Source organism: Stenella coeruleoalba (genome assembly GCF_951394435.1).
Source record: "Stenella coeruleoalba genome assembly, chromosome: 5".
NCBI lineage: Eukaryota > Metazoa > Chordata > Mammalia > Artiodactyla > Delphinidae > Stenella > Stenella coeruleoalba.
In genome coordinates, this window is record NC_137150.1 from 11,297,647 (window position 1) to 11,532,519 (window position 234,873).

The window sequence follows — 234,873 nt, forward strand, 5'->3', positions numbered from 1 at the left end:
GAGCTATTGTAAATGAGCAGGGGCGTGATTCGTTCAGCCTAAGAAACTGTCTGCTCTAAGAGTCTGCAAAGATGGAGCATTTTCTGTGTGTTTGTAGTTCAGGGAAATGAGCAAGGGTAAATTTCAGGTGCAAAGAGTGTGGCTGTGCACACGTGCCTATGTGTGTAAGTGTGTAAGTGTGTAGGTGCTGGGACGGGGCAGCTCCTACTTGGGCAGCTCCCTCCGATGACACTTGTGAGGAATCGGGAAGTGGAGAGGATGTGGGCTAATTTGCTAAGGCAAAACATTTTGGCTCATTATCTATGCCTACTCCTTATTTTGGGTGGTAAAAGGCCATTACTTACCTGTATTGCAGTTCTCAAACCTTCCAGCTGTCCTTGTGCAATGTTGGCAAGAGAAGAGATGGGGGCAAACCGCACAGAGATTCAATTTCCAGGGAATTTCTTAACAAGCTATGCAAACTGACACGTGTTCTACTTACACACTGCAAGAATAATTTCCATTTCTAAGGAAATATTCAGTACAAACATTAATCTCATAGTCTTTCTCCTTCAAAGAATTGTGTAGAATCATCTTTACATGTTACTTCTGATAGGAAGCAAATTGTAATGAACTGTTCTCTTACATTGTGCTGTTTAGAAATGTAGAGAGAACAGAGATTTTCACATGAAAGCATGTAGCTTGAAAGACTGAACTATGGTTCTGTGAGCTGGGGAACCATAGTTCACGCAGGCAGAACTGGATCATGAATTTTAGGTCCTCCACTTAATTAGCTGTGGGGTCTTGGGCAAGTTCTATTTCTCCACAGCTGCAGAGAAACAGAAATAATGAACCTTAGAGAGTTGTACAAAGGATTAGATATAATGGATGTAAAGCAGGTAGCATGCTGGCCACATTGGAGGCCAAGAAAAAATAGTTAGGATTAAACTCAATAATCCTAACTACTAAATCATTTTGTGGTTTCCTTAAATTTAGCAAATGCACCCACCTTTTCTTTAGTGGAAATGCTGGCCCTGCATCTTTAAAACTCCTGAAATATTAAAGATGACGTGTAGTGATTTGAGTTGACCATACCATAAGGTAAAGTCCCAGAAGTGGAATTGCTCCATCTAAGAATATATGCATTTATAATTTTGATAAATATTTCCAGATTGGTTTCTGTGAGGCTTATATCATGGAATATATATTTACCTTCCCACCAGCAAAATATATGAGTTAGGCAGACAGTTCTTGAACACTGTCAGATGACAAATTCTCTGTGGACAGTATGTCTACATATTCTTTGACACATCTCCCATTGGGAAGTGGGGTCTGTGTCCCCTCCCTCTGAATATGGATGGGCTGTGAAAGCATTGACAAATAGTTGTGTTAGAAGTGATACTATGATTTCTGAGGCTCTGTCATAAAAGGCCATGGAACTTCTGCCTGTTCTATTGGGATGCTCTCTCTTTGGAAACCAGACACCATGGAAAAAATCTGATCACTCTGAGACCAAGTTGGAGAGGCCATGAATAGGCACTCTGATCAATAGCCCAGCAGAATGCCCAGCTACAGAAAGGACAAATTGCTGGCCAAGTGCATGAGGGCGGCACCTTGGACATCCAGAACAGTGGAGCCATTAGATGACCACAGCCCCAGCTGACGTCCAAGACTCCGACTACATCAGAGGCCCCAGCTTCATCAGAGACCCCTGAGAGACAACCATCAACCAAGGCTGTCCTGAATTCCTGACCCACGAAATTGTGAGCAACCATGTAATCCTGCAATCCCTCTCCTGGGCATATATCTGGAGAAAGCCATAATTTGAAAAGATACATGCACCCCAGTGTTCATTGCAGCACTATTTACAATAGCCAAGACATGGAAGCAATGTAAATGTCCCTCAACAGATGAATGGATAAAGAAGATGTGGTACACACCTCACGCCAGTCAGAATGGCCATCATTAAAAAGTCTACGAATAACAAATGCTGGAGAGAGTGTGGAGGGAAGGGAACCCACTTACACTGTCAGTGGGAATGTAAGTTGGTGCCACCACTGTGGAAAACAGTATGGAGGTTCCTCAGAAAACTAAAAATAGAATTACCATGTAATCCAGCAATCCCACTCCTGGCATATACCCAGACAAAACTATAATTCAGAAAAATACATGCACCCTATGTTCATAGCAGCACTATGCACAATAGCCAAGACATGGAAACAACCTAAATATCCATCAACAGATGAATGGATAAAGAAGATGTGATGTATATATACAGTGGAATACTATGCAGCCATAAAAGAGAATGAAATGATGCCATTTGCAATAACATGGATGACTTAGAGATTATCTTACTAAGTGAAGTAATTCAGAAAGAGAAAGACAAATACCCTATGATATCACTTATATGTGGACTCTAAAATATGACACAAATGAACGTATTTATAAAGCAGAAACAGACTTATAGACATAGAAAACAGACTTGTGGTTGCCAAGGGGGAAGGGGGTAGGGGAGGGATGGATTGGGAGTTTGGGGTTTAGCAGGTGCAAACTATTATATAGAGAATGGATAAACAACAAGGTCCTACTGTATAGCACATGGAACTATATTCAATATCCTGTGATAAACCATATTGGAGAGGAATATGAAAAAGAATGTGTATATATATATATATATATGCATAACTGAGTCACTTTGCTGTACAGCAATAATTAACACAACATTGTAAAACAACGATAATTCAATAAAAAATAAATTAAAAAAAAGATGTGGTACATACATACAATGGAATACTACTCAGCCATAAAAAAGAATGAAATAATGTCATTTGCAGCAACATGGATGGACCTAGAGATTATCGTACTAAGTGAAGTACGCCAGACAAAGACAAATATCATATGATATCACTTACATGTAGAAGTTAAAAGAAATAATACAAATAAACACCATCTCTATGCTAAAAAAGAAATTGTGAGCAAGCATAAAAGGATTGTTCTAAGCATTTAAGTATTGGGTAGTTTGCTATGTAGCAATATTAACTTGGACTCTCTCTACGGTGGTTCTTAAACTTTATTTTCAGCCTCCCCAGAAAACCTTTTATATTCCTGTCCCAGAGGTTGACCGGGGGTAGATGTAGTTTCTAGATCACTGGCTCAACTCCAGTTCTCTCCAGCCAAAGAAAACACAGGAGAAAGTGACTAAGAATGGTATCATTATAGATGCAAACGGAATGAACACTAAGTTAAATTTTTTTTTTTTTCTTTTTTTTGCAGTACGCGGGCCTCTCACTGTTGTGGCCTCTCCCGTTGCGGAGCACAGGCTCCAGACGCTCAGATTCAGCGGCCATGGCTCATGGGCCCAGCCGCTCCGCGGCATGTGGGATCTTCCCGGACCGGGGCACGAATCCGAGTCCCCTGCATTGGCAGGCGGACTCTCAACCACTGTGCCACCAGGGAAGCCCCTAAGTTAAGTTTTAACAAGTTAGTTAGGTAGTTGCAATCCTCAGCTGTTATCGAGGAGGTAGTACAAGGATGCGTGAGAGATCTCGGTGTGAGAATTCAGGAAAGATGCTACTTCATCTCTCTGAGTCTCGATCTCTTTATCTGTATTGATAATACTTAGCTCATGGAGTTCTTGAAACAATAATAGTAATTTCCTACATTAAATAACATGAAGTGGGAAGAATGCATAGTACTGGTTGTCTCAACACACAGTAGTTAGTTGAGACAGGATGCAGAAGAGTTTTTTGTAAGTGCTGCGCGTCTGGGCTGTGTGTCCCTCCAGGCAGGGCAGCACCAGGTTTATTATGGGAGCCTCTCCCTGCAATAATACTTCTATAAAACCGATATTTATAGCCTCTTCAACGGTTACCCTGCTCCCATCTTTGCTCTGGGATAGTCTATTCCCCATCTCACAGAGTGATCTAAGTTACTTCTCTGCCCCTAATGGCGCCCATTTCATCCAGGGTAATGAGAATTGCTGGTGTAGGAAATGGGTGAGAAGAGACTTTGTCTGTTCATTTGCTGCAGCATCTTCAGAATTTAGAACAGTACCTAAAATAAAGTAGTTGCTCAATAATACTGTTGAGTGAGTGCTGAATGAATTTATTGAGTGCTGCCTTTGAAGTGCTTTACAAGTATTAATTCATTTAATCCTCAATGAGTGCTGTGAATTGGGTACAATAATTATCCCATTTTACAGCTGAGGAACCTGAGACACAGAGAGTCAGGGTAACCAGCTGAAGGTCAAACAGCTGGGATGAGCCAGGAACCCAGAGCTCATGTGTTTAACCCAGGTTACATACACTGCCTCTTGACAGGACCAGAGGCCCCAGCAGAAGAGTCAGTGTGCTCCAGGCTGCCAGGTGGGGGAACTTTTTAGCAGAAAAGAACAGAGAGGAAGATCCCAGTTTTTTCCTACTGCGAGTGGGCTTGGGGACTGAAGGAAGAGTGGGTCAGGCAGCAGGAGACACAGGTTCATTGCTTTTCTCCCACTTCCAGGGGGTGCAAAATTGCAGCCGTTCAAACTCTCTAAGTCTCGATTGTTCTGTCTGTGAAATGGGCCAGAAGCCAGGCGTCTAGAAGTATGGAACCAGGTGGGGTGCAGCCAGCTCATTCTGTGCTGAGCAGGCACTGCTGGCCCCCAGGTCACGCACCCTTGGGCCACCTCTGACTTCAGTGGCAGCTGTGGTGGAGATTTCCGGAGAGCCTGGACCCACCACCCTAGCGACCTGCCCCTCAAGTGTGTATACCGTGTCTTCCCACGTTCTAACGCAGGGCTTTCTCTAATGCTAAAGGGAATCCTTCGGACCTTCTAGTAAGCTTGGCCTGAAGTTGATGCCTTGGGAGTCGCCCTCAACCAACAGGGAACAGGTAATTGTCCTGGCCTCTCATCTTTTAGGGGGACGATTCCAGGAGGCACACTTCTCCTGCTTCTTGGGAGGTTTCAGGGGGTCCAGCCCCCCTAGCTCACAGCAGCAGCGATGGATCTAATGACACAGACTCATACCCGGCTCTCCCCACTCCTTCCCTCCTGCTTCCTGGACTCATATTCCAAATTATCACCTACCTTCAAGTGCTGGTGTCTAAGGCTTTAACTAAGAGATCTGCCTTTCTCCAAAGTAGAAATATGGAAACCGTTCAGGGAGAACACAGTCCCGGGGGCCAGGAGTGTGGCTGGATCAGTGTCCTTGGGCTGTAAATATGCCCGGCAGCCTGAATGCTGGTCCAAGCTCTGCTTGGATAGATGGGGAAGCAGAGATCTTCCTCTTTCATCCAGCAATCAGCTCATTCATTCCAGCTTTTGAATGAGCTTTGCAGAGGGGCTGACATCTCTAGGTTTTGTGGTTAGAATCTGGGACCAGAGGCTAAACTTTGCTCAAAGTACAGCTTTTAGCTTTTGGATTCAGAAAAGACCTGCCCAGAAAACCCTGCCTGTGACCTGCTCAATGTAGATCAGAGAGATGAGCTCAGCAAGTGGTGGGTCACGTGGCCACGACATTTCTTCATCTCTGCCCACTGGGCCCAGCTCTTCTTCTTTCTTGGCTGCACCCAGCTCATCTTCCACCATAGCCAAACACAGTAGAAGGAAAACAGCCTTCAAAGAGCAAACCAAGGTGCACCTTCCTTTTTAAAAGGGACCCCCGAAGTTATTTCCGGGTGGTGGATTGTAGTTATGGGTGATATTTCTTTTTTCTTTAGGCTTACATTTTTTTTTTTTAGATTTTCTGTTAATACCTTAGAGCATGTTTGTGTGCATTTGTGTGTGTGTGTTGTGTGTGCAACATAGAAGGTTAAAAAATAAATTCAGTGCACAGATAATTTGTGAAATAAAGAAATGAATCATCAAAACAGCTGAATATAGAGGGTATATATATCTATATCTATCTATCTATATATAAAATCATATTCTTATTTAATTCCTCAGTTCTTTTTTTTTTTGCGGTACACAGGCCTCTCACTGTTGTGGCCTCTCCCGTTGCAGAGCACAGGCTCCGGATGCGCAGGCTCAGCGGCCATGGCTCACGGGACTAGCCGCTCCGCGGCATGTGGGATCTTCCGGACCAGGGCACGAACCTGCGTCCCCTGCATCAGCAGGCGGACTCTCAACCACTGCGCCACCAGGGAAGACCCCTCAGTTCTTTTTTTAATAGTTCAAATTGTGATAGCTTTATTTCTTCCCAAGTCTTATAAGATTTATTTCTTTTTCTTGTTAAATTGCCTCAAATATGACATCTATAATGGTGTTGAATACAAGCAGTAATAGCAGACAATCTTGTTTCATTCCTATTCTTAGGAGAAAACTTTCAAATTTTCTATAAATATGATATCATTCTTCAATTAAGTCAAATTCCTGCAAACTTTGTCCAAATCTCTCTCCCAACCTCAACCCTCACCCCCTCCCAGAGCAGCTTTATAAAATAAGATTTAATCTCAGAAACCCAACTTTCTGCTGAAGAACAAAGTTAGAAACAGTCAAAAGTGAAACACCTGTGCAAAGGGGTAAAAATTGTTCCCGAGAACGAAGTTCATCAGGGCGCCCTGTAAATGTGGCTGGTGTGACTTTTACTCCACAGTATTTGAGTTTTAGGATAATATGATAGAAACCTACGTAGCACTTATTATATGCCAGGCATCATTCTAATGCTTTGCCTGTGTTAACTCATTCAAACTTTTCCGTCATCCTAGAAGATCAGGGCTCTTACTATCCTCATCTTAGTGATAAGAAAACTGAGACACAGATAGATTAAGAAATTGGCCCAATATATCCAGACAAAACTATAATTCAAAAAGATACATGCACCTCAATGTTCATAGCAGCACTATTCACAAAAACTAAGACTTGGAAGCAATGTAAATGTCCATCAAGAGATGAATGGATAAAGAAGATGTGGTATATACATACAATGGAATACTACTCAGCCGTAAAAAAGAATGAAATAATGCCATTGCAGCAACGTGGATGGACCTAGAGATTATCATACTAAGTGAAGTCGGAGAAAGACAAATATCATGTGATATCACTTACATGTGGAATCTAAAGTACGATACAAATGAACTTATCTATGAAACAGAAAGACTCACAGACATAGAGAACAGACATGCTTGCCAAGGTGGAGGGAGTGTAGGGGAGGGATGGATTGGGAGTTTGGGATTAGCAGATGCAAACTACTATATTACATTTTACAGAAAAATCTGAATGAAATTTTTGGCCAACCCAATATATAAAATAGATAAACAACAAGGACCTACTGTAGAGCACAGGGAACTATATTCAATATCCTGTAATAAACCATAATGGAAAAGAATATGAAAAAGAATATATATGTATAACTGAATCATTTTGCTGTATGGCAGAAATTAACACAACATTGTAAATCAACTATACTTCAGTAGAATTAAAAAAAATAAAGAAATTGGCCCAGAGACATACAATTAGTAAGAGGCAGGGCCAGGATTTAAACCAGAACTTTAGGCCCCAGAATCCCTGCTCTTGATGACTACACTAAATTTCTTCTCTGTGCCTTTTTCTCTCAGTGTGATGGGGTTTTCCAAGGATTTACCTTTACCTGCCTCTACCTGGCTGGTAGGAAATTCAACCTCAGACATTATTGGGATTCTCTTCTCATCTCCACAGGGTCAAATATGAATCCTCAGCCTGGAGCAGGAGGGGGTCCTGAGTCCAAGGTACCTCCACTTGGGCCACGGCTCCCTGGTTCCATAGTGGTGGCCACCACACGGCTGGTTCTCCTACCTGCACCCAGCAAGCCAGAGAAGCAGCCCTCTGGGCTGCCCTGGGCTGCAGATTTGCCCTGGTCAGGCCTCCACCACAGGCCGCCATCTCCTGGGGCTCAGGGGGCACACAGGGATAGGCTCAGGACATTTCTGCCCCCATTCTCAACCCAGGTAATGGCCTCTGCTGCCTCTTCCCCAGACACCTAGCTGAATCCTCCTCAGTTGTGTTGAAACAGAGGATTTTCATTTAGTTCATGAGGTTGACTGGGGGAGGGACAAAGAATCTTAGTGCTGATTCCTCCCACCAGCGTGGGAATTGGGGAAGGACAGACTGATAGCAAATCTATGTTTATAAATCTTTTTCATCTTGCAAATTCCCAGGAACAAACATGTGAAGTAAGTAAATCAGGAGATGGGGCAGATTATGGACCAGAAGGTAGAAAAGCAAGAATCCCTTGAGGATGACGGTTAAAGATATCTGAACCCCACTCCAAGTTCACGGAATCAGATTTCCCTAGAAGATTCTATGTATACCAAAGTTTGCGATCCTTGCTGTGTCTGGATAATTTTTGCTTCACCCATGAACTGGCATCCTACTGTTGACCAAAGAAAGTTAAGTAATATATAAGGGCAGCCAGGATGGCCAGTGCAAACCTCCTGAATATGCCCCAGTTGCAAGGGGTGGCAATGGTGTGTATGTGTGTGTCAGGGGGAGTTGTTTCTGTTCACAGCTGAGCAGTCAGAGAGAAAGCAGGTTACCTGTAGATTAAAGTTTAAAAAAAACTTTTCAGGAAAATTATCTAAAAGTTGGGAATAAAGTAAAAAGAGGATTACCTGACATTTTAATGCCACGCTAGGGCATTTTCTAATAAGGGTGCCTCAGGGTCATCTGAATCCCAGGGAATAGAACTTTGACTTGGTATTTGAAATTTAATTAGATCCCATTTGTTTTACAGCTCTGAAAAGTCAGAGATTAAGTTGTATTAAACTGAGAAAGGACTTTTTTTTTCTTGTCCAGTGGAGAAGATAATCCCAAAGATTAAGGTTTTATTGTCTCGTAGGATGTTAATCAGCCTTGTATCTGACTTAGCACTCCTATTTCAGCTTGCCTTTATTCCACGGACTGTACAAACCAAATTTCTCAAAGCCTCTTGGGACTGGCTTTGTCTTCCTGCTCGTTTCTGCATTAATGAATTGAATAAAACTTTGAATGTGCTTACTAGCTATTCACAGGAGAATTATGATAACCTTCAAATTTGCTTTCGGCAAAGCATATCGGGCATTTTTAGGTCTGAGGGGGAAGCTGAGGCAGTAAACGGGAAACTAGTCAAAGGCATAAGAGAAACGTTGAGGTGAGCAGTTCAGGATAAAGGCCATAACACAACAAGGCTGCCAAGTGTAATTCTGTTTGGGTACATCCCCACTGGGGTGGACCAGGATTGTTTTAAGACACCATTCTAGACCAGCCACACAGTGCTTCCCTGTTTGGAAGCTCAGAGCCAAGTTCTATGCTTAACTGCTATTCCTTTACTCAGCCAGTGGTTTTTGATGTATTTTCCTCCTTTCTTGCTTTTTTGTCACTTGGTCTGTCTCTTTTTGTTCTGTGTTTATTATTTAAGGTACCTTCTTATTATAAGCTGTTTAAATTCCTATTATAACTAAGCACAGAAAAATCAATCCACAGAAAAAAGGTCGATGCCTCAGTACCACAACCTGACCTATGCTGATGTGGTTGTTCACAATTATTAGGCTCTTTGTTTTTATTTTATTTTAGTTTTTGGTTAATATCTGTAATGTCCAATCATTAAAAGCTAGAGCTACATATCTTGCCTCCTGCTTGGCAAGAGGAAGAAAGGGCTAGTTATTTGTCTCATAGAAACAAGACATTCTTTGCATGAAAGAATGACTCTCCAGAGGCCAATGTGACAGTGTTCTAGGGTCAGGCTTTGGCTCACTACTTAGGTGAGTGAGGGTATCAAGAATCCTTCCAAATCAGGGCTTGAACACAGAATCTTTGAGAAGCAAGACTCAGTGGAATATTCCCAAAGTACACTAGGCTTGTTAAATTCTTATACCCTGTTTGTACAGTAATGGGAGTGTTTCTAAAAGTGTTTCTGGCAAATCCACCCATCTAGAACATCATGGATTTCACCAGAGAAATTCCATTTCCAGTGGTACTTATGCTAATTAACAAAATACCTGCTGTTGGTTGAAGATAGAGACAGCTGAAGCACTGGCTGTAGCCATCTCTAGTGTGTAACCTTTTGATTAAATTCTACTTGACCATCACATTAGGGCAATCCACTGCTCCTAGGGTGCAGTTGAAAATTACAATCCACATGCTATACTGTGGGAAAGTGTTTTAAAGAATTTACCAACCACATCACATCCAGGATATGGGAAATCTCACCGTGCTCTATCTGACTGGTGTAGGAATTAATCAGCCTTGATTAAAATTAAGTTTAATAATTTCCATAGCAGTAAATTTGAAAGAATAGTAAGTCGTCAATGCAAGTGCTTTTGAGAAGGCAAAACACTGCTCTACATAGATTAGGAAGATTAGAAAATACTTATATGCCATTTGCAAAAAAATTGGGGTTAAACTTATTTATTATTTTATATTTTTATTTTTGGAGCAGGGGCAATTTCATCACATTTATTCCAGCTGGCTGTCTCTTTCTTTTACATACATACACACAGCTTGGTTATGTATACCCCAAACTGTCAAAGAATGTCAGGGGTTAAACTTATTTTTAATGTGTATCTTGTCAGAAAGTTGATTTTCGGGCTAAGTCAGTTTTCTACAAAGGCAGAGTTTCCTGTAATAGTCAAAAGTTTACTTAATATAAACCTTAGAAAGACTAGTAACTTTGAGACCATTAGTTTGTGTTATAAGGAACTACATTTGTTAGAATATTTATTACAGAGAGCAGTGTTTATCACTTAAAACTGTAAACTATGTTTGTCACAAGAGGATGAATTTATGGCCAACCTTGGGATCATTGATGCCCTGACTATGACCTCTTGATCTTATAATCAACTAGTCATTACATGAAAATTGAGCAATTTTTTTGGAGCAAGGAATGCTATTTTTCCTTCTACAAATTCTATCCAATTAAATGTTAAACATGTGATTTTCCAGGTGAAGACACAAAGCCAATTCTCTCTTCCACAATGGGTTTGGACCTGTTTCCCCGAAACTTGATAAAGTTGTGTAACAGAATTACTGAACATTCTAAGTATAGATGTGAAAATGATATCATACAAATGACCAAAAAGCCCCAGCTTTGGCTGTACAAAAGTGAGTTATTTTTTATTGTTGTTGTTGGTTTATGTTTGGTTTCTCAATCCCTTCTTGTCTGCTCTTTATCATGGGTGCATCAATCTTGTCTTTCCAAGGAACATAGATTTTGGGATTAGTCTTGGATTCCAAGAGGCCAGGGGAATGCTGTTCCTACTGTGGATACTCAGCCAGCATTTGGTGGTGATGACTGGGGCTCTTCATCTCTGCAGGGATCCAGTTTGCGGGTGAGGATGGAGGGAGATAGTTTTCAAACCCTGATGCCTTCCTGTCTGGCCCCAAATGAGAGGCCTTTATGTCTCTGTTTACAGGGGCTGGGAAGTAAAGAGCAAGACTGTGGTCCTAAGTATCTCCTCCAGCTTCCAGATCAAGAGGTGTTTGAGAGGGAGATGAGTCTGATGTTACCAATGGAAGCTAGTTTGTCCACTAATAAGCACATGCTCTTCTGATGGAGTCTCATATTGGCTCATGGAGTTGACAGTGACCCCTCTTCTTCATTGCTGCTAGCATCTTATCTCCCAAAGATCCCACAAAGATATTCTGAATCACAGATTACATTTATTGCATAATTTTCCTTCTCATCATTTCTCACCCACGAAGGGTGTGTGAAGGGTGGCTTACATCTGAGATTCTTCTACAGCCTGATTTTTACACAGTTCTGATTGAATACACCAAGCTACACATTTGTGACTAGCATTGCTTCCTTCATTCTATTAAGCATGAGTAAATGTTTTTAAGTTTTTAGAGCACCGAAATGTTTTAGGAACTCCTGAGCATAGGACAAGTCAAAATCTTCTCTTGCCAATGTACAAGTCCTTCTCCCTGGCTCCTTCATAATCCCTTCCCTTCCTGAAATCATTGTGAACTCTGTCTCTTAAGTAAACTTCCAGGCTTTTGTAGTGTCTGAATAGTATTAACTCCTTGGTTAAATCCCATTATCTCTGCCCCTTTCCCTCCCTATTTTCCTGGGATCATCCCTCATTTTCTGCCATCTGCCCTCCCATCAGTGAAGATGAAAATGGAGACACTCTTACTGATGCAGTTTTCAAATAAAAGGTCAGGGAGAATATAGTGAGAGTAGGGTGGGAGATGTGATCAGTTACCCAAGAAAATGGCTATTAATTGCTTATGTCCCTTGGGCAAATTACATCACCTTTTTGGACCTCAAGTTTTCTTTGCAAAATAATAAGGTTTGACTAGATGATGCACAAGATCCTTTCCAGGGCTAAATTCTGTGAATGTACAAACATTTTCTGCAGCTGGATGTTGTATTTGGTTTTGGATTCCTGGTAGCAGAAGAAAATAGGAATAGATGTTGAATGATATGGTGTTCGTTGTCTGACAAAAAAGGTGCAGGCTTGCATCTGCAGAGATGGAATAAAGCTCAAGTAAGAAAGTATAACATAGGATCCTGGAAAAAGTTTTACATGGGGTCTAGGTGAAAGTCATAGGGATTATTCTGAGTTAAAAATGATCAAAATTCATAATTGAGCTAGCTTAAGAGAGGTAGGTAATGTACTGACTTGAAAGAAAGAAAGAAAGAAAGAAAGAAAGAAAGAAAGAAAGAAAGAAAGAAAGAAAGAAAGAAAGAAAAGAAAGAAAGAAAAGAAAGAAAGAAAGAAAGAAGAAGGAAGGAAGGAGAGAAGAGAAAGTGGAAAGGGCAGGTCCTTGAACGTCCTCAGGATTTCATTTTTGCTTTCCTCTGTGTTTTGGGAGCTGACTGTCTCTCAAAACAGAAGCCATGGCAACAGGCAACTTCAGCATTATATCTTTAAAGCTTCATAACCAGAGATGTTAGGAAAAATACCCAAGGGAGGATTTTGATTGGCTAGGCTTGGGTCACATGCTGATTCCCTGGCCAATCATTGCATGAGGACTGTGTTCGGTGGTACAGCTCTCACTGGAGCTGAGGGTAGATGGAAGTTTCCTGTAAAGAGAGTGGTCACCATTCCAGGTAGGCAGCTGTTTCATGTTGTCATGGTTGCTCTGTTTCCCCTTCTCCTCTAGGTTAGGTCCACTACAAACTTACCCTTCTTAAAAGACCACTATACCCTTGAAGCCTGTAGGCCTTTTAAAAAATTGTGACTGAGGGATCCCCTGGTGATACAGTGGTTAAGAATCCACCACCAATGCAGGGGACACGGGTTCGAGCCCTAGTCCAAGAAGATCCCACATGCCACGGAGCAACTAAGCCCGTGCGCCACAACTACTGAGCCTGCCCTCTAGAGCCCCCGAGCCACAACTACTAAGTCCACATGCCTAGAGCCTGTGCTGCACAACAAGAGAAGCCACCACCATGAGAAACCGTGCACGTCAACGAAGAGTAGCCCCTGCTTGCCACAACTCGAGAAAGCCCGCACACAGCAACGAACACACAACACAGCCAAAAATAAACAAACAAACAAATTAATTAATTAATTTAAAAAAATTGTGACTGAGCTCCTGACTGAAATTTACCTGCCCAGTCTTCTCTGTGTTGAACCCTAGGTACTTTTCATGGTACAGAACAGCAACCTTGATAAGTTAATCTGTGCTACAAGTGGTGTTGTGAAAGCTGGACAGCCACATGTAAATCAATGAAGTTAGAACACTCCCTCACACCATACACAAAAATAAACTCAAAATGGTTTAAAGACCTAAATATAAGACATGACACCATAAAACTCCTAGAAGAGAACACAGGCAAAACATTCTCTGACACAGATTGTAGCAATATTTTCTTAGAACAGTCTCCCAAAGCAAAAGAAATAAAATCAAAAATAAACAAATGGGACCTAATCAAACTTAAAAGCTTTTGTACAGCAAAGGAAACCATAAACAAAATGAAAAGACAACCTACAAGCTGGGAGAAAATATTTTCAAATGATCTTACCAACAAGGGCTTAATTTCCCAAATATACCAACATCTCATACAACTCAATACCAGCAAACAAACAAACAAACAAACAACCCAATAAAAAAATGGGCAGAAGACCTAAATAGACATTTCTCCAAAGAAGACATACAGATGGCCAACAGGCACATGAAAAGATGCTCAACATCACTAATCATTGGAGAAATGCAAATCAAAACTACAATGAGGTATCACCTCATCCCAGTCAGAATGGCCATCATGAAAAAGTCTACAAACAACAAATGTGGGAGAGAGTGTGGAGGCAAAGGGACTCTCTTACACTGTTAGTGGGAATGTAAATTGGTGCAGCCACTGTGGAGAACAGTATGAAAGTTCCTCAAAAAACTAAAAATAAAACTAACATATGATCTAGCAACCCGACTCCTGGGTATGTATAAGGGAAATATAAAAACTCGAATTCAAAAAGTTACATGCACCCCAACATTCATAGCAGCACTTTTTACAATAGCCAAGACATGGAAGCAACCTAAGTGTCCATTGACAGGTGAATAGATGAAGAAGATGTGATATATATACAATGAAATATTACTCAGTCATATAAAAGAATGAAATAATGCCATTTGCAGCAACACGGATGGACTTAGAGATTATCATACTGACTGAAATAAGTCAGACAGAGAAAGATAAATATTATATCACTTATATGTTGACTCTAAAAAGTGATACAAATGAATTTATTTACAAAACAGAAACAGGCTCACATATATAGAAAACAATCTTATGGTTATCAAATGGGAGAGCAGGGGGAGGGATAAATTAGGAGTTTGGGATTAACAGATACACATCACTATACACAAAATAGATAGCCAACAAGGACCTACTATATAGCACAGGGAACTATATTCAATATCTTGTAATGACCTCTAATGGAAAAGAATCTGAAAAAAATATGTGTGTAACTGAATCACTTTTCTATGCGTCTGAAACTAACACAATATTGTAAATCAACTAGTTTTCAATTTAAAAAATCTATGCTACAAACAAATTGGCACAGGTGATAAAGTCCACTTGATAAAGACCACCAAGGACACAGGATACAAAGTTAGGTTAACTTGCTGAGCAAGTGGGGGGTTGAGGAATGCTGGAGTGCCTCACCGGACAAAGGAAGACACAGGCTGGTTATAGTATTAGGGGGAGGGGTGGGATTCAGGTAAAATTTCAACAAGGCAGTGCTGTACTGGCTCAAAGCAAGGCAGGGCCATGTATAAAGAGGCTGACACCAGGCCTGGCCTGAGATGACAATCCAGGGTCCTGTTTCCTTGGGAATGACCAAGTTAAGATAAATGTGGAATGTTGTGTGCAAAACCATTATCTGAAGCTCTGCACCTGGGTTGAAAACTGAGGCTATTTTTTTGTATTAAAAGAACTTAGATCCTTCAGGCAAGAATGAGGTACACGATGAGCTCAGTAGTGGATTTTGGCATAAATGCTTGCAAGAGCAAAAGGGAAGTGTTGTGAACTTTGATTTGAGGAATTTGGTTCCACTTATGGTGAGAACAGTCAGTGGGAGGGGGAGTCTGAGGTTTTAAGTGAGGAGATTTTTCTTTGAAGAATCTGGGAAGACGCCGTTGATGCCGTGCCCCAGTCCCCTCCGTGCACCTATGAGCTCACCTGTGGCAGGTGGACAGTTCCTGAGCATGCCCACAGCCTCCCATTCCGCCAGAGGGCTTTCTCCCTCACTAGGGGGGGCTTCCTCATCCTGCCACCAGGGGCAGTCCTCACCCACTGAAGGGCGACATTTGGTGACTAAGGCCTCTCCCTGGAGCTGTTCTGAGGGTCATTCTCAGTTTCTCAGAGGGTCTCCAGAAGGACTTAACCCCAGTTGCCTGCAGAGGTAGCCTTCATGAAGGCACACTTTTGGCTTTATTCCTCAGGTCTTACCTTCCATATCCCCACACTGTTTCCTTGGATCACTTTCCAAATAAATTGCCTACACCCAAGTCCTCGTCTCAGGGAACTAAGATGGAAAGCTTTCTCCCTGCGGGAGAAGTGGGAAGATGGCTTAAAGGTCAAGGAGAGGATCCAGAGCCAAGCAGAGTGGGAAGTACCCTGAAGTAGCAGAAGAAATAAGGATCTTACTACCTAACCAGGGTCAGTGCTGGAGGGAGTTCAAGACATTGAGCCTCAAGTCATCTTGGGGTCTAAGCTGCTGCCCTTTGGAGTGGAGGGGAGCTTACAGAAAGGGAATGCTGTTGGGAAGGTGAGTCAGAGGGGAGAATGTGTGGATGGCTTCTGAACAGAAGAGGGAATGGGAGACTGAAAGCACGGGTTGGCATTCAATATCCAAGTGTCATCGTTTTTGCTGAAGAATTTTACATATGAGAGCGTGATTATCTTCCTGAGGGAATCAGAACATTTAGTCAGCACCTGCTGCCTCTTAGCTACTTGCGAGGTGACCCTACTTCCAAGTCGAAGGTGACTTTGCCCCTGTTGTCCGCACATCATGAATGATTAAGGGACAGTTGGTGAAGCGTGAACTAGCCTATTACTTTGGAGGTTATCCTCTGTGTAGAAGGCTCTCTAGGTTTTATGTCACATTTAACAATCCTGGAAAAATACAGAAGCTTGAATTCAACTCTGTTAATGATAGACTGTCCTCTGACAATTTTTTTTTTCCTTCAGAAAACCTCATTTGACTCCATTTCCTCAAATACTTATGCCAAAAACTAAACAACATTCGATTCCAAGTTGCGTCTTCAGATTTAGATAACAGTGATGAACATGTTTACAAATGTGATGTGAATGTTAGCTGACACTCCTCCCCCATCCATCCTTCTCCTCCTTCCACTGTAATGGAGTTGAGCTGGGCACACGGCTGCCTAGTTGAAAATCAAATCTCAAGCCCTCCCTGCTACAGGGTGTGGCTGTGAGACTCAGCTCTGCCCAGCAGAATGTGGGTGGAAGGCATGTGAACAACTTCTGCTTCACTTCGTTTAGGAGAAAGTCTCTGGGTTTAGCTTGTTCATGCTTCCTGCTTGCTACCCTGGTGCTACTTACAGAAGCCTCAGATGCCACATGTTGAATACAGCGTGTCTGCATTAGCCTGGGTCCCTGAATGACTGTGTGGAGGAAAGCTGCTTACTGACCTGGAATGCCCACCTTGGACTGAACTATCTCAGAGGGAAATGACCATCTTTGTTCTTAAACTCATATTATTGTTAGGTCTCATGCTATGGCAGCTTGATTCTTATGCTCTATCATGCATACACTTCTATAAATACTTCTATATTTCCTCTGACTCCATCCTGGTCTCTAATCTGGTTGGTGTGGGCTAGTTTAGAGCTTCCAAGATGATTACAGACACTTGAGTTTTACCCTGACTGAGTAAAGATTATCATTGTAGGGAGTGTTTGTCATTGTTCAGTTCATTAATTCATTCATCCATCCATCCAATCATTTCACATGCTGCTTTGAGACCTAATATGTATGACTCTTTGCTAGGGGATATGAATGACACAAAGATGAATGGTAAGCACACCCTGCTCTCAATGAGCTTATAGTTTAGAGACTTTAGGTGGAGAGTAAATCAATGAAATAGGAATAATTATGATAAATTTTTCTTCTAGAAAATTCCAATTAAAATTAAAAAGGCTAGTTTCATTTATATTACTTTATTATTATTATTACTATTTTTTGAGAATGCTCTCCCTGGCTAGTTTTTGTATTCATTTTTGAGACCAGTGTTGACAGAATGAAGGACCATTTTTATCTAATGGCAAGAAAACATAAGGGGTGTGTCAGTCCCCATAAACACAGTGTTTGCTCCTCCCCTCAGCTCCCTTCATTTCCCCAAGAAGAGTATTAAACACTGGAAAGGCTGAAGTGTCATTGTGCCCTTGGGCCTTCCTGCACTCTAGGGAATTCATGAGGCTTAAGCAGCTTCTTAAGGAATGAAGGGAAGAAGGAGAAATTGAAAAGACCAGACCGAAAGTTTTGGCCAGGTAAGATGAAATTCCCGTTCCCACGGATAGTTTTATATAAGTGGGAACGCTAGCTGGTTTCCATCTATTTTTGCAAATGCACTGCTTTTCTTTCATTTCCAGGCAGAGAGAGACAGAGATACATAGACAGACAGAGGAGAAACAGATAGAGACTGGGAGACCTCAGATAGCGAAGAGATGGAGAGAAATAGACATGGGGATAAAGACAGAGAAAAAAACCCAAATAATATCTATTAGATATACAGAGAAAGAGTAACCTCTAAAATGAAAACTATGTTATAAAGGGGTCTGTAACTCTCTGAACTTTTATTGGGTAGGAAGATGTGAAATATTTTGAGATTGCACCTGGAATTTACCATCTCTGTGGACAGGGAAAGTGATTTATCGGGACTCACGTGAGTTCCATGAATTATTTCACCGGTGCAAATCTTTGAGAGACTTTTAAAATGGAGCTTAGCGTTAGAATGGTAAGGCCAAAAAGAGAAGAAAACACTTAAAGAGTTAATGAACAAACAAGTTTAGGAGAGATAGAAAACTCAGGTAAAAAATGACTCCCACCCAGAGCATTCCCAGGGGCAATAGGGGAATTTTGAATTAGAAACAGGAGTTGTTTTCTTCTGTCTAGCTTGCCAGGATTCATGTAATTTGACTACCATTTTCCCTTTACATTTGACTACTATACACAATTTTGATAAATAAATGATTATTTAGATTTTTTTAAAAATTGAAGTATAGTTGATTTACAATGTCATGTTAGTTTCAGGTATACAGCACAGCCTGAAGACAAAATGACTCCTTTAAAAAAGATCACAGGGTGGATAAAGAAATAAATAAATATTCTTTTTCAGATTCTGTTCCCTTGTAGGTTATTACAAAATATTGTGCTAACAGTAGGTCCTGTTGTTTATCTATTTTACATAGAGTAGTGTGTATATGTTAATCCCAACGTCCTAATTTATCCCTCCCTCCCCCTTTCCCTTCAGTAACCATAAGTTTGTTTTCTTTGTCTGTGAGTCTCTTTTTGTTTTTATTTTTTTTTGGAGCTTGTTTATTTTAAAATTACCTTCCCAAAAAACCATGAAACACTTGGATGTTATTTTATGGCTTTTCATTGAAAACATACTACACTGTAAATGGAGTTTCAAAGTTAGAGAAAGAGTTGATCAAAATCTAAGGACAATATTATGTCAGGACAATGTTAAAAATGGATAAGAAAAAGTTTCATTTGGTGAGGTTAATCTAAAGGATGCATAACCATGTCATGTTGGACAGATAAAAAAAAGTAGTGACCTTGTACTTTTACTCAACTAAGGTACTTACCAACACCTTAGGTTTTATACAGGTGTCAAACTCCCATCTGGAAAGGGATAGTTTTCTATACTACACCTAATTTTACCTTAAATAACTGAAGCCCGAGGCAACAGTTGTTTAAAAGAACTAACAGGCAAATAATGACTACATAATTTAGTACATTAAAATAAAACTAGGACAGTAATAGTTGTATATTTTGTATATTCAAAAATATACAACTGGGGAAAATAACCACTGTACACAGTTTGGAGGTTGTTAAAGTGACCACTTAGAAGGTTGAACAGCGCAAGACATGCTTCTCCAGTTACAAGCTCAAAACAGGAGTGCAAACGAAATTAAAGCTTTTGTTTAAAGTTCCAGGATAAGGAAAGCTTGAAATTAATAATAAAATGCTTCCCTCGGGTCATCCCCCGGAAATGAAGTGATCAAAATGCTTTTTCATAGTATAATTTTCTTCAGTGAACTTTCTTTCTATGGCAAAACTGCATCCCACAGGTTGGGTTTCCTACTCACACCACTTGTCATGACCACATTTGATCAATGAGCATACACAGTGGTGAGTAAGGAAGAATACTAGTTGCCAGAAGTCTAACATCAATGTAAAGAATTTGGAGTTCTGCCTTAGCCAGTGTACCTGAACCCTGCAGAGAATAGATAAAGCAATGGGTTTTAATACTCTCTTATTCTTGTAAAACTGGAGGACAAATGGACATACAAATACCACCCTGCCCCCAGAGGCAAGCTGTTGTGGTGGAAGATGTTAAGCACTTAAATGAACTAAGATGCTGCTCTAAAAAGTGGAGAGGTGTAGAGGTTCAAGATCAATACCAGTGCAAGAGCTTTTTAAGTGAGTTGACTAGGCAGTGCATGCATCCATCCATGCAAATGTAGGACATGGCCCCAAAAGAGAACTGAAAACATGTGTATAACAACTGGGTAAGTCCCTTGCCAGTAGTTTATAAAAATATATAGTAAATACTGTAGAGGTTCCTTCTACAGCCAATACTATGGAAGTCCGTTTTAGTTACCCATTACTTCAATACCAAAAAGCATTTACTACTTTTCAGACATTCCAGACAAAGGTCACTTATAACAAAAAGTCAACTTTTTTTTAAAAAACAAGATATTGTCCATTTAAAAAGTAGGTCTTTTCTTTCAAGTGAACAGGACATTTTATGTATTAAACTTAACTTCTAGTCTGTCAAGACTGGTTTAAGATCCTTATGTAATGTGCATATATGCAGAAACAAATAAACTTGCTTTAAACATTATCTGCACGGAAATAAAATTAACTTCTCAAAACCTGATAGGATAGGTCTGGTTAGTACAAATCTATTGCAAAATAAAAGGATTCTGTGCATCAGTTCAACCAGGAGAAGCAGGAAAAGACTGTCCCAACCATGAGAGTTCAAGTTTACGTTGTGTTCTGAAAGCCTAGAGCTAAGGGACACCATGTTGCTCACAGTGTCCTGATATGCAGAACTGCTCAAGCTACGAAGTCAGGGCTTCCTCTGGAGCTAGAAGCACATCCTGGTTTCTATTTCGGAGATGTTTAGATTTCCTAAGAAGAGTCTATGGCTTCTGTGGCCTTTTTTCATTTCCAAGGAGACTCTTCATTCTGCCCAGACCCTGAGGAGTCTCCTACTGCACTTTCCATTACTTCTCACAGTTTGCTTTCCAGCTCTGCCAACCGTGTGTTCTGTTCACCTATGATCTGGGTCTGCTCTACTGTTCACCTACAATCTGGGTCTGCTCTAGCAGTTTCTGGTCCTGGTCTTGAAGCTGTTTCTGCTGTTCTTGCTCTTTGGTGCGAAGCTCAGAAATTTCACGCCTGAGAACAGTCACCTCAGCACCATTTGTCTTAACCTGCTGCTGGAGTTTGGTAACCTCTTGTCTTGAAGGGTTTTGCTTGGAGAAGAGTTGCATTGTTGTCAGGGCTACAGAAGGTCCTGGAACTGGAGGAGAGCCCATGAGCCTTCCAGATACATCTGATCCTGGTAATTTCCTCTTTAGAACTGGAACAATCTTTTCATCAAAGTATTCTGTTGCCATGGAGGAAATATCCCTTAACTCTTGAAGTACTTCATGAGCTCGCTGAGGGGCTCTGGTAGAATGGACATATCTCAACACATGATAAATCTCATCAATCACCTTTCCTGGGATGAAGCAACAGAGATTGGAGTCCACAAGCTTCATGAAAGTCACATTTAAGAGAGACAGCTTTGTTTCAACCGCAGCGAGGATGTCTGCATGAGGAGCTAATGAACGGTTTCTCCTTTCTGACTCTCTCCTTGGGAGTTGTGCTTTAACTTGTTTCTGACATGGATTATGGTACCTCTCCACTTTTAGAAATCCCTGATTCAACATTCTCTGGCAGACCAAGTCCATTCTTTTACAAACCAGGTGGAGCTGGCTAATTTCATCCTGGGACATAAAGCTGGGGATGTTTTCGATGGCTACGATGGACAGCGCCATGAGCATGTTGTTTTGAGGCAGCTGGTCCGGAGCCAGCGCCGAGGCTGGGGGCGCCTGGGACCCCGGCTGCAGGGACTGGGGCGGGCGGGGTCGGTGAGGGCAGTCGCTGGGTAGAGCCGATGGCGGAAGGGGAGCCGCAGTCGCCGGGGCCACCGCCTCCTTCCTCAGCCAACCGCTCCTCCGATGCCGCCGCCATCTTGGGGGTTTGATTCCTTCCTCTCTGTTTTTAAATAAGTTCATTTGTATCTTTTTTTTTTTTTAAGATTCCACATATAAGTGATATCATATGCTATTTGTCTTTCTGTGTCTGACTTACTTCACTTAGTATGATCATCTCTAGGTCCATCCATGTTGCCGCAAATGGTGTTGTTTCATTCTTTTTTATGGTGATTATTTAGAGTTTTTATGAAAAATTTCAAACATATAGCAAAATTTAAAAATTCAAACGCAAACACCATTTTTTCCTATTACACAGCAATATTGTTAGTTACAAATTAGCTGGGCTATTAGGACTGTCAGTTACCACGAAATTAAAAATGATTCTACATGTCAAACTCAAATAGAAAATGTCATGCAATATGTAAATTACTAACAGGCCTCTGGTGCAGAGAATACATATATACTTATCACCGAGATTCACCATTAACATTTTAATATAGTTATTTAACCACATATCCATCCCTCTACCCACCCATTAATCTATCTTTTTATTTATTTATTATTTTTATTATTATTTTTGCGGTATGCGGGCCTCTCACTGTTGTGGCCTCTCCCGTTGCGGAGCACAGGCTCTGGACGTGCAGGCTCAGGGGCCATGGCTCAAGGGCCCAGCCGCTCCGCGGCATGTGGGATCTTCCCGGACCGGGGCACGAAGCCGTGTCCACTGCATCGGCAGGCGGACTCTCAACCACTGCGCCACCAGGGAAGCTCTAACCCATCTTTTTAAAATTCATTTTAAAGTAAATTATAGACATCAGTACACTATTCCCTAAATACTTCAGTATGCATATAATTTAATAGAGTTCAAGAAAATGTTTATTTTTATAAAGCACTTCAAGAACAGTTCTTATTAAATTGATCGGGATTAGATTTTGTGTGCAATTTTTAGATAACTGGGGCTATGTCTACATTTAAATTCGCTGAATAAACATAGGGATGGTGAAGACTACTAGGTGTGGGGTGAAAAAATTAAATATTGGCTGAGAATTATTCCACAAGATCTACAGGGGAAAAATCGATCACATTTTTATTCTCTTCTATATGGATCTTCAGAGGCTAAGAAACAAGCCCGGGGCATACAAAATAGAGAAGGATTCTTTTTTTGTTTTGGCCCCTGAGTGTGTAGCCCCCAGGCCATCAGAGAACTCTGTCTGGTAGTTTCTGACTCATAAGAATGGACACTGAGGGGACTTACCTGGTGGTCCAGGGACTAAGACTCTCCGTGCTCCCAATGCAGGGGGCACGGGTTCGATCCCTGGTGAGAGAACTAGATCCCACGTGCTGCAACTAAGAGCTTGCTTTGCCGCAACGAAGATCCCACATGCCGCAACTGAGAACTGGTGCAACCAAATAAATAAGTAAATAAATAAATATATATTAAAAAAAGAAATAATGGATACTGAAAGGTCTATGGATGTGTTTATTCTGCCACTGGCCAAGAGTGATGAGGCCCTGTGTACATGTTTTGCAGAAACAGCAGGTATGGCATATTACAGAGTCATTAGGAAGTGAAATGATGAATATGGTCTACCTGATACGTTGGCCTAAAATATCCTGAGCCTGAAGACACAATGACTCCTTAAAAAAGATCATGTTTTGTCCAAATACTCCAACCTAAACTTGTTCCTTATGTTTGAGCAATTCACGATCTAAATGAGTCTTTGTGGCTGTGCATTTTGAAAGATTCACCGTTCCCACCACCTCTGTCCCCACCTTGGTCATGGGTTGCATTCCCAGATCAGTTCAGTCACGAGTTCTCAGAGGTCTTACACCAAGACCCCTTCAAATACTGTGCCCATGATCTGGTTTTACTCATTCTACAAAATTTGCCAAATGTTTACTTTTATGCTGCTTGTTCTGATTATATTTTTAATACAAATGAGTAAAAAATATAATTGTCACTAAAATGTAAAAGTGAACCCAGGTGGCTTGGTCCTCCATGTATCAAAAAATAATGGCCTTGGGCTTCCCTGGTGGTGCAGTGGTTGAGAGTCTGCCTGGCGATGCAGGGGACACGGGTTCGTGCCCCGGTCCGGGAAGATCCCACATGCCGCGGAGTGGCTGGGCCTGTGAGCCATGGCCGCTGAGCCTGCGCGTCCGGAGCCTGTGCTCCGCAACAGGAGAGGCCACAGCAGTGAGAGGCCCGTGTACCACACACACACACACACACACACACACAAAAAGCCTAGGGGGCACCAATCTACCCAAGAGTGCCTCTGAATCTGTGTATAGAACATTCTCTCTGAGTGAACCAGGGAGCCATTGGAAGGATTTGAGCAGAGGTGACTTAGGTTTTCAAAGGATTTCCCTGGATATATGTTGAGATTTGACTTCAGGGAGAGAGGTTAAAAGGGACACCCGTGACGGTTGCAGTAATCAAGAAAGAAAGATGACAGAGGCTCAACCCAGGCTGTTTGCAGTAGGGCTGGAGAGAGGATCAGTTTCTGAATATGCAGCTTTAGAGGCAGAGCTGAGAGGATTTCCTGACAGTTTGGATTTGGGGTGGGCATATGGGGGAGGAGTTAATGAGGACTCCATGGTTTGGGGCTATGTTCCCAGGCTACAGGTGCATGAACTGGGAGAAATGAAGGAAGGGAGGAAGAGGAAAGGAAGGGAGAAAAAAAGGAAAGAGGCAAGATGGGAACTGTTCTAGGTGCTGAGTGTATATAAGTGATGAAGACACAGTCTTAACAAATCCGTTACTTATTGAAATACATGGACAAAGTTCAGAGAGGGAGCACAGAAAAGGGAGCGATTTGTCAGCAGGCTGGAGTCAGGGAGGTGACATTTGAGCTGGGTTTTGAAAGATGAATAAGAGACTGCCAGGTGTGTGTGTTTGCGTGCATGTGTGTGCACGTGTGCACGTGTATTGGAGCTGAGGAATGGTGTGCAGATTTCTAGGAAGAGGGAAGGAGTAAGTGTATATTCTGAATCTGCAGATTGTAATTAAGTAATCTTTAGAAAGTTCTGTAGCCTAGCCAATGCATCCCACAATCCGTAAAGAAATAGCTTTATTTTTCTGAGGGCTGGATAGGTTAGTGTTGCTGCATTTAGTGGGTTTTTTTCAATTTGTCTTAAAAAAATTTATTATAAACTATTTAAGATATTTAGAAAAGATACAAAGAACAGTTTAATGGCACTTAGTGATTTTAAGCTGAAGTCCTGGGGGCAAAAGGAAAACATTTAGCTCAAAGAGCATAGATAGCTAGTTTAAAAGAGCTTTTCTCATCTAGAAAAGCTAGATGCCACACTGCCACAAGCTTGCTGTCACACCTGGTGCCCCACTCCTTTGATTTAGGGAGTCTTCTCTCATTGCTGTAAAAGTCTGCTATAATCCAAAATCTCACTTTCGTCATAGCATAGTTATTTCCTAGGCTTAATGAAACAAATATGCAGTCACAGCCCCTTGATTCAAGCAAAGCACCTCTCCTGGAATAAAAAAAATGCTGAGGTTTGGTTCTGTCAATGAGAAAGGACTAAATTTAGGGGATTTTGTTCCATACATTATTGCTTGACAATGGTGATGGTAACCTCTTAAATATTATGGCTTTTTACAAAGTTCTTCCTTTCCCATTAGCTTACGCCGACCTCACCGTAGCTCTGCCAAGTGGTGATGGCAAGTGGTCTCTATTTTATGTTGAGAAGAACTGAGCCTTAGAGAGTTCAAAAGACTACAGGAAGCCATGAGACAAGAATGTAGCAGGGGGGCTTCCCTGGTGGCGCAGTAGTTGGGAGTCCGCCTGCCGATGCAGGGGACACGGGTTCGTGCCCCGGTCTGGGGAGATCCCACATGAATTGAATCATTTAGAAGTTTGTTCAATCTTTTATATAATGATCAAAAAAGGAAAAGATCTATTAGTTGGCTTCAATGTACCCAACACTACAAACATTTCCCAGACAGAAGCTCCACCTTCTGTGTGTTCAGAGCCCGGTGAGGGAAATAAACAATCAAGCGGATGACAAGCAACATGGTTAATGGCATAGTTGAGGTATGAACCAGGCTTTATGGGAAACTACTTGAAAACTTCCCAACAACTGAGATTTTGTTCAGTTCCAAAATTTTAAACACCTTCCAAATTAATTGTGTGCTAGTCTTCTAATTAGGCCGTGATGGGAGTATCACGGCCAACAGCCCCATTTATTGCATTGTACAGAGCTCTGCTGAACTCCGGTATTGTAATCCTTAACCCTCCCTGGAGGAATGCTGCGTGATTCTGCATCTTATTATTTTTTTTCCAACCCTGATGACACATTAATTGCCATTGAAGTGTTTGGCACATCCTCCCTCAAATAGTCAACAACGAAGTTTTATATGTATATCCAAGCTGTCATAAGACTTGTGAATGGATATGGGAAGCAAATGTTAATGTTTATACAACAGGTTAAAGGCTAACCTTTAGTTTTATTTCAACTGTCAAACAGGCTGTGTGGATTCTACTGTGATGTGTACAGAAGAATCTGTTCATGTCCCCCAGTTGTTTGTCTTCTGGAGCTTCCTGTTGCCCAGATGTGATACACTGCAGGACTGTCTTGTGAGAAAGCCAAAAAAAACAGTGCTTGAAATAACCGTGCTTAAGTGACTGGAAAAAAAATTAAAAGGGAACATATCTCTGGACTTCAGAGGATAAAGTATATTAGAAATCAAACTGAAAAAAAATGCGTTAACTTAACCTTGCACATTAGCATTGGGTCTTTCATCCAAATATTTTGAAGCTTTTGCTTACCTCTCAGTCATGTATATACAAACAAAACATTCTTTAATTGGTCTTCTCTTCCCTTTCCCTACGTAGTTGATAGTAGACACTTGATTTTCTCCACCTGGAGCTAGAAATGCTGTTGAAGGTAAATGGAGCAGATGTCTACCTGAGTGGGAACCATTGCATGCTGAATGTATAGAGGATGGGTTTTATTTTTATTTTTTTAACATCTTTATTGCAGTATAATAGCTTTACAATGGTGTGTTAGTTTCTGCTTTATAACAAAGTGTATCAGCTATACATATACATATACCACCATATTTCTTCCCTCTTGCGTCTCCCTCCCACCCCTCCCTATCCCACCCCTCTAGGTGGTCACAAAACACTGAGCTGATCTCCCTGTGCTATGCGGCTGCTTCCCACTAGCTATCTATTTTACATTTCGTAGTGTATATATGTCCATGCCACTCTCTCACTTTGTCCCAGCATACCCTTTCCCCTCCCCATGTCCTTAAGTCCATTCTCTACGTCTGCGTCTCTATTCCTCTCCTGACCCTAGGTTCTTCAGAACCTGTTTTATTTTTAGATTCCATATATATGTGTTAGCGTATGGTATTTATTTTTCCCTTTCTGACTTCACTCTGTATGACAGACTCTAGGTCCATCAACCTCGCTACAAATAACTCAATTTCGTTTCTTTTTATGGCTGAGTAATATTCCATTGTATATGTGTGCCACATCTTCTTTATCCATTCATCTGTCAATGGACACTTAGGTTGCTTCCACATCCTGGCTATTGTAAATAGAGCTGCAATGAACATTGTGGTACATGACTCTTTTTGAGTTATGGTTTTCTCAGGGTATATGCCCAGTAGTGGGATTGCTGGGTCATATGGTAGTTCTATGTTTAGTTTTTTAAGGAACCTCCATACTGTTCTCCATAGTGGCTGTAACAATTTACATTTCCACCAACAGTGCTAGAGGGCTCCCTTTTCTCCACACTCTCTCCAGCATTTATTGTTTGTAGATTTTTTGATGATGACCATTTTGACTGGTGTGAGGTGATACCTCATTGCAGTTTTGATTTGCATTTCTGTAATGATTAGTGATGTTGAGCATTCTTTAATGTGTTTGTTGGCAATGTGTTTGTTGTGTATCTTCTCTGGAGAAATGTCTATTTCAGTCTTCTGTCCATGTTTGGATTGGGTGGTTTGTCGTTGTTGTTGGTTGTTTTTGGCGGTATGCAGGCCTCTCACTGTTGTGGCCTCTCCCGTTGCAGAGCACAGGCTCCGGTCACGTAGGCTCAGCGGCCATGGCTCACCGGCCTAGCCGCTGTGGGGCATGAGGGATCTTCCCGGACCGGGGCACGAACCCGTGTCCCTTGCATCGGCAGGCAGACTCTCAACGACTGCGCCACCAGGGAAGCCTGGGTTGTTTGTTTTTTTTGATATTGAACTGCACGAGCTGCTTGTAAATTTTGGAAATTAATCCTTTGTCAGTTGCTTCATTTGAAATGTTTTCTCCCATTCTGAGGGTTGTCTTTTCGTCTTGTTTATGGTTTCCTTTGCTGTGCAAAAGCTTTTAAGTTTCATTAGGTCCCATTTGTTTATTTTTGTTTTTGTTTCCATTTCTCTAAGAGGTGGGTCAAAAAGGATCTTGCTGTGATTTATGTCATGGAGTGTTCTGCCTATGTTTTCCTCAAAGAGTTTTATAGTGCCTGGCCTTACATTTAGGTCTTTAATCCATTTTGAGTTTATTTTTGTGTATGATGTTAGGGAGTGTTCTAATTTCATTCTTTTACATATAGCTGTCCAGTTTTACCAGCACCACTTACTGAAGAGGCTGTCTTTTCTCCATTGTATATTCTTGCCTCCTTTATCAAAAATAAAGTGACCATATGTGCATGGGTTTATCTCTGGACTTTCTATCAGGTTCCATTGATCTATATTTCTGTTTTTGTGCCAGTACCATACTGTCTTGATTACTGTAGATTTGTAGTATAGTCTGAAGTCCAGGAGCCTGATTGCTCCCACTCCAGTTTTCTTTCTCAAGATTGCTTTTGTGTTTCCATACAAATTGTGAAATTTTTTGTTGTAGTCTGTGAAAAATGCCATTGGTAGTTTGATAGGGATTGCATTGAATCTGTAGATTGCTTTGGGTAGTATAGTCATTTTCAAAATGTTGATTCTTCCAATCCAAGAACATGGTTTATCTCTCCCTCTGTTTGTATCATTCTTAATTTCTTTTATCAGTGTCATAGTTTTCTTCATACAGGTCTTTTGTCTCCTTAGGTAGGTTTATTGCTAGTTATTTTATCCTTTTTGTTACAATGGTAAATGGGAGTGTTTCCTTAATTTCTCTTTCAGATTTTTCATCATTAGTGTATAGGAATAAATGAGATTTCTGTGCATTAATTTGTATCTTGCTACTTTACCAAATTCATTGATTAGATCTAGTAGTGTTCTGGTAGCATCTTTAGGATTCTCTATGTATAGTACCATGTCATCTGCAAACAGTAGTGGTTTTACTTCTTTTCCAATTTGGATTTCTTTTATTTCTTTTCCTTTTCTGATTGCTGTGGCTAAAACTTCGAAGACTATGTTTAATAATAACGAAGAGAGTGCACAAGCTTGTCTTGTTCCTGATCTTAGAGGAAATGGTTTCAGTTTTTCACCATTGAGAATGATGTTGGCTGTGGGTGTGCCATATATGGTCTTTATTATGTTGAGGTAAGTTCCCTCTATGCCTACTTTCTGAAGGGTTTTTATTTTTACCATAAATGGGTGTTGAATTTTGTCAATAGCTTTTTCTGCATCTATTGAGATTATCATATTGTTTTTCTCCTTCAATTTGGTAAAAAGGTGTATCACATTGATTCATTTGCATATATTGAAGAATCTTGGCATTCCTGGGATAAACCCCATGTGATCATGGTGTATGATGTTTTAATGTGCTGTTGTATTCTGTTTGCTAGTATTTTGTTGAGGATTTTTGCATGTATGTTTCTCAGTGATATTGGCCTGTAGTATACTTTCTTTGTGATATCTTTGTCTGCTTTTGTTATCAGGGTGATCGTGACCTCATAGAATGAGTTTGGGAGTGTTCCTCCCTCTGTTATATTTTGGAAGAGTTTGAGAAGGATAGGTGTTAGCTCTTTTGTAAATGTTTGGTAGAATTCGCCTATGAAGCAATCTGGCACTGGGCTTTTGTTTATTGGAAGATTTTTAATCACCGTCTCAATTTCAGTGCCTGTGATTGGTCTGTTTATATTTTCTGTTTCTTCCTGCTTCAGTCTCGGAAGGTTGTGCTTTTCTAAGAATTTGTCGATTTCTTCCAGATTGTCCGTTTTATTGGCATATAGTTGTCTGTAGTAATCTCTTATGATCCTTTTTATTTCTGCATTGTCAGCTGTTACTTCTCCTTTTTCTTTCTAATTCTATTGATTTGAGTCTTCTCCCTTTTTTTCTTGATGAGTCTGGCTAATGGTGTATCAATTTTGTTTACCTTCTCAAAGAAGCAACTTTTGGTTTTTTTTATCTTTGCTATTGTTTCTTTCATTTCTTTTTCATTTATTTCTGATCTGATCTTTACGATTTCTTTCCTTCTGATAACTTTGGGTTTTTTTGTTCTTCTTTCTCTAATTGCTTTAGGTGTAAGGTTAGGTTGTTTATTTGAGATGTTTCTTGTTTCTTGAGGTTGGATTGTACTGCTATGAACTTCCCTCTTAGAACTGCTTTTGCTGCATCCCATAGGTTTTGAGTTGTCCTGTTTTCATTGTCATTTATTTCTATGTATTTTTTGATTTCCTCTTTGATTTCTTCAGTGATCTCTTGGTTATTTAGTATTGTATTGTTTAGCTTCCATGTGTTTGTATTTTTACAGACTTTTCCTTTAACTGATATCTAGTCTCATAGCATTGTGGTCAGAAAAGATACTTGATACAATTTCAATTTTCTTACATTTACCAAGGCTTGATTTGTGACCCAAGATATGATCTATCTTGGCCAATGTTCCGTGAGCACATGAGAAGTGTATTCTGTTGTTTTCAGCTGGAATGTCTTATAAATATCAATTGAGTCCATCTCGTTTAATGTATCATTTAAAGCTTGTGTTTCCTTATTTATTTTCATTTTGGATTATCTGTCCATTGGTGCAAGGGGGTGTTAAAGTCCTCTACTATAATTGTGTTACTGTCAATTTCCCCTTTTATGGCTGCTAGCATTTGCCTTATGTATTGATGTGCTCCTATGTTGGGTGCATAAATATTCACAATTGTTATATCTTCTTCTTGGATTGATCCCTTGATCATTATGTAGTGTCCTTCTTTGTCTCTTGTAATAGTCTTTATTTTAAAGTGTATTTTGTCTGATATGAGAATTGCTACTCTAGCTTTCTTTTGATTTCCATTTGCATGGAATATCTTTTTCCATCCCCTCAATTTCTGTCTGTATGTGTCCCTAAGTCTGAAGTGGGTCTCTTGTAGACAGCATATATAGCGGTCTTGTTTTTGTATTCGTTCAGCCAGTCTACGTCTTTTGATTGGATCATCTAACCCATTTACATTTAAGGTAGTTATCAATATGTATATTCCTATTACCATTTTCTTAATTGTTTTGAGTTTGTTATTGTAGGTCTTTTCCTTCTTTTGTGTTTCCTGCCTAGAGCAGTTCCTTTAGCAGTTGTTGTAAAGCTGGTTTGGTGGTGTCGAATTCTCCTAGCTTTTGCTTGTCTGTAAATGTTTTAATTTCTCTGTCAAATCTGAATGAGAGCCTTGCTGTGTAGACTAACTTAACTGTAGTTTTTTCCCTTTCATCACTTTAAATATGTCCTGCTACTCCCTTCTGGTTTGCAGAGTTTCTGCTGAAAGGTCAGCTGTTAACCTTATGGGGATTCCCTTTTATGCTATTGGTTGTTTTTCACTTGCTGCTTTTAATATTTTTTCTTTGTATTTAATTTTTGATAGTTTGATTAATATGTGTCTTGGCATGTTTCTCCATGGATTTATCCTGTATGGAACTCTCTGCACTTCGTGGACTTGATTGACTATTTCCTTTCCCATATTAGGGAAGTTTTCAATTATAGTCTCTTCAAATATTTTCTCAGTCCCTTTCTTTTTCTCTTCTTCTTCTTGGACCCCTATAATTCGAATGTTGGTATATTACTGTTGTTTCAGAGGTCTCTGAAGCTGTCCTCAATCTTTTACATTCCTTATTCTTTTTTTCTGCTCTGCAGTAGTTATTTCCACTATTTTATCTTCCAGGTCACTTATGTGTTCTTCTGCCTCAGTTATTCTGCTATTGATTCCTTCTAGAGAATTTTTAATTTCATTATTGTGTTGTTCATCGTTGTTTGTTTGCTCTTTAGTTCTTCTAGGTCCTTGTTCAATGTTGCTTTTATTTTCTGCATTCTATTTCCAAGGTTTTGGATCTTGTTCATTATCAGTACTCTGAATTCTTTTCCAGGTAGACTGCCTATTTCCTCTTTATTTGTTTGTTCTGTTGGGTTTTTACCTTGCTCCTTCATCTGCTGTGTGTTTCTCTGTCTTCTCATTTTGCTTTACTTACTCTGTTTGGGGTCTCCTTTTCACAGGCTGCAGGTTCGTAGTTCCCATTGTTTTTGGTGATTGCCTCCAGTGGGTAAAGTTCATTCAGTTGGTTGTGTAGGCTTCCTGGTGGAGGGGACTGGTGCCTGTGTTCTGGCTGATGAGGCTGGATCTTCTCTTTCCAGTAGACAGGACCATGTCTGGTGGTGTGTTTTGGGGTGTCTGTGACCTTATTTTGATTTTAGGCAGTCTCTGTACTAATGGGTTGGGTTTTATTCCTATCTTGCTAGTTGTTTGGCATACGGTGTCTAGCACTGTAGCTTGCTGCTCGTTGAGTGGAGCTGGGTCTTAGCATTGAGATGGAGATATCTGGGAGATTTTCGCCGTTTGATATTATGTGGAGCTGGGAGGTCTCTGGTGGACCAATGTGCTGAACTCGGCTCTCCCACCTCAGAGGCACAGACCTGACACCTGGCTGGAGCACCAAGACCCTGTCTGCCACGTGGCTCGGAAGAAAGGGGAGAAAAAAGAAAGAAAAATCAATAAATTAATTAAATAAAGTTATTAAAATAAAAAAATTAAAAAGCAATAAAAAAGGGGAAAAAAAAGAAAGAAAGAAGAGAGCAATGAAACCAAAAAACAGATCCACCAATGCTAAGAAGCATTAAAAACTATTGTAAAAAACAAAACAAAAGAAAACAAAAAAGGAACAGACAGAACCCTAGGACAAATAGTAAAAGCAAAGCTATATAGACAAAATCACACAAAGAAGAATACACATGCACACTCACCAAAAGAGAAAAAGGAAAAAAAATCTATATAAAAAAAACGAGAGAGAGCAACCAAATCAATAAACAAACCTACCAATGGCAATAAACTCTAAATAGTAAAGTAAGATAAACATAAAGCCAGAAAAAAATTGGTTGCAGAAAGCAAACCCCAAGTCTATAGTTGCTCCCAAAGTTCACTGCTTCAAGTTTGGGATGATTCGTTGTCTATTCAGGTATTCCAGAGATGCCGGGTACATCTCGTTGATTGTGGAGATTGAATCCTCTGCTTCTGTGGCTGCTGGGAGAAATTTCCCTTTCTCTTCTTTGTTTGCACAGCTCCTGGGGTTCAGCTTTGGATTTGGCCCTGCCTCTGAGTGTAGGTCTCCTGAGGGTGTCTGTTCTTCACCCAGACAGGACGGAGTTAAAGTAGCAGCTGATTAGGGGGCTTTGGCTCACTCAGGCCAGGGGAAGGGAAGGGTATGGAGTGTAGGGCGAGGCTGTGGCAGCAGAGGCCAGTATGACGTTGCACCAGCTTGAGGCGGGCGTTGTGTTCTCTCGAGGAAGTTGTCCCTGAATCACGGGACCCTGGCTGTGGCAGGCTGCACAGGCTCCCGGGAGGGGAGGTGACGGGCTGCACAGGCTCCTGAGAGGGGACAGTGACCTGTGCTTGCACACAGGCTTCTTGGTGGCTTCAGCAGCAGCCTTAGTGTCTCATGCCCATCTCTGGTGTATGCAGTGATAGCCGCGGCTCATGCCTGTCTCTGGAGCTCGTTTAGGTGGTGCTCTGAATCCCCTCTCCTCGCGCACTCCGAAACACTGGTCTCTTGCCTCTTTGGCAGGTCCAGACTTTTCCCCAGACTCCCTCTCGGTTAGCTGTGGTGCACTAGCCCCCTTCAGGCTGTGTTCACGCAGCCAACTCCAGTCCTCTCCCTGGGATCCGACCTTCGAAGCCCAAGCCTCAGCTCCCAGCCCCTGTCCGCCCTGGCGGGTGAGCAGACAAGCCTCTCGGGCTGGTGAGTGCTGGTCGGCACCGATCCTCTGTGCGGGAATCTCTCCGCTTTGCCCTCCGCACCCCTGTTGCTGCGCTCTGCTCCGTGGCTCAGAAGCTTCCCCACCGCCACCCTCCATCTCTGACAGTGAAGGGGCTTCCTAGTGTGTGGAAACCTTTCCTCCTTCACAGCTCCCTCCCAGAGGTGCAGGTCCCGTCCCTATCCTTTTGTCTCTGTTTATTCTTTTGCCCTACCTAGGTACGTGGGGAGTTTCTTGCCTTTTGGGAGGTCTGAGGTCTTCTGCCAGCATTCAGTAGGTGTTCTGCAGGAGTTGTTCTACATGTAGATGTATTTCTGATGTATTTGTGGGGAGGAATGTGATCTTCACGTCTTACTCCTCCGTCATCTTGAAGGTCTCTCCAAAGAATGTTTTTTTTTTAAATTTTTTAAATTAATTAATTAATTTATGGCTGTGTTGGGTCTTCGTTTCTGTGCGAGGGCTTTCTCTAGTTGTGGCAAGCGGGGTCCACTCCTCATCGCCATGTGTGGGCCTCTCACTATCGCTGCCTCTTTTGTTCTCTGTGGAGCACAGGCTCCAGACGCACAGGCTCAGTAATTGTGGTTCACAGGCCCAGTTGCTCCGCGGCATGTGGGATCTTCCCAGACCAGGGCTCGAACTCGTGTCCCCTGCATTGGCAGGCAGATTCTCAACCACTGCGCCACCAGGGAAGCCCCAAAGAATGTTTTTTAAAATGTGGTTCCTTGGATCAGCTCAGCAGGTAAATTCTCAGGTCCCACCCCAGACATACTGAATCATAACCTCTGGAGGTGGGCTTCAGAAGCTGGGTTTTGACAGGTCTTCTGGGTGATTCTGATGCAATGCTCAAGTCTGAGAGCCCCGGCATAGAACATTAGTGATGGCATCTTTCCATTTTCTTGTTGAATGGTCCACAGAGGAAGAACAGAAACCTTGGACACTGGTATACAAAGCAATGTTGGTCAAATTAAATGGAGTTAAAGAGGTTTATGGTTGAAGATGGAGAAACTCTGCCCAGGTCCCCTTTTCTATCCCTCCCTCTTAGTTCAGGCATTTCAGAAAAGCAAGGTCGCCATTAGACTCATCATACCTTAAGAGCTCATACAGCTTGCCTTGTGAGCACCAAAGCAGGCTTAACCAAGTCCTCTGCATGCCAAATATAGGCTCTTGAGGCCTTGGATGGATTCTATTTGGGGTGCCTAATACCTCTCCTGTGCGCTTGCACATGCTGTCATTCTGCCTGGAACCCCCTTTCTCCTCTTGCTCACTTACAAATTTCTCCTCATCCTTTGAGTCCCAACTCCAACGTCATCTGCTCTGTGAAGCCTTCAACCAAGTGCAGAGAGGTGCTCCCCATTGTGCTCCTCAGGACCTTGTGTAGATTTCAATATTATTTTGCTCACCCCATGATTATGCAGCATATCTATGTCTTTCTCTCCACGAGAGCTCCAAGTCCTCTGAGGAAAAGAAATATTTCATTAATCTGTTATTTCTAGTGCCTGACATATTGTCTGGCAAGCAGTAGACATCCAATAAAAAGTTGCAAGAGTATTGCAATGTTTTATTCCTCCCTTCTCTCTCTCTCTGAATTATTATAATTCTGCTGAATATTTGCAAGTTGCTGACCTCAAGACCCTCTGGCCCATAATGTATTGTGTGTACTTATTAATAACAATGACATTCTCTTACGTGACTATAATACAATGATTGAAATCAGGAAATTTAACATTGATACAGAATAATTATATAATATTCAGCCCATATTAAAATTTTACCTATTGTCTTAATGTCTTTTATAACATTTTTTTCCAAGCCAAGATCATGCACTGCCTTGAGCTGTCATGTCTTGTTAGAGTGTTTGTCTCAGTTCTTCAGTTTTTCTTTGTTTTTCATGAAATTCATATTTTTGAGGAGCACAGGCCTGTTGTTTTTTAGACTGTCCCCAAGTTTTGGTTTATATGATTGTTTCCTCATTATTAGATTTAGGTCATGGATTTTGGGGAGGACTACCATATAAGTGATGTTGAGTTTTCTCATGCATAACATCAGGAGGTATACGGTGTTAGTTTATCCTATTATTGTTGATATTAATTTTGATCACTTGATTAAGCTGTGTCCATCATTTCTCCATTGTACTTTTCTTGCCTTTTGTAATTTATAAGTAATTTTTGAGGATATACTTTTAAACTGTGTTAAAACCATGTTTCCCAACACACTTTTACCCAATGGTGTTAAAATCTCTTGGTGATTCTTCCCTGAATCAATTGTTACTATGGTGGCTGCAAAGTAATTTAACTGAACGAATTAATCTTAAAAAAAAAAAGATCTTTCAGATAACTATTTGAGCAACATAGTTTGAGAGAAGCCTCTCTCTACCCCAAACCCACTAGAATTATTTCTAATAGTAGATAGTAAAGAATCGGTATCCTGGGACTTCCCTGGTGGTCCAGTGGTTAAGACTCTGGGCTTCCACTGCAGGGGCCATGGTTTCAATCCCTGGTCAGGGAACTAAGATCCTGAATGCTGTGTAGTGTGGCCAAAACAATTTTTTTAATTAAAAAAAATCAGTATCCAATGTAATCCCTACCTATTTTACAATTCATTTAATAACTTCATTTTTTTCCCTCCACAATGAGCCCTATACATGTTTAAAGTCAACCCCCCTTCTACAGCTTAAATTAGATTTAAACATCCTTATGAAATAGTATATGTAATGTAGATACTAAGTCAATCTATAGACCTTTTTCTCTTCATTGATATAGCACACATATGCACAGCTGTAAAATGTTTATAAACTTTTGACTTTCCCACTAGATTTCCATAAGCAGCTCTAGTGCTTTATTTACAACTAATTAAAAATACTTCTCATTTCTTTCTGTTTTAACATCTTTATTGGAGTATAATTGCTTTACAATGGTGTGTTAGTTTCTGATTTATAACAAAGTGAATCAGCTATACATATACATATGTTCCCATATCTCTTCCCTCTTGCATCTCCCTCCCTCCCACCCTCCCTATCCCACCCCTCTAGGTGGTCACAAAGCACTGAGCTGATCTCCCTGTGCTATGCGGCTACTTCCCACTAGCTATCTATTTTACATTTGGTAGTATATATAAGTCTATGCCACTCTCTCACTTCGTCCCAGCATACCCTTCCCCCTCCCCATGTCCTCAAGTCTATTCTGTAGTAGGTCTGCGACTTCTCATTTCTTATGACTAATTGCATTAATACTAATAATTAGGACATAATGGAATATGAAAATGTAGATATACTACTTGAAGGTTTTATATTTCATCTAACTTTATTACCTAAGAGTTTAAAAAATTGAAGTATGGTATCATTGTAATAATAGCAATTGTAATCATTATGCATGAATTTATTTTGATCATTATTTCTGGCTCTTTCAAACTCTCTTTTTTTTCAGATATAATTTTTCTTGCAACAAGATGTGAATATTTTAATTTAAAATTAATAAATCACAATTCTGTATTGCTTTTAAGATTAAGATTATTCAAAAATGACACATTTCAGGATTAACCAAAGTACATTTCTATTATAATTTAGTTTATCCAAGTAGGTAAAGAATAAACCACACTGTAGCTCCTTAACCTAGGAGTCAGGTTTTAATGACAAAGTCCGTTGCCAGCAATGGACATGCAGGTAACCGTCAAAGAAGTTGTAAATACAAATCCCAAACTGCTTCTATAAACTGAAAAGACCTTTGTTGAGTCACAGGCATAAAAATGGGGCATTGGCACTGCATTCAGTGAATATGGCCTTTATGACTTATGTATGGAAGTACCTTCTAGAGTGGTCATGAGGATCACAGTCTTATATCATGTAGTTGGTTTTCTATTTCATTGGTAGCATCTTCTTTATCATAATCCATTCAGACAACTATTTACAAAGAATGTTCAAATATGGAACTCAAGAGACACTGTAGCTTTCCACCAGGAACAAACCAGCTTATTTCTGTAAAGTAATTTAGTACTAGCTGTAGAAGGCCAATATAATCCAGAGAAAAATGAAATCAAGAATCAAATTGAAAACAGAGACCATTAAGTGCTCTAGATACAAGTTTCACTAATTATCTTATTTTTGTGAAAACCTTCCTGCCTTACCAATTTTAAAAAACCAAAAAACCCACCAGCCATTTCTGTTCTTATACCTGTATCTTAACACAGATATGATGGGAATGATAGGAAATAAAACTCTATTGAGTTCTCCTAATGTACTCCAAAACATCCAAATTATTTTTATCCATGATTTGTACTATTGCAGGATGGCAAGTCAATTAGGAGCCAATGGTGGGAATAAAAAGCCAGAACCAAAGCACAGAGTTTTCTCTTTCATGTGGCTCTTGGCATGTCAGAAGGGGCAGTACTGCCTCCAAAATCCAAACAATTAAAATGATGAGAGAAGAGGAGAGGAGGGGAAGGGAGAAAAGAGGGCACCCTAATAATTAATCCTACAGGTCACAGACCTTTTTAAAATCTTTAAAATGTAAAATGTATTGCTATCAACAAGCACGTTGCATTATTCTTTCTTTCTCCAGTTTTTTACATATTATTTACTTATTTGAAAAAAATCTAAAGTAACATCTCAAATGACCCATGAATTTACCAAGAAGTACTTTGTCACTTAAGTTCTCACAGACAGTAAAAATGTTGGTAACGGAGGAGAAAGGGTCCTTCCTTTCCGTTTGGCGGCAGCCATCAGGTGAGCGAAGATGGGCGCTTACAAGTACATCCAGGAGCTGTGGAGGAAGAAGCTGTCGGACGTGATGCGCTTTCTGCTCAGGGTGCGCTGCTGGCAGTACCGCCAGCTCTCGGCGCTGCACCGGGCTCCGCGCCCCACCCGGCCCGACAAGGCGCGCAGGCTGGGCTACAAGGCCAAGCAAGGTTATGTGATATATCGGGTTCGCGTGCGCCGCGGTGGCCGCAAACGCCCGGTCCCGAAGGGCGCCACCTACTGCGAGCCTGTCCACCATGGCGTCAACCAGCTCAAACTTGCCCGGAGCCTTCAGTCTGTTGCCGAGGAACGAGCGGGACGCCACTGTGGGGCCCTGAGGGTCCTGAATTCTTACTGGGTGGGTGAAGATTGTACGTACAAATTTTTTGAGGTTATCCTCATTGATCCCTTCCATAAGGCTATCAGAAGAAACCCTGACACCCAGTGGATCACCAAACGAGTCCACAAGCACAGGGAGATGCGAGGGCTGACGTCTGCAGGCAGGGAGAACCGCGGCCTCGGCAAGGGCCACAAGTTCCACCACACGATCGGTGGTTCTCGCCGCGCAGCCTGGAGAAGGCGCAATACTCTCCAGCTCCACCGCTACCGCTAATATAAGTAATGTTTGTAAAATTCTTACCTAATAAACAGTTTAGGACATCCACGTCTGCTTAAAAGTGTTTTTTAATCTGTCTGTTAAAACTAGTTGTCTGCAGGTTGCTTCACTGAATGCATTGTCAAATTCTGAACGTTAAAGTGCAATAATGTTTGAAGATTTTAAGTGATGGTGTGTCTTGTTTCTAATAAGGGAAATGCCTTTGTTTTTGCTTTATTAGGCAGTTGATATGTCCGTGTGTAAAGTGCTGTCTGGTAACAACAGGTGTAAAATTCTGTAAAAGAGGAGCGCAGAAACTAGCCGTGTAGATTTGTTGGTGCATGTGAGGAAACCTACAGCTTTATTGGGGTGAGGCAATGCTCTGCTGGTTTACTCTAAAGTGGCTGTTTTATGGAGTTTGGCAAGGACAAACTTTAAATTGGGTTGTCCTTGGAAATGTGAAGGATGTCATGATCGTTTATCATGATCATTATGCCGAAAAATAAAGTTGACTAGGGCCCACGTTTTTAGACTTAATCTGCTATTCCATATACGTAACTGCTGCTTCCAAAAGGCGGAAAGTAAAGGAATGCCACGATTTTTTAAGATAATTGAATAAACCTGTTGCAAGCTGTTTCTCTTACAAATTGAAACAAATCCTGGTTAGCCTAAATTAAATTGCCTTGGCCTCCATGGTACCACTGAAGTTCACATAAAAGGTTCAATCCCGTGGCTCTGATCTGTAGAATACTTAACTTCATGCAAAATAGTCATGGTATTTACACTAGTGTATATTGAAACTGATGGAAATTGAACATTAGGTAAATGAGAAGGGAGTTTTTAACCCTAAGGCTTGTAAGCTAGTGATGCTAGGATTGGGAAATTGGTGTTCATCAGGTCCCTTTCAAGTGTGGGAGGATACAAGGGGCTTGGATCAAAAATTTAAATGTTTTATTTGTAGTATTAGTTTGTGACCCATTATGAAATCTAAGCCACCTTGGGGAAAATAGGGTTGGTTTTATTTAAAAGTAACATTGCTAAGTCTAATCAGTGTTATCTTGGCTCATCACTTTATCCATTCCCATAAGGCTACTAAGAAGAGTCGTGTAGTTGGTGTCAATACAAGTTCAATTGGTTTCCGATTTTATGTGTGGTCTACAGTTATTTTTCTCATCCCTGCTCAAACTACCCCCAAGAGCCTCAGCATTCCACAAACGTGCCAGGCCACCCACTGGTTGTGGTCGGGCATACCACCACATTCTGCTGGCATCATGACTTCCCCTAGACTAAGCTTCTGTTTCCCAGGGTGGAGTTGAGTGCATAGGAAATATGGAAGAGGAGTTGCCCCAGTTCTTGGTTTGCTATCTTAATAGGTAGTTTAATTTTGAAATCTAATTGCTGGATTTCTGGCAAACCCATTTTCCTTGTATTTTCTTCAAGGGTCTTTTAAAAGGCCCACTTAAATGATTTCTGGAAAACATGTAGCAGGCTCAAAAAACCTTTTGGGACCCAAATTCCTTCCCACTCAGAAAATCTTAAACCATATTACTTTGTGTGTAGAGGTGGTTCAACTATATATAATGATAGACTAAATGTCTATTAAACTAAAAAAAAATGTTGCTAATGGGTTGGGAACAATGTTTATAACAAATCTTTACAGTTTACTGGTCAGAAGCTGCATCTCTAAGGAACTGACATTTCTCTTTCATGAATGTAATCTTATCTAATTATTTTAGAGCTCACCAAGATTCAAGCCTCTCACTTTGTCTCTGCTAGTTTCAAATATTTTTTACCTTTAAATGGAAAAAAAAAGTTAACTTTTAAATTCTGAAAATTCAATGGTTATTATATTATTTACCATGGGAAGGGGGTGAGGAGTAGGGTGAGAAAGGGTTAATTACAAAACAAACACACTAGCTAAAATTACAACATATACAGAAACTTACTTCCAAAATGAAGGGGAAAAAGGAGGGAAGGGGAAAGTAGCGGCACAAAGTCCTGAAGCCAAATCTGAAGAGGACATAGAAACTGTTAGAAAATATAGTCAATGGGACTCTTTTACTGTTTCAATGATTTAGTTATAAATATAGGTTATTAGTCTTCTCTCTATACATGTAACAAATGCCAAAAAACTCACTATTATGAAATTATAAAAATTGACTTTTTCACATTTGTTAGAAAGGGTAAAAATCACATACTTTTCTTCCCTTCCTTCAGTTCAAATTCTGAACTGAAATGTTACATGTAACAATAGCTGGTTCTAACTTCTATACAAAGTTAAACCATATTGAACTCCTTTGCCAATATAAGGAGCTATGTCATTTCTACCACACTTGCCTCCAATTTAGGCATAAGAAACATTTCTCAAAGCAACTCAAAAGGAGCAAGTCAGGGGAAAGAAAGTTATGAAGAAGAGAGAAGAGAAGACTAGCAGATAAAACACCTACTCTGAAAAACTCAGATCTGCCATTCAAGTACTGAAAATACCCCAAAAGGGACAATGAATGGGATCTGTTATAATAAAGTCAGCAAAATAAAATGCAAATCTCAAGCATGATAAATGGCCCTGATGGGCTTTCTGCTGAAGGGCATGAGGCTATGATTCAGTCCACAATTCCTTTTGGACCCTAAAGAAGGGATTCAATAGAAAGTTGTCACTCTGTTTTGCAATTTTTTCTTGCTTGTCTTCAGGAAACAGTAGCTTGTTTCTTCCCTCCATGTTATGCAGACCATTTCTTTAAACCCCAAAAGAATAATAATTGTCATATAGTAAAAGACTTCTTTTAGAAAATGGAAAAAGGAATATGAGGCCACAGCAATGATGTTAATGGTTACTCTTCAATGCTTCTTTAGCTGCCATGATCAGTGGTGTCAAGCTGGGTAATGGTTTGGCCAGTTTCAGGAAGGGATGTTGTAACAATTCTCTGGCTGAACTCCTTTTCTCCACATCCATCTCCAAACATTGATTTAAGAACTCCCGAAATATTGGGGAAAGTTTCTCTGGGTTTTGAAGTTCTGGGGTTCCATTTGTTACTATCAGGTACAAGGCCCTCAAAGGATTTTCACTGAGGTATGGAGGCTCTCCTTCTACCATCTCAATGACCATAATACCCAGAGACCAGATGTCTACTTTAGGGCCATAAGCTTTCCGTGTAACCACCTCTGGTGCCATACAGTATGGCGTTCCAACCATAGTACTTCGCTTGCTCTACTCAGGAGTGATCTGGGCACAGAAGCCAAAGTCAGTAAGTTTAACAGATCCTTCCATGTCCAAAGGCACATTGTCACTTTTGATGTCTCTATGGATCACTTGATTAGCATGTAAAAACTCCAATGCCTGTGAACACTCTCTGCATACAGCAACAATCTGTGCTGCATCCATGCAGGTCTCTGTTACAACATCAGTAAGTGATCCCCCAGCGAGGTACTCCGTTACCACGAACAATTCATCGCCCACCAGGTAACTGTCGAAGAAGTTAACTATGTTGAGATTGTTTAATTCTTTCATCACCAGAATCTCATTAATGATCAATTCCTTCTTTGGCTGTTTCTGTAAATTAATCTGCTTAATAGCAACCACCTGTCCCAATGCCACATCAGTAGCAGTGAAAATTGTGCCAGAAACCCCTTGCCCAATTTTTTCATATCTTGTATACTTTTTCTTAGGGTCACCTATGCTTACAATAGTTCTTAATTGCTCCATAATCTCTTCATCTGTCATTTTGGCCTTCTTTGTCTGTTCGTCTGAAGTCTTGGCACCACTGTCAACATTAGAATCACCAACTCGCGCAGGAATAGGATCAGTTACAGAGCGTGTATAAATTGACTTTGTATGATCTGGTCATGGGGCAATAACAGGAGGAGGAGTCTCTTCATCATCATCATCATCTTCTATTACTACTGCTGTTTCTGAACGCTTCAGTGCTGATGTTCCAGACGGGAAGCCATCTTTCTCAAGAGGAGTAAAGCTCAGATATTTCTGCTTCACTGTGTTGGAGTCATAGAACTTTAAGACATCCAGCACAGCCTGAGGATTCTTCTTTTGCTCTAGTTTTGTGATATTGGAGGTCTATCGAGACCACTGTTCTGGCATGCCAGTGAATTCTCCAGTAACAGCATCAAAACCAACATGGATGGTGTGCTCAAAATCATATGGAGGAGGAATTTCTGGCCTTTCCTTCTCTTTCTTCTTACTTCATTTCTTTGTGCTTGAGAATATAGAGACGATTTTATTCCTGGGGTTTTTTTCCCTCTGGAACAGAGGTCAAAGGTTTCAAACTGTGATTGGCTGACACAGGGTCTTTGCCTCCAGTGCTAAAAATGGTACTGCTCATTTGCACGGGGTGGGGGGTCCTGGAGACTTGTCTTCCAGTTCTCTGTTATCAGACATGATTCAGAATTATGATATGGCCCCAGGCGAGGAAAGGTCCCTGTGCCCCAGCGAGGAGCCTCCGGCCGAGCTCCCTGCGGGCTCAGGAGCCTCCCCCAAACTCTCACTCTCTTTACCCTCACACTGTCCTTAATCCATTAGAACCATGTATTCTTTAAGATTCACACTTTCATTTATTTGCCATTAGATGAAAGTTTGTTGGGGAATGGAAAACTTATTCTTAAAGTATCTTCTTTCAAATTACTTGCAAGCCACCTTAAGGAGACATTAATGGGAGGTTGATGTAGAAACTGAGGAACAGACAATCCAATTATATCGCATCATTTATTGGAAAGTCGCTGGATTAATGCCCTGGGGAAAGTTTGTAATACAGTGGGCAATATCGTAGGTGTCCCAAATCAGTGCCAAGCTCCCTATCATCACATCAACCTTGAGAGTTGAACTGGCTTGCTCAAGTACATGGAGCCAAAAGTCAAGGTGAAACCAGAATCAAGGCTTCCTTTGGAGTCAAGACTTCTCCCAGTATTTCCTGTTGCTGTAAAATAATATAACAGATGTGGTTATCTCACACCCTGAGTCACTGCCAAGGAGAAAATGAAGCATGCACAGTAGAAACATGTCTTAGGGAAGCAAGGTGGCTACACTTACACCTTCTGCAGAGAGGACTCAGCTGTTGGGTGGCTGCTATTTCTGGGCATTGTGATATCATTTCTACACAATATTCTGCTTAAAGTGCCTGAGACCGCGAAGTGATTTAGACACTGTGAGATTCTTGCTTAAGCTCTTTGATGAGTTTAAAGAGGGCTTGAACTCACATTTTTACCCCAAGGCAAATTGCTCACAGGTCTTCATTTTACACGAAGCAGACTCTGGGGAGCTGAGTGACAGTCTGGCCTTGGAGATTTTCATTGAAAGGTTTGAAGCACATGTTTGAGGTACAGCCATGTGATGGACCTGGAATCAGGTTACCTGGGACAGAACTTGACTGCATGACTGTGTAGACCTGGGACGCTGCTTAAACCATTCTGGGACCCGACCTTTTCATTTCCATCAACAAAATGAACAGAGTAAGGCCTGCTTAGCTGGCTTTTCCTAGATTTGAGGTGAGGAACATGGAGATTAGCACAGTTACTTACAAAGCAGCAATCAACTGAAAACTGAACCAATCAAATAAAAAATATAAAGTACAATATACACAACAAAATAACTGCTTTATTAATATACAGTGCAAAGTATTAGTGTTCCTCTATCTCCACAGATTCTGAGTTTCAAATTAGGGGGAATATGTTTTCACTTTTACATAGTGAATTTCTAAGAAGACTTATTTAACAAGCACTTAAAGAGTGCTTTTAAGTGCCAGGCATGGGTAAACTCTTTTACAATAATGGACTCATTTGATCCTTATCACAAGACTATGAGGTAGATGCTATTATTGCTCCCATTTTACAAATGGGGAAACTGAGAAGAGAAGCAACTTGCCCAAGTACCTGATCTGAGATTCAAACCTAGGCTGTCTGTCTCCAAGAATCCTTGCTTTTAACCCCACCGCACTCTGCTGAGGATGGCTGTGAGGTTAGTTAGAAGATAAAGATGAGGTGTTCCCTGTTCCAGTTGGAACACCTCATTCAATGTGATTGTCATGTTGTTCTTATTTTTAAATATATGGGGTTTCTTAGAGTCAAAAATTAGAAATAGAATTGGGAGTGGATGATTTCCACGGAGGCCTTTGGAACGAAATCCAAGTCTAGGAGAGGGAAGTCTGGTGTTCTGCTTCTTCTGGGAACTTGTAAAATATTCTCAGGCTGGCCTGATTTTATCAGGCAGATGTACTTCTGAGACACTTGAATATTTCCTCATCCCACAATGTTTATCAGGTCAACCAATGCTTGTATAAAAATACAAGCAAAATCATCCAGAAATGTTTATGTTCCACCAAATGAATTCAGTGTGTGAAACGGTGGTTCTACCCTATGCCCTATAAGATTTTTCCTTTTATAGCCATATCTGGACAACTTTAAACAGATGAAGTCTGAGGTATATACTTAGGGCATTTACAAAATTTTTCCTGAGTTGGGTCAGCAAGACCATAGTCCTTGCACAATTGAAAAAATATAGCAACATGTCCTTCTTTAGTTTTATAATTGGTCTGGGGAAGGACATAATTCTGTGTGTGTGTGTTTTTTTAAATCAACTGTATTCAGGTATAATGAATATACAATATGATGCACTCATTTTAACTGTATGAAGACATAATTTTAATTATGAGGTATCTTTCTCTCTCTAGGTACGTATCTAAAATGGAGACATAGAAGACATTTTGGGGGATCATCTTCCTTGCAGCTGGTTTTGGCTTCATCAAGTCACAGAGAATTGGTAACGTGTTGGGTTCTTTAAGCCAAAAATGATGACCTTGCCAGGAATAAAGTGGTAGTGACAATATTAAAAGAAAATATTACAGGAGTTTCATACTTAACAAATGGGAAATGATTCTTTGAAGGAGAATTTAGAATCTGAAAGCTTTTAGTTAATAGTGGGCCCTTGATATTTTTCAAAGCTTAACCTCAAATGATGAAAAATAGATATTAAAAGATGCTATCCTTCTGAATGTGTTACCAAGCTCTCAAATGCTTTTGTAAATGTGGGCCTATTCTATTGACTCTGCATTTTGCTTTGTCTTCTTTGGCTGTGCTCTTCCACAGGGCAATTGTCATCGCAAGGTGAGTAGTTTCCCCGAGTGCTAAGGACACTTCTGCAATTTTTTTTGCAGTCATTTTAACTTTGGGGGCTTTTCAAGATGAAATCATCAAAAGAAGATTGTATGAGTAGCCTGAAGCTCCCATTGAGACAATATTGAGTTTTAAATGTTCAGAAATGTTTACACAGGCTGTTATTTGTTGGGAAAAAACATGAAGTCTCTAAATTTCCCTTCGGCTCTGACTCCTCTCATGTGAACAGAAGCTGTGACAGTGAATCTTCTCCTGCTTCAAACACCTTCTAAAATGACAAAAATCTAGTCGTTCAGAAAGTAACAATGTATGAAAATGTAATATATCTCTCAAGTTGCATGTGATGAAACCATATCTTTGCCTGAAATACATTCTATAGCTGTGAGGTTTCTCCTGATTGGAAAGAACAGGGAAACACTTCCTGGTCTGTGTTTGATCTCTTCTGAAAGAGCTTTCAAGGGGACAAAGCAGGTGGCCATCCCTGGAGCACTCACTGGACCCTCTCCTCTCAAGAGGATTGCATTTGGAGGGCCAAAGGGAAGGGAAGCTTAAAGGGCCTCAAGCTCATTGATTATCATCCTTTTCAATAATCCTGACTTCACTTGGCTTTATGATTGAGATTAGGCACACTTCCCAGAAGTGTGATTTAGGAATCTAGAAGTGACTGTCCCTTCAGGATTTACTGTCCCTGAAGTACAACAACCTTCTCCAGCCCTTTTCCACCTAAACTCTCATGTGGTTTTTGCCTTTCTGTAACATGGGCTTTCAATTTAATCTTCTTTATGGCAGTCCAGGGTATGGGCTAGATGTCAAGGGACCTGGTTTCTAATGCTGGCTCTTCGAACAGATTTACACATGTTACTTTGCCTTTCTAGGTCTTATTTTCCTTATCTGTGAGATAGGTGAATCGAACTCATTGTATACTTGCACTGTTCAATACAGTGGGCACTAGACATGTGTGACTATTTAAATTAAAATACATTAAAATTCAGCAAAACTTAAAATTTAAGCAAAACTTAAAATTTCATTTCTCTCAGTCACACTAGCTACAGTTCAAGTGTAAACAGCCTAGTGGCTGCAGTATTGCACTGCGTAGTCTTTTTGTTTTTGTTTTTGTTTTTGTTTTTGTTTTTGTGGTACTTGGGCCTCTCACTGTTGTGGCCTCTCCCGTTGCAGAGCACAGGCTCTGGACACGCAGGCTCAGTGGCCATGGCTCACGGGCCCAGCCGCTCTGCAGCATGTGGGATCTTCCCGGACTGGGGCACGAACCCATGTCCCCTGCATTGGCAGGCGGACTCTCAACCACTGAGCCACCAGGGAAGCCCTGAGCATCTGTTTTAATACAGGCGTGACTGGAACAGAACAGGCATGAGTTTTGTGTCTCAGAACTGGCCTCTATGGGGAGAGACAGACATGAATGAAGTAATCATGGAAATAGATATAAGATTACTGCTGAGATAAGTTCATGAAGGTGTGGTAAATCGTAGCGCATTCTGATCCAGACTGTGCAGTCAAGAAGGCTTCATTGAGGGAGTAAAGATGGGATGAAATAAAGCATGAGTAACAACCAGATTGTGAGGGAGGTCGAAGCAGGAAGAGACCAGCCTTCTCTACTGAGGTCCTGTGGGCATTTTAGAATGTGCCGAGGGTGGACAGGACTTGGGCATTCCAGGGCACACAGGAAATCAAGACATTCTCTACGCAGACCTCTGTGAGAGGCACACACAAGGTATTCCAGGTTAAGAAAAAGGAAAGGCTTAGAGTTAGAAGAACTCAGAGCTGGTTTGGACAAACAAGGATTCCAATTTAACAGGAGTGGAGGGAGAGATAAAAAGTATAAAGAATGGGAGTAAACTCTGGATGGGCAAGTTGGAGCCAACTTAATGCCAAGTTTAAGGGTCTTGTTTTTTCCTACTGAGTAATCAGTTTGCCTAGAAACTACTGAAAGTTTCTAGGCAAGGAAGAACATGTTAAAGCTACAGGTTTGGAAGATTACTGTGGAAGCCAGTGTCTGGATCAGAAAAAGGAGGGACTAGATGTTGAACAAAACATAATAAGAACCATATGCCAGGCTTTGTACTCAGCATTTTAATTTATTATTCCATTGACTCCCTATGACAGCCCTATAAGATAAATATATCAGTTTCACAAATGAGAAAATTGTCTTAAAGAAGTCAAATAAATTTGCCTTGCTGGTAAATTAAGCAGCAGGATGGGAATTTGGAATTAATGAACTTCCTCTTACCACTATATCAGGCCAGGGAAGAGGTGAGGAGGGGTCTTCAGTAACATTTGGAAGTGGCTTCTTGTGGAGTCCAGAGATTTTCCCATTCCCTGTGTGTCTGAGACCCAGATCTCAGAGGTGGTCCCTACTTCACTGTTTTCAGAGTATGCTGTGTAACCACCAGAACCATGTACATAACATCCTCTGAGGAAGGTTCCTCTGGTGGGGGGCTCTCTCCAACTCTGTGGCTCTGTAGGATCTAGGACACAAAGATGGTACAATTAACAGCAGATTGTGAGAGAAGCAACCATTTGCTTATCATGTCATAGTCTCATGGCAAGTTGTTCCACCTCTCTGGTTCCCTGTCTACAGCAGTCAGGAGCCCTGCAAGTATTTTTCTCTTTTTTCTTCTCTTTTTTCATGAGATCTTGCTCTGCTAATGCTGTGCACATCTGTGATGAAGAAAGCCTTCTTCATTTTCTTACATGTGTTTTTGTGTGGGAGCATCAGGAAGTTGTGGAAAGATCCAGGGGTTTGGAGGTAGGGAGACGAGGTCCAACTTCCTCATACACAAATGGGTTAATTCTTGAGTTGTGAGTGTTAAATGAGGTAAGGCACATCTAGAGCCAAGCATATCACAGATTTCCAATAAAAGTATGTATTTTTCCGTGTCTCATTCTCACCTCTTTGACAGCGAATGCTTTAAAGTTCAAGTACTAAATTGCTCTTTTAATTTGAGTCTCACTTCCCCTCTCCCTTTAGGCAATAGGTGATTTTAAAAAGTGACACTTTTTTTTTTTTAATGTGATTTAAGGGCCTGACGGGACCATCCAGAAAACCTGGAGAGCATGGAGAGCCGGGGCTGAGGGGAGATTCTGTGAGTGGCGGTTGAGGGATTTCTGCTGCTTTAATACAAGGATTGTGAACTGTTTGCATGGGCACAATGGCAGAGAACAACGAATTATTCATTAATGAGTCATCTGTTCAGCCTATCTAAGTATTGCTACAAATAAGAGATTTGAGAGGAAACCCATCTTATAGAACAATTGGGCTCTCAAAGAGTTTGGAATTTTAATTGCATTGGTTATCTGGGATTACTGAGCAGATCCAGAAAATGAAAAGTCACGACTTTGATACCTTTCTTTTTTAAAAAAATCTGACTTCCTATATTTTCTTTTCCTGTCTTTCCTGTCCATTTGAGCTAAGAAAACTTTTACTTTCTCAGGGGGATCCTGGAATTGATACTTTCATCCAAGGCCCTAAGGGAGAAAAAGGAAGGCATGGACACCAGGTAAGATGGTCTCTGTTTGCTTGGGGATACTGGTACCCACGGGAGCAGATGCTAGCTGGTGGAGGAGACTTGGGTATTCCAGTTGGATCAACATAGAAAAACAGAAAGCAAACCTGTGGGACTCCGATATCTATGGAAACAGGAACTCTGAATGCTAATCCCCACTTGTATCCTTGCCTAGCATCCATGTCTCTTAGTATTTCTTTTTGTTTTTTTTTTTGTACAAATCTTATTTCCCACAACATTAGTAATATAAGTTACTTTACCTTGTTTGTCCTTGGTTTCTTCATCTCCAGAATGAAATTTTCAGACTCAATGATGCCTAAGATCTTTCCAGTATTAAAAGTCTCCAATTTTATTTTATTTTATTTTATTTTATTTATTTTTAACAACTTTATTGAAGTATAATTGCTTTACAATTGTGTGTTAGTTTCTGCTTTATAACAAAGTGAATCAGCTATACATATACATATATCCCCATATCTCTTCCCTCTTGCATCTCTCTCCCTCCCACCTTCCCTATCCCACCCCTCTAGGTGGTCACAAAGCACAGAGCTGACCTTCCTGTGCTATGTGGCTACTTCTCACTAGCTATCTATTTTACATTTGGTAGTGTATATATGTCCATGCCACTCTCTCACTTCTTCCCAGCTTACCCTTCCCCTTCCCATGTCCTCAGGTTCATTCTCTACGTCTGCATCTTTATTCCTGTCCTGCCCCTAGGTTCTTCAGAACCTTCTTATTTTTTAGATTCCATATATATGTGTTAGCATACGGTATTTGTTTTTCTCTTTCTGACTTACTTCACTCTGTATAACAGACTCTAGGTCCATCTGGGTCCACTCACTACAAGTAACTCAATTTTGTTTCTTTTTCTCTAATGATTAGTGATGTTGAGCATCCTTTCATGTGTTTGTTGGCAACCTGTATATCTTCTTTGGAGAAATGTCTCTTTAGTTCTTCTGTCCATTTTGGAATTCGGTTGTTTGTGTTTTTGGTACTGAGCTGCATGAGCTGCTTGTGTATTTTGGAGATTAATCATTTGTCAGTTGCTTCGTTTGCAAATATTTTCTCCCATTCTGAGGGTTGTCTTTGCGACTTGTTTATGTTTTCCTTTGCTGTGCAAAAGCTTTGAAGTTTCATTAGGTCCCATTTGTTTTTTTTTTTTGTTGTTTGTCTGTTTTTATTTCCATTTCTCTAGGCAGTGGGTCAAAACGATCTTGCTGTAATTTATGTCATAGTGTTTTCTGCCTATGTTTTCCTCTAAGAGTTTTATAGGCCATACATTTAGGTCTTTAATCCATTTTGAGTTTATTTTTGTGTATGGTGTTAGGGAATGTTCTAATTTCATTCTTTTACATGTAGCTGTCGAGTTTTTCCAGCACCACTTATTGAAGAGGCTGTCTTTTCTCCATTGTATGTTCTGCCTGCTTTATCAAAAATAAGGTGACCATGTGTGCATGGGTTTATATGCCCAGTAGTGGGATTGCTTTATACTATCCTAGTTTCCTATCCTGTTCCATTGATCTATATTTCTGTTTTTGTGCCAGTACCATACTGTCTTGATTACTGTAGCTTTGTAATATAGTTGGAAGACAGGGAGCCTGATTTCTCCAGCTCCGTTTTTCTTTCTCAAGATTGCTTTGGCTGTTCGGGGTCATTTGTGATTCCATACAAATTGTGAAAATTTTTGTTTTAGTTCTGTGAAAAATGCCATTGGTAGTTTGATAGGGATTGCATTGAATTTGTAGAGTGTCTTTGGTAGTATAGTCATTTTCACAATGTTGATTCTTCCAATCCAAGAACATGGTAAATCTCTCCATCTGTCTGTATCATCTTCAATTTCTTTCATCAGTGTCTTATAGTTTTCTGCATACAGGTCTTTTGTCTCCTAGGTAGGTTTATTTCTAGGTATTTTATTCTTTTTGTTGCAGTGGTAAATGCAAGTGTTTCCTTAATTTCTCTTTTAGATTTTTCAGCATTAGTGTATACGAATGCAAGAGATTTCTGTGCATTAACTTTGTATCCTGCTACTTTACCAAATTCATTGATTAGTTCTAGTAGTTTTCTGGTGACATCTTTAGGATTCTCTATATAGTATCATGTCATCTGCAAAGAGTAATAGTTTTACTCCTTCTTTTCCAATTTGGATATCTTTATCTTCTGTGATTGCTGTGGCTAAGACTTCCAAAAGTATGTTGAATAATAGTCATGAGAGTGGACAACCTTGTCTTGTTCCTGATCTTAAGGGAAGTGGTTTCAGGTTTTCACCATTGAGAATGATGTTGGCTGTGGGTTTGTCATATATGGCCTTTATTATGTTGAGGCAACTTCCCTCCATGCCTACTTTCTGGAGGGTTTTTATCATACATGGGTGTTGAATTTTGTCAAAAACTTTTTCTGCATCTACAGAGATGATCATATGGTTTTTCTCCTTCTGTTTGTTAATATGGTGTATCACATTGATTGATTCGCATATATTGAAGAATCCTTGCATTCCTGGGTCAAAACCCACTTGATCGTGGTGTATGATCCTTTTAATGTGCTGTTGGACTCTGTTTGCTAGTATATTGTTGAGGATTTTTGCATCTCTGTTCATCAGTGATATTGACCTGTAGTTTTCTTTTTTGTGACATCTTTGTCTGGTTCTGGTATCAGAGTGATGGTGGCATCATAGAATGAGTTTGGGAGTGTTCTTCCCTCTTGTATATTTTGGAAGAGTTTGAGCAGGATAAGTGTTGTCTCTTCTCTAAATGTTTGATAGAATTGCCTGTGAAGCCATCTGGTCCTGGGATTTTTTTTGCTGGAAGATTTTTAATCACCATCTCAATTTCAGTGCTTGTGATTGGTCTGTTTATATTTTCTATTTCTTCCTGGTTCAGTGTGGGAAGGTTGAGCTTTTCTACGAATTTGTCCATTTCTTCCAGGTTGTCCATTTTAGTGGCATACAGTTGCTTGTAGGATTCTCTCATGATCCTTTGGATTTCTGCAGTGTCAGTTGTTACTTTTCCCTTTTCATTTCTAATTCTATTGATTTTCATCTTCTCCCTTTTTTTCTTGATGAGTCTGACTAATGGTTTATCAATTTTGTTTATCTTCTCAAAGAACCAGCTTTTAGTTTTATTGATCTTTGCTATTGTTTCCTTCATTTCTTTTTCATTTATTCCTTATCTGATCTTTATGATTTCTTTCCTTCTTTTAACTTTGGGGTTTTTTGGTCCTCTTCGTCTAATTGCTTTAGATGTAATGTTAGGTTGCTTATTTGAGATGTTTCTTGTTTCTTGAGGTAGGATTGTATTGCTATAAACTTCACTCTTAGAACTGCTTTTGCTGCATCCCATAGGTTTGGATTCCTCGTGTTCTCATTGTCATTTGTTTCTAGGTGTTTTTTGATTTCCTCTTTAATTTCTTCAGTGATCTCTTTGTTATTTAGTAGCGTATTGTTTAGCCTCCATGTGTTTGTATTTTTTACAGATATTTTCCTGTAATTGATATCTAGTCTCCTAGCATTGTGGTCGGAAAAGATACTTGATATGATTTCAATTTTCTTAAATTTACCAGGGCTTGATTTGTGACTGAACATATGATCTATCCTGGAGAAAGTTCCATGAGCACTTGAGAAGAAAGTGTATTCTGTTGTTTGGGGATGGAATGTCCTATAAATATCAATTAAATCCATCTCATTTAATGTGTCATTTAAAGCTTGTGTTTCCTTATTTATTTTCATATTTGATGATCTGTCCGTTGGTGAAAGTGGGGTGTTAAAGTCCCCTACTATGATTGTGTTACTGTTGATTTCCCCTTTTATGGCTATTAGCATTTGCCTTATGTATTGAGTTGCTCCTGTGTTGGGTGCATAAATATTTACAATTGTTATATCTTTCTTGGTTGATCCCTTGATCATTATGTAGTGTCCTTCCTTGTCTCTTGTAACATTCTTTATTTTAAAGTCTATTTTGTCTGATATGAGAATTGCTACTCCAGCTTTCTTTTGATTTCCATTTGCATGGAATATCTTTTTCCATCCCCTCACTTTCAGTCTGTATGTTTCCCTAGATCTGAGAAGGGTCTCTGGTAGACAGCATATATACGGGTCTTGTTTTTGTATCCATGTAGCGAGCATGTGTCTTTTGGTTGGATCATTTAATCCATTTATATTTAAGACAGTTATTGATATGTATGTTCCTTTTACCATTTTCTTAATTGTTTTCTTTTTTTTTTGGTAGGTCTTTTACTTCTTTTGTGTTTCCTGCCTAGAGAAGTTCCTTTAGCATTTGTTGCAGAGCTGGTTTGGTGGTTCTGTACTCTCGTAGCTTTTGCTTGTCTGTAAAGTTTTTAATTTCTCCATCGAATGTGAATGAGATCTTTGCTGGGTAGAGTAATCTTGGTTGTAGGTTTTCCCCTTTCATCCCTTTAAATATGTCATGCCACTCCCTTCTGGCTTGTAGAGTTTCTGCTAAGAAATCAGCTGTTAACCTTATGGAAGTTCCCTTGAATGTTATGTGTCGTTTTTCCCTTGTTGCTTTCAATAATTTTTGTTTGTCTTTAATTTTTGCCCGTTTGATTACTCTGTGTCTCAGTGTGTTTCTCCTTGGGTTTATCCTGTTTGGGACTCTCTGTGCTTCCTGGACTTAGGTGGCTATTTCCTTTCCCATTTTAGGGAAGTTTTGAACTATAATCTCTTCAAATATTTTCTTGGGTCCTTTCCCTCTCTCTTCTCCTTCTGGGATTCCTATAATGCGAATGTTGTTGCGTTTAATGTTGTCCCAGAGGTCTCTTAGTCTGTCTTCATTTCTTTTCATTCTTTTTTGTTTATTCTGTTCCACACCAGTGAATTCCACCATTCTGTCTTCCAGGTCACTTATTTGTTCTTCTGCCTCAGTTATTCTGCTATTGATTCCTCCTACAATAATTCCTTATTGTATTGTTCATCTCTGTTTGTTCTTTAATTCTTCTAGGTCTTTGTTAAACATGTCTTGCTTCTTCTCAATCTTTGCCTCCATTCTTTTTCTGAGGTCCTGGATCATCTTTACTATCATTATTCTCAATTCTTTTTCTGGAAGGTTGCCTATCTCCACTTCATTTATTTGTTTTTTGGGGTTTTATCTTGTTCCTTCATCTGGTACATAGCCTTCTGCCTTTTCATCTTGTCTACCTTTTTGTGAATGTGTTTTTTTTGTTCCACAGGCTGCAGGATTTTAGTTCTTCTTGCTTCTGCTGTCTGCCCTCTGGTGGATGAGTCTATCTAAGATGCTTGTGCAAGTTTCCTGATGGGAGGGACTGGTGGTGGGTAGAGCTGGTTGTTTCTCTGGTGGGGAGAGCTCAGTAAAACTTTAACCCGCTTGTCTGCTGCTGGGTGGGGCTGGGTTCCCTCCGTTTTGGCTGTTTGGCCTGAGGTGACCCAACACTGGAGCCTACCTGGGCTCTTTAGTGGGGCTAATGGCTGATTCTGGGAGGGCTCATGCCAAGGAGTACTTCCCAGGACTTTTGCTGTCAGTGTCCTTGTCCTCAGGGTGAGACACAGCCACCCCCTGTCTCTGCAGGAGACCCTCCAACACTAGCAGGTCAGTATGGTTCAGTCCCCAAGGGGGTCACTGCTCCTTCTCCTGGGTCCTGATGTGCACACTCCTTTGTGTGTGCCCTCCAAGAGTGGAGTCTGTGTTTCCCACAGTCCTGTTGAAGTCCTGCAATCAAATCCTGCTAGCCTTCAAAGTGTGATTCTCTAGAAATTCCTCCTCCCGTTGCCGGACCCCCTGGTTGGGAAGCCTGATGTGAGGCTCAGAACCTTCACTGCAGTGGGTGGACATCTGTGGTATAAGTGTTCTTCAGTTTGTGATTCATCCACCCAGCAGTTATGGGATTTGATTTTACTGTGATTGTGCCCCTCTTACCATCTCATTGTGACCTCTCCTTTGTCTTTGGATGTGGGGTCTGTTTTTTGGTGAGTTCCAGTGTGTTCCTGTCAATGATTGTTCAGCAGTTAATTGTGATTCTGGTGATCTCACAAGAGGGAGTGAGAACACATCCTTCTACTCCGCCATCTTGAACCAATCTCTGCTTCTAACTTGTTGATGTCAAAGTTCTTCTCCCTGAGAAAGTCAGATGAGGATCTCATGAGCTTATTAAAAAATGTCCAATATAGAAAACAATACAAAAAACAATATAGAAATGTGAGGAATCATCATTTTGTTTTTCTCCTTGTTTGGGATAACTTACTTTTTCACAAAATCTAGCATACTTGAAAAGAAAGACATGATAACACAATTTTTTTCTACCATATAAAGTTTTGGTAAAAATAATTTCAATAAGTGTTTCTACCATAATTAAATAACACTTCCCTAGTATTGTGGAATATTCAAATTGCTTCAGAATTTTATCTATTATAAATAACAGTTGGAAGAACAGCTTTGTCCAAAATTTTTTTGTTTCTGTATTTCATATTCTTTCCCAATTTATGTATTCTTATTGAGTTAACATGTGACTCCACTGAATAGTTATCTAAAATATTCCTACTTGTCATCCAAGGGGGTTTTCCATTTCTCCTGAAACTTGGACTCATTTTTTCTCTGGACACCACTCGTTTTCTGACCCTAAGTAAGTGAGAGCTCTAGAGAGTTCCCTCATCTGACTGTGTATAGCATCCCCTGTGTACCCATTACTCCATGTGTGCAGAGACACACTCTTTTGCCTCCTGTTTCCATTTTCCAGCTGTACCCTACATGATGCAGATAGAGAGGGAAGTGCCAGCATTGTTCAAGCATTAAGCATGGCTTGTTGGAGAACACCTATGACTACTGTCCCAGCATGGGGAACCCTGAGGTGTTGTCAAACAATCTTTGGGTAAAGAATGCTTATGACATGGATATTTTAAAACACCAGAATTAAATCCATTTGCTTCTAGAGGAGTGCTGACCAATAGAAGTTTCTGAGATCATGGAAATTTTCTATATCCGTGCTGCCCAATATGGTAGCCACAAGCCACATGTGGTTATTGAACACTTGAAATGTACCTACTGTAACTGAGGAAACTAAAATTTTAAATTTAATTTACTTTAGATTAATTTAAACATAGTAGTCACATGGGGTTAGTTAGTGGCTTTTGTATGGGGCAGCCCATGACTAGAGAGTCAACTCAGAAGTGTGTAGACATCTAAACTGGTCTTTCCCTTACCTCTTTCTTTCCAGGGAATTTCTAGTATCGATGGACCTCAGGGAGAAACGGGAAATGTTGGCCCTCAGGTAGGTATAGCCATTTGTGGGATGTATTTCATTTGCTTTTGTGGAGGATAGAGGTATGATGGGGTGAAAACTGGCTTGTTTCCTTCTGTAAGGTCTCTGCTTCCCTTCTCTCCTTAGGGTTCAAGAGGAAGATGAGGTCTGCCAGGGCTAAAGGTCAGTGCTTTCTGAGAAGAGTGGCTTCTTGTTCCACATATATGGCTACTTTATATAAGTTCTCTCATATAAAGGGGAGTGTTGATTGGGTTGTTGGAGGCTGCATGATCCCTGGGAAATTTCTATGGAGACCTTTTCCATGAAGAAGGAGAAGTCTGTATGGTTCTTCTCTGCTCCCTCTCCAACCTGCTATAATATTTCATTTAGATGGAAAATAAGCTAACATCTTAAAGAATTGCTTTTACCTCTGAAATAATGATTTTTCCATTTAAAGAAGTGGGACTTCCTGTGGATGCATAAGGGGATCTCATAGTCACTAAATAAAGGTAAAAAATTGAACTTTTACTATTTCCAAAGAAGGAATGGTGTGATTTCAGGGTAGAATGGGATATCTCTGTGGGGGAATCATATTTTACTGAGCATTTACCTAGCACCAGTCACTGCACTAGACCTTTATTTATATGACCTCATGTAAACCTTTCTGCAACCCCAGGAGTTATGAGCATCATTAGTTAATTTTTAGGGCTAAGAGAGGAAATAGAGGTTTAGCAAAGTGAAGTTAGTTGTTAGAGGCTACATAGCTTTGGATTCAAATCCAAAGATTAGGAAACTCTTCAAAATTTTTGTACAAAATGAGAGTTAAATTTGTTATGTAGATTCCTTTCTAACATATTCTGGTCGTGCTCTGCTGGTATTTTTTTCTAGCATTCTCATGATTTAGAGATGGAGGAAAAGTCAGAGACTGATTTATGTCATTTCTGAGCCTGGGAATGAGTGCGTGTGTATGTGGCTTCAAACCAAACATGTTGGAAAGCATAGCTATTGAGAAATCCCAAGTCTCACAAATCCAAACAAATTCTGTTGACACCAAGTAAAATCTTAATCTGTCTCATAAAATGTTAAGATTGAAATAAATTCTTAAATAGACCATTTCTTGTGCTTTGAATTAAGTTTTATAGCACTTGTGACATAAATAATGTCTTGAACTATCATTTTAGCCTATTGTTTTTAGCCCCCCAAAAGGCAGAAAGAAATAGTCTACGAGTTGACTAGGCTAAGTTTTAGGGAAATTCAGTGACTCTACGCAGTGGAAGGAATTTCCTACTTTTAAATTATTTAATACTTTTGCAATGCTATGTGCAGTTTATCTAAATAGCCATTGACAGTGGGTCCTCTGCTCACCTGGGTCTTGGTTACTTTTGGTTCCCTAAACTGAACTCCATCTCCTGTGTTTTTCCTTTTTATTTAATTGAAACCAGAGCTGAACCTGTGGTAAATTTAAAGTCAAATTGCACTTGCAAGCGTATAATGAAAAACGTTTCCCTGCCCATTTTTTCCCAGGTCTTCAGGCGCACTTATTTTCATCTCTTGGGGCTGTTCCTTCTGGTATTATTGCCATTTTTCTAAAGAACATACTTACTTGGCTATTTCTTGGTTTTCAGTTTTAGATGTTTTTCTATTGATTTCTTCCAGTGGGGGATAAAGATTTTTCTTAACCTGTCCATCTCCTCCATATGCTTCCCCCCAACTCATTCTTAAAATACACTTATTTTCTCCACTTTTGTTCAAATCAATTCATTATTCAGATGTTGACTGATAAATAGCAGTTACAGCTATCTAACTGTGATATTCCTTGAGTCACCCTCTCTCCCCATTTGTTTTGTGTTCTGTGTGCCTATTACTAGTTAATCATAAAGCTCTTTGACACAACTGATAACCTCCCAATATACTCAAACATGTGAGGTTTATTTTTCTTAGATTCCTCCTTCCTGGGCCATCTGTCCTCCTCCTCTCATCCAGGCTGATGTCTTTTTGGGCCTCTGCACTGTTGTCTTCTGGGGACAGCTTTGGGAACAGCAACCTCTCATTTTGGGAGCAAAGTGTGTGCACACTGCCATCTTTAATAGAAAGCCTCTCCCATTAATACCTTGTCATCTTGATGAATCCCTATAGTTTTGGCTCTTTTTCAACAATCCCTATAGTTCTTTACTCTTTTATCTATTCAAGCTTTGATTTTTTAGTAAGAGATAAAATTCATAACTATTTGCAGACTCCAGGGTGAACTGGGTTTATATAACAAGCCAATGGTTTGCTAGTTAACCCAGTGTTGGAGCAGTGATCATATAGACTGATTTATGTTTTGAGGCTATAACTTGCTAAAGAGCAGCCAATACTGTTGGAAGAATATAGCTTACAGAGGTGCTGAACTCCAAATTACAACATTCCTTTGACCTTGGGAAAATATGGCTTGTTATTGTCTATAAAATTAGATATGTTGGCTTTTGCAAGATGCATAATAAAATGAAATTCTAACTAATATTTTATTTATGGAAAAGATTGTACTATGGCAAATAAATCAATGCATAGATTGTTTTGTCAATAAGGGAAAATTTTAATTTGTTAATTATGATAAAGTTAAGAATATCATTACCTTTTAAAATGTCCACTAACTCACCACTGTCCTGCAATTATTTTTATGTTTGTGTGTTTCCTTTACTTGCATAGATAATAAGGGGTTATTATAATGAATACACTATTTTATATCTGATTTTCTGTGTTTCCAAATCTTCCTATTATCACTTTAAAACATTATATCTTACTCTGTTGAAGAAAAATGACTTACTAAACTACTTTTATGTTGAACATTTAGGTATTTCTATTTTTTTAGATGTCATGGTCAGTGATGTAAAGAAAAGCTGTATTACAAGGTTTTTGTTTTGTTCTTGCTTTTGCTTCGCTGACAATTTCCTTAATATAAAAGTACAGGCATGGATAAATTAGGAGTTTGGGATTAACATATACACACTACTATATACAAAATAGATAACCAACAAGGACCTACTGTATAGCACAGAGAACTATATTTGATATCTTGTAATAATCTATAAAGGAAAAGAACATGAAAAAGAATATAAATGTGTGTGTGTGTATATATATATATAAATATAAATGTATATACACCTGAAACTAACACAAGATTGTAAATTAACTATACTTCAATTTTTAAAAAGTTAAAAAAAATATAGGCATGGAGTTACAATAAAAGAGTCTGACCTTTGCTGTATAGAGCCATATTGTTTTCCGAAGTGTTGCACCATGAATGTCACTAATGTGATGTGCACATTAAACAACATTTCACAACCTGTTTCAAAATTTCTAGCTACATGCATTTTAAGACTTGATTCACATTTATAAATCTAGATATCAACTCTTGAAGAACAGAATGATTTAACCATAATGATTAATAGAAGTGCTTCTTATTTATCTGAATGGTCTAAAAAACTTAAGAAGCACTAGTATTTGATCCACAAATTGACTAATACTTAGTTTAGGATTTCTTCTCCTTGCAAATCTATGAATAATCAGTAACCTAGTCAACATGTGAGCAACATGAGAAAGAAGGCAGCATCATTCACAGAGTGGGTATTACCCTCAATTTTAGAAAACACATCTCCTCTGTAGAAATGAAGATATTTGAGGGAGAAATTAAATCAGTTACCGGATGAATCAGTTTAACAGCTCACCCCTTGCCTAGAAAACTAGCTTAATGCTGTAAGAATCTGTAGGGTTTTAAAGCCAGCTTTCTGCTATTTCTTTGTGTGCTTTTTGTGCTTTTGTTCCAAAATGTCACAGTTGTCGCTGTGCTCAACATTCTGAGTTTCCTCACATGGAATAAGCATCCTTAACACCAGCAAGCATTTAGCCCACGTCCCTTAAAAGGAGTGGATGCGCTTTTAGGAACCAGTTATTATGTAAAATGGGAGTTTGGGTTGTTTAAACAAAGTATTTTTGCTTCCACCACTAGCTTAGATATTGGAAGGAGACTGGGAAAGACAGTAAAAATGTGGTTTTGCATTTTCCTAACCAAATAAGTGGGAACCACACCCCAACCCCCGCAATTTCCTTTCCAACTCTGATCCTAAGGGGACTGAACGCAGACACGCAGATCTTTTTTGCCTTTCTCTTATGGCTTTCAAGTGACATCTTGCAGGGAAAGTTGCCTTCAATAGGGACACTGAAGGTGCCTAGCGAACTCACTAAGTTTTATTCGTTTTGACAGGGTGTGCATGGAGAATCTGGTGAACGGGGTTACAAAGGAGAACTTGGGTATCCAGGCTCACAGATTGTATCAGGGAACTTATTTTTAGTGCTGAAGACTACTTGTTTGAATTTTTAACTTAAATTATTTGATAGGGATTTAACATGTATCAGAATGGTCTAGGATGCCTCCCTCCCAGGGCATCCCAAAGAAAATTGTATAGCCTCTCTTCTGGGCAGGTTAAACCCTGGTAGCTAATATTTTTTGAGCAATTACTATGTCCTATGTATGACCCTTAGCACTTGTATTAGCTCATTCAGTCCTTCAATGGGGAGGTTTTATCATCCCCATTTTACAGGGGAGAAATGGAGTGGGGATGGAGAAGTTAGGTAAATTGGCCAAGCTCACATAGCTTTGTAGGTGATAGACATGGGATTCAAACTCAGGCAGTCTAGTTATAAAATCTATGCTCTTAACTACTGCCTCTGAAGCTGTGTATGCAAATTACTCAAATAGTGTTTAATTCATTAAAATTGTATTCAATTTGGCAGGAAAAATCAGCAAAGTGTTTATTGAGTGTCAGGTATACAGAGGGCACTTTGCAAATATGTCTGGGTCATTCATACCATTAAGGCAAGGGTCTTGCCCTGAAGGAGTTCAGTCCAGTGGGGCATTGCAAGCTATTGATAATAACCAGAAATTAAACCTCCAACCAGTTCTTCTGTAATCTTCTAAGCATAACCCAAATATGTCATTCTGTAAACCCTTCTGGAACAATTTCTGCATCTTTATTTTGAAAGCCAAATTGTTTCCAAGGATCCTCAAAGGAGAACTTTAAAACAAAAGATTTTACTAACACATTGAATCATTCTCCACAATTTTGAAATTCCTATGAGTGTCAGATTGTCATTGAGAAGGTTTCTGCTGTTTTTTCTACTTGACAAAAGTACTAAAGAACGAAGTGGGTTATCAAGTGTTATTAGAAATTGTACTTATTTTATGATAGAAGATAGTATCTGAATCTAGGGGGAAACAGCTGAGAGATATTTTTGGCTTTCCTTTTGATCACTGGCTTAATTCAAATGTGGGCACCCCCCCTGCCCCCCACCGTTGTTGTGTCCTGGACATCTTTAAGTTCACTTTATTATACAGCTCAATGTAAGGGGAGCAACCATGAGTAAGATAATCCATAAAAACTCCTCTTGATTCTCACCTTCCCACTGGGGTGTGGGTATGATGGTCTGTTTAAACAGATAATTACAATACCTCACCCAGGAGTATAGAAGCCAGGATCAATGCTTCTAATAGAAAGAATTTCTCAGAAAAGCTGGAGAAAAATTAAAGTGTCAAAAATCGATAAAGTCAAATAGATTGGGGAGAAAATGAACAGCTCCTCAGCAATGTACCCAGTGAGATTAGGCCACTTAGATGTGTTTGGGTTCTTGGTAATATCAGAATGCAAACGCTTGTCCTTAGTCCTTGTGTGGATAAGGGAAAGGTTGATTTTTCAAAGGAGATCAGTATCCCAGCAGCTCCTCTCATTTCCCTTTTAGGATGTAAAATTAGTTGGGTGAATTAAAATATAAAAGCAAGTTTCAAACTTTAGTGTTCATCAGCTTCAACTGGAGAGGTGCTTAAAAATATAGATACATCCTGCTTCAGATGGAGGGAGTTTGGAGCGAGTGAGTTGGGGTGCTTCGGAGGGCAGAGGCTGCTTGATTCAAGTGTGATACATGGGATAGTGATGGGCCAGAGTACCTTAATTTGTACTTCCATTAGCATCCAAGATAATTTTGTGGTTCTGTGGAAAATAAATAGCTCTATAAAAATTGGTTGAATTTTAATTTCATCTGTGGACCAGAGACCAAGAGGAAGGCGAGGACCACCAGGAATTTCTTGAGAAAAAGGCTTACTGGGTGCTCAGGTAGGTTTGACAAAGTAACAACTCAATACAGCTGCTCATTACCAATGGTCAGTTCATAGTCCTGCATGTCCCTGGACAAATAACGTAAAGCTACACTGTTTGTTCTAGAATCTGTGGGTATCAGGAATTTCTAGAAATAGCTAATTCGAGGCAGTAGACATTGATCACCAGCTATGTACCCCTTCTTCTCTAAGTATATTGTTGGAATATAGTGATGAATGAGATTGGTTTGAGCCACAGGGGTGTGTAACACATGCTCATACTTACTTATAGTGAAAGAAAAAAATAGTAGTATCAAAGGGCCATAAATGACTGATTTATTCCTTACAAACATATAAGGAAGCATTGCTTAAAATTATCCCAGTTTTGTAGAGGAGAAAACTGAGGCTCAAAGGGATCAAATAACTTTTCATCTGGATAGTAGGTGGCTGAACTGGCTTGGGTCTTTCTAGTGCCTGTTTAGTGCCTCCCTCACTCGCTATCCCGTGGTTCATAGAAGGGTCAGATCAGGCTGAGGCAATCAGGTCAGATCAGGCAATCAGGAGTGGCTTCCTACAGAAGGAGCATTTGAGATAGCTTTAAAAACCCAAGCAGCATAATTTAAGCCAGGGATTAGTGTATCTGGAGATTCAGAATGGCCTAAGCCATCTCTCTCTTGGTTGGGAAAAGTCAAGCCCCATAACTGACCGTATCATTTTCATTCTCATTCGATCATATTTTCTATTTGGAGTGGATAAAAGTCCAGGCTTTTGTCTTCCCAGTCTCTTAATCAGATGGTATTTTTCCCTCTAGTAGACAGGTAATTCCTTCAATTCTTGTATGTGGAGGACGTGGCCTCTTGCACAGAACACCTTACTGCCCTACCTCAAACCCCAACTCAGAGGTTAAATGTGTCTATTATGCACTTTGGAGGATAAAATTAATTGTATCAAACATTAGAGATGATTTGGGTCATGGTCTTATTACAGGAGAATCCTGGGCCTCCAGGGCCAAATGGTTCAAAAGGAAAAGATGGACCAAGAGGAATGAAGGTAAATGTCAGAAAAAAACACACTTCCTAGACTGCAACTTGGAATCTTTTATATGAATATCTCCTTATATGATCATTTCCAACATGAGTGTCTGATGTGCTTGGTAATGATATATATATATATAAAAAATATATAAATATGTATATAAATATATATATATTTATAAGTACTCTGAGATAATAGAGACTTGACATAGCTTTGGATTTTTTTTTTATAAGTACTCTGTGATAATAGAGACTTGACATGGCTTTGGATTTTTTTTTGGGGGGGGGGCTGCATTGGGTCTTTGTTGCTGCCCACGGGCTTTCTCTAGCCTGTGCGGGCTTCTCGTTGCAGTGGCTTCTCTTGTTGTGGAGCACGGGCTGTAGGCGCACGGGTTTCAGTAGTTGCAGCATGCGGGCTCAGTATTTGCGGTGCGTGGGCTCAGTATTCGTGGCTGGGAGCTCTAGAGTGCAGGCTCGGTAGTTGTGGCACATGAGCTTAGTTGTTCCATGGCATGTGGGGCCTTCTAGGACCAGGGATCCCACCCGTGTCCCCCACACTGGCAGGTGGATTCTTAACCACTGTGCCACCAGGGAAGTCCCTTGGTGGTGATATTGACTGTCCATTATCTTGTAGCTGGATAGATGTATACAGAGAAGGAAAGATATTTAGACAGATATATAGAAAGATGGATGGTTAGATGGACACATATATTAGTAGACAAAGATACATCAATAGATAGATAAACATATAGACTCAGCACAAATATAGTTTCATACACTTACACCTAGAAAAAGCCATAGTAATATAAAATTCTTTAACTCGTGCTGCATACCTGGTTTGTTAATTTTCAGTACCAAAATCTTCACTATATTTGTTAGTTACCTGTATTTAACAAAGTCTAGAGGAAGATATTGACCTTAGACTGTATGATGATGCCAAGAGGACTTGAAAGGAGTATAAAACCTCTAAGGAAAATGACATAAAATTGCATGAACTCATAGCAGAAAATTAATTTAATTTTTACTTTTTATTTTAAAAGGGAGAGCTTGGTGATGCAGGAGAAAGAGGACCGCCGGGTCTACAAGGACCAAGGGGGAAACTTGTAAGTCTAGTTTCTCTGTTTTGGACTCCTGATCAAATTTCTTGTTATTTGTTGTTGTTCCACACAAAATTCTAACATTCTTGATGAATATTTGGGGTCACAAATATGACATGATCATCAGTAGAGCTGTTGTGAATCTACATAGTTCAAAGACTCCCAAACTCCTTATATCAATAAAGAATCCAAAGGTGTCTCAGGATTTATTTTGCCTTCTGACATGTTGTTGAAGAGGGAAGTTCCAAAGAGACTCTTCTGTTTGACAAAGATATTTTACAAGCATTTGAGTCTTTAGGAATACAGAGATGTTCAATGACACTTTTTTTTCCCCAAAAAAACAAGTAAGACAGCCAATCAGAGTTGCAAACATTTAAGGGTCTGTGTTTGATTATTCAGAGCACAACAGTAATCTTTGGAGACCAGGGATGATCTGCAGGGCTGTGCATTTTTACCTTAGTCATCACTCTGAACATGAGAGCAAGTTAGTTATTTCATGACTATTTTCAATTCATTACCTCACTGGAATTAGCTTTATAATACAGAGTAATGCTGTCTTTCCAACTCATGTTTCTGAGATTTCTTTCATCAACAGCAGGAAGGACCTGCAGCTGTTTTGCACTCCGCACTGAACTTGCAGTTATTAGCAAGGAGAGGAAACAAAAACAGGACTAAGAAGCTTAAATGTGGAAAGGAAAAAAAATAGGATTACTATCAAATGCATCTACACTCAAATCAGATGATGAAGTTAACACTGTTTAGCTTTAAAATATCTTGACTTAAAATAACGCAAAGCTTGTGCCTGCTGACCTCTCTCTGGGACAGAAAAAGCTGGGGAGCAATGCCTTTCTTGAAGGTATCACATCAGAGGGGGAATCTCCAAAATATACAGTTTGGGCCTCTGGAGTTGAAGATGCTGGAGGCCCTGCATGTCCTTAAGCAGAGAGAAGCTGGTGTAACAGCAATTGAACCTCATTTGCATCCTTTTTCCCCCTTAGTAATTTATTTCTGGCAATTTTTTTTTACCTTCCTTTTTATTTTCTAATATTTCAAACTTTCCTCCTTAGGTCATAGCCATGATTCTTGTGGCTTAAAATTAAAAAAAAAAAAAAAACTTTTCCTCAGCTGATCTACTTGATTTAGGCACAGTCTTTGTCCATTCAGCAAAGAACAACTAAAAGGTTCTGAATTCACTCTTTATTACAGGATGCTCACTGTCTACATGTACAGATGCTAAGATCCCAGTAGCATCGTCCACATTTTCATAGCGACCATCATCATCAACACCATGTCAAATTCCACCACCACCACCTCCAACAACATCACCATCACCATGACCACTACTACCATGAATCACCACCCCTCTACCACTACCGTCACCACCACCATTACACTCCTCTGCCAACATCACCAATACTCCAGCCACCACCAGCAGCAGAATAATGGCCACTTATCAAGTATTTTCTCTGTGCCTGGCATCATGCTAAGTGCTTTCCATGCACAATTCCACTTAATCTTTCCAAAAACCATGCTTTGTAGATGATATTATTATCCCCATTTAAAAGATGAGGAGGCTGAATCTTATAGAGGCTGAGTAACTTGGCCAAGGTCACTCATAGAACCAGTGGAAGTGGCATAAAAATTCAAGTCTGTCTGGGTTTATATCATATGCATGACATTGTCTCTATCCCAGTCTTTCCCCCCACCCCCCAGATTTCTCTTTATCCTTAGAGATTTAGCAATTCTGGAACTTCTTCCATTGTTATTTTATCCTACAAAGAAAGCAAGGTTAGCCCAGGGGGAACTTTGTACAGTGACTTGGCTTCCTACAACCAAGGTAGCATCTTGCTGAGGTCAGAATCTTGCTGAAAAGAGGGTTAAAAATTAACACACACACACACACACACACACACACACACACACACACACACAAACTTATCTCATAGTCTTATAAAGTTTTATCTCATAGTCTTTTAAAATTTTAAACCCTTATCCGCTCCTTAGCCTATGAAGGTAGTCTAGTGTTTATCCTGTAAAGGTAGGGTAAACCTCCACCAAACCCCTGCAACCCTCCACCAAGCTCCTTCTGCTTTCTCTACCTCCTTGCACCTGCTGATTTGTCCAAGAGTTCGGATAATATTTTTTTTTTTTTTTTTTTTTGCGGTATGCGGGCGTCTCACTGTTGTGGCCTCTTCCGTTGTGGAGCACAGGCTCCGGACGCACAGGCTCAGCGGCCATGGCTCACGGGCCCAGCCGCTCCGCGGCATGTGGGATCTTCCCGGACCGGGGCATGAACCCGCATCCCCTGAATCGGCAGGCGGACTCTCAACCACTGCGCCACCAGGCAAGCCCTAGTTTGGATAATATTATTGACCGAGTGTTGATGTGGATGACTCTACAATTCATTGTGTATCATTTTCTTAGGGTCTTTCTAGTCCAGATGGATATGGACGTCCAGGAAGAAAAGGAACAAAGGTGAGGGTTACCTTACAGATTTTTCTCAACTAAAGACTGTAGTTTTTATTTTATTTCACTAGAATAAGTGTTATTACCCAAGTGGTATGCCAGGAATGATTTCTACATGTTGTTTATGACATATTGTAGCTACCAGAGTTCCAGCTTTAAAAAATAAAAGCTGGGTTTGTTACTCCCTTATTGAAAAACCAAATTCCTTACCTCATCATCCACCTGTGCCAGATGGCCCCACCCCAGCTCTAGGCATGCCAGACCCTGTCCCAACTCCTTGCCTTTGCGAACGCTCTTGCCTCTATTTGGGATGTTCTTCCCCATCTCCCTCTTTTGGACGATTTTTACTCCTTTTCTTAAACCAAGTCAAATATCAGCTTCTCCTTGTGGATGCCCTATTGGGCTTCCCCAGACAGAAATTGTTGTGCTATGCTCTGTGTTCCTAAAGCCCATTGTTCATATTTCTACAGTAGCCTTTCCCATCTAGGTTGTATTATAATTTATCCCTGTGTCTACTTCCAGTTTGTGAACTTGACAGCAGGCTTGCATATTATTCATTTAAATATTTCTTAAGTATTTAATTAATTAATTTATTTAAATTAATTTATTTTTAAAAATTGCCATTGTGTTAGTTTCAGGTATATAGCAAAATGAGATATATATATAAATCTTTTTCAGATTCTTTTCCATTATAGGTTATTACAAGTTTTGGAGTACAGTACACTGTGCTATACAGTAGGTCTTTTTTAGTTATCTATTTTATATAAAGTAGTGTGCATAGGTTACTCCCAAACTCCTAATTTATCCCTCCCAAACTTTCCCTTTTGGTAAGTTTGTTTTCTATGTCTGTGAGTCTATTTCTGTAAATAAGTTCATTTGTATCATTTTTCTAGACATTTTATTCATTTTTGTATTGCTGGAATAAAACCTGGCAGAGAGTAGGTGTTCAATAAGTATATTTGAATATTTCCATTCCTATAAGAAGCTGGTATTTTAACATGTAGTTCATGGGTCACTGACAGAGGTTCTGAAGCATGGAAGCCACGTGAAGCTCGCTGAATGAATCAAATGTCATTAGCTACAGTTATTCTTCAGTCTACAAGTTACATTTATTGCCTCACAAACTAGGAGATCACTGGAATGTGTAGTGATGCTCAGCTACTGAACAGGACTCTGGGCTGACTTGTCTCAATTCTCTTGTTTCCCTTATGGCTGCAGGATGGCACCACTGTCATTTTATCAAGCAGGAAAGGACCCCAAACACAGTAAGCTCTTGGTAAATATCTGTGGAATGATGGGACAATGGGGTGATCATCTAGATCAGTGATCATCTAGCTTAGCCTTGTCTATTTACAGATAAGAACATGGAGACTCAGAGAAGTGAAGTAACCTGCCTATGGTCACACAGCTAGAGACAGAGCTGAGTGTAGAATCTAGCCACTGGAGCCCCATCCTGGCAAATTAAGTCTTTCTTCTTTAGGAGAGAGTTTGCATGGCAGGGAATTCTGGGTAGAATTCAAACGGGCACATTTTGAGCCACATACCAGCTGTGAGCTAAGCACAAGGGCAGTCTGTGCTCACTGTGATAGAGTTAACACTGTGGAACACAGAGAGTCAGTCTACATTTGCATGATTTTTTTCCTGGCAACACATCATGGTCTCCCTCATGGCCCTACTGCTGCTTAGCCGACAACGTTTTCCTAGTCAGTTCACTCTTCTTCCCTCCAAGTTGACTATTTTATACCCTCTCCTCTCCCCTCAAACCTCCAAGACTTGCTTTCTCTTCTACATTTTCAGCAGACGACTGTGCTTCCTATTTCATTAATTAAATAGAATCATTGAGAAGAAAACTGCTACATACATCCACCACAATGGAGGCCACCTGCTTGCCTCTGTGATTACATGTCCTGCCTTCCTTCCACTGCACTGGATGAGAGTCAGTGCCCTTATGTGTCTGTATGCCTCATCTCTCCTCTTGTGGACTGGATTCCATTCTCTTTTTGCTTCCTTAAAGCTCTAGCTCTTGCAAGGGTCGCCTTTTTCTTCTGTATCATCAAATTTTCTTCCCTCACCATAGACCATTCCCAGCAGTATACAAAGAGGTGGGAATATCTTCCATCTGAAAACAAAACAAAACACCCCTCATTTAATTACATACTCCCATCACCCCATTTCTCTCTGATAAAACTCTTTGAAGGAGTAGACTGTACCAGTGGTTCTCAATAAGGGATGATTTTACCCTCCAGGGGACATTTGGCAGTATCTAGAGATGTGCTGTTTGTCACAACTGGGGCAAGAGGAGAGAGACCTTCAAGATGGCAGAAGAGTAAGACATGGAGATCACCTTCCTCCCCACAAATACAACAGAAATACATATACATGTGGAACAACTCCTACAGAACACCTACTGAATGCTGGCAGAAGACCTGAGACTTCCCAAAAGGCAATAAACTCCCCACGTACCTGGGTAGGGCAAAAGAAAAAAGAAAAAATAGAGACAAAAGGATAGGGATGGGACCTACACCTCCGGGAGGGAGCTGTGAAGGAGGAAATGTTTCCACACACTAAGATGCCCTTTCACTGGCAGAGACGGGGGGTGGCGAGGGGAAGCTTTGGAGCCACAGAAGAGAGCACAGCAACAGGGGTGCAGAGGGCAAAGCAGAGAGATTCCCGCACAGAGGATCGGTTCTGACCAGCACTCACCAACCTGAGAGGCTTGTCTGCTCACCCGTCGGGGCGGGCGGGGGCTGGGAGCTGAGGCTCGGGCTTGAGAGATCAGAACCGAGGGAGAGGACTGGGGTTGGCTGCGCGGACACACCCTGAAGGGGGCTAGTGCGCCACAGCAAGCTGGGAGGGAGTCCGGAAAAAAGTCTGGAACTGCTGAAGAGGCAAGAGACCATTGTTTCAGGGTGAATGAGGAGAGGGGATTCAGAGAACCACCTAAACAAGCTTCACAGACAGGGGTGAGCCGCAGCTATCAGCATGGACCACAGAGACGGGCATGAAACGCTAAGGTCAAGAAGCCTGTGTGCAAGCACAGGTCACTATCCACACCTCCTCTCCCAGGAACCTGTGCAGCCCGCCACTGCCAGGGTCCCGAGATCCAGGGACAACTTCCCCAAGAGAACACATGGTGTGCCTCAGGCTGTTGCAACGTCACGCCAGCCTCTGCCACTGCAGGCTCCCCCCGCATTCCGTACCCCTCCCTCCCCCTGACCTGAGAGAGCCAGAGCCCCCTAATCAGCTGCTCCTTTAACCCCTTACTGTCTGAGCGAAGAACAGACGCCCTCAGGCAACCTAAACAAAGAGGCAGAGACAAATCCAAAGCTGAACCCCAGGATCTGTGGGAACAAAGAAGAGAAAGAGAAATCTCTCCCAGCAGCCTCAGGAGCAGTGGATTAAATCTCCACAATCAACTTGATGTACCCTGCATCTGTAGAATACATGAATAGACAACGAATCATCCCAAACTTGAGGCGGTGGACTTTGGGAGCAACAATATATTTTTTCCTTTTCTCTTTTTGTGAGTGTGTATGTGTATGCTTCTTTGTGTGGTTTTGTCTGTACAGCTTTTTTTACCATTTGTCCTAGGGTTCTGCCTGTCCATTTTTTTTTTTAGTATATTTTTTAGCACTTATCATTGGTGGATTTATATTTTGGTTTGGTTGCTCTCTTCTTTCTTTCTTTTTTATTACTTTTTAAGTTTTTTATTTTTAAAAATTATTTTTTATTTGAATACCCTTTTTATTTTATTTTATTTTATTTTATTTTATTTTTCTGTGACTTTCTTTTTTCCTCCCTTTTCTTCTGAACTGTGTGGCTCACAGGGTCTTGGGGCTCCAGCTGGCTGTCAGGCCTGTGCCTCTGAGGTGGAAGAGCTGAGTAAAGGGTATTGGTCCACCAGAGACCTCCAGGCTCCACATAATATCAAATAGTGAAAGTTCTCCCAAAGATCTCCATCTCAATGCTAAGACCCAGCTCCACTCAAAAACCAGCAAGCTACAGTGCTGGACACCCTATGCCAAACAACGAGGAAGACAGGAACACAACCACAACGATTAGCAGAGAGGATGCCTAAAATCATACTAAGGTCACAGACACCCCAAAACACACCACAGGATGTGGTCCTGCCCACCAGAAAGACAAGATCCAGCCTCATCCACCAGAACACAGGCACCAGTCCCCTCCACCAGGAAGACAACACAACCCACTGCAACAACCTTACCCACTGGAGGCAATCACCAAAAGCAATGGGAACTATGAACCTGCAGCCTGAGAAAAGGAGACCACAAACACAGTAAGTTAAGCAAAATGAGAAGACCGGGAAACACACAGCGAATGAAGGAGCAAGGTAAAAACACACTAGGTCAAGCAAATGAAGAGGAAATAGGCAGTCTACCTGAAAAACAATTCAGAGTAATGATAGTAAAGGTGATCCAAATTCTTAGAATGGAGAAAATACAAGATATGTTTAACAAGAAACTAGAAGAAATAAAGAGCAAACAAACAATGATGAACAACAAAATAAATGAAATTTAAAATTCTCTAGAAGGAATCAATAGCAGAATAACTGAGTCAGAAGAACGGATAAGTGATCTGGAAGATAAAATATGGAAATAACGATAACAGAGCTGAATAAGGAAAAAAGAATGAAAAGAATTTAGGACAGTCTTAGAGACCTCTGGGACAACATTAAACACACCAACATTGGAATTACAGGAGTCCCAAAAGAAGAAGAGAAAAATAAAGGGACTGAGAAAATATTTTAAGAGATTATAGTGGGAAACTTCCCTAATATGGGAAAGGAAATAGTTAATCAAGTCCAGGAAGCACAGAGAGCCCCATACAGGATAAATCCAAGGAGACACACACCAAGACACATATTCATCAAACTATCAAAAATTAAATACAAATAAAAAATATTAAAACCATCAAGGGAAAAACAACAAATAACATACAAGGGAATCCCCATAAGGTTAACAGCTGATCTTTCAGCAGAAACTCTGCAAGCCAGAAGGGACTGGCAGGACATATTTAAAGTGATGAAAGGGAAAAACCTACAATGAAGATTACACAGCAAGGCGCTCATTCAGATTCGGTGGAGAAATTAAAACCTTAACAGAAAAGCAAAAGCTAAGAGAATTCAGAACTATCAAACCAGCTTTACAACAAATGCTAAAGGAACTTCTCTAGGCAGGAAACACAAGAGAAGGAAAACACCTACAATAACAAACCCAAAACAATTAAGAAAATGGTAATAGGAACATACATATTGATAATTACCTTAAATATAAATGGATTAATGCTCCAACCAAAAGACATACACTGGCTGAATGGACACCATAACAAGACCCATATATATGCTGTCTACAAGAGATCCACTTCAGACCTACAGACATGTACACACTGCAAGTGAGCGGATGGAAAAAGATATTCCATACAAATGTAAATCAGAAGAAAGCTGGAGTAGCTATTCTCATATCAAACAAAATAGACTTTAAAATAAAGACTATTACCAGAGACAAAGAAGGACACTACATAATGATCAAGGGATCAATGCAAGAAGAAGATCTAAAAATTGTAAATATTTATGCACCCAACATAGGAGCACCTCAATACATAAGGCAAATGCTAACAGCCATAAAAGGGGAAATCGACAGTAACATAATCATAGTAGGGGACTTTAACAACCCACTTTCACCAACGGACAGATCGTCCAAATTGAAAATAAATAAGAAACACAAGCTTTAAATGATATGTTAAATAAGATGGACTTAATTGATATTTATAGGACATTCCATCCCCAAACAACAGAATACACTTTCTTTTCAAGTGCTCATGGAACATTCTCCGATCATATCTTGTGTCACAAATCAAACCCTGATAAATTTAAGAAAATTGAAATCATATCTAGGAGATTAGGAGACTAGATATCAATGCTAGGAGACTAGATATCAATTACAGGAAAAAATCTGTAAAAAATACAAACACATGGAGACTAAACAATATGCTCCTAAATAACGAAGAGATCACTGAAGAAATCAAAGAGGAAATAAAAAAATACCTAGAAACAAATGACACTGAAAACACGATCACCCAAAACCTATGGGATGCAGCAAAAACAGTTCTAAGAGGGAAGTATATAGCAATACAATCCTACCTCAAGAAACAAGAAACATCTAAAATAAACAACCTAACCTTACCTAAAGCAATTAGAGAAAGAAGGACAAAAAAACCCCAAAGTTAGCAGAAGGAAAGAAATCATAAAGATCAAAGCAGAAATAAATGAAAAAGAAATGAAGGAAACAATAGCAAAGATCAATAAAACTAAAAGCTGATTCTTTGAGAGATAAATAAAATTGACAAACCGTTAGCCAGACTCAACAAGAAACAAAGAGACAAGACTCAAATCAATAGAATTAGAAATGAAAAAAGAAGTAACAACGGACCTGCAGAAATCCAAAGGATCATGAGAGATTACTACAAGCAACTCTATGCCAATAAAGTGGATGCCCTGGAAGAAATGGACAAATGCTTAGAAAAGCACAACCTTCCCAGACTGAACCAGGAAGAAATAGAAAATATAAACAGACAAATCACAAGCACTGAAATTTAAACCGTGATTAAAAATCTTTCAACAAACAACAGCCCAGGACCAGATGGCTTCACAGGCAAATTCTATCAATATTTAGAGGGAGCTAAGACCTATCCTTCTCGAATTCTTCCAAAATAGAGCAGAGGGAGGAACACTCCCAAACTCATTCTATGAGGCCACCATCACCCTAATAACAAAACCACACAAAGATGTCACAAAGAAAAAAAACTACAGGCCAATATCACTGATGAACATAGATGCAAAAATCCTTCAACAAAATACTAGCAAATAGAATCCAACAGCACATTAAAAGGATCATACACCATGATCAAGTGGGATTTATCCCAGGAATGCAAGGATTCTTCAATATATGTAAATCAATCAATGTGATACACCGTATTAACAATTTGAAGTATAAAAACCATGTGATCATCTCAATAGATGCAGAAAAAGATTTTCTCAAAATTTAAACACATTTATGATAAAAACCCTCTAGAAATTATGCATAGAGGGAACTTGCCTCAACATAATAAAGGTCTTATATGGCAAACCCACAGCCAACATGGTTCTCAATGGTGAAAAAGTGAAAACATTTCTTCTAAGATCAGGAACAAGACAAGGTTGCCCTCTCACCACTATTATTCAATGTAGTTATGGAAGTTTTAGCCACAGCAATCAGAGAAGAAAGGGAAATAAAAGGAATCCAAATCGGAAAAGAAGAAGTAAAGCTGTTACTCTTTGCAGATGACATACTATACATAGAAAATCCTCAAGACTCTACCAGAAAAGTACTAGAGCCAATCAATGAATTTGGTAATGTAGCAGGACACAAAATTAATGCACAGAAATCTCTTGCATTCGTATACATTAATGCTGAAAAATCTGAAAGAGAAATTAAGGAAACACTCCCATTTACCATTGCAACAAAAAGAATAAAATACCTAGGAATAAACCTACCTAGGAGACAAAAGACCTGTATGCAGAAAACTATAAGACACTGATGAGAGAAATTAAAGATGATACAAATAGATGGAGAGATATACCATGTTCTTGGATTGGAAGAATCAACATTGTGAAAATGACTATACTACCAAAAGCAATCTACAGATTCAGTGCAATCCCTATCAAAGTACCAATGGCATTTTTCACAGAATTAGAACAAAAAATTTCACAATTTGTACGGAAACACAAAAGACCCCAAATAGCCAAAGCAACCTTGAGAAAGAAAAATGGAGCTGAAGGAATCAAGCTCCCTATCTTCAGACTCTACTGCAAAGCTACATAAACAAGACAGTATGGTACTGGCACAAAAGCAGAAATATAGATCAGTGGAGCAGGATAGAAAGCCCAGAGATAAACCCATGCACATATGGTCACATTATTGATAAAGGAGGTAAGAATATACAATGGAGAAAAGATAGCCTCTTAAATAAGTGGTGCTGGGAAAACTGGACAGCTACATGTAAAAGAATAAAATTGGAACACTCCCAAACACCATACACAAACTCAAAATGGATTAAAGACCTAAATGTAAAGCTGGACACTGTAAAACTCTTAGAGGAAATGATAGGCAGAACACTCTATGACATAAATCACAGAAAGCTCCTTTTTGACCTACCTCCTAGAGAAATGGAAATAATAACAAAAATAAACAAATGGGACCTAATGAAACTTAAAAGCTTTTGCACAGCAAAGGAAACCATAAACAAGATGAAAAGACAGCCCTCAGAATGGTAGAAAATATTTGCAAATGAAGCAACTGACAAAGAATTAATTTCCAAAATTTACAAGCAGCTCATGCAGCTCAATATCAAAAAAACAGACCACCCAGTGCAAAAATGGGCAGAAGACATAAATAGACATTTCTACTAAGAAGATATACAGATTGCCAACAAACATGAAAGAATGCTCAACATCGCTAATCATTAGAGAAATGCAAATCAAAAGTGCATTGAGGTCAATGCACCAGTGACCTCACTGGTGAGGTCAACTCACACCAGTCAGAATGGCCATGATAAAACATCTAAAAACCATAAATGCTGAAGAGGGTGTGGGGAAAATGGAACGCTCTTGCACTGTTGGTGGGAATGTAAATTGATAGAGCCACTATGGAGAACATTATGGAGGTTCCTTAAAAAATTAAAAATAGAACTACCATATGACCCAGCAATCTGACTCCTGGGCATATATCCTGAGAAAACCATAATTCAAAGAAAGTCATGTACCACAATGTTCATTGCAGCTCTATTTACAATAGCCAGGACATGGAAGCAACCTAAGTGTCCATCGACAGATTATGGATAAAGAACATGTGGCACTTATATAGAATGGAATATTACTCAGCCATAGAAAGAAGTGAAATTGAGTTATTTGTAGTGTGGTGGATGGACTTAGAGTCTGTCATACAGAGTGAAGTAAGTCAGAAAGAGGAAAACAAATACCATATGCTAACATATATATATGGAATCTAAAAAAAAAAAAGTTATGAAGAACCTAGGGGCAGGACAGGAATAGAGATGCAGATGTCGAGCATGGACTTGAGGACAGGGGGAGGGGGAAGGTAAACTGAGATGAAGTGAGAGAGTGACATGGACTTATATATACTGCCAAATGTAAAATAGATAGCTAGTGGGAAGCAGCCCCATAGCACAGGGAGATCAGCTCGGTGCTTGTGACCACCTAGAGGGGTGGGATGAGGAGGATGGCAGGGAGATGCAACAGGGAGGAGATATGGGGATATATGTATATGTGTAGCTGATTCACTTTGTTATAAAGGAGAAATTAACACACCATTGTAAAGCAATTATACTCCAATAAAGTTGTAAAAAAAAAAAAAGAACTGTGGCAAGAGATGCTACTGGCATCTAGTATGTATATGGTAGCTCTATTTTTAGTTTTTTAAGGAACCTCCATACTGTCCTCCGTAGTGGCTGTAGCAATTTACATTCCCACCAACAGTGTAGGTGGGTTCCCTTTTCTCCGTAGCCTCTCCAGCATTTATTGTTTGTAGATTTTTGATGATGGCCATTCTGACTGGTGTGAGGTGATATCTCATTGTAGTTTTGATTTGTATTTTTCTAAAAATTAGTGGTGTTGAGCATCTTTTCATGTGCCTCTTGGCCATCTGTATGTCATGGATGGACCTGGAGATTATCATACTAAGTGAAGTAAGTAAGACAGAGAAAGACAAATATCATTTATTGCTTATATGAAGAATCAAAAAAATGATACAGGGCTTCCCTGGTGGCGCAATGGTTGAGAGTCCGCCTGCCGATGCAGGGGACATGGGTTCGTGCCCCGGTCTGGGAAGATCCCACATGCCGTGGAGCGGCTGGGCCCGTGAGCCATGGCCGCTGAGCCTGCGCGTCCGGAGCCTGTGCTCCGCAACGGGAGAGGCCACAACAGTGAGAGGCCCGCGTACCGAAAAAAAAAAAAAAGATACAAATGAACTTATTTACAAAACAGAAACATACTCAGACTTAGAGAAGAAACTTACGTTTCCTGGTGTGGAGGGCGGGAAAGGGGGGGGAGGGATTGATTGGGAAGTTGGGATTGACATGTACACCCTACAATATTTAAAATAGGTAACCAACAAGGACCTACTGTATAGCACAGGGAACTCTGCTCAATATTCTGTAATAACCTAAATGGACAAATAATTTGAAAAAGAATACATACATGTATATATATAAATGAATCACTTTGCTGTACACCTGAAACGAACACAACACTGCTAATCAACTATGCTCCAATATAAAATAAAAATTAGAAGAAAAAAACCCAGGGGCTTCCCTGGTGGCACAGTGGTTAAGAATCTGTGTGCCAAGGCAGGGTACAGGGGTTCGAGCTTTGGTCTGGGAAGACCCCACATGCCACATAGCAACTAAGCCCGTGCACCACAACTACTAAGCCTGCGCTCTAGAGCCCATGAGCCACAACTACTGAGCCCTCGTGCCACAGCTACTGAAGCCCGTGCACCTAGATAGAGCCCATGCTCCACAACAAGAGAAGCCAACGCAATGGGAAGCCCGTGCACCACAACGAAGAGTAGCCCCCGCTCACTGCAACTAGAGAAAGCCCGTGTGCAGCAATGAAGACACAACACAGCTGAAAATAAATAAATAAAAACATACAATAAATTAGATCAAAATATTTTTTTAAAAAAACAAAAAACAGAAAAACCCATTGTGCTAAGTCCAGTGGTCAGTTCTCTGCCCTCATTGTGTTCCGTGTCTCAGCAGCATTTGACAGAGATGATAATGGGCTTGTTGTTTAAACCTTTGCTCACTCAACTTCCAGCACATACCACTTCCCTGGTTTTCCCTGGCTGCTCTTGGCTGGATCTTCTGAATGTTCTTGAGCTCTAAATGTTGAGGACTCAAGACTCTATCCTCATATTTCTCTCCCTCATTACTCACTCCTCAGGTGACCTTATCCAGTCTCATGGCATCAAGTGCCATCTGTCCTCTGATCTCAGTTTACTTCTCTAGCTTGTACCAATCTCTTAAGCTCCAAATATGTTTCTACTTGCTTATCTCATAGGCACCTGAAAGTTGGCATGTCCCCAAGCAACTTTTTTCTTCTTCTTTTGTTTTCTAATCTTTTATTATGGAAAAATTCAAACATATATACAAGTGGAGAGACTAATATGATACCTCCTCCTGTGTACATATCCTAGCTCAAACAATGAAAAACGCTTGGCCAATTTAGTTTTGTTTTATTTATAGTCCCACTCACGTTTTCCCACTCCCTCCACAAATTATTTTGAAGCAAATGCCAGATATCATATATTTCACGCATAAATATTTCAGCTTGCATCTCTAAAAGATTCTTTTTTTTTGGCGGTACGCGGGCCTCTCACTGTTGCGGCCTCTCCTGCTGCGGAGCACAGGCTCCGGACGCGCAGGCTCAGCGGCCATGGCTCACGGGCCCAGCCGCTCCGCGGCATATAGGATCTTCCCAGACCGGGGCACGAACCCGTGTCCCATGCATCGGCAGGCGGGCTCTCAACCACTGCGCCACCGGGGAAGCCCTTAAAATAAAGATTTTTTTTTCTTTTTTGCGGTATGCGGGCCTCTCACTGTTGTGGTCTCTTCCGTTGTGGAGCGCAGGCTCCGGACGCACAGGCTCAGCGGCCATGGCTCACGGGCCCAGCCGCTCCGCAGCATGTGGGATCTTCCCGGACAGGGGCACGAACCCGTGTCCCCTGCACTGGCAGATGGACTCTCAACCACTGCGCCACCGGGGAAGCCCCTCTAAAAGATTCTTTAAAAATATAACCACAATACCATCATCACACCTAAGAATGAGCAATGATCCTTTAATATCATCAAACATCCAGTCAGCCCAAACTGATTCACCTGCCCTTCCTCCTGCCTTCCCCATTTTGGGAATCGGAGACTCCATCCCACCAGTTACTTAAAACAGATGCTTGTTTCATCTTTAATAAGTCTTTTTCTCTCACCCCTTACATTTAATCCATCAACACTTAAGGGTGAGTCTATCTTCAGAATATATCCAGCATGTCATTCTGTCTCACCACCACCACTGCTGCACTCTGGACAAGCCAACATGATTTAGCACCTGGATTAGTGTCAGAGCCACCTAACTGTTCCCCCTGCTTCTGTCCTTCTAGTTAGCTTTCTTTGAAGGAACCAGAGCCATCTTGTAAATACAGAGGCAGGTCATGTCACTTCTTTACTCAAAACCCAGCCATGGCTCCCGATGGCATTCAGAGTTAACCCCACTGTTATGTGGCCCACAAGATTTTACATAATCTGCCCCTCTCCATCCCATTATTCTACTTCATTGTTGGTCAAACACAGCACACATTCATACCCTTGTTTATGGTTTTCACATACTCTTTCCTCTGCCTGGGATGCTCTACTTCCACACATCTGCTTGCCTTGCTTCCTGAATTCATGCTGGTCTTTACCCAAATGCTACCTTTACAAAACGGTTTTGCCTGACCCCCTTATATAAAATAGCTAACCCCTCACCCTTACATTCTTTATTTCTTAATCCTTTTTCTGGCATAACATTGATCTCACCCTGGCAGGTTTTACGTCTCTTTCTCACTAGCAGGTAAGTTCCTTGATGGCAGGGTCTTTGTTCTGTTCACCATGGAATTCCCAACACCTAGAGACATGCCTGGCACACAGTACGTGCTAAATAAATACTTCTTGAATGAATACTTGCTTGGTAGTATGTCTTTGGTCTGGCAATGATCATCTGCTTCCCAGCAGTCAATTTGGTGGCCCTTCCCTTGGCTTCAATTGGATCATATCTCTGGTTATTTAAACTGATAGGTAAATAAAAATGTACAAGAAGAAAGTTTTATTACACAATATATCAAGAAAGGAGGAAGAATTTGTAAAAATCACTTGCATGTTGCTTTGCATTGAATTATAGAAATAAAATACGGCCACTTGGGAGTAGCTTAAGATAACAGCCTTTGCGATAGTTATTTTTTCTGGCACCTGTTTTGAGTTTGTTTTCTCAAAATTATAGTATCTTCTTTTTCCCCCAAGGAATGCCAAAGAAAGACTTAATCACATGACACTAAACAAGACCTTATCTCATTTCTGACACTAGAGGGAACCCGGATTTCCTGGCTACCCTGGTACACAAGTAATCTTTTGGGGCCTGACATCTGGTATGCAGCATGTGTCATTTATTTGTACTTATTTTTCTTTATACTCATGGTTCTACTTTTGATTCTATTAAGGGAGAAGATGGTGACCTGGGCCACCAAGGAGAGAAGGGGGCAAAGGGAATCAGAGGGAAGAGGGTAAGAACCAAAGGAATTTCCCCAGATCTATAGAGGCCCATATCATGACAGTCTACTCAAAGGACTATACTTCCACTGGGTTAATGGACTTCTTAGCAGGAAGCCCATGTCCTCGTCAGAATATTCTACACCTTCCTGGTCACTCCCCACTTAGTCCCATTATCATTTATCTTCTGAATGCAAATGCAGCTCACCAAACCATAACAACAGAAAATTCAAGTTGGGAGTTTCAGTTATGTAGTATCAACCTTTCAAAGAACAAGTTTGGAGACACCTCTGTCTTTGGTAAATCTAGACATCATTTGAAAAAATATTGGTTTAGCTGCAGGGCAAATATTACTGTTTCTTTAAGATTCTTCCAAGCCTTTACTTTCTCTTAGCTATTCTGAGACTAAACTCTCAAGAATGTGGCTGCCATCCTGGTGGACTTGGAGTCATGTTTTTCTCTGTGCTTTATAGAGTCTACCAATAAAACCCATTCCTTCAGGTTCGGAAGATTCAGTATTGAAAAGCCACAATCACTACCATCTCTTTTTGGAAAGAGTAACCCTGTGGATACCTAACAACTTGGTAGTGTTTAGCTAATATACATTAGAGAGCAAGGCCTTCTGGGAAAAGAACATGGACTAGTGTTCAACGTAGGAGAGAGGAACAGAAAGAGAATGTATATTGTCTGGGCACCCAATAACTGGTATTTTCATAAACTGGCAAGGACATAAAGGAAAATTTGAACTATGCCTAACTTGGCTTGCTACTGGCTAATATTACCCTGCTCAGCTAAACTTCTCTCTCTTGTTTTAAAATTAAAAAAGATAAAGCATCAATTATACGCAGATAATGCTGTGTCAGTTCAAATCCCTGTCAGATAAGCAGTGAGTCCATGGTCAGCATAGACCTTTTCTGAGACACTGAAGACCAGAAGATAATAGGAACTTTTCCTTTCTCCTGATGCCTGGCCTTCAATACACATTTCCTGCATTCATTTAATTATATGACCTGGAGCCTCAGCTGAATATCGAGACATACTTTAAGGCTCTGTTTGGAAGTGTTTGTGTGAATTTACACGTGTTGGCTGGGGTTAGGTATGTATGGGGGGGACTTAGATGGTTCCCACAAAGACCTCCCCATCCCCCCCACCACCCAGTCTCCATGTCTCACTCTACTGAAGACGGTTCATGAACTAACTGGTCCATAGCAGACTCATTAGACTCAGATATAATGACAACTTGGAATCTCAAGGTGGGTCTATTGGTTTTAATCAAGTCGTGTTCAAGGGGGAAGCTTATCCCTTTGGTTTGGTCATTTTTAGGGTAATGCTGGACTTCTTGGATTCGTTGGAACTCCAGGTGACCCAGGCCCTCCAGGACCAGTGATAACATGGATTTCTCCTTTCTTTTATTTTCAACCTTTGTGTAAAATTGAATAAGGATTTGATGAGACATCTCTAAGAAGAAATAAACATTTAAAATGCACAGGATGAGCTAAATAGGGAATGTGCCAAATTTACTTTAGAGGGCATTAGCTTCAAGTTCTTACACAGTATAGTATTTATTAAATATAGATATTTTGACTTGAACATGGGAAAGATGTGGAGTGGCTGGAGATTCATGGATCTGTCTAAGTACATAAAACAATACACAAAGCTCACTGGAGAGTGCGTTTATCAGTGTAAACAAGATGAGCGGCAACATTTATGCAAAAACCAGAAAGAAATCCTAACAAAATATGACATTTATATAATCTTATCCTCACTGACAATGTTGCAAGCCCACAGATATTTGTAAAATTCCCTGGAAGGTCATTTGGTATGAAAGGAAAGACTAGAGGTGGTTGTCGTTTTGCCCTATGCCTGTCCTAAGAGACAAGGCCATCATCCGTGAAGGAAGGTACAGTGAGTTGGCTGCGGGTTGAACCAGGTAGTTTCACTGCAGTTTAGGGTTTGCTGGAGAGGTGCACAAGAATCTTAAAAGAAGAAGGACCACCATGCCCATTTTACAGATAAAGAAACAAAGGCTGAGGAGATTATAGTGAGCTGCAGGAAGTCACAAATGACTACCTCGTAGAGTACAAATAAGCACAAAGATCTCCAGACTCCCAGAGTGGCTGGAGTCAGGCGGATCTGTTGTGAAGGGCTCCAGGGAAGACTTGTGTAATGCTAGGGAATAGATAGGGTGGTGGTGGGTGGCCTGAGGAGAAGAGGTAGGGGAGGACAGGGGTCCACTTTAGAACTGCCTATAAGTGGTCCTGGGATCTTGAATGGCCTTTTCCTGAATTTGATCCTAAACTGTGGATTGGGGCTTCCCTGGTGGCGCAGTGGTTGAGAATCCGCCTGCCAATTCAGGGTACATGGATTCGAGCCCTGGTCCAGGAAGATCTCACATGCTGTGGAGCAACTAAGCCCGTGTGCCACAACTACTGAGCCTGCACTCTAGAGCTTACGAGCCACAACTACTGAAGCCTGTGCACCTAGAGTCTGTGCTCCACAACAAGAGAAGCCACCACAATGAGAAACCCCGGCACCACAGCAAAGAGTAGCCCCCTCTCGTTGCAACTAGAGAAAGCCTGTGTGCAGCAATGAAGACCCAATGCAGCCAAAAATAAAAAATAAATAAGATAAATAAATTTTTTAAAAAAGTTCACACACAACTATAAAAAAAATAAAAAGAATTCGCCTGCCAATGCAGGGGACACTGGTTTGAGTCCTGGTCCAGGAAGATCCCACATGCCGCAGAGCAACTAAGCCCATGTGCCACAACTACTGAGCTTGCGCTCTAGAGCCTGCAAGCCACAACTATTGAAGTCCATGCACCTAGAGTCTGTGCTCCGCAACAAGAGAAGCCACCGCAATGAGAAACCTGCGCAGTGCAATGAAGATTATCTCCCGCTCGCTGCAACTAGAGAAAGCCTGTGTGCAGCAACGAAGACCCAATACAGCCAAAAATAAAATAAAAAAATAAATTAATTAAAAAAACCCAAAAAAACCCAAAAAACAAAAAACCAAAAAAATCTGTGGCTTAGTCTCAAAATAACCTGGTCTCCTAAGAGTCTTTCTGTAGCATCTCCCTGGGCACCCTGGACTCTGGGGTCTGGGATACATCTCCTAGACACTCTGACCTCCTTCCTTAAGGAGTCAGACAGAACTTCAGGCCCAGGAGCAAGGCAGAAGGAGGTCTCTGTAGCATGGTGAGCTTTCTCAAACTCTCTTGCCAACTCTTCAGAATAATGTGTTGGACTTCCAGAATCTTGCATTTGAAACCCATTTCTATTCTTTCCAGGGCATCAAGGGCCCCAAAGGTGTGATAGATATGATGGTAGGTGAAGATTTTTTTTTAATATTTTCAAGGATATCTTTTATTTCTTCAGACATACAAAATGTAGTTATTTTATATTTTCTATCTGATTATTCCAATATCTGAAATAGTTACAGAATTTGTTGTTTCTGCTGGTGTGAAGATTTTAATTGTAAATTTTAAAACACAAAACTTTCCACTTTCACAAAATAGAAATCTGTAAAGATTCTTTAGTTTCTCCTCTTGTAAGTTCTCTTAGTACTTTAAGTTTATAGACTTTACTCTGGTAGGTTGTAACCAAATCAAATAAAAGGAGTAGAATAATATTTTAAATATTTAAACAATATTTTAAATATTTTCAAGAGTAGAATAATATTTTAAATCTGGATATTTTTGAGAAGTACCAGTTGGCATGAAAGGAAAGACTTTGAGGTTACTACCCCAGTGGGGGTGGGGGGGAAAGGCTTTTTGTAATGTTCAAAAATTGCTTGTAAAGTATTCATAAGCCAAAACATAGTATAATACAGGCCACTGTGTCTTATGGCACACCTGAAAATGATCTCAGTCTTATGATGATTTTTCGTCACCCAAGTACAAAAATACTATTGAGGGGAGGGGAGGGAAAGACGTGGGGCAACTGAGGAGCAGGAAGTGATGGGGTCAAGGGGAGAACAGAACAGAGAGGAAGGGATCAAAGGAATGAAACAATTCTAGGGGAGGTGTTGAGGGTAGAATATCTTGCCTGTCATTCTAAAGAAATGTTACAGAAATCGCTAAGGTAGAGATCCAAGAATTTTAGGCATTTTTCTTCCTTCTGTGTTGACATTCCTGGAATTAAACTTCTTCAAAATCAGATTTGATTCCATTCCTTTGTGAGGCAGATTTTTTTAAAAAAAGAAGGGCTCCCCTTATCTATCTATCTCTAATAGTATGGGCAGTATATTGTATATAAAATAGTTTAAAAATATCCACTGGATCCAGAAATATAACTTCTGGAAAGTTCCATCTGTTGTAACAACTTTGGGGTTTTCTGTTGTGGATTAAAAAGCTTCAGATAGGCTGGGATAACATCCATACGACATTTCTAAGTCATGACGGTGAGGAGGAATATGCTTCAAATTAAGTACTCTTTCCTTTCTTTCTCCATCTTTCTAACAGCCTTGTGAAATCATCAATTTTGGTCGCGAAAATTGCCGTAAGTTGTTGGGAAAGGCTAGAAAGGAGCCAGGGGTGTGAAGTGGGAATGGATCATGCACTGAGAACATAAGTCACCTGGGGTTGGGAGGTGCCATGGTCCATCATGGGAAGCTCTTATAATTTAACATATACGGCTCAGTCCCCACTTGGATAAGTAATCTTCCCCAACGTGGTCTCAGAAGTGAAGTGGATGATATGGAGAACAGTATGGAGGTTCCTCAAAAAACTAAAAACAGAGCTACCATACAATCCTGCAATCCCTCTCCTGGGCATACATCTGGAGAAAACCATAATTTAAAAAGATACATGCACCACAATGTTCATTGCAGCACTATTTACAATAGCCAAGACCTGGAAGCAAACTAAGTGTCCATCGACAGATGAATGGACAAAGATGTGGTACATATACACAATGGGATACTAGTCAGCCATTAAAAAAAATGAAATAATGCCATTTGAAGCAACATGGATGGACCTAGAGATTATCATACTAAGTAAGTCAGATAGAGAAAGACAAATCTCATATGATATCACTTGTATGTGGAATCTAAAAAAAGTTACAAATGAACTCATTTACAAAATAGAAATAGACCCACAGACATAGAAGACAAACTTATGGTTACCAAAGGGGAAAGGGGGGAGGAACAAATTAGGAGTTTGGGATTAACATATACACACTACTATACATAAAATAGATAACCAACAAGGACCTACTGTATAGCACAGGGAACTATACTCAATATTTTGTAATAACCTATAAGGGAAAAAAATCTGTAAAAGAATATATAATACATATATGTGTATAACTAATCAGTTTGCTGTACACGTGAAACTAATATGATATTATAAATCAACCGTACTTCAGTAAAATAAAATTAAATTAAAAGTAATGAAGTGGATGAAAGGCATGCCATCTCACCAGTGAAGAAAAATTCCTCTACAATTGGCACCTCATGCAATGCAATGATAATTGCACACCTGCACATCTTGGTGCTTCTTATCACAAAACAGGCAAAGAGAAGCTCTGTTCTTTTATTTCATCCATTTAAGCAAGAGGGATCAACAGTGAGCCTTCAGTAAGAAATGGGTCTTTTTAAATTAACATTTGTGTTTTAAAAATGGAACTGTGAATCATCAAATCTTAAGTAATGCTTTGTCACATTCCCAGATTGTAATTCTTTGTCTTCAATGTACTCCAGGATATTTGCATCCTATAATATATACATTTCTCCACTTACTGGCAATAGGCAGTGAACATTGACTTGGCAAATTGCTTAGTTTGGGTTTTCTCCACAATCATCCCACCCCTATTATGCTGACTCTCCCATATTCTGTCCATTCCCATCCAGTTGCTGTTCAGGGAGATTCTGGAATTTTTTTTCCTAAAAATCATAAAGAATAATACCATCACCTTGACCACAAAGGAAAAGTTTCAGAGTTAAAGGTTAAAACTCTTTTACATTCAGGAGCACTGTAAAGTCAAAAACAAACAGAAAAATGGGGAAAATATATGCAATATAAGCAGTGAACCCAGGGAAAGGCCCTAACTTCTTTACTCTATCATGTTGAAATATATAAAATCACTGCTACTCAATCATTTTCATCTACAAACACAGATATTTCATATTTGCTAAACCTAAGTGTAAAAAACTCTTTTAGATTGAAAACGGGCCAAAAACATGAATGGAGGATTCAGAAAAGAAAAAAATACAATAAACCTGTAAAAATGTTTGACCTTACAAGAAGTCAAAGAATACAAATTAAAATAAGATTTTTTTTTGTTTCAAATTGGAAATTTTTTTAAGATGAGGAAAAAAATCCCTATCCAGAGTTGAGAAATGTAGGTATGTCAATTGGCACAATTTTTCTGAAGAGCCATTGGACAATGTATATCAAAAGCCATAATTGTAGACCTATTTGGAGCTGTAATTGGACAGAAATGAACAGATACAAGTTCAAGTATTCTCATCACAAAGGGATGTTGACAGAAGAAATCATGAGACATCATAGGAGACCAGATGATACTGCTCTAAATTTATTGATGGAAGGAATACCATAAAGTGAAAAAGGATTCAGAATAGAGCATAGCCTAAGCTCCAAGTCTTATAAAATGAAATAAAACAAGTGATAGATATACATATATACACATATATATGATAAATTAAGGGTAATTTTAATATATTGTTTTCTAGTATTTTCCATGAAAATATATTGCTTGTGTATACACGCTTATACATAATATATGCAATATACAATTAATATTATTACTAACATTAATAAACAATATATTAATAACCAACAATACAATAATTAATATTAATAATTACTAATATTACTATATTTTATTATATAGAATTTAAGATATGTGTGTATGCATATGTGTGTGTATATATAGTTTCTGAGTAGCTAAGTGTATTAGATTTAAGTTCAGTACAGTGTGACTCAGTGCTCAAACGCAGGAACACCAACATAGTCCTCAAATCAGCCTGGAGGTAGCCAGTCCCGGGATGATGGAGCGCCATGGTGCCTAGGGATGGGTGCCCAGGGATGCAGCCTCTTTATATTTTCCTGCACTGCCACTGGGGTGGGGATGCTGTTTCCGAAATCACCTCATGGTCCAAGATGTCTATCAAGCTTCAGCCAGCAGGTAAAGGAAAGGAGGATACTTTTTCAAGGTTGTACCTCCCATGGTTCTAATTCTGTTATCCAGAGCTTAGTAAGATGCCACCCCACTGGGAAATGTACCCTTTGTTCCAGGCAGCCATATACCCAGCCAGAGACTGGGTTTCTGTTACCATGGAAAAAAGGGAGAGCAGATATTGGGGAGCAAGGTGAGGTCTCTCTGCCACACTCAGGCAGAACTCGGAGAGGCTTGAATTTCTCAGAGGAGATGGTTTTCATACTGAAGCTGGCAAACGTGGCTTCGCCTATGTCAACTAACAACGTCTTTTCTCTCCAAAATCGTTTCCCTTCTAGCCTGTTCAGGTAAGTAACATTTCTTCTTATTCACTCCAACCTTCATCCGTTTACAGACATTACAGGCAATCCTAAATCTGTGTATCCACGTGTCTAGGTGTTTCCGAATGCCCAGTGTTACCGACCGAGGTGGTCTTCGCCTTGGAAGTGTCAAATGACGTCTCCCAGTTGGATTTCGAGAGGATGAGAGGCATTTTACTATCTCTGTTGATGAAGACGGAAATCAGTGGGAGTAACTGCCCCACGGGTGCCCGGGTGGCCATCGTCTCCTACGACAGCAAAACAGATTACGTGGTTCGCTTCTCCGACCATAAGGGGAGGCCCGCGCTCCTGCAGGAGGTCAGGGGACTCACCCTGGCAGGGTCCTTTAGCAGCAGGAACTTGGGGACTCCATGAGGTTTGTGGTGAGACATGTATTCAAGCGCGTGCGCGCGGGCCGCCTCTTGAGGAAGGTGGCCGTGTTCTTCCAGGCGGGCTGGATCCAGGATGCAGGTTCCATCAGCACAGCCACGCCGGAGCTCAGTGCGCTGGACATCACCTCTGCGGTCATCACCTTCACAGAGGACCACAACCTCCCAGACGCCCTACTGGTAAGTGGGGGACTGCGGCTGCGCCGGGTTCTGGGGGTTAGTGCCTGGTTCCTGCTCCTCCACCAAGGAGCACATGAGGAGTGAGAGCTGGTCAGGGGAAGAATTCTCCAGAAACTGAAGTATATGCGTGGGAGGGGGCAGGTGCGGGGTTGGGGGGATGTCTCATTACAGACTCTGCTACCAGTGCTACTGCTGGTACCTACTGGCCATCCTTGAGCCTCTGTGCCATGTGCCTTTTAAACACTGTCTTATTGAATTATCCCCCAAACTGTATAAGGTAAATGTCATTGTGATCTCCATTTCAGAGATAAGAATACTGAGGCTTAGAGAGAGGTTAAGTATATCATCAAAGATCAAATATCTGTTGGGGGCAGACCGATTTTATCTGCCTTCACAGCCTGTGCTTAACCACTCTAGGCTAACCTGTATCATGGGGGTCCACAGACTGTAATTTTCTCTCCTCTTTTTTATTTGGGGTATAAAATCCACATCCATATACAAAGTGGGTAAGAGGAACTGATTTTAAGGATACAGCTAGATGGATTTTTGTATATGTTTAAAGTGCTGTGACCTAGACATGGTTCGAGATATTGAATACTTTTGGCATTCTATAAGTTTTCTAGTACGACCTTTCCAGCTTCTGTCACCTGTTCTGAGCCTTGGTGCAATGTGAATCCTACAGAATGTACTCTTTATATCTGGCTTCTTTCACTCAATGTCTGTTCTTTTGTTCATCCATGTTGTTTATATGAGTAAATTTTTTAACTGCTTTTCTGAAGTATTCTAGTGTGTGTATATACCATAATTTATTTTTATTTTTTAAAATTGAAGTATAGTTGATTTACAATTTTGTGTTAGTTTCAGGTATACAGCACAGTGATTCATATATATATATATATATACTCTTTTTCAGATTCTTTTCCATTATAGGTTATTACAAGATATTGAATATAGTTCCCTGTGTTATACAGTAGATCTTTGTTGGTTACCTATTTTATATATAGCAGTATGTATCTGTTAATCCCAAACTCCTAATTTATCCCTCTCTCCTTTTCCCTTTGGTAACCATAAGTTTGTTTTCTATGTGTACCACAATGTATTTATTGATCTATTCTCTAGACTTTACTTTTCTAACTGAAACCCATGTAACACATTCTCATGGAACATATGGGATGATTTATCAGAATGAAAGGCGATTTCCTTTTTAAGTGATTTCAGGATGCTGATGAATATCAGACTGAGCTACATTCCATTGCCAATATTCAACCGTTTCTGATCTGCGAAAACGGAAGTGTCATATGGTTCAACCTAAGAGCTAAGGAATTCAGCTGTGTTAGACCATTTAATTTTCTCTGAAGGTTGGGTGTGTAGTGCGAGTGTTAGGTGAGAGATTTTGTTGACACAGCTGTGAATATGCTTCTAAGATCAATAGGTAAGATCATGACAGCTTGCGAACTGTTGGGAAGGATGGACAAAATATCTTGAGTTTTCAGAAATAAAGTTAAGATGCAGAGGGTGAGCCCCTTGTTCCCTGTTAATCCCTCTTGCCTCCCAGGGTGTCTGGACAGGGACGGGTTGGGGGATGGTGGCAACTCTCAGTGGATTAGTAAAGGCAGGGTGAAACAAGTCACATTTTATTTTTTTTTATTTTTATTGAAGTATAATTGACTTATAATATTTTATTAGTTTCAGGTGTGTACAACATAGTGCTTTGATATTTTTATACATACAAAATGGTCACCATAATAAGTCTAGTTATGCTATGTCACTGTACAAAGATATTACATAGTTATTGACTATATTCCCCACACTGTACATTTTATAGCTGTGACTCATATTTTGTAACAGGAATTCTGTACCTCTATTTTTATTTTTATAAATTTATTTATTTTATTTATTTATTTTTGGCTGCATTGGGTCTTCTTTGCTGTGCATGGACTTTCTCTAGTAGTGGTGAGCGGGGGCTACTCTTCGTTGTGGTGCACGGGCTTCTCATTGCAGTGGCTTCTCTTGTTGTGGAGCATGGGCTCTAGGCTTGCGGGCTTCAGTAGTTGTGGCTTGCAGGCTCTAGAGCACAGGCTCAGTAGTTGTGGCGCAGGAACTTAGTTGCTCGGCAGCATGTGGGATCTTCCCGGACCACGCCTCGAACTCATGTACCCTGTATTGGCTGGCGGATCCTTAACCACTGCACCACCAGGGAAGTCCGCAATTTTGTACCTCTTAACCTCCCTCACCTATTTCTCTCATCCACCCACCCTCCTCCCTCTGGCAACCACCAGTTTGTTCTCTTTATCTATGAGTCTGTTTCTGTTTTATGTTTGTTCATTTTTTTTTGTTTCTTAGATTCCACACATGAGTGAAATCATATGGTAGTTTTCTTTCTCCATTCTGACTTATTTCACTTAGCATAATACCCTTTAGGTCCACCCATGTTGTCACAAATGGCAAGACTTCATTCTCTTTGTGGCTAAGTAATATTCCATTGTGTGTGTGTGTATACACATCTCTATATATGTATATATTTATATGTGTGTGTATATATATATATATATATATATATATATATATATAATCTTGTTTATCCATTGATCTATTGAAGGACACTTAGGTTGCTTCCATTTTGTAGCTGTTGTAAATAATCCTGCCATGAACATAAGTGTGCATATATCTTTTTGAATCTGTGTTTTGCTTTCTTTGGGTAAATACCCAGAAGTGAAATTGCTGGATTATATGGTAGTTCTATAATTTTTGAGGAACTGCTATACAGTTTTCCACAGTGGCTGCACCAATTTACACTCCCACCAACAGTGCATGAGGGTTCCCTTTTCTCCACATTCTCACAAACACTTGTTATTTGTTCTCTCTCTTTTTTTTTAAATATCAAAAATTCTTTATTTTGAAAAACAATTTGACATAATTTATATATTGAACCTGTGGTACACACACACAATGAAATTAATTTAAAAAATGTTTTGCATTTAAAAAATATTTTCAAGGGTAGTTGATTTACAATGTTGTGGGTTTTTTTTTTTTTTACATCTTTATTGGAGTATAATTGCTTTACAATGGTGTGTTAGTTTCTGCTTTATAACAAAGTGAATCAGTTATACATATACATATGTTCCCATATCTATTTGTTCTCTTTTTGATGATAGACATTCTGAGTATGTCTCAGGATGTCTATCATCAAAGGTTATATGAGGTTATATGAGGTATGAGGTCATATCTCATTGTGGTTTTGATTTCCTTGATGGTTAGTGATGTTGAGCATCTTTTCATGTATACAATGTCATCTGTATGTCTTTGGAAAAATATTCAGCTCCTCTGCCCATTTTGTAATTGGGTTGTTTGTTTGCTTTTTGATGTTGAGTTGTATGAGTTCTTTCTATACTTACTGGATATACGGTTTGCAAATATCTTCTCCCATTCAGTAGGCTGCCTTTTCTTTTGTTGATGGTTTCTTTCCTTCACTGTGCAAACCTTTTTAGTTTAATGTAGTCCCATTTGTTTATTTTTGCTTTTGTTTCAAATACATAACAGTTTAAATTAGAGATGGAACTTTTGTCTTTGGCTCTTTCCTCAATAACAAGGTGCTGTAGAAAAAGTCTCTTTGTCTTTCTGAGTTTCATTTTGCTCAGCTCTAAAATGGAGAGAGTGTCACAACTTGATGTTATTTAAGGCTCCTATCCAGGTGTAATTATCTACTTTTTAAAAGGCATTTCCCTAACATTTGGAGAGTGATACTCAGGATACAATTACGATTAACCCCACCCCATTGTTCATCAATGCTGCTCTCTGAGAGGGGATCCTAGGTAGACAGCATCTGGATGGTCCTTTGTCAAGATGTTCTGGCCCTCTCAGCTGCTTTAGGTGCGAGTGAAAGAATGACATAGTGTGTGAGAAGAAACTGCCAGCTTAAAGGTACTTGCATCTCAGTTCTGTCCTTTCTGTCTGCTCTTCTCTTAATTTCTTATACATATTCTTGCCCCAGGATGCTGGGGGATGAGTCTGTTCCTTCAATTTAACAATTTAGAAAGTTGTTATATGGTACTTGCCAGCTCAGATGTAATGAATGACCTCAGTTCTGGTGACATTGGCAAGGAGAGAAACCATAAAAATGACAACCCCATCCTCAGAGACTTTCAACAAATCCTCATTTCTTCACAACTGGGCGTATTGCATCTCATAACCTTCCCTACTCTGTGCTTTATCCTTAGTGGAATCCAGTTAGGAGAGTGGGAATGTCCTGTAATTTTCTTTCTGAATTATCCGCTTGAGGACTCCCTTTGACAACCTGTGGGGCTTTTGTCTTTCACCTCTATGTTATTTTATTTTTGAGAACAACACCCCCATACTTCTAGAAAAATGATGGTTGTTCAATTTGAAATGATTGTATAAAGAGATGCCTAATTTCTCGTCCATTTAAACATGCTTGGAAGTTATGGGGCATATTGGAAAGATTTCTTAAACCATCCATTGAATCAACCTCAGTCCTAAATAAAGCAATATTATAGCATTTGGACGATTCTTGCCTAATCCCATTAAGAACTGTCTAATTGCCTTATGTCTCAAAACATAAGACTTAATGTGCCCCTCTTTTTTAAAGTCAAAAAGTGGAGGATTACAGGGAAAATGCAATTTGTTTGCCTCATTTTGAATTTCATTTTTCTTTATAAAAAATCTAGCACTTTTTCCTTTGAAACAATAGCTAGGAAAATAGCTCACATTTATTGATCCAGGTGCTATTCTGAGATCTTCCCAATTATTGATTCATTTAATCCTTACAACAACTCAAACAGATAACTATTATTATGGGCCCATTTTTCAGATGATGAAACTGAGACCCAGAGAAGTTAAATAACTTGCTCAAGGTCTGGAATCCCCATTCACAATGAGATTTTAATTCAAAGTCAAAAACAGGAAAAGAAGATAGTTGAGAAGTTCTAAGCTTTTTCCACATATTAATTAATTTTATCTATACAAGAACACTATGAGAGAGATTTATGAACTGGCCCTATTTTTAGTTCCGTGTACTGCTCTTAAAAAAAAAAAAATCCCAAGAATGGAATACTGGCTATCATGCAGAAAAAAACAATTAGCTTTAGCAGATGAAAACATTAAGAGGAAGGCCAAAGGGACTTGGGGAGGAGTAATTTTTAAAAATTTGGCATAATTTTAGAATTCAGAAAAGTTGCAGGAGGACATTCATTTTTTTTTTTTGAAGGAAGTGTTGGGTTGTCCAGACACCCCTTTCAGAGGCCATGGATGACTCGCTGCTGAGGCCTTGTGGGCTGCTGTTTTCGATTAGATTGTTACCACCCTGGAGTGAGGATTAGTAGCTGAGGGAAGGAATTAGGCAATGAGACTTCAAACTCTGGCTTTGTCCATTGTGTAATCTGGACATGTCATTTGGCACTGGTGCCTCAATTTAGTCACCTGTAAAATGGGGATAAACTCACAGGTTTGCTGTGAGAGCTGTAGGAAGTAGTGTCCACAGGGACGTCTGACACTTTCTGTGTATACGCGATGCAGGCCATGGTTATTGCCATCTCCTCAAGGTCATCAGGAATGTGCATTTTCCCAGTAACTGTATATTAAATCAGAAAGCTTCCATTTATTTACAGCGCCTATGAAGTTCCTGCCACCATGCTATGTCCTTTTCATGCCTTGTCATCTTCACCTCTCACTCCTCAAAATGTGGTCCTGGGACCAGCAGCATATCAGCCTCACCCAGGTTTGTGAGAAATGCCAAATCTGAAGCTTTCTCCCTGATCTAATCTATCAGGCTCTGCATTTTTAATAAGATCCCCAGAAGGTTTCCATGAATGTTAAAGTCTGAGGAATTTGGGGCTGATCCTCATACTAATCCTACAAGTTAACAACAATAATACATTTCCCAGAGAAAGTGAGGGAAGCTCTGAGGTGAAGTGACTTGTTATAAATGACACAGTCCTGAATCAGCACTCCCGTGTGTCTGGTTCCCTGGTCCCTTCAATGTCGACCCCCAGTGTTCACTGGGGAGTCCAGGAAGAGTCAGCAGCTTCATGGAGTTCCTGATGGGGCCATGCCACCTGGCAGGAGCCGAAACTGGACACCAGATGGTATCTAACTCTCCCTCTTTAGGGTCCGGTCAGCCCTTCCTCGGTCCAAGGCAAATCCTCCTTCTCAGCACTTGCCTCCTTCCCCTCTCCCCCATTTGCCTGAGCCAAGAGCCTCCTCAGTGCAGTCCTAGGAATGAGCATTGTTCCCTGGCCTCTGGCAGCTCAGCCCAGAAGCAGTGAAGCATTGACTTGAACCCTGTGGGCTTCTTCAGCTCAGGGCCCACAGGGCGTTCTTTAATATTGGGGGCTGTGGTTTGAGTGTTGTCTGTATCCTTTGAGAACATACCTTTCTATTAAACAAAAGAGGATGTTCATGCAAATCCCTGTGCTGTATCCTCTCCCGCCCCTTCCCCATACACTCTTGTCCTTAGTGCCCAACTAGTCTCATCAGAGCACAACTGGATATTCAGAAGCAAAGTTGGTTGAGGGAATCATGAAAAATGCTCATTCAAACTATAATAAAGCTTTGAGCCTCAAGCAGATCACTTGGCTTGTGTTTCAGGTACTCTGTGAGATTTCCTTCTCTGGTGCAGTAGGGATCATAGAGCCAGCTTATTCTTCTCATGCTGGGGTCCCTTACCACATGAACTCTCAACTAAAGCCTTCTCCAGAATCATTTTGGCAACTTTATCAGTGACTAGGACTGTGCTGGCAAGTCCAAAGTCAAAGTAATGAAATGTTAATTAATAACAGCTCGGTACAGATAAGTTTAAACTGAATCACAGTTCCCCATGGACTTCCATTGTGTCTTTGTGTACTGGTTCTCACAGTTTTATTTTTGCAAGAGTAGTAAAAAATTTAAGCATTATCATAAAAGTATTCTTCCTCAGAAGAGTTTAAAAAAAGATGCAAGAGAGGACTTTCAAGATGGCGGTGGAGTAAGACATGGAGATCACCTTCCTCCCCACAATTACATCAAAAATACTTCTACATGTGGAACAACTCCTACAGAACACCTACTGAATGCTGGCAGAAGACCTGAGACTTCCCAAAAGGCAAGAAACTCCCCACGTACCTGGGTAGGACAAAAGAAAAAAGAAAAAACAGAGACAAAACAATAGGGACGGGACCTGCATCAGTGGGAGGGAGCTGTGAAGGAGGAAAAGTTTCCACACACTAGGAAGCCCCTTCGCGGGCAGAGACTGTGGGTGGCAGAGGGGGGAAGCTTCGGAGCCACAGAGGACAGCGCAGCAACAGGGGTGCGGAGGGCAAAGCGGAGAGATTCCCTCACAGAGGATCGGTGCCGACCAGCACTCACCAGCCTGAGAGGCTTGTCTGCTCACCTGCTGGGGCGGGCGGGGGCTGGGAGCTGAGGCTCGGGCTTCAGCGGTCAGATCCTAGGGAGAGGACTGGGGTTGGCTGCGTGAACACAGCCTGAAGGGGGCTAGTGCACCACAGCTAGCCAGAAGGGAGTCCGGGAAAAAGTCTGGAGCTGCCGAAGAGGCAAGAGACCATTGTTTCAGGGAGCGTGAGGAGAGGGGTTTTAAAGCACCATCTAAATGAGCCCCAGAGACGGGTAAGAGCCGCGACTACCAGCACAGACACCAGAGACGGGCATGAAACGCTAAGGCTGCTGCTGCCTCCACCAAGAATCCTGTGTGCGAGCACAAGTCACTATCCACACCTCCCCTGCTGGGAGACTGTGCAGCCCGTCACTGCCAGGGTCCCATGATCCAGGGACAACTTCCCCAGGAGAACACATGGTACACCTCAGGCAGTTGCAACATCATGCTAGCCTCTGCAGCTAGAGGCTAACCCCACCTTCCATACCCCTCCCTCCCCGCGGCCTCAGTGAGCCAGAGCCCCCTAATCAGCTGCTCCTTTAACTCCCTCCTGTCTGGGCAAAGAACAGATGCCACAGGATGACCTACACACAGAGGCGGGGCCAAATCCAAAGCTGAACCCCAGGAGCTGTGCAAACAAAGAAGAGAAAGGGAAATTTCTACTGCAGCCTCAGGAGCAGTGGATTAAATCTCCACAATCAACTTGATGTACCCTGCCTCTGTGGAGTACCTGAAGAGACAATTAATCATCCCAAAATTGAAGCAGTGGACTTTGGGAGCACTATAGACTTGGGGTTTGCTGTATGTGATTGACAAGTTCTGATTTTTATGTTTATCTTACTTTAATTTTTAGCACTTATTATCATCGGTGGATTTGTTTATTGGTTTGGTTGCTCTCTTCCTTTTTTTTCCTCTTCTTTTATTTTTTTACTTTTAATAATTAAAAATTATTTTTATTTTTATAACATTATTTCATTTTATTTTACTTTCTTTATTTCTTTCTTTTTCTCTCCCTTTTCTTCTGAGCTGTGTGGCTCACAGGGTCTTGGTGCTCCAGCCGGCTGTCAGGCCTGAGCCTCTGAGGTGGGAGAGCTGAGTTCAGAACATTGGACCACCAGAGACCTCCAAGCCCCAAGTAGTATAAATTAGTGAGAGCTCTCCCAGATATCTGTGGCTCAACAATAAGACCCAGCTCTACTCAACAACCACCAGGCTCCACTGTTGGACACCCCATGCCAAACAACTAGCAAGACATGAGCACAAACCCACGCATTAGCATAGAGGCTGCCTAAAATAATAATAAGGTCACAGACACCCCAAAACACACCACCAGATATGGTCCTGCCCACCAGAAAGACAAAATCCAGCCTCATACACCAGAACACAGGCACAAGTCCCCTCCACCAGGAAGACTACACAACCCACTGCAACAACCTTACCTACTGGAGGCAATCACCAAAAACAACTGGAATTATGAACCTGCAGCCTGCGAAAAGGAGACCCCAAACACAGTAAGTTAAGCAAAATGAGAAGACAGAGAAATATGCAGAACATGAAGGAACAAGGTAAAAACCCACAAGACCAAACAAATGAAGAGGCAATAGGCAGTCAGCCTGAAAAAGAGGTCAGAGTAATGATAGTAGAGATGATCCAAAATCTTGTAAATAGAATGGAGAAAATACAAGAAACTTTTAACAACGATCTAGAAGAACTAAAGAGCAAACAAACAATGATGAATGACACAATAAATGAAATTAAAATTTCTCTAGAAGGAATCAATAGCAGAATAACTGAGCCAGAAGAACAGATAAGTGACCTGGAAGATAAAAGAGTGGAAAACATTTCCTCAGAACAGAATAAAGAAAAAAGAATGAAAAGAATTGAGGACAGTCTCAGAGACCTCTGGAACAACAATAAATGCACCAACATGGAAACTATAGGAGTCCCAAAAGAAGAAGAGAAAAAGAAAGGGACTGAGAAAATATTTGAAGAGATTATAGTGGAAAACTTCCCTAATATGGGAAAGGAAATAGTCAATAAAATCCAGGAGCACAGAGAGTCCCAAACAGTATAAATCCAAGGAGAAACACGCCAAGACACATATTAAACAAACTATCAAAAATTAAATCCAAAAAAATATATTAAAAGCATCAACGGAAAAACAACAAATAACATAATACAAGGGAATCCCCATAAGGTTAAACCTGATATTTCAGTAGAAACTCTGCAAGGCAGAAGGGAGTGGCAGGACATATTTAAAGTGATGAAAGGGAAAAACCTACAACCAAGATTACTCTACCCAGGAAGGATCTCATTCAGATTCAACACAGATTTTAAAACCTTTACATACAAGCAAAACTAAGAGAATTCAGCACCACCAAACCAGCTTTACAACAAATGCTAAAGGAACTTCCTAGGCAGGAAACACAAGAGAAGGAAAAGACCTACAATAACAAATCCAAAACAATTAAGAAAATGGTAATAGGAGCATACATATCGATAACTACCTTAAAAGTAAATGGATTAAATGATCCAACCAAAAGACATAGACTGGGCTTCCCTGGTGGCACAGTGGTTGAGAGTCCACCTGCCGATGCAGGGGACACGGGTTCGTGCCCTGGTCCAGGAAGATCCCACATGCTGCGGAGCGGCTGGACCCATGAGCCATGGCTGCTGAGCTTGCGCATCCAGAGCCTGTGCTCCGCAATGGGAGATGCCACAACAGTGAGAGGCCTGCGTACCGCAAAAAAAATAAGTCATCATTAAAAAAAAAAGTTTTCTTTTAAAAAAAGACATTGAATGGATACCAAATCAAGACCTGTATATATGCTGTCTACAAGAGACCCAATTTAGACCTAGGGACACATACAGACTGAAAAGTGAGAGGATGGAAAAAGATATTCCATGCAAATGGAAACCAAAAGAAAGCTGGAGTAGCAATTCTCATATCAGACAAAATACACTTTAAAACAAAGACTATTACAAGAGACAAAGAAGAACACTACATAATGATCAAGGGATCAATCCAAGAAGAAGATCTAACAGTTGCAAATATTTATGCACCCAACATAGGAGCACCTCAATACATAAGGCAAATGCTAGTAGCCATAAAAGTGGAAATTGACGGTAACACAATAATAGTAAGGGACTTTAACACCCCACTTACACCAATGGACAGATCATCCAAAATGAAAAAAAGACAGGAAACACAGGCTTTAAATGATACATTAAACAAGATGTATTTAATTGATATTTATAGGACATTCCATCCAAAAACAACAAAATACACTTTCTTCTCAAGTACTCATGGAACATTCTCCAGGATAGATCATATCTTGGGTCACAAATCAAGCCTTGGTAAATTTAAGAAAATTGAATTTGTATCAAGTATCTTTTCTGACTACCGTGTTATGAGACTAGATATCAATTACAGGAAAAAAAACTGTAAAAAATACGAACACATGGAGGTTAAACAATACGCTACTAAATAGCCAAGAGATCACTTAAGAAATCAGAGAGGATATCAAAAAATACCTAGAGACTAAGGACAATGAAAACACAATGACGCAAAACCTAGGGATGCAGCAAAAGCAGTTCTAAGATGGAAGTTTATCTCAATACAATGCTACCTCAAGAAACAAGAAAAATCTGAAATAAACAACCGAACTTTAGCAATTAGAGAAAGAAGGATAAAAAAATCCCAAAGTTAGCAGAAGTAAAGATATCATAAAGATCAGATCAGAAATACATAAGAAAGAAATGAAGCAAGTGATAGCAAAGATCAATAGAACTAAAAACTGGTTCTTTGAGAAGATAAACAAAATTGATAAACTGTTAGCCAGGCTCATCAAGAAAAAAAGGGAGAAGACTCAACTCAACAGAATTAGAAATGAAAAAGGAGAAGTAACAACTGACACTGTAGAAATACAAAGGATCATGAGAGATTACTACAAGCAACTATATGCCAATAAAATGGACAACCTGGAAGAAATGGAAAAATTCTTAGAAAAGCACAACCCTCCAAGACTGAACCAGGAAGAAATAGAAAACATGAACAGACCAATCACAAGCACTGAAATTGAAATTGTGATTAAAAATCTTCCAACCAACAAAAGCCCAGGACCAGATGGCTTCACAGGTGAATTCTACCAAACAATTACAGAAGATCTAACACCTATCCTTCTCAAACTCTCCCAAAATACAGCAGAGGGAAGAACACTCCCAATCTCATTCTATGAGGCCACCATCACCCTGATACCAAAACCAGACAAAGACGTCACAAAAAAAAAAAACTACAGGTCAATATCACTGATGAACATAGATGCAAAAATCCTCAACAAAATACTAGCAAACAGAATCCAACAGCACAGTAAAAGGATCATGCACCACGATCAAGTGGGGTTTATGGCAGGGATGCAAGTATTCTTCAATATAGGCAAAACAATCAATGTGATACACCATATTAACAAATTGAAGGTTAAAAACCATATGATAATCTCAATAAATGCAGAAAAAGCTTTTGACAAAATTCAACACCCTTTATGATAAAAACTCTCCAGAAAATAGGCATAGAGGTAATTACCTCAACATAATAAAGGCCATATATGACAATCTCAAAGCCAATGTGATTCTCAGTGGTGAAAAACTGAAAAACATTTCCACTAAGATGAGGAAGAAGACAAGTTTGCCCACTCTCACGACTATTATTCAACATAGTTTTGGAAGTTTTAACCACATCAATCAGAGAAGAAAAAGGAATCCAAATCAGAAAAGAAGAAGTAAAACTGTTTCTCTTGGCAGATGACATGATACTATGTATAGAGATTCCTAAAGATGCTACCAGAAAACTACTAGAGGTAATCAATGTATTTGGTAAAGTAGCAGGACACAAAATTAATGCACAGAAATCTCTTGAATTCCCATACACTGATGATGAACAATCCGAAAGAGAAATTAAGGAAACACTCCCATTTACCATTGCAACAAAAAGAATAAAATACCTAGGAATAAACCTACCTAAGTAGACAAAAGACCTGTGGGCAGAAAACTATAAGACCATAATGAAAGAAATTAAAGATGATACAAACAGAGGGAGAGATATACCATGTTCTTGGACTGGAAAAATCAACATTGTGAAAATGACTATACTACCCAAAGCACTCTACAAATTCAGTGCAATCCCTATCCAACTACCAATGGCATTTTTCACAGAACTAGAACAAAATATTGCACAATTTGTATGGAATCACAAAAGACCCCAAATAACCAAAGCAATCTTGAGAATGAAAAATGGAGGTGGAAGAATCAGGCTCTCAGACTTCAGACTATACTACAAAGCTACAGTAATCAAGACAGTATGGTACTGGTATAAAAACAGAAATATATATCGGTGGAACAGGATAGAAAGCTCAGAGACAAACCCACACACATATGGTCACCTTATCTTTGATAAAGGTGGCAAGAACATACAGTGGAGAAAAGACAGCCTCTTCATAAGTGATGCTGGGAAAACTGGACAGCTGCATGTAAAAGAATGAAAGTAGAACACTCCTTAACACCATACACAAAAATAAACTCAAAGTGAATTAAAGACCTAAATATAAGGCCAAACACTATCAAACTCTAAGAGGAAAACATAGGCAGAACACTCTATGACATAAATCACAGCAAGGTCGTTTTGTACCCACCTTCTAGAGGAATGTAAATAAAAACAAAAATATACAAATGGGACCTAATGAAACTTAAAAGCTTTTGCATAACAAAGGAAACCATAAACCAGACAAAAAAAGACAACCCTCAGAATGGGAGAAAATATTTGCAAATGAAGCAACTGACAAAGGATTAATCTCCAATTTATACATGGAGCTCATGCAGCTCAATATCAAATAAACAAACAACACAATCCAAAAATGGGCAGAAGACCTAAATAGACATTTCTCCAAAGAAGATATGCAGATTGTCAACAAACATATGAAAGGATGCTCAACATGACTAATTATTAGAGAAATGCAAGTCAAAACTACAATGAGGTATCACCTCACACCAGTCAGAATAGCCATCATCAAAAAATCTACAAACAGTAAATGCTGGAGAGAGTGAGGGGAAAAGGGAACCCTCTTGCACTGTTGGTGGGAATGTAAATTGATACAGCCACTATGTAGAACAGTATGGAAGTTCCTTAAAAAACTGGAAATAGAACTACCATATGACCCAGCAATCCCACTACTGGGCATATACCCTGAGAAAACCATAATTCAAAAAGAGTCATGTACCACAATGTTCACTGCAGCTCTATTTACAATAGCCAGGACATGGAAGCAACCTAAGTGTCCAACAACAGATGAATGGATAAAGAAGATGTGGCACATATATACAATGGAATATTACTCAGGCATAAAAAGAAACAAAATTGAGTTATTTGTAGTGAGGTGGATGGACCTAGAGACTGTCATACAGAGTGAAGTAAGTCAGAAAAACAAATACCGTATGCTAATATATATATATATATATATATATATATAATCAAAAAAATAGAAATAGTGGTTCTGAAGAGCCTAGGCACAGGATAGGAATAAAGACACAAACATAGAGAATGGACTTGAGGACATGCGGAGGGGGAAGGGTAAGCTGGGGCAAAGTGAGAGTTGCATGGACATGTATACATTACCAAATGTAAAATAATAGCCAGTGGGAAGCAGCTGCATAACACAGGGAGATCAGCTTGGTGCTCTGTGACCACATAGAGGGGTGGGATATGGAGAGTGGAGGGAGACACAAGAGGGAGGAGATATGGGGATATATGTATCCGTATATCTGATTCACTTTGTTATATAGCAGAAACTAACACAATAATGTAAAGCAATTATACTCCAATAAAGATGTTAAAAAGTAGATGCCAGTTTTGTAGCTATTTCAATTCAGTTGAATTAGGTTGTTTTCCAACCAGCCGAACAGCAGATTGAAGAGCTGAGCTGAGTAGAAAAGTCAACATAGTGTCCTGAACACGAGGCAAATACAGAGGACAGTAATGGGGGACCAGGCTGTGTTGAAATAGGAAGAAAGCTCAGCAGCATTGACTCCTACCCTAAACTCTGTTGTTGAGGAAATAGGCCAGAGGCTTGTCCAAGGCCACACAGCCAATTCTGGCAGGCCAAGGACTAGGACCCGAGTTCCCGACACCTAGTCTATTAGTGCTGCATAGAATTTTTCGTGTGAACCAATTCTTTGTACAAACTTGAGGGTATGTTTGAATTTATTTGAAGTCTTTCATATTACCTTTAAAATTCTCATCAATTCTTCTTTAGATAACACACCTCAGCCATGCTTCCTGTGGTTTAAAAATAATGTACACCAGCTTAGCGTCTCCCCACAACTCTTGGAGTTAAGTCGATGTTCCTGTGTTACTCCAGTCTTCTCCAGTCTCCTGGAGCACTGCTGTGGATCCTGGTTTCAGAAGCCTTCCAGATTGCCTCATGTGATTTCCAGTAAAGCTCTTAATGTGTCATATCCATGCTAACATTGTTCTCTCTAATCCTCGGCGATTTGTTAGGTCCATTTTGTTTGGTCTATGACCATGTGAAGTGGATCTGAATGTTGGATGTTGGCAACTCTCCACTCACTGTTCTTGTCAGCCTCCTCCCTCTGTCAGGGAGTTCCAGGGTTTCAGATGCGTTTTCTCAAGTGTCTGGCGGGTAGGGGTGTTGAGAAGAATTCATAAATAACCACTGCCTACCTCTGGGCATTTATCTTGCTGTTCCTCCACACCGTAATGTTTTCCCCTGCTTCTTTGCCAGGTAAGGATCCTACTCATTCTCTCAAAAGTGCCAGATGCCATTATCTTCATCAGGTTGCTTTTATTCATTCCTTTTGAAATGAATCTCCTCTTCCTGTGTTCCCAAAATATATTACTGGTCTCTTTCTTTCTTGAACATTATTTGTCTATCCTTCCACTTAGGTTTTTAAGCTCTTTGAAGGTGTGGCTGTGTCATTTTTGCGTCTCCAAATGGCTTAAGAATTTTACCTAGTAGTCATTTCATCAGTCTTTTTTGATTTGAATTTCTAAGTCAGAAAAAAACCTAAATTTAGATGGCTTTTAGCATGGAAGGATTAGGAACGTTCCCATGTTTGTTTCGTGTTACATTAGCATAAGTGAAAGTTCCACTCTTTATATATCTTTCCCCACACGTGTTTTTCCATCAAGGAGGCTCAGGTGAGGGACCATGTTTGGGATGTGCCGCAATCCTAAACAGGAAGCATGAGTGATCTGTAAGGAGTGTATGTTACAGAATGTTCTTTTCCAGAGTAGACCCTGCCCGTTCTCTATTTCCAAGGGTGGGCACGACATCTGCATATCTTGAGCACCTTGCTACCAGAGGAGGGTCCAGGTCGGCTTGGCCCTGGCCACAGCAATGCAGGAGGTGGGGCTGACCCTCAGGGAGGCGCTGTCCTACATGCTTTGATAGAGTGGACAACGAGATGGCCATGACTAAGCTTAGATATCCAGCTCTTTGCAAACCACACCTCAACTCCTGAGAGAAATCATCTGAAAACTTTCCTAATTTCATTATGAAGTGGAAACCTTGCAAGTAGTCTGCATTAGCCAGGGCAGGTTGACTGTGAAACCATTCATGCCCAAGTCTCAGGGGCTTAACACCAGAAAGTGTTATTTCTGCATCTGTCACCAGCGATGTGGGTCCTTGGGTGTGTGGGTGAAGGAAAGGGGTGCTTTGCTGCATTTAGGACCTGAGCTCCTTCTGTCAATGGCCCCAACATGACTGAGGGCCTCAAGACCTTTTCTGGATCCTCTACATCTGGCTGGCAGAGAAGGCAGTGGAGCTTAGTGCATGCCCTGGAAATGGCATTCATCACTTCCACCTACACGCTGTTGGCTAGATCCTGGTCATATGGTCCAACTAACTGCAAGGGATGGTGGGAACTGTAGTCTAGTTGTGACCCTCAGAAGAAGAGAGAATGGGTTTGTTGATTATCTAGCCAGTTATCACATGGATCTTGTTGGATTTATTACTGTTAATATTATTTGTCTTTTAAACCTGATATCAGTTATTAAATTAATCATAATTGGAAAGGTTTGGTGAAGGAGATAAACAGATTTGCCATCCCTACAAAGCCTTCCCTGATTCCCCCTCACTCTTCCCAGCTCTGACCACCAGGAATACTCTAGAGAGGCCTCCCTGGTGGTCTCTGCCTCTCTCCATCCTCATGATTTAGGGCCTAGATCTATGACTGTGTTCTTGAAGGGTCTACATGTTCATGGTTAATAACTCCCATGACATGGCATCACGTACCATGGACAATCACTAAAGATTTACAGAATTTATAAATGACTGAAGCTTCAACTCCTTTACCCTCATTCCAACACAACCTGATGTTTGTTGAGTTTTACACACATTGGGAGTCTGAAGACCCACAGCTCCTGTGCCCACACCAGTGGTAGTCCAGCCACCAGGTTAGGACTAGAGAACTAAGTGACTATAATAACTGGAATAGAAGTCCCAAATTATTTAGACATAGAGAATTATATGTGTTCTTTAAAAATAGCATATTAATATTTTTCTCATCTGAATTGGGAGATGCATGAAAAACATGGCCTGAGATTTAGTTCAGCTAACAATAACTTTGTGTATGTGTTGGCACTAGATGGATGGAACCAACAAATTTCATCTGTATATCTGGGAGACAGAGAACCAGCAGGACGTGGAGAACATGGCCCACTGCACTCTCTGCTATGGTAAGCCTGGATGGCATTGCTGATCAGACTGATGTCTTCAGAACAGGATGAATTAACTGGTGACCACAGGCCATTTCTGCTGCTCACATGTGTATTTGCTTGGTATGTGAAGAACTTTAGAACTGGGGAATTTCCTATTAAGTCTGAATTTCTAGTTTTTCTTAGGAAGTCAGAATAATCTGGAGAATCCCAGACACTGCATTCCCTTGTGGCCACAGTCAGCCAGAGATGAGTGATGCCAGCCCTCTTTGGAGGGGCGGGTGTCTGCTAGTGCCCCACCCTCCCCTCCCTGCCCCTTCCCTATCTTCTCAGCCCTGGCCTGCTCTGCTTACTTACCTGTACTGTCAGGTTCCTGTGGATGGCTGGGCTTGTGTTCCTTCCTCAGTGGCACCTTAGTGTAAAGGGAAGACCACTGAGCTAAGGTCAAGAGTCCTGGTTTTTGGCCTGGAACTGCCTTTGGCCATCATCAGGGTATTGGCAAGTTGTTCCCTGTCTCAGAGTCCCCGCTTCCATCACTGTATCCCACACTGGCCTGGGCCAGAAAGAACATGATGCTGAAACCCACACATGCCCACGTGTGAAGAGCTGTCATCCACACCCACGTCACCCGGGGCCAGAGTGAGTCCTGTAGGTGAAAGCAAAAGGGGACTTAATAGTTCCCTTTACTGGATCCACACTAAGTCCTAACACTGCCAGGAGAGATTTGGCTCTGAAAACTTGGTTGGGTCAAATACAGGAACTGCCATTTGTAGAGTATATTACAGCCGATGAACTGCTTTCCCATCCATCGTCTTATTTGACATGTGGTTTCTCTGGGCCTCCAACCCCCTCCTGCAGAAGCAAAAATCTAGCTGGTGTTTATTGAGCCTGAGCTTTTACTACACACCAGGAGTTGTTCTGAGCCCTTACATATATTAACTCATTTTAAAGTTACACATCACAAACAACCTCATAAGGGAGGTACTATTATTATTATTATCATTATCGCCATCTGACATGAGGAAACTGAGGTTGTGGGAAAGCTGAGTAATCTGCCCCAGGTCACACACCCCCATAAGAGGTCGGGCCTGATTGAACCAGGCAGGGGTCTGTGAATCTAGTGATTAGGAAGCCGTATGGCCTAGTGGTTAGAAACATTAACCGAGGAATCAGATACTCTCAACTTTTCCTTCTGGGAAACAGGCACATTTATTGACAGTGCCCATCTACTAGCAGAGTCAACCCCATGCAGGCAGCCCTCAGCAGCAGCTTTCCCTACTGAGCACCTGGAATTGTGTGTCCATGGGAAGGGAAGGGACTCGTGGTAACCCCGCCTCTCCCCGCCTCTCCTCTGCAGATCAGTGCATCCCGGCCCCGAAGTGTGGGCTGGGCGTGCCCAGGCCGCTGGCGGTGGACGCGGACGTGGCCTTCGTGGTGGACAGCTCCGTCGGTATGGGCACCGACCTCTACCGTACAGCCTTGACTCTGGTGGACACCATGCTCGACAACCTCGAGGTGGCTGCGCAGCCGAGCATGTCCCCACGTGGGGCCCCCACAGCCCTGGTGACACACACGACCCCCCACTTCTGGCCGGGCACGGGGCGGCCACCTGTGCGCGAGGGCTTCCACCTGACCTCGTATGGCCGCCGGATGCAGATGCAGAGGCATGTCCGCGAGGCCATGGACCACCCCCTGCGGGGAGCCCCGGCCCTGGGCCACGCCTTGGAGTGGACGCTGGAGAAGCTGCTCCTGGTGGCCCTGCTGCCCAGGAAAGTGCAGGTCCTCTTTAACATCGTGGCCAGTGAGACCAGCAGCTGGGACCGGGAGAAGTTAAGGACTCTGTCCCTGGAGGCCAAGTGCAAGGGCATCACGCTGTTTGTGCTGGCCTTGGGCCTGGGCGTGGGGACCCGCGTGGCCAGCGGCCCCTCCAAACAGCATCTGCTGCACCTTGAGGGGCTCTCGGACACGGAGGTGGCCTATGCCTGGGGCTTCACGCAGGCCTTCCTGAACCTCCTAAAAGGTGAGCAGTTGGGGAGCCCTGGGGATGCTGGGTGGGGAGAGGAACATACAGAGCCTGGCATATGGGTGAATGGGTGCCCATTGCACCTTCAATCTTGCTGAGGTGTAGGCAGCCCCGAATTCTCTGAGGGATCCCCCAGGGAGCACACCACTTCCTGAAAACCCTGAGCTATGTTGCCCTGACACTGTGCCAAGCCTAGCGTTGGTTTCTTGTCTGGTGGCTGGGAGGCCTCAGGTTTCCACCGAACCTTTTGATTTTCTCATTTACCAGAATGAGGATTACAGTCTCTTCTCTATTTGTGAAGCCTACGTTCAAATACCTGCATGAAAGCACCACTGCTGTATACACATAAGACATTGTTACTGTTATTGCTGTATCCAGTGATTCAGAAACTAGTGCTATAGAACAGTGTTTCTCAGATTTTAACATGCACATGCATTTCCTGGGGATCTAGTTAAAATTTGGATTCTGACTCAATGGGTTTGAGCTGGGGCCTGAGAGTCTGCATTTAAAAAAATTTTATTGAAGTGCAGTTGATTTACAATGTTGTGTTTAATTTCTGCTGCAGCAAAGTGGTGAGTCTGCATTTTTAACAGGCTCCTGGTTGATGCTGATTACCACACTTGGGTAGGAAGGGTCTTCAGGGACTTGCCAGGAAGTGAGGGAGACAGGACAGAAGTCCGGGGTCTCCCACCTCAGGTTGGCTAGATGAAGCCACCAGTGAAGGGCACGGTGACAGTGAAGCTTGGCCAAAATTCTTCCCTGCATCCTGTTCTAGTAGCCTCACTTCCAGTTGAACCAAGTTCATGGGCAACTGGTGCCAAATCTGTATCCCTAGCATGATGATGGAGATGGTTAGGATTGGGGGTGGGTATTATCCTGGTCATATTTACAGGAGTTTGTCTTGGGCTTTGTCCAGCTGTGCATAGTCCACAGCAACTCATGTGCGGGGTGCCTCCTTGTGACATGGGAGGCCTTCTTGCCCTCCTTGCTGGGAGACATTAGTTTCTCAGTTTGTAAGCAGGTGTGACAACCCTGTTGGGATCCTTGAGGAACATCTGTCCATTTGTCAGTGAAGGAATAAAGGGAGTCTGATGGACATCTTAGAAGTAGAGACATAGCATTTGTGCTTCTGTAATTTGAGAGGTATGGACGTTAATGAATTGGTTCTAGTCCGAGCTTTGCCACGAATGAGCTGTGTGAATCTAGAAAGGTCAGTGGACCACCCTGAACTTTAGATTCCTTACCTTTGCAAAAGATGGAGGGGAGAATTGTAATAGATGGCTGACGGCCTAGTGCTTCTTTGAGGGAGATGGTGGCTAAAGGATTAGTTTTTTAGTCTGTTTTAATTTCACTTTATTTTTTATGTTTTATTACATTAAGTTGTATTTCACATTGTTCTAGTCTTTTATGTTATTTTATTTTATATTGCTTATACAATAGGATGCATTTTATTCTCTTATTTTGCTTGTATTTTATTTGCTTTTGTTTTTATTTTATGCTGTTTGATTTTACATCTTTTTGATTTTATGTCAATGGATTCTTTTTGATTTTGTATTTTATCTTGTTACTCTTTATTTTGTTTTATTGTGTATTTTACTTTATTTTATGCTTTACTTGATTTTATTTTGTGTCTTAAGTTTTACGTCTTAATGGTCTTTATGCTTTATTTTACTTCATTTTTTCACTTCATTTTACTGTTGAGTTTCATATTATTTTACACTTTTTTTTGATTTGATTTGATATTTTATTTTATTTTTAGGTGGATCAAACCAGTATCCACCCCCAGAGCTCATTGAAGAGTGTGGAGGCCCGAGCCGAGGGGACACCTTGCTGCAACCCATCCTGTCTGTCAAGAGGTAGGCTGAGGGCAGGGCTGGGCTCTGTCCCCTGCAGGGAACTGTCTCCCTTAGGTCACAGGCAAGCCAATCCTTGACTTGACTCCAACCATTGGGACCCAGATGCTCCTGTGTTCGACAACTCTGATATGGTTTTGTTTTTCTTTTCTTATTTTTCAATATTAAGAGTAATACAGGGCCAATAAAAAAATTCAAAGATCACGTAAGTGTATAAGAGCAAACAGGAACTATTTTCGATTCCACTGCATTACCTATCCTCTAAACCCATATCCCAGCAGTAAAGTTGATAATGCTAAACATATTATTCTGATACCTGTCCCAACACCTCTGCAAACCTAGGACAACAGCTAGGTGATGTGGTAACGAAGTCATCAGGAAATACCCAAGCCTGAAGCTCCCGTGCCCAGTGACACCAGGTAGGACTCGCCCCCTCATTCTCATGTTTTTTTGTTTCCATGCAGGTTGCCCAAGCGCCAGTTTGGCAAATGTGTCCTTGCTGATGATTTGGAAACACTCGAAGCAACAGGCTCTTTTCTAGAGGAGAATAGAAAAGCCACGATGACATCTTTCACTCAGCAAGAAGCACTCAAAAACTATGAAAAGAGTGGCTATGATGCTGAAGAAAATGAACAAGAAAAGCAGACAAAACCAAAAGAAACAGGAAAAGAAAGAAATTTAGGCACTGCCTTTGGTAAAAACCCAACTACTCCTTGCTTCTTGGGTTGTATTTACTTTTTAAAATCTTTAGCATAAAAAAAAATTCCTGTGCACTGTGTTAGCATGCAGACTTTGGCTTTTTACAAGCTTTCCTTGCAAATGCAGATTCATGTATGCTGCTAAAGAAACTAGTTTAAGGAAACATACAAAGACTGACTTTTATCTGAGTGTAAAACTGGAGCTAATGGAAGCTGTCTCAGGGAGTGTTACAGAGTCTCACCCCATGCAGTGTCTGTACTTCCTTGTGGAGAAGCAATGCCCTATTGTAGAAGTGGTGAACGTACTTCTGACCTTGAGGGAAAATGCTCTAGCTTGTAGAAGGCTCCTTCATCTGTGAGTGGCCACGCGTGTTCTGACCAAGTTTAAGGAACATTTTGGATCCATCTAAAACAACTGTAGCATAGATTTTGGATTACAGCCAATGCCATTGCCACCTCTTATGTGTGATCAGCAAATTAAGCCAAACAGTAAACACATTAGAAAGAGATATGGCGGCATTTGATGCTGAAGTTTCTAAAAGGTAGGGAAAAGATAGCTGAGAAACTTTCTAGTGAGTGGCGTGGTCAGTCCTGCTTAGATTAAATGGGAGGTCACCACCCAGAGGTTTTTGGATGTGCTTATATGGTTCTCTCTCTCGTGCTCTTATCTAGGTGGCTATGGAACAGCAATTTTAATCTCTCTGTGGCTCAGTTTTCTGATCTGTAAAGTGGGGATTATGTGACTGCCTACCTCATGGGGTTGTTTTGAGAATAAAACTTGATAATTCTTATGCTTGCCACACAGTAAACATACAGTTAGCTGTTAAGTTAGCTGTTAAGATGCTGATATGTCCTATCTCTTAGATTCCAAAGCAACCACATATCTGAAGGAAAGAAAAAAAACCAGACAGACACAGGAATAGGCACTCCCAGCAGGGACAGTAACATTTCACTTCCTTAGGCTAAACATTAAACACAGAAAAACTTGTCTTGTTGACTGTTATGTTTTTGGTATATAATGTATGCCAAGTATACTAAGGATTACTTTGGCTGTAAATTAGAATCATCTGGGAATCTTTAAACATTCTCAATGCCCAGATCTCATCCCAGACCAATTCAATCAGAATCTCCGAGTGTGGGACTGACTGACCCAGTGATTCCACTGAGCAACGGAGAGTGAGAAGCACGGCCTGAAGGAATCTTTTCCCTCCAAATCAAGGCCAGTGGGATGGAAGAGAGCTTCCAGGTGGTCGAATCCAATCATACTCAAGGGGGCTTGAAGGTTTCCAGCATTTCCCATGTGCTCTGCTCCTTGGTTCTGGGCGGCTCCCTCTCTGGTTGCATCCCGAAGCCATCCTCAGCCTTCACCACCTCCTCACGTCTCCTCCTCTAGCACTTTGTTTTTCACAAATAAAGGTAGCCAAGGGCAAGCTCCTGCAACTCCCTGTGTTGCCCACAGCCTTCCTCCCTGCCCTCCAGTCAGAGGAAGGAGCTGTCTCTTGTCTTCAAGGGTGTACTGAATGCCAAGAAGGACCACAGAGCTCTGTCAGACCTCGCTGACTGGAGTGCCTCGGGCCTGGGCCACTGTTGCCCACGGCCTTCCTCTTCAAGCTCCCTTCTATCTCGGCTTCAGAGACAACATCCTTTTTAAAATTTATTTTTTATTTATTTTATTGAAGTATATTTGATTTACAATGTTCTGTTAATTTCTGCTGTACAGCAATGTGACTCAGTTATATGTATATATATATAGGGTTGGCTAAAAAGTTCATTTGGGTTTTCCAAAACAGCTTATGGAAAACCTGAACGAACTTTCTGGCCAACCCAATACACACACACACACACACACACACACACACACACACACACACACACACACACATATACATACACAAAGAATGTGTATATATACACACCATGATGGAAAAGAATATGAAAAACAATGTGTATATATATATACAATGTGTATATATATATATTCTTTTTCATATTCTTTTCCATTATGATTTATCACAGGATATTGAATATAGTTCCCTGTGCTATACAGTAGGATCTTGTTGTTTATCCATTCTATATATAATAGTTTGCATCTACTAACCCCAAGCTCACAATCCATCCTTCTCCCACACCCCACACCCAGCCTTGGCAACCACAAGTCTGTTCTGTACGTCTGTGAGTCTGTTTCTCTTTTGTAGATAAGTTCATTTGTGTCATATTTTAGATTCCACATATAAGTGATATCATGTGGTATTTGTCTTTGTCTGACTGACTTCACTTAGCATGATAATCTCTAGGTCCATCCACATTGCTGCAAATGGCATTATTTCATTCTTTTTTTTGGCTGGGTAGCATTCCATTGTATATATGTACCACATCTTCTTTATCCATTCATCTGTTGATGGACATTTAGGTTGCTTCCATGTCTTGGCTATTCTGAATAGTGCTGCTATGAACATTGGGGTGCATGTATCTCTTTGAATTATATTTTTGCCCAGATATATGCCCAGGAGTGGGATTGCAGAATCAAATGGCAACTCTATTTTTAGTTTTTTGGGGAACCTCCATACTGTTCTCCATAGTGGCTGCATCAATTTCCATTCCCATTAACAGTGTAGGAGGGTTCCCTTGTCTCCACACCCTCTCCAGGATTTGTTATTTGTAGACTTTTTAATGATGGCCATTCTGACCAGTGTGAGGTGGTACCTCACTGTAGTTTCAACTTGCATTTCAGAGACAACATCATTATCTTTTCTTCCACTTCTGACCAGCCCATCTTTGTGAGCTCCTCTCCCCAGGTCCATCCTCAAAGGGGGATCCAGCTTTTATGGAGCCTGAAGTTTATACAACTTAGGGGGCCCTCTGTAAGAGAAAGAATACAAAATCATTGAAATTAAGGATGAAAGTAAATATTTATTTAGAAGAGGTATATGCACATAAGGGGCCCTGAAGCTTAGGCTTCATTAATTTCGTGGTAAATCCGTAATGCCTTCCCTAGGTCCTGTCTCAAAGCCGTCTACACACACTACCAGGCAACTTTTCCTACTGTGACTTCAACTATCCCCTCTGTATAAACAACTCGAAATCCATGTCTTCCACCTTTAACTCTCTCCAGAGCTGCAGACCAGAATGTTCAACTATCCTCCAGACTACATCATTGGACATGCCCACTGTCATCTCAAACCCAATTAAGCAGACTGGCCTTGACTTTCCCATGGAAACTTCTCTCCTTTTATTCCTTTACTGGAAGGAACCACACTGGCCCAGAAATGGAAAGCCAAGCCCACACATCACTAGTTGTTCTCTGCTCCCCACCTGCACCCCCAACTGCGAACAAGATCTTGGCGTGGCGCCCTCCTCAGCATCCCTCGGACCCATCCCCTTCTCCACATCTTCCCTCTTCATACCCTCCCATCCACCTCAAATGTAATTGCAGTGCCTTCTAACTGGTCTTGTTTCTTCCAGTTTGTCCTTTTCCCAATTGCATTCTGAAGACCATATTATTTTTTCTAAAATTCAGATCTGGCCATGTGATTTCTCTTCTTCTGTGGTTCCCCCATTGTCATGAGATCATGGTTGGGTGCCTGGGTAGAGCACGAGGGCTTCTGCGTGGTCCTGAGGGTCTCACTGGCCGCCACTGACCTGCATACACTTTTCATGCTATTGCAGTAGCCTTTCTACCCTGGTATTTACCCCATGTCCCCATGCCATCGTTCCCCTCATCAGCCTGTCTCTGCATCCTCTCCACAGTGCCCATCTGGACCATATCTGCTCATCTTTTACTGCTCAGGCCAGTGTTACCCAGACTGGGAGCCCTCTCTGGCCCCAAGTAGTGTTGAGCTCCCACAGCCACCCCGTGCCCTTGCATCTCAGGCCAAGTTCTGCTGGAGCTCTGGCACATTTTGCTGCATCTGTTAATGAAGAATTAAATGAATGTCCTCTCTCTTTCCAGCAGCCAGGCTGATCTTGATATATTTTCAATTTCAGTGTAATTTCCAGAGTGCACAGATCTATTTTGTGGTTTTCTCCTCCCGATAGGGTTATGTTATAAGACGTACATCAGGAAAGAGAAGTGGCCTCGGTAAAACAGCAGTTTCCCTGTCGCTGCTCTCCATACCTTTCCAGCTCTCTTCTCTCTCTCCCCCCTTTTCTTTCCTTCCTTCCTGGATTCCATGGACTTGTTTCAGTAAAACTGACCCTGCTTCAGCGTTCTTCTGAAAAGGCAAAAGTTACTACTCATGGTAAAAATAACACCAAATGTAAAATTGGAAGCTATCAATAACTGTGTGGGTGAAATGTCCCCTGATACCATATCATACTGATAAAAAAATTGAGTCTGAGGCTTCCTGAGTGTTAGGTTACAAAGAACACCTTAGAGATAATTAGTTCAAAGCAGTAAGGATTTACTCACCTATAGCTGCACCACACTGGCTATTTCCATTTCAATTTCAATAATTTGAAATGGTATCAAATGAAAAATTTAGTTCCTTGGCTGCAGTAGCCACATTTCAAATGCCCAGCAGCCACATGAGCAGTGGCTACTGTATTGGACAGGGCAGATATAGAACATTTCCCTCATGGCAGTAAGTTCTACTGGACAGTGCGGCCCTAAGAAGTATAATCTAGAAGAAGCAACCCCTGTTTGATTATCTCCCAGACTAAAGGCAAGGGTGGGGCTTCTAAAGACCAAAGCCATAAAGTGTCACTAGGAAAAGTGAGTGCTTTGTTTAAACTAGTCCTTGGCTTGTCCATTTGGAATCAGTTTGTAATGGTAGAGGTTGGTGCCAGCTGATTGCTGAGCCCTAAATCCATTTGTTGAACATACAGAGTAGAGTCAAAAGGTCACCACTGAAGTGTTTTTCTGTTGACACCCCCCTACTCCCACCAAGGTTTTGGAGAAGCGTTTGCTCTGGCTTCTTCTCCTGGGCTCTCACTGCTTGCTGTCTTACACCCTCCATGGAGTCATGAAACAGGCCAGTTCTGATGTGCTTGTTCAAGGCAGAAGACAATTCCCATGAATGTATCTCATTCTCTGAGGTCTAGCACATCTGGTCAACCCTTCAAGAAAACTGGTCTGTGCTGATTATACTAATGGGATATGGGTAGGCAACTTCCTGCGAATGGACCATGAATTGCTTTCTGAAGACAATATCCTCTTTATTTGGGAGTGCTTAGAAGGCCCAGGGGAAACTATTTGGAAGATATCATCATTCTGTGCTGTAGGGCCGACCCAAGACAAGAATATTTTTCTCCGATATAGAGTGTGCCCAAGGAAATCTGTTCTCCACAGAAGGCAGAGGTTATAGACCTGGGTAAATTCATGTCTGATTTACAATTTAAAATAGGCATTCCAGATCTTGCTCTTGTTGTAACTTGTTTATTCTCAATGCTATTTTCCAGGAACATCATGCTTTTCTTTTAATAGATAGCTTAACTTCTTGGGCTAGTGTCAGGGTACAGTAATAAATTAGCTGGATTTGCTTAGACCATTAGAAGGCTGGAACATTTGGGGATCAGGCAAGGGATTGAGACAGTTTGAAAAAAAGAGGAAATTAGCATAATAAGCAAGTGAGTAGTTCTCTGGAATTTTGTCAAATGCCTTTTCTTCATCTATTGAGATGATCATATGATTTTTATCCTTCATTCTGTTAATGTGGTGATCATGTTTATTGATTTGTGTATGTTGAACCGTCCTTGTATCCCAGGGAGAAATCCCACTTGATCATGGTATATGGTGATTTTAATGTGCTGTTTTGGTTTTTGCTAGCATTTTATTGAGGAAAGCTTTATTGTTTCATTCATTCATTCATTACACATTGTCTGGTGTATGTGCCATATACTAGACACTGTGCAAAATAATAGCTCTAACTGTATTGCCCCTTTCATGTATGTTTTGTGACACCTTACAACAAACTTGTGATGTAGCTTTTTTTTTTTTAATATTGCTTTTATGATGGAGGAAATTGAGGCTCAGAGAGGGTAAGTTACTTGCTGAAGGTCACAGAGCCAGTTTTTGGTGAGGTTAGGATTCATTTTTAGGTCTGGAACGCCAAACCATTGCTTCTTTTCTGTCATGCTCATGCAGGAAATTCAGCTCTCTCTGCATTCATTTTCTTGCAGGTCCTTGTTCCCTGGATCCAATGGAAAGTGAGTGCCAGGATTATGTCCTGAAATGGTCCTATAATGAAAAGGGACAGGCTTGCCGACAGTTCTGGTATAGCGGCTGCAGGGGCAATGCCAACCGATTCGAGAGCAAGTGAGAATGTGAGGCTCGGTGTGTTCCAACTCCCCTATACAGGCAGGCAGAGTGTCAGTGCTTCTGCCTCTGTTTTAATAATTCATGAAATGGAGATTAACTTTCCTGAGACAGTGCCACTCAACTCATAAGCAATGAAGCCCATGCCACAACCTCAGAAGTAGGATTCCTCACCCTGTGAAGTTTTTCCTGCCAGAGAGAGCTTGGCCAGATGACTTGTAAAATACTGCATTCTAGTAGTTTCGAAAATGAACCAAAACTTTCCTGGAAGTTATTTCAATGATTTAAAACTGAATGAAAAAGAAACTTGAACTTGACCTTACCTAAAAATTTTCTTGGCATTATAGCAAAAAGGAAATTTTCTTGACATTGTAAGTAAAACCTAATTTGGAAATGAGTTGAAACTTGATTTCCTTTTTTATATTAAGAGAACATGGAAGGGCTTCCCTGATGGCACAGTGGTTGAGAGTCCGCTTGCTGATGCAGGGGACACGGGTTCGTGCCCCAGTCCGGGAAGATCCCACATGCCATGGAGCGGCTGGGCCCATGAGCCATGGCCACTGAGCCTGCGCGTCCGGAGCCTGTGCTCCACAACGGGAGAGGCCACAACAGTAAGAGGCCCACATACTGCAAAAAAAAAAAAAGAAAAAAAGAAAGAGAACATGGAAGCATTAGTCAAGTAGGGGTCTAAAAAAGGGGACATCTAATGTGAAGTTCATCCTTACTACCTAGTGTAAAAATAAAGGCATTCTAGATTAAATCACTTGGTGTGAGACCATGTATGATACCACTCACTGTGATTTGTGTTATACTTTGTGAAGTAACAGTTGATGGAGAGGAAACAGCAGTGAGTTTGCTATGGGATGGATCCTTTGACATCAACTACAATGACTCTTATCCTCCAAGACTTGGTGATTCAACAATTCAGGCTGATCTTGTCAATACATATATGGAACTAAGGGTCTAGGTTCACCCTGGATAAAATATTTTGCAATATCGCCTCGGCCAAAAAATTCGTTTGGGTTTTTCCATAACATCGTCTGGAAAAGCCTGAACGAACTTCTTGGCCAACCCAATAGATAGTGAGGATGATTGTAATTTTGCAAGAGCTTCTGGCTCACAGTTCAGTTCTCCAGGCCTCTGAACTTGGATTCAGCTTCAGGGCAGAACTGAACTACATTGAATTCTAGAGCTACCAGGTATTGAGGGTGCCTTGTGCGGGGCCTCTGGAGCATTCATATATTAGCTCAGGCTGCCATGACAAAATACATAGACTGGGTGGCTTAAAGGACAGAAATTTATTACTCACAGTTCTGGAGACTACAGGTTCTAGATCAAGCTGTTGGCCATTTTGTTCCTGGTGAGAGCTCTCTTCCTTGGCTGCAGACAACTGCCTTCTCACTATGTCCTCAAATAGCCTTTCCTGTGTGGAGAGAGAAACAGAGACACAGATAGAAGTCATTGTCTGTTGACTCTTCTTATAAGGAGACTAATCCTATAGGATTAGGGCCCTACCATTATGGCCTCATTTAACCTTAATTACCTCCTAAAGACCATATCTCCAAGTACAAATACAGTCACATTGGAGGTTAGGGCTTCAACATACAAATTTTGGGGGGACACAAACATCTGGTCCATGACAGATCACCAGCAGCTTGTGGTTGCCCCTAGGTATCCAGAGTGGAGCTTGCTTTCTGGCAAGTTCCTGGTTTAGTAACGAAAGCTGTGATTTCTAGAATTTCTTTGTTCCTCCTTTAAGCCCATTGACACTACAAATGGAGTGGGAACAAGCTTGATCATAGAAACATGAGAATTTTAATCTATTGTTATGACAATTATTTTATCTGATCACAAAAGGGTAACTGTGTGTTTATGGTAATAACTTCATAAAACACAGAAATGTACATAGAAGAAATAACTATCACCTATCATCTTTTCTCCCAAAGGTAACCATTTTGGTATAACCCAGGTTTTTTCTAATGCCTAGGATACTGTTTTTTTTTCTTCCTTAACATACTACATGGTAACCCAATTTTGGCTAAAACATCTATGTGATGGGAAAGAAACAGCAGGTGTTCCCTTTAGCCCAGCAGAGCTGCTCTTCTGCCGAGGTGTGTATGCATTTCTGTTTTAAGCATGGCCTCAGCTGCCTGGGCATAAAGGGACCAAGCTTATCCATCCTGAGGATGGGATGTAATTTGAGCTGGGATCTATTTTCCACTTCTCACTTCTACCCTGCCCTTCCTGTGTCCTGGGGTTGGGGATGCAAAGGCAAAACTTCAATAGTAAGAGGACACGTTCAAGGATATTGGTTGTTCCCATCCTTGGCGTGCTTACAGGGGCCACTGCAGTTCTCCCATCGTTGACAAGGCGGTGGTATACCCTTCCATGGAGCTCCTCTGACCCCCGCAGAAAGTTTACCTGAAAAACCCTGAGGCACAGACACAATCTGACCAAGGGAAAGAAACAATTATCAGATGTTTTAGATAGTTTTCATTGAAATGATGAATATACAGTTTATGAAGCACTTTCCCATATTATCTCATGAATTTACTCACTTCCATCACTAAATCTCGGATGTTTGTCTTATTCTTCCCAATTTTTCCTCTTGTTCTTCCCATTCTCAGAGGGGTGAAGTGGCTTGACCCAGACCTATAATAGGATCCGGTCTTGAACTCCTTTTGACCCCAACACTAGGGCTCCTTTTGCTTTACTCCATTCGTTCCCAAACATTAGCTTCCACAAGATAATCCTGAAAGGTCAGAGCCACAGGGAAGGAGTGTGGGCTGAGACAGAAGGATGGAATTTCCTTCCTTGCCTCAGATGCTCCCCCACTCCCACCCCTAGGGATTCTTGTCTGGCCCTAAGGCTGGGAGAGAAACAGGGAAATTGGGCTGTGATGCAGGACAATCCTCATGACAGCCTGGCCAACTCCACAGAGAGCAGTTGCCCCAAGGTGGAATGGTTGGGCCTGTATCCCCTGCCCCCATGACCATTGGATATGGGCTGCCCCAGGAAGGGCATGCTCATGGGTGAGGCAGCTCTGCAGCTGTGGCAGACACTGCAGGGGCCCAGCTGAAGGCTGTCTGCCAACAGCACTCCCAGTGTTGCAGGAAAGAGAGTGGGGCGCCAGAAGATAGTCATGTCCTGGGCCTCAGGTGAGTCCCTGGGACAGCTGTGAAGTGTGGGTTCTTGGCTTTCTGCAGGAAAGAATCCAAGAGTGAGCCATAGTAAAGTGAAAGATTTATTCAGGGAGATACACAACCCACAGACAGAGTGTGGGCCATCTCAGGAGGTGAGAGGCGTCAGGTTATGGGGTTTTCAGTTTTTATAGGGGTGGGTAATTTCATAGGCTAATGAGTGGGAGGAGTATTCCAGCTATTTTGGGGAAAGGGTGGGGATTTCCAGGAATTGGGCCACCATCCACTTTTTGACCTTTTATGGTCAGCCTTGGAACTGTCATGGTGCCTTTGGGTGTGTCATGTAGTGTGTTGATGTGTTACCATGAGCGTATACTGAGGCTCAAAGTCTGGCAGAAGTCACTCATCTGCCATCTTGGACCTAGTTGGTTCTAACCAGTTTATGTTGTATCCTCAACGGCTATCATTCTTTTAAAGGTTGTGCCCTGCCCCCTTCCTCTGTCACCAGCAGCTGGTACAATGAGCCCTTCATTGAAGAGGGATCTGGGTGGTGCATCTCCATGCCCATCACAGTGCCTCCACCTGAAATGTCCTTTTGCATTCAGTTTCCAGATTTCCACAGCTGACCAAATCCAACAGGACACACTCAAAAAACTTGAGTATGTCATGAAAGCCCTCAGAGATCTGGGCTTTGCATCCATCTCCAGCCTCACCAATGATAGAAGTTGTTCTTTCCCTCCAGATTTTCACTTGAGCAATAATACTAAATAAATCACTTGTAGTTTCCTGGAAATTCCATATTCCATCCATCCATGCTCTTGCCCTTGGTGGTATTCCTGTGGGTAATGGCTTTAATTCATTTATTTGAAAAATATTTAATAGGCATCTACTATGTACCAGGTCCATTATCTGTGTCAAAGTCTAGCTCAGCACTCATTGCCTCTGTGAAAACTTCTCTGATTATCCCTCCAAGAAATAATTAGTCATTGTATCCTATAGGCTTCCTGTACACACTTTTTGCCCCTTTCCCATCATTTTTATAATATCTGCTCATTCATCTCCTTAGACCATAAGGCTTTTCACCCTGGAATTCCCTGCCATGTACAGGGCTGACACATTTCCTTTTGGTTTTTGTATGATCAGGCCACTCAAGATGGCTGTTCTCTTGCTCTCTGTACATCCCCTGCTCGACCAGTGCCTGCTTCACCTACACCTACTCACATGACTGACCTTCTTACATACTTGCCCCTGCCCCAGCTAGTGATGGATCTAATCTTTAGACCAGAACATCTCCACTATGATAGCTTATCAAAGGAGTGGTGAGAGGCATGCCCCTCTGCTAGTTTCCCTGGTAACTGATGAGCCAACCTGATGTCAACTCCCCCTATAACTGGCAACCTCCCCCTCCCCCAGGGAGTGAAGACTGCAGCCATGTCCTGCTCACCTTCAGCGCACAAGGTGGGGATGTTGCTCCAGGACCTTGGAGCATCAGACATGTAAGCTCCCCCATCCATGAAACCATTGATGTCTCTGTTGTTGACTCTGGGCTCTTTCTTAAGTCTCAAGGCTGGGCAAGTACAGGACTTGTAGGCCTGTGAGGTAGAGCCCAACAGTTCTGATTTTTTAACTCTCTGCCTGTCTTCAAAGAGTGTTAGAAATGCTCCCCCAACAATACTTGACATTTTCTTCCCTTCCGTATCTCTTGCTCTAGAAAAACTCTCTGCTTTTTAGATGTTTATTTCAGACACCAGGGCAACAGTAACCCATCAGCCAAGTGGAAGAAGTTTCACGTGTTTTAAATTTCTCTCTTAGATCTGTCAGTTCATTAATTATCATCACGCATTGCTTCGGGGTTATTCATTTTTCTGATGAAGGTATTGAGACAGAAAGGTCAAGTGACATCAAATCTCATGCAATGAATCACTTGGTGGCCTAAAACTAGAATTAAAATGTGTTTGGAAGTGATTTGGCATCTGCTTGGCTCACTCTGCTGTTTAAGGGTTTAATCATTGTGTGAATTGACTGCTTTGTAGTTGTTTTTAAAATTGGGGTATAGTTGTTTTACAATGTTGTGTTAGTTTCTACTGTACAGTGAAGTGGAGTTCCCTGTGCTTTACAGCAGGTTTTATTAGTTATCTATTTTATACATATCAGTGTATACATGTCAATCCCAACCTTCCAGTTCATCCCAACCCCCCACCACCCACGCCCCACTTTCCCCCCTTGGTGTCCATACATTTGTTCTCTACATCTGTGTCTCTACTTCTGCCTTGCAAACTGGTTCATCCATATCATTTTTCTAGATTCCACATATATACGTTAATATACGATATTAGTTTTTCTCTCTCTGACTTACTTCACTCTGTATGACAGTCTCTAGGTCCATCCACATCTCTAACAATGACCCAGTTTCATTCCTTTATATGGCAGAGTAATATTCCATTGTATATATGTACCACATCTTCTTTATCCATACATCTGTTGATGGACATTCAGGTTGCTTCCATGTCTTGGCTATTGTAAACAGTGCTGCAATGAACATTGAGGTGCATGTGTCTTTTGGAATTATGGCTTTCTCTGGGTATATGCCTAGTAGTGGGATTGCTGGGTCATATGGTAATTCTATTTTAGTTTTTTAAGGAACCTCCATACTGTTCTCCATAGTGGCTGTATCAATTTACATTCCCACCAACAGTGCAAGAGGGTTCCCTTTTCTCCACATCCTCTCCAGCATTTATTGTTTGCAGATTTTCTGATGATGCCCATTCTAACTGGTGTGAAGTGATGTCTCATTGTAATTTTGATTTGCATTTCTCTAATAGTGATGTTGAGTAACTTTTCATGTGCCTGTTGGCCATTTCTATGTCTTCTTTGGAGAAATGTCTATTTAGGTCTGTCCATTTTTGGATTGGGTTGTTTGTTTTTTTTGATATTGAGTGGCATGAGCTGTTTATATATTTTGGAGATAAATCCTTTGTCCATTGATTAGTTTGCAAATATTTTCTCCCATTCTGAGGGCTGTCTTTTCATCTTATTTATGGTTTCCTTTCCTGTGCAAAAGCTTTTAAGTTTCATTAGGTCCCATTTGTTTATTTTTGTTTTCATTTCCGTTTCTCTAGGAGGTGGGTCAAAAAGCATCTTGCTGTGATTTATGTCATAGAGTGCTCTGCCTGTGTTTTCCTCAAGAGTTTTATAGTGTCTGGCCTTAAATTTAGGTCTTTAATCCATTTTGAGTTTATTTTTATGTATGGTGTTAGGGAGTGTTCCAATTTCATTCTTTTACATGTAGCTGTCCAGTTATCCCAGCACCACTTATTGAAGACACTGTCTTTTCTCCATTGTATATTCTTGCCTCCTTTATCAAAGATAAGGTGGCCATATGTGTGTGGGTTTATCTCTCGGCTTTCTATCCTGTTCCATTGATGTATATTTCGGTTTTTGTGCCAGCAACATACTGTCTTTTTTTTTTTAATTTGGTAGCATTTATTGTGCCACAAAGCCCTCATGATGGAAGCTGTGCCACTTATATAGTCTTGATTACTGTAGTTTTGTAGTATAGTCTGAAGTCAGGGAGCCTGATTCCTCCAGCTCTGTTTTTTCTTAAGATTGCTTTGGCTATTTGGGGTCTTTTGTGTCTCCATACAAATTTTTTTTTTTTTTTGTGGTACGTGGGCCTCTCACTGTTGTGGCCTCTCCCGTTGTGGAGCACAGGCTCTGGACACGCAGGCTCAGCGGCCATGGCTCACGGGCCCAGCCGTTCCGCGGCATGCGGGATCTTCCCGGACCGGGGCACGAACCCATGTCCCTTGTATCGGCAGGCAGACTCTCAACCACTGCACCACCAGGGGAGCCCTCCATACAAATTTTAAGATTTTTTTATTCTAGTTCTGTAAAAATTGCCATTGGTAATTTGATAGGGATTGCATTGAATTTGTAGATTGCTTTGGGTAGTATAGTCATTTTCACAATATTGATTCTTCCAATCAAAGAACATGGTATATCTCTCCATCTGTTTGTGTCATCTTTGATTTCTTTCATCAGTGTCTTATAGTTTTCTGAGTACAGGTCTTTTACCTCCTTAGGTAGGTTTATTCCTAGGTACTTTATTCCTTTTGTTGCAATGGTGAATGAGTTTGTTTCCTTAATTTCCCTTTCTGATCTTTAGTTGTTAGTGTATAGGAATGCAAGAAATTTCTGTGCAACAATTTTGTATCCTGCAAGTTTACCAAATTCATTGATTAGCTCTAATAGTTTTCTGGTGGCATTTTTAGGATTCTCTATGTATAGTACCATGTCATCTGCAAGCAGTGACAGTTTTACTTCTTCTTTTCCAATTTGTATTCCTTTTATTTCCTTTTCTTCTCTGATTGCCATGGCTGGGACTTCCAAATCTATGTTGAATAATAGTGGTGAGAGTGGACATCCTTGTCTTGTTCCTGATCTAAGAGAAAATGCTGTCAGTTTTTCACTATTGAGAATGATGTTTACTGTGGGTTTGTCATAGATGACCTTTATTATGTTGAGGTACTTTCCCTCTATGCCCACTTTCTGGAGAGTTTTTTTTTTTATCATAAATGAGTGTTGAATTTTGTCAAAAGCATTTTCTGCATCTATTGAGATGATCATATGGTTTTTATTCTTCAATTTGTTAATATGGTGTATCACATTGACTGATTTGCATACATTGACGAATCCTTGCATTCCTGGGATAAACCCCACTTGATCATGGTGTATGATCCTTTTAATGTGTTGTTGGATTCTGTTTGCTAGTATTTTGTTGAGGATTTTTGCATTTATGTTCATCAATGATATTGTCCTGTAGTTTTCTTTCTTTGTGACATCTTTGTCTGGTTTTGGTGTCAGGGTGATTTTGGCTGTGTAGAATGAGTTTGGGAGTCTTCCTTCCTCTGCAAATTTTTGGAGGAGTTTGAGAAGGATGGGTGTTAGCTCTTCTAAATGTTTGGTAGAATTTACCTGTGAAGCCATCTGGACCAGGGCTTTTGTTTTGTTGGAAGATTTTAAATCACAGTTTCAATTTCATTACTTGTGATTGGTCTGTTCATATTTTCTATTTCTTCCTGTTTCAGTCTTGGAAGCTTGTACCTTTCTAAGAATTTGTCCATTTCTTCCAGGTTGTCCATTTTTTGGTCATAGAGTTGCTTGTAGTAGTCTCTTATGATGCTTTGTATTTCTGCGGTGTCTGTTGTAACTACTTCTTTTTCATTTCTAATTTTATTGATTTGATTCCTCTCCCTCTCTTTCCTGATGAGCCTGGCTAAAGGTTGTTGATCTTCTCAAAGAACCAGCTTTTAGTTTTATTGATCTTTGCTACTGTTTTCTTTGTTTGTATTTCATTTATTTCTGCTCTGAGCTTCATGATTTCTTTCCTTCTACTGACTTTGTGTTTTCTTTGTTCTTTTTCTCTAGTTGCTTTAGGTATAGGGTTAGATTGTTTATTTGAAATTTTTCTTGTTCCTTGAGCTAGGATTTTATTGCTATAAACTTCCCTCTTAGAACTGCTTTTGCTACATCCCATAGGTTTTGGATCATCGTGTTTTCATCGTCATTTGTTTCTAGGTATTTTTTTTATTTCTTCAGTGATCTCTGGTTATTTAGTAGCGTATCGTTTAGCCTCCATATATTTGTGTTTTTTACAGTTTTCTCCCTGTAATTCATATCTAGTCTCATAGAACTGTGGTTCGAAAAGATGCTTAATACAATTTCAGTTTTCTTAAATTTACCGAGGCTTGATTTGTGACACAACATGTGATCTATCCTGGAGAATGTTCCATGTGCACTTGAGAAGAAAGTGTAATCTGCTGTTTTTGGATGGAATGTCCTATAAATATCAATTAAATCTCTCTGGTCTATTGTGTCATTTAAAGCTTGTGTTTCCTTATTAATTTTCTGTCTAGATGATCTGTCCATTGGTGTAGTGAGGTGTTAAATTCCCCCATCATTATTGTGTTACTGTCAATTTCCCCTTAATACTTGTACTTTTAATCATATAAGGGATTTTGCTGATCCTAGAAAATTGGTGGGTTTAGGATTGTAGGCTCAGAGCTCAGTTCCCAGCCATCTATCAAAGTGTATAGTGGAGTCCAAGGATTTTTACCAAGCACTCTGGAGTGGAGGTCATGCTGACTGAGCACTTTCCCAATGTTTCTCCTGTGTTTGGTTTTTGCCATCTTGTGATCTCATGATGAATTATTCCTTTAATTTTGAACAATCCCAAAGGTATATTTTTAATACATCTTGGGGTTCCCTTCTGGCATTATGGTGTTATGGGAATTCCAAGCCTGAAGCACTTGAATTCAGCACGAGGCTCTCTCCCCAGCCTCCCTGGTGACCTTACACAAGTGATTCCATTTTTATGAGCCTCAGTCTTTTCTGGCTGAGGAAATTGAGATGAGAGAAACACCTTTTGCTCCTCTAAATTCTCTCTAAATTTTGCATGCAAATTGAACCTTTTTTTTAAAAAAAAATCCCATCTCTTATCTTTAGCAGCTAAAAGAAACAAGGTCAGCTGAGGACAAAAGAACCCACCCAAATGAGCCCAACACACATCAATGAGTTATATAAATGGTTGTTGTTTTAACAGATCCCTTAAGTTCGAGGTGATTATTATTTGAAAAAATTTGTTGCCAAGTTTGCTCATTTGTCCACCAGCAGCTGCCAGTGTGGGGCAGGTGGCTGACCTTGGGTTGCTTCTTAAAGATGAAAAAGTTCTATATTTGTATGCATCTAATAATATTGCCTCAAGATATATAAAAGACCAATGCAGTTAGATTAGAGAAAGCATCTAGAAGCAGAATAATTGGAAAGGAAGAAATAATATAATCTCTATTTGTAGATGACATCAATATATATCTAGAAAAGTAAAAAGTTATATGACATAGCAATGTTACAGTTAGACCTTGCACCATCAGCCAGATTTCTGCCATGATCATGCAACAGCTTTCTGTGATGGACATGAAACATGCTTGAGAAAAATACCTTTGTTGTTTTATGCCACTGAGATTTGGGTGTTACTGCAGCATTACCAAGCCCATTCTCCATGATACAGAGAAATGGCAATGGGGACTCTCAGATGTGGCTGCTGGCAGTGAAAACAAGAAAGCATTTTGGCATTTTCTAGTAACATTGAAACAAAAATATGCTGAACCATTAATCTTACTCCTAAGTATATTCCCTGGAAGTTCAAGTGTGTGATCACTGGGATACATACACATTCAGGATCAATGTTCAGAGCAGCATAATTTAAAACCCCAAAGTCATGAACAATCCACATGTCTGTTAATAGTAGAATGGGTGAATATGCTGTGGTACATTAAAACAAGGTGTACAACAAAGCAAATGAACGAATTAAGCTGAATTAAGATTCAGTAACATGGCTGAGTCTTAAAACAATATTTTTGAGAGAAAGAGAAAGACACAAAAACATGCATGCAGTACGGTTCTATTTATCTAAGCTTCAAAAATTCAAAAAGATAAACACACCCCTTTGTTCATAGCAGCACTACTTACAATAGCCACTTATTTACAAGATGTGGAAACAACCTAAATGTTCATCAACAGATGAATGGGTAAAGAGGATGTGTTATACATACATGTAATGGAATATTACTCAGCCACAAAAAAGAATGAAATAATGCCATTTGCAGCAACATGGATGTACATAGAGATTATCATACTAAGTGAAGTCAACACAGAAAAACAAATATCATGTGATATCACTTGTATGTGGAATATAAAATATGACACAAATGAACTCAGTTACAAAACAGAAACAGACTCACAGATTTAGAGAACAAACTTATGGTTACGATGGGGGAAGGGTGAGAAGGAGGGATAGATTGGGAGTTTGGGATTGACATGTACACACTGCTATATTTAAAATAGATAACCAACAAGGGCCTACTGTATTAAAAAATACAAAAAATAAAAAATTTTATAAAGAAATTTGGAAGCTTATTTTCTTTCTCTGGGGCTGAAGCAATTTAAATAGTATCAACTCTTTGTACTTTACTTCTATTGAAAAATTGACTAAGATATCTGAACCTTTTGTTGTTTTGTGTTTTTTTCTTGTTTGTTTGTTTGGGAGAGTGTAAAGAGAGAATTTCTCTGGAAACTTTGTCAACATCCTTCACGGATTTAATTCATTTTTTCCTATCTCTTCTTGAGACAGTTTAAATAACTTAATTTCCAGGAAACAATTCTTTCAATCCAGATGGGAGTGACGATCTCAATTAGTATTATTGAGAATAACTCCTTCACAGAGTTTTAAATTTCACTGACATTTAGATATAGATGTACTATACATGTATTTTTCAAAGTTGCTTTATCATTTGTGATGCTATCTTGTTTCTATCTCATGTTGTCAGTCTTTCTTTTTTCTAATTTTTAAAAATTTAAAATTTTTTATTGAAGTATAATTAATTTACAATGTGTTAGTTTCTGGTGTATAGCAAAGTGATTGTTTTACATATATTTATATTCTTTTTCTGTCATTCTTTTAACTAATTAATAATTTCAAGTATACTTAGTATTTTGCTTATAATTCCATTAACTGAAGTTTTGAGACTCTAATTTTAGCATATGTTGCTTCTGAAGGGTCTTGTTCACAGTAGATTGATATTTGTTTCCTGTCTTGTCGCTTTATACTTTATTTTCTACTTTTGTTTTGGGCTATGTTAAGGCAGAAATTTATCCATCAGAATCCTGTGAGCCCTGGGTTAAGGATACAGCTCTCCAAAGAGGATTTGTGTTGGCTTTTGCCAGGAATCCCAGCGTTGTTTTTAATCCAACACTTTTTATGATAATTTCTTAACTTGGGGATCCAAGTTCATGCATAGTACATTTGAACCCCTGTCCTGTGTGAAAGTGGACTTTTACCTATAAATTATCAGGTGACACAGTTCTTCCACTCAGGGCCCAGAGCAAGGAGGATAAGTTCCTTGTCATCTCCCTCTTTTCTGATACCCTCTTTCAACAAGAGAGTATCTCTTTGAGAGTCTTGGTTTTATGTAGGGGTCTCATTCCAACCCCTTATATAGATGCAATGCTTTGTCCTGTCCCTGAGGGGTCATTAAATTTTAAGTCCCTTGGTTTCTGTAATTGGCAAATTATGCCATGATGCTTTCAGTTTCTTTTTGGTTTTATTGGGGGGAGGAATTTCCTCTCACTTTCTTTAAACTCAGGTATAGAATTAAAATGTTAGTGTATTTCACCAATATTTCTAGTTGTTTTTAAGTGAGAGGTTCCCCCCACATCTGTATATAGCACATAATATTAATGGAATTGGAAATCTGCCACACAGTATTTATTTATTCCTTTGCTTAAAATTTAACTTTAATTTTTAATAAGATTTTATTTGTACATAGATTAAGAAATCAATGTGTTCTACTAAGGTAACTACAGAGGATAGAATTTTCTTTCCCCTTACTTCCTCAATTCAAGCTCTCCAAAGACAATCATATTCAATACTTTGTTCTTTTGTTTAATATTCTTACACAAGTCTTCCTTGATTTTTGAGTTTTAGATATTCTTTATTGAATTTTACTACAGGTTTTCTTAATCACATCTGTTTCCCTTCTCCACATCTTCCAAATAATTATATTTATTTAAATGAGATCAATGTTCAGTGTTTCTATTGATATGATTATATAAATATTATTCCCAGCACAGCCATGTCTTGTACATTTCATGCAACTTTGGGAGTAATAGTCACTCTTTTTATTGTTTGTTTTGTCTGAAAATCATTTCTATGTGCATCACTATTTCATTGCCAAATGCTGTGAGAAGTGTAACTCCCTCCCAATCTCCTCAAAAACAGTTATTTTATCTATTTTTATGTCTTTACATCTCTCCTGGAGCCCCGGGCCCTTTTGCTCTAGTTAGGACTAGCTGCTCTTTGCTGCAAAGCTGTCACCCTGGGAATTGTAGGGGAGAAACTGGAGGGTGGTGATTGCCAAGAGTGGGAATAGTGATGGGTGTTTGGATTACAGAGGTGTATGCACTTATCAAAACTCAGCAAAGGCACACTACATTTGTGTATTTAATTGTATGCAAATTTTATGTCAAAAGAAGAGAAGCATAAGCAAATATTAAACTTTACTTAATGGTACATTGGTTGAAGTATTTAGGGGAAGTGTACTGATGTCTGCAACTTTGAAATGCATTAAAAAAAAGATGAATGGCTAAAATGATGGCTAATTCTGTATTAAAACAAGTAGAGTAAAATGTTAATGGTAGAATCCAGGTAGAGGGTATACTGTAAAATTCTTCCAACTTTATTGTATATTTGAACATTTTTAAAATAAAATATTGGAGGAGAAAGAATAGAGATAGTAAAATGAGTTGGTCTGTCTGTGTAAGGATCTAAACAGGAGCTCAAGATAAATGTATCAACCGAAGGAGCGTTGGTGAGGAAATGAGAAAGAGTAGATGAAAAATAGTGTTAAAAGGTGAACTCAACTCCCTGCCTTTAGAGTGTAATTTTTCAGTATTCTGTCTTAAATATGATCCAAATCAAAGGAACTGATAAGCTTCTCTGTCTCTCTTTCCAGGGAGAGTCAATAGAGCTATATGGGAAGAAGAAAATAGAAATCCTATGGAACCTAAAAAAAATGATACAAGTGAACTTATTTCCAAAATAGAAATAGACTCACTGAGGTAGAAAAAACCTTATGGTTAGCAAAAGGGTATAGTGTGTGGGGAGACATAAATTAGGAGTTTGGGATTAACAGATACACACTACTATATATAAAATAGGTAGGCAACAAGGGCCTACTATATAGCACAGGGAACTATTTTCAATATCTTGTAATAACATATAGTGGAAAAGACTCTGAAAAAGAATAGATAGATAAATAGATGTATAACTGAATCACTTTGCTGTACACCTGAAACTAACACAACATTGTAAATTGACTCTACTTCAACAGGAAAAAAAAAAAAGTAGGTATCCTAGGGACAGGAACTCCTCATAGCCACCAAAGGGCCCACATAAAACATTTCTGTTCTAAGTATCAGCTCTCACAGAGAATCAGAGCTTTTATCCAACCTCAGGGTGGAAGATTCTTTGACTTAGAAAAGTTGTCACACTGACAGCTTTATTTCTTACCAATGACTTCGATAGTCATCAACATAAGCATACCAAATAAACAGTGTATTCAGAAGATAATTACAGAGGACCCTGGGTACTATGGTGACAGACCAGCCAGCCAGACCTGATATTTCTCCTTCCAACTTCTTATTAAAATAGGCTTAAAAAAAACAGAAAAAGAAAGAAACCGGCAAGCACACTGGAAAATGAAGATAAGAGATGTTAGACTTGGAGTGGAATTTCTCCTGAACACATAGTTTTAGGATGATCAAGGAGCACAGTCTGAGCTCATTTACCTCCTTGTCCACCTTTTCTAATAGAGAGTTCAGAGCTCCTCAAAGAACTAAGGAAGGCTTTGAGTGATGCATTCCTAAATAGGGGATACAGGGGTCCACTGACTGAAAAACTGAATCTCACTCCAAACCCCAGCCTCCTGCCCTCTCCTTGCCCCATTAACACCTGTTTTTCTATATTAACTCAGAAATTAATACTCCTAACAAAAAACATGTCAGGAATAGAAGAAGAGCAGAGGTTCATTGTGTCCTAGGGTTCTTTGTCGTTGAAGAAACCCACCAAACAGTTGCAGAGATAGGAAGAGTTCTAGGAGCAGTGCTTACTGAGCATTTAATCTCCATGTAACGTCGTTCACTGGAACAAAAGTGGTGAACATCTGACTTAGAGATCTCCCACTCTCAGATCAAGAGAGCACCCACTCTCAGGCTCCCTAAATGAACACAGTTAGACTTCACTAATTAAATTAGTGGCTGTCCAGGCTTACCTGACATTCACATCTAGGTCTGAGATGAGGAGACTGCCAGCATCTGAGAGAACAGTAAAAGGAGCTAAGGACATTCCACACTGTCTAATTCCAGGCAGAATTCTCTCATTTCAAAGTATGTAAATGGAAAACCTCCATGGGTACTCTAGAAAGATAATGCAACATAGGGGAAAGGAAATGCTTTCTTTAAGACTCTGAAAAGTGGAAATATTTGAAAATAATATATATATATATATTTTTTACAAAAAACAGAACTTTTATTTATTTATTTTTTTTGTGTGTGTTACGCGGGCCTCTCACTGCTGCGGCCTCTCCCGTTGTGGAGCACAGGCTCTGGACGCGCAGGCTCAGCGGCCACGGCTCATGGGCCCAGCCGCTCCGTGGCATGTGGGATCCTCCTGGACCAGGGCACGAACCCGTGTCCCCTGCATCGGCAGGCGGACTCCCAACAACTGTGCCACCAGGGAAGCCCAGAACAACTTCTTAAAAGATAGTTGTTGGTTTTCTTCCTAAAAGATGAAAAAATATAAAACCTCTACAACACAAAAGTGAATATATGAGGAAACAAGTTAAAGTGAAGGCAGAGATGCAAAGTGTGCTGGCTCATATAAGGAAATAAAATAAGGAAACCCAAAACATGATAGAATACTTTTACAGCAGTGATAGTCAAAGACAGAAAACTCTGTCATGATACAGAGAACAAATGTGGAACAATTCCAGAATACACAGGGGGAAAATGAAGAGAAGAAGACGATCAGGAAGTTGATGGATATAGGAAAGAGACAGTAGAGATTTTGTTTCAATGCATTAAATAAGAAAAATAAGGACATGGCATTGACTGACAGTGAGGAAAAACCACCCAGAGCTAAATAAACTTTGATTTTAAAATTTGAAAATGCTCTGTTTTGTCTTTGGCAAAATTAACAAAATAGACAACACTTGGGACTGTCCTGGCAAAAAAAAAGTTTTTTTTTAAGGCAATGTCTGACTTCTGGACAGTCTCAGTCTTTTTTTCTTTCTTTCCTTTCTTTCTTTCTTTCTTTCTTTCTTTCTTTCTTTCTTTCTTTCTTTCTTTCTTTCTTTCTTCCTTCCTTCCTTCCTTCCTTCCTTCCTTCCTTCCTTCCTTCCTTTCTTTCTTTCTTTCTTTCTTTCTTTCTTTCTTTCTTTCTTTCTTTCTTTCTTTCTTTCTCTCTTTCTCTCTTTATGGCTGCTTTGGATCTTCATTGCTGCGTGCAGGCTTTCTCTAGTTGCGGTGAGCAGGGGCTACTCTTCATTGCCATGTGCAGGCTTCTCATTGTAGTGGCTTCTCTTGTTGCAGAGCATGGGCTCTAGGTGCATGGGCTTCAGTAGTTGTGGCGCACGGGCTTCATTGCTTCGCGGTATCTTCCTGGACCAGGGCTCGAACCCGTGTCCCCTGCATTGGCAGGTGGATTGTTAACCGTTGAACCACCAGCGAAGCCCCTGGCAAAATTTTTAATATTAAAAGAGAAAGAAAAAAATTCACGTTGGCAAGGAAAGTTACATGTAAAAATGAAACTATTAGGCGGGCCTCAGATTATCTCCCCACCCTCAAAATATTTAATACCAGAAAACAGTGGAGTAAGATCAACAATATTTTAAGAGAGAAAAAATTACCCCCAAATTCTATACTTTATTAAATGTTATGAGTGTCCAAAAGTCAGAGGCATCTGAGATATGCAAGAACTCAGAAAAGTAATAATTACTCTTTCCTTCTTAAGAAAATTTCTCAATTACGTATTCCAGTTAATTGAATGAATCAAAAACTAAAGAAAGCATTCTGATTCTGCTCTGGAAACTTCCTATAACCCATTCCTCTCATTAATTACAAGGAAACAATATGGACAAAATTCAAAATAATAGCTCTTTGAGATCTGAAAGTTAAACCAAAGGATGCAGGTTTTGGAGGGACTTAAAACTTGAAGACATGACCACATAGTGTCATACTTGTTGTTGTTTTTGTATTTACTTTTTTTTTCTTTTTATGGGTTTCTTTATGAAGGCTTTGTTTAAGGGAAGGTCCCCCTTCATGGAAAGGCAAAATAGTTACAATAGCACTGGTGGCTGTATATTTGATAGAAACCTTGTCTTTCTGGCCAGGAACCAGAAAAAGTAGACCCTGTGATCCAGATAATATGGGGAGAATTTCAGAGACAGGTTAGGTCTGTATTTAGTAATTTCTTGACAAACTACTTAGAAAAAGAAATACAGCCAAAATCCAATAGATAAATTAAAATGAAGTACTAAATTCATATAATTAAAGAGAAAGCAAGAAAGTGGGAGGGAAACAGTGTAAAAAAATAGGACCAAGAAAAACTAATAATATAATGGTAGACTAAATCCAAACATATTAATAATTATATTAAATGTTAATGGTATAATCACTACAATTAAAAGGCAGATATTAACATAGTGGATGAAAAACCAAGACATTACTTCAATCTTTCTAGGAGACACAATTTGAATATAAAGACACAGAAAGATTAAAAGTTAATGAAAACAAAAAAGATACCATGCAAACTGTAAGCATAAGAAGAATGAAATTATTATTTTAAGTATTATATAGAATAGACTTCAAGACAAGAATATTACCAGAAACAAACAGGGATATGTCATAAGGATAAATGGCACAGTTCATCAGAAAGACATAAGCATTATAAATATGTATGCCTTTAATAACAGAACCTCAAACTACATGTAGAAAAAATTGATAGAATAAAAGGAAGAAATAGATAATTCCACAATTATAGTATTGTACACATAATACTCCTCTTCCAGCAATTCATAGAACAACTAGACAAAAAAATTCAGCAAAGCCACAGAATATCTGAATAACACTTTGATGTAATTGACATTTATAGAACAATATACACAACAAGTGTAGAGTAGACATTCTTTACTAGTACACACAGTATATTCACCAAGATAGATCACATGCTGGGCCATAAAACAAGCCTCAGTAAATTTAATAGGATTTAAATCATACAGAGTATATTCTCTGACCACAATAGAATTAAATTAGGAATCAATAAGATATATAGGAAAACCACGAATACCTGGAAATGAAAAAGCTCATTTCGCTTTTTTTTTTGCCATGCCGCATGGCTTGCAGGATTTTAGTTCCCCAAACAGGGATTGAACTTGGGCCATCGCAGTGAAAGCACTGAGTCCTAACCACTGGACCACAAGGGAGTTCCCTGAAATAGCACATTTCTAAATGATTCATGGACCAAACACAAAATCACAATGGAAATTAAAAAGTATTTTGAACTGAGACACAATAAGTACAATGTATAAAAGCTTATTGGGTGCAGAGAAAGCAGTCAGAGGGAATCTATAGATTTATATGTTTATATTAGAAAAAGAGAAAGGTTTAAAATCAAGGACTAAGATCCTCCATTAAGAATCTGGGAAAAGATAAAAGAAAACACAAAGTAAGTAGAAAGGACATTATAGAGTAAAGAAAATAAGTCATTGAAAGAGATAAGACAAGAGGGAAAATTTAACAAAGCTAAGAGTTGGTTCTTTGAAGAGATCAACAAAATTGACAAAATTTAGCTAGACTGATGAATTAAAAACAGAAGAGACTGCAAATCACCAGTATCAGGAATGAAGGTGGGGTTATCAACTACAGATCTTTAAAAAATAAAAGGATAATAAGAAAACAGCACATTCAAAAAACTTAGACAAAACTGACAAATTTTTTGGAAAATACAACTTACTAACATAGACTTACAAAAAAACCCAGAAAATATGAATCATCCTATTATATTTATTAAAGAAATTAAATTTATTATAGGAAACTATCCCACTGAAAAAACTCTGGTCCCAGTGATTTCAATGGTGAAGTCTATAAAAGTTTAATGAAGAAGACAATACAAACTTTTCAGTAAATAGAAGGGATCATTGCCCAACTAATTGGGCAAGATGGCAAGCATTACCTTGATTTCAAACATTCAAAGACATTACAAGAATAGAAAAATATAGATCAATATCCCTCATAATTATAGATACAAAAATCATTAACAAAATAATAGCAAATGGGCAAAGTGCGTGAAGGGGGTCAAAAGGTATTAACTTCCAGTTATAAAATAAATAAGTCATGCGGCTGTAATGTATGGTGACTATAGTTAATAATACTGTACTGCATATTTGAAAGTTGCTAAGCTATAAATCTAAAAACTCCTCATCAAAAGAAAAACATTTTTTTTTTGTTGTATGGTGATGGATGTTAACTAGACTTATTGTGGTGATTATGTTGTAACATATACAAATATCAAATCATTATATTGTACACCTGAAACTAATACAGTGTTGTATGCCAATTATACCTCAATAAAAATCATTAGCAAAAGGAATCCAACAATATGTAAAAAGGAAGATACATCATGGCCAATGGAGTTTATCCTAGGAATGCAAATTTGGTTTAACATTTGAAATGAATCAATGTAAATCACCATATTAACAGAATACACTAGAAAAAACATGATCTTTTTAATAGATGATGAAGAAGCATTTGACAGAATTCAACATTCCTTGATGATATAAACTTTCAGTAAACTAGAAATAATAGGGAACTTCCTCAGATTGATAAAAGGTATCTACAAAAAACCTACAGCTGACATCATGCTTAAAGAAGGACTAATTTGTTTCCTCCTGAGGTTGGGAACAAGGCAAGAATGTGTGCTTTCACCACTTGCTATAATACAAAGAATGTGGTGGTCAGAACTCAACAGAACTGCATTCATAGACTTACTTTGCTGCTTCAAGCCAAATAAGCTTGAGCAGTTTATTTAAACTTCCTGAGTCTCAATTTGTGCATCTATGAAATGAGTATAACAATGCTTACTTTGGTAGTTGGGTAAGTGCCTGACACAATGTCTGATGTAGAAAAGAGGCTTAATTAATGATATAAGTATTAGATTTGTACCTATACAATAGACTTATAAACTCTCTGAATACAGAAACCATTTCTCTTTTATTTACATCCATATGTTCAGTGCTTAGCTTAGTACCTGGCACATGGCAGGCTTTGTGTAAAAGTTTGTTGACTGAATTATTCAGATTAGAACATTGATAAAAAGGATCTTAGAGATTGTTTAGCTTTTGTTTTGATCAGATTTTTTAAAAAATTGAATTATAGTTGATTTATAACATTACATTAGTTTCAGGTGTACAACATAGTCATTTGATATTTTTATAGATTATACTCCATTTAAAAGTATTGTAAAATGTTGTCTATGTTCCCTGTGTTGTACATTACATACTCGTATCTTATACCTAGTAATTTGTACCTCTTAATCCCCCTCACCTCTTTTGCCCCACCCTCAACCCTTCTCCCAACTGGTAAACACAAATTTGTTCTCTGTATCTGTGAGCATGTTTCTGTCTTGTTGTATTCTTATTCATTTTTTTTATATTTTAGATTCCACAGGTAAGTGAAAACATGAAGTATTTCTTTCTCTCTCTGACTTACTTCACTAAGCATAATACACTCCACATCCATCCATGTTGTTACAAATGGTAAAATTTCATTCTTTTGTATGGCTGAGTAATATTCCAGTGGTGTGTGTGTGTGTGTGTGTGTGTGTGTGTGTGTGTGTGTATGTGTGTGTGTGTGTGTGTTTGTATCACATCTTTCTTACCCATTTTTATTTAAAAAATTTTTTTATTTTTGACCACACTGTGCATCTTGTAGTATCTTAGTTCCACAACCAGGGACAGAACCCCAGCCCCTGTATTGAAAGTGCCAAGTCCTAACTATTGGACAACCAGAGAATTCCCTTTTTTTCCCCATTTAAAAATTTTAATTTAATTTAATTTATTATTTTTTTCATCTTTAGATGGACACTTAAGTTGCTTCCATATCTTGGCTATTATAAATAAAGCTACTATGAAAATTGGGGTGCACTTATCTTTTAGAAGTGTTTTCATTTTCTTTAGATATATATCCAGTAGTAGAATTGCTGGATCATATGGTAGTACTATTGGGTTGGCCAAAAAGTTCATTTGGTTAATGAACATGTTGTTCAATAAAGTCTTGGTGAAAATGACAGATTTGTCTTTTATTTTTTCTTAAAACTGAACATACTTTATGTCCAACCCAATATTTTAGTTGTTTAAGGAAGATCCATACTATTTTCCCTAGTGGATGTACCAACTTACAGTCCCACCAATAGTGTAGTAGGATTCTCTTTTCTCCACATCATCACCAACATTTATTATGTATTGTCATTTTGACACTAGCCATTCTGACATGTAAGGTGATATCTCATCATGGTTTTGACTTGCATTTCCCTGTTGATTAGTGATGTTGAGCATCTTTTCCTGTGCCTTTTGGCTATCTGTATGTCTTCCTCAGAAAAATGTCTATTCAGGTCTTCTGCCCACTTTTTAATCAGGTTGTTTGTTGTTTTGAGTTGTATGAGCTCTTTATATATTTTGAATATTAACCCCTTATCAGACATATCACTTGCAAATATCTTCTCCCATTCAGTAGGTTGCCTTTTCATTTTGTTGATGGTTTCCTTCACTATGAAAAAGATTTTAAGTTTAATTAAGTCTCATTTGTTTATCTTTGCTTTTGTTTCCCTTTCCTGAGGAGACAGATCCAAAAAAATATTGCTAATATTTATGTCAAAGACTGTTATTACTATGATTTTCTCTAGGAGTTTTACAATATTCCATCTTACATTTAGGTCTTTAATCCATTTGAGTTTATTTTTTTATATAGTGTGAAAAAATGTTCTTCTTTCAGTTGTTTATAGGTAGCTGTCCTGTTTTCATATCACAACTTTTTGAAGAGACTGACCTTTCCCCCATTGCATAATTTTGCCTCATTTATTGTAGATTTATTGACCATATGTGTGTGTTTATTTGTGGCTCTCTATTCTGTTCCATTGATCTACATGTCTATTTTGTGCCAGTACTGTGCTGTTTTGATTACTGTAGCTCTGTAGTATAGTCTGAAGTCAGGGAGCATGATGCCTCCAGCATTGTTCTTTTCCTCACTATTTCCTTGGCTATTCAGAATGGGTTTTTTGTGGTACCATACAAATTTTAGAATTCTTTGTTCTAGTTCTGTGAAAAATGTCATGGATTTTTCATAGAGATTGCGTTAAGTCTGTAGATTACTTTAGGTTGTATATACATTTTAACAATATTAACTCTACCAATCCATGAACATGGGATCTCTTTCATTTATTCATATTGTCTTCAATTTCCTTTTTCAATGTCTTGTAGTTTTGAGAGTAGAGGTTTTTTACCTCCTTGGCTAAGTTTATTCCTAGGTATCAATATTTTATTCTTTTGTATACAATTGTAAATGGGATTGTTTTCTTGTTTTCTCTTTCTGATAGTTTATTATTAGTGTATAAAAAATCAACAGATTTCTGTATGTCATTATGCATCCTGCAACTTTACTGAATCCATTTATTATTTCTAATGTTTTTCAGTGGAGACTTTAGGGTTTTCTATATAAATTATCATGTCATCTGCAAATGGTGACACCTTTACTTCTTTCCTTCCAATTTGGATGTCTTTTCTTTTTTTTCTTGTCTTGTTACTGTGGCTAGGGCTTCCAATACTATGTTAAATATAAATGATGAGAGTGGGCTTCCTTGTCTTATTCCTGATTTTAGAGGAAAAGTTTTTAGTTTTTCACCATTGAGTGTGATGTTAGTTGTGGGCTTGTCAAAAATGACCTTCATTACACTGAATATGTTACCTGTATACCACCTTTGCTAGGAGTTTTATTTTTTTATCATGAATAGGTGTTGAATTTTGTCAAATGCTTTTTCTGCATCTATTGAGATGATCATGTGAGTTTTATCATTCATTTTGTTAACGTGGTGAATCACATTGATTTATTTGTGGATATTGAGTCATCCTTGCATACCTGGAATAAATCCCACTTTATCATGGTGTATGATCCTTTTTATATATTGATGAATTAGGTTTGCTAATATTTTGTTGAGGATTTTAGCATTTATATTCATCAGAAATGTTGCCCTGTAATTTTCTTTCTTTTAGTGTCTTTATCTAGTCTTGGTATCAGGGTAATGGTGACCTCATAGAATGAATTTGGGAGTGTTCCATCCTCTTTATTCTTTTTGGAATAGTTTGAGAAAGATAGGTATTAACACTTCTTTATATGCTTGATAGAATTTCCCTGTGAAGTCATCCAGTTCTGGACTTTTGTTTGTTGGGAGTTCTTTAAAATATTGATTCAATTTCAATACTACTAATTGGTCTGTCCATATGATCTATTTCTTTCTGAGCCTTGGAGAACTGTATGTTTCTAGGAATTTATCCATTTCTTCTAGTTTGCCCAATATGTTGGCATATAACTGTTCATAGTATTCTCTTATGATTGTTTGTATTTCTGTCCTATCAGTTGTAATTTCACCTTCTTCATTTTTCCATTTCATTTCTCTCCTTTTTTCTTAATGAGCCTAGCCAAAGCCTTATGAATTTTGTTTATCTTTTCAAAACCAGCTGTTGGTTTCATTGATCTTTTCATTTTTTATCTCTATTTTGTTTATTTTTGCTCTGATATTTATTATTCCCATTCTTGTGTTGATTTTGGCTTTATTCTTCTTTTACTAATAACTTTAGATGGTAAGTTATGTTGTTTATTTGAGAATTTTCTTGTTTCTAGAGGGAGGACGGTACTGCTATGAACTTCCCTCTTAGAATAGCTTTGCAATGGCTCATCGATTATGGAAAGTGGTGTTTTCAATTTCTTTTGTCTTAAGGTATTTTCTGATTTTCTCTTTGTTTTATTCAGTGAGCCATTGGTTCTTTTTTATTAATCTCCTTTACTCTTTGTTTTCTTTAAGCTCCCTTTACTCTTTCTTTTTAACATCTTTATTGGAATATAGGGGATTTACAATATTGTGTTTGTTTCTGCTGTATAACAAATTGAATCATCCATATGTAAACCTATATCCCCATATCCCCTCCCTCTTGCATCTCCCTCTCACCCTTCCTACACACCGCTCTAAGTGGTCACAGAGCACTGGGATGATCGCCCTGTGCTATGCGGCTGCTTCCCTCTAACTATCTATTTTATATTTGGTAGTGTATATATGTCAATGCTACACTCTCACTTCCTCCCAGCTTACCCTTCCTCCTCCCCATGTCCTCAAGTCTATTCCCTATGTCTGTGTCTTTATTCCTGTCCTTCCCCTATTAAAAAAAACAGAACTTATATATTTTTTTAGATTCCATATATTTGTGTTACCCTATGGTATTTGTTTTACTCTTTCTGACTTACTTCACACTGTATGACAGACTCTAGGTCCATCTACCTCACAACAAATAATTCAATTTCGTTTCTTTCTATGGCTGAGCAATATTCCATTGTATATATGTGTCATATCTTCTTTAGCCACTCATCTGTTGATGGACACTTAGGTTGTTTCCATATCCTGGCTATTGTAAATAGAGCTGCAATGAACGTTGTGGTACATGACTCTTTTTGAATTATGGTTTTCTCAGGGTATAGGCCAGTAGTGGGATTGCTGGGTCATATGGTAGTCCTATCTGTACTTTTGAAGGAACCTCCATACTGTTCTCCATAGTGGCTGTATCAATTTACACTCCCACCTTCTCCAAACCCTCTCCAGCATTTATTGTTTGTAAATTTTTTGATTATGGTCATTCTGACTGGTGTGAGGTGATACCTCATTGTAGTTTTGACTTGCATTTCTCTAATGATTAGTGATGTTGAGCATCCTTTCATGTTTTTCTTGGAAATCTGTATATCTTCTTTGGAGAAATGTCTATTTAGGTCTTCGGCCCATTTTTGGATTGGGTTGTTCGTTTTTTTTGATATTGAGCTGCATGAGCTGTTTGTACATTTTGGAGATTAATCCTTTGTCAGTTGCTTAAATTGCAAATATTTTCTCCCAATTTTGAGGGTTGTCTTGTTTATGGTTTCCTTTGCTGTGCAAAAGCTATTGTTTCATTAGATCCCATTTGTTTATTTTTGTTTTAATTTTCATTTCTCTAAGAAGTGGGTGAAAAAGGATCTTGCTGTGATTTATGTCATAGAGTGTTCTGTCTATGTTTTCCTCTAAGAGTTTGATAGTTTCTGGCCTAATATTTAGGTCTTTAATCCATTTTGAATTTATTTTGTGTATGGTGTTAGGAAGTGTTCTAATTTCATGCTTTTCCATGTAGCTGTCCAGTTTTCCCAACACCACCTATTGAAGAGGCTGTCTTTTCTCCATTGTATATTCTTGCCTCCTTTATCAAAGGTGACCATATGTGCGTGGGTTTATCTCTGGGGTTTCTATCCTGCTCCATTGATCTATATTTCTGTTTTTGTGCCAGTATCATGCTGTCTTGATTACTGTAGCTTTGTATTATAGTCTGAAGTCTGGGAGCCTGTTTCCTCCAGCTCCGTTTTTCTTTCTCAAGGTTTCTTTGGCCATTTGGGGTCTATTGTGTTTCCATAAAAAATGTGAAATTTTTTGTTCTACTTCTGTGAAAAATGCCATTGGTAGTTTGATAGGGATTGCATTGAATCTGTAGATTGCTTTGGGTAGTAGAGTCATTTTCACAATGTTGATTGTCCAATCCAAGATCATGGTATATCTCTTCCTCAGTTTGTATTGTCTTTATTGTCTTTTGTCAGTGTCCTATAGTTTTCTGCCTACAGGTGTTTTGTCTCCTTAGGTAGGTTTATTCCTAGGTATTTTATCCTTTTTGTTTTAGTGGTAAATGGGAATGTTTCCTTAATTTCTCTTTCATCTTTACTGTATAGGGATGCAAGAGATTTCTGTGCATTAATTTTGTATCCTGCTACTTTACCAAATTCATTGATTAGCTCTAGTAGTTTTCTGGTAGCATCTTTAGGATTCTCTATGTATACTATCATGTCATCTGCAAACAGTGACAATTTTACTTCTTCTTTTCCGATTTGGATTCCTTTTATTTCTTTTTCTTCTCTGATTTTTGTGGCTAAAACTTCCAATATTATGTTGAATAATAGTGATGAGAGTGTGCAACCTTGTCTTGTTCCTGATCTTATTAGAAATGGTTCCAGTTTTTCACCATTGAGAGCGATGTTGGCTCTGAGTTTATCATATATAGCTTTTATTATGTTGAGGTAGGTTCCCTCTATGCCCACTTTATCGAGAGCTTTTATCATAAAGCAGTGTTGAATTTTGTCAAAAGCTTTTTCTGCATCTATTGAGATGATCATATGGTTTTTATCCTTCAATTTTTTAATATGGTGTATCACATTGATTGATTTGCATATATTGAAGAATCCTTGCATTCCTGGGTCAAACCCCACTTGATCATGGTGTATGATCCTTTTAATGTGCTGTTGGATTCTGTTGGCTAGTATTTTGTTGAGGATTTTTGCATCTATGTTCATGAGTGATATTAAGCTGTAGTTTGCTTTTTTGTGACATCTTTGTCTGGGTTTGGTATTACAGTGATGTTGGCCTTTGGAATGAGTTTGGGAGTGTTCCTTCCTCTGCTGTTTTTTGGAAGAATTTGAGAAGAACAAGTGTTAGCTGTTCTGTCAATATTAGATAGAATTCCTCTTTGAAACCATCTGGTCCTGGACTTTTGTTTGTTGGAAGATTTTTAATCACAGTTTCAATTTCATTACTTGTGATTGAACTGTTCATATTTTGTATTACTTCCTGGTTAAGTCTTGGAAGGTTATACCTTTCTAAGAATTTGTCCATTTATCCCAGGTTGTCCATTTTTTGGGCATAGAGTTGCTTGTAGTAATCTCTCATGATCCTTTGTATTCTGGCAGTGTCAGTTGTTACTTCTATTTTATTTTAATTATGTTGAGTTATGTCTTCTCCCTTTTTTTCTTGATTAGTCTGGCTAATGGTTTATCAATTTTGTTTATCTTCTCAAAGATCCAGCTTTTAGTTATATTGATCTTTGCTATTGTTTCCTTCATTTCTTTTTCATTTATTTCTATTCTGATCTTTATGATTTCTTCCCTTCTGCTAACTTTGAGGTTGTTTGGTTCTTCTTTCTCTAATTCCTTTAGGTGTAGGTTAGGTTGTTTATTTGAGATGTTTCTTGAAGTAGGATTATATTGCTATAAACTTCCCTCTTAGAACTGCTTTTGGTGCATCCCTTAGGTTTGAGTCATCGTGTGTTCATTGTCATTTTTTTCTAGGTATTTTTTGATTTCCACTTTGATTTCTTCAGTGATCTCTTGGTTATTTAGTAGTGTATTGTTTAGCCCCTATGTATTTGTATTTTTTTCAGTTTTTTTTTCCTGTAATTGATATCTAGTCTAATAGCATTGTGATCAGAAAAGATACTTGATACTATTTCAATTTTCTTATATTTGTGATCCAAGATATGATCTGTTCTGGAGAATGTGCCATGAGCATTTGAGAAGAAAGTGTATTCTGTTGTTTTTGGATATAATGTCCTATAAATATAAATTTAATCAATCTTTTTTAATATGTAATTTAAAGTTTGTGTTTACTTGTTTATTTTCATTTTGGATGATCTGTCCATTGGTGAATGTGGGGTGATAAAAGTCCTCTACAATTATTGTGTTACTGTTGATTTCCCTTTTTATGGCTGTTAGCATCTGCCTTATGTATCGAGGATCTCCTATGTTGGGTGCATAAATATTTACAATTGTTACATCTTCTTCTTGGATTGATCCATTGATCATCATGTAGTGTCCTTGTTTGTCTCTTGCAATAGTCTTTATTTTAAAATCTACTTTGTCTATATGAGAATTGTTACTCCAGCTTTCTTTTGATTTCCATTTGCATGGAATATCTTTTTCCATCCCCTCACTTTCAGTCTGTATGAGTCCCTAGGTCTGAAGTGGGTCTCTTGTAGACAGCATATGTACGGGTCTTGTTTTGGTATCCATTCAGCCAGTGTATGTCTTTTGTTTGGAGCATTTAATCCATTTACATTTAAGGTAATTATCAATATGTATGTTCCTATTTCCATTGTCTTCATTGTTTGGGGTTTGTTTTTATAGGTCCTTTTCTTCTCTTGTGTTTTCTGCCTGGTGAAGTTCCTTTAGCATTTGTTTGGTGGTGCTGAATTCTCCTAACTTTTGCTTTTCTGTTTTAATTTCTCCATTGAATCTGAATGAGAGCCTTGCTCAGTAAAGTAATCTTGGTTGTAGGTTTTCCCCTTTCATCACTTTTAATATGTCTTGCCACTCCCTTCTGGCTTGCAGAGCTTCTGTTGAAAAAACAGCTGTTAACCTCATGGGAATTCTCTTGTATGTTATTTGTTGTTTTTTCCTTGATGCTTTTAATATTTTCTCTTTGCATTTAGTTTTTGATGTGTCTTGGTGTGTTTCTTCTCGGATTTATCTTGTATGGGACTCTCTGTGCTTCCTGGACATGACTGACTATTTACTTTCCCATGTTAGGGAACTTTTCAACTATAATCTCTTCAAATATTTTCTCAATCCCTTTCTTTTTCTCTTCTTTTTCTGGAACCCCTAGAATTTGAATGTTGGTGCATTTAATATTGTCCCAGAGGTCTCTGAGACTGTCCTCAATTCTTTTCACTCTGTGGTAGTTATTTCCACTATTTTATCTTCCAGGTCACTTATTCTTTTATCTGTTATTGATTCCTTCTAGAGAATTTTTGATTTCATTTATTGTGTTGTTCATCATTGTTTGCTGTTTAGTTCTTCTAGATCTTTGTTAAACATTTCTTGTATTTTCTCCATTCTATTTCCAGGATTTTGGATCACGTTTACTATCATTACTCTGAATTCCTTTTCAGGTAGACTGCCTATTTCCTCTTCATTTTTTTCGTCTGGTTCCTTCATCTGCCCCATATTTCTCTGTCTTCTCATTTTGTTTACCTTACTGTGTTTGGGGTCTCCTTTTCACAGCCTCCAAGTTCATAAATCCCATTTTGTCTGCTCCCAGTGGTTGAGATTGGTTCAGTGGGTTTTGTAGGTTTCCTGGTGGAGGGGAGCGGTGCCTGTGTCCTGGTGTGTGGGGCTGGATCTTGTCTCTCTGTTGAGAAGCACCACGTCTTTTGGTGTGTTTTGGTGTGTCTGTGAACTTAATATGATTTTAGGCAGCCTCTCTGCTAATGGGTGGGTTTTTGTTTCTGTCTTACTAGTTGTTTGACATCATGAGATTTTGCTAGTCATTTGGTGGAGCTGTGTCTTAGCATTGAGATGGAGATCTCTCAGAGAGCTCTTGCTGATTGATATTATGTGGGGCCGGGAAGTCTCTGGTGGTCCAATGTCCTGAACTTGGCTCTCCCACCTCAGAGGCTCAGGTCTGACACCAGCCTGGAGCCCCTAGACCCTGTCAGCCACACTGCCAAGTCCATGGGGAATTTCTTGCCTTTTGGGAATTCTGAGGTCTTCTGCTTGTGTTCAGTTTGTGTTCTGTTGGGGTTGTTCCACTTGTAGAATTATTTTTGATGTATTTGTGGGAGGAAGGTGATTTCCACGTCTTAGTCCTCTGCTGTCTTGTAGGTTCTTCTGCCACTGGTTCTCTAGTAGCATATTGTTTAGTCTCCACTTGTGTGTGTTTTTGCCATTTTTCTTCCTATAATTGATTTCTAGTTTCATAATGTTGTGGTCAGACAGATGCTTGATATAATTCCTATACTCTTAAGTTTGTTAAGATTTGTTTTGTGGCCTAGTGTGTGACCTATACTGGAGATTGTTCCATGTGCACTTGAAAAGAATATGTATTCCTGGGTTTGGATGGAATGTCCTGTAGATGTCTGTTAAGTCCAACTGCTCTAAGGTGTCCCCTAAGAGCACTGTTTCCTTATAGATTTTCTGTCTGCATGATCTGTCCATTGATGTAAGTGGAGTGTTAAAGATTCCTACTTAATAATATTATTGCTACTATACTAATACTATACTATACCAAGTATATTATATGAATATTACATGTATCTATATACTATTAGTAAACTAACTAATATTGTATGATGACATTGTAATGTTATGTCTGTTAATATCTTCTTTATATATTTAGTGTTTATGAACATTATATCCTTTCCTAGTATTGATCCCTTTATCATTATATAATGCCCTTCTTGGTCATTTGGAATACCTTTTTCCATCTCTTCACTTTCAGTTTGTGCATTTCTTTAGCTCTGAACTGTGTCTCTAAATGGTCTTGGGTTTTTTTTTTTAAATCCATTCAGCTACTCTATGTCTTTTTTTTTTTTTTTTTTACAGTATGCGGGCTTCTCACTGTTGTGGTCTCTCTTGTTGAGGAGCACAGGCTCTGGATGCACAGGCTCAGTAGCCATGTCTCATGGGCCCAGCTGCTCTGCGGCATGTGGGATCTTCCCGGACCAGAGCACGAACCTGTGTCCCCTGCATTGGCAGGCGGACTCTCAACCACTGCGCCAGCAGGGAAGCCCTACTCTATGTCTTGATTGGAATATTTAGTCTATTTACATTTAAAATAAGTATGGATAAGTATGTACTTATTGCCATTTTGTTACTTGTTTTCTGGCTGTTTTTGTAGTTCTTCTGTATTCTTTTCTTCTTTTAGTCTTTTCCCTTATAGTTTGATGATTTTCTTTAGTGTTATGTTTGTGTTTCTTTCTGTCTAGTTTTGTGTATAAAACTGTAGGTTTTTGATTTGTGGTTACCATGAAGTTCATATATGTTGGCCTATCTTGTTTTAAACTGATAGTCATTTAAGTTCAAACACATTCTAAAAGCTCTACATTTTTACTTCCTCCCCCAAGCTTTTTGTGTTTCTGATGTCATACTTTACATCTTCATTTCTATGCCTTCACTGTTTATTCAAGTTATAGCTGATTTTACAATTTTTGTCTTTAACCTTTGTACTAGCTTATTTAAGTTGTTGATCCACAGTCTTTACTATATATTTGCCTTTACTAGTTGGATTTTCCCCCTTCCAATGATTTCTTGTATCTTGTTGTAGGTTTTTCTTCTCCACTTAAAGAAGACCCCTTAAAACTTCTTGTTAGGTTGGTTTAGCATTGATGAACTTTTAGTTTTTGTTTGTCTGAAAAGCTGGTTATCTCTTCTTCAATTCTGAATGATAACTCTGCTCTGTAGAGTATCCTAGTTTGAAGGTATTTTCCTTTCAGCATTTTAAATATACCACTCACTTCTGGCCTGCCAAGTTTCTGCTGAAAATCAGCTGATAACTTTATGCATGTTCCCTTGTATATGACTCTGTTTTTCTCTTGTTGCCTTTGAAATTATCTCTTTAAGTCTACCCTTTGTTATGTTAATTATTATATATCTTGGTGTGGCTCTCTTTGGGTTCGTCTTGTTTGGGACTCTCTGTGCTTTCTGTACCTGGATATCTGTTTCCTTCTTCAGGTTTAAAAAGTGTTCAATGATAATTTTATCAAATACATTTTTTACCCTCTTATCTCTCTTTTCTCCTTCTGGGACCCCTATAATGCAAATTTTAGTACCCTCAATGTTGTCTCAGAGGTTTCTTAAAATTTCTCACTTAAAAAACTTTTTTTTGATGCTCTGATTGTATGATTTCCATTTTTCTATCTTCCAGGTCACTTATTCATTTTTCTATAACTCCTAATCTGCCATTAATTCCCTCTAATGTATTTTTATTTCAGTTATTGTATTCTTCAGCTCTGACTGGTTCTTTTTTATATTTTCTAGTTATTTGTTAAAATTGTCAGTGTGTTCATCTATTCTTTTCCCAGATTCAGTTACATTCTTATTGCTTTGAACTCTTTATCGGGTAAATTATTTCTTTCTATTTCATTAGGGTTATTTTCAATGTTTTTTCTTGTTCTTCCATTAGACATATTCCTCTGTCTTCCCATTTTGTTTAACTTTCTCTGTCTCTATGAGTTTAGGTGAAACAGTTACCTATCCTGGTCTTGAATGCATGTTCTTGTATGGGAGCATCCCTATGAAGTCTACACATGCCCAGTGGTTTTTGTTGGAGAGCTGGATCTGACATGAGCACAGGCTGCATATTCCTTTGGGGTGTACTGGCAGCCACCACGATAATGGGTGGTAGGGCTGGAGTTGGAGGGGCTAGAGCCAGAGCCAAGTGTATTCTGGGACTTTTCCTATGCTCATTGGCTGTCATTGCCCTATGGGGAGCAGGGTCAGGGCCTGGGAGGGGCTGGATCAGGAGCCCTGAGGGAGTTGGGCTTCTCCTGGCTGTGATGGCCGTCTCCACCTTGGTTGGGGTAATGGCTGTGGCCTGAGGTCTTGGGGCTGCACTTCTTGGCTTGTTTCACCTTTTCCCTAGTATGTGTGACTTGGTTAGAGATGGGTTGTGGGCTATAGGTGTTGCTGACACACTACTGAGCCGGTTTTGCTCTCTCCCAAGTGTGCTCAGGAATGTGTGAGCAGGCAATGGTAGTCCCTGCTTTAGAACTAGTTTAACTGCCTCCTGAGTGTGTGCAGTGATGCATGTGCACTGGCAATGGCAGCTTCCACCCTGGTCAGAGGCAGGTCAGAGGCAGGTCCAGGGGTCTGAATTGGCTCCATTCCCTTCAAGTGTGCATACGTTCTTTGGCAATGGCAGCCTCTGCCTTAGTGGGGAGCAGTGTTGGAGCAGGAAGGGCTGAAGCAGGAGCCTGGTGCAGGCTAGGGAGTATGCTGGGGTGGTCCTGGCAGGCTGGCTACAGCTCCAGGTAGTTTTCAATCTGCTTCCTCCAGGCTGTGACCAGGAGTAAGCAAGTTTGTGTGTATGCTCTTCTAGAGCTGAGTCTTGGTTTCTTACAGGCCTCCGGTAAGGTCCACTGGTTTTCAAACCAGCTAGGGGAGCTTGTTTTCCAGTTGTTGGACTCCAGGCCTTGGGTGTGTAATATGTGGCTTGAGTCCTTCAATTCCAAGGGAGGATCCCTGAGCCTGTGATATGCCATCTCTTCTGGGTCCCCATGAGGGTTGCAGGTTCCAACTGGATCACTTGTCCTCCTTTCCTACCAGACTCCATGTGGCTCTTTCTTCACAGCCTTGGTTATAGAGGAGCCATCATGCCAGGTCCCAGATCAATTTCAGTAAGAGTCTCTCTATATGTAGTTGTAATTTTTATGTGTTTGTAAGGCAAGGTGAACCCAACATCTTCCTACTCTCTCATCTTGATCTCCTCTTTCAAAGTTGGCTTAGCTTTCTAAATGAAATTCTAAGATGGGGCCATTTCCACTGAAATATCATTTTCTTTGATTTTGATGAAATTCATTGAGTCCTTTATCTTTGCTTGATACTTGTTTGCTTTTGGAGAGTCCTGTTAATTATGGATGCTTTGATTACAATTCAAGGACAAGACAAATGTTTTGGCATTGAAGTCAGGACCCTTCCTCCTAAGTCTTGTTATTCAGGTGAGCAGGCCACCACTCTATCCAAGTTGATTTCCCCACTCTCCCTTGACATTCTTGCTTTGTACCACTTTAGCCTTTGCTTGGGTTATTTTTTGCACTTGAAGTGTTTCCTTCCCTCTTCTCCTCAATCAATGTCCTAACCCATCTTCAAGGTCTTTCCTTTAGAAGACTTCCTCTCATCTGACATTTACCTTGTGAGAAACGTTATTTCCCCACCCTGAACTAGGGGAAACATAATTAAGAATAAAATTTCCTGCCAATGTAAAAATTCCTCTCCAAAAAATATAGGAAAGACAGAAAACAGTTTTATTATTGAACAAACACTGAATCAGACCATGATGTGCATCACAGACAATCTGCTATAGACACAGAAAGAAATCTCACCCTTTTGCCTAGCCAAGTAGATATAGCCCATGATGTACATTTTTTCTGGAGAGAAATGATAACTAGTCAAGTAAGAAGACATGACAGCACCATTTGTCACACATAGATCATTCCAAACTCACCTGGTAATTGGGGTGGCCATCTGTGTTTGTTAATTGCCTTTATCTAATGAAAAAATTTTTGTGCCTTACCACAAAAGGAAGTTTTGAAACGTGGAGCCAGGTGCCCTGCCAAAGTTAGGCTTCTACTCTTCCATGAAAACTCGGAAATAGAGGAGTTATCTTCCTTGATGATTACATTTTAAAGAGATACCTTCCAAATCCTTGAGAAAAACACTACTGGGTTGTAAAGCTGGCAAGAGGCTTATTTAGCTTTAAAAATTTTTACATACATCTCAAAAAGGCAGAAAAATAATTTGCAAATATAAATATTCTAAAGTAAATTCTCTAAGAAAAGGGAAATGGGGAGTGTCTCTTTCCTTTTTTGTGTGTGTATGCGTGTGTGTGTATGTGTGTGTGCCAGTGAGACTTTTTTTTTCTTATTTTTAATTCATATTTGTATTTGCCCTTACAACCTCAGATAGCCTTTTAGGTTAGTGCCATTAAAATGTTACTTCAGCGGAATTCTCTGGCAGTCCAGTAGTTAGGACTGTACTCTTCCACTGCCAAGGGCCTGGGTTCAATCCCTGGTTAGGGAACTAAGATCCTTTAAGCAAAAGAAAAAAACAAAAAGCTACTTCATTGTAGGAGGTATTTATATGTTCATCATTTTTTTTTCCTACTATATCATGGAAGAAAATGTGTCCTTTGCTTTTGTGCTCTGGCACCTGATGTGTCCCTTGTACATTCTTGGAGATTAATTAAAATTGATTGGAGAATTGATATACCTGTATGATGTAGTAGTAGATGTTGTTATATTTCAAAGCCACTGTACTTACAAATATGAATCATCTGTTAGCATGGTGTTAAGTTTACTTTGATAAACTCACTTTGGAGGAAAGAATTAAAACTCAGTTTCAAGGGCAAATTCTACATACTACTAAGTTCTGCTTAGTATTTCATAATGGTTTCTAAATGTCACATTTAGAACCTTCAGTATAGAAGGGATGGCACTGAAATCATGAGTCAGAATGGGTATACACAGAAGAGAAACTATACAAAATTTAATCCAGTTAGACCTTTGTCAACCAGAATCCTCCAAGAGAATTATCCCTTAATGCCTTGAGGTCGTGGTTCTCAAAATATGGTACCAGACTAGTAGCACTGGGAACTTGTTACAAATGCATATTTTTAGGCTCCACCTTATACTTTTTTGAATCAGAAACTATATGGGGGTCGAGCCCAGCTGCCTCTGGTTTAACAAGCCCTTCAGGTGCTTTTGATATTCACTAATGCTGAGAACCACTGGCCCAAAACATTCTATGCATGCCATGAATTAGCTTATTTCCTTTGTATCTAATACTACTTATATACCATTTTTGGGAGATTAGAGAAAATACTGACTCAAATAATTATTTTTGTGTTCAGGTTGAGAACGTCCAGAAGGGATTTTAGCTCTTTCAAGCTACTATCCACCCTCCAGTGATGCCAATACATGGCCCGAAGTGGTGACATATCTGGGATTTGGAGTTTTGGACATCCATCTTGGGCCTGTTGTCTTTTTTTTTTTAATTTTTAAAATTTATTTTTGGCTGCATTGGGTCTTTGTTGCTGCATGTGGGCTTTCTCTAGTTGCAGCGAGCAGGGGCTACTCTTCGTTGTGGTGCATGGGCTTCTCATTGCAGTGGCTTCTGTTGTCACAGAGCAGGGGCTCTAGGCATGTGGGCTTCAGTAGTTGCAGCACATGGCTCAGTAGTTGCAGCACGTGAGCTCTAGGGCATGTGTGCTTCAGTAGTTGTGGCATACAGGCTCAGTAGTTGTGGCTTGTGGGCTCTAGACCACAGGCTCAGTAGTTGTGGCACACAGGCTTAGTTGCTACGCAGCATGTGGGATCTTCCCGGACCAGGGCTTGAACCCATGTCCCCTGCATTGGCAGGCAGATTCTTAACCACTGTACCACCAGGGAAGTTCCATCTGTTGTCTTTGTATTCAGCCCCATCTCCAGCTTTGATCATCAACTCCCAGGCATTCTCAATCTCTTCTGGCTCTCATCTCCTGAGATGTAGTCCTCCGTGACTTGGCCTCAAGCTGTGTATTCTGTTGGGAACTGCCTCCTTGAAGAGCCCAGGTAGGTGCCCCAAATACATTTGATTGAACCTGCCTGTCTTTCTGGTGCTGGTTCTAGGGGGATCAAGTAGCAAGAAAATACTACCTATGGCTGAAAGTTGGAAGGATGACATGTGTACTTAATTTAGTCAAGCCAAACAAAAGCCATTGTTCTCCAATAGTGAATCAAGTTGTGAGAAAAAATGGGATTAAATCTTCCACTCTTTGAGTGCTTTTTGTTAACAACTGTGGTAACTTGCAGTTTACACTTCAGGAAAGGGAAGCCCAATAATATGGGAGAGGTATTTAGGTTTGGGGGGAGCACAGAGAAATAAAACACCCTGAAGGGGAAAGGGCAAGGAGAACTCTCAGGAGGAGGAGGTGAGAGAAGAAGGGATTTAGGATAACATGTCTAATGAAAATTTTTATTAGATTGTTTTGTGATGTGTGATATAAGTCTTATTTTGTTGCCCACTCAAAGATCGCCAACAAAATCTGTGCTGCTCATTAATCCTTTCAATATGAGTGAATTTTCTTTAGGGAGTTCAACTACTATTGAGTTTTGGGTGTTCAAGAACAGTAAAGAGAAAAAACAGAGACTCCATATGGGTACATCTGACTTTTGGGTTCCATTAGTCTTTAAGGGTGTTAATTTAAATTTATTCTCACAGAGATGATGACTCCTAGCTGTTTTCTAGATTTCTTAAGGCCGGAATAGAGACAATGTTTTAATTAAAAAGTAAATCAGAGATGCAACTAGAGATTATCACTTAAGTGAAGTAAGTCAGAAAGAGAAAGACAAATAGCATATCATTTATATGTGAAATCTAAACTATGACACAAATGAACCTATCTATGAAGCAGGAAGAGACTCACAGACAGAGATCAGACTCGTGGTTGTCCAGGGGGAGGAGAGGTGGGGAGGGGTGGACTGGGAGTTTGGGGTTAACAGATGCAAACTATTATATATAGAATGAATAGACAACAAGGTCCTACTACATAGCACAGGAACTAAATGTATTCAATGTCCTGGGATAAACCATAATGGAAAAGAATATTAAAAAGAATGTATTTTTATGCATAACTGAGTCACTTTGCTATACAGCAGAAATCAACACAACACTGTAAATCAACTATACTTCAATTTTAAAAAAAGTAAATCAGAGATGGAGTTGCTTTAAGAAAAAATTCCCAACAGTGGTACTGCTGAATATTGGTATGATTTCAAAAAAGGTGTTCAAGAATCAAATGGGGGTGGATAGCTTCTCTCATCTCTTTCTCTAGATCAAGACTCCTTTTCAAGATCCATTTTCATTTGACCAAAAGGATAGAAATATGGCCCCTTACCACAGTCTTGTTCTATTTAAACCCATCTAAGGACTATATCCTGGCCTCTTTTCCTGATATCATCTTGGCAGGACACAGCTGAAGTAACTCATGCTCCACTAGCCAGGGGGGTTGTGACGTGGCCTTTGGTTACTGTTTACAAAAAGGCTAAGGGCTTCTCCATCTCCCCCCAGTGCAGAGCTCGCTTCTCCTCAATTTTTCACATTTCTATATAGATCCATTCACCTTGGACTCAGCTCTCTCCATCTCACATGTTCACATCTGCTACTTAATCCTATTCCAAGTATGTGAAATCTCTTATATTGAAGATGATGATTTTGTTTGGTTTAAGAAAACAGAAACATCCTCCAGTTGTAAGCATCTGCTTTCTTAGAGAGTTATTAGGATTGTGATGAATAAACAACTTGTTTTCCCATCTCCCATCTCACTCATGTCACTAAAAACTTCTGTCATGCTAAGGCACTCAAGCCAGAAACGTGGTGGCCAGCTCTCACATTTCTCTTCCGTTTCTTCCGTTCATATCCCTTATCAGATCTAGTGCCACACCAAAGTAATCTTGTTTTCAAGTCACAACTAGAGTCTGACCACTTCCCTCCACTTTCACTGTCACCACCCTAGTTCAAGTCCCCATCACCTCTTACCTAGACCACTGAAATAATCTTCAGTTTGGTCCTCTGCCTCCATTCTCTCCATTTAGTTATCACAAAGCAGGCATGATGTTCTACCTAAAATGTAAAGGAAATCATATCACTTTCTTGTCCAAAACCTTTCAATGGTTTCTCAATGTGTTTGATAAAATCCAGACTCCAAAACAAGCCTACATAATACTTGACCATGCTTACTTCTCTAAGCATATTTTGTGTTATTTCCCCTCAACCCCACGCTTTTGTTCACTAAATTGCTTACTTAGTTCAGCTGTATTGGGATGAATAGTGTTTGCAAACTTCCAACGTTTAGCCTAAAACCTTAGCATACAAATTTTTCTGATAGCTCATACTTAACTGTACACCATTGGCTTTTTTATGTCCCCACTTAAAAACATTTAACCTTGGGTGAACATGCACCATGAGTTTAGCTTCTGCAGAAGTATGTCTTCCCCAATTAAACTTGAAATGGTTCCCCACCTCTTCCAAGGTGTCAAATTGGCTTTAGTTTTTTGAAGAATCATGCACATATTTCTTTCAGCATTTTTATTCTGGATCTATAACAGTATAAAATGTATCACATAGGTAAAGCATATATCATATATTACCATATCATATAAAATGTCTTATTTCTTCCTGGATCACCATGGAAGAGTGTCAGACATTTAGAAAATTTTTGATCTTCAATCTTAATCTTAAAATTTTCTGAGTGAGTGCTCAATTTTATGTTTTTGAGGGAAACACATCTGGGAAAAGCCACAAATCATGACTCACCCAGAAAGCCTGGTGTATGTCCTTTTAACCACCAGAGACCCCAGAGAATGGATAGTCAGTGTGGGACTTATGTGAAAGAAATGGTAAAAAGGACACATCTGATTGGGCACATCAACCACCCCTCAAGTTGATGGTTTTCTCTTCACTTAGTCTTAGAGGGCAAACTCAAATTGGGTAATTTGAAGAGAGTTTAATAAAAGGACCTACTACAAAGGTGTAGGTAGGGGAGAGGAGGGCAAGAAGAAATGGTATGGTAACTTAGGACATTTGAACAACATATAAATTTCTGTTGAGTTTGGGTCTGCTAGAGCAGTTAGCCTATTCTAATACATAAGTGATCTTTTAAAATTTATAGTTTACTGAGCATATACACAGAGAAAACCATAATTCAAAAAGACACATGCATCCCAATGTTCATTGCAGCACTACTTACAATAGCCAGGTCATGGAAGCAACGTAAATGTCCATCAACATACGAATGGATAAAGAAGATGTGATACATATATAAAATGGAATATTACTCAGCCATAAAAAGGAATGAAACTGGGTCATTTGTAGAGACTTGGATGGACCTAGAAACAGTCATACAGAGTGAAGTGAATCAGAAAGAGAAAAACAAATATCGTATATTAATGCATATATGTGGAATCTAGAAAATGGTACAAATGAACTAGTTTGCAAGGCAGAAATAGAGACACAGATGTAGAGAACATATGTATGAGCACAAAAGGGGGAAAGGGAGGGGTGGTGGGATGAATTAGGAGATTGAGATTGACATATATATATTATTATGTATAAAATAGATAACTAATAAGAACCTGCTGTATAAAAAAATAAATAAAATAAAATTGTAAAAAAAGTTTTAAGATGTAGCTGATTAAAAAAGAAAAAAGCTTGTTCTACAATATATACATGGTAATAGTAATTATTAAAGTAAATTCATAAAGGAAAAATGCCACATAAACTTGAAATAATTATTAAAAATTTCAAGAACTTTTAAATAATAGTTTTAAGTAACTTTTATTTAATAGTATTACACAAACTTGCATTTGTACTGGGAGTAGTTCTGACTTATTACAAGGGAGTCTGTATAGTGTCTTCTACTTATCTATTGCACAATAGACTTTAATTTGGATTAACTGAGTTGCAATAAACAAAGCATATTAGTCAAAAAATTATAGTTTATTTAAAGTATATTTTAAAATATATGCTACCTTTATATATTTCTAAGTTAATTTTTAAATAGATAACAAAGGTACATGGATCAAAAGCGAAAGGAATAAGAAGTTTACAGTGTTAAGTCTCTCTCCCCCATTCCTTGTAGGGAACCACTTTTTTTTTTTAAATTGAAGTATACTTAGTTTACAAAATTGTGTTAGTTTCTGTGTACAATGAAATGATTCAGTTATACATCTCTGTATCTATGTATCTATCTTTCTATCATCTATCTATGTGTATATATTCTTTTTCATATTCTTTTCCATTATAGTTTATTACAAGATATAGGGTATAATTCCCTGTGCTATACAGTAGGACCTTGCTGTTTATCTATTTTGTATATAGTAGTTTGTTTTTAATATTTATTTATTTGGCTGCACCAGGTCTTAGTTGCGGCACGCAAAATCTTTGTTGTGGCTTGCAGTACCTTCAGTTGTGGCATGCAGGATTTAGTTCCCTGACCAGGGATAGAACCCAGGCCCCCTGCCTTGGGAGCATGGAGTCTTAACCACTGGACTACAAGGAAAGTCCCTATATATAGTAGTTTTATCTACTAATCCCAAACTTCTAATTTATCCCCCCCACTTTACCTTTGGTAACCATAAGTTTGTTTGTCTCTGAGTTTGTCTGTGAGTCTGTTTCTGTTTTGTAGATAAGTTCATTTGTATCATTTCTTTAGATTCCACATATAAGTGATATCATATGGTATTTGTCTTTCTCTTTCTGACTTACTTAGTATGATAATCTCTAGTTGCATCCATGTTGCTGCAAATGCATTATTTCATTCTTTTTTATGGCTGAGTAGTATTCCATTGTATATATGTACCACATACTCTTTATCCAGTCATTTGTCAATGGATATTTAGGTTGCTTCCGTGTCTTGGCTATTGGAAATAGTGCTGCTGTGAATATAAGGGTGCATGTATCTTTTCAAATTAGAGTTTTCATCTTTTCTGGATATATGCCCAGGAGTATAACTGCTGGATCATATTTACTCTATTTTTATTCTTAAAGGAATCTCCATGCTGTTCTCCATAGTGGCACCAATTTACATTCCCACAAACAGTGCAAGAGGCAAAGGCAACCACTCTTATTAGTTTGTTGTGACTCTTCCAGAGATATGTATAAACAAACAAATAAAAATAGTTATTCTTTTTTCCCCTTTAAAACACAAATCTTAGTAAACATTTTAAGTGTTTACTCTATACCTGTTTCTGTTCTAAGAATTTTATATTTATTAACTCATTGACTCCTTTATAAGATATGTACTGTTATAACTTCTAACTTACAGATGAGAAAGATGAGGGACAGGAAAATTACGTGCCTTGAGATCACACAGCTTAATAAGTACTGGGAGTAGGATTGACCTTTGGCTATCTGATTCCAGAGTCCATCTTCTTAACCATTATATTGTGTAGCTTCGGAGATAAGCAGGGTTAACATAATAAATGTATTTTAGGGACTTCCCTGGTGGTGCAGTGGTTAAGAATCCACCTGCCAATGCAGGGGACATGGGCTCTATCCCTGGTCCGGGAAGATCCCACATGCCGCAGAGCAACTAAACCCATGTACCACAACTACTGAGCCTGCGCTCTAGAGCCCATGAGCCACAACTACTGAGCCCACGTGCCACAACTACTGAAGCCCGCATGTTTAGAGCCCATGCTCCGCAACAAAAGAAGCCACCACAATGAGAGGCTTGTGCATTGTAACAAAGAGTAGCCCTTGCTCGACACAACTAGAGAAAGCCCGTGTGCAGCAACGAAGATCCAATGCAACCAAAAAGAAATAAAATTGCTTCTTAAAAAAAAAAGGAAATAGAGTACATTACATTTATTTTTAAAAATGTATTTTATCCTATGTACATTACAAAGTGTTGTTCTCTTCCTATGACACAATAATGTATTTTTTTTTAATTTCATTTATTCCCTTCTACTGGTTTGGAAATTATGCACTCTCTCTCTCTTTTTTTTTTTAATCATTAGTCTTAAAAACATAACATGCAAACTTACCATAATGAAGTCTATAATGAATATTTCTATTCTCATTCAAAATTCAGAAAGAACTTGCACTTGCTTTTGCTAGGTATCAGATGGTACCACAAGTTTGGAACCACTTTAACTTCTAGTTTTAGGGATTGCCTAAGTAGTATAGATCTGAATCCCAATCTCATACTAGAGCAAGCCTATAGTTTTCATTTCTCTGCAAGCCTATCATTATTATTTTAATATTTTTTCCCACCCAGAAAAGGAACAGAAAGAGCTGCTTACCATGTTGGCTCTCTTTGTAAGACTTTTCCTCAAGGATCCCTTCTAAGTGATTCCTGACATGACTCAGCCTAAGGGCTATTCTCCCAGTCTCTGAATCCGCTGAAATCAGCTCTTCTCCCAGAAGCACCACCTGTGTCCATCTTTGCCTACCTTTGTAATTGTAACTTACTTCTTATTTTCTCTAGCTCTTAGGGATTTCTTGCACTTCCTTATGAGCCCAGCAATGCATTAAAAAATATATTAGTTATAATTCACTAAGCAGCTAGCTGATCAATTTCATGATAATGGAGGAGAAGTTTTCAGAGTGTCTAGTGAGCCATACTGCCCAAGGCTTTGTACCCCGAGTTATATTTTAATGGAGTCTCAATGATCTTAGAATAAAGACTAAAATATATCTTTAACTATGAAAACCTCCTAATGTAGACATAATTTTACATTTACTTTTGTTATCATTTAATAATGTCTGGTAGCCAGCCTCCAAAATTCCCACCCCCATGATTCTTATCTTCTTGTGTTTTTATGCCCTATGTAGCCCTCTCTCATATTGAATGAGGATAACCTATGGAGCCAGGATTTCATGGAAATGACAGTTTGTGACTTCTCAGATGAGAGCATGAAAAACAGTTTTATTTCTGCCTTGCTTTCTTGGGTTACTTGGGGGATGTCAGCTACCCTGTCATGAGGTCACTTAAGCAGTCCTGTAGAAGGACTCCACATGGTGAAGAGCTGAAGCCTCCTGCCAATAGCCATGTGAGTGAGCCATTTTGGAGGAAAATCTTCCATCTCCAGTCAAGCTTTCATCTGGCCAACAAATCAACTCTTGAGAAACTTGAGCAAGAAACACCCAAAGAAACCACTTCTTAATACCTTACTCATAGAAATTTTGTGAGATTGGATAATAATAGATAACCAATACAACGTCCATCTCTTCCCCAACACCAAATACTTCACAAAGCAGGGAATCCATTTTTGCTTTCCATTGCATGTTCTGTGCCCAGCATATAGTAGGGACCCAACAAATATTTGTTGACTCAATGAATAAAGCAATGAATGTAACGACTGCATATCCTGTGCCACAGAAAAGACCAGAGAACCCTATGGTGGGAGCTGCTGGAAAAATTACCCTGACATTACATAGTGGCCTGTAATTTTTTTTTTTTACAGAGTAAGAAATTTTGTATCTGATGTGTTCTATTGCAGATGATGCTGTATTTGTGGGTTTTCAAAATATTTGCACAGTGAAGATGACAATAGGAAACAGGCTAAGTAGTTCTCATGACTAAGCCCTTTAAAAGAAAACAGAACATCACAAGTGATCCAAAATGGCTTTGGTTCTATTCCAAAGGAATAATTAAAAGGGGGGGAAAGACAAAGTGTTTTTCTAGAATTTGAGCCTGTGGGTATTTCTGACTATGCATATATGTGTTCATTGTAGTAATGGTGGTGATGCTGGCCCTGGGGATGGGGGTGGAAATTGTGATGATGATAGTATTGGTAAAGGATGAAAATAAAACAGCAGTGCAATATTATATCAATCCATTGAAGAATCTGCTTTTTTTTTTTTTTTACAGTGACCAAGATTTTTATCAAAAGTAAAAACAAAAACAAAAGACCTACCTCAAATTTTTGGACAATTTTCATATATAAACTCCACAAAGGCATATATTTATTTATGTTTAATATTTTCTTTAAAAATATTAAGTAGGGCTTCCCTGGTGGCACAGTGGTTGAGAGTTCGCCTGCCGATGCAGGGGACGCGGGTTCGTGCCCCGGTCCGGGAGGATCCCGCATGCCGCGGAGCGGCTGGGCCCGTGGGCCACGGCCGCTGAGCCTGCGTGTCCGGAGCCTGTGCTCCGCAACGGGAGAGGTCGCGGCAGTGAGAGGCCCGCGTACTGCAAAAAAATAAATAAATAAAATAAAATAAAAATATTAAGTAAAAATCCAGTTATATATATATATTTTAATAAATTTATTTATTTATTTTTGGGTGTGTTGGGTCTTCGTTTCTGTGCAAGGGCTTTCTCTAGTTGTGGCGAGCGGAGTCCACTCTTCATCGCGGTGCACAGGCCCCTCACTGTCGCGGCCTCTCTTGTTGCGGAGCACAGGCTCCAGACGCGCAGGCTCAGTAGTTGTGGCTCATGGGCCTAGTTGCTCTGGGGTATGTGGTATCTTCCCAGACCAGGGCTTGAACCCGTGTCCCCGTGAGAATCCTGCAGGCAGATTCTCAACCACTGCGCCACCAGGGAAGCCCTAGTTCTAATTTTTTAGAGTTAAAACTTCATTAATTTTTTTTCAATCTTCATTCTGTTATTTTTAATTTAATTTAATTTTATTATTATTTTTTTACATCTTTTTTGGAATACAATTGCTTTACAATGTTGTGTTAGTTTCTGCTGTATAACAAAGTGAATCAACTATACATATACATATATCCCCATATCCCTAATGATAACATATATTTAGGCATTTAGAACATGTTTCTAGTATTTGGTAAAATTTAGTATTTTTGCTTACTAGCTTGGCACTATGATGCTTTTATCATTGATTTTTGAAAGTAATAAGTAATGCTAATCATTCTCATAGTAATTTACAAGTAACTAAATCTCTTATTTAGATTTCACAAATTTGGATTAAATATAAAGTTTCCTATTAAAATTAGGCACATAAATGATAAAATATGTCTATTTCAATCAACATTTTGACTCTAAAATTAAATATAAATAGATGATATACTAAAGCTGGAAAAGCCAGATAAATTTTTCCAAGATCTTTTTGTTAAGTATTTGGATTTTCTCTGAAAATTACCTGGATTCAAATGCTTTTTTCTGGATCTCCTTAACTCTATAACCCAAATTCTCTCTTTTAAATTCTATGAATTAAATTCTCTAGGCATCAGATTCTTTTGTAAAATGACTAACAGTAGCTACAACTTAGTGCTGTGAAAATTAAATAAAGTAGAACTTTTTCAGTGATTGATGCACTGTTGGCCTTCAGGCAGTTAGTGTAGCTAAAGATTAAGGAACAGATTGATAGTAAAGGCAGGACCATAAGCCATCATCCCCTGCTTATTGCATACCATGCCACAAAGAAAATAATATCCTAGACTTGGGCTTTCTGAGCATTTGACAAGGGCCTCATACAGTGCTTTCCAACTAACTTCCTACTGCTAGTGACTGTGTTTCTGTGCCTGAGAGTTTTTCTCCACAAGGGGAAAACTGCTCTACATCTAAAGCTGGCCAGAAGTTCAGGGGAATTAACACCTCTGGGTGCAGCCCTTAGGCACTGCCAATGGGAGTTAGTGTAGCTCAGCTGCCTCACTCTAATACCCTAAACTCTAGTTGCCCACAGCATTATTTGGCTCTATGGTATAAACTTTATTGGCTATTTTCCTTTCCTTGTCTTACTTCCCTACTCTTTATCAGTAATTCCCGCACTTCTCAAATGAACTATTGGCACACAAATCCTTGTCTCAGGGTGTGCATATGAGGATATCCAAACTAAGAGCAAATTAATGTAAATTGAACAATCACTTTGAAGAATCTGCTCTTTAGCTGATGGTTTCCTCTCACAGACTTTTTCCCCTGCCCTGTAATTACTTCCTTCTGCTTTCTCAGTGTGCCTCACGCCTAACAAATTTCAGTTCAAATCCCGCTTCCTCTGGAGACTTTCTCTGATTTGTCTAGCTCTCAGGCATCACTCTCTCCTTGAACATCTATTGCACTTGTCTGTGGGTCCCTCATGGGGTTCTTAGTTGGAATTACTTTATCTTATGGTTCAGCCTTATTTGTAAGTATATTATGTGCCTGACTTTCTTCCAGGGGACAGACAGCATTCTCAGCAGGAACAGGACTCCCTCAATTAGAGTCACTATTCAGAGAAGTGGGGTCACACAGAGCCTGAAGTAGGGCTGGCTGACGAGGGATGGAGGTTAGTCCCAGAGTCCCTGAGGTTCATGTTCAGTTTCAGATACAAGGGGTCTGAAAGTGCTCAGGCAGATTGAGACTGCAGGGAGGCTAGATTCAGGAACTGGCCAGGAGATAGACTGGGAGGCAGTAAGAGACATGCAGACTCGGAGTGCAGGCATGAAAATGCAGGATCAGGAACTCATTCTTATTGGATGTTATCTACATGGCCCCAGGGCAGATCACCCAACTCAAAGTTGCAGACCTGGACTGATGCTCTTTCTCCAAATAGGCTATAAATTCCTAGAGGATGGGTATTTTCAGATATCTCTTTGTATCCTCAGGGTCTTGCATAGTGCCTTAAACATGATAACTTCTCAGTACATGTTTTTTAATGATACATAATACCTAAATTTTAAAGTAAGTTTTACTGTATTTGCAAATTTTGCTGTATTTGTATTTTATCTTCATAGAGCTATGTGAGGTAACAATTATAAACTTCATAGACAAGAGGGTTGAGGCTTATGTAGTTATAGTGGTATATATAAGGCAAAAATGGGCCATTTTGGTGAATCTCTAAAATGAAAAAGAAATTAAACTTACAACATTGTCTGAGCCAACAAGACTCTGTAATAGAGATCATGAGAACAATCCTTAATGAATAGATAAGAATCATTTATAATCAGAAAATAGATTGTATACAAATTGGATTTGCTAAAGAACATTCTTCTTCTTAAAATCTTTGCTTATCCGTGATATGTGTCTAAATTATCATTAAGTCTGAATTAATAAGATTCAATTGCTGTGTGATATATTAAAATATTAATTTGTGCTTATCCTTCTACTATTTCAAGCAAGTACCCAGGCCCTGGATAATTCCTGGGATTTTACTTTATTTTTTACTTTTATGTTTTTGGCAAGGCTAAAGGATCTTCACATCTTTGTTGGAGCCTAAATTCATTGAAGAGATTATGCAAAGTTCCTTTGAAGGGCAATTAGGGAAGACAAGTGTATATAAAACAGAACTGCCAACCCTATCTATCAAGAAATGTCTTTAGGGCACACAATGTCTTTAATTTTTTTAAATTTGAATGTCTATAGGCAGGGGGGAATCAGTGTGACACGGTCTCTTCCTCTTTAGGACATTTGATTTGGGAACTTCTGCTAGAAGGTAATGATAGGAGAGAGAGAGGTTTTTCCAGTCTGGAAAAGACAGCCTGAGGCAATGAGGTGGGAGAAAGGAAAACTTAGCATAACGTGCATCCAGAAAGACTTGAGAGTAGAGAACACCTTTCAATATCTGAAACCAAAGAGCCTGATTTACTGGTTACTTTCTAAGGGGAGAAATGCTGGTCAGGCAAGGTCTCATTGGCTGATGCAAACTGTTGGTCTGATATGGGGTTCTGGTGTTTGTGGGCTGTGTTGTTTTCAGAGGTGGGAGTGGATTGACCTCAGCTTTAGAGGTAGATTCACTGGAGTGAGTCCACCACTGATTGGCTGACTCCCAAATTATGAAACTATGTGCTCAGTGAACCCAGCAACCATTAATCAATCAAGTAGGTTTGAAACCAGTTCTGGTGTTTATTGGTTACCATGGCTATAACACTGCCAGCCTTTTCCTAGAAGAGTGGGATTTTTTTTGTTTTGTTTTTGTTTAATTCTCAGAAAGATGGAACCCTGAGCTCAAATTTGCTGCTTAGACAAAGAATTCCACACCCACATTGAGATCTTCTGAAATGGAGCTTCCAGACCGTGAGGGACCAGTGGGTTTGGGACATGAGAGTGTGAGGGGAAACCATAAGGCTCTAGAGGTGAAAGGCTTTCCCTTGTTTTCCAGATGTCAAGACACTGCATGGCTTCTGGTTTCCTCTAGGAAAGGAATTACCCCAATAGCAACTAATAGTTAATTGTCCACCAATTCAGGGAGATGGGGACTCAAAGAAAGATTTGAGTTGATTTTAGGAAAATGAATAAATGCACAGCTGTGCTTAAAGACTGATACAATTTCCCTCATTTTATGCATGGTGCAATAGACATAAACATGTCACTAAGAGATGGAAGAACATGAAAGGAAGAGTCACATGGGATTGAGGATTTTGTTTGAATTGAGTAAGGGATCAGGAGTTTGCAGCCCAAGCATGCCTTCCTTAGGTTCTCAAAAGAAACCTACCATTCCTGGGCTAGATCTTTTCTGGGGTCACACACAGGTCTAACATGCTGGTTCTATGCATGTTGCTTTTAACAGAACGGTGATGGCAGGTTCCAAGCTTTAGAATGTTAATGCATGACTGTTAAGAAGCCAAGTCTATTCATTCATTAATATCAGCAAGAAGTAAATGAACTTAGTTATCTTATATATAATGCTCTAGGTTTGTAAAATGACTTCATGTCATGTATCTCATTTTACTCTCAACAAAAGTCTATAGGTCATACAGAGTAGGAGATATTAGATGTGCCCAAGTGTCCTGAGTGGTCCCTTCATGAGCTCTGCCATTGGCAGGAGTGGTGAGAGGACCACAGAGCTTCTGGCTCTCTGGAAAGACCTTCACCTCCAGCTCTCAAGGCCTCACCACCCCAAGGTGCTCTGGAGGCCTTCAGGCTGTTCTGTCTTGCCCTTTATCCTTCTCACATTAGCCACCGTATGAAGCACGACTTCCAACTTTCCCAAGATCATCTGGATGCTCACTCCTATTTGGCTCTAGGCACCCCCTAATCCTTTCACCCTTTATTCCACCCCTCACTGCATCTTCTGGGACTCAGTCATCAGCAAAATCCTCTACACCCTCAAATGAATGTTCCCTTATTTGCTGACTCTCGCTGGAATCTTGAGGGCACTGTGCTTCCAGAAGGCTTCTCAGATGGTAGCCATTTTCTTTCCCACATTCTTTATACCACTGTGTTGAGAAATAAGGTGTGTGTTCCTTCCTTTTATTTTGTTTATTTATTTATTTACTTATGTTGGGGTGTAGTTGATTTACAATATTATATTAGTTTCAGGTATACAACATAGTGATTAAATATATTTATATATTATACTCCATTTAAAGTTATTATAAAATATTGACTATATTCCCTGTGCTGTATAATAAATCCTTGTATCTTATTTATTTTATACATAGTAGTTTGTATCTCTTAATCCCCTACCCCTATCGTGCCCTTCCCCCATCCCCTCTCTCCACTGGTAACCACTAGTTTGTTCTCTATATTCGTGAGTCTGTTTCTGTTTTGTTATATTCATTTATTTGTTTTAGTTTTTAGATTCCACATATAAGTGATAATATACAGGATTTTTCCTCCTCTGTCTGACTTATTTCACTAAGCATAATACCCTTCAGGTCCATCCATGTTGTTGCAAATGGGAATATTTCATTCTTTTTTATGGCTGAGTAGTATTCCACTATATATATACACCACACCTTCTTTTTCCTTTTGTAATAACTATAAAATCTATTTTTAAAATTGAAGTATAGTTGATTTAAAATGTCGTGTTTGTTTCTGGTGTACAGCAAAGTGATTCAGTTATACACAAACACACACACACACACACACACACACACACACATATTCTTTTTCATATTCTTTTCCATCATATGTTATTACAAGATATTGAATATAGTTCCCTGTATGGAACTATAAAGTAAGACCTTGTTGTTTATCTATTTTATTTATGGTAGTGTGTATCTGTTAATTCCATACTCCTAATTTATCCCTCCCCCACCCCCCTTCCCCTATGGTAACCATAAGTCTATTTCTATGTCTGAGTCAATTTCTGCTTTGTAAATAAGTTATTTGTGTCATTTTTAGATTCCACCTATAAATGATATCATATGGCATTTTTCTTTCTCTGTCTGACTTACTTCACTTAGTATGATAATCTCTAGGTCCATCCGTGTTCCTACAAATGGCATTATTTCATTCTTTTTTATGACTGAGTAGTATTCCATTGTATATATGTACCACATCTTCTTCATCCATTCATATTTTGATGGCCATTTTGGTTGTTTCCATGTCTTGGCTATTGTAAATAGTGCTGCTATGAACATTGGGGTGCATGTATCTTTTTGAATTGGAGTTTTCTCTGGATATATGCCCAGGAGTGGGATAGCTGGGTCATATGTACACCACACCTTCTTTATCCATTCATCTTTCCTTCCTTCCTTTGTTCCTTCCTTCCTTCCACCTCTCCAGTCAGACTTTTGCCTGTTCCAGTTGTGACCATTGACCTCTACATTTCTAAATCCAATGGTCAGTAAGTTCTCTTCTCATTTGATCTGCAGCAGTGTTTGTCTAGCTGATCAATCCAGCTTTTAAAAGACACTTTCTTCCCTTGAAACAATAATAGCATGGAAACTCCCACCATGCTTGATTCATAGTGTAAGTTTAGAATTCTAGGTTAAACATATGATTCCCTTAGGATTTTTAAACTCAACAACTCAAGTGTTGTTGAAAGGAGTGGTGCTACTTTAGTTCCTGATCCTTTGTATTTGACCCACTTTCTATTTCTAGATAATTTTAGGATTTACAATGTCACCAGTTTTCAAAATTTCACAATGATGTGATACTTTTGTGGTCAATTTTTAACATGCTGGATTCATGGTAGTTTTCTCAATCTGGATGGTCATATCCATCAGTTCTAGGGAATTCTTCTTGATTGTTTTTTAAATAATTTCTTCCCTCCACTTTCTGTGTTCTCTCTTTCTGAAATGCCTATTACTTGGATGTTGGACTGCCTGAATTGACCCTTTATTTTTCTTTTTTCTTCAAAATATCCCTTTCTATTTTCTTTTTTGTTCATTTATGTATACACTTATCCTACTTCCTGGGGTATTTCCTCCAGTCTAATTCCTTTTATTAATTTTTTTTTCTATTTCTATCATATTTGTAACTTCTAGTAACACTTTTTATTTTTCAAAACCACTTTTTTATGGTTTCCCCTTCTTGTTGAATGGATAAAATATCTTCTGTTAGTTCTCTGAGAATATCAATCATATTCCTACCCTTCCCCTCAGTTTTATTCTTGCATTCCTACTCTTTCTTTCTAATTTCTTTTTTCTGCTTGTTTGGGCTTTTTATCAAATGTCCTGTGAATGGCATTCTTGGCTTGTATTTAAGAAGAAGTTACTTTTTAGTGACTGATTGGATGTTCTGTGTGTGTGTCTGTGAAGGAATGGGGTGTATAGTCTTCAGGTAGGCTATGGTGTTGATTGACTTGCCTGGGTGTCTCCTTAGGAGACCTTACCAGTCATATTTGGAAGTTTCTTTGTTTTTGTTTTGTTTTACTCTTGGCCTGGTCTGTTTTCCAGGTGTGGAATCTTGCAATCAGCTGACCAGGAGAGGTCTACCTGACTCCAATGTTTTCTTGAAGGCTGATGTGGGAAGTGGTTAGAGGTATCATTCTTCAATATATACAGTTTCACTAAATCTCCTCTTGTGAATATATACCAGTAGTTTTGCTATGTTGTATTTCTTTTTTCATTTGTTTCAAGACTTTAATATTTTCCTTCTGATTTCTTCTTTAACCCATTATTTGTTTAGGAAAATATTATTTAATTTCCATGTATTTGTGAAGTTTCCTTTTTCCTTCTGTTATTGATTTCTAGTTTCATGCTTTTGTGGTAAGAAAAGGTATTTGGTATTATGTCAGTCTTTTAAAATTTGCTAAGATTTATTTTGTGATGTAACATATGATCTATCTTGGCAAATCTTCCATGTGCTCTTGTTAAGAATGTGTATTCTGCTGCTGGTGGGTGGAATGTTCTGTATACATCTGTTAGATCCATTTGATATAAAGTGTAGTTCAAGTCCCATGTTTCCTTCTTGATTTTCAGTCTGGATAATCTATCCATTGTTGAAAGTGGGGTACTGAAGTCTTCTATTATTATTAAATTGTTGTCTATTTCTCCCTCGAGATCGGTTAATTTTTGCTTAATATATTTAGGGGCTCCAATGTTGGATGCACGAATATTTACAATTGTCATATTCTCTTGATGAAGTAACCCATTTATCATCATATAGTGACCTTTGTTTCTTTTTTTTTTTTTTTTTAAATGAAGTTTCCCGCCCTATCTCTCCCGTCTCTTAGCCTAGAGCTAGCCGGGTTTTTTTCTTGTTTTGTTTTTTTGAGGTACGCAGGCCTGTCACCGCCGCGGCCTCTTCCGCTGCGGAGCACAGGCTCCCAACGCGCAGGCTCAGCGGCCATGGCTCACGGGCCCAGCCGCTCCGTGGCATGTGGGATCCTCCCGGACCGGGGCACGAACCCGCGTCCCCTGCATCGGCAGGCGGACTCTCAACCACTGCACCACCAGGGAAGCCCCCGACCTTTGTTTCTTGATACAGTTTTTGGCTTAGTCTATTCTGTCTGATATGAATATAGCTATGCCTGCTCTCTTTTGCACACAGAATATCTTTCTCCGTCCTTTCACTTTAAGCCTATGTGTGTCTTTAAAATTGAAGTGAGTCTCTTACAGGCTGTATATAGTTGCGCCTTTTATAAAAAAAAAATCCATTCAGCCACTCTAAGTCTTTTGATGGGAGAATTTAATTCTTTTACATTTAAAGTACTTATTGATAAGTCAAAACTTACTAATGGGGCTTCCCTGGTGGTGCAGTGGTTGAGAGTCCACCTGCCGATGCAGGGGACACGGGTTCGTGCCCCAGTCCAGGAGGATCCCGCATGCCGTGGAGTGACTGGGCCCGTGAGCCATGGCTGCTGAGCCTGTGCATCCGGAGCCTGTGCTCCGCAATGGGAGAGGCCACAACAATGAGAGGCCCACGTACCGAAAAAAAAAATTTACTAATGGTATTCCATTCGTTGTTTTCTGGCTCTTTTGTAATTCCTTTGTTCCTCTTTTGCTGTCTTCCTTTGTGAAGTGATGATTTTCTGTAGCGATATGCTTTGAATCTCTTCTTTTTATCCTTTGTATATCTACTGTAAGTTTTTGTTATGTGGTTACCATGAAGCTTACATGAAACATCTTATAGATATAAGTCTATTTTATGCTGATAACTGTGATTACATACAAAATTCTCCCCATTTACTACCCCTCAACACATCTCATTTTTGATGTCTAATTTATATCTTTTTATATTGTATAGCCATTAACAAAGTACTGAAGATACAGTTATTTTTAAAACTTCTGTCCTATAACTTTTATGCTAGACTAAAGTGATTAATACAATACTGTATTACAATATTGGAGTATGCCCTTAATATATTAATCATAGTTATTTCAAATTCCTAGTCTGATAACATCCCTGACATGTCTGGTTCTGATGCTTGCTCTGTCTCTTCAAATTATGTTTTTCCCCTTTGTTATGCCTTATAACTTTTTTCCTGATAGCCAGAAATGATGTAGTGTGTTAAAGGAATTACTGTAAATAGGGTTTTAGTAATGTGGTGATAAAATGTGGGGGGAGGGGAAACATTCTACAGTCCTGTGATTAGGTCTCAGTCTTTTAGTGAGCCTGAGCCTCTGGACTGTGAATGTTTCTCACAAGTGCTTCTCACTGTTTTTCCTCCACTCTTAAGTGGGACAGGATTGAGTAAGCTGGAATTGAATTTCCCCCAGGTCAGTTAGGCTCTGATAATATCCCAGTAGATTAGGATCTGGTTAAATTGGTTTTGGTACCCCCAGAAAAATAAAGCTTTTTATACTGAGAATCTTCTTAACTGAGAGAGATTTTTCTTTAATGGCCACCCTAGTTAATTCTCTGTGGTTTGTGCTATTGGTATTTTGAACAAAGACATGTATTTCCAAAAGAGATCTAAGTCTGCTTGACCATGGGTTAAGGTAAAGACTGAAAAAAAAGTTTTTTTCTCCAGAAGAAGCAATGATAGAGTCTCCTCATAGAGATTTGCTGTGCTCTGTGAGATCCATCAGCAACAAGGTAATCGTCAATAATGTGGTAGTCCTAAACAATTTCCAGTAATGATGTGGGATCATGGGCAAGACATGGACCTCTCTAATGATGTAATTTGATGATTCTTCAGTTAGAGAAAATCTCTAGTCTTTGGAGAGAAAGGTGTTTATGAAATGTTTGCTCAAAAATGAGTGAACTTAAATCCCTTCTCCCACCAACTGTGTGTTTTCTGAAATAGAAATAAACATAGTCCTGTTCTCTGTCAGTGGATGAAAAGGATAGTAGAAGACTGGAAGTATTAAAATCTCACTTACTATGCAAAGCATGTCACTCAGGGTGACTCCTAAGGGTCTTCCCATTAAATAGGGAGCAGAGTTCAGCTCTTTTCTTCCCATTATTGAACACATAAGTATCGAGCAACTTTAGTGGACCAGGTTCTTTTCTAATTCCTATATGGCATACACTGTGGGTGGAGATAGAGGTTTAAAACACATGGGTGAACAGATTTTTCTTTCCCTTTGAAAGAGCTCAGAATTGAGTGAGGCAAAGTATGACTGGCTTAGAGTATCCCTACAACAGAGATTATAGGAGTTGAGGACTTGCTAACAGAGAAATCCTGTCCCTATGTGTTCCAGTTTCCTCATCTATAAATTAGAAAAATAGACTCACTTATTTAGCAAGGTTGTAAATTCAGTATGCTTTTGGTGGTCTCTTGGTTGAATAAAATTGACGAGGTACCTCTAATGATTTTTACCTTTTAGAAAAACTGACAAAGACTTCCAAGTTGAAAAGACATATAGAACATGGATTTGGGATCCAGACAGTCTTTCATTTGAATCCTGCCTCTTTCATTAAACTTCTGTGCAGTTTGGGGGAAGTTACTTAACTTTTTGAGTCACCTCAATTTATGGAAATACTCATGCCAACTTCCTAGGTTTTGGGGGATAATTAAATGATATAAATATTTAAATTATCTAGTGTAGTGACTCACACATAAAATATACTTGATAATTATTATTACAAACACCCTAAAATGTCCCCCAAAGAAGACACCATTTTCTAAATACAAAACAATAATAAAGACAACTAATGTTCTAGAAGTTGAAAGAAAAAATTGACCCAACATGTTAGACTTTTTTTCTGTGATAGTGCTGTGTAACAAGGAACTGCCACAATCACAGTGACTCCAAACAACAAATATTTGTTCTTTTTAATGAGTTTTAACTCAAACTCTGGTCCAATGGATCTTAGATAGACTCAGCTAGATTGAGCTATATTTCAGGCTTCAATTTGGAGTAGGGTTTGCTCCGTGGATTTTCATGCTTTTTTTTTTTTTTTTTGGCGGTACATGGGGCTCTTACTGTTGTGGCCTCTCCTGGTGTGGAGCACAGGCTCCGGATGTGAAGGCTTAGCGGCCATGGCTCATGGGCCTAGCCGCTCCACAGCATGTGGGATCTTCCCGAACCGTGGCATGAACCTGTGTCCCCTGCATTGGCAGGTGGACTCTCAACCACTGCACCACCAGGGAAGCCCTTTCATGCTTTTTTGATGGCAAAGACTTGAAGAACATAAAGGTCTGGGGAGAGGAGGAACAAAGATGGCAGAGTAGAAGGACGTGGTCTCACTCCCTCTTGTGAGAGCACAAGAATCACAACTAGCTGCTGGACAATCATCAACAGGAAGACACTGGAACTCCCACATCCAAAGACAAAGGAAAAGCCACAATGAGATGGTAGGAGGGGCACAATCCCAGTAAAATCAAATCCCATAACTGGTGGGTGGGTGACTCACAGACTGGAAAACACTTATACCACAGAAGTCCACCCACTGGATTGAAGGTTCTGAGCCCCACGTCAGCCTTCCCAACCTGGGGGTCTGGCAACAGGAGGAAGAATTCCTAGAGAATCAGACTTTGAAGCCTAGTGGGAATTGATTGCAGGACTTCGACAGGACTGGGGAAAACAGAGACTCCACTCTTGGAGGGCACACAAAATATAGTGTGTGCATCAGGACCCAGGGGAAGGAGAAGTGACCCCAGGGGAGACTGAACTAGACCTACTGCTAGTGTTGGAGGGTCTCCTGCAGAGGCGGGGGTGGTGGTGGCTGTGTCTCACCATGGGGACACTGGCAGCAGAAGTTCTGGGAAGTACTCCTTGGCATCAGCCCTCCCAGAGTCTGTCATTAGCCCCACCAAAGAGCCCAGGTAGGTTCCAGTGTTGGGTTGCCCCAGGCCAAACAACCAACAGAGAGAGAACCAGCCCCACCCATCAACAGTGAAGTAGATTAAAGTTTTACTGAGCTCTGCCCACCAGAGCAACAGTCAGCTCTACCCACTACCAGTCCTGCCCATCAAGCCTCTTAGATAGCCTCATCCACCAGAGGGCAGAGAGCAGAAGCAAGAAGAACTACAATCCTGCAGCCTGTGGAACAAAAACCACATTCACAGAAAGACAGACAAGATGGAAAGGCAGAGGTCTATGTACCAGATGAAGGAAAAAGATAAAACCCCAGAAAAACCCCTAAATGAAGTAGAGATAGGCAAGCTACCAGAAAAAGAATTCAGAATAATGATAGTGAAGATGATCCAGGACCTCAGAAAAAGAACGGAGGCAAAGATAGAGAAGATGCAAGAAATGTTTAACAAAGACCTAGAAGAATTAAAGAACAAACAAAGAGATATGAACAATACAATAACTGAAATGAAAACTACACTAGAAGGAATCAATAGCAGAATAAGTGAGGCAGAAGAACGAAAAGTGACGTGGAAGACAGAATGGTGGAATTCCCGGCTGCAGAATAGACTAAAGAAAAAAGAATGAAAAGAAATGAAAACAGCCTAAGGGACCTCTGGGACAACATTAAACACAACAACATTCGCATTACAGGGGTCCCAGAAGGGGAAGAGAGAGAGAAAGGACCAGAGAAAATATTTGAAGAGATTATAGTTGAAAACTTCCCTAACATGTAAAGGAAATAGCCACCCAATTCCAGGAAGTGCAGCCAGTCCCATACAGGATAAACCCAAGGAGAAACATGTCAACACACATAGTAATCAAATTGGCAAAAATTAAAGACAAAAAAAACTTATTGAAAGCAGCAAGGGAAAAATGACAAATAACATACAAGGGAACTCCCATAAGGTAAACAGCTGATTTCTCAGCAAAAACTCTACAAGCCAGAAAGGAGTGGCATGATATACTTAAAGCAATGAAAGGGAAGAACTTATAACCAAGATTACTTTATCTGGCAAGGATCTCATTCAGATTCGATGGAGAAATCAAAAGTATTACAGACAAGCAAAAGCTAAGAAAATTCAGCACCACCAAACCAGCTCTACAACAAATGCTAAAGGAATTTCTCGAAGTGGGAAACACAAGAGAAGAAAAGGACCTACAAAAACAAACCCAAAACAATTAAGAAAATGGTAATAGGAACATACATATCGATAATTACCTTAAACATGAATGGATTAAATGCATCAACCAAAAGACACAGGCTTGCTGAATGGATACAGAAACAAGACCCATATATATGCTGTCTACAAGAGACCCACTTCAGACGTAGGTACACATACAGACTGAATGTGAGGGGATGGAAAAAGAGATTCCATGCAAATGGAAATCAAAAGAAAGCTGGAGTAGCTATACTCATATCAGATAAAACAGACTTTAAAATAAAGAATGTTACAAGAGAAAAGGAAGGACACTACATAATGATCAAGGGATCAATCCAAGAAGAAGATATAACAATTATAAATATATATGCACCCAACATAGGAGCATCTCAATACATAAGGTAACTGCTAACAGCTATAAAAGAGGAAATTGAAAGTAACACAATAATAGTGGGGGACTTTAACACCTCACTTACACCAATGGACAGATCATCCAAAATGAAAATAAATAAGGAAACAGAAGTTTTAAATGACACAATAGACCAGATAGATTTAATTGATATTTATAAGACACTCCATCCAAGAACAGCAGATTACACTTTCTTCACAAGAGCGCACAGCACATTCTCCAGGATAGATCACATCTTGGGTCACAAATCAAGCATCAGTAAATTTAAGACAACTGAAATCATATGAAGCATCTTTTCTGACCACAACACTATGAGATTTGAAATGAATTACAGGGAGAAAAACGTAAAAAACACAAACACATGTTTACAAGCCTACCTCAAGAAACAAGAAAAATCTCAAGTAAACATTCTAACTTGACACCTAAAGGAACTAGGCAAAGAAGAACAAACAAAACCCAAAGTTAGCAGAAGGAAAGAAATCATGAAGATCAGAGCAGAAATAAATGAAATAGAAACAAAGAAAACAATAGCAAAGATCAATAAAACTAAAAGCTTGTTCTTTGAAAAGGTAAACAAAATTGATACAGCATTAGCCAGACTCATCAAGAAAAAGAGGGAGAGGACTCAAATCAATAAAATTAGAAATGAAAAAGGAGAAGTTACAACAGACATCACAGAAATACAAAGCATCCTAAGAGACTACTACAAGCAACTGTATGCCAATAAAATGGACAACCTGGAAGAAATGCACAAAATCTTAGAAAGGTATAACCTTCCAAGACTGAATCAGGAAGAAACAGAAAATATGAACAGGCCAACCACAAGTAATGAAATTGAAACTGTGATTAAAAATCTTCCAACAAACAAAAGTCCAGGACCAGGTGGCTTCATAGGTTAATTCTATCAAACGTTTTGAGAAGAGCTAACACCCATCCTTCTCAAACTCTTCCAAAATATTGCAGAGGAAGGAACATTCCTAAACTCATTCTATGAAGCCACCATCACCCTAATACCAAAACCAAAGATACTTCAAAAAAAGAAAAGTACAGACCAATATCACTGATGAATATAGTTGCAAAAATCCTCATCAAAATACTAGCAAACAAAATCCATCAACACATTAAAAGGATCATACACCACGATCAAGTGGGATTTATCCCAGGTATGCAAGTATTCTTCAATATATGCAAATCAGTATGATACACCATATTAAAAAATTGAAGAATAAAAACCATATGATCATCTCAATAGATGCAGAAAATGATTTTGACAATATTCAACACCCACTTATAAAAAAAACTCTCTGGAAAGTGGGCATAGAGGGAACCTACCTCAACATAATAAAGGCCATATATGACAAACCCACAGTAAACATCATTCTCAATTGTGAAAAACTGAAAGCAGTTCCTCTAAGATCAGGAATGAGACAAGGATGTCCACTCTCACCACTATTATTCAACATAGTTTTGGAAGTCCTAGCCACAGCAATCAGAGAAGAAAAAGAAATAAAAGGAATACAAATCGGAAAAGAAGAAGTGAAACTGTCACTGTTTGCAGATGACATGATACTATACATAGAGAATCCTAAAAATGCCACAAGAAAACTACTAGAGCTAATCAATGAATTTGGTAAAGTTGCAGGATACAAAATTAATTCACATAAATCTCTGGCATTCCTATACACTAATGCTGAAATACTTGAAACAGAAATTATGGAAACACTCCCATTTACCATTGCAACAAAAAGGATAAAATACCTAGGAATAAACCTACCTAAGGAGACAAAAAACCTGTATGCAGAAAACTATAAGACACTGATGAAAGAAATTAAAGATGATACCAACAGATGGAGAGATATACCATGTTCTTGGATTGGAAGAATCAATATTGTGAAAATGACTCTACTACCCACAGTAATCTACAGATTCAATGCAATCCCTATCAAATTACCAATGGCATTTTTTACAGAAGTAGAACAAAAAAATCTTAAAATTTTTATGGAGACCCCAAAACCCCGAATAGCCAAAGCAGTCTTGAGGGAAAAAAACAGAGCTGGAAGAATCAGACTCCCTGACTTCAGACTATACTACAAAGCTACAGTAATCAAGAAAATATGGTACTGGCACAAAAACAGAAACATAGATCAAAGGGACAAGATAAAAAGTCCAGAGATAAACCCACACACATATGGTCAACTAATCTATGACAAAGGAGGCAAAGATATACAATGGAGAAAAGACAGTCTCTTCAATAAGTGGTGCTGGGAAAACTGGACAGCTACATGTAAAAGAATGAAATTAGAACACTCCCTAACACCATACACAAAAATAAACTCAAAATGGATTAGAGACCTAAATGTAAGACTGGACACTATAAAACTCTTAGAGGACAACATAGGAAGAACACTCTTTTACATAAATCACAGCAAGATCTTTTTTGACCCACCTCCTAAAGTAATGGAAATAAAAACAAAAATAAACAAATGAGACCTAATGAAACTTAAAAGCTTTTGCACAGCAAAGGAAACCATAAACAAGATGAAAAGACAAACCTCAGAATGGGAGAAAATATTTACAAACGAATGAACAGACAAAGGATTAGTCTCCAAAAAATATAAACAGCTCATGCAGCTCAAGAAAGAAACAAACAACCCAATCCAAAAATGGGCAGAAGACCTAAATAGACATTTCTCCAAAGAAGACATAGCAATGGCCAACACGCACATGAAAAGCTGCTCAACATCACTAATTATTAGAGAAATGCAAATCCAAACTACAATGAGGTATCACCTCACACCAGTTAAAATGGGCATCATCAGAAAATCTACAAACAACTAATGCTGGAGAGGGTGTGGAGAAAAGGGAAACGTCTTGCACTGTTGGTGGGAATGTAAATTGATAGAGCCACTATGGAGAACAGTATGGAGGTTCCTTAAAAAACTAAAATAGAATTACCATATGACCCAGCAATCCCACTACTAGGCATATACCCAGAGAAAGCCATAATTCCAAAAGACACATGCACCTCAATGTTCATTGCAGCACTGTTTACAATAGCCAAGACATGGAAGCAACCTGAATGTCCATCAACAGATGTATGGATAAAGAAGATGTGGTACATATATACAATGGAATATTACTCAGCCATAAAAAGGAACGAATTTGAGTCATTTGTTTCGGTGTGGATGGATGTAGAGACTGTCATACAGAATGAAGTAAGTTAGAAAGAGAAAAACAAATATCGTATATTAACGCATGTATGTGGAACCTAGAAAAATGGTACAGTTGAACTGGTTTGCAGGGCAGAAGTTGAGACACAGATGTAGAGAACAAATGCTTGGACATCAAGGGGGGAAAACTGTGATGGTGTGGGGATGGTGGTGTGCTGAATTGGACGATTGGGATTAACATGTATACACTGATGTGTATAAAATTGATGACTAATAAGAACCTGCAGTATAAATAAACAAACAATACAACTAATACTAAACTTTCTTTGGGTTATTTGTATGGAAATATGTTAATATAAATGTTTCAGATATTACATGAAATTTCTAAAAATCTTATATATTCTGGTATAATGTTATAAGTCATAATTCTAGTTATTACTTTAAATGTATATCTCAGAAATAACTAAATTTCCTCATCAACTGCATTATTATGAACTTTTATCAAATCTTTAACTGTGGTCATTTGTAAGTCTTTTGTCATTTACAGACAGGTCTTGGTGTACTCTGATGCTTTTGCAAAAATGTTCCTATAAAAGGGTTTCATCTTCGAGGAATTCATGGAAAAGACTCTGACAAATACAGGTTCCTGGTAATTGACTATACTGCTGAACTGAATGAATAAGCATTTTCAGAACTCTAATGGAACACTGATGAATTCATAAAAGTGCTAACAAAAGATCAAGATGAAAAAAAATTAATTACATGGGACTGAATGAACTGATGAGGATGATTATAATTTTTCTGTTTGAATAAAAATTCAAACTTTCTGTTTGAATAAAAAAAATAAAATCCCACAAGGACTAAGAGGCAAAATATATACAAATCAATTTTCACTGCAAAGTAAAGGAGCTGTTACAGTGGAGGATTACTGGACTGAATGTCAATATTATGACATAGTATGAGTGTGTTTCATGTTTGGTAATTGCAATCATTGTTGCTTTTGTTGTGGTCATCCATTTACAATGCTTGGTGTCAGTTTATTTATCTCTTGTAAAAATAAAATACAGTGTGTGTGTGGGAAAAAAAGGGCTGGGGAAACTCCATACCTCTTAAAAGTTTAAATAGGAATAAACACTGTCAAGTTTGCTTATATTCCATTGGCAATATATCTCACAAGGCTAAGCAAGCCCAGAATAAGTGGAGTGGGGAAATACACTTCTTTAACAATGAGCTTGGCAAAGTTGTGTAAGGAAGGAAAATCATGAACAAATATTGCACTCTACCACTCCAAAGAAATTCCACCAAAAGACAAATCCTGCATTAAAGAAAGGATATTCATTAAAAAGCAAAATAGAAGGATGAAAGACTTTCGGAAAGAAAAAACAATGTAAGTAAAGGATAGTTATCAGATTTTTCATAACTGCTTATTTTTCATAAGCATGTTCAGGAAAAAATTAGAAGACAAAGTTAGCTGAGCCAGAGGATTCACATTTATCAAAAGTAGGAGAAGTTTGAAAGCAGTATGGACTACATTGTCAAAGACCTTGCATAGCTATCTACCATAGTAAACACTGAGTTATATGCATTACATAAGCAATAGGAATCTGTGGAAGAGTTTTGAATAAGAGGATGGCATATGCAAAGCAATATTTTACAAGGTTAACCTTGAATTGGACCACAGGGCATATTGAGCAGGAAAGATATTAGAGGCAGGGAACCCAGTTAAGAACCAACTCTTTTAGAGGTTTAGGGGATTAGAGCCTGGAGTAGGTGTTTGGATAATGGAAATGTAATAACCAATATTTCAAAGAAAAGATCAATAAGATTTTCTTTAAAATGTATCTTTTTTTAATCAAGGGTAAATGAAACCTAGTTTATTAAAAAGGGATTTTATTGTAAGGATTTGGAGATATCTTATAGACCTCAAGGTGAGGACTGAAGTTAGGTCTCAGAAACAACTGGGACCAAGTTTTGAACTCCATCACATATTTTCTCCATTTCTTATTTCTTCTCTCTCTGTATTTGCTAATTCTTATTTTTCCTTTCTCTCTTCAGTAAAGATTCCTCAACTTCTCCCACCCATATGGTAGAAAACCTGGTCGTTTACCACTCCCAAATTTCAGTCTAGGCACCCAGAAAGGGAGTGATTCAGTTCCTATTTCCCATGGATGAATCATAATTGGAACCATAGCTTAAGTCCGGTTTCCATCTCTGGGCCAACGAACAGTCGATAGGAGGCAGATCTTGCACAAATATTTCAAGTCCATTAGCACCCATGAGAGTAGAGGCAGGAGGGCAGTCTAAAAGGGATGACAGACAGTCTGAGAGGGCTTTTCATGCCTGGTGACTGCCTATCTTTATAGGTAATGGAGGACAGCACAATAAAAAAAATGACTAAGTTTTCAGTCTGGGAGGATACTGATAGTACTGAGAGAGATACAGAGTCTGCGGCATTGCTGGACTTTGAGAAAGATTATAAGCTTGCTTGTGGCTATGTCAATATTGAGATGGCCATGGAACATCGAGACAGAACTGTCCAGCAAACAGTGGAAGATGTGGAACTAAAACTGAGCAGAGTCCTGGGTTGTGGTGTTAGCCTTCTCATCTCAGACTTGAGAGATTAGGCCATGAGAATGGACGACCATGCAGGAGAAGCAGAGCAGAAAGTCAGGGATTATGCTTTGTATGATATGGCCACCTGTAAGAGGCTGGAGTAGAGTCAAAGAAGAAATGTCATGAGATGTAGGAAGAACACTTAGAGTGTATGGTCTCCCCGAAGACAAAGGAGGAATCTTTCAGTGGTGAGATCAACAGAACATATGCTGTGCAAAAGGAGAATGAAGCCTGAGATTTAACAGTTTAAGTAAAAAGCAAGCAGCAAAGTAATTGTTTCAGTTACCAAGTCACAAAACTCTGACCTAGCTGACTGATTCAAGGAGGATATTTATTGTCTCAGATAGCAAGAAGTCCTGGGACGGTCAGCCATAGGCTATAAGATAGAGTTGCTATAAGCTAGAGTTGCTCAATGACATCATCCAAATCCCAGGTTCTTTTCATTACTCTGCTCCATCATCCTCAAGCTGGTCACAAGATGGCTGCTGTAACATCAGCCAACTCATTTGAATATGATAATGTCCAAAGAAGGAAAGAGAGTGTATCTTTCTAAAAGAGAGAAAACGTTTAGACCTCACCTTGTGTATCATTGGCCAGAAGGTCACATGCCCACAGACAAGAGGAATAGGACTGCCATTCCTATTCCAATGGAATAGGACTGGCTAAACTGATCTAGGAATAGGGTCAACTTCCCTGAGTACAGTGTGACACAAAGAGAGTAGACCCTTGAACAAAACTCAGACCCTGCTACTGGAGAAGAGTGGCATAACTGATTTTGAGTAGGAAGCCAACATTATCTGCTACCATCATTTACTGTGAAATTGATAGAAATAGAACATGTAGGGGTTAATAGATGGATTGATGCTGACAAATTTGAAATAGCCCAGTCCATTTGTGGGAAAATATTACTATGAAACATAGAAGAAGAATCAAGAGTGATCTATGTTGAGAGAAGTAGAAACTAAGCAGCAAGAGGCTTAGGGACAAATGACAGAGTGATTAGTTGGGTGTTTTAAGGGGAAACCTGGGGAAAAACACACATGTACTTCTTCTCCATCTTGGGCCAGGCAGTAACAATGGAGAATCTCACTGCTCTACGTAGAAGTGGTGAGTATGGAAACTTATATTTTAGTGACAGGGTCCCTACTGGTGGGTGATACTCAGAAAGAACATTTAGAAGATTGACCTCTGAAAATGACACAGAGGAATGCCCCATTCCTTACCAATTCTCACTGGAAGCAGTGTGATAAACCAACAAAGACAGCAGTTCTTGTTTACTCTTCCTCTCTAAGTGGACCACACAACAAGAAATCTCAACTGCAAAGATGACTATATGCAATAAATATTTAAATAAATCCAATATCATTTAAGAAGAAATCAAGCCTAATAAAGGAAGAATTTACATCCAAGGAAATAAAGTTAATAGATAAATAAGGACTCCTGTAGGGTTTGATCAGACTCTGATTTTGTGTAATTCTCTCAGCAATCCCTTTTTTGTCTTCAGATTAACTTTCCTGGTAGAAGCATACCACACAATCAAGAGTAAGATACTATCTATATTTAAGGAGATTTCCAGAAAACATCCTAGAGAGTAAAGTTGCCTGCACCATTCTTGAACTGATTCATATGTTCAGAGGAAGATAAGACACTGACTGTATCAGCCTAGGGTTACCTGAACCAATATAGTGACAAAGGGGAGACTACCCTGATTGTCTTAGACCAGTCAAAGCCTATTCCTACTCCATTCCTGGAATGGAGGTGAAGAGAGTTTCAACCAAACCTCACGAATGCTATACAGTGAGGAAGGAGTGGAATAGATGTTGGGGAGATAACTAAAATGCTATTACAGTGAGAAAAGGAAACTTGATGAATTCCAAAATACGCATATCAAATAGGTCATGCTTAATGATTTTATGTCATGAAAGTAGTAAATATACATGGAAAAATGAAAAAAAAAACACTTTAAAATAACTCAGGTTAAAAAGGAAACTTAAACAGAAGTTAAAATATACTATATTTAGAAATGAATGAAAATGAGAAGACTATACAAAAAGCTTTTTTGTTCCAACTGGAACTTTAGTCAGAGGAAATGTTTGTAGCCTTAGATGAATTCATTTTTAGAAGATAGGAAAAAATGTATTGATACCAAGAAACTGAAAACAGCAAAATGAAAGAAATCATAATGTTGAAGCAAAAATTACTAAAATAGAAAAAGGACATTTGATCAATAAACCATATCTATTTCTTTAAAAACACCAATGAAGAGAAAATATTTTGAAAAGTCTGCAGAAGAAGAAAAGCAGAAGGAACAAATAACTTACAGAAGGACTACATGCAAAACTGCTTAGAAGAGTGACCATATAAATATTAGCTATTATTATTGTTGTTGTATTGATATAGAGGAAATTAAATAATAAGGGCATTATGTAAAATCTTATGACAATTATTCTCAAAATTAGGCTAAAAGTAAAATTTTATAGAAAAATATAAAAACTGCCTGAAAAGTAAGAAAACTTAATAGAAGTTGAGGATCTAATCAACACCACTCCCAAATAATATGTCCCCATGTCCAAATAGTTTTATAGAGAAGTTCTACCAAATTTTCAAGCAATCAATATTCTTTGAAATATCCTATCTGATATCAACTATTTTAGAATGTAGAAAAAGATTATAAACTATCCAACTCATTTTATTCAGGTAAGAGAACACATACTAAATATAAGAAGAAGAGATGTATAGAATAGAAATAAAAGAATACTGTAATTTGAACAGTTTACCCAGGAATGAAAGGATAGTTCAATATTAGAAAATTAAAATACTCTAACAGGTTAAAAAGAAAAATAGTATCATTCTGTTATTTCTTTCTTTTCTGTTGTTGTTGTTTTTTTAATTTATTTTTTAACATCTTTATTGGAGTATAATTACTTTACACTGGTGTGTTAGTTTCTGCTGTATTACAAAGTGAATCAGCTATACATATACATACATACCCATATCTCCTCCCTCTTGTGTCTCCCTCTCACCCTCCCTATCCCACCCCTCTAAGTGGACACAAAGCACCGAGCTGATCTCCCTGTGCTATGCAGCTGCTTCCCACTCGCTATCTATTTTACACTTGATAGTGTATATATGTCCATGCCACTCTCTCACTTCATCTCAGCTTACCCTTCCCTCTCCCTGTTCCTCAAGTCCATTCTCTATGTCTGTGTCTTTATTCCTGTCCTGCCCCTAGGCTCTTCAGAACCTTTTTTTTTTTTTTAGATTCCATATATATGTGTTAGTATACAGTATTTGTTTTTCTCTTTCTGACTTCACTCTGTATGACAGTCTCTAGGTCCATCTACCTTGCTACAAATAACTCAATTTCATTTCTTTTTATGACTGAGTAATATTCCACTGTATGTTATTTATTTCTAATTTAACTCCAATGTGTTAAAGAGAACCATCTTTGTATGACTTGAACCCCTTTAAATGTAGTGAGACTTGTTTAATAGCCCATAATATGGTCTATCTTAGTAAATGTTCTAAATGCATTTGACTAAATGAAAATGCAAAATTTCTTTATGAAAAGAACTACAAATTGCAAGGATAAAAGATAATTGATAGAATGGAAGCAGATATTTGTAATATATATTAGATATCTATATACTATAATATATTCATATCTAGAATACATAAAGAACTCCTACAAATGAATTAGAAAAATATCTAACTGAAAATTAAGCAATGAGTGGAAATAGGCAATTCAAACCAGAAAAGGTATAAATAAATGAGCATAAAACAATTGTAAAGAGGCTAAACCTCATTATTATTTATGTAACAGCAATCAAACAACTGTGATATTATTTTTCATCTATGAGACTGGCAAAAAAACAAAACCAAAATCAACAAACCATTCATAGTATTAATGGTAATCAAGGGTGTAAACAAATGGGTTCCCTATTTGTTTGAGTGTCAACTGTAATCATGAAGCTAGCAGTTTATGACCTAAGCCTCTTATCCTTAAAAGGTAATCTTCTGTTTAGTCATCTGTATGGGCTATGGTAGACCTGAATCATTGTTTAGATGTGTCCCTGTCTTTTGCCGTGTGACTTGCTGAGTCCTTTCACTAGAGTCAGAGGGGTTATTTCTCTGCTCCATTAATGAGTTTGTCCATGTTAATTGGAAACCATTGGTCTAAGGAGAATATGGAGACATGTAAAGGAGACCTAATACAAACCCAAGGCCTGGAGTCAAACCCATCTTACTCACAGACTGAAGCAGAGACATCTCAGACAACCCCACTGGATCTTGGAGTGATTTGCTATGTATACTTATCACAGTGATAGATGTATAATTCATGAGGCGTAGAAATGGAAACAAGCCTGTAAAGTAGAAAGCAGTTTCAAATCAAACTCCCAGACAGGAATAATCTGGATGTGAAAAATAGATGAATGAGGTAAACATGTAGATGGGTAATTGCCTTTGTAAACAGAGGAAGTCTCTATAATTTCTCTAAGTCATTCTATTACAATTTTACTTTCAAAATTATTTATTGAGTACTGCCTAAGCTGGGCAATCCTCTGGGTTCCTGAAGAAACAGTAATAAACAATATAAACATAGTCCTTGACCTCAGGATCTTGCAGTCTGGTGGAGAGTCTGCTGTTGAACTAGATATTCCAGTATCTAAATTCCTGTGTATATAAAGCAAACAAACAAAAGCATAAAAGCAAAATGCCAGATATGTAATTTCCCATTTAAAGATGAGAGGCACTGCTATTAATACATACCCACATAATTTTTAGAATTACTGTTTCTTGCAGCTGTCTGGATGTAACTCCTCCTAGCAGAGTGTGGACATACACATCTAACGAGGATAAGGCACTTTCAGAAAATGAAACTACTTGACCTTAGATTTTATTGTTGATAAATATTCTGCAACATATGGAACTAAATTTATTATGAGCATATGCTGAAATGAAGAAGGATGTTAAAAACTGCAAATAGAAAGCCAAAGGGAGACAGTTATTGAGGACTGTACAACACAGAGATCTGGCCACTAGGCTTTGGCAATTTTTATTTCCAGCTTCATTTATGAGAAACAGGTACAACATTGACTATTCATAAGCTTAGTGAAATTAATCCTGTGTTTGGGATTATTACCTAACTCTATGCATGATGATACTGAGATCCAGGAAAGTGGATTCATCTGCCCATTCTAAGTCACCACAGTGAAACTGGGGTGCTTTATGAAAGTCTACATAGATCCATCTCTTCCTCCAACTAGTGAATTTATACATATTCTTCAGAGCCGTCACCTTGAGTTATCTCCCCACTTTAGCCTTTCTTGACCTCCACAAGTAGTATGATGGCTACTTCCATTGCAATATTGTAGAACTCTGGTATTTTTTCTATGAAGCTGTATCATAATGCATTACTGTTGTTTGTCTAGATATTTTACTCTTCTCTTCCTCACCCCACTAAATTATGACCTCCTTCTGAGCAGGAGTTGTATAAGGCTTAGTTGTTACTACATAGACCATACAATAGTTTTATTTGTTCTTGCTTTATTCCTTCAATAACCATATTTAATAATTTGGCTTCTCCAAACCTGGTTGTTAAGAAGGGTGGATGGAGACCATGCAAATTTAAGTCAAGGAGAAGTCCTACTCATAACAAGCAGTGAAATGGATGGGCATCATTGTTTGTAAATCAGGGTATTGTGCATTTAAGTGTGTGAAATTGTTTGGACTAGTAATACTCAAACATGCCTGGTTCAAAGAATCAACTCTGGAGCCTTAATCCAAATTCCTGGCAACAACCCCAGGAATTCTTATTTAATAAGCATTTGGTGGAGTCTATACATATGTATTTTTAAAATCCTCAATTGATTTTGATATACAATCAATTTGAGAATATATGATCTAGAGTTTGATCTCTCCAATAACCTAATAAAATAAAAGTAAGAAACGTGAGGTCCAGAACTTACCAGGGTATAGCAACTCCTCTAAGATTTAATTTTACCAGTAAATTGACCTGAACTGTTTCCAACGTTACCAGTTTTAATATCCCAAAAACATTGGGTTTGGGGATTGCATATTTTTTGAAATTTGAATGGTGTATGACCTCCTAAAAATCCTCCCTTGTGGTGCATGTATACTTTTGGACCATGTTTTTCTCCAGATATATGCCTAGGAGTGGGATTGCTGGATCATATGGTAGCTCTATTTTTAGTTTTTAAGGAACCAGCATACTGTTCTCCATAGTGGCTGTACCAATTTACATTCCCACCAACAGTGTAGAAGGGTTTCCTTCTCTCCACACCTGCTGCAGCATTTATGGTTTGTGGATTTTTTGATGATAGCCATTCTGACCAGTGTAAGGTGAAATCTCATTATAGTTTTGATTTGCATTTTGCACCCCAGTGTTCATTGCAGCACTGTTTACAATAGCCAAGGCAAGGAAGCAACCTAAATGTCCATTCACAGAGGAATGGGTACAGAAGATGTGGTACATATATACAATGGAATACTACTCAGCCATAAAAAGAACAAAATAATTCCATTTGCAACAACATGGATGGACTTAGATATTGTTATACTGAGTGAAGTAAGTCATACAGAGAAAGATAAATATTGTATGATATTGCTTATATACAGAACCTAAAAAGAAATGATACAAATGAGCTTATTTACAAAACAGAAACAGACTCACAGACTTAGAGAAAAAACTTATGGTTACCAGGGGGGAAGGGTGGGGGAATGGGATAGTTATGGAGTTTGGGATGACATGTACACACTGCTATATTTAAAATAACCAACAAGGGCCTACTGTATAGCACAGGGAACTCTGCTTAATATTATGTAACAACCTAAATGGGAAAAGAATTTGAAAAAGAAGAGATACATGTATGTATGTGTGTATCTATAAACAGCCAAGAATGGCTGTTTCCCGACCAATGTGCACACCTTGTGGGAAGGACAAGGTTTAAAGATGACTGAAACTTGGGATTCTAATGCCGCTGGAAGGCTCTTCCTCTCTTTTCTCTGTAGGTCAGCTCTAATCTTTAGACAGCCTTCTTTTACAGTGACTGGCATGTAGCTTCCATCAGCCTTCAGACACATTTATCTGCTGAGGAATGGAAACTCAGACTCTCTGAACCCAAGATCCTACGACTGGTCAAACTTGGGCCAAGGGTTATTCCCAGACCAAGAACTATGGCTAAGGAGGTGGGACCTTGAAAAAAATGCTAGTTCTCTTTGGAATTATGTAGATAGAATAAGTGTTTCCCAGAAGAGGGGAAGGGAATGTTTTTCTAAGTATTCAAAACAATAGATGTCCAGTATAGACATGAAAGTTAATTGTTATTATTTTTATATTATATTATTCCTGTCCAACAAAGTTTTAAAAAAGATATTTTACCTTTTTTTTTTTTTTTGTGGTACGTGGGCCTCTCACTGTCGTGGCCTCTCCCGTTGCGGAGCACAGGCTCCGGACGCGCAGGCTCAGCGGCCATGGCTCACGGGCCCAGCCGCTCCGTGGCATGTGGGATCTTCCCAGACCGGGGCACGAACCCCTGTCCCCTGCATCGGCAGGCGGACTCTCAACCACTGCACCACCAGGGAAGCCCTTACCATGTTTTTATTACTAAAACCAAGGTAGAAAAACAAAACTGAAATTGGCTTTGGACTGTTTAGAAAGGCTCACAGCTATGATCCTTGCTGGATAAGTCAAAGGAACTCGTGCTTTGAGGTTTGGGGCTTCTGCTACCCTGGGTACCCCTTTGCTGTTATCTTCATATTCACCCTTCTATCCAGGACACAAGAAGTTTCTTCTCACATCTGTTGCATATCTGAGATTTCCTAACCACCTAGGAAGGTAGGGGGTTGCCACTCTTTTTACCAGGAACTCTTGGGATTTCTCCTAATTGTTTTTCTTGGAGATGGAGGTTTTCTTCTAATGAGACATGGTTCTCAGTATTCCAGAGTTGGACTCAGGACTCTCGCAGACCCAGCTCTCATGTCATGCTCTCATTAAGCCTTTATTGATTCTATTGCCCTCAACCATCCACCAAGTGTTGGCTTTGCCTTCCTCTGTGATGCTGTAACATGAAATAAACCTTGATTATGGTGTGCTCATCAACTGTTGAGGTCCCCCAGAAGACCACCAGAAAAACCTGTTGATCAAAATAGCTATTTAATCAGGTTTAATACAGTAAAGAAGAACACTATATTGACAATCTTACTAATGTCTCAGAGGGGAGTCAGGGCAGGTTATTCATAGGGTTTAGGTCCTGGGCTGGGTGAACGTTAGGTGGGTTTGCCAGCCAGAGGACTGATTGGGTTTGAGAAGAATTTATGATATAATATAGCTTTGGATTGGTAGATACCTAGAGACAGCAGAGTTAAAGCAGGTCTTGCTGAGCAAGCTGGTTGATATTGATAAGGAAGCTGGTTGATATTGGTAAGGAGGCTGGTTGGTATTAATAAGGAGGCTGGTTGGTATTGATGAGGAAGTTGGGTGGTATTGACACAGAAGCTGGTTGGTATTGATAAGAAAGCTGTTTTGCTTAGTCACAGTCTTGTCTTTTAGGAGCAAATATTTCCTGGAGCAAGTAGCTAAGTCATTTTTGCTTGTTCTCAGTATGGCTTAACATAGAGAAAGTATACCAGATTCCAGTATCATTAAATACAGGGACAGGAAAGTATGTTGGCTTTAGTTATCAACATTGCATTTTATTTATTGATAATTTTACCTAGTAGTATACAGGCATGACAGAGTGATATGGAGTCACTTTGTGAGAGAAGTGTTTCCTTTTACCCTCTTCTTTTAATAATTCTGATTGCACCAAGGAGAAAGTCAATCATGTTCATTTAAATCATCTCTGATCCAAAGTCATCTTGTGCACTTCTTGTACTGTAAACAGGTATGACCTTATGGGGCCTTCCTGGGACAAATCCCTCTCCCATACCCTCTGCTTTAGGCTCCCCTCTGAAATACCTAGGTAACAGTATCTGATGCATATTTCCTGAGTTTTTCAGATGCTAAAAACCACCACCAAATGGAAGGAATTAACCACTAGATGATCATGAGCATGTAGCTCCCAGACCTTCTGGTATCGAAGGATTGATCACGATCAAACAATCAGAGAACTGTGCACTTTTGAGCTGTCACATACCCTGGGACAACACTCCCTCACCTGGCTTTTAAAAATGCTTTGCTGAAACCCTTCGAGGAATTTGGGTTTTTTGAGCACAGGCCACGCATTCTCCTTGCACAGCCCGGCAATAAACCTTTCTCTGCTCTAAACTCTGATGCTTCAGTTTGTTTGCGCACTTGGACTTGTGTTCAGTAACAGTATGGGTCTCATATTTTTTGAAATACGTCAACACTTATCAGCAGGAATTAAGGGATGTAGAGTAGAAGACAGTTGCTATGACTCATTCTAATGTTATCTCCTTACTTAAAACAGTTGCAGAAATCCCAGACTGTAAAGGTTGGGTAAATGAAAAGCAAATATAACTAATGATGAATTCTGGGAAAATATTTAATACTCTTTCTACAATTTTGAAATTCTGGATTTCTTTTCTTTTATTCAATATCAAAGCCGGATAAATGTAAGTCCAAGTAGTCTATTTTCTGTGGTAAGTAATTGAAAACTTGGTGATTTTAGTGCCTAAATTCCTTCCAAAGTTTAGCTTAAAACTCCTACTTTCTGAAACATATTAATGTATCCTTAGTAGAAAAAGTGTAATTCTCAACAGAGGACAAATTTTGCATTATAATTTCTTTAGGGAAAACGGTTGGTTCAATTTTACAAGCAGAGGGAGGAAAAGGAAGTCTTAAATTCTGTGGAAAAGGCTGTCGATCCCAAAGCCACTTTTATATCATAGTGTGATTGTGAAACTTAAATTGTAATTGTACTACAAGTAAAAACATTCCTAAAATAATACTTTCCATAAAAGTTACTCAAAAAAGCCAACATCCTGTTGACTCCAATGTTATTTGAATACTATTACACTAATTGTAAGGAAAGAACCCCACCCTTCTTCTGAAGTGAAATAGGCCTCCTTCCCTCCCGCGGGATTTCACTCTCGGTTGGAAAATAACATCTCAACTAATCAATCTTTGTCAACGGAGGGTGTATGTACGCTGCATGAGGGCCCAAATGAGAACTGCAAGTGTGCTTTCTTCCTATGCCACATTCTGACCTTCCAGCCCTCACCATCACTCTTTGTGTTTCCCTCTGGGGTGAGGGGCACATCCTTCATCAAAGACTGGATGGGGTCTGAGACTCATCGATACTAAAGGATGAGTCTTGGGGTGGGTGTGGAGAGCAGCTCAATGGGGGAAACCATTCTTTGGCATCTTGAGTTTTTTTCTGATTATGTTCTAGAAGTGATACTGGGTGGTGGTGTATCACCATGGTGAGCATGGTCTGCCTTCCCCCACCAATTCTGCTTTTGTTGGGTTGTGTTCCTGGTTCTCAGTACATCTCCCGGGGGACTGCTGAGGGGGGCCATCTTTTACAGTCAGAACAGGTATGATGGGCAGTGCCAGGGACAGTGAATACTCAGCACATCTCCCAGCTCCCCAGAACACACACAAAAGGAAAACCTCGGGAAGGAGGGGCCAGGTGAGGCAGGAGGGCGTCCTGAACCCTGTGGGCCAGGATGAGACCTCCTCTCCAAACCAAACAGAAGTAGGCTCAAATCTGGCACTTTAGAGTGCTCTGTGTGGAACACCCTGGGATCCTGACTGTACTAAGTAGATCCCAGAAGTTTAGGTCATCTTTAGCTTAGAGCAAATACACTGCCTTCTGAGGAAAACCATTTTTCCCCTTATTAGTAAAAAACAAAAAGAAAACCAGTCATTAGTTTACACATATTTGTGTTCCCTTTGTTAAAAGGGAAGGAAGTTGAAGGAGGACTGTCAGGATTTTTTCCTTTTATTAGGAAAAAATCCTGACAGCCCTCCTTCAACTTCGTTCTCTCCAACCTTCCAGCCCCATTCTTTCTGAGACGTACATGGAAACCTCTTAATTAACTTTGGAAGCAGTTCCAGAATCAAGAGACCTAGTGCCCCAGTGATCCTTGCTAAGCAAGGACCTGTTTACCTTTTAAACTTTCCTCTTGACCTTTTAATAAGCTTTCATCAGTGTAAGTAATTTCTGCATCTCTTCACGGACAACTCAGAAGCTGGCAGGCTAAGCGGTATGCGGATAGACTGAATTCAGCGGCACAAGCTGGTAACGTGTTTATCTATAAAATCTCAACTGTGAGTTCACGTCTGTGGAAGACAAACAAGCAAGCAAACAAGCCATTCATCTAAGAACAGGCAATGCTTTCCAAGTTCTTCATTGTGATGTCCGCGCGAAATTGCATCTTTATTAGTGTTGCCTGCCCCACCTCCCAACCCTGCCCTTGCTGGGAGCTGCTGGGGAGCTCCTGCTGCCTTAGCCCAGGTATGCTCTCTGCTCCCTCTCGGACCTCAGCTTCCTCCGGGACATTGCCCGCTCTAGGAAAGTTCTCTCGTCTTTTGCAGGCTGGTTTGGAGGAAACCCCTGAGTAAACCGTTGAAGCCACATGGAGAGTCCTCAGCCCAAGCAGTGACCTCAACTCAGCAGATAAAGATTGCCCTCGGTTTCTGAGAAACCGCCTTCTCAAGTTCTTTTTTGGCAGCCCCTGGCTTCCCCCCGAAACTGCTGGCCGCTGCGCACAGAGCCAACAGCTGGAGCGTCTCCGGACACACACAAGAAACCCAAGAGGAGTAAATAGCCCAGCCTCCGGGGCGAGCCAGGCCAAGTTCACGGGTCAAGCCATTTTTAAAGGGCTGTCCAGGGCACGAGGCGCTAGATACCACCTTCGGCAGAGCAGGGACCTGGCTCTGCTGCCGCGGGCGGTTCCTGTGCCCAGGCGCTCAGTGCAGCCCTTGGGGAGCGGGGGGCTGGGTGTCTCCGCGGTTCCAAGGGGCCCCAAAGCCCGGCAAAGCTCGGTGAGTGCTGGGAGCGAAGGCTTGGGGCCTGAGGTGGGCGGAAGAGGGCTCTGAGGGCAGGGGTGTAGGTGTGAGTACAGTCTGGTGATTTTGCACCTGTAGAATGCCCAGACTCTAAGGCATTTTGCAAATTGAGACTAGGTTCTCAAAGGTTAGACTCTGAATCGGAAAGAATCTAATAGCAGTGCTATTCGATGTGTCCAAGGACAAGTAGCAGCTCCATCCCCTGCGACCTAGTTAGAAATGCAAATACATGGGCCCCACCCCACACCTGCTGAGCCTGAATCTCTGGGATGGGGCTCAGGATTGTGTGTGTTAACAAGCCCTCCTGGAGATTCTAATGCAGCTGAAGGGTTTTTCCTTTTTTAAACATCTTTACTGGAGTATAATTGCTTTACAATGGTGTGTTAGTTTCTGCTTTATAACAAAGTGAATCAGCTATACGTGTACATATATCCCCATATCCCCTCCCTCTTGCGACTTCCTCCCACCCTCCCTATCCCACCCCTCTAGGTAGTCACAAAGCATCCAGCTGATCTCCTTGTGCTATGTGGCTGCTTCCCACTAGCTATCTATTTTACATTTGGTAGTGTGTATATGTCAATGCCACTCTCTCACTTCGTTCCAGCTTACCCTTCCCCCTCTCCGTGTCCTCAAGTCTATTCTCTATGTCTGCGTCTTTATTCTTGTCCTGTCCCTAGGTTCTTCAGAACATTTTTTTTTTTAAGATTCCATATATATGTGTTAGCATACAGTATTTGTTTTTCTCTTTCTGACTTACTTCACTCTGTATGACAGACCCTAGGTCCATCCACCTCACTACAAATAACTCAATTTCGTTTCTTTTATGGCTGAGTAATATTCCATTGTATATATGTGCCATATCTTCTTTATCCATTCATCTGTCAATGGACACTTAGGTTGCTTCCATGTCCTGGTTTTTGTAAATAGTGCAGCTGAACTTTGATAACCACTGACTTAGAGATCAGTTGGGTCTAACACTTGGGCCCCTCACCCCATGCAAGAACTCCCAAATAAATAGCAATTGGTGCACAGTGAGTCATAAGATGTTAGATATTGGGGTAGATTCAGATACAGCATCATAAGAACTTCTAAACACTTATGGTTTGCGGGAATTTCTACTCTGTTTCAAACTGTGAGCTACCATCTCTGAAATTTCCTCAAAACATCATTCATCACTTTAACACACATTTCTGAGTTTCTACTATGTGTCAGGTTCCAAACAAGGTTCTTTCAAAACCAAGGAGGGAGTTATCAGGTCTTAAAATCTCCAAACTGGTGGAATATTTTTTCTTTAACCAGGATCTTTGTAATTTGATGTAGTGTTTCATATCTCATTTTTATTTTGTTTTTTTTTGACATTTAAGTCCTCCTTCTGAAGTTAATCTTTGTTATTGTTGTTAACCCAGAATGCCAGAATATTTTGGAAGAGATGTCTTTAGTTTGTGAGTTCTGAACAAAATCTTAAAAAAAAAATGATTCACGTTGGCAGGACATATTTTTTATCTTCTTTGATCTTCCTATTAGTTTGCGTAATACAAAGTAGAATTTTACAAGTAGAATAAATAGGGATCCTGAGATTTCTTATGAATCAAAGTGAGAGAGAAAATTTGTCACCTTCTCTGATGAACCCGATGCCAGAGCTAGCTACCTCATAGGAACTCTGAGAAGAAATCTGTTGTGTCCCCAGAAAGGGGAACCTGTAGAAACAAATATGGGTGCCATGTATACTCAAATTATGTGGTACCTCATTCTCCAAGGTTCTGAACAATCTGTACAGATGAGGCAGGTTCTTCTCCACTGCTGAGAACCTCACTCATGAAATATTCAATGATGAATTTTCTGTGAATGGTTTGCTCTCAGTTGTGTTTTGTGTTATTCTTCTCCTTTGGTGGCTTAATTTAAATATTAAGTCTAAATCCACTACTGACTCATTCTGAGACTCTGGAACAAATGCTCTGTATATTTCTCAGTTTTCCACTCTTCAGTGGGTGGATGCAGGATGTTTGGTTTTGATGTGGCACTTGCCAGCATTATTCCAAAGTAATATATCACCCCAGAGTTCCCTACCTGGTGTATAGTTACAACTTGACTCTTTATTAATAATATGTTGAAGAAGAGAAAATGTTTAATGCAATGATTATATAATTAATTATGTATGCACATTTTAAGTTAAAACATCTAAAATGCTTTTTCACAGATTTCAAAGGCTAACTAAATTCTCTTTGAAAACAGCTTTGGAAATGTTGGTAAATTTGGAAGCCATTGCTAAGAATGTCATGAGCTTGTGAAAATAAAGTTTGCTCCTGTAAATGTTCCTCAGAATCATGCCTGCACATGCTTGTTCATAAGTACTCAAAAAGTATATACTCAGTATCCTTCTGTAAGGAAGTATAAGATTTACAACATATGTCTTGTTTTCATGTTATTTTATGTTGTGATTTTCCTCCTTCAAGTTCAAATCACCTTCCAAAAGGGAAGACTTTCTAATCCTGGAATATTTACCTAGAACCCTTTAGCTCTAATAGTGGAGGACAGAAATTCACTTGAGATGTGTACTTTTCATGGCATTGCAGTTTGCTTTGAGGATGCCCCTCTCTATCTCATAAGATCCTGATCCAGGTCCTCTCTGAGCAGGTGCAAAGGAGGAGGAGGTAGGCACTGAGCAAAACTGGGACCTAAGATACAAACAAGATGCATGCCTACCTTATCAGGAAGAGCTAGCTGGTGATGCATGTGGCAGTTGCCAGCATTTTTGTCACTCCTGTCAATCCCCATTGCCTGATGGTACTGCCCTAGATTCCTCTGACTTGTTTGAATTCTGATTCTTCAAGCCACTCTTGGGGGCATACTGCAATTCAAGACTAGGTCTCTGAAAAGCCACTGTAAAATTCAACATTATTTGAAGGGCCAAGATTATACCTTGAGCCTTCTCCCTTAGTATAATTAACTAATTGTTATCTTGGATAATAAAGGACATGAAGAGACCAGAATAGTGAGAGGAGGGCCTTATAAACGTAGTGTAGGACAGTGGAGAGAATATCATCTTTGCAGTCAGAGAGACCTCAAGTTTTGGGGCAAGGTGTACCACCTCTCTGAGCCTCAGTTTCTTCATCAGTAGTATGGGCATAATTACAGTGCACAAAGACCTACTTTTCTGCTGGGTCATCCACATTCTGTGTATATTTCATCGGCTAACGTTTGTTCCAAAGGAGATTTGGAAACGTGTTTTTGTAGCTGAGCATGTTTCCCATCCATCGATACAGAGGTTCTGTTGATAAAGAAAGAGGGAATATTGGGTAATGGGTAGGCAACTAGAAATCTCTGCAACATGGATACAGGACAAGAATGGTTCTTTGGAGAAGAGCAAATGACAGTGGTTGTGTTGGGTACGTGTGTGCATTGAGGAATAGAAAGTGAGAGAGAAAGTGTGATAATAACAATTTTCTAGGCAACTAGGTGGCTTGAGGATGTTCCAGTCAAGCAGACAGGCCCTGAAATAGAAACACTTTCGGCATGATATTGTAGTAATAATGATATCTTGGTCTAGGTCTTGAAACAGTTTATTAAAATAATTATATTTAAATCTCACAGTAATCCCAAAGGTTTTTTTTTTAAAGTAAATGTGTTTATTACCACTTCATTAATGAGGAAATTGAGGCTTAGAATTATTAAACATTTGCCCAAGAGCACATGCCCAGTTAGTACAGAGCTACCACAGACCTTAGCTTTTCTGATACCCAGTTAATCTCCTTAATGGAGAAGGGACACGTTATAGAAGAAATTAGAGAATGAAGATGACTCTGCATACTTTATTTTAACCATTGCAATTAGGTAAGAAAAAAATTTGGAAAGAGGGAGATAACATAATCAAAATTTTCAAAGAGCATAATGATTTAAGAGTTCACCTACCTGGGAGCAAATCAACATTTCATCACTTACTAGCTGTGTGAACTTTGGTAAGGTACTTAACATCACTATCTTCTTCTGTCTTATGGGCAAGTGGTAGTACTGACCTCACAGACATGTTGTAAAGATAAAGACAAAGAACAGTGGACTGACACATAATAAGAAATATGTAAATGTTTGCTATTCAAGGTCGACCATAGATAAGAGAAACAATTAAAAATTAATTGAGTTAATTGAGATTGCTGACTACAAAATAAATCCAGAAAAAAATCAGTAGCTTCTCTATAAAGTAGTAACAAACAGCTAAAATATAATGAGAGGAAAATATGTGTTCTCAATAGCAATAAACTACAAAATAGCTGAGAACCATAAATGTGAAATGTGTAGGACCAACTTCTGTTGGATCCTAACTTTACTCCCCTTGGGTTGTGCCCCAACTCACCACCCACCCCAAATACACATTCAAAGGCTGCACAGAAAGCCAAAAACACCCAGTGTGGGTCTTATGCAAAGATACTTTCAATAAAGAAGGAAGCATTTGTTATATGCAAAACAAAGGTTAAGAATTATTCTAGGAATGGACTTTCCTGGTGGTGCAATTACTCAGCCATAAAAAGAAACAAAATTGAGCTATTTGTAATGAGGTGGATAGACCTAGAGTCTGTCATACAGAGTGAAGTAAGTCAGAAAGAAAAAGACAAATACCGTATGCTAACACATATATATGGAATTTAAGAAGAAAAAAAAAATGTCATGAAGAACCTAGGGGTAAGACAGGAATAAAGACACAGACCTACTGGAGAACGGACTTGAGGGTATGGGGAGGGGGAAGGGTGAGCTGTGACAGGGCGAGAGAGAGTCATGGACATATACACACTAACAAACATAAGGTAGATAGATAGCTAGTGGGAAGCAGCCGCATGGCACAGGGATATGGGCTTGGTGCTTTGTGACCGCCTGGAGGGGTGGGATAAGGAGGGTGGGAGGGAGGGAGACGCAAGAGGGAAGAGATATGGGAACATATGTATATGTATAACTGATTCACTTTGTTATGGGGCAGAAACTAACACACCATTGTAAAGCAATTATATCCCAATAAAGATGTTAAAAAAAAAAAGAATCAAACTGCCAATGCAGGGGACACGGGTTCGAGCCCTAGTCCAGGAAGATCCCACATGCCACAAAGCAACTAAGCCCATGTGCCACACTACTGAATCTGCACTCAAGTTCCCACAAGCCACTACTACTGAGCCCCTGTGACACAACTACTGAAACCTGTGTGCCTAGAACCCATGCTCCACAACAAGAGAAGTCACTGCAATGAGAAACTGGCACACTGCCAGGAAGAGTAACCCCTGCTGCCGCAACTAGAGAAAGCCTGTGTGCAGCAACGAAGGCCCAATGCAGCCAAAAATTTAAAAATATAAATAAATAAATTTTAAAAAAGAATTATTCCAGGAAACAGAAGAAAATTACTCCAAACTCTAAGGCATTAGAGAAAACAGGTTTTGTAAGAAAAAGGCTCAAAGAAATGCAAGAGATAATGAAAGGCAAAGCCAAGAAAAGCACAAAAGGAAAATAAAACCATTACAAAACCCAAACCCAAGTTAGAAACAGCTAAATATAAGTCGACCCTATGGAAAATTGAGTTTTGACTTAGAAGACAGTTTTGGGAAAAATTTCACAGATTGCAGAGGATAAGGACAGAGGGAGAAAACAGGTTAAAGAGCATAATAGTGATGGAAAACAAATAACATAGAAACAGTATAGGACTATGTGGACTTTCCAGGAAAAAAAAAGATTGAGAGAGAGAGAGAGAGAGAGAGAGAGAGAGAGAACAAAAGGAGGTGAAAATAAATATAAAATATATTGCATTTCTTTGATCCCAAACTATCATTAATTTCAAGATGCACCATTGATTTAAAAACAGTTTTCATGAGAATAAAATGAAACAATAAATTATTAAATGAACATGTTACTTACAAGTTATTTCTCAGTTTGAGAAAGACTAAGTGTGAAAAAAATCTTTTAACTCAAGAAATGAGTAATTAGATTAAAACTTTCCCAAAGTAAAAGAATATCTGAATTGGCAGATCAAAAGTCCCATTATGTTCCAGAAAAATGAAAAACAAATAAAGATTAGCATGGTGTTATTGAGGATAATGGATAATTTATCCAGGCAGAAAAATTAAAAATAAATTAGTCTAGCCATGTGAATTATCTCAGTAACATCAGATTCTGGAAGACAATACTCAGTGACAAAGAGCTAAGAGGGAAAATGAAATGGATGAGACCCAAGAATCTATAGCCACATTCTATATATGGCTTGTGTTCTATCTCTGTTAGATAGTACTGATTTAGATTGCTCTATATGGCAAGTTGTAAAGGTATCAGAAATACATTCTAAGTGTTGCCAGACTTCAGTATATATAACAATCCTTTGCTACTTAAACTGTTTTCAGAGGACTAGCATTCTTTAGGGGCTTGTTAAAAATGCCGAATCTCAGAATCCACTCCAGAGCTAATGAATCAGAGCCTGTGTTTAAAAAAGATGCCTAACACATGTATACAATGGAATATTAGTCATAAAAAGAAACAAAATTGAGTTACATGTAGTGAAGTGGATGGACCTAGAGTTTGTCATACAGAGTGAAGTAAAAGTCATAAAGAGAAAAACAAATATCATATGCTAACACATATATATGGAATCTAAGGAAAAAAAAAAGTTCTGAAGAACCTAGAGACAGGACAGTAATAAAGAATCAGACATAGAGAATGGATTTGAGGACATGGGAAGTGGGAAGGGTAAGCTGGGACGAAGTGAGAGAGTGGCATGGACATATATACACTACCAAATGTAAAATAGATAGCTAGTGGGAAGCAGCTGCATAGCACAGGAACATCAGCTCAGTGCTTTGTGACCACCTAGAGGGGTAGGATAGGGAGGGTGGGAGGGAGACGCAAGAGGGAGGAGATATGGGGATATATGTATAGCTGATTCACTTTGTTATAAAGCAGAAACTAACACACCATTGTAAAGCAATTATACTCCAATAAAGATGTTAAAAAATAAAATAAAACAAAATAAAATAAAATAAATGGAATACAAAAAAATAATTAATTAAAAAGATGCCCAATATCCAGATAAAACTATAAATCAAAAAGCTACATGCAGCCCTATATTCATAGCATCACTATTCACAATAGCCAAAACATGGAAACAACCTAAATGTCCATCGAGAGATGAGTGGATAAAGAAGATGTGGTATATATACACAATGGAATACTACTCAGCCATAAAAAAGAATGAAATAATGCCATTTGCAGCAACATGGATGGGCCTAGAGAATATCATACTAAGTGAAGTAAGTCAGACAAAGACAAATACCGAATGATATCATTTACATGTGGAATCTAAAATATGACAAAAATGAACCTATGTATGAAACAGAAATAGACTCACAGACATAGAGAACATACTTGTGGTTTCCAAGGCGGGGGGAGGGATGGAGTGGGAATTTGGGATTAGCAGATGCACACTGTTTTATACGATCCATTTTATACAATGGATAAAAAACAAGGCCCTACTGTATAGCACAGGGAATTTTATTCAATATCCCATGATAAAGCATAATGAAAATGAATGCAAAAAAAGAATGAATATAAATGTGTAACTGAATCACTTTGCTGTACGGCAGAACTTAACACAACATTGTTAATCAACTATATTTCAATAAAAGAAATTAAAAAAAAAAGATGTCCAGGTAATTTTTGTGCATATTAAAACTTGAGAAACACTGTCTTTTTTTTTTTTCTTTTTTGCGGTACACGGGCCTCTCACTGTTGTGGCCTCTTCCGTTGCGGAGCACAGGCTCCGGACACGCAGGCTTAGCAGCCATGGCTCACGGGCCCAGCTGCTCTGCGGCATGTGGGATCTTCCTGGACCGGGGCATGAACCCGTGTCCCCTGCATCAGCAGGCGGACTCTCAACCACTGCGCCACCAGGGAAGCCCCCCGGGAAACACTGTCTTAATTAACCACTTCTTAAAAGTCACCCAGCCCAGCACTTCCTAAGTGATGTGTTGCAAGGACTGTGGATTGTGCTGAGATACTGCTCTCCTTAGCCTGGGGTGGTGGGGTAGAAGGCCTTGGCCCTAAAGAACATTGTCATTTTCTGTGTATACTATGATGTATAATTTTGCTGTCCAATTAGGTAACCACTCACCGTATGTGGTCATTGAGCACATGAAGCGTGATGAGTCTGAGCTGAGATGTGCTATACGCATAAAATATACACCAGACTTTGAGGGCTTAGTATGAAAAAAGAATGCAAAATGTCTCATTAATAATTTTTATATTGATAACACACTGAGATTATAATATTTTGGATATGTCAGGTTAAGTAAAATATATTATATAATTCCTTTCACCTATTTCTTTGCCAATGTGGCTACTAAATTTTTTTAAATTACTTATGTGGCTTGCATCCTATTTCTACTGGATGGTGCTGATCTGGTCAAAAAGAAGAACCAAAATAAAGAACCCAAGCATGTATGTGGACTTATAGAGTGCATTAATTCTATTTAAACCTGGAAATAAATTTGAAATAATGATGGCACTGGGATCACAAAGTAAGAATTAATATCCTTGTGAGAAAAGCAGCAGTATAAAAAAACCTACAATTTAAAAGATATTTCCTGGTAATAGATTGGGAGACTTCCTTTGTCCTTACAAAATGGAGCAAAAGAATAAAGAAGAGGAAGGGAATGTAAGCAGACTAATTTATTTTAACATCTTTACTAGAGTATAATTGCTTTACGATGATGTATTAGTTTTTGCTGTATAACAAACTTAATCAGCTATATGTATACATATATCCCCATATTCCCTCCCTCTTGCTTCTCCCCCCCACCCTCCCTATCCCAACCCTCTAGGTGGTCACAAAGCACCAAGCTGATGTCCCTGTGCTATGTGGCTTCTTCCCACTAGCTACCTATTTTACATTTGGTAGTGTATATATGTCCATGCTACTCTCTAACTTTGTCCCAGCTTACCTTTCCTCCTCCCCGTGTCCTCAAGTCCATTTTCTACATCTGCATCTTTATTCCTGTCTCCCCTAGGTTCTTCAGAACCTTTTTTAGATTCTATATATATATGTGTTAGCATACGGTATTTGTTTTTCTCTTTCTGGCTTACTTCACTCTGTATGACAGACTGTAGCTCCATCCACCACACTACAAATAACTCAATTTCATTTCCTTTATGGCTGAGTAATATTCCATTGTATATATGTGCCACATCTTCTTTATCAATTCATCTGTTGATGGACATGTAGGTTGCTTCCATGTCCTGGCTATTGTAAATAGTGCTGCAATGAACATTGTGATACATGACTCTTTTTGGATTATGGTTTTCTCAGGGTATATGCCCAGTAGTGGGATTGCTGGGTTGTATGCTAGTTCTATTTTCAGTTTTTTAAGGAACCTCCATACTGTTCTCCATAGTGGCTGTATCACACACCCTCACCAGCTTTATTGTTTGTAGAATTTTTTTGATGATGGCCATTCTGACCAGTGCGAGGTGATCATTGTAATTTTGATTTACATTTCTCTAATGATTAGTGATGTTGAGCATCCTTTCATGTGTTTGTTGGCAGTCTGTGTATCTTCTTTGGAGAAATGTCTATTTAGGTCTTCTGCCCATTTTTGGATTGGCTTGTTTGTATTTTTAATATTGAGCTGCATGAACTCCTTGTAAATTTTGCAGATTAACCCTTTGTCAGTTGCTACATTTGCAAATATTTTCTCCCATTCTGAGGGTTTTCTTTGGTCTTGTTTACAGTTTCCTTTGCTTTGAAAAAGCTTTTAAGTTTCATTAGGTCCCATTAGTTTTTTTTTTTGTTTTTATTTCCATTTCTCTAGGAGGTGGGTCAAAAAGAATCCTACTGTGATTTATATCATAGAGTGTTCTGCCTATATTTCCCTCTAAGAGTTTTATAGTGTTTGGCCTTACATTTAAGTCTTTAATCTATCTTGAGTTTATTTTTGTGTATGGTGTTAGGGAGTGTTCTAATTTCATTTTTTTACATGTAGCTGTCCAGTTTTCCCAGCGCCACTTATTGAAGAGGTTGTCTTTTCTCCATTGTATATTCTTGCCTCCTTTATCAAAACTAAGCTGACCATGTGTGCATGGTTTTATCTCTGGGCTTTCTATCCTGTTCCATTGATCTATATTTCTGGTTTTGTGCCAGTACCATACTGTCTTGATTACTGTAGATTTGTAGTATAGTCTGAAGTCAGGGAGCCTGATTCCTCCAGCTCCGTTTTTCTTTCTCAAGACTGCTTTGGCTATTCGGGGTCTTTTGTGTTTCCATACAAATTGTGAAATTTTTTGTTCTAGTTCTGTGAAAACTGCCAGTGGTAGTTTGATACAGATTGCATTGAATCTGTAGATTGCTTTGGGTACTATAATCATTTTCACAATGCTGATTCTTCCAATCCAAGAACATGGTATATCTCTCCATCTGTTTGTATCATCTTTAATTTCTTGCATCAGTGTCTTATATTTTTCTGCATACAGGTCTTTTTCTCCTTAGGTAGGTTTATTCCTAGGTATTTTATTCTTTTTTTTACAATGCTAAATGGGAGTGTTTCATTAATTTCTCTTTCAGATTTTTTATCATTAGTGTATACGAATGTAAGAGATTTCTGTGTATTAATTTTGTATCCTGCTACTTTACCAAATTCGTTGATCAGCTCTAGTATTTTTCTGGTAGAGTCCTTAGGATTCTCTATGTATAGTATCATGTCATCTGCAAACAGTGACAGTTTTACTTCTTTTCCACTTTAGATTCCTTTTATTTCTTTTTCTTCTCTGCTGTAGCTAAAACTTCCAAAACTATGTTGAATAATAGTGATGAGAGTGGGCAACCTTGTCTTGTTCCTGATCTTAGTGGAAGTGGTTTCAGTTTTTCACCATTGAGAATTGTGTTGTCTGTGGGTTTGTCATATATGGCCTTTATTATTTTGAGGTAAGTTCCCTCTATACCTACTTTCTGGAGGGCTTTTGTCATAAACTGTTGTTGAATTTTGTCTAAAGCTTTTTCTGCATCTATTGAGATGATCATATAGTTTTTATCCTTCAAATTGTTAATATGGTGTATCACATTGATTGACTAGTGTATATTGAAGAATCCTTGCATTCCTGAGATGAACCCCACTTGATTGTGGTGTATAATCCCTTTAATGTGCTGTTGGATTCTGTTTGCTAGCATTTTGTTGAGGATTTTTGCATCTCTGTTCATCAGTGATATTGGCCTGTAGTTTTCTTTTTTTGTGACATCTTTGTCTGGTTTTGGTATCAGGGTGATTGTGGCCTCATAGAATTAGTTTGGGAGTGTTCCTCCCTCAAGCAGACTAATTTTAAAAATCTTTTGTTGTTGGGTATCATAAATATTGTTTCATTTCTGAGGTTGATGAATTTAGAAATGTAAGTTAAAACATTTTCTTTACAAGTATTTTACTTAGTTTGCTCTAAGTAAAAATCTGATACATTTTCTTCCAAATTAGTGATTAATATAGGAAAAGTAGAAAAAATGAAAACAGATGATAAGGAAAAACGTTAAAAGAAACAGTAAGGAAAAGTACAGGATATTATATAAAATAGAGTTGACAGAAGTAAGCCCAAGCGTATATTTTATAATATAAAATGAAGAGTTAAAATTCCCCTCTTAAAAGCAAAAACGATTCCCTGATCAGATCAAAACGCTGAATCCAGCCAAATTCTCTTTAACAGAGAAATATCTAAAATAAAGAGATTTGATAATTGACATTAATGATATGCTACCCACGGGAAAACAGGGATTATAATGTTATATAAGATAATATTGAGAGCAATAAAAATACACTATGTCAGGCCTGGTTCATGCTTTTTTTTTTTTAACCTCCTTCCTTTCCTTCTCCTCCCTTTTTTAAATCTCTTTTTTAAAAACTAATATTTTTTGAGTGTTAACTGTTGACAAGAACCAGTAAAGTCTGGGGATACAACAGTGACCCAAAGCAGATGTCTATCTCTGATGGAGCTTCTGATCTAGCCGTGGCACAAAATGTTTTCAAAAGTCACATAATAATGATAAACAAATGATGAATATAGCCCACGATAACAATAGAAGTGTCACAAACCTTAGGAAATAATTAGCATGTTACAGAAATATATAAAGTTAAAATGTAGGAAATAAAAGTGAACTGATGAAAATATAGTGTAGGGGAAATGTTGGTGCCCTTATTTTAGTCCTTGAGAAATTAGATAGGCAAAAATAAGTAAGGATGACCTGATAGATTAATAATAAATTCTATATTATCAGGAAGAATATGTTTTCTTTTCAAGCATCCATTAATCATTTTTAAAAAGTGAGCTTATAGTTGGTGACAAGGGAAACCTCAGTAGATTCCAAAAAAATAAAGAAATATCGCATAACACAATCTCTGAATACAAAGCATTTAAACCAAAAGTAAATACTCAAAGTAGGAGCTACACCCACACTGAAAAATAAAAAAATATCAATGAAACAAAACAAAATTTTAAATCTCTACCCACTTGAAGAACTTAAAACCATAATTGAAGAATATCTGGCCTATAATAATGAAGAAAATGCTCCCTTATTAAGCCCATGTTGTAGAGCTATAGCTATACTCAGGAAAATGCATTGCCTCGAAAAACTTTCATTCCTAAAAAAAGAAATAATAGAAATAAATGGATTAATTATTCAATTCAAAAAGTTAGGGGTAAACACAAATTGAACCCAAGTAACAATAGAAACAGAAAATTGAGAATTAAGGCAAAGAAAAAAATAGGATTGATTAATACACACAAAAAGGTCTTTTGTGGAAAATTTTGCAGTAAAAATGATAACCTACTAATTGCCGTAATCCAGAAACAAAGAAAGAAAGAAAACAAATGCACATTAGGAATGAGAAAATTAGAGATAACCCTAGAGGGTAGAGAAAATAATGTATCTGATTTTATCATAAACAATTTGAAACCAGGATGAAATGGAAACCTGTAGAAGAAACCAGGAATGATAACTCAACTAAAAAGCAGTAGAAAGCCTACGTGACTTCTAACACTGGAAGGAATTGAGATGGCTGAAAGATAGCACTCAAATCCTGTCAAAACTTGCAGTGATAGATAATCCCTCTAACATTTAAAATGTTTAGAAACAAAGAGAAAGAAGAAAAGCTTCCATGTCATTCTTATAAATCCAGCAGAACTGATACAAAACCAAAGAGAGTTCACAAAAAGTAAAAGACACAGGTGTTCCTCACTTCTGAACAATGATTCAAAATTTCTGAATCAAATAATAGCAAGTAAAATCCAATAGTACATAAAAGAGGATATAGGATGACTAAGTGGGGTTTGTTCAATAATAGTTAAATATTAAGAACCCTAATAAATTACTCACTAACATTTTGTTAAAGTTCAACATATTATTAGATTATAAAAGAAAAAGCATACATGGTAATTACAGTAGATGCTGAAAAGGTAATTGGTAATATTTAGTAGCTATTCTTGATTTTCTTAAATTTTATGTTAAAATAAGATGGGATATTTTCTTAACATGTTTAGAAATGTATGTTACATATCAAATGCCAGCGTATCCTATTTAATGGTGAAATACTTGAAATATTACCATTAAATTAAGAACATTATCAATATCATTATTTAACATTGTTGTCAAAGTTCTGGTCAATATAATATAAGATATGGACATTTAGGAAGGAGGAGACGAAATAATCATTATTTCCATTTGAAATCAGAATATACTAGAAAAGTCAAAATAAATCAATAAGAGAGTTCAGTAAAGTGGCCAGTACAAATAATCATTTAGTAAAGTGAGTAGAAGAAAAGATTCCATTTACAATAACAACAAAAAGTATAAAGCATCCAGGACTGTGTATATTCATAAATGTTAAGAGTATATCCAGATAAGTATAAGACAAACATTTATGAGGGGAAATGGCTCTTAAGAATCCTAGGTATATAGTTCATAGGGGAAATATAATTTCACTAGTATTATAATTATAGGAATATATTATAATTATAATTATAGGAATGCAGAGAGCCATGTGGTAATATGAATTTCCCCCCTCCAATCAGGATTCCAAAACTTTAAAAGTGTGTGATAAAAATGTGAGGAAATAAGGACTCCCTTATGTTCCTGGGGAAAATATAATTTGGTATCACCTTTTTTGTTGCAATTGTTTAATATTGACCATAATTTTAAATATACATTCCCTTTGACACAGAATTTCCACTCCTAGTAAGTGATCCTATAAAAATACTCCTCCCAGGTGCTATGAGGTTTATTGCAACATTGTTCAGGATAATGAAAAAAATTGGAAACAATTTATCTATCTATAGAGAATTGGCTAAATGAATTAGGATACATTGGTATAGTGGAGTACTATACAACTGTTAAGAAGGATGAGGTAGATACAAGAGCACTGTTAACAATATCTAACAATAATCAATCATTGACCAATCAGAATGGATAATTGGTTTCAAAAAGTAAGACCATACTTGTCAGTGACAATTATTATTTTTTTTTAAGAATCTTATTTATTTATTTATTTTTGGTTGCATTGGGTCTTTTTTGCTATGCACAGGCTTTCTCTAGTTGTGGCGAGTGGGGTGTACTGTTCGTTGTGGTGCACATGCTTCTCATTGCAGTGGCTCCTCTTGTTGCAGAGCATGGACTCTAGGCACATGGGCTTCAGTAGTTGTGGCACTTGGGCTTAGTTGCTCCACAGCATGTGGTATCTTCCCAGACCAGGGATCGAACCGGTGTCCCCTGCATTGACAGGTGATTCTTAACCACTGTACCACCAGGGAAGTCCCAGTGACAATTATTAAGGACTTTCAAACAATTAAATAAATAAGAAAATAGATTAACAGCTAATATGAATATTAATAAAGTGTGAATGAGGTAGATACATTTAGGAAGAATAATTGAGCCAACAATTGTTTTTAAAATTTAAAAACTCATACCAGGTAGAATAATAGAGATTAAATCATAATACTAAACTTGTCTAATTATTTAGTGCAGAGCTGGCAACCTGCTGTCAAACGAAGTTTTATTGAAATGCAGCCACACAGGGCCGACTTATCCACTCGGTACAGATGGCACAGTGAACAGGGCCCACAGAAGCCCGTGAAATGCCTTAATTTCTTTAAAAAGTCAGAAGGAAAAACACCAAATTTTCAGGGTCAAAATATTTAAATTTTTTCTCACATCAGAAAAGAAAAATGCAATGTTAGGACCCACAAAAGTCTATTAAATTTTGCCTAAAACAAAAAATAATTCAAGTATCTAAAGTTATTTAAAGATAAGTTTTCATTTATTTTTTATGACGGGTGGGCCCATAAGGCAGAAGTTGGTAGGCCCCACAGAAATTCTAATGCAGTTCTGCAACCATGCTTGTGTGTTTGCATGTTGTCTGCAGCTGCTTTTGCAGGGGCAGAATTGAGCATTTGTTCTGGACACAAAGCCCTTAATACTTACTACCTGGTTCTTTGCAGGAAAAATTTGCTGATGCTTGGCTTAGTGTATTAGCACTCATGATGTTAAACAAAATTATCTTTATGAACTGCATTTTACTTTTAATTCCACCCGACCATGAAATTTTTAAAAAAGATTCTATTTTTGAATTCTTCTTATTAAAGGGAGAATGTCAACTATGTCCATTAAAAATTTTAAGAGGAGTATGACCAAATAACTGATATTTACATTAAATTATCTTCATGCCAGACATCACAAAAAAATAAAGAGAATGAGGACAAAAAGAAAGTTTTAAGGGAAAAAGAATCTCCAAATAGTATGCTCTTCTTCAGACATCAGTTTCAAACAAACATCTGCCTAGTGTGGCATGAATGTAACACAGGAATAATTCAGCAGATGACAGTGTTAAGCGTATTTTTCCTGAACTCTAATGCCAACTGTTTATAATTCAGCTACTAAAGTTTTAAGAAAACAATAATAGTTTACAAATTTGGCATACAATTTCAGATTTATTCTTGGATCTCTCAAATTTGTTCTATGATGGGTCTATTTTGCTTAGGTCAAAATAACTTAATTTTAAGATTCAGACTCTTGGCATTCAGCTATCACAGATTGTGACTCATTTATGCATAAGAAGCCTTCTGGAAGACTATTTATTTCCAAACTGGTATGAGTTTTGTCTCTAGGGATGGGAATGTGTATCATGTGGTTTACCAACATGGAGGAGCGGTTGAAGTGGTCCACGCGGCTAGGAAGGAGTAGATTTTTACCGACATTGATTAGAATTGCCAGCTCATTGGGATAATAAGAAGCAGGTCAGCTTGGTTTTATTAATGTTTTTAAAGTCTCTGTGCACCCCTTTATGCCTACCTCCAGGCCAGATGACTCCCACTACCTTACCCTTGGTACATCATGCTTATGATCACATAATTTATCATCCAAACTGGGCACATCAACTGTATTGAGATATAATTCATATATAATATAATGCATCCATTTTAAGTGTATTATTAGAATCATTTTGGCAAATATATACTTCCAGGTAACCATAATCGATACACAGAGTATTTCCATCGTTCTTGAAAGATCCCTAATGCTCAAACCAGGGTGTTTATTTAGGTTCACAGCAAAATTGAGCAGGAAGTACAGAGAGTTTCCATATGCCCCCAGGACCCATACATACACACACATACCTTCCCCCCACCAAAGTGATACATTGGTTACAAATGATGAACCTACACTGACACATTTTCATCACCCAAAACGTCCATAATTTAAATTAGGGTTCACTCTTGGTGTTGTATATTCTATGTGTTTTGGCAAATGATAATGACATGTATCCACCATTATGTTATCATACAGAATAGTTTCACTGCCCTAAAAAATCCTCTGTGCTCCACCTGTTCATTCCTTTCTCCTCACAAGCCCTGACAACCACTGGTCTCTTTACTATTCCCACGTTTCCTTTGCCAGAATATTATATAATTCGAATCATACAGAATGTAACCTTTTCAAATTGGCTCCTTTCACTTACTTATATTCATTTAAGATTCCTCTAAGTCTTTTCATGGCTTGTTAGTTCATTTCTTTTTTAGCACTGACTAATATTCCATGGTCTGTTTTACCAAAATTTATTTATACCAAAATTTATTTATCCATCCATCTATTGAAGGACATCTTGGTTGCTGCCAAGTTTTGGCAATTATGAATAAATCTACCATAAACTTATCCCTGTGCAGATTTTTGTGTGACTATAAGTTTTCAACTCACTTGGTTAAATACTAAGGAGTGTGATTGCTGGATTGTGTGGTAAGAAAATGTTTAGTTTTGTAAGAAACCAACAAAGTGTCTTCCAAAAGGGCTATGCTGTTTTGCATTTCCATCAGCAATGAATGAGTGTTCCTGTTGCTCCATATCCTCGCCAGCATTTTGGTTGTCAGTGTTTTGTATTTTTGCCATTCTAATAGATGTGTGGTGTTATCTAATTGTTTTAATTTGCAATTTCTTAATGACATACGATGTGGAGCATCTTTTCATATGCTTATTTGACATCTAGTGTATCTTCTTTGGTGAGGTGTCTGTTCAGACCTTTGCCCATTTTTTAATTGGGTTGTTCTTTTTCTTACCGTTGAGTTTTAAGAGTTCTTTGTATATTTTGGATAACAGTCCTTTGTCAGTTATGTGTTCTGCAAGTGTTTTTTCTCAGTCTGTGACTTGTCTTCTCATTCTCCTGACAGTGTCTTATGCAGAGCAGGAGTTTTTTTAATTTTAATGAAGCCCAGCTTATGCATTATTTCTTTCATGGATCTTGCCTTTGATGTGGTGTCTAAAAAGTCATTATCAAACCTGAGGTCATACAGATTTTCTCCTATGTTATCTTCTAGGTGTTTCATAGTTTTACATTTTACATTTAGGTTTATGGTCCACCTTGACTTAATGTTGTGGAGGGTATAATGTCTGGGTCTAGATTTGTTTTCTTGCATGTGGATGTCTAGTTGTTCCAGCACGATTTGCTGAAAAAATGATCATTTCTCCATTGTATTGTCCTTGCTCCTTTGTCAAAGATCATTGACTATATTTGTGTGAGTCTATTTCTGGGCCCTCTATTCTGATCCATTCTTTTAACAATACTACACTGCCTTGCTTATTGTAGCTTTATAAAAATCTTGAAGTCAGGAGTGTCAGGCCTCTGAGTTTGTTCCTTTTCTTCAATATCGTGTAAGTCATTCTGGGTCTTTTGCCTCTCTGTATATATTTTAGAATCAGTTTGTCAATATCCGCAAAGTAACTTGCTGGGATTTTGATCGGGGTTGCATTGAATCTATAGATCAAGTTGGGAAAAACTGATATCTTGACAATCTTAAGTCTTCCTATCCATAAACATGTAATACCTCTCCATTTATTTAATTCTTCATTTAATTCATTCCTCAGAGTTTTATAGTTTTCCTCATATAGATCTTGTACATATTTTTTTAAATTTATACGTAAGTATTTAAGTTTTGGAGGTGCTAATATAAATGGTATTGTGTTTATAATTTCAAATTCCAGTTATTCATTGCTGGAATATAGGAAAGTAATTGGATTTTGTGTATTAACTTTTTATACTGCTGCCATAGTTCTAGGAGTTTTTTGTGGAATTGTTAGACCTGCGCGGTCTCCTAGGAGTTTCGACTCGCCCAGGAAACAACAAGAGTCAGAAGTCGATGCAAAACGCAAGAGGTTTATTGAAGGCCGGTGCACCGGGGTTCCTTGGTCCTCACGCAGGAGGTCGAAGAAGGAACCCTTTTGGTCGCGAATATGTCAGTTTTATAGGTTCCCACTTCCCCGTATGTAAATTATAGATTTGGTTGTGTTCTCCTGCTGATTGGTCCCGGCTTAGGCTCGGACCAGAGAGGGAACTTGTCCCCAGCTGCCTGATTGGTCTTTGACAGACACCTTTTTTACATTTTGTTATCTCCCTCCTTCTCGGAAGGGGGCCGGACATCCTGGAAATTCACCCATTGTCTAAGAAGCCCCTATTGTCTGGAGAGTTCTTAATCATTAGCTGGAACAATGTCCCTCGAGTCCCACATTCCCCCCTTTTTCTTGTGACTATTGATTCCAATCATGGAATCTCAACCTTCTGTTCGTAAACTTTGGTACTGTTGTCTTAACATTAGAACTTGTACAGTACTGATACGTTCTCTAATAAATGCTATCAAGCGATTTAGAACACATGGTCCAAAAGTTAAAATCAACAATAAAACAATAAGAGGTCCCAACAGAGTAGAGATTAAGGTGGTAAACCAGGGGGACTTATCAAACCATGATTGAAACCATCCTTTTTCGTTCTCTCTCTCCTTTTGCCTTTTATCTAAGCGTTCCCTTAGTTTATCCATGGTTTTGGTAATGGTTCCTGAATGATCAATATAAAAGCAACATTCTTCTTTTAGAGCGGCGCATAATCCCCCTTCCTTAAGAAACAGCAAATCTAGGCTGCAACACCATTTCTGAAAGTGAGGTGAGTGATTCCTTTAGTTGAGTTATGGAACTTTCTAATGCTCGAAGGTCGATGTCTACAGCCTGTCTTAAACTTGCATAATACTGGGGTTGTTGTATGAGGGCTGTGGTTCCTGTTCCTATCCCGGCAGATATTCCTAGTCCTAGAAGGACAGCCAATGTGAGGGTTACAGGTCCTCTTTTGTTTTTTGTTTTTCCTACATATTCATCTAAAAAGGATGAGTCTGAATGGTAGATAAGTCTAGGGACTAATTGCACTAAAACACAAAAGTCAGCTGAAGTATTAAGAACCTCTAAAGAGACACAAGGGGTGAGCCCCGTGTTACATGTCCACCATCCATCTTGAGGAGGTACAAGATATCCTGAGCCTGAAGGGAGGCTAAAATCATGACAAAGGTGTCTATGGGACTGGGGAGGTGTTCCTATACAAGTACCATTTCCAAAAACCGAGGACAGGGTTAATTTACTGTTCCCTTCTTGCTTCCATCGACATTGGTCTGAGGAGGTAGAATTAGTATAGTTGGAGCTATATCCTATAGCATCATAATAAGGGGGAGGGGCAGCATAGCAAAGCCAACATGACTTTGTAGCCTCTGGGTTTGTAGCATTGAGAACCGTAAAGGCTGCCTGCACCAAAGAAAGCATCCTATCCTGAGGAGTCCCAGGCTTAACTGTGGGTTCTTTGGATCCAGAGGTTTCATTAGTCTCATTCTTTGTTGACGTAGTTGAAGGGGCCGGGGGAAGCAAAGGGGGGCCAAGTATGGGATTTGGGCCTATTGATATAGGAGCAGGAGTCTCAATCTTTAGCTTAAAGGTCATTAATATTCCTAAATCATATCCCCTCATGTAAAATCTAACGCCCCAAGAATGACCATTTATCCATTTTTTATCTCTTTTTCCGGGATTACTAAAGGAAATTTTAAGGGGATGACACCATCCTGAACATTTACTCCGGTGTCCGGTATCTTCATTATGAGAATAATTAGCCGTTACAGTAATAAAATCCCAAGTTGAGGTGGGTTTCCAATTAGTATCCCCGGTAGTTTCACATCCCCAGCTTTTGCAATAAAAGTTTTCAGTTCCACCACATTTATAATTCAGAGATCAAGGGCGGTGGAACCCGGGGCATATGTAGAAAGTGAGGATACCAAGCATCATTCTTTTGCCTGCATTTTTGCAACCCGGCCCAAACCAATCAGTTTCCAAAACTTTGGAAGGGGCAGTGTTCATATCATGAGAATCTTCTGTATCCCAATAAGGTGCTCCTATAGCCAATTTACAAACATCAGGAAAAAGATCTGGCCACCAGGTCCAGGGGGGTGCAGTATGACTAATGGACCAGGTTACATCTCCAGTCTGAGAAATTACCTGCCAAGTTAAACGTTGGGGGAGGTGAGGGCTAAAATCACTTACAGTCAGTAAAGGCAGTAAAACCAAAATTATAAGTCTTAGGTTCGTAGAAGCTTGAGTTTGAGCGGGTTGTCAGTTCTTTGGGCCCGCCATCCTGATGATACCGTCGCTGGTGCAGCCTTCACATGTGAAGCATGGATCCAGGCAGCGATGCCGTCCACTTTTATGGCCGTTGGGGTGGTGAGGAGGACGGTGTATGGTCCTTTCCATCGAGGTTCCAACGTCTGGGTTCGATGCCGACGGACGTATACGGAGTCTCCGACTTGGAAAGGATGAGTTTCTCCCGGTGTTCCCGGTTGGTAGGCCTTGGCGAGTTGGGACCATATTTCTTTCTGGACCAATTGGAGTCCCAGTAGCCTAGCATATAAGTCAGTGTTATTTTGACAATCAGGTTTTATTTCTTTTCCTAAAGTGAGGAGGGGAGGCGGGGCACCATATAATATTTCAAAAGGAGTAAGATGGTATCGGGAAGGTGTATTTCTAACCCAGAATAGGGCCAAAGGAAGGAGCACCGTCCAATCGGTACCGCCAATCTCCAAGGACAATTTAGTTAGGGTCTCTTTTAGAGTCCTATTCATTCTTTCTACCTGACCTAAACTTTGGGATCTATAGGCACAATGTAATTTCCAATCAGTCCCCAAATATCTGGCCACATCCTGACTTACCTGGGCGACGAAGGCTGGACCATTATCAGACCCTATTACCTTTGATGCTCCAAATCGAGGAAAAATTTCTTCTAAAATCTTCTTGGCTACTACAGCAGCTGTTTCTTTCTTTGTTGGGAAAGCCTCTATCCATCCTGAAAAAGTGTCTACAAAAACTAAAAGGTATTTATTACCGTACCTTCCAGGACGCACTTCAGTAAAGTCCACTTCCCAGTAAGTTCCTGGGCGGTCCCCCCTGAGTCTCTTTCCAGTTTCAAGTTTCCCTTTGTGAGCATTTACCTGTTGACATGGGACGCATTCCTGCACAATTTGTTCAGCTAATTTTGTCATTCCAGGGGTTTCGTACCCGGCTTTTTGTAACAAGGCTACCATCTTTTTAGTCCCCAAATGTGTCCATCTGTGCATCTGTTGTAACATGGATTCTGCTTGCTGAGGGGACAAAGTTCCTTTTGTTGTGGCCGGGATGATTTCTTCATCGCGGCCTGGTTTTTCAGGAACTTTATCTGACAGTCCTAAAATGACTTCTCCCGATGTTATTTCTCGGGCCACTTGGTCAGCCATATTATTTCCCCTAATTATTGGGGTATTTCCTTTTTGATGTCCAGGGCAGTGGATGATACTGACTTTAGTAGGAAGCATGAGTGCAGTCAACAAAGCCACGATTTCGTCTTTGTTTTTAATTTCTTTGCCACCTGAAGTTAGTAGCCCTCTCTGTTGGTAAATGGCACCGTGGATATGAGCGGTAGCAAACGCATATCTACTGTCTGTGTAGATGTTTACTTTTTTATTCTCTGCCATCTCTAATGCCCTCATCAGGGCAATTAATTCAGCTCGTTGGGCTGAGGTCCCTTGTGGTAGCGCCGCTGCCCATATGACTTGTTTTCCGTCTACCACGGCTGCCCCAGTTCGACGCTTACCTTCCTCCAGGAAACTGCTCCCATCCGTGAACCAGGTGAAATCAGCATCAGGGAGGGGCAGGTCCATCAGATCTGGCCTACTGCCGTGTGCTGCAGCTAGTACTTCCTGACAATCATGTATGATGGTGGAGCCTTCCAAGTCAGGATCAGGTAGCAAGGTGGCTGGATTGAGTCCTGTGGCTGGAGCAAACTTGATGCGATCTGAGTTTAGCAACAGGGTTTGGTAATGGGTCATCCTGGCATTAGTTAGCCACCTATCCGGTGGTTGACGGACTACATTTTCCAGGGCATGAGGAGCTGTTATCGTTAGATTTTGTCCTAAAGTTAGTTTGTCAGCATCTTTGACTAGAATGGCCACTGCAGTGATTATCTTTAAACAGGTGGGCCATCCTGATGCCACATGGTCCAATTTTTTTGACAAATAAGCAACTGGGCGATTCCAGGGACCCAATTTCTGAGTCAATACTCCTTTTGCAATGCCCTTATTTTCGGCCACATATAAATGAAAAGGTTTGGTTACATCTGGCAGTCCTAGGGCTGGAGCTGAAAGTAAAGCTCGTTTGATTTGGTCAAAAGCCCGTTGTTCCTTATCGCCCCAAACGAAAGGAGTGCTGTTTTTGGTTAGGGGGTACAATGGGGCTGCCAGCTCAGCAAACCCTGGAATCCATAGTCTACAGAATCCGGCCGTCCCCAAAAATTCTCTAACCTGCCTGGCGTTTTTGGGAGCCGGAATTTGGGCCACCGTATCCTTTCTGCTCTCCGTGAGCCATCTTTGCCCCCCTTTTAATAGATACCCCAGGTAACTGACCTGTTGTTGGCATATTTGTGCTTTCTTGGCTGAGGCTCTATATCCCAGGGTTCCAAGTTCCGTTAACAGTTTTTCAGTACCCTTGATACAATCTTCTTGGGTCTCAGCAGCTAATAAAATATCATCAACGTATTGGAGTAATGTTACCTGGGGATTTGATTCTCTATATAATGCCAAATCCTGATGGAGGGCTTCATCAAAGATGGTCGGGGAGTTCTTAAATCCCTGAGGTAGCCGTGTCCATGTCAGCTGACCAGACATTCCCGATGTTGGATCTTTCCATTCGAAGGCAAAGTAGGGTTGGCTCAGGGGAGAGAGTCTTAAACAGAAAAAAACATCTTTAAGGTCCAAAACAGTATGCCACGTATGTTGAGGTGGAAGAGTGCTCAGGAGGTTGTAAGGGTTTGGAACTGTGGGGTGGAGGTCTGCCACCCGTTTGTTTACCTCTCGTAGATCCTGCACCGGCCGATAATCATTTGTTCCTGGTTTCTTTACCGGCAGGAGAGGGGTGTTCCATGCTGATTGACATCTTATTAAGATGCCCAAGTCTAGTAGCCTCTGTATATGGGGACGGATACCGTCTTTGGCTTCTCTACTCATGGGGTATTGACGGACTGTTATTGGGGTGGCAGTTGCCTTGAGTTCCACTAGCACCGGGGGCCGATTTTTGGCCATCCCCATTCCGGCAGTTTCTGCCCAGGCTTGAGGGAACCGAGTTACCCAATCAGTAACATTAACTCGTGAGGATGAAGGCTGCTCGTATAATTTATATTCATCTTCTAATTTCATAGTCAATATTTGAAGTAACCTTCCCTTATTATCAGTTATGGTGGGACCTTCTGGCTGAAAGTGGATTTGAGCCCCTACTTTGGAGAGTAAATCTCTTCCCAGCAAAGGATAGGGGCATTCCGGAATAATCAAAAATGAATGGGTTACTCGTCCAATCCCAAGATCTACTGTCCTTCGTGTGGTCCATGAATATTGTTTATTCCCAGTGGCTCCTTGTACCCATGACCTTTTAGCTGAGATAGGACCTTTTGAGTGGAGAAGGACGGAGTGCTGGGCTCCGGTATCTACCAAAAATTGAACAGGTTCCCCCTCCACTTTAAGAGTTACCCGGGGCTCGGGGAGAGGGTTCGAGCCCTGACTTTCCTAGTCTTCTTCTTTCAATGTTAAGATTTTGTTTTTGGTTGGCCTTCCTCCATTCTTTTTCTTAGGGCATTCTCTCGCCCAATGTCCTTTTTCTTTACAGTAGGCACATTGGTCCTTGTCTAATGGCCGCCTTCTGTCTGCCGTTCGCCCTTCCTGCCTATTTCTATCCCCTATATTTCTTCCTCCAACCACAGTGGCCAGTATCTTACTTAAATTCCTCTCCTGTCTCTTATCCCGTCTTATTTCACGGGCTTCCTGCTCTTTCTGCTTTCTTTCTTCCTTCTCTTCCTCTGTTTCTCTTTTGTTATATACTTTATCTGCCTCTTTTACTAACTCCTGAAGCGAAAATCCCTGCAAGCCATCTAGCCTTTGTAATTTCTTCTTAATATCAGGGGCCGCTTGATCTATGAAAGCCATTGCTATAGTAGCCCTATGTCCCTCCGAAGTTGGATCATAAGGGGTAAAGCGTCTAAGGGCTTCCATTAAACGTTCCAGGAACACAGTTGGCGATTCCTGGGGCCCCTGAGTTACTTCCCTTACCTTAGCCAAATTAGTGGGCCGTCTGGCCGCTCCATGGAGACCCGCCACCAGAGCCTGGCGATACATTTTCAGGCGCTCCCTACCTTCCGGGGCATTGAAATCCCAGTTTGGCCTGACGAGTGGGAAACCAGCATCAATCTCGTTAGGCAGCTGGGTAGGTTGCCCATTGGCGCCTAATACATTTTTTTCTGGCTTCTAAAAGAACCCGTTGCCTCTCCTCAGTCGTTAGGAGAGTCTGGAGCAGCTGCTGACAATCATCCCATGTGGGCTGGTGGGAGAAAACAAGAGATTCTATTAAAGCGGTAAGGGCCTGTGGATTTTCGGAAAAAGTTGGGTTATGCATTTTCCAATTATAAAGATCTGCAGAGGAAAAGGGCCAATATTGGAGAGGTCTATTCCCTTGGCCATCGGGGGGGCCATATTCTCTAAGAGGTAGGGCAGTGGAGTCCGGGGAGATAGCCCTCCGGCTCCTAGTGCCCACTGAGGGACCCCTTTCTTCTTCCATCATGGATGGTTCCCTTGGTGCCGAGGGCAGTGGAGCTGGGGGTCCTCTAGGTGGTAGGGGATTCGGGGCCGGAGGATAAGGGGGTGGGGAATCCAAAAGAAGCAAATCGGACTGCGGGTCAGGATAAATCGCCTTCGGTAGATCCGGGGCGTCGGGTAGCTTCTCCGTGTTGGGGTTTTTCTTTAAGGCTAATATCTCCGACGCTGCTGATGTATGCGCGGACGTACCTGTTGAGGAAACAAAGGGCCAGACCCACGGAGGTGGGGAGAGAATTAAATCTTCCCAGACCAAGACATATGGTACTTGGTCTGGATGTCCGTGGGGATCTATATTAAATATCTTAGACTTCAGCAGCTTAATCTTGTCTAATAAAAAGGATCCTTCGGGGGGCCATCCTATCTGAAATGTTGGCCATTCAGAGGCACACAAAGTCTGCCACTTTCCTTTCTTTACCTCTACCGAAAAATTATGGGCTCTGGCCCGAACTTCGGTCCAATAGCTTAGGGTAAGGGAAAGAGGAGTCGTCATAGTTTGTCCCATTGTTGTCCGTCAGAGAAGAAGAATAGACCACAATACAGAAACAGTTAAAACTCCACGAAACACATATACGTATGGGCCACCGCGAGCTCGCTTCAAAACCGAAACTTCTTCAGATGGCAGTTACCACCAAGGGAACTGCCGAAACCGAGTGAAGGGGAGACAGAGTTTGCCTCTCCTTCCAGATGAGCCACCAGGGCGTCCCCTAGGGCTCACGGACGCCGGCTATTAGCACGTCTGCCTAGCCAGAGGTCCGATACAGATTCCATAATAAGCCGATTCTTACGTCTTTCTTCCGATAATGGCCCACAAAGAACAAGGGACAAATAGACAATCAAGCTCGAGCTTACCTGGTACCTCCAACTCCCGATGTTCTTGTGGTCCGGGGCGAGTGGAATCCCGGACGAGCCCCCAAATGTTAGACCTGCGCGGTCTCCTAGGAGTTTCGACTCGCCCAGGAAACAACAAGAGTCGGAAGTCGATGCAAAACGCAAGAGGTTTATTGAAGGCCGGTGCACCGGGGTTCCTTGGTCCTCACGCAGGAGGTCGAAGAAGGAACCCTTTTGGTCGCGAATATGTCAGTTTTATAGGTTCCCACTTCCCCGTATGTAAATTATAGATTTGGTTGTGTTCTCCTGCTGATTGGTCCCGGCTTAGGCTCGGACCAGAGAGGGAACTTGTCCCCAGCTGCCTGATTGGTCTTTGACAGACACCTTTTTTACATTTTGTTATCTCCCTCCTTCTCGGAAGGGGGCCAGACATCCTGGAAATTCACCCATTGTCTAAGAAGCCCCTATTGTCTGGAGAGTTCTTAATCATTAGCTGGAACAATGTCCCTCGAGTCCCACAGAATCTTTAGGATTTTCTACATAAATAACCACATCACCTGCAAACAAAGACAGTTATGTTTCTTCCTTCCCAATCTGTATGCCCATGTTAAGGAATTTCCCTCTATTCCTAGTTTGCTGAGAAGTTTTGTTTGTTTGTTTGTTTTGTTTTGTTTTAGTCATGAATAAGGTATTACATTGTCAGATGATTTTTCTGCCTCTATTGATATGATCATGTAACTTTTCTTCTTTATCCTGTTGATGTGATGAATTATATAAATGATTTTTGAATGTCGAACCAGCCTTGCATTCCTGGAATAAATCCCACTTTGTCATGGTGTCTAATTCTTTTTATACATTGTTGGCTTTGACTTGCTAACATTTTTTTGAAGATTTTTGCATCTATATTCATAAAAGATACTGGTTTGTAGTTTTGTTTTGTTGTTGTTGTTGTGTTTTGTAATGTCTCTATCTGGCTTTGGTATTAGGGTAATTCTGGCTTCATAGAATGATTTAGGAAATATTCTTTCTGCTTCTATCTTCTGGAAGAAATTGTAAAGAATTGATATAAGTGTTTGGTGGAATTTACCAGTGAAGCTGTCTGGGCCCGGTTCATTCTGTTTTGGAAGGTTATTAATTCAATTTCTTTAATAGATATAGACCTATTCTGATTGTCTGTTTCTTCTTGTGTGTTTTGGCAGATTGTGTCTTTCAAAAATTGATCCGTTTCATCTAGGTTATAAATTTGTGAACATAGAGTTGTTCATGCTCTTCCTTGCAATCATGGAATTTAATGTCCTTTCAATGTCTATGTCATCTAAGTGATGTCCCCTCTTTAACTTCTGATATTAGTAATTTGTGTCCTTTTTTCTTAGTTAGCCTGGCTAGAGGCTTATAGATTTTTTTGATCTTTTCAAAGAATCAGGTTTCAGTTTTGTTGAGTTTTTTTTCCTCTCTTGATTTCCTGTTTTCAATGTCATTGATTTCTGTTGCATCAAAAAAATTTTTTTCTTTTCTTCTCCTTAATTTAGATTTAATTATCTCTTCTTTTTAAAACTTTTCTTAAGGCAGATGTTTTATATGATGCTTATATGATTGATTTTAGATCTCTCTTCTTTTCTGACATATGCATTCAGTGCTTTGGATTTCCCTTTAAGATACTACTTTTCCTGCATCCCACAAATTCTGATAAGTTGTTTTTCCATTTTTATTTAGTTCAAAATATTTTTGAATTTTTAAAAAATTTCTTCTTTGTCCCATGTGTTATTTAAAAGTGTGTTGTTTAATCTCCAAGTATTTTGGGATTTTCTAACTATCATTATTGATTTCTAGTTTAATTCCATTGTGGCCTAAGAACAAACATTGTACAAGCTGTATTTCTTTAAATTTGTTAAAGTGTGTTTTATGGCCCAGAATGTGGTCTATCTCAGTGAATGTTCCATGTGAGCTTGAGAAGAATGTGTATTTTGCAATTGTTGAATGAAATATTTTATAGATGTCAATTATCCAGCTGACTGACGGTGATATTGAGTTCAACCATTTCCTTACTGATTTTCTGTCTGCTAGATGTGCCCAATTCTGAGAGAGGGATGTTGAAGTTTCCTACTAAAATAGTGGATTCATCTATTTATCCTTACAGTTCTTTTGGTTTTCACCTCACTTATTTTGGTGCCTTTTTGTTAGGTGCATATACTTTAAGGATTGCTATGCCTTCTTGGAGAATTGACCTCTTTATCATTATGTAACATCCCTCTTTATCACTGATAATCTTCCTTGCCCAGAAGTCAGCTCTTCGAAATTAATATAGCTACCAAAGCTTTCTTTTATTAGCATGGTTATATCTTTTAGCATGGTATATCTTTTTCCATCATTTTCATTTAATCTATATGTGTCTTTATATTTAAAGTGGGCTTCAACTACATATAATAGGGTCTTTGTTGATACATTCTAATAATCTCTGTCTTTTAATGGAAGTAATTAGACCAGTGGCATTTAAAGTGATTATTGATATAATTGGGTTACTATACCTACCTATATTTGTTAATTTTCTATTGTTGCTCTTGTTCTTTGTGTGTATTTGTGTCTTCTACTTTTCTGCCTTTTGATGTTTTAATTAATTGAGAATTTTATATGATTCCATTTTTTTCTCCTTTCTTAGTGTATCAATTATCCTTTTTTCAAAACTCTTTTATTGGTTGTCCTAAAATTTGCCATGTGTGTTTACAACTAATTCAAGTCCTCTTTCAAATGACACTATATCATTTCATGGGAATTGCAAGTACCTTATAATAACCAAGTATCCCTAACTCCTCCGTCCTGTCCCTTGTATCATTGTGTCATTCACTTCAAATATATACAAGTTATCATAATCAAATACACTGTTGTAGTTACTAATTTGAACAAGCTCTTGTCTGTTAGATTAATTAAAGAATAAGAAATATAAGTTCTTATTTTAACTTCACTTGTTCCTTCTCCACTGCTCTTGTATTAATTGTATTTTCTTATGTTCTGTATTCCTTTCTTATTTTTTTCTATCAGGCAATATTTACATTTTTATTTTCTCTTCCTGCTGTCTATAAACATAATTCCATGTAGCTTCAATATAGTTCGCCATTCTTCTCTTTTAATACTAAATTTAAATTCTATGATTCATAGTTATACTTTTTTTAACATATTTATTGGGGTATAATTGCTTTACAATGGTGTGTTAATTTCTGCTTTATAACAAAGTGAATCAGTTATACATATACATATGTTCCCATATCTCTTCCCTCTTGCATCTCCCTCCCTCCCACACTCCATATCCCACCCCTCAAGGCAGTCACAAAGCACCGAGCCCTTATCCCTGTGCCATGCGGCTGCTTCCCACTAGCTATCTACCTTACGTTTGGTAGTGTGTATATGTCCATGCCTCTCTCTCGCCCTGTCACAGCTCACCCTTCCCCCTCCCCATATCCTCAAGTTCGTTCTCCAGTAGGTCTGTGTCTTTATTCCTGTCTTACCCCTAGGTTCTTCATGAAATTTTTTTTTCTTAAATTCCATATATATGTGTTAGCATACGGTATTTGTCTTTTTCTTTCTGTCTTACTTCACTCTGTATGACAGACTCTAGGTCTATCCACCTCATTACAAATAGCTCAATTTCGTTTCTTTTTATGGCTGAGTAATATTCCATCGTATATATGTGCCACATCTTCTTTATCCATTCATCTGATGATGGGCACTTAGGTTGTTTCCATCTCCATGCTATTGTAAATAGAGCTGCAATGAACATTTTGGTACATGAATCTTTTTGAATTTTGGTTTTCTCAGGGTATATGCCCAGTAGTGGGATTGCTGGGTCATATGGTAGTGCTATTTGTAGTTTCTTAAGGAACATCCATACTGTTCTCCATAGTGGCTGTACCAATTCACATTCCCACCAGCAGTGCAAGAGGGTTCACTTTTCTCCACACCCACTCCAGCATTTATTGTTTCTAGATTTTTTGATGATGGCCATTCTGACTGGTGTGAGATGATATCTCATGGTAGTTTTGATTAGCATTTCTCTAATGATTAATGATGTTGAGCATTCTTTCATGTGTTTGTTGGCAGTCTGTATATCTTCTTTGGAGAAATGTCTATTTAGGTCTTCTGCCCATTTTTGGATTGGTTTGGTTTTTTTTTTGTTGTTGTTATTGAGCTGCATGAGTTGCTTGTAAATTTTGGAGATTAATCCTTTGTCAGTTGCTTTATTTGCAAATATTTTCTCCCATTCTGAGGGTTTTCTTTGGTCTTATTTATGGTTTCCTCTGCTGTGCAAAAGCTTTGAAGTTTCATTAGGTCCCATTTGTTTATTTTTGTTTTTATTTCCATTACTCTAGAAGGTGGATCAGAAAGGATCTTGCTGTGATTTATGTCATAGAGTGTTCTGCCTATGTTTTCCTCTAAGAGTTTGATAGTTTCTGGCCTTACATTTAGGTCTTTAATCCATTTTGAGCTTATTTTTGTGTATGGTGTTAGGGAGTGATCTAATCTCATACTTTTACATGTACCTGTCCAGTTTTCCCAGCACCACTTATTGAACTGGCTGCCCTTTCTCCACTGTACATTTCTGCCACCTTTATCAAAGATAAGGTGTCCATATGTGCGTGGGTTTATCTCTGGGCTTTCTATCCTGTTCCATTGATCTATCTTTCTGTTTTTGTGCCTGTACCATACTGTCTTGATTACTGTAGCTTTGTAGTATAGTCTGAAGTCAGGGAGTCTGATTCCTCCAGCTCCGTTTTTCGTTCACTGGATTGCTTTAACTATTCGGGGTCTTTTTTGTTTCCATACAAATTGCGAAATTTTTTGTTCTAGTTCAGTGAAAAATGCCAGTGGTAGTTTGATAGGGATTGCATTGAATCTATAGATTGCTTTGGGTAGTAGAGTCATTTTCACAATGTTGATTCTTCCAATCCAAGAACATGGTATATCTCTCCATCTATTTGTATCATCTTTAATTTCTTTCATCAGTGTCTTATAATTTTCTGCATACAAGTCTTTTGTCTCCTTAGGTAGGTTTATTCGTAGATATGTTATTCTTTTTGTTGCAGTGGTAAATGGGAGTGTATTCTTGATTTCACTTTCAGATTATTCATCATTAGTATATAGAAATGCCAGAGATTTCTGTGCATTAATTTTGTATCCTGCTACTTTATCAAATTCACTGATTAGCTCTAGTAGTTTTCTGGTAGCATCTTTAGGATTCTCTATGTATAGTATCATGTCATCTGCAAACAGTGACAGCTTTACTTCTTCTTTTCCGATTTGGATTCCTTTTATTTCCTTTTCTTCTCTGACTGCTGTGGCTAAAACTTCCAAAACTATGTTGAATAAGAGTGGTGAAAGTGGGCAACCTTGTCTTGTTCCTGATCTTAGTGGAAATGCTTTCAGTTTTTCACCATTGAGGATGATGTTGGCTGTGGGCTTGTCATATATGGCCTTTATTATGTTGAGGAAAGTTCCCTCTATGCCTACTTTCTGCAGGGTTTTTATCATAAATGGGTGTTGAATTTTGTCAAAAGCTTTCTCTGCATCTATTGAGATGATCATATGGTTTTTCTCCTTCAATTTGTTAATATGGTGTATCACATTGATAGATTTGCGTATATTGAAGAATCCTTGCATTCCTGGAATAAACCCCACTTGACCATGGTGTATGATCCTTTGAAGGTGCTGTTCGATTCTGTTTGCTAGTATTTTGTTGAGGATTTTTGCATCTATGTTCATCAGTGATAATGGCCTGTAGTTTTCTTTCTTTGTGACATCCTTGTCTGGTTTTGGTATCAAGGTGATGGTGGCCTCGTAGAAGGAATTTGGGAGTGTTCCTCCGTCTGCTATATTTTGGAAGAGTTTGAGAAGGATAGGTGTTAGCTCTTCTCTAAATGTTTGACAGAATTCGCCTGTGAAGCCATCTGGTCATGGGCTTTTTTTTTGTTGGAAGATTTTTAATCACAGTTTCAATTTCAGTGCTTGTGATTGGTCTGTTCATATTTTCTATTTCTTCCTGATTCAGTCTTGGCAGGTTGTGCATGTCTAAGAATTTGTCCATTTCTTCCAGGTTGTCCATTTTCTTGGCATAGAGTTTCTTGGGGTAATCTCTCATGATCTTTTGTGTTTCTTCAGTGTCAGTTGTTACTTCTCCTTTTTCATTTCTAATTCTATTGATTTGAGTCTTCTCCCTTTTTTTCTTGATGAGTCTGGCTAGTGGTTTATCTATTTTGTTTATCTTCTCAAAGAACCAGCTTTTAGTTTTATTGATCTTTGCTATTGTTTCCTTCATTTCTTTTTCATTTATTTCTGATCTGATCTTTATGATTTCTTTCCTTCTGCTACCTTTGGGGGTTTTTTTGTTCTTCTTTCTCTAATTGCTTTAGGTGCAAGGTTAGGTTGTTTATTCGAGATATTTCCTGTTTCCTAAGGTAGGATTGTATTGCTATAAACTTCCCTCTCAGAACTGCTTTAATTGCATCCCATATGTTTTGGGTCGTTGTGTCACCATTGTCATTTGTTTCTAGGTATTTTTTTTCCTCTTTGATTTCTTCAGTGATCACTTCGTTATTAAGTAGTGTATTGTTTAGCCTCCATGTGTTTGTGTTTTTTACAGATCTTTTCCTGTAATTGATATCTAGTCTCATAGCATTGTGGTCGGAAAAGATACTTGATACAATTTCAATTTTCTAAATTTACCAAGGCTTGATTTGTGACCCAAGATATGATCTATCCTGGAGAATGTTCCATGAGCACTTGAGAAAAAATTTGTGTTCTGTTGTTTTTGGATGGAGTGTCCTATAAATATCAATTAAGTCCATCTTTTTTAATGTATCATTTAAAGCTTGTGTTTCCTTATTTATTTTCATTTTGGATGATCTGTCCATGGGTGAAAGTGGGGTGTTAAAGTCCCCAACTATGAATGTGTTACTGTCGATTTCCCCTTTTATGGCTGTTAGTGTTTGCCTTATGTATTGAGGTGCTCCTATGTTGGGTGCATAAATATTTACAATTGTTATATCTTCTTCTTGGATCGATCCCTTGATCATTATGTAGTGTCCTTCTTTGTCTCTTCTAATAGTTCTTATTTTAAAGTCTATTTTGTGTGATATGAGAATTGCTACTCCAGCTTTCTTTTGATTTCCATTTGCATGGAATATCTTTTTCCATCCCCTCACTTTCAGTCTGTATGTGTCTCTAGGTCTGAAGTGGGTCTCTTGTAGACAGCATATATATGGGTCTTGTTTTTGTATCCATTCAGCCAATCTGTGTCTTTTGGTGGGAGCATTTAATCCATTTACATTTAAGGTAATTATCGATATGTATGTTCCTATTCCCATTTTCTAAATATTTTTGGGTTCGTTATTATAGGTCTTTTCCTTCTCTTGTGTTTCTTGTCTAGAGAAGTTCCTTTAGCATTTGTTGTAAAGCTGGTTTGGTGGTGCTGAACTTTCTTAGCTTTTGCTTGTCTTTAAAGTTTTTAATTTCTCCATCAAATCTGAATGAGATCCTTGCTGGGTAGAGTAGTCTTGGTTGCAGGTTTTTCTCCTTCATCACTTTCAGTATGTCCTGCCACTCCCTTCTAGCTTGTAGGGTTTCTGCTGAAAGATCAGCTATTAACCTTATGGGGATTCCCTTGTGTGTTATTTGTTGTTTTTACCTTGTTGCTTTTAATATGCTTCCTTTGTATTTAATTTTTGACAGCTTGATTAATATGTGTCTTGGCATATTTCTCCTTGGATTTATCCTGTATGGGACTCCCTGTACTTCCTGCACTTGATTAACTATTTCCTTTCCCATATTAGGGACGTTTTCAACTATAGTCTCTTCAAATATTTTCTCAGTCCCTTTCTTTTTCTCTTCTTCTTCTGGAACCCCTATAATTCGAATGTTGGTGCATTTAATGTTGTCCCAGAGGTCTCTGAGACTGTCCTCAGTTCTTTTCATTCTTTTTTCTTTATTCTGCTCTGCAGTAGTTATTTCCCTATTTTATCTTCCAGGTCACTTATCCGTTCTTCTGCCTCAGTTATTCTGCTATTGATCCCATCTAGAGTACTTTTAATTTCATTTATTGTGTTGTTCTTCATTGCTTGTTTCATCTTTATGTCTCCTAGGTCCTTGTTAACTGTTTCTTGCATTTTGTCCATTCTATTTCCAAGATTTTGTATCATCCTTACTATCATTATTCTGAATTCTTTTTCAGGTAAACTGCCTATTTCCTCTTCATTTGTTAGGTCTGGTGGGTTTTTATCTTGCTCCTTCATCTGCTGTGTGTTTTTCTGTCTTCTCATTTTGCTTATCTTACTGTGTTTGGGGTCTCCTTTTTGCAGGCTGCAGGTTCGTAGTTCCCGCTGTTTTTGATGTCTGTCTACAGTGGCTAAGGTTGGTTCAGTGGGTTGTGTAGGCTTCCTGGTGGAGGGGACTAGTGCCTGTGTTCTGGTGGATGAGGCTGGATCTTGTCTCTCTAGTGGGCATGTTCACGTCTGGTGGTGTATTTTGGGGTGTCTGTGGCCTTATTATGATTTTTGGCAGCCTCTCTGCTAATGGGTGGGGTTGTGTTCCTGTTTTGCTGGTTGTTTGGCATAGGTTGTCGAGCACTGTAGCTTGCTGGTCATTGAGTGAAGCTGGGTGCTGGTGTTAAGATGGAGGTCTCTGGGAGATTTTCGCCATTTGATATTATGTGAAGCTGGGAGGTCCTTTGTTGACCAGTGTCCTGAAGTTGGCTCTCCCACTTCAGAGGCAGAGCCCTGACTCCTGGCTGGAGCACCAAGAGCCTTTCATCCACACAGCTCAGAATAAAAGGGAGAAAAAGTAGAGAGAATTAGTAGAAGTATGAAGAAAGAAAGAAAGAAGGGAGGGAAGGAAGGAAGGAAGAAAGAAAGAAAGAAAGAAAGAAAGAAAGAAGCAAAGAAGGCAAGAAGGAAAGAAAGGAGGGAGGGAGGAAGGAAGGAAGGAGGGAAGGAAGGAAAAAGGACAGAAAGAAAGAAGATACAGTAAAATAAAATAAAGTATAATAAGGTTATTGAATTAAAAAATAATTATTTAGAAAAAAAAAAGGGACGGATAGAACCTTAGGACAAATGTTGGAAGCAAAGCTATACAGACAAAATCTTACACAGAAGCATACACATACACCCTCACAAAGAGAGGTAAAGGGGGAAAAATCGTAAATCTTGCTCTCAGAGACCACCTCCTCAATTTGGGATGATTCGTTGTCTAAAGGAGGGAAGGAAGGAAGGAAAGAAAGAAAGAAAGAAAGAAAGAAAGAAAGAAAGAAAGAAAGAAAGAAAGAAAGAAAGAAAGTAGGTAAAGTATAATAAAGTTATTAAAATTAAAATTAATTATTAAGAAAAGAAATTAAAAACAAAACATGGACGGATAGAACCCTAGGACAAATGGTGGAAGCAAAACTATACAGACAAGATCTCACACAGAAGCATACACATACACATTCACAAAAAGAGGAAAAGGGGAAAAATTCATAGATCTTGCTCTCGAAGCCCACCTCCTCAATTTGGGATGATTCGTTGTCTATTCATGTATTCCACAGATGCAGGGTATATCAAGTTGATTGTGGAGCCTTAATCCGCTGTTTCTGAGGCTGCTGGGAGAGATTTCCCTTTCTCTTCTTTGTTCTCACAGCTCACAGGGGCTCAGCTTTGGATTTGGCCTTGCCTCTGTGTGTAGGTCGCTGGAGGGCATCTGTTTTTTGCTGAGACAGGACGGGGTTAAAGGAGCCGCTGATTCGGGGGCTCTGGCGCACTCAGGCCGGGAGCGGGGGAGGAAGGGGCACTGCGTGCGGGGCGGGCCTGCGGCGGCAGAGGCCAACGTGACGTTGCACCAGCCTGAGGCCCGCCGTGCGTTCTCCCAGGGAAGTTGTCCCTGGATCCCGGGAACCTGGCAGTGGCGGGCTGCACAGGCTCCGCGGAAGAGGGGTGTGGATAGTGACCTGTGCTCGCACACAGGCCCCTTGGTGGCGGCGGCAGCAGCCTTAGCGTCTCCTGCCCGCCCTGGGGTCCGTGCTTTTAGCCGCGGCTCGCGCCCGTCTCTGGGGTTCGCTCTTTTAGTCGCGGCTCGCGCCCGTCTCTGGGGTTCCTTTAAGCAGCGCTCTTAAACCCCTCTCCTCGCGCACCAGGAAACAAAGAGGGAAGAAAAAGTCTCTTGCCTCTTCGGCAGGTGCAGACTTTTCCCCGGACTCCCTCCTGGCTAGCCGTGGTGCACTAACCCTTTCAGGCTATGTTCAAGCCGCCAACCCCAGTCCTCTCCCTGCGCTCCGACCGAAACCCGAGCCTCAGCTCGCAGCCCCGCCCGCCCCGGCGGGTGAGCAGCAAGCCTCTCGGGCTCGTGAGTGCCGGTCGGCGCCGACCCTCTGTGCGGGAATCTCCCCGTTTTGCCCTCCGCACCCCTGTTGCTGTGCACTCCTCCGCGGCTCCAAAGTTTCCCCCTCCGCCTCCCGCAGTCTCCGGGGAAGGGGCTTCCTAGTGTGTGGAAACTTTTCCTCCTTTACAGCTCCCTCCCACTGGTGCAGGTGCCGTCCCTATTCTTTTGTCTCTGTTTTTTCTTTTGCCCTACGCAGGTACGTGGGGAGTTTCTTGCCTTTTGGGAGGTCTGAGGTCTTCTGCCAGCATTCAGTAGGTGTTGTGTAGGAGTTGTTCCATGTGTAGATGTATTTCTGGTGTATCTGTGGGGAGGAAGGTGATCTCCGCGTCTTACTCTTCCGCCATCTTCAAGGTCCCCCTCCTTTCTTTTTTTAATTGAGGTATAGTTGATTTACAATGTTGTTTTAGTATCAGGTGTACAGCAAAGTGATTCAGCTAGTTAGATAGATGATAGATAGATAGATCTATATATATCTATATCTATAGATAGATTCTTTTCCCTTATAGGTTATTAAAAATATTGGGTATAGTTCCTTCTGCCATACAGTAGGTCCTTATTGGTTATCTATTTTATATATAGTAGTGAGTTCTGTATTCCTGATGCTCTGGCATCTGAGACCTTGCTGACCCAAGGAGGGACTGCCCTTCCCCAGGATTAACTAATTCCTAGAAATAGTAAGGACTTGCCTGCAAGCACTCCTTAGATGTACAAACCAATGAATCCTGAGTCCAGAACCCCTCCTGCCTCCTCTTATTGGGCTCTTGAACTCTGGGACACTTCCCTCTCTCCTAACCCCCCAGGACCATGTGCTAGGCAACTAGGGACCACTCCTACCACCTTGATCTCACTGAGATTCCTCACACTACCCACTTCTAAGTCTGTTTAGCTTGCTTGCCTTTCCCTGCCCATTGCCTCCCAGGAAAACCACAATAAGGCTCTCACCCTCCTCTCTCTGCCTGCTCATGTCTCCCCAGTGCTTCCCTGTGTGGCCCTGCATGGTGTGCTATGCCTCCTGCTTCTAGGGGGCTGTGAGTAAAATAAAAACTTCTTCCTTCATAACAATAATTTTTGTGTCTGTACATCTTACTGTATCTGATTAAAACAAAATTTGCATTTTTATGTAGATCCAAGTTTCTGACCTATATTATTTTTCTTATCACTGAAGAGCTTCTTTGAACATTTCTTGAAAAGCAGGTACACTAGTGACAAATTCTCTTAATTTTTTTTTTGTTTGTTTGAGAGTCTTTATTTTTCCTTCACTCTTGAAGATAGTTTCACAGGGTGCAAAATTCCAGGTTGGTGGATCTTTTTCTCTCCATGTTTAAAATAGTCCACTCCAATCTCATCTTGCTCATGTGATTACTGAGAAGTCACATGTAATGCTTATCTTTGTTCCTCTATAATGTGTTTGCTTGTTTGTTTGTTTGGTTTTTTTTGGCGATTATCCTGCTTGGTGTTCTTTGAGCTTCCTGTATCTGTGGTTTGGTGTCTGACATTAACTTGGGGGAAATTCTCAGTCATTATTGTTTCAAATACTTCTGTTCCTTTCTTTCTTCTCCTGCTGGTATTTCCACTACACATATATTACACGTTTCATAGTTGTCCCCCAGTTCTTACATGTAATGTTTCATTTTTTCTTTGCTCTTCATTTTTGAAAGTTTCAATCAATATATCCTCAAGCTCAGAGATTCTTTCCTTAGCTGTGTCCAGTCTACTAATGAGCCCATCAAAGACATTCTTCATTTCTGTTACAGTGTTTCTGACCTCTTGCATTTGTTGCTTACATTACCCATCTGCTCTTGCAAACTGTCTACTTTTTCCATTACAGTCATTAGCATATTAACCATTTTTATTTTCAGAGAGTCCTCCTATTTACTAGATGGGATGCTTCACAATTCATGAATTGTTGAATAAAGCCATAGATCTTCAAATTTTAAAAAATCATTGTTATTTTAAATTCTTGCTCTGATAATTCCAGCATCCTTGCCATATATGAGTCTGGTTCTGATGCTTGGTCTGTCCCTTCAAACTGTGTTTTTTGCTTCTTATCATGCCTTATTATTTTTTGCTGAAAGCTGAATAAGACCTAGTGGATAAAAGGAACTGCAGTAAGTATTTAGTGATGTGGTGGTGAGCCATGGAGGGACGGGAAGCATGCTATAGTCCTGTGATTAGGTCTCAGTCTTTCAGTGAGCCTGTCTTCCTGAACTGTGAACTTCACAGGTGATTCTCAGGAGTTTTTCACCCCCTTAGGTGGGAGAGGATGGCTACTAGGGGCTTGAAGTTGTTGGTTAAATTCTAGTAAAATCCCATGCGGTTAGGCTCTGGTAAAACAGTTTCTGCTGAGGGTAGGTTTTGTTAAGAAGACTAGAACTGTTTGGAATATTTCAAAATGGCTATTTTTCACCTCTCCCTGCTGGAAGCACAAGGGAATTTTTCTCAGATCTTCACTGTGAGAACTTGGTAGAGCTACAGGAGGTAAAACTTACAAGTGTGGCTGCCACTCTAACTGTGGGCCATACCCTGGAATTTTTAACTCTCAGATTTGTCCACACTGAGCCTCCAGTAATTTGTCAATCATAGTTCAAGTTCCTCAACCCGGGCACTGGTTCCCACAGAAGTTTCCACAGAGGTTTTTGCATGTGGGTTTCTGCACTGGTAAGTCATGATTCTCTCTATCCACCTGTCTGTCTCACCAATTTGGGGCAGTGGCTTGCCCTGAGACCTCACTTCTCTGATGGATCTAAGAGGTAATGACTTTCAGTTTCTTCAGCTTCTTACTTGTTGTTAGGATGGAGTGATGCCTTCCAAGCTCCTACATGACAGACAGGAAACAGGCAGCCCTAGGGGGTTGAAAGAAAGAAAGAAAGTACTGCTAACTCACTACACTTGGACAAGTGGCATAAATTGGCACTGTCCTGGGGAACCGCATCATATGTTTGATATTTTCCCCCTCAAATTTATGTTGCTTTACTTGGGAAAAAATAATTTTTAATTTAAGAATGAACTAAATATTATATCCTCAACCCCATATCCAAGGAATAAAAGCATTTAACATTTTAAAAAATTGGGATTATATTCTACCTACTTAACTGGACCTTTACCTCCTAAATTACTGTATCCATTTAATTAAATTTAGCAAACATTTACTTGCTTTGCATTGTATCAGGAGAACCCCAAAGTAAAGGAAAATATGGTCCCTTCTTTTAAAACTTACACTAAAGATGGACAACAAATCATGTATACAGAAATAAACAGTAAGGCTGAATGAAATATGCACATTGGCTGTTAAAAATAATGTTATAGACCTGACTGTTTTGGAGGCAGATGGGAATGTGGAAGGCGGATGAGGCTGCAGTAGTCAAAGAGCAGACTAGGCTAAGCAGGTCTTGAAGTGTAGTTGAAATTTAAATGTGTACTTAAGACAAGGACTGTTCAGTCTTGGGGCAGAGAGAAAAACAGTGTGGATGCTATGGTGTTTAGTCAGCTATAGAGGGACTGGGAATTTGAGAGCTCTCCAGTGAGTCTGGTTCTGCAGAGTTGCAGCACGAAGGAACCATCAGAAAGATCTCAGTCTTGGATTTCCCAGCAGGTCTGGTATCAAAGCATCATCAAAATTTACCAAGTGCATGTTGGACAGCATTCTTTCACTTGTGAATTTTCAAACTAGCTCAAGCACAAAATGGGATTTATTGGCTAAGATACCTATAAAAGTCCAGGGATTGGTCAGGCTGATCAAGATGTTGATGTCATCACAAACATGTCTCTCTTGACCTTGGGGTTCTCCTTCGTGGTGGCAAGATAATCCTAGAAGCTGCAGGCTTATATCCCACCAGTTTTGCAACCTCAGCAGCAAAAGAACTTCTTTTTTCAATAGGTCTAGCAAAAACCTATATATTGGCTGATGCTTATTGGCTCTGATGGTCTAGGTCAGGTGCTCATCCTTGGGTCAATCATGATGACCATATCAATGCTTGCTTAGGTCAGGTGTGCTTACCTGAATTAGGGGTGAGATCATGATTCCAGCAACTATGGGGATTGAAAATGGGGAAAGGGGTTCCACAGGAAAAGTAATGAACATTGGTCAAACAAAATCAATAGATGTCTCCTACGAGATGCTTTATATACATGATTTCATGTAAACTTCTCAACAACACAGTGATACAGCCATTATTGACCACAACTTACAGATAAGGCCTTTGAGGTCCAGACTTTCTTCTCTTTGGGACTATAGCTCTGTGAGTTCCCTAGAGGGCTTGCTTCAAGATGGCCTTACCCGGTGGTTCTCAACCTTGGCCCCAGATCAGAATCACCTGGGGTGCTTTAAAAGAATCCCAGTGTTCAGACCACACTTCTGACCAACTGAGTCAGAGACTCTGGGAGTGGGACCAAGCATCAGTGTTTTTTAGTAGCTCTCCAGTGTGCAATCAAGGTTGAATACCATGAGCCCAGAGCTGTTCTCTTTTTAGGAAGTTGTAAAGAGAAGAAAGAACAGAGCCAAGTTCTGTTTTCTCAGCAGCACCACCAGTGATGAGGCACACTCTCAGACCCCAAGGAGATCAAACAACCACACTAAAGCAAACTGAAACCCAGTGAAAATCAAGCATTGAGAATGTAGATGTAGATGATACTAACTTTTGGGCTTCATGATTTTGAGGGCATCTATAGTCCAATGTCAGTTATTCCCATGGGAAGTTTTGGCAAATGGAAGTATTAGAAAGATAAGCAAGACAATTTTCACTCTGGAGATGTTTATTCAAAAAAATCTGGTGTGTGAGAATCTTATGGATTGGATGATGGATGGGTAAGAATACCTGAAAAATATAAATCTCAGATGTTTGAGGGTCTCTTAGAGGAGTCTTCTGGATGTACCAGTGTTTTCTGGAAAGGAGGATGACTGCCATGACTGAAAGGTCCAGACTTTGTGGGGATGGGTGGACCCCATTTCAGATCTTCAGTAGAGCCTGCAATCAATCCCAGAAGAACTAGGTTCTAATTCACAAAATAAGGGCATTTTATAGTGAAGTCCAGACCTCTTGTTTTATAAATTAGGAATCAAGTCTCAGGAAGGAACTCACGATTTGGATTATAAGTTCCGATTCCTCAATATTCTTTCCACCACCCCTGATCAAAGTTGTAGATCCCCTTAGAGTATATCAAGTGTTTTTGTATGTTTCCTTTTGCTATCTCTTCATAAAGTGTTATATCTTATTTTTTTATATCTTATTCTTTAAACTTCATTCTAACTGAATTCTTCATAATTTATTCCAAAGTACCATGCTTATTTATTTTTTCAAGAAATATTCACTGTATTTTATCTTTTCACACGACTACCCTGGCTCCGCAAGCAGACTGTATGCTCTAGGAGGGAAAGTTTTATGCATTTTACTCTTTGTGCCTATGAATCTGTAACAGTTCCATGATCTGTACATGGCAGTGCTGGGTAC

At 39.4% G+C, this 234,873-nt stretch overlaps 4 protein-coding genes and 1 pseudogene across 5 annotated transcripts; 2 read left to right on the forward strand and 3 right to left on the reverse strand.

Annotated features, from left to right (window-relative positions):
- Window positions 1-20,905: 20,905 nt before the first annotated feature.
- LOC307187066 (F-box only protein 28-like) lies at window positions 20,906-22,137 on the reverse strand (the record flags this gene model as incomplete). Its single annotated transcript, XM_079922812.1, is given in 2 exon segments — window positions 20,906-21,737; window positions 21,739-22,137. Coding segments are annotated over 2 exon segments (945 nt in total). The 5' UTR covers window positions 21,852-22,137.
- A 16,400-nt stretch (window positions 22,138-38,537) lies between these two features.
- Window positions 38,538-39,796, forward strand: LOC307186768 (large ribosomal subunit protein eL15-like). Its single transcript, XM_079922307.1, has one exon. It carries the CDS (start codon window positions 38,640-38,642, stop codon window positions 39,252-39,254), a length of 615 nt encoding a protein of 204 aa, XP_079778433.1. The 5' UTR covers window positions 38,538-38,639; the 3' UTR covers window positions 39,255-39,796.
- Window positions 39,797-42,060: 2,264 nt separating this feature from the next.
- Window positions 42,061-43,626, reverse strand: LOC307186946 (serine/threonine-protein kinase PAK 2-like; annotated as a pseudogene). The gene has a single exon. The product of its transcript is annotated as a serine/threonine-protein kinase PAK 2-like (transcript).
- Window positions 43,627-47,908: 4,282 nt separating this feature from the next.
- Window positions 47,909-110,446, forward strand: LOC307187067 (collagen alpha-4(VI) chain-like; the record flags this gene model as incomplete). Its single annotated transcript, XM_079922813.1, is given in 16 exon segments — window positions 47,909-47,926; window positions 49,391-49,453; window positions 49,802-49,867; window positions 57,053-57,106; window positions 64,191-64,253; window positions 65,278-65,340; window positions 67,759-67,809; window positions 80,990-81,025; window positions 81,123-81,185; window positions 84,404-84,496; window positions 85,634-85,670; window positions 88,746-89,033; window positions 89,036-89,238; window positions 106,280-106,370; window positions 107,707-108,369; window positions 110,132-110,446. Coding segments are annotated over 16 exon segments (1,953 nt in total). The 3' UTR covers window positions 110,233-110,446.
- Window positions 110,447-119,475: 9,029 nt separating this feature from the next.
- On the reverse strand, window positions 119,476-219,272 carry LOC307187069 (uncharacterized protein; the record flags this gene model as incomplete). Its single annotated transcript, XM_079922815.1, has 6 exons — window positions 219,056-219,272; window positions 214,729-218,395; window positions 212,204-212,944; window positions 131,442-131,583; window positions 119,735-119,828; window positions 119,476-119,625 (listed from the first exon to the last, which is right to left on the reverse strand). The coding sequence occupies exons 2-6, from the start codon at window positions 216,758-216,760 to the stop codon at window positions 119,476-119,478; spliced, it is 3,159 nt and encodes a 1,052-aa protein (XP_079778941.1). The 5' UTR covers window positions 216,761-218,395; window positions 219,056-219,272.
- Window positions 219,273-234,873: the final 15,601 nt, after the last annotated feature.

Coding starts and splice junctions, on each gene's coding strand:
- LOC307186768 (XM_079922307.1), top strand. CDS start 38,640: ATGGGCGCTTACAAGTACATCCAGGAGCTGTGGAGGAAGAAGCTGTCG.